The sequence below is a fragment of the Pseudopipra pipra genome, chromosome 6 (genome assembly GCF_036250125.1).
Source record: "Pseudopipra pipra isolate bDixPip1 chromosome 6, bDixPip1.hap1, whole genome shotgun sequence".
NCBI lineage: Eukaryota > Metazoa > Chordata > Aves > Passeriformes > Pipridae > Pseudopipra > Pseudopipra pipra.
In genome coordinates this window covers 47,586,627-47,874,984 of record NC_087554.1, presented here as the reverse complement: position 1 = coordinate 47,874,984, position 288,358 = coordinate 47,586,627, and the positions used below count along the sequence as shown (strand labels likewise).

The 288,358-nt window shown below is 41.4% G+C and overlaps 1 protein-coding gene and 1 long non-coding RNA gene across 10 annotated transcripts; one reads left to right on the top strand and one right to left on the bottom strand.

Moving 5' to 3' along the window:
- The first annotated feature begins 77,648 nt into the window (after positions 1-77,648).
- FOXN3 (forkhead box N3) lies at positions 77,649-285,798 on the top strand. 9 transcript variants are annotated; one of them, XM_064658947.1, is made up of 9 exons: positions 77,649-77,763; positions 114,874-114,998; positions 152,539-153,095; positions 179,422-179,558; positions 209,511-209,575; positions 256,600-256,665; positions 268,160-268,268; positions 275,693-275,716; positions 278,317-285,798. In XM_064658947.1, the coding sequence occupies exons 3-9, from the start codon at positions 152,553-152,555 to the stop codon at positions 278,864-278,866; spliced, it is 1,494 nt and encodes a 497-aa protein (XP_064515017.1). In that variant the 5' UTR covers positions 77,649-77,763; positions 114,874-114,998; positions 152,539-152,552; the 3' UTR covers positions 278,867-285,798. The 9 variants fall into 9 exon arrangements, with proteins under 9 accessions (XP_064515017.1, XP_064515015.1, XP_064515018.1 ...); XM_064658945.1 differs by lacking the exon at positions 114,874-114,998 and having other exon boundaries at positions 77,651-77,763; XM_064658948.1 differs by lacking the exons at positions 77,649-77,763; positions 114,874-114,998 and adding an exon at positions 149,771-149,995 and having other exon boundaries at positions 256,600-256,662.
- Positions 226,918-227,895, bottom strand: LOC135416149 (uncharacterized). Its single transcript, XR_010431465.1, has 2 exons — positions 227,762-227,895; positions 226,918-227,139 (listed from the first exon to the last, which is right to left on the bottom strand). It is a non-coding gene; the product is annotated as an uncharacterized LOC135416149 (long non-coding RNA).
- Positions 285,799-288,358: the final 2,560 nt, after the last annotated feature.

Sequence of the window (288,358 nt, the reverse complement as noted above, 5' to 3'; positions counted from 1 at the left end):
GTGAAAATACGGCCACTTAGACTATAAGGGACCCGCATATCAATGAGCACTGGGAAGAACATTCCTCTCTGAATGCCTGTTTCACAACTTAGGCAAGTACTAGTATTTTTTCTTGAAGTATTTGCTAGGGATAACTGTCAAAGGCTGGGTACAAGCTAAAACAATGTTTTGATGTAGCGTGGCAATTTTTGTATTTACATTCTTTATTTCTAATGTGAAAACATAAGGGTAAAGGGAAAGCTAGTTCATTTCCAATACTGTGCAAAGGGATTGAGCTTTGCATTAAAGCCTTTTATGGTGTTAGAGGGTGCAGTTGTACCAAAACATCTACCCATAAAATGTGAAGTAGCTTTCTATAGATTGCTGTAGGAATGCATGAATTTTGAGAAACTCTGAAGTGCCAGTGAAAACTCTTTGAGTCTAATCAGATTCTGGCTTTCAAAACATCTTCTTGTTATTTTTACTCTTTCCGATTGCCTTTCTTATCTATTGCAGTCATTCTTATTAAAAGCCAAATACATACAAATTACAAAATCTCATATGAATGCCAATGTCTGAAGAAGAGCTCTTGTTGACATTTTACTTTTTACAGTAGTGCATGTAACAAAATGGTCACGTTCTTCCTTTTTCTATAAAATAAAGTCTTTAAAACAGTACTACAGTTCATACATAGTTTAAGAAAACATTTATGTAAATCTGAAGGTATAAGATGCAGTGTGATAAGTCTACCAAGTGAAATATTAATAGAAATCTATTATAACTGCGTCTCTGTGCTTCAGTAAGTCAAGAGGTATGTATTAATTCCAGCTGCTGTTAACACGTGGCAATATTTAGAACTTGAACTCTAGGATATATTCTGTTCCCTTAATGTAGCACAGTAATTGATATAAGTTCCCATTTTTTTCCATTGGTGTTATTTTGTTTTTTTAAGGACATTGTGTTGTGCTTTGAAAAGGATACCATATGTTGAACACTGTCCTCCCTAGACCACATACAATGTTATAAAAATAAATTATGTTATAAATATTTTGTAACCTTTATGCAAAGCAGATCTTACAAATCAAGCTTAATCAAACATTGCTGTGTTAGTTGCTTTAGTAGTATTTTTACTAGTTTTCTTTTTCAAACTAGTCTTCTAGACTGCAGGCAGATTTGATTAAATTTCGTTGTTAGTTCTGTGTTTATTCAGCCACTAAGGAGCATCTGGTTAAAACATTTTATAACATTTCACGGTAATAGACAAACTTCTCCAAAGTATTTAAGAATTGAAATTGAAAATGTAAAAGCAATCTCAGCAAAAATTACCCGATAGGAAGGTTATACAGTAATTTTCATGCTCTTTTAAATACATCGTATAAAGGGAACTCCCTGTAGTGAGTTATTTTTGAAGTGTGTTCTGCTGCTCACCCTGGAGGAAGTGGTGTTAATGTTCCATGGGAACAACACTTAGAGTTCCTGCAGACTTCAGGACACGCCAGACCTGCCTTTTCTCTTGGGCTCCATCACGGTCTGTTAGCAGCAAGGAACCCCAGCAAGATGATGGATAGGTTGTACTTAGCTCAGCATCCTAAACAGGTCCTTGAAACTGCCTCTCGAGCAACTGTTCTGCCTTTTCCTGCAGTTCGTGTCAAAGCTGCTTGGGTATTCGTGTGTCATTTGTTATACCTTCAGTTTGGGAATCAAGGCTAAGATTCCATTTGAACATATCAGTGAATGTACAGTCAGTACCAAAGCCATGTGTGTATATCCTCAGCATCCAGGATTGGCAAATGTGTGTTAATCTCTGTGACAGGAGACTTGGACATTTGATGATATGAACTCTACTGTCAAAGCCTGCGTTGACACACTATGATCTGGTTGGTTTTCCTCTATTGTTTCTTTTCTGAGACTTATTGTGAAAGTTCTGTTGCTGGAAATGTAATTTTCCTCATCATTATACTTCTTTTCTAGCTGGATCATCACATAGTAGAATACTGTTGAGCGCAAAGTGAAAAGCTCTTCAGAATAGCTCTTCTTAAGTGATTAAATGATTATCATCTCTGTCCCTTTTCTTTGATCTTATAATCAACTTCAAGATGGTACTGGATAACTCAGTTGAAGTGATTATATATTTGAAATAGAAAGTATTTATCTCCTTTTTGGTATCACTGTGTTTAAACAGGTGGATTTCTTTCCATTAATGTTAGTATTTTATGGTTCCTTGTAACTGTACCCTTAATTGAATATTTGAATAACATTTAGAGTATAAATATGCCTAACAAGAACTGATATACTAGGCGTAAAATTTCAAACTCTCTTATTTATATTGATACTAATAAGTACAATTAAGAAATTACAAAATGTTTCTGTACCTGAATTAGGTATAGAGAATAGGAGCTCAGTGCCTCAGAGAAGGCTTAGTGGGAGGCAGGACCTTTCACTTGAATAATCACCAGTTTTCAAAAGCTTTTATTGCATGATGATTATGTAATTGTTAGTATTCCTAACATGAATTGATTACAGAACAGTTTTTGTTGATAAAACCATTATTTTAGTTAATATTATATGGCTTCCATTTTGGTAATTTGTATAGAGATTCTAAAATCAGTATGTCCCTGAAGAAATTTTCATTTGTATTCATTCTTTGCTGAGTAGAGTGTATCTGGATTTTCTGTCCTTTAAAAAATTTAATCTTGGCACGTGAGATGTGGCATGAAAAATTCATTTTTTATATAATCTTAAATATATTACTGTCTAATAAAATTTAAATGGAATTATTAAAAATGCCTAACACACATTACTTTCTGGATCTGTTAGGCATTTACAATTCTGTCTCACTGAAAATAAATTACACTTTGGTCCTCAAGCTTTTTAAGTGCTGTGGAAATTTTTACGTTGCCTCTTAATATTTTTCTTTTTTTTCCTAAGGGTTTCTAAAACACATTGCTCTCATGTGTGGGATTGGTTTTTTACAATTAGATTAATAATCACTGACACGGAATATCATGATTCATGTAAGACATGCAGTGCCACTACATTTGGAAGAAACAGCAAATGCTATTCTACTCTGATATTTATTTGTACTTTATTATCTTTGTAGCTGAGTCATTTCCAGAACAAATAGGGGTAACACTCAAGTGTGATTCTATTGTCCTTTATTGTCTCCTATTACAGCAAACAAATTCTTGCTGTATTTTTTGAATTTGTTTCAAATTGCTGTGTTATAATTACAAAAAAAGAACTAGTTATTGAGATTAAGATCCAAATATACATCATGTACTCAATAGCAAGTGATGATGCTTTGGATGTTAAGCATATTTGTTCAACTGCTTTAGATATTCTCCGTCAAATCTCTATCTACAGCAGAAAATAAGCTTTGTCCTTAATGGGACAGAGCTGCAGGTTCTCAGTTGATCCTTTAGGTATTCTGCTCCTAGACTATTGGACACCTTGAAGATAATGACAAAGACATAAAATTTGGCTCAATGTTTTATAGGAACCATTGTAGAAGATGAAAGCAGATTTGATGTGTTTATAGTACTTTGGGTTGCAGCAGAAACATGCTTCTATGTTCTGTTCTATTTTGAGTTTCCTAGGGGCTAATGGCTTTGTGCCCAAGATATTGCATTGCTTTAGTCCAGCTGAAAGGTGACAAAAGCATGTACTACAGAGGCCAAGTCATCAACAGTACAGACAGGTTGAATTCTTGTACCTGTTTTATTGTCAGAGAGAGATGTCCAGGATCAGTTCTAAATTATAGACTGGGGTTGTATAACCTCAGCCAGTGGATACTTCACAGTGCCATAAGCTCCTTAAAGTGTTTCTTTCTGTTGCCAAGTGTAACTTGTCTTTTCCTCAGTTTCTGCTTCCACTTTTTACTTTTTGTTCATGAACTCAAGCACTGAGAAAGCCTACACAGTGTTTTCACTGGAGTCCATGGTACCTTTCTGTTTCTTTCAGTCTTTATGTCTATATTTTAAATAAGTTTGAAGAAAAGGGGAACCATGAGGTACATTTTTCTACTGTTCCCTCTCTGGATATGGCTCTCTTAATAAAGTAAACTGTAAAGTGTTTCAAAACACTCAGCCTCTTTTACATACAGTTCATAGTACCTTAGCTATGACAAATATTGTAGAGAGGCTGAAAAAAAAAGAGCGAGGAAGACTACAGTGCTCATAGTGTGGATTGTCTGACAGTGACTGTAATGCCCTTTCTATCCCATGTCCTGCAATAAATTCAGATCATGACAGGTGATTGGTAGTACCCAGTTGAAAGTGTAGGCAACAAGAAGATAATTATCTAGATCTAGCAAGAATGTATTTTGAATGCGACATTGGTTTCAGATGTGTGCATATAGTGCTGTCTTAACTTGTGAAGCTCAAAGCATAAATTCTGTTGCAACATGGCAGCTGCACAGAGATGAGCAGATGTGCATCTAAAGCATGAGAACCAAGCAGGCTGTTCATGAAAGATAAACATTTAAGACAGTACGAAAATTGCATCGTTCATCAAGGAGGACATTTACCACTTCTTTCAAAGTTTGCATCATGGGTTTGCAGCTTTCACCTTGCAGCCTGTTCATGTATCCATGACGTTCAACATCTAAGTTATAATAATTTCACAAAAATACTATCCTATGCCAGAGAGTATCTACTTTGTCCCTGCTAGAACATTGTCTCAAGAATGACTTAGAGGAATGAGTATTGGAACACTAGCAGTACTCTATTCTTTTCCAAAGTATCCATTTTATTTGGAACTTTTCAGATCTGATTCTACCTAGCTTGCAAGATCTGAGAGTGCAGCTTTAAATAGTAAGAAAAACCATGAAATATATATGTATGTGTTTTTTCCTACAGTCTGGAAGTTAGCTAGAGAATAGTATTCTTTTTCAGAAGTAGAATAAAAAATGTTAAGATATGAAGAAGGTAAAAATTATATATTATGTAGCTACATTGAATTTAGTTCCTTCTTGAGGTTTAACTATTTGTGCTTCTCCAGGAAACATGGGGAGATTCTGGGTGTTGATTGGCTCAAACTGAAACTTCAGGTGGGTACATACTCCTCTGTTTCTACCAAAGCTATGTGAGCGAGGGAAAACAACTGCCACCCGGTGGATCCTGGACTAAGCAAATTGATGTCTAATGAGCAATCTCAAAGATTTGGAAGCTCTGGAAAGCAGGGTGACCATTTGCCACTTGGAGTTTAAGGAAGTTTTAGCCTAAGTTCCAGTTTAGACACAACTGGAATGTACTCATCTATTCATCTACTTTGATTAGTTTTTTGATTTAGGTATGAGCTCATTTTTTCCAAGTTTTGTCTGTTATATTTTATAGTTCCTTGTTAAATATGGCCTCAAGCCCAATTGGAACTTTTAGATAACAGCAGAAGATCAATACCAATGATAAAAATACTTAAATATGTTAATGTTTTCAAATAAATCTATTCAGAAGGGATAAAAGGATAAAAAATATTAAATACATTAGATATATAAAAAAACTTTATTTTTAAATTCCTCACTCATTTGGTGAGTTAGTACAGTGGAGCAAATAGTCAGTCTCTGAGTCAGCCTCAGTGCTTTTACTGAGTAATTAAAAACTCTAAAGTTAGGTGTCTGGTTCTCAGCAAGGACAATGATTTTAAAGCAGTTACATTTAGTGAAATCTGAGGAGCTGAAGAATTATCTGAACTTTTGACCTAAATATAGTGATTAAGTTTTTTGAAACATATTAGCTGAATTACATTACAGGCTATATAATTTAACTCATTTTTTCCTAAACATTTTTATTTTTTTCTTAATTTTATCTCTTCTTGGCCTTTGTTGTGGTTTTTTCATTAGCTCTTTGACACTAAGTAACATCTCTATGGACCTACAGTGTAGTCATGTCAACAGTGCCTGATGGAAACAGAGGAATTTCTATTTCCAAATGATTTTTTGGCAGGTTAGGTTTCTGCATCACTTAATGTTTTGAGTATTCTTTTCAAAGAACAGACACCAGGATTGAAGGCAGTATTACAGTGTCGGTGTTATAAAGGGCATTTTGCATCTGCGTAAATAACACTTCTCCCTTATAATGGATTCACTCTTTATGTCTTGACAGATTTTTAAAAGCTCATGCTAGCTTGCTTTTCCACTAAGATTCCAGAGCTATGTATGATCACCTTTCTGTGATAAACTTCCGTCTGGGAACACAGTTCTTTTTCCTAAGCTTCTAGGCTTCAGTTTGAACAGGCAAGCTTAATGCACAATTCAGTCTATTGTATCCAACTACCATGCCTTCCATGTTACATACTGTTGCATCATTCTCTGACTTATCCATAAACTATGTATTTTTATAATATTATCTAATATTGTATCATTATATAGTTATTATATTTTATATTCTATATTACATATTAAATATTACCTAGTGATAATTATACAATGTCTTATATATTATGTGGCATCTTTATTATTAGATATGGTTACAATTCATATAATATACCATTAATTCTACTTAATTACAAAATCAGGGATTAAAATATTTATTAATCCCTGTTGTTATTATTAATTCTGTTGTTCCAACAATTGCTCATTAAGTAAATCCACCAGAAGCTCACACTTGTGACAGTGATTCCAAATGGCAATTCTTTCTTGAGCTTTGCAAAGCATTTCTTATTTCACCGATGAAACCTGGAGATCCTTGTAGATTTCGGTAGATCTATTCTAAGAGTCAGAAGATTAAGAACAAGTAGTAAACAAGATTGACATTAGCAGGAGTCATTTATATTCAGAGGATGAATAGTTTTTCCTGAGTGAAACAGAGTGAGAAGCTGTGAGAAGAGAAGCTGCAGCGGACAGTTGCACGAAACAGTTCAAGATGAGCTAGGAAACAGAGGAGTAGAGGCTCAAGGACTCTTCTGTGGAGTTCTCCTTGTCAGTAGAAAAAGAAGGCAGAAGTGACTGAGAAGGGGATCTGGCATAGTTTGCTCACTGAGAAGCATTCACAGAAAGAAATGGAAGAGTTATTCCACCCAAATACCACTCCTGGCACAATGGGATCAACTATCATATCAGTGGTAAAGAATTCAGAAAACAACCAGATAAGACAAAATTTGGCATGTCTAGGGTGTCCAAGACTATTTCCACTGTTCAGAGAGAAGAAAATCATTAAAAATATACATCAATGAATAAGGTATATTGCAGGTAGAAAATAGGGCATCAAGAAGAAAATGTATTACAGTTACTGAGAGCAGTAGTCAGGCAGCACACTCATAAAAAAGGACAGTATTTATTACAGAGAAGAAAAAACTGAAGGTAGTATATTTTTTGTGCAGTTCTTCCCTCTGTTAGTAATTAATTTGTTGTCTACTTTTAAAAATAATTGAAAAAAACTGAACAGCATTGTTCAGTGTATTTCTATCTTACTAGTAATAAAATTCTTTGACAATTCAACTGCTTCCTGATGCTCTCTTACATAGCTGAAACTTCTGACTGCTACTACTCTGATAGCATGTCCTGTTTTAGAAAGCAAAACTAGGGAGATCTTCATAATTTTTCTGTGTTCAGAATGGATTTTCTCATCATATAGTTTTTTAAAGAAGTGAAATTAATATACACATTAGTAACAAAACAGCTGTGAAGCTCTGCAGGAATCCCATCAACAAGGAAGCAAGCAGGATGATGTAGAAAGAACCAGTTGGTTAATCAGAAGAGAAGGCAGCTTGTTGAAGAAGCTGTCATCCCTGAATCTTCAATTGGTGGGTCATTTTGTCCTCAGCAGGGACTCCTTGCATTAAGTGTAATTTTTACTCTCACTGCTCCACCAGTATGACAGCTTTAGTTCTAAATGCAGTGAAAGTCTTGGCCCTGATTTACATTATTCCCTAATGATTTATTTAAAAATATCAAATAAATGTAAAAGCAGTAAAATTTGGATGTAAAAGATATAATCAATTTTTTACTCTGGATGTAAACTTTATTCTTAAACTGTTGAGAGTATACACATGTGATCAATTTCTGCAGTCTCTAGGAACTGTTTTCATGTTATTAAGTGGTGGTAGGTTTTATTCTAAATTATTTTCAAGTCGTGAGTTTCTTAGAGCAGTTCAAACTGTGAAATACAATATTTCAGGTCTATATCATCGTTGTATAGTTTATTGTATATTCAAGTGATGTTTCTGCATACTCTCTGGTACTATATTGTAATAATATGGAATATTTTTATCAATCTGTTTACTTCACAGTCTGCTACATTGAATGTCTAAGAAAATGTTCTGTTCTTTTAATTGCTGTTTCCATAAACAGTTTGCATAGGAGGATAAAAAGGAGGGCTTTTCCAGTTAATATTACTTATTTTAATTAAAAGGCAGCAAAGTAGTCATCTCTGACTCATGGCAGGCAGACAACATGTTATACTACAGATTTTTTGGCATTGCTAAAGTCACAAGGAATAAGTTAAAACAAGGACCAACAGAACAAGGGCCACCTTTGAAGCTCAGTACACCAAGGAGAGTTGGGATACCATTGTAGCAAGTGACTCTGTAGAACAAATGAACATTGAAGGAAAGAATGTCAGTAACAGGGTTAAATAGAATTTGCATACAGTAGATAGACATGATTTGGAAAATGTTGCCACTGGGCCATATAACAATGGATGATTAAGTTTTATCAGGAAAGATGGTTCCCTTGGAAATTGAATCCAGATGTTCTGATTTAGGGAGAGGAAAGATCACAGAATATGCTGAGTTGGAAGGGAACCAAGCCCTGCACAGGACTGTCCCCAAGAGTCACACCATGTGCCTGAGGGTATCATCCAAATGCTTCTTGAACTGTCAGGCTTGGTGCTGTGACCACTTCCCTGGGGAGCCTGTTCCAGTGCTCAGCCACCCTCTGGGTGAAGAACCTGTTTCTAATATTCAATCTAAACCTTCCTTGACCGGCTGGCGATGCTTTGCCTGATGCCCTCCAACACACAGTTGGCCCTCCTGGCTGCCAGGGCACTGCTGACTCATATTCAACTTGCCATTGACCAGGACCCCCAGGTCCTTTCCACGACAAGTCAGAAGAGTGCAAGTAAGGCAGACATTGTTAGACTTGAATGGTGCTGGGAACTAGACCCAGCCTTTTGTGCCTGGCATGCCTCTGTCTATAACATGCTCCACATGCTTCCGTATATAATATTGCTGAGTCTTTCAGTGTGAAAGAAAGAATACGGACAATTAAGAAAATCACTGTAGTTCATGGGCTACTACAGAATTAATTTACTTAAACATATGGTATATATATCATTGTAACTTCATCTGCTCTGAAAAATGGTTGTTAAATAGCAATGCATAAAATGCCGTGTATTATCCCTTCACATGAAGGCATTTGTTAAATTGCACTGTGTGTGGAAAGTAGGGGCCTTGTAACTTGTTTTTTCTCATAAAACCTCAGTTAACTAGAAACTGAAAGTTTTTGGAAGCAAGCATATAAAACTCCTCAGATTTCAAACTTCATGATTTGCAAAGAAAATAACACTAAATTTGAGAAGAATAGTAATTTTGTATTCAGTTATGGTAATTATTAGTGCTATTTTACCCAAATTTAAATGTATCATTAATGTTTTTAAGTCATACATTAGACAAAAAATTATTTGGAAAGTCAAGTAACCCACTTTTAAAGAAACAGTCTTTTGGTTTTTTGGTTGGTTTTTTTGAGCAGTAACCAAAATGAACCCCTATTCATGTAGAAATGGTGTGGGAAGGAACCTTGACGTTTTCATTCTCAGTGGTACATCCCATATGTTATATGTATCTTCCTGTATTTAATTTATGTGATATATCTGACATTTTCTTCTCACTGATCTCTATGAAAACTTCTGCCTGAATAAAATAGATTAAATGAAAACTTCCTTTTCAAGTGTTAACTTCAGTTCCTTCAAAGTCAAGGTGAGGACCATCAGTTTTCAGTGGTATAATTAATAATCTCTAAGGATATGTGCGTAGTGGAGAAATCTAAGCTAGTTTTGAATCACCTTCACTTGTAAATATTTGGTGTAAGGCCATGGCATCAGAGATCTGTGCACAGTCTAATTTATCCTCTTATTCAGCTTTTGAGACCTATCCTACACAGTTAACTGTTGAAAGCCAACTCAATGACCATCTCTGCTGGCTCTACAGTGCATTCATGACTCTTTAAGTAAACAGAAATGATTGCTTAATTCTCTGATTACCACTTAGGACAGATACTGAATTATCTAGATTAATACAGGGTAGAATTACAATGTTCAGAGTATATTTTTGCATGTTTTTTACTTGTTAAGTATTAATGAAAAAAACCACTTATTAATCTGATAGATATGTTATATTTCTAACTGCATGACTACTTTAAGAAGTAGTGCCTATGAGAGAGCTTTTCCATAGAAAAAGAAGAAATATTTTGGCCAAATTCTGTATTTGTTTTTTATTTCTGGAACTACAAGGTCTGACTATATGTTGTGGGGTTAATTGGGATAAAGCTGAAGTGACTGACGAATGTACACAGCTGTTTATAAAATAAAAGGCTAGGCTGTATTTGCATGTGGATTCCTTTCTAAATAAGTACTTATTACAGTGAACTAATAAACAGGAAACTTCAAAAGGGCAACTTATATTAAACATTAGTCTTTTAGGTTATTCATTTACTCTACTCAGATTTATGGTTAAAATATTCCTGTCAGAAGTAAAGTGCCATTTATCTAATCCAGTTTCCTATGAAAATACACTTAGGTGATTTTGGAAGACTTCAATTACCTAATTGTATAAGAGAATAATTTATATCTCACAGTTGGTAACTTGTGATGCTGATTATTACTCAATTTTCAGTGAAAGATCAGACAACCTACCCAAGGCACTACATACCTTGAAATATCTATATATATTTTACTAAGAGTGTTAAATGAATAGCAACTTGTGAAATAAAGATCAATATGCTGTGACATAGTATTTTCATAATCACAGGGATGAATTTATCATTTTCTTCAGCTAGATGAAAATAAAAATTTAACACTCCAAGGCCATCTCACTTTCAGATTACTTTTGACAAGTTTCCAAAAATCCATAACTTTTAAATAAATGTAATATTTCTTCAGATTACAACAGCTAAGTACTTACCAGTTTATTTGTCATTTACTTATCACCCAACATATCTCGCTAATCTCTGCTCAAAGGCTGTTCAGAAAGTGATTCTTAATTCAAATAGTCAGTTACTGGCTTCCAGGGTGTTGAACAAACACCATGTAAGGTAGAGGGCCATTTTTCAAGAGCAGCTTCCAAACATCAAAGATGTGATTTATGCCTGTAAGTCAGATATTTTAGGTGAAATCCTTGCCTTCTGAAAATGAATGGCAATATTCCCACTAACTTCAGGTTAGCCAGATTATGAGCCCTAACTTCTAAAGCACTCATAAAGTAATCTTCTGGAATTAAATTCTGAGACTCCGTCATAATATTAAAAAAGTAGATTTTGCTATTTTGTTATTAGACATTCTCTCAGGTATTTAAATCTGTACATTTTCTTCGAATGAACCAAATTACTTGAAAATAGCATAAATTATAATTAAAATTACTCTGATTAAAATAGGGTGGTTTTGTTAAAACATGCTTCAATGACTGATCTTTAAACATAGTTCTTTTTTATTCCCCCTTTGATACACAGAGTCACTGAGAAGGGCACTTGAGTTATAAGGAGCATCAAAGGACTTGAAGGTTCAAAACAAATAAGGGGTGGTACTTAATCTTAGAGCAGGTGTTCAGGCCATGGGCTTCACATCAGTTCAATAAGCTGTTAGACAAATCCGTGCAATAAATACACATCGTAAATAATTACATGTAAATAAATACATCTGTGGTTTAGGAAACTCCTGAATGTACAGAGAATGCACCAAGGGAAGGTAGGCCAAAGAAGTATCACTTCCTGTGTTCCTTGGTAAGTTACCTTGATACCTCATCAATAGCTCATCAATTAAAAAAAATACCCACCTTATTTAAGTTCAAAATTTTTCTAGATTTGGCTTCAATTTGTGCCTATCAACATGTCATTCCCTGTAAGCGTTAAAAGGAATTTACTATTCAAAATATATTCCCTAGAGAGATACTTATGGTCTTGATTTGATTAGATTGGTTCTCCAATCTTTTTTTTTTTGAACAGAGTATTTTAATGTCTTTCTATAAAGAATGTTTTGCAGAAGTTGTATATTTACTGTTCTCAATTCTTTTAAGTTCCTCAGTATCCTTTTTGAAGTGTGAGCACCAGAAAACAGACACAGTATTTCCTTCCTAATTTTCCTAACACTGTATTCTGAAATAAAATCAGTATTTATTTTAGATATTATCCTACTTATATGATCCTCAAGGATCATATTCACCTTCTTAGGTAAATCATCACTGTAGAAGATGATATACATTTGGTTACTTTCTATGACTCCTCAGCCATTTTAGGTCCTGCTTTCCAGGACAGCATCTTCATCTTGTAATTATGACCTTCATTCATCCTTCGCTGGTGAATAATTTTGCATTTCTTTGTATTGTGATATGGTGTTTGAAAGGATCCTTTTCACCAAGAAACTGCATGAGTGGTCAATCTCCAGTCATCATGTTGTCCCTAAAGACTTGATGAAGGGTGATCACCATCTCAAACTTGTTCTTACTTCAGAAGCAATAGAATGTCATCATGTTTTAGTCTTTACGCTAGAGCCAACAATGAGCTAAAGGAATTTAATTTAAATATTTCCATCATGTCAGGCTGTCATTTCATGTGCTTATGGCCATATAAGTTTCACCATTGCACCATAAAGCTTGAACTTTGTCCAAGTAGACCAAGTCTACTTTACAAGAGGTTAATAGTTCATTGATAGCAAAGTGAGGCACTAGTATGGATTGTTTATTGCCAAGACATGAGAGGAGTCTTTCCAAGCAATGTTGGAAGTTCCAAAAAGGTAAGAAGTTGGTAGTCTGAGGGATTGGTGAAATAGATGAAGATTAATAATGTTTATCGAAGGGGAGAATAATAAAATTTTAATCTAAGTAATACTTCTTCAGGGGGAGGGGAAGCACACAGTACAAATCGAGGCCCTCTTCTGTGAAGACAAAATTAAAGATCTAGTATTTTTTCAGAAGAAATCTTTCTTTAGTCTCATGATTTGATAGCCATTGATGTCTCAAAAGCTGGATAATCTTGAGAAGCTGCTTGCAACTGAGTTAAGGAGAGGCAGATGTAAGCAGTTTTCTGTTTTCTCCTATCAGTCTTTGTAACCTTTGTAACTGAAATTCTGTATTTGAACCTGTTGTAAATAAATTATTTTCTTTTACCTTTACTAGGTTTTTCTCAAGCATGTGTTTAGAATAAATGTCACACAGGACATCCTATCCCTTTGTGTCAAGCTTCTATACTTCTTCAGTGTATAGAATCTCTTTGAAATTTCCAGGGCATTCAAAAGATAATAAAATGTGTCTCTGCTAAACAGCATGGATTATTTTGGAATTTTTAATTTTTTCTATGTAGAAGTTGTATCCCATTTTGCATTCTGCAAGTTGGCAAGCATGCTACCATTGAATACTAAGGGTGATAGCAAAGTTTGCAACACTATAATTACTACAATCTTTTTGTCATCTGTAATTATTGCCAATAATAATAATCAATTTTATCCCAGATTATGAATAAAAATATGGCCTGGACATTGGTATAAACCAATCAAGTATTTTTCTAGATGATAAATGAATGTTGAGATCAAACAATTAATCAGTTTTTTAATTATTTAACTTTTGTATAACTGTATTTCTAGTAAGAAAGCTATGGAGAAGTAAGACAAATACTTTACAGAATACGATTAATACCATTTTGTCAGCCTAATTTATCACTGCATCAAATAATTTTGCAAAGTGTATGTGATAAAACTTAGCCCCGTGTGTTAATGGCATTAATTGAATTGCTGTCTTCTATCAGCTTCTGTCTCAGAAATATATATTAATAGCTTTTACTCTTCAGAGACCTTTTTTGACTATTGGAATACTCACTTTAGCATATAATAACATAAATATTACCTTATTTTTCTTACAGTCACAAGGAACGGGTCGTCTGTTAACATAATCTTTGTTTCAACATAAGCCGCCTGCAACATGTGAAGCGTCATGGGGCGATTTGGGAGGTTTTAAATGTAAGCTTGCCCTATCTTAAGACCTAGAGGTCTTGGGTTGCATAGTGTATTATGAAACTTTGAGGATCTCTGCTACAGGTGGTTGGACTTGGGGAATTAGACATGAGGTGTGAGAACTAAATTAGTGCTAGAAGTGCCAAATTTGCACAGATCATATTGTAATTAACATTTACCTCCTGTTGAATATACATAATGATACTTGCTCTTTTTAGAAAGCTGAGCTTCTCATACAGATATACTACACCAAAAAAAGCATTTTTAATTTGTTAATTCTTTGTACAGAATTCAAGTGGAAGGACTCAGCTCTTCAAAAAAAAATATGGGTGTTGGATATCTACAGCTAAGTATAATGTCTGTTTTACATAGTCTTTGGGGTTTTAAATACGAAATCTCTTCTCTTACAAAGCAGTCGATCAGGATTCTGATGACTGCATCAGCTTCAAAGAGTTTGAATCTGCAATGAAGTATGGACAAGATGAAGTATCACCAGTGTACTTTGCCTAAGGAATATTCTCTGGTAAAAAGACAAAGTGAAAACTTCAGATCTCAAGATATTTAAAAATCAATGGAACTTCATTTGTTTCAGCCAGCATTTTAAGAACTTTGACTGTAAGTGTAGCTCTGAAGAACGGCCTTTGAAGATTTACTGTTGACAAGTTGGGTGTATTAATTTACATGTGTATGTGTGTGTAGAATGCTTAAAATATTTGAAATCTCAATTGATTCCCAGTCACCCTATTTAGGAACTGAGACTCTGTAATTTTTCTTTTTGACTTAACAGATGAAAAAGGACCAATTCTGATTTCCAGTTACTGTGAAACTTATTTGTTCACTTTTTCAAGAGCCCTTTGTTGATAGACCAAAATATCTCACATGTATAGAAACACACAGATTAAATTTATGGCAGATAATATCTGTTTTTTTTTTTAATCAGTAGTGTATTTGTCTTTCCTTCACTGTTTCACTTTCATATATTGTTTCTTTTTATATATTACACATTGCTCTTAATTTAACGTCACTGGTGAACTAGCTACATGATTTAGTTATGAACAGTTATCCAGAACTGTGTATGTAAGGAAGCAAGAATAAATACTTAGCTTTTTTTAACAGGTTTTTTAATGGAGATAAGAATAAATCATTAAAATATGCGTCTTGGATCTGAGTCTTGCAGGCAGAAAACTCTGTGTATTCAAACCTTCAGCTGACTTTTAGGGAAGAATTTGGAGATACATACAATATAGATATAGATGTAGATATGCATATACATATTAGCAAGATCAGAGAATTTCCCAAGAGTTGAGGGAAGGTATAAGATAGCATCTGTCATTGTCCACGAAGCTGTCTTCCCCCCTCCCTCTTTTACTCTCTCTTATCCAGCAACTGGCAGATCTTCTTACCTGCTGTAATTTTGTATACAACCATCCAAGCTGTGCTGTAGCGAGATAAATCTTACTTTTTCATTTTTTTTATCTGTGATCACTTACTTCCTACTGCCTTCATGTGTTCATATGAATAGTAACGGAAAATAGGGATTTCATTATGGGCACTGTCTCTGATCATATGACCCATTCCATTGATTCATTTCTGTTTGCCTGCCAGTTGTTAAGTTGCTTGGAGGAGAGATTTCTTTTGAAACTGCCCAGAAGCAATCACCTCCTCAAGAGAGCTTACAGACTGTAGCACATACCTAATACTGCTTTAAATATATAACAAAATAACAAATAATAGTAACAATCAGTAAGAGGAAGAAAGTACCAATTTTACCCTTATGTCAAGAGAGTCTCCAATTTCTTTGAAATTTTAGTGAGGTATTCCAGTGTACAATTTACAGGTGAAGTATTTATAAAATGGTCCCGTATTTTCTGCTCCTTTTACATGTTTGTACCTCACTAGGTACGGGCAAAGTGAAATTTTTCTCTTTTTTAATTCCAAAGTAGGCAATATATAAATAATGTGAGGAAGTTATAGACACTGAGTATATCAGCAGATATACCTGATTCTGTATATAAGAACCAGTTATCTGTTAGATGAAATGAGCTGTAGCTCAAATAGCATGATCTATGTTCTAATCAGTGGGAGGAAACTGGTGTTGCCTTTGAAAGGTGATGGTAAGACAGACTAATAGATTGGAGCTTTGCCTTAGAAATGCCATTTCCCAATAGATGAATGTTTTCATAAGAGAATCATCACCATGGATGTTAATTAGCAATATCATCACATGCTCTTCTGAGATGTAGGAGATTGAATTATTATCCCACAGTGATAGTTGCTACAGGTCTAGACACAGTCATGAAGAATTGTATGATGGTTTTCTGTGTTATTACTTAAACTGTATTTTTTTGATCATCAGACCTCAGTTTTTATGGTGCCCAGACTCTGCACCCTTTCTAAACACTGAGTCCATGCAGTGTAATTTTATTATGATAGATTATTTTAACATTATTTATAATTTTACTTATTTTTTTAAAAAATTATTTCATTCATAAGGAGCAGTTAAAATGTCTTAGGCCTCTTGTTTATATTTCTAGTCTAGCTGTGATTTGTCATCTAAATAGCTGACAATATACATGCTATATTTTATAAGTATAGTTTTGTGTTAAATATTATAACAGACAGAAAGGTCATTGGATGTTTTTAATAGTAAGAAATCTACATTTCTTGTATATATGTCAAGGAATTCTAGAGAGGAAAGTGCTCTTATCTCCTTTATTTCCATATGTTCTCAATCCTCATTTTCTCAAGGACTTGAAAAATTGCTATGAACTTGAATTACTGAGTCAACATAAATTCCAGGTGAGACCAATGAAATTTTTTTACCATGTTGGAAATTTTTTTGGAAAAGAACAGATCTGTATTAAAGGATGATAGGTATTCTCATTTCTCCTCCCATGGGGACAGATAGGAAGAAACTGTAGATGACCACAGTGGAGTGGAACTGAATAGACCATGGTGACACTCTTCCTTCTGAATACTTGAATTGAAATTAATTACTAGCTAGTGCTTATCTGGGTTTTGACTAGTTAACTGCAGAAACACTTCAGCCATGGCTAAAAACTGGTAAAATTAGGAATGACATTTATTCGGTGGGTTAGGTGGTGGCCTATTCTCAGTAATGGTTTGGGAAACAACAAAAGCAATAGCTACCCAGCTGTTGGGGGAAAGAGGCTGCATGCTCCTCATTTTTTATGTTTTCTACTGCTAGTGTAAGAGCTCAGGATCAAAAGTCAACATAGAAGGATCAGCAGAGCTAAGAGCTATGATCAGCCTTGGCTTACAAGCTGTAACTGATAACTGACCTTAACTCCAGAGTGACATGAAATGGGACTATACGTGCATTAGCAGGTTATGTTCTTAGCTGCAACATTTCCAAGCATTTAAGGACATCAATGATATGAATGATATGAGCTCAGATGAGATGTTTGCTTTTGTTTGATGACTACCATCTTTGGCCCAACCACTGGAGCTGACTTATGGCTGAACCTTCAGAACTGAAAACAGTTTCAGTAGCTAAAGAGCCATAGCCCTCTAACAAATGATTACTCATGTATCCTATGGAACAGGACAGAGGGAGATCTTTAGGATCTACTTACCAGAATGTTACGCTATCTTTTCCAAGTTAATGAGCACATTTTTTTTCTTATTATGTAGACTTCTTCTTTTTTTTTTTGACATCTCAGTTACTTAATAAACAGGATTTCCTTGTTAAAAATAATATCCTTGTTAAAATAATATCTACTTTTCAAGTGGGTGATCATCTGTTTGAATTATTTGAAAATGGATTCTTTATATGCTTAGCCAATTGCCACCATTTTATAGCAAATAGGTAGATTATATAACCATAAGTGCTATCAAAATATATTTGTTGTGTTCCCCTGGGGCTTCTGTAATTCACTATAACTGTTGAAATCTAGTAATCTGTAATTTTCTTTTAAAGTATTTGGATGGTGTAACGGTTTTGAATCTAGGCCTTCCTTCCTGGCAACCAGGAAGGAAGGAAGGAAGTATTCCATCCTATTCCTTTACGTAATCAAACATATAAATAAGACAGAGAGAGAGGCCTTTTCCTCTCTTCTCTTCCAGCAAGGTTGGAGACAGCAGACTCCCACAGCTGATCTCTCTTGTGTAGGGCAGCTGAGGTCTGGCTGGATCTGTGGGGCCGGTTGTTTCTGCCAATCCGGGGTCCTGTAGCGTGGTGGTGGCATTGGGCATGATTGCGCTATCTCAAGGAAAATATTAAGATTTTCTTTGGCTAGTTCTTTACTGAGTGTGTATACCTTTTGTTTGTTTTGTCCCTTTTCCTTTGGGGGTGTTGGGAGTTTCTTTCTTATGTGTATATAGTCTTTGTAATTGTATATACATCTAATATAAGTGTAAATATGTTTATATATTGCTTTAGTTCTCTTATTTCGGTTCTCTTGTGGTTTTTTTTCCCCTCTTTTCCCTTTGTTTTGGGGGGGGAAGCTTTTGCAGTGAGGTTTGGAGACTTGGCAGGGAGCCAGCTCCAAACCACCACAGATGGTTTAGACGTTTTACCAAGTTCTGTACTGACAACAAAATGGGCAACATTCTATGATTCTATCATTTTATTGATTGAATGAGAAGTTGTAAAACTATGGTCTTTGGGTAACGTGACATTCCTGATGGCCTGCACAGTGTAGCATACTGAAATCTGGAAGAATTTTGACTGAAAAAGAATTCAGACAATAAAGCCCAATATTAAGATTGTCCTCACTTAGATTTTTTTTTTACTTTTTTTTCCCCAGAAGAATAAAAATGAATAAATATGTGCAGTACATGATAGAATATGCAATATGTCCCTATAAGTTTCCCAAAATAAAACTAAGTGTAAAGATAGTACATTAAGTTTGTGGCAGTGTTACTGTGTCTTCTATCTTTAATCAGCTGTGTGGGTGGTGGCTGACTAGTCAGAGTAACTAGCTGACACACAAAATGTCACAGTTCAAAGAAAAGCTTTGGCATGACTCTCATTTACTATAAGATATCAGCTTTACACTTCTCTGGCAATGAAATGCAGTCTTAAAATCAGGATGAATTACAGCTGCATTCCTGCTTTGATTTCTTAACACTGTTCTTTGGGAAGGCTGCCCAAATGTAAAAAAGAGTCAGACCTATTTGTATAATTTTTTGTGTAGAGATTGCCGGTAACAATTTGAAAAAATATATTGCACAGTTGCCTATAAGAAATACTAATAACAAGTGGGTATTTATATCATAGTTATTTAAGGATCCATATCTGGGCCTCTTATTTGCAAGAAATAAAAAAATAGTGATGAATTTTAGAAGAGCCCAGAGGTTGGACATGCAGTAACATTTTGGCTCAAATCTGTGTAGTTCTGAAGTGAATCTCTCGATCTTTCCCACCTGCTGTGTAGTGGTTCAGTTTGCAGTCGTTATGGTGCATGCAAATCAAGATTTATTTTGGAGAACGATAAACTAGAAGACTGTTCTGGGCTCACATGAAGCACACTTCAATACCTAATGGAGACATGAGTCTGAATGATGACTATTTTACACCATTATGAAGTTCTCCCAAGTATTCCAACATACATCAAGCAGTCCAGCTGACCATCAGCAACAAGGCATCCCATTTTCCATGTCTGGTTTTTCATTTGAAAGAAAAGCCAGTGTCACTGCCATCACAGTGTCCTCTTGAATTTGTTTCCGTGGCTCAAGGCCTTCCTTACTCTCCTTGATGGGACCTTTGGATGTTGAGCAAGCTTAGAGTGGGGGAAGAGTTTGGCAACCAGCATCAATCTGTCAGCCAGCCATGACCAGGAACAGAAATAAAGCTGGTTTTAAATTTGAGACACCAGTGAGACGGGGCAGTGACATGCTCCTGTCTTCTACATGAGACAGACAAAAGGATGGCATGGAGTTTCCCATGGTGGAGGATCCTGTGGAAAAGAAAGCCACAGTTGTATAGCTTCTATTCAGACTATAGCTTCTATTCAGGCAACTTCGAAGAAAATGTGTGGTGAGAACATTTAATGTAGTGATTCATCCCCAATGGCATCATAATCATACAATCATACAATCGTAGAATGGCCTGGGTTGGAAGGGATCTGAAAAATCATCTAGTTCCAACACCCCTGCCATGGGCAGAGACACCTTTCACTAGACACAGGTTCATACCTTTCATACAAATTGCTCAGAACTCCATCCAACCTAGCCTCAAACACTTCCAGGGCTGGGGCATTCTCAGCATCTCTGGACAACCCGTTTCAGTGTCTCACCACCCTCACACTAAAGAATATCTTCCTAATATCTAATCTAAACCTACTCTCTTTCAGTTTGAAGTCATTCCCCCTTTTCCTGTCACTACATTCTCTCGTACAAAGTCTCTCTCCATCTTTAGGGTAAGATCCTTTCAGGTACTAGAAGGCTGCAATTAGGTCACCCCAAAGCCTTCCCTTTTCCAGAATAAAGTAACCCAATTCTCTTAGCCTGTCCTACTAAACTACTGGTTTTGCACTGAAGTATTTGCTAATATAGAGTTAGTCAGGGAGTCTGGTGTTTAAAATTGCTTTGATGCCCATGCTGTGGTGAGCACCTCAGCCTTAGTCAGATGAAATCTCTCACCGACACCAAGGAGAAATATTTCTATGTGCACCCTAGTCAAATTTGTGTTTGTTTATATGAATCTGTTAAAGAGTCGTTCTAATTTAAATAAATTTAATATGTAAGGTGAAAATTTTCTTTCTTCTACCATTGGCTTTACTAAATACGAGAAAATGTTGAATAAAGTAGATAAAGATGGCTTACAAATTAGCTATGAAAAATAAGACACCTACAACAGTACATCTTAGGATGAGTTGCTGCATTAAAAGAACTGAGATAGGTCTACTGAGAAAAGCCTAGTAGCTGCAGAATATTTATGCTAGGAAGGAAAAAACTTTGAAATTCTTAATCCTTCTTGGAGAAGAAAGCTGTGAGATATGTTAGATAATTGTGAAATATTCAGTGACATATTGAGATGTAACAGATGCTATGGAATCCTGTTATAGTCAAACATTGTCCTAATTTTGTAAGTGTCATATATTTGCTAGCATTCCTATTTCTTGCTAAGGGCAATCTTGAAAGTTAGTAATACAAAATCTAGTGATAAAAGAGTAAAAATAACAACTCATTTGAAGCTCTACTTAACCACTCTGCTGGGAAAGCAGCTTACAGACACATGTATCTATCTCAAAAGGCCTCAGAAGTTGAACTACATGAAATTCTGACTTTTGACAGCATTGTCTTGGAAGAGGGAAGCCCTATTCCGAAACTGACATTCTGTGCCAAAAGAAAGGACCACAAATATCCTAAATTTTTCAAGTCCCCAATTGGAAGACAGGTCACCACCTGATAAGCTAGTATATTAACATGCTTTAAGCTTTCTTTTTTTTCAGAGAGAGTCTTGCTCTGAATCAATACCTTTAATCAAATATTTGGGGGGGATTTATTTTTTCATAGCTTTGTGAAATTAACACTTTTTATTGGTTATTTTAATGCTGCCCTGAAGTCAGACCTGCAAGGACAATTACAGAAAAGTGCAGATGGAGCCGAAAAGCTCTTTCTGGACAAAAAATGAATTTCACCACATGAAAGAAGAAAAGATGAAATTTAAGCTAAATGCAAGAAAATTGTAACTGTAGTACAAGACAGACATAGGATCCACCTCTTCCAGTGTCCAGTCTCTGATAGTTGATGATAGTGATGATGTAGAGTAGGGGTGTAGAAGAGTGATACTTCCCTACCACTCTCTGTGTGTCCAGCAACCAGAGGTTTACAACTGCCTTCTATTATGTCCCATACTATAGGAGCCTGTCCTGAATCACATTTGCTCCTTTCTCCGTGGTTTTTTCTCAGTCCTGCTACAGTAATTTTGAGATGATCAGAACTATGCAGAACTATGCTCACTGCTGAAGTCGTGGAAATAACTGTGGCTTTATAAAGCAGGATAATAATGTTTCCCATTTTATGTTCTATAGCTTTCAAAATAAGATTTGAAGATTCAGTAGTGAAATGGTTGTACAGGTAATTCAGTAATGATGTTAGGAAACAGTTAAATTGCTCTTTATTTGTGCCATGATCTTAATTCATACATGACATGTAATTTTATATCATAAAAAATACACACATATATATAATAGATATATAATAAATAAGAGTATAAAATTAGAAGTCAGATTATTCGCAATATTTAAGCACCTAAATAAATAGGAGAGTGGCTCTTGTAATCAGCAAATTGATTAAGACATCTAAGTGCTAGCTTGTACTGTAATCTAATAGTTCGTACACTAACTACATAGATAGCTTTGAAAATCCTGCAGGAATTAGCCTGTACTTTTAGTTTGGTTTGTTGTTTTTTTTTTTAAATTAGACACTTCATCTGAATAAATAGGAAAAAGAAGAATTTTAAGAATCAGACATCTGTCACAGACAGCCTCAGTCACACAGTTCACTGACACCGTGGCGTAGATCCTCGGACTGGTACTTGGCCGGTGGGTTTATACACTGCAGGGCAACACAGTGCAAAATGCTGCCCAGGAACAAGGTTTGGGTTCTGTGCTCTGCTGTGCTGCTCCAAAGATTCGTCCTCAGCATCTGCTGAGAACCCTCTGCAATGATCTCCTGTCCTCGACCGGCCTTATTAGGCATAAAGGGCTAAATTTTTATGCAGTGCCACAACCTGGGTGTATTATGATCAGAGAGACACTGCTTCATAGGGAGATTTTCTCTGTTCACAATGATCCATGAGAACAGCTGCAGATTTCTAAACTTAGCAAATCACCTAAATTTACTGGAGCTTAAGAAAAGTGAGTCATCCAGATTTATTTAAAAATCATTTAATACTAAAACTTATTAGGTGCCTTTAACAAAGACTGGTCAGAAACTGTGTTTACATTGTTGCCATGATTATAATATTTTACTCCTAATTATGAAAACTGTCACAATCTAAAGGTTGGGATGATATGTTAAAATTTAGATTGGTAAAAGACCAATTCTTTGACATACAGAACAGAGGGCTGTAAGTCAAGGGTGAGAAGTCATGTTGGATCTCTACTTGAGAGCTGGTCATGGCAAAAAGAACAGTAGGATCATAAAGAAAATATTTGTAGCTCTCTGATTTGTACCAGTTCTCCATTGCAGTGATTCATCATTGCAGTTCTTAGTTCTCTGTGGCAGTTCTTTAACTATGGTATGGAACAAAAAAATTTAGGAATGGTGTGCACAGGCCAAGGAACATAAAGAAATTCAGGCACCTTTGTCCTACTGAAATAATAAGAACTTCAGAAAAGCCCTTTGGGATTAGGTCTGTGGTCCATCTAGTTCAACAGCCTGTCTCCAACTGTGTTCATTGGAAATACTGCTTGGAAAGAAGCCTGGGTTTTACCTGCAGTTCAGTCTCCTCGTACTACCCCAGCATCCATAGTCACCAAATTAAGAAGGCTAGAGGGCACTCTGCTAGTCTTAAAGACTTATGAGGGAAAAAACTCAAACATTTACTTTTACAAGAACTGCTGAACACAGGCTAAGCTAAACTTGAAATGGCTTGGACCCTTCCAATCATAGTTGAAAAAAAAAACCCTAGACTCTCTCATAAGAAAATGTAAATAGTCAAAGACTTTCGAAGTATATTTATAATCTTTTATATAGATATGTCATTCAGTGTTCTTTTACAGCAAGCTCCTTTCTTCTAGAAAGCCTATAAATGAGATTATATTTTAACTGCTAATTAATAATGTTCCACAGTCTTATGACAACAGAAGAAATTCTTCAGTGTCAGCTTTGCTCTCCCTTACACCTACTTTCTTTGAAATTACTTTTATCATGCTTTCAGCAAAGCTATGGCTCTTAACAGGGGTCTTGGTATCAAAGATGAGAGGATGCAAAGATGGACTTGCACACAGAAATTCTTCAGTTATATTTTACTTCAAATCTTCTATCTATTTGAGTTGAAAATGAGAAAATTATTTCTTCTCAATGACATATCCCTGTATTTTACAAAGATATTCCTGGTGTGGTTTGTGTATTGCAGCAAGTGCTTAAATATGGTAAAAAATGAGCTGTCCACTTAATTATTTGAAGGTCTTCATTAATCTACAAACTGACACAATCATTAAAGAATAGCATATTAATAAAAAAAGAACACAAATTTGAGTCTTTTAGAAAACCATTCAGAAAAGATTCCCCACAATCCCATAAATGAGGGTATTTTTGAATGCTTGAATCCATTTAGGGTATGTGGCATTACTTTTATATAGTAATTTCAAAAGTCAAGTATTATTTAATATGTAGTCAAATCCCTCACAGAGGCTGTCATATCAGAGCAACTTTAACTGTTGGACTTGGTGATCTTAAAGGTCTTTTCCAGTGAGAGTGCTACCATAATTCTAAGGCTAATACACCAGACTTGCAATTCCATAGAAAAATCATATGAAGTTTATTTAATGAGGTCTGAGTTTTAAAAATGTGTTGATTGACGTAAATATAGTACCACTTTGTGATTTCTTACTGACTAGGTGTCCTGCTTCTGTCCAGGACAGGGTTAGTTTTTGCAGTAGCCAGAAGGGTGCACAGCCAGAACCTGGACGTTATTCTATACCACCCCACATCATTTTCTGGGGATGGGGAAGAGGTCTCTTATGGTCAGGGTAGTGGTTTGTGTGTTACTGAACTCTGTGTGATGAGCAATCATGTGAATTGTTTGCCTCTTTATCGTACATTGTTATTAATCCTGTTGCTGTTACTGGTCGTTTTCTCATCTCATTGCTATTTCCAGTAAATTGTTCTTATCTCAACCCATGATCTTTACCTTTTGTGCCTCCAATTCTCCTCTCCAGCCTACCATGGGGAGGGGTGGGAGTGAGTGACCAGCACATGGTTTGGAGTATTTCAGTGGGAACAATACTATTGGAAAATACTATTCCTAAATCACAACACTGGATATTGTATTCTCTCATGCATTATCTGCAATTCTTACTCTTTGATCATTTTTATGTCATTCTCAGAATGCAAAGGGATTTTAGAATGAGTGTAAATGTAGTGCATACTCTGTTTATATTCCTAAACTGGTATTAGATGAACAAATGGAGACCATAAGCAAGGTTATTTTTATGTAACTCTGTGTGTGTTTAAAGTTGTGGGCTTCTCTGTGAGATTGTATAGAGTATCTCAGATTCCAGGAAATATTACATCTTCCTGAGTGAATGGCAATAATTGAAGTGCCTATCTTCCATCTCTCACTTTAGAGGTTTTCTTCACTCTTTCTGTTATACAATTGTTATGGATGTGACATCCTGTTATTACATGAAAAAGTGGAGATTTCCAGGAGATAAAATCTCAATTAATGCAAGGACCCTTTGAGCATATATCACTGGGAAGTCTAGCTAAAATTTTTTCTGAAGGAGAATCTGAAGCCAAGACAAATGGTAAACAGATTGTATTTCAGTGTTTTCCAGAGGGAGCCTGACTCTTCACACTCTAACATAAATGAGTTCAAATTCTTTTCTAATTTCTTTTCTATTTACTTTCCAACAGCATGAATTTATTTTACAATAGTTTAAACAAAATTGAGATTTCTGTTGATAAAGTTGCTATATACAAAGAGAAGGTTAAAACATATTACTGTATTTAAACAGTCCTGCTGATTGTATAGCAGAAATGCTGATAGAGACTAACTGATTTGAAGAATAGAACTGAAAAGGGTCCAGAAACAAACCTTGGAATATGCCAATAGAAGAGCACTTCAAGTACTGAGGTAGATACACAAACAAATTAGTTTGTGGTTTTCATATAAAAGAAGTTATAATAACATAAAACAGTTTTGGTTTTAAACATGATTGTAATAGTAATATTATTTGTGTCAGCAAATCTAACACTGGCAGGACTACTTAGGCACCAGTGAAGGTAAAAGTGGGATTTTCAAAAGTGTCTATGAAAATTAGTGGCATGCCTCACTGACATTATACAGTGAGGCATGCCACTGTATAACAGTGAACATACAACACATTGCTGAAGACCTTAGGGCTTGACTTGGGACAAAAAGATATATGTTAGTGAAAAGTAGCTGAAACTAAGATGCTTTCAAAATATCTGAGCTAATTCATCTATTGCTAGTTGTAGATGTCTCTATGTTGTGCTCCACAGCAGTGAAAAATCCCTGCACATTTTTCAATATCCCTTCCATAGTCAGTGGAATCAGAGGTGTCAGTGAACATTTTCTGTCAGCAGAATCTTGAAGGCTGATGATAGTGTATGAAAACAGTAATCTAGTTACACGTCAACTGTTGGAAATTTTATTGGAAGACTTGCAACTACACAAAACATCTTTTTACTTACAACTTATATTTCATTCAAAAAATCATTGCTGCCCAATAAACAAGAAAGACCATGATACCATTTTATAGTCAATTTTCAGAGCATAGGAGTTAATCTAAATCTACAGTTACACTCTTGCTGTATATCAGAAAATATATGTGATGTTCACTTACCTGCAATATAGGGCTAGGGTTATCTTAAACTTGGCATTTTTGTGACTTTTAAAGTCTTCATGCTGTAAACTGCATGTAATTCCAAAAAAACCAAACCCTTTTCTTTTCTTTAAATACACTTGATCACTATTTCAGGAATATTTTCCACATCAGTATCTATCCTTGCACAGAATCCCAGTAGACAAAGTACTCCACAAACATGTCTAAGAGGGTCTCTGCCTCTAGGAACGTGGTACATAGTTCATCTTTCTTGCTGGTGAGATAACGTACTTACTACACTATTTTATGACCGGTTTTACTTATCTCCAGCAATGCAAATACTACATTTTTGCATGTTTTGCAAAACCTGTTAATGCCCCTTCTTTAATCAATCAACAGCAAACCTAAATATTTCACCTCTGTGAAATAGTCTCTGTTATTATCATAAAAATCACATGGGCAACAGTAGGTTGGCAAGCTGTCTTTGATGTTTCTCCTCCCTGTGCCAGATAATGTATGTGCATAATTGCTCAAGTGCCATCTGGTTGCAACTTAAGATGTGTTGCTCATTGACAATAAAAGCACTGATTCAGTCCCACACATGAAATTGAAGTGTGTTTAATGTAAGTATGCATGATTTTATAGGACCCTGATATAAAAAAAGAGCAATGCCTTGTCAAAACCTTTTAAGAAATGTGCATTTTGTAATAATTTTTCTAAATAGAACAAAAATATGGCTGAAAGAGGTCTGATTGTTTTGGGATTGAGAAATTTAATTGTTGTGTGAAGCTCTCAACCCATTTAATTACACACTGCCTATAGGGCTTCCCTAGCACAGAAGAAAAGGCAAGGAAAAGTGGGGTTCAAAGTGGTTGGAGCTCAGGCCAGAGTCCACTGCAGTAAATGGCAAAACTCTCTTTGACACCTGTGTGTATGACACTGCCCTTGTCTGCCCAAAACATGGGGTGATGTCAGAGCGATTGGAAAAAATCCCAGGAAGAAGTGACAACTGAGCAAAGACATGGTAACGTTACTTAAATGCACAAAAGACTTGCAGATATGAAAAAACCCACCTAATAATCCTTTTCTTCATGTCCATTGATAGTGCAAAAAGTAATGTGATTAAACTGTGGCAAGTGAGATTTACTTTAAAGCAGGAAAAACTCTTTAATGAACATGGAGTGACTGGCAGGGATCTATTGCCTGAAGCAGTTGTCAAATGCCCATTAACGGGGAGCCTCTAAAAGAAGCTGAATATATACCTGCCAAGAAAAGCTTAGTCCATTCTGCCATGGGGCAGGGAGATGAAAGAACGACCTCTGAGATCCTTCCAGCTCCTGCTGTGGTCCTCTATATTCTGCATGAAGACTTCTCATCCCCTATGCCTTTATAGCAAAATCTGTGCATAACTTGGTATTCCAAGGAGCAATACCCTTAGCAGTTCTTCCCTTTGACCTGTGTTTGAGATGAGAAAATGGTGAAGAATTATATATTTGTTTTTTTTAAAATCAGTTTTAAAATTTGCTTTTCTGCCTGAAAATGTTCATTTTAAACACAGATTATTGCAGTTTCAAATGTGCACAAAAGCAATAAGGGAGGTGACTAGAAGCTTATTATTAATTTGCTGCTTTTATCTTTGGGAAATTAATATTCTGGCAAGGAATTTAATTGGACTTTTGTTAATTCTCACAGTGATGCTTTGGTTTTTCCTTTTGGGACTAGAGAGAAAAACCAGCATCTGGTGTTTGAGGATGCTAGGGATTTACACCATAATATATCTAATATCTCTACTGTAAATAAACAAAATGAATAATTAAGTGAATAATGAAGTGTCCTGAATGAAGTCTTCTCTGACTGTATCTAAGGAGTGTTCGTACTCCTGCTGTTTGTTCTCTGTTGGGCATCTTGGACAGCACATTGCCCAGATAGGTATTTTTTTGATGTATTTTTTTCAAGCAGAATCCAGAAACAATATTAATGAGGGTTGCCAGATACACAGAGAGGCTTTTGCTCTTCAGAGCTGTATCTCTATGAGAGAGGGAAATATAAGAGTAGTAGAATTTTTGTCATGGCCCCAAGGACATTGACAGGCCTGACTGCCCCTGCCTGGCTTCTCCCAGGGCCTCCCCCACCCTGCTCGTTGCTCATGACCCCATGTCAGTACCCTGGGGCAATCAGCCCCTGTCCTGGTGATGCCACATCAGAACTGGTCTCCAGCTCACCCCTGCCCTGACCAGCCATGGGCTCCGAAAAGCCCAGTGCAGCTCTGGAACCATCTCCCCAGGTCGTGGCTGACCTCAGCCTGTCCTTGTTCCCAGGGAAGTGTCTGATGTCCAGGGCTAGGGCTGCCCCTAGTTTTCTCAGCCTGTCCTGCTTCCCTGAGCTGCCCTCAGTGCTCCCAGCCAGTCCTGCCACTTCAGGGAGCTCCCGTGGCCCACAGGGAGCCACCAGCCCCTGCTGCCCCCAACAGCTTCTCAGGTGGTTTAAGTTCAGGCAAAATATAGATGAGCAACATTAGAGGTGGTGTATGGTCTGTCCTGATATGAAAGTAGGTTTTGTGAATTGTTTGGGTGTTTTTCTGTTCTTGCTGTCGAGACAGACCCAAGGGTTTGTTCGTCTTCTGGATGCAGACATTCTCCCCCACTGGGTTGCACCGTCCTGCTGGGCCACATGAGACGATGCCAGGCTTCTTCTGGGGTGGAAAAATTAAAGTTCCCATTTCCTGTTTTCAAGACTAATGAGGGAATAGTCATTCCCTCATCAGCTCCTTCCGAAACACCAAGACTTGGCAGCTTGTTGAACTTTGATGTAACTACTAGATGCAATTAATAGACCAGTTTGGTGACAAGCAGCTGAGGAAGCTGGGGTTGTTTAGGCTGGAGAAAACGAGGTTCAGGGGAAAGCTTATCTGTCTCTACAACACAAAGGAGGTTGTATCCAGGTGGAGGTCGGTCTCTCAGGTAAAAAGCAACAGGACAAGAAGAAATGGCCTCAACTTGCACCTTGGGAGGTTTAGATTCGATGTTAGGAAAAATTCATTCATGGAAAGGGTGGTCAGGCATTGAAACAGACTGTCCAGAGAATGGTGGTGTCACCATCCCTGGAAGCATGCAAAAGGTGTGTGGATGTGGCACTTAGGGACATAGTTTAATGATGGTCATGTTAGGTTAATGGTGGGACTTGGTGATCTTAGAGGTCTTTTCCAACCTTAGTGATTCTATGATTCTATGAGTCTATACTTGTTGGACATAGATGGTGTATCCATACGTAACAATTTCACAATTGACAGTGGTAGGAAATTGTCAAATCACTTGTACGTCAGTGGTACGAAGGGCAGCTCTTCCTGCAGTCCATGCAGCAGCTAAGGACAGAGCAATGTGCGGGAGCTGCTGGTTTCAGCCACAGACCTGCCTCAGCCGTTGCCCAACAATTGCTTATTTTGTCTGTTCATTGCATTTTTAAAATATAAACTGGAAGTAAACCGATTTATTGATTTCATTTGCTTTTACAGAAAAAAAATGGTGAAAATATGGGTGACTACGTGGTACCTCTGTAAATGTGTGGCATCAGACAAAGTGAAGATGTGATTTTTTATCCGTTGAACACTTTATTAACATTCTTCTGATTAGCGCTAAGCAAGCTGAGACCTGGATTTCTGCTGCAGTGCTGAGGCAATGGGAAACAACTCTCTCCACCGAATCTCAAGTAAACTTTCTGAAGACTACAGTGGGTAAGAGCCACAGAAGCCCACAGGAGAGCAATCTCATCCTTTAGATAGATTGCTGGGGAAGCCCGACACAGAGAAAGCTGGATTCTGTGGCTGGAATTCACATTATCTCAATTTCAGCTTTCCACCTTGAATGTAGCTGTGTATAAGTAGAATGCAAAGTGACTTTTTTGAATATGTGATATGATAATTAAAGTTTGCACTTTCTCAGCACTTACTCTTCAGAACTGTAAAGGAAAGCTAAATGAATTGTCAAGCAGACATAGTGAAAATTAATGACAGGGATAGGACTCAGAAGGGCTGTGGACATCTGGGCTCAGAGCTCTGCTGAACACCCAGTAATTGGTTAAAATCTGTTAACATCACCTCAGGTGAGTGTCCTAAGCTTTTTCCTGACAACTCCACTGGCTGCTAGCTATGCTTTTGTGCCTTCATTTTCAACTCAGGGCCAGAAATGCTCTTTTTCTTCTCCTCAGGAAGAAGACTAAGTGGAATTGGCAGACAATGGCTGCAACTGTACCATGTCCTTGCTCTGTTCCCCGTACCCTGTGCTCACTGACAGTGGTCAATGTACTTGGTCACAGGTATATAGTTCCCCAGCTTCCTATCACCTGCTTAGGGAGGAAACTTTAACATCTGTGATGGAAAATTTTCAAAGTTGTAAGAAATAATGCAACTGTCAGTGATGGAAAACTGCATGAATCTACTCTGAACGACAAATGTACCAAAACAGGTTAAAAACCACTGGTGCTCTGCCACAACATCACTAAGATTTGATAAAATGACAGGTCTTTAAAAAAAAGAAGGGATTTTTATGTCTACCTTAAAACCCAATCTTGAATAACAACTCATACTCCCAGTAACATGGCACGAAACCTTAGACATTGCAACTACACAGAGTATGGTTTGTTCAATGTTAAACCAGCAGCAAGGACAAACTATTTTTAGAGCTGTCATATATTATTGCACCTGAGCTTTATTTGTCTTCTGATTAAAAGAGTTTTTTCTTCAGAGAAGTTCACTTGAATTTTGTACTCATTTACTAAGTCATGTTCCTATTCAATTTATTTTAAAGTAGATTCTTTGGGGAAAATTATAAAGCTAATTTGAATTGATTCTTTGGAGATTCAGGCTTAAATGAAGTGCCACACAATTGGCAGTCAAAGTGAAAAAAATAGAATTTAATTCTATACTTGTACTACTCAATGGACACAGGCACCCTGCTCTTTGCTGCTGCTAGGGGCTTTTATGCAGTATATTTCAGATAATTTAAACACACCTAAGCATGAAGCTTCACTGAAGTTTTGGTTACTAAGGAACCACAGAGTTTGCCTTGTTCAAATGTTTTTTATCAGCTTATAAATTTATGGCTGGCAGGTTCACGAAGGTAGTCATTCTCTCTAGGTTTTCAAAATTAATTTTATAAATTCCTAATGTTGGGTAAGTAAAATCAGTTCTGTATCTGTAGGACATCTGGAAGATGGTAATTTGACATCTAGTTGCGGACTTGTAAGAGCAATGCTCCTCATCAAGAACATCCCCTTTCTGCATTTCCAAGTCTAGCAGCTCATATTTGGGTAAAAATACTGAGCTGTTTTGGGTGTCCAGCAGTTTTAACTCCCAATTTGAAACATTCTGTGACAGGTCTGAGGTCTAGGTGGCAGACGTGTGGCTTTTTTTTCTGAAACCAACATATTATGGGGCATCTAAAATCATTAACATTTTCAGACAATTTAGGTCACCATGGTAATTCATTATCAAATGAGTAAACATTTAGTTTACAGGATTTCTGTCAACAGGTAAAGCTTGTAGACATACCTAGAAAAATGAGATGTCTGCTTAACAGAATTTATGTTTTTCTGTAACTGTTTGATGCATTTACTGCTTGGGAAATAATGGCCAAGGAGATGGTTGTTCAATTTCCTGTCACATAAATTACTGAGTAGATGTTCATTATTCCATCCCAGCACTGTGCTTCCAACCTAATCAGAAGAAAAAGTGAGGATATGAAAAGACATGCTGGAGAAAACGTGCTATTATTTGCTCTGCACACATGGTCCTATATTAGAAATGACTGTTATTTTGTATGAGTAAATATGTGAAGAAATACTTGCATTAAAAAGAAAAAACAACAAACCTGCTTTGTTCTTGTAATCTTTGTGTGAAAAGAATTTTACTGAAAGAAGCCTTCATCCCCAGGAATTTTTTTCTGATGTGCCCAGCTTTCCCAAAAGCATTAGTCAGGAGAAGACATGCTTTTTTGCTTTAGCTCCCATTGTAAGTGTTGGACACCTGAAGTTAGAAACCAAAATTGATATTTAAATGTGGAGACTAAAATCCCCCAAACTTTCACACATGCGAAGTTGATACAGCCCTCATTGATCTCAGTGGGAGCTGTGGCTGCTCAACATTTTGAAAATTTTGCTGTTTAAACTGAGGTGCTTAGTGAAGGAGACAGATGTCTGCCTGCCTTGATACAACTCGAATGCTCCCTGGAGCCACCTGGAAATGAGGGGGTTGCGATGCTGCTCTTGTTAGCTGCGCTGCTGAGCCGATGGAGATCCTTGGACTGCTCTCCTCCGTGCCTCCGGCTTTCTGAAAGCAGAGACTGGCATCTGCTATTCAGAAACTTTCTTCTACCCCTTTTTGCTTAAGAAGTCAAGCAGAATTTGCTAAGATGCTGGTAGTTACAAGTGTATCTAGCTGTTCGGCTCTGGGAAGTGGCACATGGTGTGTTATTTCCTTCATAGGGCAGAATTTCGAGAGAAAGAGCTGATCTCTGGATCCCTGGAAATCCTTCAGCATCTGTCATGATTACAAAAAGAGTTAACACTTGCTGAAAGCCAGACACCTGTCCTTGGTGTATATTAATGGCTGAGAATCTGAAATTTCGCTGTGGTAAAAATGGAATTGTTTCTGAATGCTGTCTGCATTAAGAATATAACAACGTTAAGGATAAAGAAAAAATAAGAAAGGTAAATTTTTCCCAGTTATCTCTGCTTTGTATTTCTCTTCTTACTCCACTAGATGCCTGAGTCATTCCTCTCTTTGCAGAGCAGCAGTTTGGGAACAAGCTCTTAGCCATGATGCAATCCTGAGCCAGGCATGTTCCTCTCTTTCTTCGAAGTGAGCATGTGAAAAGATATGGGTAGTGTCCAGTCCTTAGCTCTTTGTCTTATTTATATGCTATAATATTAAAATAAACCAGGATAACCTTTTTCAATAGATAAACTCATCTTTCTGACACAAAATGAAGTACCAAGTTTGGAAACCAGCCTCCCTCCTGTCCTCATCTCCCTGCAGAGTACCTACTTCCCTCAGGCTTTCCCATCCTGTGGTATTCAGTGGCTTCTTGTGCTGAGCAAGTCCATGAAGCTCTCCCAGTTTCCTGGGGAAGCCTGCTGCTCCCTGGATCCCCACAGCTCCAGCTCTGCTCCCTGATGCCAGCCCCTTGATGAACCCTGAAGCCCTTCCCATGGCCCCATCTGGTACTCTCAAGCTGAGGAGTCTTCCTGGCAAACTCTTCTACCAACTTGTACAAGAATGTGCAATGATTTGTTAGGAATCCTAGTTTGATGCTGTTGAATTCAGGGTAAACTACAAGCTTTCACTTTTACCCATTGATCTCCTTGATAATTTTTTTTCTTGGAGAAGGAAGTTGGCTGGCAGTGTTAGTTATTATTTGCAACCAAATAATAATGCAAACTCTTATGTACATAATATTTATTTGCTGAAGTTTATTAAAGGCCTTTTAAGAACCCCAGCAGGTTTTGGGGGACTACTAAATCATATGGTGAAAGGATGAATCCACACGTGATTGTAAATGGCAAATTGTTTCCAGTAAAAGTCTAGACAAAGTAAACAAATAAAATGGAAACAAATAAAACTTCTTCCTTTTTAGAAAAAAAAAGCTGCATGAGAACAGGAACTCATTGCAAACCGTTTAAATAATTTAAGCTTTTTTTTTTTTATAATTGCAGCAAATTGTCCTTTTTCATAACTGTCTGAGTCTCCTTTCTGATCTGAGTGCTGTTCCTCAAACAAGGAGTTTTGTGTCTCATTTGTCTTAAGATAAAAACTCAGAGTTTTCTCATGTTAGTATCAAAGTTTAGTTACAACCATTTCCATCTTTTATTTGTTTTAAATAGACCTGACAGTATTAAGGTATTTATTAGATCTTGTCACCAGAAATAGTTATATAGTAAACCCAGATCTGATTATTAACTAAACCTTCAAAAATATAAGCTCAAACAATAGATAAGTTTCCTCTGAGTTAAGCAACAGAAGATGCAATTCTCGTTCTTTTAGCCAGCACAATAATTTTCCTTAGAAAACCTTCTGGAAATGTTCTTTTAGAAGGTTCTGACCTTTTTTTATTCTCATAACTTTTAGGGGCAATATGAAAGAAATAAAGGAGGAAATTCAAGTGGAGGAAGCAAAAAAGAAAGAAACTCAGAAAAGGGTTTTCTGTTCAGAAAAATGAAAATGGAAAAAATCTAACAAATCTTTTCACAGGAAGCTGAGTAAGTGCACATTGTTTATTTCAAGACTATCTATAGAAATAGTAGTATAAATGAAAATACTTGCCATCATTACAAGCTGCCCATAGGCAGTCTAACTGTAATTATTTTACTCCATGTCTAATGCTAAGGAGATAAGTGCTTTAGAAATGCCAATAGATAGATAGGCTTTTGATACTAAATCACACAGTACTATCACACAGTATCCAAGGTGAGAAACAGTACAATGGAAAGAGAATTGTGTTTATTTGAGAACTGGGTGCACATCTCCATAGCAGAGCTAAGGGCAAAGCAGAGCATGCCATGTATCCTTGCTGCCCATGCTGTCTGTGAGCAAAGCAGAGAGCCTGGCTGGGGTGCTGCTGGCACCCAGTGTGCTGCCCAGCAGCTGTGCTGCCCCACACCTCTGGGAGTGTATTGATAGCTCATATTCTGTGCAGACAGGACACTTTTGCTCTCTGATGCTTTTCAGGTGTAATTTCCATGGGACATCAATATCCCTTTCCAGCCACAGCCACCTTTCTTCTATTTTAATTAACTGTGACCTTGGTGACTATATTTATTTTATTATTTTGTCAAGCTATATATCAGAAAGGTAAAATCTAAAAAAATATATCTGAATAGCCATAAAATGTAGAATACAGACATCTTTACAAAGCCAAATTTGTGAAATGACTGCAGAAAATTATCTATCATAGCATTTACAAAGCAAGACTTAAACCAAGTAAATTAATACTGGAAGACTGTACAAGCCTCACAGTAAATCTCATTGTTCAGTATACATAACAAATATAAAAGCAGTCATATCAAGTGACAAGTTCCCTTTTCCTCATCACGCAGCAAGACCTCTGACTTGACCCGTCCCCCAGAATAGTGTGATTTTTTCTTTGCTTGTTGTCCACATTAAATACATCAGTTTTGACTTTTAGAATTAAGTTGACATTTGATTATTAATGTTAGTTAGCAGAAGATATTATCAATGGACTTAGCAGTTACTTACATTGTCCTACACGATAGCGAAGACATACATTTTCAAATATATATGTATATATAAGTGTATTCCAAGAAGCAGAACATTTGTAGTTCCAGAACTCTTTTCCCTTTCTTAAGGCTAATACAAGTAACTGAACAAACTGATTTCCAAATAAGCCCAAGTCACTTCAATGGTTTTACAGTAAAGATAAATTACAGTTTCTTCTAATCTGATACATGCTCTGAAAGGCTGAGGAGATGAAAGACCATTCACTAGGATAACGTAAGGGCTCCGAGGAATGTGAAACTCAAAAAATTATACATTTCTGTGACAATATGCTACATGCTTTGTATTTGCTAAATTAGTAATAATAGCACAATTATTCAATTGATTTATTAGAAATACAACTAGAATAATAAAGAAATAGTATGTTTAATATGCTTCATTCACAGAACTAAATGTAAGCTATGCTTGGCTATGTTTCAAAACTCGCCCTGTAATTATAATACATGGAAGATCCAGGGTGCCATCACTAACACAGGTGCCATCCCCCTTAAATTGCCTGGCCACTGCACCATGTAATTGAGGGCAGAAATGGACCAAGATCTGTCTGCTCGGATATGTCAGCAAGGAATTATCTATAAAGATTCTTTGCCCATTTATCATTTGGTAGAAGATTTTGCAATTAATTTCTTCAGCTCTCATACGTGCCCACTCCATAGTCATGTTTGCACTGTGTTTCTTCAGCATGTGTTGAAAACAGTTATTAGCACATGCTGACGACTATCAAATGGGAAGTTTGCAGCTGTCATTTCCTAGGATTATCTTTTGCCTCCTGTTTGGGCTGATTATGTCTGTTGTCAACAGGCAGTTGGAGGATCGTGTAACAGGGGCCAAATGCAAGACTCTCCTCATCAGACAGTATTTAGGGGTACGAAACCCAAGGGAAATTAATGCAGGGGACACAAAAAGAGCAAATAACCACAGAGAAGGAATAACAGAGTTTTGTTCATAGCTGAGTGATGTTTGATAACCTCAGCATAATTTGGCTTTTCAATGAAGCTAATGCTTCATTCAATGCAATTTTCTTTTTAAATGATCTACAAATTCAAAATGATCTTCTGACTACATCATCTAGCTTGACTCAGACATGTCAAATATGCTACAAGCAACACCATGTGGCTGTGGCACTGAAGCCTGCAGGTGGGGAAGCCTGAGGCATTTCCTCAAATTCCCATTGAAGTCACCAGGAGGTTTTCCTGAATGAGGGAAGTGAAGCGTCTGTAGTCAGACTATGTTCCTCATGAGACGGGGGTGTGCTGGGAGAAATCCCCTTTATCTGAAGGCTTGTCAAAAATACAACCAACAGCACATGCAGCATTTCACAGCTGAGAACCAGATGGATGCTGGATACCCCTCACCCAGTTCCCTTTCTCCACTTTCGCTTTTTCTCAAATGTTTGAGGCAGAGAGAAGGGAGAAGTAATTAACCATATGTGGGCTGGGAGAAGCATAGAGTATTACGGTCGAAGAGTTAAAATGCTCACAGGCACTTGATGCCTTGCTGCACTGAGAACTACTCACAAGTTGCTGCTCAGCCATATGTGTTAGGAAAACTAGTGTGAAGTTTTAATGCACAAGTAGATAGTTAGACAGGCACATTAATATTTCATGGAGAATTGTTAGACTCAGATAAATATGCAAGAGGCTTTTATTCAGATCCAAATTTACCTTTACTCTGGCGCTGAATTCAGTAGATGAGGGGTTCAATATTTGATGCTTGAGTGTAGGTGTCCATATGAATTGATGCTTCTCAGTTAGATAGTGGGTGTTTCTTTAAAATAAGTTCTCAATCTAATATAGCTTAAATGAAGTCAGTGGCACACAGGATGTGCTACAGGTAGGAGAACATAAGACGAGTAAGGCTCTGCATAACATGCATTTTTTACATTTACTCTTCAGCTCTTCAGATATTGTCTGCAAGAGGAGTTTGATGCAAGCAGTCACAGTTCTTACAGAAAAACAGAAATTCGTTGACACTAATTATCTGCCTTAAGACAGAGCTTTGTACCACTCCTCCCTCATCTCCCCCTACTTGCCTGGCAAAACAAGAGTGAGCATCAGTGCAGGTTCCTGCAGGGAGTTGTTTTGGCTGGAGCTTGGCAGACACAGATGGCCAACAAGCTGCAGTCCCTGGCCCTACTTGGCTGAACAACTACACCAGGTCACCTAATTGATCTTTAGCAGCCTGAAGAGTACTCATTTACTCTGAACCACAGCTCCCCCTGTTTCCTTGGGCTGACAACAGGCACACTGTAGTCACTCTCAAAAAAAATTCTCTGCTGCCCATTTTAGGCTTGTGATAAGCCTCGTGGCCTTCTTCTCCCCTTCCTTCTCCCACAGACAGAGCCATGAGGAAGCCTCTAACCTTTGCACCCACCACTCAGCTTCCAGGTGCTGGTGCTCTACACAAAACACGGGTCATTAGGCTTATGTCCTGGACCTCCAGCTGATGATAGGGCCTGGTTCTAAGAAGCCTGTGGTCAAAATGGGCAGTGCAGGCCCATGGCGTGGTCAATGCAGGTGCCCCAGGTGCCGCAGATGCATCTCCTGGTTAACAGGCGGTTAGGTGACGGTGGCAGGAAAGGAAAAGCCATGGGATAGGGGGCAGAAAACAGAAATGCAGGGCTGCTGTAGAATTAACAGGATGAGGGGATTGTTGGCACTCTGGTGAGGCCTTGAGTTGATGACAGGAAGGGGAACAGTGGGAGAAACAGGCAGCAAGGATGGGGGGAAACCATTCAGAGAGGGCTGACATCTGAGCACAAAGGGAGAATCATTCAGAGGGGAGGACATCTGAGCACAGGGAAGGCCTCTGCTGCAGTGACTGTAGCCACTGCTGGTGCCCTCGGCTGCTGTCTGAATGGCCACCCAAGGTGCTACGCTGGGCCCCCTTATTACCGTTCTTCCTGGTGCTAGATCCTTGCTTTGGCCCTTCATGTAGGCAGCCCTTGAACCCTACCAGGCTGAGCTCTTTTCCTTTAATTCATTCCTGAAATCTCAGTTATTACATCAACAGAGCCTGGTTTCCCTGCTAGCCCTCATGAAACCAGCAACACTGCATCCATCTCTCTCTTCCCTGCAATCTCTGGTCCCCTCCAGACTAAGAATGTGGCTTCTGCTCATCTGGCTTCTTTCTGTGTGCGCTACCACTGGGGTGTTAGACAAGTTTCTGGGATGACTGGCTTCCCACTCGCAGCGCCCTCAGGAAAGCTGAGGCTAAAACATTTAAGTGTGACTCCTCTAAAACTCATGACAGCCCTGTGTACTCAAAGGAATCACATCTAGACACTGGCTGAGACTGCAGATGCTTGAGCTCTTTCATTGCATTTCTTTCTTTCCCTATAGGTTTTTTTTTTTTCCCCCACCCTCAGTTTTGTACTTATCTTCCCACTATATCCAGCCCTGCAGTCTCCTTGTCCATGCTAGAAAAAAGAGGAATCTGTACAAGAGTGTCTTGTGACTATGACACAGTGGTAGATGGCTCTGACAGTACAATTATGTTGAAGCCAGTGGAATTGAGCCTTTTTTATTCCACAGCTGAGAATCTGACTCCTATCTTCAAAAGACTAATTCTTTTCAGATTTACAAAAGTCAGCCAATGTCTACTTCTTGCTGTTGCTTCTTCTTGTCAAAGCACTTTACTTTTCTGTGCTTACAACAATCTATTTATTAGAAACAATTAAAGAATTTTAAAAGACAAGTGGTCTTGTGTATGATGCTCAATCAATATTATTTTAAGCCTATTCAAAGTTTGCCAAGCTCTACAGCTTAAAAATCCACACTTCAGCTTCTCACAGCAAGTGAGAGATGCTTCTTAAATTTCTGGGCAGTTGGAGCATTTGCTGTCCTCAGGCAATATCAATTTGTCCATTACCACAATGAGCCCAAATTGCTCTCCATGGTTTGATTCAGTTCCAGAGGCAAATTAAAAGATTTAGGCACATCTGAGAGAAAATATAGGTGGGAATTTCAAAAGTTCCTTCCAGCACATACAAGCTCAGCTCCCTTAAAACTGCTAGCACTTGTGCTCCAGGTCAGTCAGTATCAGCGTCAGCTCACATAACACTTTATTATACCTCTGCTAAGGTGTGTTAGGAGAGCCCAGCAGGCATACTTCTTATTTCTGAACTGACTGCAAGCTAGTGAACAGATGTGATTCCCTCCCTCTCCCCTCCTGGAAAGCCATGTGGGTAATTGCACCTGCAGACATGCAGATGAATATTTACTCCGTGCAGGCAAACTATTTACATCTGCTACATCATTTCTCTTCGTTATTTTTCTGATATAAAGGAAGGCCTTTACGTTTCTTGGCCAATGCACGTCAAACAATAACTCTGTGGATAAACTGAAAATGGACAGTGAACTCATCTGAGTGATTTGTGACCACGCCCTCAGTCAGAATAATGAGAGTGTACATTTCTGCCACATGGCCATTACTCATGTATGTATATATTCTTCAGAGGTACTACTATCTGGGTCTTGCACTGAAAAAACCCACAATATTTTGACATAAAACACGTTAAAAGGAACAACTCCATAAAGTTTATGCATTGAAAATAATAATTTAAAAAAATGTACTAAACAAAAAAAGAACAGTATGTAAAAAAAAAAAAGATAACAAATAGGTTACTACTGTGAAGCAGAGAGCTGGAGTACTGAATTTCAACCTAATGAATTCTGAAATAGAGATTTCTCTGTATTTCTGTTCTATGAGAAATAATCTTATCGGACAACAATTTTAAAGCTTCTATTCTCTTTTTCTTGTGACACTGCACCTTAGAAAATTGAGTTCAGGTCTTTTACTTAGCTGGTTTTTCTACTTTTTACATTTTTTCATTCAGTAACATTGCAGTTGTGTTTGTATCTGTTTCCTGTCAATGTTACTTCTAGGCTTTGGTGTTTTAATACAATAATATTTCCTTGTTCAATTAGAAAATACTGTCAGGACATACTCATTTGTGTTTAAACACATTTCAGTGGAAGGAATTATAAAGGAAAGCCCTTAAAAATATGCTCGCTGATCTCTGACTATGTGAAGCATCTTTTACCTGAATTGTTTGCCAGATTTGTCCCTTTAACATTGCTTTTACAGGAATAGGAAAGAATACTATTCAAAACACATTAAAGAATAGGAAAAATCCAGCTGATATATTCTCTTATTATTCAAAAGACATCTCAAACATAAAACAAAAGGTGAAGAGTGAATATCTTGAAAGCAGAGAAACACAGAATCTTTTTTTTTTAAAAAATGGTGCAATGTGTTGAGTTGCAGTGGGAGTCCTACATACTTTCCACTAATGAAATTCAGACCAGACTAGTCTAACCTAAATATCTAGAAGTGGATTTGGTACTTACACATCTTTGACAGCTCAGCAGTAAAATTCAGCCATCGCCTCAGAAGGTACCATGAGAGAGCAGCACTAATTAAGGCCTTATCACCCTGTGCTTTTCTTTTTCCTTGTTCTTGTGCCTGTCTTTGCCTTGGGGACAAGGCTGAGATTTGGTGCATTGAGAACATTTCATCTCTTGACCAGCAGCACCATGGTTGGAAGGCGGTGTCTGCATGTCCCTGCTCTGTGGAGGGACCCGAAGCAAAGCTGGAGGTAGCTGTGTAGGGACTGTACTGCAGGACATATCACATAGCCTGGAAGCCCCAGAGAAGCTCCTCAACACTCCAGAACCCAGGAAAGGTCCTTCTCCTTGCCTCTGCAAGGCTTGCAATGAGCTTTTCTTTCTAATCCTCCTTGTGGATGTCCCTTGTAGGGAAAGGTGCAGGAAAGAGATAGCCCAAGACACAGCCTAACACTGATGGCAGAGGTGCTGAGCCTGTGAAGTGTGACTGGGATGCCTTACAGAAGCTGTGCTCATGCTTTTAGGGCTCAGCAGACTGAAGGAGCTGCCTAGTCCTGTCTTATGGTACTCATGCACTGGCCCTCGGTAGGTGATATTAAAGCAAACATACTCCTTCCTCTCCTGTAAAGCCACTTCCTTCTTTATTCATTTCCCCACTCAAAAAATTTTTTCTTCCCCTGTATGGTCCATAACATTATGTATGGGTAAACACAAACATGAACTCTCCACTGTGATAGGTTCACTTACCTTCGTGTACCTCTACAAAAGGTGAAATATGTCCAGCAACACCTCACATCCCTGGACACTGTGCTAGTGTTTCTGAACTGCCTCATGCACAAGTGATTTTGTAAGGAGCCATTTTAGAGTGACCATGGAATGCCTGTTAAGGAATATAGATCAATGAACTTGATAATCTTAGAGGTTCTTTTCCAGACTTAAAGATTCTATGATTCAAATCTTGCATATCAAATACCACTCTGTGCAATCATGCACTGAACTGTTTCTGTCTTTATGGTGTTTCTGTAGCTCTAGAAATAGCCCAAGTCAAGATGCCAGCAGCTCGTGTACTCCACACCCGCAAGGCTGCTCTGCTGAACTACAACTGTGTCTGCTTTGAGGACATGTGGGCCCCATGCACAGGTACAAGCTGCAGATCCAACACCTCCTCCTCCCTCACATGTTACTTTCAATGCAAAGAAAAAACTGGGCATGTAGAAGGCCAGAGACGGTTGTGGAAAGCCACCCCAGTAACCCAGGCACCAGATGGAAGGGCTCACTGCAAAGTATTTATGCCCACAGTGTAGAGGCTGCCTTGGCACTGAAGTGTCCTTAAGAACCAGTATTTGGAAAAAGAGTTTTTTGCTTAGCTTCTGTATAAATCATGAGCTTCTCACACCATTACTTCACTTTGTGCAATGACACTTTCACCAAGGGAACTTGGCAATAACCCCCCCATCTCTAGGGGAGGTGCTCTGGTCATTCCCCTTCTTGAACATCCTCTAACCCTCTTTTTCCTTCCATCCCATTCTCAAATTTAATTTGTTAATTTTAACTTTCAGTTTAATTTCTTTGTCAAAATTAGAAGAGTTATTTGTGTGCAATATGCTATTTCTTCAAGTAAAGGCCCTATTCCTGGGATCACAGGGATGTTCATGTGTGGTAGGCTTGGCAGACTGGGGCTATGACCTTAGCACATGGCCAAAACACCTTGTACACGTTATTATACCTTGACTTTTTCATGTGACCAAGATACCCAGGTTTGGAAAATAACTTCTGAGCATGCAGAGTATGTCATTCCATGTACTTTGTATATGCAGTGATCTGCGTATGCCAACTGAAATAAAAGGGATATTCACACACTATTACCAAACCCATCAGGAATTTATGAACCACATGCTTTGCCTTTAAAAGGCTAAGCAGATGAAGGGTCTCTCTGACTACCTTTATACTTTCTCATCAGCTTGAAGTTGAGCCCACCCTTTCACAGCAGCCCACTTGCATTTGTCACTTCTGCATATTTGGTTGTTCATTGCAGTGTTTGCAAGCAGCTAAACCTGTATTGGTGTGGGGAAGATGGACAGTGCCCAAGTCTCAGTCCTAAGAGTGATACAGGTGCTAGCAGCACCAAGCTGGCTTGACCAACTCATCCATACCTTCCAAATGTGCCTTCAGAGGCAACGAGAAACACTCGCCCACTTTGTGAGGTGTCGAATGTGCTGCCTCTTTAGTGGGGCACTCAGGATTGAGCTCCAGTAACGGTGACTGTGAGCACCTCTGGTGTGAGAAGCTGGACAGCCTGGTACTCTCATCCTCTTCATGGTATTATGTACAGCAAGAAGAGGTGCTGGCTTGCGAAAAAGAGGCCAGAGGCTACTGCCAAAAAATGTCTTGGTTATTGTCAATATTTTATAGTATGCAAAGTGGTCTGAATGTTCCCCAGGCCCTCTGAACTGGGGCAAAGCTCTATATTATTTTATTTTATTTTTTGTATACACTTCATATGCCTGGTTCTGGCCAGGACAGGGTTGATTTTTTCAGTAGCCAGGAGGGGGCATGGCTAGGACCTGGAGGTTATTCTATACCACCTCACATCATTTTCCAAGAACAGGGAAAGGCGTCTCTCCCATGTAGGGGTAGCATGGTGGCAGTCAGGCATAGCTGGTCTTCACGTGGGACAGTGGTGAGCACTGGCATGTGAATCGCTCACCTACCTCGTACACCTGTGTTCTTAATATTATTGCTGTCACTGTTAGTTTTCTTATCTCATACCTGTTTCCAATAAATTGTTCTTATCTCAACCCATGATTTTTGCCCTTTATGCCTCCAATTCTCCTTTCCAGCCCACCACAGGGGAGAGGAAGGCAAAGGGTTGAGTGAGCAAGTGGTGCATGGTTTGGAGTGGTTTCAGTAGAAACGGTGAATGGAAGAATACCATTCTTAAACCATGACCACTTGTCATAGGCTCCTCTTGGCAGACTGTAACAGGTCGCTGATAAGTGTATGCTGCTGCTACTGAAATTTGCAAAGCTGTAGTAAGTATAGGCATACACTGGGTGGAATGCTGTGTCCCAGACTTTCAAAAGCATCTTTTTTGATGGTGTTCTTCTCTCCATGCTGGGTTTTGCCAAGTTGAGGGTAGCTGTGTTGTCTAGGGTGTTATAGGTTATAAATCTGAGAGGTGAATTTTTCCTTTCCCTGCTCCACTGTAAGAAAAAATGGAGTTGGAATGGGAGGGGGGAGGGGGAGGTCATTAGCTTTACAAAGGATGTAGCCAGCCGAACTACATTCCTAGCTGATGGCCCATCAGAGGCTGGGGGGGCTCGGGCCGCCAGGACAGAGGACAGGTCAGGCCCCGGAGTTCTCTCACCAGGACGGAGACAGGGACTGTATCCAGGCATTTCTGGAGAAAAGCCTGGGAGCCAGTTTTTTTTTCTGGTTCTTTCATCCTGGTGAGGCCTGACCACCGGCTCTGCACCGCCACTGCCTCATGACTCCCGCCGGGGCCTACTGGTTGTTTTCCTTCTTTTCATCGGAGAGGTCTGTGCTTGCTGGGAGAAGAGAGGAGAGCCTTGGAACACTACCCTCTGGGAACAGTGACACCTGTTGGGGGCTGAACTGTTTTTCCTTACCCCTTCCTTCCATTGGGGGAAGGGTCCCCCATCTTCTTTTTGGCTCCTCCCGCAATCCGAGACCCCCCCCCAGACCCCCTCCCCACGCGGTGACCGCCAGAGCCCAACAGCGCCCCCTGCTGGCCACGACAGAGACCTGCAGGCCCTGCCCCTCCAGCGATCCAACAGCGCCCCCTGCAGGCCACGGTTAGGGCTGCACTAAAGGACAGAGAAGTATTCAGTCAGATCCTTTTTTCTTTTTTTCTAGGACTACTGTCTCGTTTTTTTGTGTTCTGTTACTGGTTTTGCCAACATACATATATCTTTTAATAAAGGGTTGTTATTTCTTCTGTTTTTTCCACACTTCCTCAATTAAAGCCCCTTAGTTTTGAATTTACAATTGCTGAGAGAGAGGAGTTTGGTCTATCTTATAACTCATCCTCTTTAGCAAACATTCCAGTCTCCTCAGACTGAGACATAGGGTAATGGAGGAGTCCTGACATACAGGAGTGGCTTGTAAGCTGAACCATATTCAGGAAAATTGCTCTCAGCTAACCTCTCACTTGAGCACCTCTGTGCAACAGGGTACCTGTACGGAAAGGACCATCTGTGTAATGAGAGTCCAAAGTGAACAGGATGCTTGTCAGAGGCCATACTGGAGATTCAGTGCATGACATGTCCCAGCAGCATATCCTCAAAGGTTCCTGCATGCAGAGACAAGAGGTATGGGAGATGGGAGCCAGCCTGTCAAAATACTGCATGCACCAGCTGCCAGAATGTGTGGCTGTGATGGGTTCTGTGATCCAGGGACCCTGAGTCTGAACTTTAGTGATTTTTGTAGCCAGGAGAGATGTAACCAGTGGCTTTTCTGGGCAGAGCTATTTGCAGATTTACTTTGGTGATATTGGATTCTAATAATGTGGTAATTTTAAGGCTATTGTAGCAAATTTAAGCAGTGAAGATCTTTTAGGTGACACTCGTGTAAAGATTCCACTTTAAAATAAAATAGGGATTAGAAAGAACATATTAGCCAAACCATTTTGCAGCTATTTGGGATTTGACATCATGATTCTCATGAATTAATGAGAGTTATCTGTAATATTCTGGAACACATTTCCTTCCCTGTTCCTTGTTTATCAGCTCTATTGTTCCTTGTCATGTTTTTAGTCTAACCTAAGAGGCTAATCAAAAGCCAGATAAAATTGAGTGAAAGATCTCTGCTGATTTCAGAGATCTCTAGAGCAGACTCTAATACTAGTAATCTCTCAGAATGTGGACCCAATTTTGAAGGCATTTACACTGATGGAATAACTGCTTGCTCCAGGAAGTTACTCTACATTTCCATATTTTAAACTTTTCCCCTTTTATTCACCTGTGCATCATCAGACAATGCTACTGTGCTTTATAAATAACAGCAAGAAATAGACAGTGATTGTATCCTCATGCCCTCTTGCAAAGACTTTATTTTCTAGTCAGTTTTAAGCGGATCTGGATTGGCAAAAGCTTTATGCTTCAGATTTGCTTTTTATTTGTGCCACTTAAATTTTTCATCAATATAAAGTAATTTTCTTTCTCCAGTCCTTCCCAGTCCTCTCCTGTCCCTGGCTGCTCCTCAGCATTTTAGTCAATAGGAGCTTCAATTGGTGCAAGCAAATTAGGAATTAGCCCAAGAGCAAGTATGTTATGAGAAAGAAAATAAGAAACTAAGAGAAGATAAAAGCAAAGGAAGGAACCAAGTGCACTGAGCAAAACAAGGACAACAGACAAGTACAGGAGCGAGGAGGGAAGATCTATTAAACTTGCATTCAACTTGGTGGAAAGAGAAGAGGCTGAGACATGTAGTGCATCTGCAATTATACAGTGCTTAGGGACAGTGATTTCTAGTCTGCTATTTCCCGTTTTGTTTAATTTTTAATTCAAATCATGTACTAAAAATAGGGAGCATTTTGGAGCTGAAAAGATGTGAATGGCAGAGGAATAAAACCCAGAAACTGCAAGAGGAATGCTGCTGTAGCTGAAGCAGCCCTGCTGGGATTACTAGCTTTGCTTCTCAGTCAGTTATGGTTACAAAATGCAGATTTGCCTTATCTGGGTCATTTTGGCTGAGAGAACACATGGTAGTCCCTTTGTGAAATAAACAATAAGCCAGAGTGAGTGGTCATCTGTCTAACTCTCTGCGGCTACTGCGGTAGCTACTGCTACTTCTCTTGTGTGAATTTATTTGTACAGCTAATTATTAATAGCAAGAAGCTTTTCATTTTTGCAAGTTTTATAAAAAATGCTGAAGCCTTGAGTTTTCAATTAGTATCACTGCAACATGGCTTGTTTGTCCAGAACTAGAAGGTCAAGAGACTTTTACCTAGATAAAATTATGAAACTTTATGCTTATGTATTAGCCTCTTCTCCAGAGAAGGCTGGAGGATTTTTTGCCTGAAGTCGCAATTCAGCAACTGCTCTGAAGAGATCCCTTTAAAAAGCAGAGCTATTTCTTCTCTAGGCTAAGCAAAAAATAAGCTGAAAAATCAGAAAGCAGCTTCATCTAATTCTTAAACAGTTGTGCTTTACAAGCCTTATAAGTCCTCCAGCATGACTGCATGCATGTGGTGTAGACACCGCTCTTTCCAGCAGCCATTTGAGGTGATGCTGCCACTTCTTCCTTTGGATGTGCAGTATGTTGAGACTGACATCTGTGACTTTCCATAAAACAGTTGAATTGAGGTGATAAAGAGACAAAGCAGGAAACTTTCACAACTTCAGGTTTTGTTTTGAGTCCAAGTTACACATCATTTTGTGATTTATAATATTGGTAACATCATCTCATATTTTCGTCTAAATTTCTGTGGACTTCTATTTGAATGATGAAATGCATTTGCCTATGACACATATTAAATCCTATAGCCAGGGAAATTGAGAAAAAATTAATTATCCTGAATTTTAAAAAGCCCACATCCTTCTTTCCAGAGGATGGGACCTGTAGTCCTTTTCTAAGGTTATCCAACCACATCCAACTGTTATACCCTAACAAATCAGCTTTTCCTACAGAAAACAGTGGTTCATCCAACTAGAGCAGAGGATATTTTAGAAAAAAATGATCTGTAAGTTTCATTTTCTGCCATTTTTAAGTCTAATAATCAATTGCAGTTCAGAGTAACCCATGAAAGCTAAAGGGGTTTAAATGCTTAAGTCAAGGTGGACTGTGGATTTCTGACTTACAAAGGCATTGGTACAAATTGTCTACCAAGAGATGCCACAAAATATACTGTCTGATGCCTGTTTACAGATCCTGCTTAGCTTTGTAGAATCTGGTCCCCTGAATGTTAAGACTAGATGGCTTAGAAAAGTGTTGAGTTTAGGTTTGGTTTAGTTTGGGTGGTTTTTTTCCCTTTTTCTTTCATCAAACATTGTTTCCAGTTTCTAATAAGCTTTGGAGCTGACAGTTGTTTTGGATTTACAACTATGTTAAGCATGCAAGGTTGAATGAGGATTAATTTACATTTTAAAGGAAGGATTTCAGCTCAGAGGTGAGCCAGGTCATATTCCAGAAGCAATGAGTTGTGTCCAGCACTGGTGTGGCAGACCACTGGCACCTGAGCTGCAGCTTTTATGTTATAAATAGGTTGTCATTATGTGTGTCTAGGAAGGGATACTGCACAGAGGTACCCTTATCGTTCTCTGAAATTTGTACATGTTTTTATAGATGAATTGGTCTCCAAACCTGACAGTCTCTCTTGTTTTCTGTTGCTGTTGGAGAAGATATACTTAGGACAAGTGAAAACAAATTACTGTTGTGTTGCATATGACTGGACCTGAGTAGTCAGCCACAAACTGAGCTTCTGAGCTGCTCCAATTGCATCCTGATTCCCCAGAAGCTGCTTCATGGAGGTGTCTGTTTGGACCAATACAGCATGTTGTCACTGTGGAAAAGGAAGGCAGGGATAGGTGTGCTGCATCTGCTTTTCTTGGTAACCCAGCAGTGTGATTTTTCCTGCAGTAAAGTGTATTGGAAAGCTCAAATAAACCTTTCAGGAGCATGGCTCATGACAGTCTTGGGGCAGTGGGGACATGGCCCTTGTAAGTGAGGGGAGCCTGAGGTGAAAAAGAAGATTCTTCCATCTTTCAGTGAAACAATTCCCCAGTCAAGTTTTAAGTTTAGAACAAGTGAGGAAAAAATAGCTTTCTGTGTAGGATCACCTGAATAACTGTGCCTTGCAGAGCAGGATATCCTTGATATCTGTATGACACACCAGGACAGCAATTCTTTAACACAGAGTGGTTTTTATCTTCAAAGCCTCATGAACATTAGCTAATTAATCCTCATAAAGCCTGAGGGAGTTACATATTGCATTATGTATTGTTACAAGCCATGGACCAGCAAAGGACTTCACAGTTGTCACCATGTCTCAAGCTGTGGCTATGGCTGGCATCATCCAGGGCAGAAATTAAGATCATCTTACTAAAAGCACTCCCCTTTCCTCCCTGACAAGTGGCAGTTCAATGAGACTCTTGACAATGATGTAAAAACCAGGATTCGAAATGAAGCTGGACTACTTCTATCTACCACAGTGTAATATAGCCAGTCACAGCTAATGCCTATAACTGAGCAAGCTGTGGGCTACAGCCCAGGGAACCGGGGCATAGAGCCTCCAGGGTATACACAGTCAAAATTCCAGCAAGCCAGTGCCAGATCTTGCTCTGATGGAGCCATCCTGTAGCCCCGAACTTTCATCTTCACACCTCAGAGAAATGCAGAAATAGATGCATAGTAGAGATGCACAGAGAAACTGAGGAGCATTGAGGTAACTGAAGAAACTGCAGCTCTGTCCTGCTTCTCTTACTGCTTCTTCTAGAGCCGTGATACTAGGAGTGAAGCAACAGCCTTGAAGCATCTTGCTGCTTTGATAGAAAAAAACCTACTCCTCCTTAGTGTAGACAAAGGCCATCTGTACATGGCTGAAGTGAGATAACATTTAGGAGCCTCCCAGGATAATAAAGACTACACTTTTTTTGACATCTTGTGCTGTTCAAGCTCATGGCAGTGTTCCCTTTGAACTCACTGTGTTTTGTAGTACTCCCCACTTGCATAAATTGAAGCAGAATGCAATAGTTTGTGTAAATAATGTGGCCCAGGGAAGGCACATGTAACAAAATACATGCTGGTAGGAGCCAGTTGACATCACAGGTACTGTACTGTATACCCATAGGTTTGACATCTATGTTGTTACATCTATCAGCGAATAAAGCCCATGTTGCTCACCTTTAGAGGGTGAGTTACACGTGGAAAACTGTTTTCTCTGTAGTTAGCAGGACTGAAACAGAGTATTGGGATTATGGGGACCTGTGTGGAAACTGCTGTGGTAGATATGCCTTATGGCATAGAGCTAGATGTGGCAGCAAGGCAGCAGTTTTCTGCTTGACTGAAAGTCAGACTTTGCACCCTGAAGGATGTTTGCTTTTGACCTGTTTAACCTTCTTTAATGGCAATTCCACTGCCACCTCAGTGAATCTCTTCTAGTGTGTCTCTATGTTCTTTATGGTTTTCCTAATTTCTAACCTAAATCTTTCAAATTGTCACTATTGTAATTACATTCTCATCCATTACTTCTCCACAATTACTTCCTATCCTGTCCATCATGAGCACAGAAATTATTTCCCTTCTCTGTGCAACAGCTTGGTTGTACTAAAAGGATGCTGTTGTGTCCTAGCTGGTGTTTTCTTTTGGCTTAAACAACCCTGGTTCATTAAGTCTATACTTGCAGATTGTGGTTTCTAGAGAGCTGATCTCTTTAGGTCCTCCCATCTGGTTTGTTCCTGGTTGTTCCAAGTCCTCCATGGGACATACTGGGGACGTGACCTCACCAGTGCTGAAACAACAAGCAAGAATTATTTCATATGTTTTAAAGGTTATGGAGTGAGAGAACTTTGTCTTTTGGGTGTGTCAATGCATACTAGGGGCCTGGGATAAACATGGACCTAGGTGTCAAGGAGGGACAGTAACTCAGTAGTCCAGAAAATATTTCAATTGTATATTTACCATCCTATTTTTAGTTCTTCCCTTTTTAATTATATTAAGGGTAGTAGTAAAGGAAACTTACCTCTGTTAAGAAAATTCTTCTCTTGTAACTTCCTAATTTAAGATTGCTAACGTGCAGCAATACTAATAATGACATCGCAGCTGCATTAGAAAATTCATTCAAAAATCGATATACCCAAGACTCCACCAAGTGAAGCAAACTTATTGTTATGGGTGAGTCATGATAACCTGTAGAAAAAAAGGAGTTCAGAATATTTCACAGAAAGACCAAAGGTCACATGAGAAAGACATGTCACATGACAAGCGTCAGTATGAGAATTATGTTATCGACATTTTAACTTTTGCTCCTTCAGAAACTAAGTCATGTAATTCTAGTTGAAAGTGAAATACAAGTATCCTTGTGGAGAAAGACAAAGCAAACCAAATAGCAAAACACAAGTACACAGAAGTACAAAATTTTTCACCAAAATCCTGAATATGGACAAGGGGTGTTGCATCAGTGAATGGCTGCAACTTGACCAGTGTTGATTTCCATGTGAAATGAAAGCACTTTTTGACTGGGAAATATAAAAAGGAAAATAAATATCACTGTAAGAGATATTTATTAAGAGATGGTGCTTTGAAAAAAGTAAAATGGTACTTTGGTGACTAGAAAATTTTCTACTTTGGAAAGTATAAAGGGGATCTTAAAAATAGGGAAGTAACCTCCATGGATCAGGTACTTCTTCCATTTCCCCAGTCTTGGCAAAGAGGCTGACGAATACTCCTCCCTACATTTGTCACTATGATTGCAGGAAATGAATGTAAGAAAATTTGGTGCAAGATAATATGAAACGGAAAGATAGTTTTATTTTATGCCTCATGCTCAGTCTCTCAGAATGCTCATATATGCAGACACATGCATTTCTCACATGTGTTCACACTCACTCAAGAACTTTCTTCTATCTGCGCCCAGGAAGGCAGGGACAAAAGCTGCTGTGCCTTGACCCACTGCCACACCTCTTGGCTTTCTCTTTTCTGGCAATGACAAACTCCCACTTGGATAATCCTTTCATACTCGCTAGAAGTTGAGAAACTACTGTAGTGTAGTAGGTTGGCCTCAAATCTTGCTCTGTCCTTATTCCAAGGATGTAAAGCAAGGTTACTCCCCTTTATTTCCCCATTTTAAGATTATTACTCTCTTTCTTGTTGAGACAAAAGGAAGACAGTGGCAAAAGAGTTGTGGTACATCCTTGTTCCCATTCTGCTGTTACCAAAGTGCAAGACACCTCCTGGTGAACCATCTCTGATGGGGCTTTATTGCAGAATAGCCAACTAGTCTTCACAGGAACACACTCCCCAGCATCTACAGCTCAATTTCTGCCAGTAGCAGCCTTGGCAATGAGCGGGGGATATTCTTTTAAACCTTACTCACATTTCTTATGGTGCTTCAACACACAGGCATTTCTATTCATAAGTCAACTAGATTAATCTTAATATATACGTCACAAATGTCCACACAGCTGATAGTCTGCAGCCAGGACCTTGTAACTTGGAAAGGTGTTTCTCCAGTCTCCCAGAAGCTCCTAACTCAGCAGAGGCTGCCAAATGGAGAGAGCAGTCTGATACAGCCCAAACACACCTCTAAACCCAGTGAGGAGGGAGATTATTGCTGCCATAGTACTTGCTGTTTGCCTCCTAACCGCATAAAATTGTATAAGAAAGGCATATGTTTATTTTATTTAGATAAAGCAAGGGCCAAAAATGTAGGTTAGCAACAGGGAAAGCTCTTACTAAAGAAAAGAGCTGTAAGAGAGAGAAATGATGTTCTATGTTATCATTGCAGACCTTCCTAACTTGTTTCACTATTTCCTGTCCCGGGAAATTCGCCTCCTTACCATGCACCCTGCCAAAGTACAGGGGTGTCCTGGGACTTTCTCAGGGCCACAGCTTTCCCCTGCCCTGATGAGGACACCTCACCCCAGCTGGGCAGATGAAGAGCTATCCCTCTCTTCTCTTCTCTTCCTGCAAGCCAGGCTATTTTGTGTCTTCTAGACTGCCAGGCTTCTTGTCTTAAGGATACATTGGTAAAACTTTATAAACTGCAGCCTTTGAAAAAAAAGAAGACATTTTATAAACATTTTATTAGAGTTGCACTATCCATCCTACACTGAGCTTTTCATAAAGATCAAAAAGGATGTGGCTGTTAGATTAAGCATCTATCCCTGTATAACTATACAGTTGGTTTTAGGGTGATGCTCTTAGTCAGGTTCAGGAGATAAAAAAGGATAATACACTATTAAAGTTGCAATTGTTTGTATTGGGTCCAAAATATAAATCCATGTACCTGGCTAAAGAGAAGGTAGGAATTTGACGAATTATTTTCATGGAGTTTTATATAGCTACTCATAAGAGTTAAATTAAATGAATGCATGTGTGTGTGTACAGCTATATTGATAGACTCTCCTTAAAATGTTAGTATTTTCGGTCCTGCTGAAGGAATACAGAAACAGAAGCCAGGATTGTTTCACCAGCATAGCTGGCTTCAGCTCTCATGTATTCAAATGCATTTGGCAACACTAGAGGGACTCATGCATGCTTTGCACAGCCATTTTTTGGGATGCTTGTGAAAATTTGGGGATTTGAGCCTTGGAGCACCATGAAGCAGGAAGGAAGCTAACACTGCAAAAACATTTCCTTTGGCAAGTGCTACTCCTTCCTGTGCCAGGACCCTCAGTGAACCAGAGCCTTCAGGCCACCTCCTAGCTACAACACAAAACTCTGGTTTAATATGTGTCTTCTTTCCTCTGTTAGATATTTTTGCCTAGATCTCTAGCCAGGCCAAGCTAACACACCTTTGCTAGTTTGAGGTACCTGAGGATGTAACCCTCAGTCAAGAGAAATTAAAGTGCCTTGTTCAGCTGCCAATACATTACTCAAGCTGCAGGACAGTATATGCAAGTATGCACAACAAGCAAAATAAATTATAAATGCACTAAACTTCATTATCTGTTGTGGCAGAGAGGGAAAGGAGAGATTTTGGTCAGTGTCTGGTATGGCCAGGGTCCACATCAGAGCAGGCTCTCCAGAAGCATTTCTGTCTCTGCAGGAATTCAGAGTGGGTGCTCTAGGGACTGCAGCTCTGTCTTGGGCACTGCTGCCTCTGTGGCATATGCCACCTCCCAGCCTGCAGAGACACCCTCTCTGAGGGGCTGCAACCTGTGATGGTCCTGTGCACTCTCTCTGCAGGATGTGAAGTCTGCTTGGGCTCTGCAAGACCAGTGGCACTGAGCCCCATCCCAAAGGACTTTTCCTGGCTCCTAGTCATGCAGTTGTGCTGGCTCTGAGTGTCTTCACTTCCAGCACTGACCCATGCATGACTGATTTACTTTCATAAAATGAGTTCTTCCAGCACTTTCATATTTCACTTCCTTACTATGTTCACTCCTCCCAGCCTTGCCTTTCTCTGAGCAGAGTGGCTCCTGCTCCTCTGGACTCCCCGCACAGGACAGGCAGTCCTTTGGGCCTGGCAGAAGTCCTTTCCCAACTGTTCGGGTCTGCATTCCTCTCATGGGTCACCCGCTGCCTGAACAGTACAGAGTTCCACAGGGGGCCCTTCTCAGTGGCTGCAATGACATGGGTGCTTCTTCAAGGATGAAAAATAGCATTTCTGAGTTAATTTACTACAACCTAGGAGTGCAGATGATCATCTTTTAGAAGTACTCACCCTGCAGCTGAGTATCCTCTGATTTTAGCTTCTTTAATTAATGTTCAGCTTTTCATCTAACTGCAAGTTTTGTTACCAGCCTTTGCTTTTCCAGATAAATTCAATCAATTTCTGTTTTTCAAAGTAATCTAGGTGTTTCTACATGATATTCCAATCCTTTGCTGTGCTAGCACTACTTCCTAAATGTGTGACATTAGAACATTTTATTAATATAAATACATATTTAATTATTATATATTGCTATAACTTCTTTTTTTTTGCAAATTCCTCTGACAAAATTGTTGTACAAGAGCAGTCCATGGGCATTACTTTCAACACTTTCCTCAGCAGACACCTCTGTCAGCACAGCCTCTCCTTCTTCAGAAGAATATATTATTCAGTAAGCCCAGGTTACGTTTTACCTCATTTACTTTCATGTCCTCAATTTTTATTTTATTCAGAAATTGTCCCAACAAATTGCACAGTACTGATCCCAGGAAAAATGACATCAAATTGTCCAGATTGCTTTTCATTTTCATTCTGGAGGTGCTACTAGTCCTATTATCCAGGGAGACAATGCCCCTTGACCGTGTCATTTGGTGTTCTGGTTACGGTGCTGCATCACTCAGAACTGGGGAGAGACATGACCTCCTCTCGTTCCCTCCATCTCCTCCTGAACACAATACCTTACGCTTCCAGGTAAGCAGGATGCATCCTGCTTTCTGCTATTAAATTCAGTATTGCTACCATTACAGAAAAACAGAGGAAAGTACTCATTTAGATTTGGAACCATCCTTGAATTACATTTAATCTTCACATCATTTCTGTTTCAGAGGAGTTCTGTTTTTTCCTTGTTTTCTTTTTATTTATATAGCCAAGAAGCCATTTGTTATTTTAATTTTCTTTGCAATGCTTCACTTTCGACAGGTCCACTGTATTTCTACACACTCTGACCTTCAAGTCAGTTTTCATGCCGATCTGTTTCTTTTCCATTTCATCTAAGAGCTCTGATTACTTAGACTCCAGGTGATTAACTTGCTTTTTTATAAAAGGGATGTGGGGTCCTGGGGCAAGAGACATGTCCCCCACACTAGGATGTGTGATCTGCCAAGGGGCTGAAGCTGTTTCCGTCTTTCCATTGCAGTGGTATTGGGAATGGGGTCTGTCTCACTGCCTGGAGTGGGGATAGGGAAAATCCGGAGCTCTAAAGTCTCGGAGATTTTTGCCAGGATATATCTAGGAAAATCTCTATATTTCAGGATGGCTGTGGTAATCTGGGGTGTCTGATCTCCATATGAGTAGCAGCCATTTTGAAGTCATTTTTCATCCTGTTAGATCTGAAGCATTTAACTAGAAGTTGTTGATTTTTTCCCCAACTTACTTGAAGGTTCTTTGATCTAAATTTTAAGCTCTCCCTAAAATTAAGTCCCTGAGTTATTTGGTAAGTTTATTTTCACTAGTTGTTTCCTGATAGTTGGTTCAATAAATAGTAACAGGTCTATTTTTGTTTATTATTTGATTTAATTTTAACTGAGCCGGTCCATGCCCACTCACTGCAAAATTCTTGTCTATGAATAGCTCTTGTGTGATGCATTCCCTGCTTGCCAAAACCAGGTCTTAACTGCCACTCTGCATCTTGATTCAGTGGCTCTTTGGTGAAGAAATCTGAGTCTCCCGATCCACAAGTATTTAGGCTGTAATAATGCTCATGGTGTTTGTTCTGCAATTGAGGCGTAGGATGTGATATTTCTGTGAGAGCATTATGGATGGCCCTTTCCTGAGAGCCATCAGAGATGCCGTAGAAACAATATTTCCTGTCCTTCCTCAGACTTACTTCAGCTCAAGCAGATTGCCTCTCATCCATACAGCCTTTTCTCTTTCCTTTATGAACTACCACATCATGGCACTACAACATTAATCTGCCATGATAATCTCTATTTCCATGTTTCCTGAACAGTATGTACCTTCCAAGGACTTGTGAAACTCAAGCGATTAAATCAAGTCATTTTTAGCACAGCATTTTCCTTAGATCTTTCAATTCCTTTAATCTGTTCTAGTGAAGACTAAGTAGCCCTTTCACTAACTTTTCTTAGCCTTATCTTCTGCCTTAGGCTGACAGAGAATAGAGGCACATACTTTCATCTGTGAATCACACAGTGTTTCAGTTACACCCTTTCTTTTTCTTTTATGCACTGAAGTTTACTGTGAGATCCCAACGAAAACAACATTAACCATTCCCCCCTCCCCCTTCTCTCTTTAAAGCTTGGTTTCCAGATGGAAAAAAAAAAGGCAGTAAATTCTTCCCTTGGAAACCTGTTTGCCTTGTGTAAGGAACAGGTATTTCAGGGTCTTTACTGGGAATATCTGATCTGTACAAACACTGTTCTAATGTTCACCACCCCTCTGTAGGAAAGGAGTGCTCCTAGCATGTTTACCACATACCATCCCTGCCTGAGGCATGCCAGAGACACCAGCCTCCTTGGTTTTCCCTTGTCCTTTGTTGTGTACTCCATTATCCACCTATTATTATCACTCATAAACCTACCCTAATCATGACAGATATGTGAAGAACTAATTTGCAGTTCACAAGACGAACTCAAGTGGATTGAATAATGAAGGCACTGATGCCCCGAACTTGTTTTGATTTGTATGTGTTTAGACATATTTTGAAGTCAACAGGGAAGTATATACAACTTGCTGAGCTCAAATATTTCCTGGTTATTATCTTTCCTTTTCTAATAATCAAATTCATTTGCAAGTAACCACAACCAAGCAACCCAATAAGAAAATATTTATACCATGTTGGCAGTTGAAGCAGTTATTTGTTTTCTAATGGGTGTCTGTTGTCAGGTAGATCCTCAACAGTGTTTCTCATTTTTAGACCTACTTATTTATGCAATCTTTGTGATCTACTATGTCACAGAGAAGAATCCATTAAAATTTCTGCAAGTAAGCTAGATGCTACATTAGGTAACCAAGTTTCCTGGAGCTATTAGACATATATATTCCAGATAAATTGTTTTCCTTGTGTTGTGAAGTCAAAATAAACCTGCTAAACCAATAACACTATATATCAATATCCTAATTTTCCTATTAATTTCCCTTTGCCTGTAGCTTCTCCAGCTGGGGGGACACTGGATCAAATAGCTCAAGGAAGTAACATTTCTAACATCCTAATACAAAACAGTGTAGAGCAATATCGTGAAAGCAAAGCTCATGTGTCATAAAGAAAGTAATGTTTTATTGAATCAAGAACTTGATGTCAATTGTGCTTTTCGATTGCAGAAGCCTGTTGTTTATTGCAGCAGCACATTTTGTGAAAGTTCCTTCCTGGTTTACAGTAATTCACATTGATACACATCTAGTCTATGACACTGCCATCGCAAACAATAATTTACAACAGCTTCAGCTCTGCTCTTCCAGTGTTGGTTCTCAAGGACTGGAGCCAAGTTCTATTCACCACAAGTAAATCTGGGAGGAAGTTTACTTACTGTGAATATTAATTTATGTTTATCTACTATGGGTTAATTTGTTAAGCATAATTTTGAGGGTTTGATCACAGATCACTTTACATGACACCAAGCCTTCTGGCAACAGATGGAGTACACCTGTCCCAAAGCGGAAAAAAGATTTTTGCTCAGGTGTTAGCAGGTCTTGTTGAGAGAGCTTTAAACTATATTTGAAGGGGGAAGGGGATAAAACCAGGCTCACTACAGCTAAGCTTGAGGGCAGTATGCCACTGTTTGAGGAAAGGTGTGCTGGAGAGATCCTTCAGTCTGCAGTCTCAATAGACGTAGGTGATGGACATCCATGCGGCAGCAAGAATGCAAGAGTTATTGAGGTATTAGAAACATTGGAAGTACTTGTGGTCACACAGGAATTAGAGCTACTCCCCTCAAAAGGTTGGTGGGATCAATAGTCCAGCTGAAGTGCATCTGCACCAATGCACACAGCATGGGCAACAAACAGGAGGAAATGGAAGCCATTGTGCAGCAGGAAAACTATGACATAGTTGCCATCACAGAAGCATGGTGGGATGGCTCACACAGTTGGAGTGCTGCAATGGATGGCTATAAACCCTTGAGAAGGGATAGGCAAGGAACAAGAACCCGGGGGGTAGCTTTGTATGTTAGGGAGTGTTTTGATTGTCTAGAGATGACAAGATGGTTGAGTGTTTATAGGTAAGATTCAGGGGGAAGACCTGAACAAGGCACATATCCTGCTTTACTAACCTGTTGCTTTCTATGACAAGATGATCTGCTTAGTGGACAAGGGAAAGGCTGTGGATGTTGTCAGCCTGGACTAGTAAAGCCTTTGACACCATACCCCACAGCATCATCCTGGAGAAACTGGCTGCTCCTGACTTGGACAGGTGCACTCATTGCTGGGTTAAAAACTGGCTGGATGGCCAGATCCAGAGAGTGGTGGTGAATGGAGTTAAATCCAATTGTTGGCTGGTCACTAGTGGAGTTCCCCAAGGCTCAGTATTGAGGCCATTCCTGTTTAATATCTTTATTGATGATCTGGACAAGGGGATTGAGTATATCCTCAGTGAGTTTGAAATGAAACTAAGCTGGGTGGCAGTGTTGATCTGATGGAGGGTAGGAAGGCTCTGCAGAGGGGTCTGGACAAGCTGGATCAATTGGTGGAGACCAATTAATTGTTCACATTCAACAAGGTGAAGTGGCAGGTTCTGCACTTGGGTCACAACAACTCCATGCAGTGCTAAAGGCTGTCTGGGGGCAAAGTGGCTGGAAAGCTGTCCAGCAGAAAAGAGCCTGGGGGTGTTGATCAACAGCTGCGCCAGCAGTGTGCGCAGGTGGCCAAGAAGGCCAGTGGCATCCTGGCCTGTATCAGAAATTTTGTGGCCAGCAGGACCAGGGCAGTGATTGTCCCCCTGTGGTCCACACTGGTGAGGCTGCATCTCGAATCCTGTGTTTGGTTTTGGGCCCTTAATTAAAAAAAAGACATTGAGGTGCTGGAGTGTGTTCAAAGAAGGGCAACAGAGCTGGTGAAAGGTCTGGGGCACATGAGAGTGGCTGAGGGAACTGGGATTGTTTAGTCTGGAGAAAAGAGGGCTCAGGGGAGACTTTATCACTCTCTACAACTACTTGAAAGGAGCTTGTAGCAAGGTGTGGGGCAGTTTCTTCTCTCAGGTAATGAGATAGGACAAGAGGAAATGGCCTCAAGTTGTGCCAGGGGAAGTTTAGATTGGATATTAGGAGGAACTTCTTCACAGAAAGAGTGGTGAGGCATTGGAAAAGGTTGTCCAGGGAAGTGGTGGAGTCACCATCCCTGGAAGTGTTCAAAAAAATGTGTAGATGTGGCACTTGGGGACATGTAGTGGCAAACACAGTAGTGTTAGGTGAATGATTGTACTCAATAATCTTAGAGGTCTTTTCCAACCTTAATGATTCAATGATTTAATGCAGAACATTCACAATGTTGCTGTATGGATGAAAAGAACCAGCAGTCATATGCTCAATTCATTTCAGAGATAAACCTGGTTCTTTTACAGTGAAACCTGAAAACAATCTTTAGTAAACACAGCAAAATGGAGAGTGCATAAGCCAGTAACAAGTGGTGCTTCTCTGTTCTCTCTAATTATGCAATAAAGAGAAGATGTTCAGCTTCACCTTGAAGTCCTTCTCTGTGTTGCTCTTCCTACACAATGGATTGAACCTCTTCAATTTGCTACTTTCTTTTTACTCAGCTAATGTGGAGATAGTAGTGGAAGTGATTGAGACTAAGGAGTGCAGCATCATCTTGAGCATTCAAGGAAGCTGAGTGCATGACTCCCCAGCATGATGAGAGAAGAATACACAGCAAAATCGTATTTTTCTTTGAGTGTAAGAAAAAAAGCAGTGGCCAAGTCACTACATTGCTAGCATGCTTGTATTTTTCATGTTATAGCATATAAAGGTATTCTCTTGTTTTATATTTTGTTAATAGAAAGCCTGCACTCTTGTTTGTGATCCCTGGAAAACTTTTGGTTTGTGAGATTATGATCTCAAAAGCACTCACATCTGACAAGAGTAGCAACACCACTGGTGGAGTGGTAGCCTCAATAAGTCTCTTTTCTGGCACCAGCTGTTCCCTTCCTGAAAGTATAACCATAGAGGCCATTACTTGTCCTTGAAGAGGGTTGAGTGAGAGTGGGTGATGCTGCTACCCACTTGCACCAGCTGCCTGTGCTGCCTTTGCAGCTGGTTGCACTCCCTGAACAGTGTAGCTGGTGTTTTTCTAGTGTTCACTATGGAGTGGTGTGGCAATTCTGCTGTGGAGACTCCCTCTCTAATGTACCTCCAGGTGTGGCTGGCTCTCCCTTTCCTCTGGCTGCTCCACAGAGCCACCGCCTTGCTGGACCAGCACAAAAATTCTGCACTCACACAACACAAACAGGTTTCAGTCCAGCCCCTCCTGTCCTTCACAGGCCAGTGCGAGGTACAGCTGTCTGTTGAGCATCAGATAGCTCCCAAGGCATGCCAGTCAGCAGAGCCTGTTGGGTTCAGGTCTTCTTCATAAGAGGCTGAAACAGCTGCAGTCCCCAGTAGCTGGTGACTGCTGTGCTGGGATGCCTCTCTTCCCACCAGCCCATGTGCAGAGCACAGTCCCTCCTCAGCCACCCTTTCACAACCGGCTTTTCAAAGGGCCTCTTGCTCTGTGAAGCTGGTGTTGCTGGCCGCCCTCACCCAGCAGGCACGCCAGCCTGTTGAGACCTTCCCTTGCAACTTCCATGTGTGGTGTATATTAGATAAGCCTTAAAGAGATTGCACCTACTTCAGTAAGTAGCTCAAAAGTGCAGCATGCCACAGAAGTGAAGAAACCCCCTTATTCCATTAGATTAGATGTTAGGCATAATGTGAGATGCTTTCATCTTTCATCTACACCCAGATTTCCTCACTGAAGTCAATAGGAGCTGCACCTTTAGGATTAAGAAAATAATTTGACCCAGTTAGGTGTCACAAAACAGACTTCGGTGAATTACAGGCTGAAGAGAGAGCAGAATGTTGCCCATTGTATTTACTATCATGTTTGTTTTAGGAGCTAAATTATTCCTCCTAATTCTGCTAGCAGTGTAATATGCTGTCTCAGTAATGGAAAGCATATGAAAGCAAGCAGATGGTGAAAGCAGAAAAAAACCCCAGCATGTCCTGATAATGTAGTAAGCAAGTTCATTTTTTTGGCATTAGGCTTTCATAACCAAGGCATGGTGATAACAAGTACAGACACATTTTTAGAGCACAGTTCATCAAAAAATACAGCCAGTTTCATTGCAGGGCAATGGAAGATTACTTTTTGAGACTTCTCTATAGATAAAACCTAGATGTGAATGTTGTTGAATTAGACCCATCATTTATTATTGCTAGAAGATGAGTGACAGAACAGATAGTGGTCAGAGTGATTCCATCACGTCCTGTGTTCTCTCATATCATTGCAAATGTAGAGCCTTTCACCCATTAATTTGCAAATATGTCATCATCCTGCATTACAGAAATACCACAGACCCTTCAATATAGGTTGCTATCACAGAGGGCAGTATTGGAAATTTAAAGTATTTTATTTTCCTTTTAAAGTATGCAGCCTCCAGGTTGAAATTTTGAAGTCCAAGGTTGTTGCTTCTTGGATATTTGTGTGTATATGCAGTACATGAAGCTCCCAGTCTGACTCCTGCAGCCCTTAACTTCTTCTACCCACATGCCCCATTCTTCCAGAACAGAAGGCAGAACAGCCTCAGCGGGAAAAACTCCCATTTGTTTAGCAAGTCTGAGAAAACTGAGACAACCTTGATGCACCGGCTGAGCAAAAGGCCCTGAAATGTGGTTTCTGGGGAGGACACTATCCAGACTGATGACCTCCAAACGACATTTATAAGTCTCTCAGGACTAAACATGGACAGAAGCAATGCCAGATTCACCACTTATCATTTTAAGATTCTTCAAAGAAGGGATAAATGATCTTTGTTATAATCTTTATTTGAAGCAATGCAGACACATCTTCATGTAGCTGTAACATGGACCGACCTTCACCTTCCAGGAGTTTTGGCTTTAGATAGAGCAAGGGAGGAGGAGATGTGAAAGGCACTGCTGCAGTCCTGAGACTAAATGTCCGTGTACAATCAAGGCAATAAACCCAGACCTGAGCACACTGATCTCTTCTGCTGGGAAAATGGGTAAGGAGAGACAGACCCATTTCTCATTGAAGTATCTAATTGGTTACAATGCCTTTTTCTTTTTCACCATGCAGTAATGCAGCATACTAAGTAATGTGAGGGGTTTGTTTTTAAAAAATATTCCATATACATCTGGATCATTCCTAACTTGAAGAAACACAGGCAAAAGAGTGGGTTTGATTGGTTGATCCCTCTGAGGACTTTGTGTTTGCTGCTTCCTGAGGAAAGTTTTCTCTCTTTATAATTTTAGTAATGGCTTGCTGATTGAACATCCTAGGAGTTAATGTTTTTTCTTCAGGATTGCTTTTAGTATCTTTGTGGGGTGGGGGGTGGCAGTGACATAATTCAGATTTCTTTGCTGTCCCTATGTCCCCTTCACTTCATTACTTGAGCCAGGACACGGAATGGGGAAGAAATGAAATCAACAGTCTTGTCCCCAGGTCCCAGCTCTTTTTCTGTTCCTTTGCCTTGGCACCATTTTTCCTGGTGCTGCCTCCCCTTTCCAGGTCTTGGGGATATGGTACAGCAGACAGGTGACCTTTGTTGACAGGCCCACATGACTTTGGCAGCCTGAGCTGGGGTGAAATCTGAGCATTTCTGCTGTCAGAGCCTTGGACAGGGACTGACCTGGGAATGTGCCCCAAAACACTGAACTCAGACCCACAAGCCAGGGCAGTGGCTGAGCCACTGGCTGACATGGCTAGTGAGTCACTGGCAGAGGTCATGTCAGAGTATCGCTTTCCTCTGTTGTGCTGCCTTTCTGTTATCCATGAATCTCTTATAGGGCAAGAGCCTGAGGTCGCCTCCACAGAGAATTGAGTTCTTCATCCCAAATTGTTTAGGCTGAGCTCAGCAAGCCTGTTTTTCAAAGCAAAGCCTGCTCTCCACGAGTAAATTTCCCTTTCAATTTTTTCTTGACAATCCCACAGTAAATAGCTTTAAATGCAGTGTCTGTGTGTAACTGCTCTTTTTGGTGCGTTTCCCGTAATGAGCCATAACATATGTGTGTGTCTTTACACACCTCGGAACAATGCTATGCAAGCATTAGGAGATTTTTCTAACAAGTAGTGAATGTGCTGCTTTTCACAGCTCACCCAAACACTCCTGCTTGATAAGCCTGCCTGTAGAGGGATGTTTTCTGTATTTCTAGGATCAGAGGAAAAGTGAAAAAAAAAGGTGGGAGGCATATCTGAATATTTTAAGCTGCTAATTGTGACGGAAACAACTCACACAGAGGACGCTTCTTGGATGGGGAAGCCTGAGGAAGTGTGTCTGTGGAGCTGTAACACTGTCCAGAGAAGGAAGTTCAGCAAGAAGTGCAAAGACTTGAACTCTTGCTACTTCCTATATCTGTGCATCCTTGAGTGATTTGTTCCATTTTTCCCTCTGACAAGCACAATGCCAGTATACCTATAGCCATCCTCAGACAGTTTAATTCACAGTATTAAAATCACAGCATGTGTACCTCACACACACATAACAGTGCAGGAACAGTATTCTTCCCAGTGATGTTGTCTTCATTAGCAGCAAGCAGACGGTCGAGAGACATTACTGACCACACCATGAGCAGCACCTCCAGAGTTGGGCAGGTGGGGTGTTCTCCCTGAACCTGACTGCTCCTGAGTCCCTGACTCCTGAACTACCCTAGCTAGAAATGTTCTAGCCCTGAGGCTCAGAAAACACCTTTCTGAAGAATAAGATTTTTGCTCCATTTCTGATTTTTACCTGAAGCCACCCAGTCTGCACTAGCTAACAGGTATTTTTCAGAAGGATCTTTAGGCAAAGTCCTTCTTATTTCAGTACAGAGCTGCACTGTTATTCAACACGTTGCATTTTCCAGAAATAGATATTTCCTGGAAAATATAGCAGATGTTTTTGCCTATTGGTGGTTCTTCCATCTTTGGTTACCCTCACAAGTGAAAGATCTTGCTGTAGTCCACCTTCCAGTGAGGATGAGTCCCTGGGACAATGGTGTTCCTGCAGGAGAAGCAAGGTGGGAAGCAATGCTCAAGGGCAGAGGATGCATGGCTGGAAAGCATGATTGCAGGGCAAAATATCATGTGCACCTGTTTTGAAATATTATCTAAGTCCAATTCTAGCTTCAGCAGGCACACACCAATCCTCCTGATTTACACCAAACCCCCAACTGTGCCCAATGCTAATACCAACTCCACAGCCCCACCCTGCTCTCACCTGGAAGATGTTACTCTGTGCAGAGATTTTTGTCAGCACCAAAGTCAAGAAATTCCTAATTATAGTTCCCACAACAACCATAACCCCAGGTATTCTGAACAAATACTGTAAAAACTCTGAAGTTAGTTGTGTAAGTGTTTCTCAGTAGGTGCCTGAGGGACCCTCATAGTACAACAGGCTCAGAGATGCTGCCTGCAACCTCCAACACACCTGCCCCCGCAAAACCCAAGCACAGTTGAAAGAGGGGTTTGGGGGTAAAACTTTTTGACAGCTGATGCCAAGCACCAGATATTCTGGGGTAGCTGAGGAGTTTCTGGTAACGTGAAGCTATAATTCTGGTACTGGAGAAGGTGGCAACCCACACTGTATGTCAGAGCCAGTGAGCAGCAGGTGTCTGCTGAGCCCTGCAGCAACACAGACTAACCAGCATCCTTGCACAATGCATCTTCTGGTCTATTTACTGCACTTAAATGGCCTTTGTAAATTTGGTCTCAGAGAGTCTACAGCAGAGTCTGTGCCTCCCAAGTCTGAGGGTCATAACCGCATTTTCCAGTAGCGACAGAATAAGATATAGAACCAGAATTTCACGGGTAAATTAGTGCCAGGACCTGATGGCTGGAGTCCACAGGCTGTGACCTCCTATCTCCAGCAGCATTTGTATTTTCCTCTGTTATGTCAAATGTTTTATAGGAATGTTATCTAGTCTAGTCTAAACGATGATCCCACTTGCTCTTGAGAGTTGTACTCTGTGAGGGAAAACATTGAAAACTTTTATTATCCCCAGTATTTGGGCCCAGACACAGAGGGGTGGATGCTCCACAGTCAGGACTCTTCCATCCCTTTGTCACCCCAGCCTGTGCTCTCTGCCTGCAGTCATACAGAACAAGAGCTACCATCAGCTTCACAGTCCCTTCCCACCCGTGCTGCGGCTGTGCTCCTTCCCCAACCCAGGGACACAGCTGTCTCTGTAGTGATGAGGAGATGTATGGCCTCAGTGGCATTACTCCACACACATATTAATGGCAGAAGAGAGGAAAAACTGGGTCTCACATTCCAAGCTAAACCAACTATAGAGAAAGATCTGAGCAGTGATGTTCCTGCCTCTGGATATGCTGTCTCTTAAAGCAGGCAGCAGTTCAGATCTCCAGCTCCATTTCAGTCCTGTCCACTTATAAAAATCCAGGTGTTGATGAAGGAACTATCTGTGTCTGCTTTGGCATGTCAGGAGTAATCACCTGACTCATTGCCTTAAAAGCAATTAATCTCTCTTTATCTTGATGGTAACTTAGTAAAGAAAACTAGTGGCCACCTCAATTATCTGAAAGAGGCTAAATGACAACTTGCTCCACGCTCTATACAAATCAGCCAAATAGCTTCAAAGCCCATATTGGTTCCAAGTGGCTGGATATATCCAGAGTGGTTAAAATAGGCCAGCATACAGTGCTTTGTCATCCTGGCACATCCTAGCCATCCTGCTGCTGGCCAAACAAGGACATATGGGTATTTCTTGAGTTTTCTCTGTGATTAGACACAGCATCCTGTAACAGTTTGGGAACAAACAGCAACTGTTTTAGTCATGCCTTAAAATTTGGTAAATATCCCACCAAACTATCTCAAAGCATTTCACAAGCCTAGTCCTTCTCTTTACTCAGGTATTCACTGCAGGGAGTAAGACCCCTTCATAAGGATTTGCTTTTGTTTTCCATTTTCCACCTGCAATTTGGTAAGAAGGCTATTCAACCACCTTTGTAAAGGAATTTGGGAACTCTACAAGGAGAGTGTTCTTTAGGTATCAGATATCAGTAGCAGCCTGTCACATTGAATTCAGCTGGGGAACAGCTGGCTCCCTCGTTGCAACACTGGTTGAGGACTCAACTCCCAGATGTATTAAGACTCCATGTGTGACTGAATCTTTTTGCATCTTTCTGCCTCACCTGTGAAATGGAGACAATAATGTTTCACTGTTTGCATGAGTGTTGAGAGGTAGCACATTCATAGTACTGAGAACATCTCCGTGCAAATACATGCAACAGATAATTCTGCAATAGCTGTAGACAGAGCATTCATTTGCGTCTGTATTCAGCAGATTATGGAAGGAACCAGACTACTAAAACCTCTATTCTAGGGCAAAATGCCCAAAGATCACTTCCAGACATCCAGGTGTCACTGAACATTGTGAGGTGTGGTATCCAAGTTTGGGCTTGAATGTAGATTGCACAGCTAATTCCTACTTAATTTATAATAGCCTGAGCCTCAACAAGAACTCCAACTACTGATTTACTAGAAATCTGATTCTGGATTCAGCTGCCCATTTTGTACTTTGGGTCTGTATCTTAAAATTACTCTGTTGTCTGCTTCAATCTACTCTGAAGCTGGAGATTTATGTCTACAGGAGGCAGGGAAACATATTATGTTGCCAAACTACTTCCAGTCTTTTCCAGTATTACAAGTCAGGGAATGGTGGGTTGGTCTTGTGATTTCCATCCTGCAATTTAAACCAGATGGGCTACCCTTGCAGCATAAACACTGAAGCAAGAAAAGCCAAAAATTGGCAGAAGTTCTGTTTCCTGATAAACTGCATGATTATGACTTACATTTTTTAACGAGATGCACATAAAGCTAGTTTACAGGATAACTTGATCACTTTCTTTGATTCATCCCAATAAAATGTGGAGGTTTTGTTTTCTCAGGGAACAAGGAGGTGACCATAGAACAATACAGAGGCTGACCTTATTAGAAACAGAAAGCTCTCAGGCTGCAGAAGGAAAGACTCTCTCAGTAAAGTCCACAATAAATTAATTCAAATATATGAACAATTAAACATGATCCGGCGACATGTTACTGCCATCAGCTCGGGTGAGATTAACAAACCAGAGCACAAACTTTGGCAACCGAGAGAGATTATGGAAAATCTGTGGCCAGGTTTCTCCATCTGCATCAGGGCAGAGCTGTTCTCTTGCTGTACAATACTCCAGTCCTACTGCTTGTAACAGGTGTGGGACTAATATCTGTGAGGTTTCCCTCTTGAGAAAAAAACAAGGTGAAGACACAAAATGCAGCATCTGTTGCATAGCCGCATAGGCATCTAGCCATAGCTCCTGGGATGTGAGTAGGACAGGAGTTGTTACAGTCAATGAAAGAGAGGATTTAATCTGGATCAAACCTGAAGGCAAAAATGACAAACCCACAAGCCCATGCTGTATTTTATTGTTTGTTGCCACCATGTTTTTCACTTGCAATTCCTTCGTTTTTATACAAGTATCAGTCTTTTTCATATGCCTGAAAAGTATTGAATGTGTGGCTGGCATATTGAACTAATAGGACAGTGCTAAAAATCTCTCTCCTTTCATTTACTGTTTACATACATGAAAGACAAGATAGGATCAGAAGCAGAGGCAAAAAAGAGACCCAGAGAATTAGATACCACTCATCTCAGAACTTGAAAGCCAGTGAAATAACAAGATGCTGTGAAAAAATATCTTCCATAGCTAAAATGGCTGACTGGTGAGACTTGCAGTGAAGGACAGTGCATAATCTGTATGTGGCCTTTCTAAAACATTGCTGGAAGAAGCTAGACCTACATACCTGGGAAACTCAAAGCCAGATGAAGTTACATGGGCATTTCAAATCGCAGGCTCTCAGGATGAATGTTTAGCTTCGGTGGCACACAGTAAGTTAAACACTAGAGCAGACCCAAAGCTGCTCCTCCGCAGCCTTGGGCACCAGCAGAGCTAAAATCAACATCATCTGCCCAAGCCATGTCTTGGGAAGCTGTCAGGAACAGCCTTCATGGCAGGTCCAGCCCCAAGTTTTGACAAATCCCAGAGTAATGGAGATTAAAAGATTGATGGTCTGATTTACGCTCTTTTGACTTAAAATGCATGTGCCTCTCTACCCAGGTCTGAGGCACTATGGCAGCCCAAAGGCTCTGTAGCAGATTTGGGGATGGAGCAGCTGAATTTGCTGAGCTGGCAAAGAGCTCTGGGAGATCTGTCAGGACAGTTGCAGAAGCCTGGAGCAGCTTTCTGACTGTTCCTCAGCCACAGAGAACTGGGATTCTCTACATTTTTAATCCATTTCTATGCTAAATAAAGTAGATTTTCTTGAACCACATGAGAAAGTGGTCTGTGCTGAGAAGGATTACCTTTTGCTGAAGGGGAGTGGTGCTGTCACACAGGGAATGATGGTGGTTCAGCAGTGTCATATTGGAGGCAGAGCAGAGCTACACTAGAGGGCAAAATCCTTAACCCCACTCAAGTTAGATGCAAGAAAGTGCAACTGCCTGTACTCAGAAGCATGGTGGGAGGGCAGCATGGAGGGTGCTAGCCTGAGAATCACAGAATTACAGAATATGATGAGTTGGAAGGGACCCATAAGGATCATTGAGTCTAACTTCTGGCCCTGCACAGGACAATCCCCAAGAGTCACACCATGTGCCCAAGAGTACTGTCCAAATGCTTCCTGAATGCTGTCAGGCTTGCTGCTGTGATCACTTTCCTGGGGAGCCTGTTCCAGTGCCCAACCTCCCTCTGAATGAAAAATCTTTTTCTAATATCCAACCTAAACCTCCCCGACACAAGGCCCTTCACCATCTTCGTTGCTCTCCTTTGCACACTCTCTCATAGCTTAATGTCTTTTTTATATTGCAGCACTGAAAACTTCACATGATATTCAAGGTGAGGCCGCACCAGTGCAGAGCAGAGCAGAGCAGAGCAGAGCAGAGCAGAGCAGAGCAGGACAATCCCCTCCCTCGACTGGCTGGCGATGCTTTGCCTGATGCCTCCCACGATGCAGTTGGCCGTCCTGGCTGCCAGGGCACTGCTGACTCAAGTTCAACTTGTCATCAACCAGCACCCCCAGATCCCTTTCCATGGCACTGCTTTCCAACATCTCTATTCCCCAGTCTGTACATACATCTGGAGTTGCCCAATTCCAGGTGCAGAATCTGGCACTCTGTTGAATTTCATACTGTTGGTGATTGCCCAGTCACTTAATGTGTCTAGGTCTCTCTGCAGGGCCTCCCTGCCTTAGAGGGAGTCAACAGCCCCTCTCAGTTTTGTGCAGTCTGGAAACTTGCTTAGTATCCCTTTCTGTCAGATGAGAAGAAGTGAGAGAAGGAAGAACGGAAAAGGCTGGCAAGAAGATGCTGATGTGAATGAGGTAGCATAGTGAGCATCCCTTTGCCTCAGACTAGACCTAGAATAGACAGAAAAACTGACTGCATTTTTGTGGTTGCAAGGCTGCAATCAAAGTAAAACCTGTAACTACTGTGTAAATTCCAGGATGATTGATTAAAGAATTAGAAAGGAAAGGAAAACTAATTTTATAAAACATTGAAAGACTATCATGCTTCCTAACTCATACAGATCTCCTCAGACAGACAGGTAGGACTAAGTTTGGAAGTAGCAGAACAGCTTCATAAGTGTTTTCTGGTAGTTCTACACTATTCTCAATTCTGCCTTTGAATACTCAGTCTTTTTTCCACTGACCATAAAGCATATGCTGTCTTGGATCCTGGTTGTATGAGACTAACAGATAACCTTCTTATTTTTTACATTCAGTCTTTCAGCATTTCTGCCACTGAAAATCCTCTTTTACAGCTTCAAGTTGAAAAATCTTTGTGGCAGATTTGGCATTGCCTGTAATAATTTATGAATGTGACGTGTTGACATGTTTATTGTGTGCATACATTGAGCTACTTCAATAGCTGGATTGTCAGGATGTGAACCCAGGGGAGTGAAGATGGATCCAGGCATACATTTTTGAGGAAACACTTGGGAAACAAAGCAAGCTGTGATGTTTTGGCTGGGCCCCTGCTAGGCTCACTGGAGAGATTTCCCTGGGAGGAATGTGGGCGCCTGCAAAACAAGACATGAAAGACCCCAGAGAATTTACAGAGGACCATTGAAACAGAAGTTTTTGAGAGCAAGACTCCAAAAGGGGTTGAAAGTGCTCAGATCTGTAGATGTTTAATTTAGTAGATGTTGGCAAGACCACAAGAAAAAGTTCATGTGAAATATTTTTTAACCAACATGCTTTGTTTCATTGGCTAAGTAGCTCATCTGTTTTAAAAATGTTTGGGTCATGCAGGAAGGCTGAAGGTCTCTCTTCTCGTATACGTGGGTGAGCTTGGAAAATGCATGGTTTATGTAGGCTGGAGCTTGCCTTTAGTATGTGGGAATCAAATTATCCCATGCATGGAAAGCTAAAAGCTCAAGACCTGCTGTAAGCAGAAGGTAAGTCAGAAAGGCCACTGGCAGCCAGAGATATAGCAGTAACCATAACAACACCATCATCTTTTTTATAAGTCTTTACATATAATTCTGCTAATGACTTTTATTAAACATTTAAGCCTTAGCATTCAAGTGATTCATATTTGTTACAAAAAAAGTCCCATTAACACAAAGTACAAGTTGAAAGAAAGTTAATGAGCCCTAATACTTGCAGGATAATTCAAAGTTTACGGATAGTATTAACAAAAATAATAAGGAAGAGCGCAAAATCCAGTTTCATTTTCCACCAGAGAACATGAGTTTTATCCTTTTGTTTCATAATATTAAATCTATAGCTCAAGTGACTCTTACACTGTTAATAAAGTAGTGCAAGAACACATATATGTGCATAATTAAGTACCCCTATGTGACCATAAAAGGTCTGTCTGGCTGTCCAGAGGGAAGGCGAGTGGAACTTGATTCATCAGCATGAAAGAGGGAATGTCATTACTGTAATCTCCCTGTATTTCACTACTTTGATGGGGCTCAGTCTTACGTGGGTTGGGTGTTCATGGCTGGGCTTCGCGAACAAAGATTTGGGAAGGGCTCTACCCACGTTTGTTGCAAGTGCGTTGGTGGCTGAAAAGGCCAATACAAGATAGGCATGTCCAGTTGCCAAAGGCACAGCAGAAAGACTCCTTAGGTGGTATATTCTGCAAGGCACGATTCTTTCTGCGTTGCCTTTTCTCCTCAAGGGTGATCCTGCATGTGTTCTCAAAGGCATCAGCAGCGTTATAGATGGTGTGTCTCCAGACCTCCCGATTGGAGGCCAGAGTAGACCAGTTATGTTGATCAATATGGCCAAGGCTGAGATGTTGTTTTAGGGAGTCCTTGTATCTCGTCTTCAGGGCTCCTCTCTTGCAGCAGCCAGTGGCAAGTTCACCATAAAGCAGGATCTTAGGGAGGCGGTGGTCCTTCATCCTGGAGACGTGCCCTGCCCAACGCAGCTGTGTTCTCATCAACATGGCCTCAATACTTGTGACTGCTGCTTGTTCTAGAACAGATGTATTGGTCACATAATCTGACCAGTGGCTGTTTAGGATTGAACGGAGACAGCGTTGATGGAAGCGTTCTGGGAGACGCAAATGATTCAGATCTGTATAGGAGAGTAGACAGCACAATGGCTCTGTAAACACTGATCTTTGTGCTTTTCTTCAGGTGTTTATTTCACCAAACTCTTTTATGAAGCTTTCCGAAAACACTCTATGCCTTTGCTAACCTGTTGTCTATCTCCCCGTCAATCTTACCATCTGAGGAGATGAGGCTGCCTAGGTAATTAAACTGCTGGACTGATTTGAGTTCTGATAGGCCAATGGTGATGTGGGGATGATGGGGGACTTCTTGAGGTGTAGGTTGATGGAGAACTTCTGTCTTCTTTAGACTGACTTTCAGCCCAAAGAGCTCAGCAGCCTCAGCAAAGCAGGATGTTAAACGCTGCAGGGCTGCTTCTGTGTGGGCGACAAGGGCGGCGTCATCAGCATAAAGGAGCTCCCGGACAAGATGGTTTAAGGTCTTGGTGTGGGCCTTCAGTCGCCTTAGGTTGAAAAGGCTTCCATCAGTACGATATCGAATGTAGATACCGTCCTGATCATCGAGGTCTGCCATGGCCCTTTGGAGCATCATGCTGAAGAAGACTGTGAATAGGGTAGGAGCGAGAACGCAGCCTTGTTTCACACCATTCTTTATTAGAAAGGGCTCGGAAAGTGCATTGCCATATCTGACTTGGCCGTGCTGATCCTCGTGGAGTGAGATGATCATTTTAAGGAACTTGAGGGGACAACCTAAATGTTCCAAAATCTGCCACAGACCTCTTCTGCTCACAGTATCGAGAGCCTTGGTGAGGTCGACAAAGGTTACACAAAGATCTTTGTTCTGTTCCCTACACTTCTCTTGCAGTTGTCTGAGAACAAATACCATGTCTGTGGTACTCCTGTTGGCTCTGAAACCACACTGACTTTCAGGTAGAATTCCTTCAGCTATAGCGGGTATTAGTCTGTTCAAGAGTATTCTTGCCAGGATTTTGCCAGCAATGGAGAGCAGAGTAATACCACGGTAATTTGAGCAGTCTGATTTAGTACCTTTCTTCTTATACAAAGTGATGATGACTGCATCTTGAAGGTCTGATGATAGTTCGCCTAGTTCCCAACAGCGCACCACAAACTTGTGCAATTTGGTATGGAGTGCAAGGCCCCCATGTTTCCAGACTTCGAGTGGAATTCCATCAACCCCAGCTGCCTTGCCGATTTTCACCTGCTGTATGGCCTTGAGGGTTTCTCCTAAAGTGGGGGCAGTATCCTGGTTGGGTGTACAGCACTGGCAACAGGAGCATTTTGGTGCAGGGTCTGGGCTGTATGCCCTGTGCATTAGAGAGGCAACACTTAAGTTGACCTGAAACTGCATACATAAGTATTCGTCCTATGGAAATCATAAGCATACCTCAAATCAGACACGCAAAAAACCTGAGGCACTAGGTATATTAGATATACCTGAAAAGTTAGGGGAATTTTTTTATTATTTGCCTTCTGGTTTTGCAGTGTCAGATATGACTAGCAAATGGGTAAGTGGAAAAAAGTCACTGACATCTTCCTGCCCTTGAAAATGTGATCTAGCTTAAAGCACTGGCATTTCAATCTTTGTGTTCAAATGAAGAGACCAAACAAGTTCAAGAAACAAAATGGGTAAACAGCACAGCTATAAAATGACATTTCGGAAGTGATGAGTGAGCAGTTGTATGGTGACCAATTTCCTATCAGTTATGCTCAATTTCATATGGCCTGCATTAACCACAATACCTGGCCTGGTAGAAACTCCCCACACATCCCAGTCATGATAAAAAACTTTGGAAATGAAAAAAGGAAATGGGTAGCAACATAACACAATGGAGTTGTGGAGTAGGGCACACACGGCCCCCTGTGCAACACCTAACTCCAGTCCTTGGTAAATAATCACATGGCGCTGCTGTTTAAGAGACATGAGGGGTTTTATAGCAGGACCTAGAGCTACTCCATTGATGCAGGCAAGATCCTTTTGAGCTTCCTCCCCTGTGGGACTGAAGCCTTTCCTAAGGGGGATCCCTGTGGCAAAGGGCCTCTCATCTGTCTGACCCTGGAGCAAGCACCACATTTTGCCAGAAGCAGAAAGGAGGCGGCAGGGACATTTTCTCTTGAGGTAGAAGAGTCACCTGTGCCCTGGGGCTGCTCTAGGGGCTGCAAACTCAGGCCAAGAGACAAATAACCCAGGAGCTGCTGGTTGGAGAGTCTGGATTTACAGACTCTCCAGGAAAATAAGGCTTAATGAAAAACTCAACGGAAAATTAGATAAAATGGACTGACGTGGACATCAGAAAACTTCTACAGCATAAATCCTAAATTCTTCCCTGTTTGGAGAGAGGTAAGAATTTCATCTCCATTAATTTAATCTGGCAGATAGAGATAACAAAGCGGCCCTCTACATGGGAGAGTTAACATTGCTTGGATTGATTCAGAGAGACAAGATGCACTTGCAGGCATAGGAAAAATGCATCTCTGATAAAATTTCCACTATTAATATTTTTCCCTTGCAAATGTGGGTCTTCTAAAACACTCTTTTCTTTAGAAAGGATCTAAATGAGGAGGAGGTGGGAAGTAGAGCTACAAAGCATGTAAGAAAGCCTCAAATACATGAGTGGGAGGAAGGAGGAAGAAATGAAAGAATAATGAAGCTTGCATCACTGGGAGCAAACAACAGGAGAAGGGAAATGCATGTACTTGTGGCTAAATTTTGCAGGAACTTAGGCTGAGGTTTAAAATGGCTGTGGTTAGTGTAGATACAGGCACAGAGTAATTCAAATGACTTGATCAAAGGACAAAGAAATGTTACTACTGATTTCATTAGGAAAATTACCTAGCTTAGAGTTAATGGGTAAGCACAGAAAAAAATGCCTTCTCTGTAATGTTGATATGAAGTAGCCCTGCAAAGGGTAATCAATATCTGTAGTATCTACAATCATTATGAGATTTGGGAATTTCTTCAGTGGGGCCAGGATTTTGCCCTTTGTGGAAACTGCTGATGGCATCTGTGGGATTTCCTTATGTCGTGATGTTGCAAGCAGAAACTCATATTTAAAAAAAATAATAAAAATATTGTTATTAACATGGTGCCTGGGGTCCCCAGCTCAAGCTGCATCGATAGCTGAGCCCAAATGCTCAGCTACTCTTGGGGTGCTGTCACTAAAACTTAATCAGGTGTTTCTGCTTTGAGAGCATCTCCAGTGGCCACCACTCCAGTGGGTACCCATCTGAATCAAGAAACAAGTCTGGAAAAGGATCCTAGGGTTGGGTTTATTCCACAGCTTCTGATTTTCTGTCAGTGCTTTGCTGGAAGGGCATTTAGCAGGCAGGGCTGATCTCTCTTGCCACAGCCTCTGTCATGCTGCAGAGCAGTCAGTAGAAAACTTTCAACTGAACCGAATGAGGGACCTGTGTGCCTTACACAGGAATCCTGTGGGATGGGAATGCCTCTGTCTCCATGCCACCAAAACCACCTACGAAATGAAAACTGTAACTTTGCTCAGGAAACCCCAGGGTTTTATTTTCACTTTGGAATAAACTGAGCCCGTCCATCCATTGAAGAGGCGAGCATCAGGGAATCAACAGGAGGTTTTGCCATCTGCACAGACAAGCAATGCTCAGGCATATAACTAGGACTAAAGTGGGGGCAGGGAGAAGTTTCATGCCAGCAATTTTTACAAATGAAAAGATTGAGCTGTTACGCCAACCTATGCTGGCTTTTCAAAATCCACTTTGAGATGGCAAGAAAAAAGGGCAGAGGAACAATGTTTCCATCATTTCCCAATAAAGCTGTACTTGATAGAGATAGAAAACCCCATTCCTTTTTTTTTTTTTTTTTCCAAATCTCATCATCAAAATTGGGAGTTGCTGCTTTTGTGCATTGTTGACCTCTGAAGGTTGCAATATGGTGGTGCAAAATCTGGGTCTTCTTGTGTCATGCCCACAGCAAAGTGTGTTGATCTAGGGTTGGCAGCCCTGTACAGCAGAGTAGTGGAGTTCAGATAGGCAGCAAAAAGGATTGGCAGGATACAGCTCTCATTCTGCCCTATGTCCAGGCTCCCTGTCTAGGACAGAATGTACCCCTTTGGGGAAAAAGAAACCCAACTCATCCCATCCTGAACCAATCATTCGCACATTATGACAAAATAAATCTAAAGGGATAGGCTTTTCCCATAATCAGTACAGCAATCGCATGTACGTGGAGTTGTCACTCTACAGGGTTGGTTGGAGAAAGCTAAACTTAAAATTAATAATTAAATGTGCTTTACAGGTTTGACAGTCTCCAGGTGTGTGGCAGTGCCAGTGGCACCAGCTCCCTCTGAGACCATGCCAACCTTTGCACCCTTTGCACTCGCAGACAGGCCCCAGTTCAGCCCAAAGCTCTCCCTCATCTCCTTTCATAGGAGCAAGGCAGGAGTGGGAGCTGGAGGTAACTATGGTGAGGGCTGCAAAGAGTCAGAGGAGTAAGGAGGAGGAGGAGGAGGAGGCAGGTGCATCCTTGGCAGTGCAGGCTCTTCTGGCATGGGGATCTTCTTCAGGCACTGATGTCTTCTCTGTGGTGACCAGTGACAGCACCCGAGGGAATGACCTGAAGTTATCTCAGGGGAGATTTAGGTTGGATATTAGAAAAAGGTTCTTCACCCCACAGGGAGGTTGGGAACAGGCTCCCCAGGGAAGTGGTCACAGCAGCAAGCCTGACAGAGTTCAAGAAGTAATTGGATGATATTCTCAGGCACACGATGTGATTCCTGATGATGGTCCTCTGCAGGGCTAAGAGTTGGACTCGGTGATCTTTGTGGGTCCTTTCTAACTTGGCATATTGTGTAATTCTGTGATTCTGACTCTGCTTTCAGCTGTAAAGAACATGGTACAAGGAGTTGCCAGGCCTTGGCTGCGGCTAAGATGGTACTAAAATAACAGTTTTAGTTCTGCATGTCCTGGTTTTCAACACGTAGGAGCCCAGCTCTGGTGGCATGAAGGCCACTCGCAGTCACAGTGCAATGGCCAAGAAAGGCAGGTGAGTCAAGCGGGCACTCACTGGGAGTCGTGTCCCTCCGGGTGGCCGGGTCAGGCGGGCCAGGCCTCAGTGGGAGGGCGGGCCAGAGAGGGTTCCTGCGGGGAAAGGGACAGAACGCGTGGGACCGGCACCCGCCGCCCTCCCTCTGCCCGGGGCTGCTGCATCCCCGCGCACCCGCAGGAAAGCACCCCTGCGGGAACAGCATCCCGCAGCCCATCCCCGCCGGCTTCCCGCTCCCGAAGTTTCCCTCGGGGAAGCCCGGCGCGGGTCTCCGCCGCCAGCTGCGAGGGGCGGCCCGGCGGGGCGGGGCGGCGGGCGGCGCTAGGGCCCGGCGGGGCGCGGCGCCGCCGCCGGGGGCGGGGTGGGGGCGGCAGCGGCGGCGCGGGCTGCGGCTGCCTCCGGCTGCCTCCCGCCGCGGGGCGCGGAGCGGGGCGGCCGCGGGGAGAGCCCACCACCCCGCGGCGGCGGGAGCGCCGGGACGCGCGCACAGGTAACGCGGGGGCGCTTCGCGGGGTCATCGGGAGCGTGCGCGGGTGCCCGGCCGGCCGGCCCCGTTTCTCCCGGGGCAGGGAGCGCCGGCCAAACTTTTAGGGCCGCTGGCCCGGCCGCCGCCGCAGGCGGGCAGCGGCGCCGCCCCGGGGCGCTGTCGGGGGCTGCCCCGCGCTGCCGCCGCCGTCCCGCCGCCGAGCAGCCCCGCCGCGCTGGGGACGCGGAGGCGGCAGCCCGGCGGCGGGGAAGGGAAGGGAAGGGAAAGGCACCCGGGGCGAGCCGAGGCCGCTGCGGGGCGGCCGCCGGGTCGCATCCCGGGCGGGCTGTGTCCCGACAGCGCGGCCCGCGGGTCCGACCCCGGCTCGGCTGGCGGTGCTGGGGCAGCGGCGCGGCCGGCGGCCCCCCCCCCGCTCCCTTTTGTTCCTGCGTGCCGCCCGCCTTGGATCCCCGCCCGGGAAGAAGCCGCTCGGTACTTCCCGGGCTCCGTCTGTGCCTGCTCACCCGCCTGAAGGGCATCCTCCGGTGATGCTGGTCTGTCAGAGCTGCTGGGAAAGGGATTTTCCCCTTCCCACAACAGCTCCCCGTTGCTTGCTGGTCTTCAGTGCTGGCTCTTCACTTAACTGGACTTACCGTTGTGTTAATTCCTTCACAATGTGTGCGGGTGTCCCTGCACCCTGGAGAAGGATTTCCTTGTTGACTTTCCGACTGTGCTGCGGCCAGGTATTATTTACATCATCAAAGATATGCGTGTGTAAATGGGCTCGCAGGGCTACAGCGCGGCTGCTCTTAGAGCCCAGTTTGCCGAAACTTTAATTGCAGCAGGCGATGTTGTGCCGTGGATCCATTTACGTCAGGGCGGACCGATACTCTGGTGGGATAACGGCCTCGCCGAGGCGGTCGCTTGTCACGCACGGAGTAATCCTGCTGTTTCATGGGGGAATCGGAAAAAAAATGAGCAAACAATGAAAATGAGTTTATGTTTGTTTTTTTTTTTTTTTTTTTTGTTTTTGTTTTCTTTTTAAATCTGGCATGGTAACGTCTGTTATGGGCACAGTAAATCGGGCAGCAAACCCCCAGTTTTCTCCGGCACAGCCCACGTATCAGCCGGTAAACAGCATAAACTGTGATTACTTTGCAGCCGAAAATATAAGGCCTTGCAGCCCTGGCTGTCGGAGCGTTACGTGTCATTAAAGTAGCTCTCTTGGAGAGGGACTGTCCCAGGAGCTGCAAAATCTATAAACACTTTTCTGATTGGTTTAAAAATTTAGACACAGGAAGCGGATGGTATCTAATAACAGACAAGTGGAGACTCTGTTGTCATGGAAACTGAGAAGACTACCCCCTCTCCCATGTATGTAAAAAAAAAATAGGCAAAAGAAAAAAGTCTGCATATCATCAGAAATGCCTGCAGACCGCTTTGGCTGCTGTTGCCTTTCCCACAGCATCTGTTGAAACCTGAGAACATGCCTGTCAAATCAAGGTCATTTTACAATAAAACCTCGTGCTGCCGCCTCTCTCTCTCCTCTCCAGACATTGTCCCGCACTTTCCACCCAAGGAGCTGGGGAGATGCAGCCACCTGCCCGTGCCCACCGGGCTGCCCTGTGGTGGGTGTTGTGCCCCAGCCCTGTGGTGGGTGTTGTGGCTGCTGGGGAATCCGAGGAAAGGCTCAAAGCAGCAGGACCAGTTACTTTTAAAAGCCAAAAGTAACAAGGGATGACACTTTTTTAGTCAAATGATCAGGCCATGTTTCTTTCCGTGGGAATCTATAGACCTGGCAGAGAAAATTGGGTTGATCTCCCAAACTTGAATGTTCAGTCCATTTCACAGATCTGCCTCACCTATAAAGAAAAAAAAAAGTGGCAGATGGCTCTAGGAAGCCCTGTGCAATTATTTATAACAAAAAAAAATCATAGTTTGGTTATAGCATGCTATTTGAGAACAAAAACAGACATATGAGAATAAAATATACTTCATTGCTGCTGAATGCAGCGTAAGAAAATCAGACTAATATTGTGGTAAATTGAAGTTTTACTTTGCTGCACTACTGAAAGTTTATCACGTGTGAAAGGAGAGAGCTATTTTGCTTTTGGAGCAGAGGAGAAGTATTTCACAGCAAACTCAAAAGAAAGGTGTTAGTGTTTTTGCTTATTTTTTTGGGCATCACCCGTTGATTTCAGATGTTTGTGATGAAGAGATGTCTTTGAGTATTCACTGCATTTTCTCCAAAATATTTCCTCTTCTTGCTCCCTGTAATCTTCATTTTGCAGTGACCAAGCTGAGAAATAGCACTTGAGTGTTTTGCCCACTGTATAAATCATCACTTTGAAATCTTAAATGACCGATTTGACCTCTGTTGCCTCTTTGCTTGTGTATTTCACTTTTTGCATTATTATTTCTTAAGAAAAGTAGGTGAGCAGGTCTTACAGATCAGGAGGTAAATTCTGCTGGGTGCTGAGGTGAAGGTGCCCAGTGCCCTCTCCACACCAAGTAAAATTTTCAGTTTGCTATCTGAAAAACCCAAGGCCTATCTTTAAAACTTAGTTGCAGGCAGAGCAAGCTGAAGGGATGATAGAGCCAGGGGGAGCAGCGCCTATGTCTGCTTGAGGACTCCCCATTGGCATCTGGGCTGGCACTGGGGTGCAGGAGGTGGGACCTCCCTCCCTTTGTCGAGGAAAGGCTTAGGGATTTGGGCAGTTAATTAATCCAGCTCACATCTGATTAGCCAGATGTGGCTTTTAATTCCTAAGGAGTTCAAATGGAGAAAGTTTGGCTTGGTAGCGAAAGTGTGCTTGCTTCTAGAAGTGAATTTCCTGTTGTTGGGAGCACCCTTATCGGCAGGAAGGTTTGCCGGCAGGAAGTGTGTCAGTTACTTGTTTTTACACATTGAAGGAAATGATCTGGATTGGGTACCTTCTAGATTTACCCTTCATCAGCCTCTGTGTCTGTGCTACTTTATTTATCTCTAATGGTTTTAGTTTGTAAAAATTTTATGATGTCCAACATTCCCAAGGGAAACACAAGAAGTTAAATGCTTGTGTTGTTCTACTATTTTTTGCTGTTATAAAAAACACCCCACCAGCCTCTCTGGGCTACATTTTCAAAATTTCCAATTTATACCTTTTGAGCCTCATTACTGGTACTCAGATAGGCTTTTCTTTTTCTTCCCCTTTTAGAATGAAAGATCAAAAAATGCACCAGTTATTTTACTAATAGGAGCAGTCCTTACACTTCTGAACTGCCTTTCATCATGGATCACAAATCACTTTAGAGAAATTAATGTTCTAATATCCACAGAAGTTGTATAAGCATAGGAAGCTGAAACTTAGCATTTTACATGGACTGCACAAAGTTGCAAGGCAAATTAGGAGCAGAGCTTGGAGTCAAATTAATTGCCCCTTAATTAGTGATTGCTAATGGATTAAAACTTTGAAAATGTGTTTGTCTTTCCTGAGTGCACTCATGCTAATGCACGAGTGCGGTGTGTACATGTTTGGGATATGGGGTCCGGGGTGAGAATATAAGCAGTGGTTCCAGAAAATGCCAGTCATTTACTGGTCCCTGCCCAGTGTGGCATGGCTGGGATGCCAGGTTAGAGGCCTGTAAAATTAGATGCGGCTTTGGACGAAGGTCAAGACCAAAGGTGAGCACTGAGGTTTAGGTTGTGTGTTCTAGTAAGCAGGGAGGTTCAGGGAAATAAACATTTCTCTGATGTCAGCTCACAACAGAGTTTTTATGGTGTTAAGCTGAACTTTTGCAGAGGGTTTTGAGGGGGAAACGCAGGAAAGTTACGTAAACTTGTAAGAAGCTGTCTGGCATGCTAAATAGCTTCAAGTAGTGAGGTTTGGTGTAGGAGATGTCTTGGTGTTAAGAGCTGTTCCTGGCAGAAGCTGCCAGGGCTGTCCAGAAGCCTAAGCTTGGCCTGGAGCGGGACTATCCTGGCTGATGCTAGAATTCGCCAGTTCATGACTTCAGATGTAACACAATGCAGCACGACTTTGGTCACAATTTTGACATTTGTAATGAAACTGCATTTGGCTTGTTACCTGCTTTTATGACCAAGCTAAAGTAAAATTGTAACAAAATAAAGAAAAAAAAGGAAAAAAAGAAAGACTCCCACAAAGCAGCATTTCATTTAAATGTAAAACTTACAGCTGTGTTTTTTCAGAAGTGATCAGCTGATTCTGAGAAACCGGCCTGAAGCTCTGGAAGGCAGGGCAGTTTTTGGGAAGTGATTCTTGCCTAGGTTTTGAAAATTATTCTCCATTTAAGGTGCCTGAAGTCGAGCTGCCAGGCATCAAGGCAACTCAAAACCCTCCCTAACCTTGCTGTAAGACTTTAGGTGCCTTTAGCACCCTTGGGACTTTTACCTGATCTGGGCTGAAGCTGGTTGTCTAGCCAAAAGTTTGTACCCTGAGTGCCTGTGTAGCCCACAAAGAAGTGAAGCTCCCTGTGCCCTATTTGTTCCCCTTCAGGATGGGCATGAAGCAGTGGGATAGCCCTGCTCTGGCAGTGGCCAGTGAGGATGGTCTGGAGAATGACTAAAGCTCACCACAGCTGGACACAACTGTCAGGTGGTTTGAGTCAGGTAGGACCACCCTCGTGTTAGCCCAGGTGCTGGTGGTCACTTGCTTGCTGGGGATCAGTTTTTCCCCACCACTCTCAGGGAGGAACATAAGTGACACTTTATCAAAACTTTCCATCAAGAGCGTCTATTCCATAATATCTGCAAAAATTCGACAGACTGCTGGAGGTGAAACTTCTACTTATTATGCTGGACAGTATTTTGTCATTCTTTGCTTTTATTTCTCTTGTCTGTAGTCTAAGAGTCTCTGCTGGACATGGTTTTCTTTGTGTCAGCACTGACTGCAGGACAGACAGATGGCAAGGTTGTGACCTCTGGTCAGGCTTGGTAGGTGCCACTGAATGGAAAGATCTGTTTAGATGTTTGACAGTGGTTTTTTTTCCAACATTAGCAGGAATTTACATCAATGCAAGCCGTTACAATGAAATTTCCAACACCAAATGTTTTTATCTTTTACCGAAAATAGGTTAAAACCAAGTAAATACAGGTATTATTTCAGGAGTGGGATGGTTTTGGCCTACACCAGCTTCTTCCTTTGCTTTTCTTCCACATAATGGGTTGTGGGACCCTCCACTGAACTGTTTTTTCGGGCTGAGTATGAGGTTTCCTGGTGGGAGCCTAATGGCAAACTGCTTACCTGCCACCTGTTTGCTGATGGAGCCCACTCACCATGTCTGGGCATACCTCTTTTTGTTGCAAGGGGAATACACCAGACTTTCTAACAGACAGGACTTTGTATATGAGGTAATCTAAGCTAGATTCTGGAAAGCGTTTCACAGAATGGCAGCTTCATGGGAAATTGCTTCTTAATGCTGTTCAGCAAAGCTGTTGCTCTTTTTAGTGTAGTTCTCTGCCAAACCTGCGCCTGCCCTGCTGGACTGAGCAGTGGCCTCATGTCTCCTGTGGCCCCGTCTCCCATCCCAGACTTGCCAAGGTCCCCCTCTCCAACCCCTGGCAGCTCTGTGGCTTCTGGTACAGAGCTGATTTCTGGTTTATCTCTTGGGGTTTATAGAGAGGCCAACCTTTTCCTTGGATAAAGTTGGTTTCTGGCACAGCACACAGACATGAACTCCGCAGCCCGACCCATCCGTGTAGGGCCCTGCTCACAGTAAGGGCTTCTTGTGGTCAATTCAGTTGGTGGCCAGGCTTGCTGGGGAGAGGAGCAGAGGCATTAGAGGGGTTATGATAGGTTACTAGAGATGGGAGGAGGTTGTAGGTCTGACCCATCCAGATTTAACTGAATTATATCTCATTTTACCCCCAACTCTAACTTGTTTTGAACTGGATTTTACAGTAGATCATTTGTAGAAGCTACTCAATTAATATGTTAATTTTAACACCAGATTTTATAAAGCTTTTATGTTTGGAGGTAGTGAAGGGATCCAAATGTTTTGATCCTATTTTTATCATTATCTTCACTGAGTTTTTCTTACTCTGTGCTTTGCAGAGAGGAGTGAAATTTTAATAATTCACTAATATACTTTCTTTTCATTAACGTTTTATCATTCTAGCATAGTGCATATGGTGAGCTCCTTAGCACTTTCATTAAAGGCCTGATCTTGCCCCCATGCTCTCACATCCCTCCAGGTGTGGAAAACCCTAATGCAGGTGCTATTCTGCCTTTTGGAAAGAGCTTTTCTCTTTTTCCAATAGATAGTAAATTGAACAAGACATGTAAGGGGTTTTTTTGCTTGTTGTTGTTTGTTTTTTTTTTCTTTGGTTGCTTTTTTGTTTTTACAAACTGGAAACATTTATGCAAAGATAGCAGCAATGGTCAGCTTGGAACCACTAAGTGCCAAGCCTCCAGCCATCACAAAACTTAAATGTGGTCTAGAGAGTGTGAAGATCCAATGTGTTATTGTGGTATTGATTGCATCATTTTGTACTGTGGCATGTTTGGTTCAAGCAGAGATTTATACTGGTATTAAAATGGTTATGAAACTTTTAGGTGCCTTACCTGGGATAACACAGTGTTTGGTATCAGGAGGGTACAAATAACATGTATAACTACATGTAATCTTGGTGATTCAGTACATAAATTTGAAGGTGTGTGCCCACCTTCTGTTAAACAAGCTTTTTAATTATGTCTGAATTTGAAATTGGTGTTCGACTTTCATGGCAACTTTCCTTTCCTTATTTTTTCTTTTTTCTTTTTCCTTTATTTTATCATAAAATAAATCTCTTAGTGTGTGATTTGTTATTACTGTTAATTAAATACTGCTAGCATGCCAGATTATTTCAGGCATATTCAGAAGGCTTAAGAAGCCAAGCATGGCTAAGGAGTGGGCAGTGGGCAGATACACGAGGCAGGAGACTGGAAGGGAACCTTCTAGTTTGGGAGCAGTGGAGAGCTCAGGGACATGTAAGAATTTCAGGAGAAGTCCTGTTTTGAAAGGAGTGTGGCTGTTGGGAGTCCAGAGGGCAAGGGATCACAGTAATAAATACAGGAGATCTTGAGGGAACTACCTGAAGGTTTTGACTTGTCAAATAGAATATATTTGCTTTTAGAGGCACCAGGACAGAAACTCATCTCTTGTAAATTGGTATAATGCCATTGGAGTTAGTGGAATTACACTGACTTACACCAACTGATGGTCTGTCCTGGGGTATTATAAGCAGCCTGAGGATTCGAAGAATGGTGGAACTGGAAGAGGTTATAGGCCTGGGCAACAGGGACGGTGGAAGTTTGTTCAGAAGCGACAGAGAGGCTGGGCAAGCAAAGGAAGATCACAAGGTCCATTACAACTGTATTGGATTTGATTTGATGATGAGGTGCCCAAGAAGACATGTCATCAAAGCAGGCTGAAAGATGGGCTTGGCTGAGAGGAAAGTCAGTGGCAGAAAGTACATTTCACATTGGCACAGTAGCGATTGGTGTGAGAGTGAATAAGATCACACATGGGTTTGGGGTGTGTGTGGGATGGGCCAAGGTAGGAGCCTGGGGGAGAGGACATGGAGTTACAGAAGAATCGCTAGATGAGGATGAAGAGGGCCAGAAGGCAACATCTCACATAGTCAAGAAGGGACAAACATCTTTCAGTCTGGAAGGAGGAATAGAAAAAAACCATAAAATATTAGGCAGAGGTAAGAAGAGAAAGGGAATGACATTGACTTCTTTAGAGACATGAGCTGTGAGTAATTTCTATTACAATTAGTAAACTTTGAAAAGCTGAGCTATAAATAAGCTACATCTTCACTGGTATGTCTGATTATTCCCCTCACTTCTGTTGCAAAGTAGTCTCATATAGTGGTTCAACAGGCCTTAATGTCCTGGGAATGGTCACAGCAGCGTCTCTAATGGGCACTGTGCTGTGTGGTGCTGCCACAGCTGTGCTGTGCTGAGCTTTGCGTCTCACTCTTCTAGGGTGGAGTGGCCATGTTAGCCCCAGCTTACCCTGGGGACCCCCAGCTTGGCGCTGTGCCTGCTGCAGTTGGGATCCCGGGACAGGTGCTGCAGTCAGGTTGTTGCTCAGGAAATTCAAAGAGGTGCTGGGAAGTCACAGGGTTCTGATTAAATATACTGGCATTGTAGCTGCAGTTGCCATACCCCAAGTATTAGAGCCCATGTGGGGGAGTGGGGCAGTGCTGAACCACCTGTGGCTACAGGGGAGCAGGGGAGGCAGTGGATGGGTTCCCCTTGGTCTGCCACATCAATCAAGAGCAGGGCTGGGCTGTGATGAAGAAGGTCTGAGGGAAATATTGCAGCTTCAGTTTGTGTTGTGACTGAGCTGGAGATCTCACTCAGGATGTATTTTGCCATAGAGTAACTTTGTGAGAGGAAAAAGAAAACATAGATTGGAAAAAATGAGGTAGAATGTGGGAGAAATGAGATAAAATATAGCAAAAAAAAGAGAAAAAAATTTAGAAATTAGGTATGTGTTTTAGGATGGTCACCTTTGGTCACAAGCAGGTCTCATTACTGGAGTAACTGCAACCCATTCACAGTCCTGGGGCCCAGTGCAACAATTGGGAACAGGCTGACTGGAAATGGGACCAGCTTAGTGGTACCAAGGCAAGAAAAATAAAAAAAACCCAGCACAAGTAGTGAAAAGTAAAGTATGTTTTAAAAATACTTTTGTTTTTTGTAAACCAGGATACCATTTCTGACAGATAGAGACATTCCCATTTCCCATTGAGGACTCTGGGGATCTCCCAGTCCAGCACCTCAGAGGCAGCCAGCCTGGGTTGGAAAGTCAGTGTCTTTAGAAACAGAAAGCATTTTGGCTTTCCAAGTGGAATGATCTCTTTCTTTCCTAGTTGTATTGAAAGCATCTGTTGCTGCCATTGCAGCAATTAGAGAAAAATGGCTGAGCATCTTGAAGCTAAAGTAGTTGAGAGATGACTCCTAGGGAAAGCAAGGAAAGATGTGGTGGGCTCAGAGGCACAGTAATGGATGTGAAGCTTTTCACCATGGGTCACTCAGGTGGATTGTCCCCAGAAAGCAGTAGTTCCCCTTTTACAATGCCTGTCTGTGGTTGTAAAGCCGAGGGGCTCATGCCTGCTCCTGGTCCTGCGCAGTCACCAGGATGTGGAGGACTGGCATGTGCTCTGGAGATGGCCTTGCTCTGGTTCCTCAAGGGCTGGCAAGGAGGCCATGTGCCCTCAGCTGTCACCCAGGCTGATAAGAGACCATGGCTGTAGGATCAGGTTTTCGGGTGGTCTGCTCCTCTTCTGTAAGGTTGGAGAGTTGTACAGAAGAGCTGAAGGGATGGAGCAGATGAGAGGGCCAGGCACAAGTATATATGATCCCCTTTCTAAAGGTATAATTCTACAATGCTAGTGGCAAAGACTTTTTTTAACAGAAAAGCAATGTTATCTTTCCTCAAGGGGCTTCATGAAACAGCCTTTGCTATGCTGATGATAAGAATAGTATTAGTCTTGCCCACTTGCCCATTCTCCTTCCTAGGGTAATGTCCCAAGGCAGTGACTCTGCCCACTCTCCATGTGGTCGGCGCTTGGTTTATTCAAGCTGGGCTTCCTCCGTTCTTGCTTTTTTGTGTTCTCTGCTCAAATGAGGATGCCTGTTTATGGTGTGATGTGAGCACTTCAGAAATTGCTTTGAAATCTGGAGCAGGATTTTTTTAATAGTAATTTTTGTTCTGAGTTTGTGTTTAGTCTTGCTACTTGTAGCTACTGCTGGTTCTGAGGGTATGAGCTGGGACCACAGAACAGCAGGGATCCCAACCAGCCTGCTCTCTCCTAAGACATAGCGTGGAAAAAAGTTTTTCATTCTGACCCCAAAAACCTTCAGTCTATGTAAGGTATTTGGAGCAAAAATTACTCCAGTATAGAAGTCTCTACACCAATATAATTATTTGTCCTGCTTTCATTTTTCACATGTTTTATTTAAGCTCCTGTCACCCACTAATAACATAGGAACATTGGGGAAATTTGAAAGGGATGCACAGTATTGTTGTCATTTCTTGAGCAGCTGCTACTGGCCTGCTTACATTCAGTGGATTTCTTGCTGTCAAAAACACTTTTAGCACATGAATGAACGGGCAGGAAACCACCTAAATATTGATTAATTTTGACAGAAACTTCCCTCCCACCTCTTGCTCATTCAAAACAACAGCGATGAAGGTAGCAGGATTCAGCTCATGGGCTGTTGGGAAGGGCTTGTTTTATTTAAAAAGTAGAGCTTTGCTTTGATGGACACTCTTGGGTGCTAGTGCTAGGAATCATAGAATATCCTGAGTTGGAAATGACCCACAAGGATCATTAAAATCCAACTCCTGCACAGGACAGCCCCAAGAGTCACAGAATGTTCTTGAATGCTGTGAATGAATGCATTGTCCAAATGTTTCTTGAACTCTGTCAGGCTTGGTGCTGTCACAACTTCCCTGGGGAGCCTGTTCCAGTGCCCAACCACCCTCTGGGTGAAAAACCTTTTCCTGATAGCTAACCTAAACCTCTCTTGATACAACTTCAGGCCATTCCCTCAGGTCCCGTCGCTGGTCACCACAGAGAAGAGATCAGTGTCTGCCCCTCTGCTTTCCCTTGTGAGGAAGTTCAGACTGCAATGAGGTCTCCCCTCAGTCTCCTCTTCTCCAGGCTGAACAGACCAAGTGACCACAGCTGCTCCTCATCTGGCTTCCCCTCAAGGCCCTTCACCATCCTTGTTGCCCTCCTTTGGACACTCTCCAATAGGTGAATATCTTTCTTATATTTTTGTGCCCAAAACTGCACACAATATTCAAGGTGAGGCTGCACCAGTGCAGAGCAGAGCAGGACAATCCCTTCCCTCAACCAGCTGGCGATGCTTTGCCTGATGCCCCCCAGGACACAGTTGGCCCTCCTGGCTGCCAGGACACTGCTGACTCATATTCAACTTCCCATCAACTCGAATCCTCAGGTCCCTTTCCATGGCACTGCTTTCCAGCATCTCATTCCTCATTCCTCTGTACATACCTTCAAGGTTGCCCTGTCCCAGGTGCAGAATCTGGCATGGATTGATTATTTCCAAAAGCAAGGGACAAGAGGCTCAGCCCAGGTGCAACATTTGGAGGTGAGGAAGCGCCTTGTCTTCTACAAGTGTTGAGGCAAGTAGCATGGCACTTTGGAAAATTATTCTTTCTGGTGCCAGTGTTGGCATGAATCCTGACAAAAATTGAAGCTTGTCCCTTTTCACACCAAAATCTGTTGACTGATAGTCTTAACTGATTTCAGCGAAGATTCTGTCTCATGCTTGGCATTAGATCGCATAGGTGGTTGATGTTTCAAGTCTACCTTTGTGTATTCATGGGGAGTTCCTGTGAGATGCAGTAGCAGTTGCTTCTGGTTTTATGGATGAAGAATTTGATGCTCCATTGCTGTCACTGATACAGTGATGGTGATAATGGTTATCATTAACCTGTATTTCAGTGGTGGGTAAACAGCGTTAGTATTTGGCTCTTCCTCAGACATCTTAGCTGTCTCAAGTGAGTCATCTGTTGATACCAAAGGTGATTTATGTGACTGTTCTCACTCTGGCAGTGTGAGTGGTGCACATACGGCTCTTTGGAGCCAGCAGATGAGAAGACCTCTTTATACACAGGTATACTGCAACATAGATTTATATTGTTGTAACGGTGATATCTCTATCTTGTTATGAACAACATGCAATCCATTACTTGTTTGCACAAAATTCAGCACTCTACTAGTCAATGAAATGAGGAGCAGAGGGCCAAACTCATTTCCCTGGGAGCAGTGTATAGACCTTTACTGACTTGCAGACCCTTAAGCCCATAGACTGATCTCTGTGTCTTGTGACTATGGGAGCAAGTTAAACTGGGCTGTCAACACACTTGTCTTGTGGTGATAAACTCTGATGTCTAACGACTGAACCCAGGTAGCAGCCTTCCCCAAGTTACCATCATCAGGTCTCTGTCTTGGCCACCGTGGTGTACAGGACTGCAAGAAGATAGTTGTCTTTAATTGGCTAAAACCTGTCAAGGAGGAGACAGACAGACAGGCATGGACAGCAGGATCACTGAAGACTTTTCAATAGCTAATAAAGCTAACTCCCCTAAAATGCCTAAGTATCAGTCTGAAGAATTGCTTTGTCTATGAACTTCAGAAGAAGGAAACATGGTTAGATTACAGAAATGCATGTAAGGAGTTTATTACAATATGTTAATTACCTCTGTCAATAGTTATCTGTTATTATTAAAGCAATTTCCTTCAAGATAAAATAATGAAATGTAGATTTTCGTGTATCTTTGTCAGTCAGAAGCCCAAGAAGACACTCCTGTTCCACTGCTATCTTGTGGTGTAAAGTAATGCAACTCCACTGAAGTCAGAGGTGGGTATCTGGAGAGAAGACATCTTCCTTTTTTACTAGAGACCTTTAATGCAACATTGTTTTATTTCTACACATTAAAGTTAATAACACAGGAAATGTATTTTGAAGTTAAGTCTTTCTAGGATCTCTATATGTTAAATATCTGTGAACAAACTTTATAGTTGCTCTGTAGGCCCTCACGATATATCATTTTGAGCTGCCTTCTATCTATTACGTTTTATCTGCCCGCAAAATCCATTTCTAATTTTGGCCGTATCTCCTTTGTGATCACTTGCCAGAAATCTATTCCCAGGATTCTCCTTATTTTAGTGAAATATCTCTGCTTCAGCACCTTTCCCAAGGTGGCTGATCTAATCAGGGCACTATCAGTTATCACTTCTCATTTCCTTTGCTAGCTCTGTCAAATGCAATGCACAGCCTAACAAAGTGACATTCAAATACTCTCAGTGACCAAGGCTATTTCCCTCTCTTTTACTCTGCAAAACTGGAATTGTATGTGGCTTCTTAAGCACATGCCCTTCACTCCAGGAATGTGACTTGTAAAACACACTGTGGGAAGAGTTAATGTTAAGCAGATGAAATAGCTGCCTCTTTATTTATCACAGGTAGGTTCCATTGATAGTGACCATCTGGATATTAAATCCCACATCCACACCTTATATTTTTCAGGTAGAGAAGAGCAATGCTTCATTCCTGCCAACTGTAAGAGAGCCCTACTTTGCTGTCATTGAAATTTGTTACCTCCCTGTTGCTAACCTCCATTCTTGTCTGTTTCCATACATGTGTTTCTCTTAAATGACTGTATGCAAAGGTCAGCATACACCAAACAGGGTGTTTTTCTCAAATAAGGAGTCACCTGTGTGGTTGGATCCTCTGTTAAGGTTAAATGTGGTTTCTATGGACACAAGTCCAGCAATAGCATCTTTTTTTGGCCTCTGTGGTTTTTTTTCCTTGGGTGACAAACCTCTTAGTGTTATCTTAGATTGCTATCACAGACTAATGCTTGTTTTAATAAGTGTGTGGCTGACTATTCCATCCGCTCTGGAAGATAATGTTATCCACGTGCGTCCTCACAGCCCTTCCTGCTTTGCACCATTTAACACATGCTGTCACGAGCCCTGCTTTGCTGCAGTCTCATTTCTCCCATTGGTTTTTGTGAGGGCTGAAGACTAAATCCTGTTTTTTTGGAGGTGAGCAGGAAGCAGGCTTTCGCCAGACTGGGTAGGAGTGTGGCAAGAGCCGTCTCCATGCACCTGTCCTGGCTGCAGAGTACCACACAGTGCAATACTTACATGGTGCTGGGAGTTTACTGTGAGCAGCACAGCTCTTGATTTCTTTTGAAATTCATACAACCAGTTTTATGGGTCTTTTTTGACTCCCACTGTGTGAATCCAATAAACATGTCTTGCAGTCTGCAGCTGATCAATGCATGTATTTTCCCCATAGCCTGTTACAGGTTGCACAACTGAGATTATGAGTTTCAGACAGTGAGAGGAAAAATTAAGAAAACAGATTTTAAGCTGACAAAAAGAACCAGTCTGGTTTGTTTATGACCCAAGGTACAAGACCAACCAGGTGCTCTGTGTTTCAGCTCTTTGGCACATATTTTGGTGAACCGTATCCCAGACTGGCAAACTTCCACAGCAGGGTGTTTGCAGTCCCTCTGGGCTGTCCCTTGGACACTGTTCCCTCTGGTTGGCTACAGAGCTGCAAACTGGGGAGCATTTGCCCTAGCAGGAGAGAGCAGAGCAAGTGTCTGGGTGTCCTTAAATGGTAGTTTCCAGTGCAGCTAAATAACAAGGATGATGTCTAATGGCTTAAAAAGCTGTTCATTGCTGCATTTTTTTCTAGCTATTTCTTCACCGTAAGAAGGTAGAGAAATCTCTGTTAAAATAATAATTAAATGCTGACAGTACTGAATTTCTACCCAGCATGAGTTGGCAGCAGTTGCAAACCAAAACATTAGGTCATTAAAGAAAAAAGAAAAACCTTATTAAATAACTCTGTACCTTTTTCTGATTAGCTATTCTTAAACAGAGCATGTGGCTATAATAGAAAGCTGTACTTGACAGGAGCAAATTTTTTTTTTTTTGAAAAGTAAAATACTCAAGTTTTAATGTGTATATATGTGTGTTTGAAAGGATTTCTTGCTGATCTTAGCTATGAGCCACCACAAATTCTCCCTGCCAGGAAATATGTGAAATCCTCTCAGTGCTATGTTTCTAGAGAGAACAGTTAACAATGACTAATGTGCTCGGGGTTTTGTTTTGGTCTCTTTTTCTTCTTCTTTAGCTAGACAGAGCTGATTTCGCACTTGAGAGTTGAACAGCCATGGTAGACCTTGCTGTAGCATTGGTGGATTGAAGCACTGCAAGGCTCAGGGGCTGGCTGCAGTGTACATCTAGCCGACACAGAGATAAAAGGGTTTCTGCCCCAAAGAGTGTGCTGTGGTGGGAAGGTACATGAAGTCTGTTGAGGGCTCAAAAGGGGGAGAAAGAGTGGTGTTGGGTACAGAAAACCCCTTTGCTCCATGCCCACTCATGGCCAGAGGTCCACTGCTCTCAGAGGCAAGCTGAAGCTGGGTTTCTTCTGTTAAAGCACCGTTGGCTGAGGAGACTGCAAAGTAAAAACTTGTCAAAAGGTTCATTTATAGGTTGCTACTTTTTACCACCTGTTTCTTACTTTGATGTACTCTATCATATATTTGTTCCAGTGTACTCCATATCAATATTTTAGGGGCTGATATCTACAGCACATGTGTTTCTGGAGCTCGTTCCAGGCCCTCTTTAAGGAATGTTGCTGGAACTAGCAAGGAGGGGAGGAGCTGGAGCTGTTGGGGAGCTTGGGCCACTGCAGCAGAGTTGTGGCTGCCACTGGCCCTGTGGGAAGCCTTGGAGCTTGAGAGGAGTCAGTGGGATGCTGAATATCCTCTCTCTAAGTGCCAGGAGCATATCTGAAAGCTGTATGACCTCTGTGGCAAAAACATACTTCCTAAGCATATGCTGGGTGTGTAAGGACATCCTGACTGCTGTGGCTCCTGCTTCCATCCTATCAGAGCAACTCGTTTGTCTGTAGTGTGTACATTATGATGCCAGCCTGTGAGACACCACAGGGTCTTCCTTCCCTTTCCCCCTCCTTCTGTCCCTTCTTGACACACTTGTATTTGTGAAACTGAGGAACGGGGATAAGAGAGGATTCGTAAGTTATTTCAAACTATTCTGTTTTTCAAAGGTGTAGCATACAGCTTTTTCCTGTATTAATACACTCCATTGAGTACTACTGCTTTTAAGTTTCAGTGTTGCAACTGTATAGCCTGAGCACATCTGTTATTTGGAGGTGGGCACAGGTGCTCCACTGAACCTGGCCTCTGCTTAGGAGTTGGATCCCGAGCCCCCTGGAAATACCCTGGATTTGGAAAGCAGAGCAAAAGGCATATTTCTGCAAATGTCAGAGCAGTGATTTTTTGCAATTAAATTTAGCGACCAAGAACAATGGAAAATTTTGGCTGTATTTCTCTCCTGTACGAAGATGTGCCAAGCAAAGAACAGATGGGGTTGGGGGCTGCCCATGGTTGTCTGGGTGTTGGGCTGTTCCTTCCCAGCCCTGGTGGGAGTCAGAGTGACCTGCTCTCACATTTGCTGCCTTTGCTGCCCTAAAGCTCCTGCCTCAGTCACAATCTCGCCGAGTGACACATGCCAGAATATCCCTCCACAATGTGCTAGGGGGAGAATTAAAGTCTGTCTCAACGAGGACCCTTCCTCAGCCACCACTAGACCTTAGTGACAGAAAATGGGTGTGAGAGTCTGGCCCTCATATCTCCAAGTTCATGGGTCCTTGTAGTACTAACACTGGGTTGAGACAAACTATTTCTCTGCTGACATTAATGTACTTGACCCTTTAGAGTGCAAGGTAGCCAAGCAGTTACAGGCCATTAATCTCCAATTGCTCTTGTCAGGTATTGTAGTCATTAATCCAGGACCAAATAGTGGTTTTGTTCTCAGCATGGACCATGATAAGATTTTTTATCTCCTGGTTAGTGCCAAGTTAATATCTAGTTAGTAGCTCTTGCAAGCCTGTAGACAGATGCCCTTGAATTTCACCACTCGCTGCACCAAAGCTAAAACTCAGCATTGGTTCATCCACTAAATGTGCCTTCAGAACCAGCTCCTTTTCCTGTGCTTGGACAGCTGGTTCAGGGAAAGCTGGCTGATGCACAGGTACCTGTAAACAGGGGCTGCCTGCTTTTAGGCTGTGTGGTGCACCATGTAGTCCGAGACACCAAAGAGGCAGCTCCCGGACAGCTCTCGACTATCTGGGCTGCTTTTTCACCCTGGGACCTCTTTGAGCACAACTGGAAGGGAGGTGGGTTGAGTTGTTTCTGTACACATTCACACACTGATTTTACTGCTTCGCTTTGCAGAGGAGGAATGCTCCAGGCATCCCGTGGCAGAAATTCCCCTTATTCTTGGATGCTGCCCAAGGGTTACTCATCAGAACAATAATTGCTAAAAAATAAGGATGTTGAGCACTAGGACTTATGGAGTGCTTTGGTAAGCTAGGCTGTGATGATTGTGTATAGAGGGGTGTCCTTTTGTTGCTTGAATGGCTATAAAAGGCTTCAATAGCCTTTCTCTGGCAAACTGCTGGTACATGTAGCTGGGAGTTTTTCTGAGTGAGTTTTGCAAGCTCAGTGTCACTATACACATTGTAGTCTGTGGCTGGGTGAAAAATGTTTATGTTTTAATGTATTAAGTTTTGCCTGCACCCTTCTGTATGGAAATCTTGTTTTAAAAGAAATACAAGGAGGAGGAACGTGGAGATATTTTAACATAGCAAATAGCATTTTCTTCCTACATAGTGCCATTTTGGAGAGGGAACAGCTTCTCCTCTAGTTCTGTTTTGGTCTAGGTCTCTCTCTTCTGAGATTTAAACGTATGCTTGTATCAGTTCCTCAGCTGGTGTGTGTCTGTTGACATAGTATATCTACTGACATAACGTGCATTCTGCTTTTACACCTGATGTGTTTGCCGTGCGTCTTCAAACTTAGCAGAGTCCTCAGGTTTTAAACATGGTCCTTTAACAAAGCTGTAACATCAGAGCTTTGGGGTTTTGACATAAGTATTAATAGGAAAGGAAAAAGATTAGGAAGTTGCTTTTTATCCTGACATCTGTGGGATTTTTTTGCGTTTCACAAAGCAATTGCCCTAATTCAGCAGATGGGGGCTGTAATGCTCCAGGTGGTGGATATCACCTAGCAGGCTGTGGAACACCTGGACCAAAATCCAGATGTGCTGGGTGTCTGGGAAGAGTTGGCAGTGCAAGACTTACCCTTCTCTTGGGAAGCTGGCTGCAGCTGGAGGCAGGTCCACACTGGTGAGGAGCAGCATGCTCTGGCTATGCAGCTGGTGCTGCTTCAGATCCAGGACAAAGCAGGAATTTCCAGAAGTGCATAGGTAAAACTGGAGCACAAATCCATTGAAAATCTGTGTGTGTCCAGGTAAGGGGCTACGATCACTCTCAAGCCATCACTCTAATCAGCAGAAATGGAAAGCAGCATGTTTGGGAACTGTTGGAATTGCTGGGCCTGGCCATAGGAGGCTTTGATTTCAGATTTTGTCTGTGGATTTTTTCCTAGCTGAAATAGCACTTGAGAAGATAGGGTAGCAACTTTAACCTCTGTTCAGGCCATCTGTAAAGATGATGTTAGTTATCAGAGACTGGGATAAAATCCTGGTCCTAATGAAAGATCTCAGTGACTTTTGAGGATCCTGAGATCATCTGTGGTAGGTTGATTTCATCAGCTCTGTTAGATACTCTGTAAGAGGCTCTGTCAGGCCACAGGATTGTAGTTCTCTAATTTTTATTCTCTTGATTGCTCCTGTTGTCCTGGTTTTGTTTTCTGTTTCCCCCCCAGATCTAAGCATTGTTATGTTTTCATCGTATGTCCCACACATGTATTCTTTTGCTAATGAAGGAAAGGAAATGATCATGCTTAGATTTTGGTCTTCAAAAAAACAAGAGCATCAATTTGATTCTGTTTGATTTTTTGACAAGTTACAAGGGGTAAACTTGACCTTGTCTGAAGATAAATGTATACTATTATACTAAGAGTTTACTAATTTAAAAGTGATTTGGAAATGAGCTTGTTTTTTTCCTATAAAATTTAAAGGCATCAAATAAGCTGAAGTGATTTTGGATGTGGTGCTTGGGACGTTTTTCCCCCTGTTCTTCAGTTTTGTGCTACAAAACAATGGGGTTTTGAAACTGTTGAATGGAAGTAAGAAATGCCTAAATTGTGTTGTTTGGGTGTAAGACTTCAAGCTAGTTCAGCTAGGACCACTCTTAAATAAAGCCTTTAGGCTGGTGTAGGTGACTTGCTGCCATGTTTTAGGTAGTTTGATTTCATTACAAAATTTCTGCTTGTTTATCTGCCCTTCTATGATTCCTTTGTGTATTGTGAAAGGAACATCCTTCACAGTTATTTGCAGGCCTACATGATACCAGCTTGGTGCTCAAGACCTGCCTACGCGCCACTTGTTCCCACTGTTAGGGTAAGGCAATCACAAAGGATTCCCATTCCAAGTATGCATCCTCTGCTACTCCAGCTTGGGGACTGCAGTCAAACAAGGTGATTTTGCCTGGCTGGGTCAATGGGAGTGCATGGATTTTGGTTGGGGCTGTGTAATTAGCAGTTATGGTGATGAAACTAAGACTTCAGGGTATTTTGTCAAATCTAACAGGGAATTGCCTGCTTACTTTTTTCATTGTAAAGCCGTAGCTACAAGTCTCACTTTCCACAGGGATATTTCTTTTTTTAAATTTTTTTGCCTCTTCTAGGCAAGCTAGGGAGAAATTGTTGGAGCATTCTCTTCTCTGTGGCTCATATCTATCATCGTGCAGTCGACAAACATCCTCTCTTCTTCCAAAATATGGAAGATTTCCAGTTAATTGTGTGGGAATGGGGGGGTGTGTGTCTTCTTGTTACTCTCTCATGTAAGCTGTTCATTGTTTTGTGCTAACTGCTCATACTTGAAGATTTCTGAGAGAAGGGTTGATACTGTGAGCTGTTAAAGAACAAAATTAGGCAAGGTGGAACTGGCTTTGATTGTCTCTTTGCTCTTTTCACTGCACCGCAGATGAAAGTGTATGTTTATTCCTAAAATAAAATCTGATGCTCACCTGAGTTCAGCTATTTACTTGGAGGAAAAAAGTTTCCTTAGAAATGAGAAGGCTATTTAAAAATTGTGTTGGGCATTTTAATTGCAGCGAGCGATGAATCCTTTGAAGTTTTATTGCCTATTATATACTTGATTCAAAAGTTGCCTTTTGCAGTAGCTTAAGGTTTTTTATTTGCCTGAGATTATTAACATTTCTGTTTCAAGCTTTGAAAGGGAAACTTTCTGAGCATGATTATGAACATTAGGTTAATGCATAATCCCCACTCAGAGGTTCTCCTAGATTTCCATGTGCTTGTTTAGAGGCCATTCAAAGGTGCTTAGCTTTAATTGCCATTATGTGAGCACACAGAAATAAGGGCCCAGGAGTCTTATCAATTATTCTGTTCACAAATTCATTTTGAGATCATCTCAAAGCTGTTATAAGTTAAATTTGCATTGAAGTTACTGAGAAGATGTGTAAAGGTTTTTGTCCAGCTGGGGAGAAGGTTCTGTTGTCTCCTGATTTAAGTGCTCCGTGGTTATACCTTTTTTGATCTTCATGTAATTGCTGAGGATTTCTTTTCTTTGAGATTGTTTTTGCAGGTGTTTTACCTGCCTTGCATGTGCAAACTTTTAGCTGCCTGCATAGAAATAATACAGGTCTGTTTAGAAATGGCATGAATGCTTGACTTTCTGTGGCTTTCAATGAGCTGCAAGATCTTAAATACTTAAGTTGGAAAGGAAAAAGGACCTTGTCTTTTGATAGCCTTCTGAAACATTACTTGGAGGGCTAGAACTGGGACAATGAAACTGAAAGGTAGCTGGACCTGCATCTTCTGCCATCCAAGAGAAGTCTTTCTTTTCACAGTTCCTACTTCAGTGTCTCATCTGAAGATCTGTGAAGTTCACAGGGGAATTCAGAGTGAGTTATTCTCAAGTAAAAAACTGGAAATGTGTTTCTACAATGGAGGGAAGGCCTGATGTGTGGGGAGGTCTCTCTGGTGCAACCTGCCCAATACCAGAAGGTCACAATAAGACTGAGTGAAAACTTTTATGCATTACAGTGCAAAACAGAGTAGAAAATATTTTTAATGTGGTTGTACCGTAAAATCAAAAATTGACTTCTAGAAATCATACAAAAATACCCTGTACTTCATGCTATGTGTTACTCAAATTATGAACAGCTTTCTGGCACTGAAGATAGTAACACCAGTATCAATGGCAGTAAAACAAAAACAGGCTAAATTCTGTCACAGAAGAAGAATTCAAACCATCCCTGACCTTGCTTGTCCCATCCATGTGCATCATTGCACATGGGGTACTCCAAAAGCTGGGCTCTGTGGGTTTGTGATCTCTTAGCTAATGAGCTAATCATCCTCTTACATGTATATTGAAACAAATAATGTGTGCTGGTGAGTACAGGGAGGCTGTTTTGAGCCCTATCTCAGCCAGATGTTACAAGCACAAGAAATGCCCCCTCCAGCCCTGTCCCCCTGGTGGTCCCAGCCTGGGTGCTGGGTGTTCATGGTACCCCAGCCCAGTCCCAGCAGTACTGTCCCTGTACAGTACTGCTGTATGGGAGCACTTACACTGCACCTGATGCTGCTCTTGGAGAAGTAAATAACACATATGTGGAGTGGGTATCTTCATCAACTGCCTTCACTAGCCTTGAGGGTCTGAGTCTCTTGTCCTTAAAGCTACCATGTTCTGCCCAGCTCTTTATTTGTACCTGCCCAAAGTCTCGTATGTCACTGTATCTTTGGCATGGTGTTCATCCAATGGCGTGGCCTGACACCTTAGTCTCTGATTCCCATTCAGCTCTTCAATTGTTTTCCATTTTGCCTTTTCATCATATTTTTACGAACTTTTTTAAACTTGGGTAACTAAAACATTTTATGCTTTATTTTTTTAACAGTAATATTTTTTGTTTAGTTAAAATTCTCCTTCTTTCTGACAAAACACCCTGTGTGTGTTTGGTAGAAGAAGGTTGATCAGTTTTTCAGTAAAAAATTCTAGTTAGAATAAAGCTTTTAATTTGCAAAAAATGCTGAGGTTTTGGTTTTTTGGGTCGCAAGCCTGGTACACATTTCCACGGTATCATGAGAAACAGTCTCCACCAGATTTTCAGAATTCTCCAGGAAAAGCAAGTGCATGAATCCCAGCTAATTTATTCCCTGTTCCATAAATGTTATCCCCTACCAGTCCAAAGGCTGTCATTACGCTGCTGTCATTAACCATCTGTTTAGCATGTAAAACTCCTCGGGGCAGGGATCGCATCTTTGCTTTGTACTGTGTAAAGCTGAGCCTGTGGCTGACACTTGAGAAACAATTAATGATAATGCAGCTCAGTAGGGTACTAGGATACCAAGCTAATAAGAGTGGTATAAATGCCTGGCTGGATGGGATTAGAGGGAACTTCTGTGTCCCAGTGGTGTGTCTCCAGCAGGTGAAGGGAAATAATCTTAAAACATCATTTGGCAAGGAGCAGGGAAAAAAATAGACAGTATTTCTGAAGGATGTGGAAGAGTAAAGGATGCAAGAGAATCACAATTCGGGTGGGTGTTATGCTTTATTATTATTATTATTATGGGATTTTTACCAATAAAATATTTTTCTCTACTGTAGAATAAGGGATCACTTCAGAACATTGATATCATTAGTGCCTGTGTTGTGCTTTGCATGGTCTTCTGCATGCATTACAAGTCGACATTTTATCATATTTTCCTTTGTATCTTAATGATCCCTGTGTGTTGGGGGGAGAGAGAGAAAGAGAGAAGCTCAGTAGATTTTCATCTTATGTTAATCCATCAAAATCAAGTTAGTTGCAAGAGATGGAGGAGGTGCGTGTGCGCGCAGACGTCAGCGCCCAGCCAAAAGCTTGCCAGTTGCCCAGCAACCTTCCCGGAGGAAGATGGATGTCCTGCCACCCGCTCTGCTTTTAGCTGAGCTACAATATATTCATGGTACCGCATCCGCTGCGCACGCAGGAGATGGGCATGGGCTCAGCCGGTGGGGGGATGTCAACTCTCAATAGTTGGCTTTTGTGTCAGTGCTGGATAAAATGCATTTCATGCCATCCTTGTTAAAACTATTAGTTCGGTTGACTACATCGTGTTGGTTTGGGAGCAGGTGCTGTGAGCTTGTTCACGTTGATGGCATTGCTCTTCCCCTCCGTCAGGCTCTTAAAGCCATATTGCAGCATCGTCTCCCCTCCTTTTTAGAAAGGCCCTTATCTGTAGTAACAAAACCATGGGCTGTAGGAGCTCAGCAAATGTCAGCAAAGTTCAGTATGTGTCCCTGACCTCTCTCTTTGGTAGGTTCTTTTGTTCCTGAATTGGGCTCAGCTGACATGGCCGGGTCTGACCTCCACATTGGCTGTGCTTCCCTGTGCTGTGGTTGCCCGGCATCAGGACACCCAACCACACACACAGTGGGCCAGGCACTGTTGGGATGCAGCCTAAGAAGTCTCTGGAGGAATCAAAGGGCTCTTTTTGTTGGAGAGAGTTGTGTAATGCCAACATTTTGATGCCAACTAGGACTTCATGGTGTCTCCTTAATTTTCTAGAATATTAATTATTATAGGATGCATTTATGCGCTATTTGGATTTCTTTAGAAGATGTGTTAATCTTGTACTCAAGGATGAATTTAAACTTCTTGCACATTTACAGTAGTTGGAGCTAAATCCTGCTGAAAAGCTCACACAAAATCCTACCTGTGTAGTCACAGATATCTTTCATGGTCTGGCTCTGGTGCCTTATTTATGTTGACAAGCTCTTTACTAGAGGTTTGATTCAGGAAAGCAGTTGCGAATGAACTTGACTTTAAATGTTTTAATATTCCCCTTGAAGCTAATGAACTTCTTGACAGGTTGAGCATGTGCTCTGCTGGATCTGGACCAGTGTGAGCGATGTCGCTGAGCCAGCAGGACCTGGGAGCCTGGGGAACACAGAAAAGGCTATGGTGGCTCAGGTGCTGTTGGATCAGGTTCTTTGTCCACTGCAAATTAGGGTATAGAAACATAAAAGGGGTAGCAGGGAAAGCACTGAGGGGAAAAAAATTTGCAGCCCCTTAAACTGAGATAAACCTGCCTCCCCCCCCCAGCAACATTGCTCTGCTTTATCTGTGTTCTTCCCTCCATCGGCCCACCTGGAGCAGCTGTTTATGGGCATGCAGCTGCTCTGAAGCTCTTTCTTGCACTCATGTCCTGGGGTGACTCTGCCTGTGTGCCCGTGACCTTAGGGGAGCAGGGACAGCCTCTGAGAGCTGGTATTTGTGTTATCAGGCAGGAAAAACTCGCAGCAACAGTGGGGTGGTTCAGCATGGCTCTTGCTTAATCTGTGCTTATATATGTGGCAATTATGTGCCATTTCAAATGCACTTTCTGGTGGCAAGCTATTTATCAACTAGCTATTGAACTTGTTATTTCCTAAAGCATATGATGTGTGGCTCTTGATTGAAAAGCTGCTATTCTGTCTTTGTTCTTCCACCTTGCAAGGATTCTTTCTTATTCATTTTGTTAAAGTCGTTCAACTCTACATTGATAACTTCCATCACCTGGATAGTGGAGCCTTGTTCAATGACAGTGCTGTTGTTTTTGTCAGTGCTGTTTCTAAAATGGCTGTGCACAGGGTGGCAGACGGAAGTACCTGGAAGCGGAGCGTTGGATGCCTGAAATTTAAAAGGAGGAATGTTTTCAGAATGCTGATGTGCTTATTTGTCAGGAAACAAATAAGAGCTATGAAAAACTAACATCATGTTAATCAGATAAAAACCTGGATAACAGCAAAAGGGTACATAAGGTTTTAATTGAGTGAATCACAGGTTGTTGGGGAGAAACATTTCTTTCAGTAGAAAGTACAACCAGGGGACAAGTGGTCTTGCTCCTGTCCCAGTCTGAGCACAACTCTTGCCATATTCATTCCTAGATATGAGATTTGTGTCTTATCATCTCTCTAGCCAAATCCAGCAGGGATGGGTCCCACTCCTTTTGACAGAGATAGTGGTTTACTGCTTATGGATTCCCATTTCAAGGAATGGAATCCTTCCCATGATTAGATCAACTTTTTTCCCCCCCTTCACCGAGGAGTCAAATGGGAATGTGCCGTAAGCTGCATACTGAAAAGAACATCAGTCAGGGTCTGTGCAGGGAAGCATTCTCACCCTTACCAATGCTGGCCCTAACAAGTCATCATTAGTTTGCATTGTGAGACTCTTGATGAGTCTGGTTGTGACCTGTGATCCTGCCATTACTCAGCAGTCTATGAACATAAACCAAAAAGGACCATTTTCCATCTTAAATGAGTTTATATTATAAGAAACTGTAGTACGCACAGGTAAACTGTTGGATTAGAGCTTTTATTGCCAATGGAGGAAGTGTTTCAGCCAGGCTGTCTGTCCTGTGTGGTGGGACTCACCTGTCTGGTGTGGTGTGGGTGCCCACACCCGTGCAAACAGGCAGCATCCCTCCATGGTCTGCAGAATGAAACGAGCCCTCGGGGTACAAATTGGCTCAGCCCAAGGAGTGCCTCTGGCCAGATGATTGCCTCTAGGAATGCCGTTCTGCCTCTCCTCTGGAGCCCAGCTGACCAGTGCAGCCATAGGCAGAGATCAGCACATTGCAGCCTCCTGGGTTCCATTATACGGATCACAGATATAACACCAAAACAGGCCCAGAGCGTGGTTTTGCTTGACTAGGATATGTTCAGAGCTTGATTCTGCTTGATGCTGGGTGTTTCTACTGTCCTTCTACTGTCCCTTAGGGTGAGGAGGAATTGAGGGCACTCAGTGCCATCCACGATGGTGTCCTAGAGAGGTGTGAAAGAAGGGTAGAGAAACCAGGTAGCTGATCACGAAGACCTACTAAAGCAGCAACAAGAATATCTTCTCTTTTTTGAGACCATTTAATCTTTCTGAATGAGTAATATAATATTTATAATATTATAGTAGCTGTAATAACTTGCTTAAAAATTAAAAATAGTTAATGGGTGAAGTGGAATAAGCATGTTTAATGCTTCTCACTGATCTGCTGCCTTACCTCCTGCTAGAAGAGTTTTATTTAAATGCGTAATTTTCTCCCAGTTTAATAACACTGACTGGAACAAACACACTGGCTCTGCATTGCCTTCTGTATGATATTTATAAAGCTCCCTGTCTGGTGTGTGTCCTAGCTATCTGGAGCACCACCTCCTTATGTCAGACGAATTATCCTTCAGCAGAGGAGGGCTTTTCAGCAAAATACATTGATCTATCAGGTCCTTTTTTGGGATGCAATACTAGATCTGCTGTGGTAGGTGAATTTTGTGTATTATTTTATGTATTATTAGATAAGATTCCCCTAATTCCTGGGAGATTAGCCCCAGGCTCAGTCCAGCTCCCCAGAAAGTGATGTTTCTTGCACTGCTTTCCCAACTCAGTAGAAAGCTCTACTGTGCTTGAAGACCAAAACTGCTGATCACAGCCCTCAGGTGGGCATGTTGGAGATGTTGTACACAGCTTGGACCTGTTCTGTGGGGACTTTGTGAATTGAAGACACAGGTTCTGGATTTGATATAGTTGGGTGTAACAAAGCTAATAGGACAGCCATATGTTGTGTTGGTGAAGACAAGCACTGAGGCATTTTGTGCAAGTTCTCCATAGAACTGGAGGCTTCGTGCCTGGTAGATTGCATGAGTATTGCTAATTGACAGGTGATAAAACACAAAAAGTTGCAGCAAGGTCACCAACTGTTAGAATGAGGTGGAGATTCCTACCCAAAGTTGACAGAAAGTATTTTCTTGCTTAGAAAGATTGCTGTGGGATAATTTAGTCTTGATGTCAAATGTAAGCCTGGCTACAGGCTGGGTTGACTGATGGGGAAGGAGTAAGGGAGCAAGGCATTCCTTAAAATGAAGGGACCTGCTCAGTGTGAGCAGACTCCTTGGCGCGCTGTCCTTTTCCCACCAAAGTCATCTTTGCCTTCTCAGGTCTTTGGCTGGTCAGTCTTTGTCAGTGGACTGACCCTGCTGTACATGGTGAAGTCCAGGTAGAGCTTTGTGTTGTATTGACAGCACCTGCAGTTCAGTCTGTGCAATGTGCTGAAGTGAGGTAGTGCTTAAACGTTCTCTAGTGAGTGGGGCTAGATAACTTATTGTCAGAAGTCCTAAAAGAAGTTGATGCAGAAGATCTTTGGTCTGCTTCTGTTAACTTCTTAAGCTCTTGGAAATTCACAATGAGTGAACGTGTGCAAGAGGAAGATCCCGGATAACTGCAGGGAGCTTAGCCTGACATCAATCCCAGGCAAAAGAATAGAAGTACTGAGAGAGGATTTAGAGAATTAAAGGTAGGGAATATAATTAATGCCATTCAACATTCTTTTTGGGAGAATATGTCTTGTCAAACAAACCTGATTTATCTGATAAGATTGCAAGTTTGGGGGATGAGATAACTGTGTAGATATAATATACTTAAACCTCTGTAAGGCGTTTGATTTTATTCCACATGACATTATTATTAAAATATTAGTACTATATACTTTTACTGAAGCACATCTTAAATGTATTAAGAACTGGGTAACTGACAGAGCTCAAAAAGTGGTTGTCAATAGGGAATCTTTACTGAATGTGAGCATTTTTTAATGTAACTCTGCAGGGATCAGTCAGAGCCCCCATGCTATTCATCACTTTTGGCAGTGATCTGGAAGTAAATATAAAGTTATTTCTGATCAAATTTTGGGGTGACACAAAGATTGATGAAGTGAGAATGAGGAGAGTAGGATACAGTGCTTTTGGTCTCTTGGTTAATTGTCCCAATTGAAACAAAATTCCCAAACTCCTTTAATTAAATAAGAAAGATTTATGCATCTGAAGAGGAATGCAGCACAGAGCTGTTGGCCAGTCTGGAAAGCAGAAGGATTATAAGAACACTTGCGGACTGCTGGCCTCTGGAGAAATGGGCTTTCCTAGTGAAGAGACAGTTTCCCTTGGTCTCCATCTGACAGCAGGGATAGTCCATGGGTCAGCAGATCTGCTGTTAGAGGAACTCCTGCAAGGAGGCTGCTGACCCACTGTGGACTCTTCACCCACAATGCTGTAGAAGGCCTAAGAGAAACATTGATTGGACACTGGTTAAATTTTTGTGTTTGACTGTATATCTCTGAGGTCTTGAGTATGTTTTCTCATTAACCTTTGTCCGTTTTAGGTTTTTGAAGATGCCCCTGCATCTGTATCACAGGAACCAGTGACATTTGGCTATATCCTGGCTATATTACTTTAAAGCCTTAGCATGTAAGAGGCTCTTCTTGAGTGAAAAAGCTCCTTCCGCTCCTGGTTACTTGCTCACCACATGTGCACATGGATGCACTTTATGGCATGCCAAGACTTTCTGCTGCTGAGACCAAGAAAGAACTTGCTTACCCAGGTGCCATGTAGTGCACCCCATTGGCAAGAGAGGTATAAGGTAGCCCTCATATAAGATATGAAGAGGGCGATACCAGTGCCAAGGGCCTTCAGCAGTGGCCTAGGGTAAGTGCACAGGAATAAGATTCTGTAAACATCTTCAGGTCTGTTGCACTTTGAAAAGGCAGAAGAGGTTAACAACTCTTTGGCTACTGCTTTTTGCTTTGATTGAGCCAGATCTGCTTCTGCATGTAGTGCTGGGGCCTTCTTTGTTTTCAAAACTTGACCATAGCATCCCAGAATCACAGAGTAATAATTTAGACTGGAAGGGACTGCTGGCGGTCATCTGGTCCAGCAGTCTGCTAAGGTCCAACAAGAGCCAGCTGTTCCCAGATGGAGATTTCACAGCCTCTCTGGCTCAAACACTTCACTACCCTTGTTGTAGTTTTGTTGGGGTTTTTTTGTTCATAATCCCACTGGAACCTTCTATGCTCAGCTTGTATCTCTTGTCTCTTGCCCTGTCCCTGTAGTCCTTCAAGGGAAATCCACTCAGCCTCTTACATCCTTCCATCCCCAGGTAGTCTTAGCCAACTCTCCCTGGGGCCTTGTCTTGTTTTTACTGAAGAAGCCCTGCTCCTTCAGCTTCTCAGTGTGTGTCCTGTCCTCCAGCCCCCTGACCTTAGCCCTCCACAGGACTCGCTGCCGAGTGTCAATGTACAGATGTACAGTGAAGATGGAAAACCTTGTGATGAGACTGACAGGAACTTCAGGTCCAAATAACAAGTACGTCAGGACGTGGCCTGTCCTTCCCTGTGCTGCACCGCTGCTTGATGTCCAGTGCACACAGTTTCTCCATCACTGTTTGAAGGACCGAGGGCCATTCATAAACAGACCAACTTTCAGAGTAGCTTTCCAGCCATAAGTTTCCCCAAGCTAAAAGAAAACAGTGTATCTTACTAAATAAATGATTAGACGTCAATGATTTTCTGCCTTCTAGAGCAGAGTTATTTGGTAGCATGAAAAGAAGTAGCTGCAGCAGTATAAAACCGCTGCCCTTTGCACTTGCATCTTTCCCAGAGAGTAATCCTTCATTCATTGTTTACTTAATGAGAAAAGAAAGAGGTTAATTTATAAAACCAAATAAAAAACAGACAGAAGACTTTATTTGTGGAACAAAAAACTGAATTAAATGAACAGTCTGTTCATTAATGCTGCTAATTGTGCCATGCTCCACTGAGGAAAATACACAGGTCTGCTATGATTTTGTTTTTGCTGGTGGAGCTCACAGTCCATCTCCAGTGAGGGTTCAAGCCAGCACTCTGTGGCAAGAGTTTCCTAAAAACTTTTCTTACTTGGTGAATTAATTTCAGCTCCCAATCTGACAGGCTCAGCCTCTCAAGGGTTTCTTAAATTTAATAGATAAGTATAGGAATAATTGGCAGAGCTGATCTTGCTGGTGAATGCTGCTGTCTGAATCATTTGCAGATTCTCATGAACATCAACAGATAGCTGCTGCAGAGAAGGAGGGACAGCTTAATTCATTTTCCCTGCTCCAGAGAAGCCTGTCGTAGCCATGCTATAATTCAGCAGTTTCTAGGCTATTTCTGTTGGCTGAAGGATGTTGCAGAGGTTGGAATGAAACCCAGCTGGGGGGAAAATTTTGCATTTCACCTGAATCTCCCCTGGTAGCTGTTCCTCTTTGCTAGTCAGTGTGAGTCTGAAATCTCCACCATCCTGACTGGGGCTTGGGAGCAAGGTAGCTGTGCTCTGATCTACATGGGAGTGTGTTAGATCTGCATGGATCACGGTTACTTGATGCTGAGGCTGCCTGGAGGCTAAAGCTGCTATATCTCCCTCTCTTTCCTCAGTCAGCCTGCAGATGAGGGAGGGGACAGGGAAGAACCAGGCAGGCATGGGTCTGCAGTGGAAAGAAGAGTCAGTACATGAAGGCATCTAGGAGGAGTCCATGAAGACTCCTAAGAATAACATTTGATTCCCTTTGGGAAGCTGGGGATTACTGGAAGTGTAGATGAGGAAAAACATGTCTGGGAAAAAAAGATGGTTTTGCTGGAATTCCTTCTGTTGGTTTAGAATATTTTGTTTTGGAAAAGGCACTTTCCTCTGGGCTTTGACTGAAACTAAAGGAAATGCATGAAGAAGGTTAATCTATTTACTGAACTTTACCAGCTGTGCTGGTTGAATGTTGAGGCCTTATGGTCTTTCATGATGGGGCATGAGGCCATTGAAGTCCCAGCTGCTGCCCTGCTGAAAGGCTGAGAGAGCTTGTTCCTCACTAACTTCTTATGGCCTTTATCAGCCAGTCTTAAACCTCGATTTCAGATTGTGATAGCAAGAGTGAAATGCTACTTGTGAAAACAATTAGTAAAAATTTAAACCAAACTGATACCACAGACCATATGCAGATTTTCCCATCCTTAGGTTAGGCAGATTCATCACTCTTGAATTTAATTTGCAATTCGTTTTATTTCTGACATGATAAAATTCTACTTCTTAACTTTAAATAAGACTTGTTTCTATATATGTGTATTTTACGTGTATATAAAATATATACATAAAGTATATGTATTTATGAATATAAATTAATACATACATATTATAAGTGCATATATATGAAAAAAATATGTAGCTGTTTCTCCAACATAGCTTACTGGCACACAGAATTATATACAGTGTATGGAAAGTGGATTTTTTGAAATGCTGCTGTCTCTTTGTTAAGTATTCAAAGAACATTGTAATTATTTCTGTCAATATATTTTAAATGCTCTGTGGAAAAAGTTGCAAACATTTTTGTTAGAACATGTATTTGTTTGTAACCTGTTCAATACATCATCTGTTCGTATGCCAGCTGGCTTCCTTTCAAAAATGTACTGTTGAAAAAATATATATTTTTTCTTTTTTATTGTTGTGATGTATTTTTATGCTGTTGTCACCCTTTAATAGAGATATGACTCCTCCATAATATCTTCTGGAAATATCTGGGAAATATAAGAATATCCTTTTTCTGCATTCCTTTTTCTGCATATATTGTCAAAATTGAGCTTAGCTTCAGTTTGGGCATGCAAGTGATTTTTTTCTCCCACTTCAAAGTAAAATAGCGGTGCTTGCCAGTGGTTACATCAACATGGCAGTGTTCATTTTGTCTGGAAGGTACTAAGCTGTGATGTCTTCACGTCCGAAACTGTGGCTCTGAAACTGGTTTGGGTCCTGGGGATGGACTGTCGGGCAGATGGAGTCAGTGGCTGACCACGGCTCGCAGAGTGAGCTTTGGGTCGAGGAGGTGCCTCCAAGCACCATGTGCTTCCTGCCTTCTCTATTTCTTCACAACCTGTGGTTGTGATTCTTCATCTGATCATGCTGAAGGCTGCTTGCACCTCGCTTGAGGTTTTGAACATTACAGGACGTGTGTTATTTTCAGTATTTGTGTTTAAACACAGAGCTGCAAGTTGGGAGGGAAGAGTAATTTTACAGTATAACCCATCTCTGTGTGTGAACATCACCTCAAAGGAAGTCAAGGATTGTGTCAATGAAGCTGAACCTTTCTCCTGGTTGGTGGCAGCTGCAGCTCCTGCAGGCTGCCTTCCTGCCTGTGTAGCCCCTTCCTGCTGGGGCATGAGCAACCGCATGGCAGGGCTGCGCAAGTCCTGCTTCTGGTGAAGCCTAAATCAAAGTTAGAATCTGTAAGAAATCTCTGCTTGTTCCCCAGCCTCTAGGCCCAGGTGAATAGTTGCTTTGTCCACTCAGTTTTGGTTTTTATCTTTTCTGTTTCTTTTCTGAGAGCAAGGGTGGTACATTTTTTTTAGCGGAAGTGGGGGCTCTCCAGCTCCAGAGGTTATTTGGCTGGTAGATTTTTCCCTTTTTCTGGTTTTCCCTGATCACTTAAAAAGTGAAGCTGGCACCTCTTGGAAAACATCTTTTCTGTGTTAAAAAGACTTAGCTGTGCTTTCATGCTTGTGTCCTTCACAGTTCTTCAGAGCAACCTCTGAACAGGGATGAGACACTCATCTCTGTGCTGGGCTCAGGCAAGTCTTCATCCCAAGCTCTCCTTGGACTCTGCTGTGGTCTCAAAGGGGAGGCTGTGGTGTTTACAGATGCATTTAAAAGCAACTAATTTTTTTGTTGGCTATCCTCCTTAAATCTGGGAGAAAACCGAAGTAGCTTGAGACAGCTAAAACTGCCCATCTGTAGATAGCGTGGCAGGGGCTGTGGGTAGGATATCTTCGGCCCCTGCCGGCCGGACTGCGTCATCCTGCCCCAGCGAGCAACCTGAGGGAGAAGAGAAACCCGAGATGCATGACATGTAAATACTCCATAAATACTAGGAATTTGGCAAGGAGGCAGCAGTGGCTTCCTCTCTCCCTGAAGATACCACCATATGCCCAGAGATGAATCCAGTTATTTCAGCAGTGTTGGCAAAACTAAATTTTGACTCCCTGCTGCTCCCAGGCTGGCACGAGCACTGGTCTTGTCTTTTCAGGGCCAGGGGGCTGCAGGGTGAGGAGGGGACCAAGGAGAGCAGGGAAAACAGCATCATGGTGATGGCAGGCAAGGTGGTGCAAAAGGCAGCTTGCTTGGGCAGAGAGCATCCCTTGGGCAGTGCATCCTCATGCAGACTCTCCCTCTGACCTGGTTTAGGGGTGCAGGATTGAGGCCTATGCAAGGGGTGAGCTCTGGAGGCAGGACACATGCCTGGGTGCCTCCTGCTCATGCCCTGTGCTGCCTCCTTTGGGTTTTGAGATCTGATGGGATTGTACCACAATATGGGATAGCTGCAGGCAAATCACTGTTATGACAGATATATTACTGCAATAAAATTATAAATTTATGGCAGTCAGAGATCTAGGCATGTGCTCGTAATTTTTCCCTGTTTCTGTGTATGGTCTGGTCAGGTGGCACGTGAACTCGGCTGATCTGTAGCAGAAAGAGATGAAGCTGGGTGCGCTGCCCCTTCCTGCTCAGTGCCTTGGGCCCTGGCTTTCTGCCCTGGAGCGTGGCACTGCGCATGGTGCGGGGGTGCCAAAACACAACGGGGGCTTTTGTGTGGGTTTGGACAGTAGGAAACAACCCACTGCTGCAGCACCTCCTGTGAAGAAAGATCTTATTTATCAAACCTCAGGCTCCTGCTCATCAGTGGCAGCACTTTTCTAGCCCTGTTACTGCTGCAAATGGAAGGTGCAAGGTGGGTTTTCAATCTGGGTTTTTTTTGTGTGCGTGTGTGTGGTTTTTATTTGCTTGTTTTGTTTTTTGGGATTTTTTTGTGGGTTTTTTTTTGGGGGGGGGAGTTGTTTCTTTGTTTTTGGTTTCTTTTTGTGTTGTCTTTTTTTGTTTCTTTTATTCTTTTTTTTTTAAATTTTGCCCTCTATGAGGGGAGGAGATACTTCAGTGTATGGAAATGTCAGGGTCAAAAATTCACATCCAGCTCCTGGCTCCACTCTTCTGTACATAACCCTTCTCTCTCCACACCATCTGTCTCTTGAAATTAATGCTTTAATACCCTCTGCAGGGTAGCACTGCTATTTATTTATTCCAATGTTTAAGTTCCTTTTTGACTTTTGGGATTAAGATGAAGTGCCCAGGCATCCTCGTGGACTGTGAAAATCCTAAGAAGGAATGTCACAGGCTCTTGAAAAGGGGGAAATGTGTGAAATGCTGGTTTAACCTGTGTTTTTCTGGACTTGCTTTCCTAGCTGTGGCTTGCAGGGCAGAGGAGGGGACCAAGGGCCTAGTCCCTGTGGTGTGACCCAAAGCAGAGGCACGTTTGGTGTGCAATGCCCCAGGGTCCTGATGGATACCACCTTGCTGCTCCTCTGCTCCTTGAAGCCTTTCCTGCCTGCTGCTCTCTGCAGTCCAAGCACAGTCTCCCTGGAATAGCCTTGGAACTGCTAGTCTTCTGACTTACACAGCTTTTTTTTCCTTTAGAGGTAACCAGAGCCTGAGACTACCCCACAGCAGTACTTCTTTAACAGAAGGAAAATGAGAAGTATCATAACCCAGTTAGCAACCCTACATTTCTCATCTTGATCTGCCACAGGGAGCATCTCCTGGGTTGGGCTCAGGGTTGTTTGGATCCTGCCTGAACCTGCATTGCATCCTGGGAAGCCTTTTCCTTTCTACGGCCTTTCTTTGTTAAATTCTGTTTTCTGTCTATGCCTGGGGGGGTGTTGTTTGGGTTCTTTTTGTTTCCACTTTAGCGTGTGATACAGCATTAATGCATGTTTTGTTCTGCTGATGGTTGCTGCATCCCAGAAACCTCCTGGAGTTTCCAGCTGATACCACCAGTGTGTCTCATCCTAAATCCATGGCTGTGCTCTTCCTACCAGCCACCACCCTCCTTTGCCTGCTGAAGTCTTCCCTTGGCCATGCTAGCCCATGGTGGAGATCATGCTTATCTGGAGACAGTGTGCTCATTAGCCAGTAATTGTCACATTAATTGCTTTGTGATAACTGCATGGTATCAAGCAGGGTTCACACAGACAGATTCCCCCACTTACCCCACCCGTTTAGCTGTCCTGGCCCCCTGTGGGTGCCCACCTCCTGCTGGCAATTTGCATACCCTAGAGATGGTGCTTTCTTTCCTGTGTGTCCGGATAGAATATATCCTTTTTACTTTGCATCCTGGAGCCTTTAATTACTCTCAACAAGTCCCTTTCACACTTTGAAAATCTTGTAGCAATTTCAGTTTGAATTGCTTTCTCTGAGGCTTTGGTTTAGATGAGTGCACCTGCTCTGGGGTTCCAGAGGTAATTGGGCTGTAATAGTTATGATCCTTTAAATGCACTTAAGGTACCATGAGCTTTAAGAACTGATAAAGATGCAATCTGGCATCTGGGCACCAGTTTTGTCTTGTCTCTGAGCTGAGCATTTTGGTTTAAATTGTATTGTTTTGCCATTTGTGAAGATTACAAATATTCACAGGGTGTAGAACTTGGATTATTTAATCAAACGTTGCCCTGTGCTCATGTGCCCATCCCGCAGGTCTGGGTCCTGGGCTGATCCTCAGTTCCCACTCTGCCAAACCCCTGCTGAGCTCAGTGGGAGTTTTGCCAGAACAAGGCCCTAAAAAAGAAGTATGACTCATTTGAGCAGTTGTGCTCATTTGTGCACCAGTACAGTCTCAAGTTAAAAGGATATTAAATGAAAAATACTGAAGAACCTACTTGTCATGTCCTTGCCTAGAGCAAACCTTTATCCTGGGGCTGGTCCAGCAGGTTAAAGATGGCATTTCCTCTGGTTCATGTGTTAGGTAGGATTTTGTGTTGTGGATACCATCAGAGCTTCTGAAGCTCTCTGCTACCTTAATTCCCCTTTAAGGAGGTGGCGGAGAGGAAGAAAAGAGAGACATCTTTCAGGCAGCTACAGCAGCAAGAGACGTGCATCCTGTAGCCTGCTGCCACACTCAGAATACAAAATTTCCAAAATTACAAGTTGTGAGTGTGATAATGAACTGAAAGTAAATATGGTTCAGTTTGCTGTGAATCATTCTTGGGGGGTTTAATTGGACTCAGATGAGCTGGCATTGTTGCAGTATGAGAATAAAGTTGTTTCACAACTTGCCCACAAAGAGGCTTCCCAGCATGGCTTGAGGAAGGTCTCTGGGTGGGGAAGGAACCAGAAGCCCCCACAAGCCCCCAACATCTGGGAATTTATCTGCCAGTACCAAAGGCTGTCTGTGCTCTTTGAATTGCCCTCAAATGAACATTGTGAGTTAAGGTGGTCACCGTGAGATGGAAGGCTTTGCTTCACCCTCTAAGCTCTTCTTGCAGGGAAAAGGGGCCATGAAATAAAGGTAACTGCTATAATGAGATGTTACAGTAAACAAAAATAAGCATTTTTGTGCCCTTCCTTCCAGCAGGAATTTAAAATCCTAGAGCAGAACCACCTGCTCAGAATGGCTCAGACAATGTGCTACATCCAGGCAAGGATAATACTTCCCTTAGGAAAGTGAATGTAGTGTGGCTTCATGGGAGGTAGAGGTCTGGAGTGATAGCCTAACTTGGTGTTTGACTTGTGCCACTTGACTACCTCTGGCACGTACAGAGGACTTGAATATAGGAACCATCCTGTCCTGTGGTAGGGAGACACTGAAATTGTGTATTGCCCTCTTTAGAGCCCTGATTGTGATTATGGGATGAGGTCCTTAACCTGCTGCAAAGAGATTTATATAAGCGATTCTCATTAATGCCAGTGGGAATTACTCAGAGCTATACAAGTGCATCACAGTAAGAAATGTGCCTTGGCAGTTCACTATTAATATTTGAAGACAGTGCAGGCAAAGTCTCCTTCTCTGAGTCAAGTGGGCAAAAACTAGTGGAGTTTTTTTCTGAAAAAAATTCTGGTATTTTAGTCTTCTGAGAGGTTATAGAAAGGTGAACCATTCATACATACAGGTTTATATTGTAACTGTAGATACATGTTTATGGTTATAACTGCAGATATTTAGCTACTGTCTGCTGGTTACTGACAGACAAGAGCCCACCTCTGTTTTTCGAAGCTGCTGACCATCTCTGCTCAGTGCCACGCCTTTGGTCCTATCTGTTGCTTACCATGGGACAAGAAAGGTTGGTCCCATTCTGCTTGCAGTTACATACTGTACTGAAACAAGATGAGGAAACTGCAGGTAGCAGAAGAAAGGCATAAGTAAAATCAGAATTTGTGATTTTAGTGTAGTGAAATATCTCAAAGACCTTACTTTGTTTGAAGTGACCACTGAAGTGAGTAGAAAGGACTGTGTGTTTATATGAGGTACAGAGGCAGACATTGACCTCTACTTGATATTTCTGTGTTAGTTGTTATTCCTCTATTTGGTGTGTATCAGTAGCAAGCTTTCAAGTTGGTTTTTTCAAATTTTGGCTTTCTGGGTTTTTTTTGACTAGAGTTGGCATGGAGTTTCAGTCTTAAAATCTGAGTTCCAGCAGCAAGTGTTATTTTAGGTTTGGGTCCTGTCCTGCAATTTACCAAGTACAGCCATGCAGCCTTCATCTCCAGTTCACCTCCCTTTCATGAACAGCAGGGCTTGGACTCCATCTGTTAGCAGTGTGTTCCTGCAGTGCTTACCTAGTCCCTGTAAAAACTGTGGCTAATGGTTGCCATGCTGTTTCAACTAATTTTCTTTATTATTTTTAGTATTATTTACATATTTTGTTATGGAAACCCATTCCACTTAAATGAGAGAAAGTAAAATTTACTATTCCTGGCAGATGTTGACAGCTTTGGAACAATGCAGGACATGCTGATTGCATCCATGCAATGCCACTGGCTTGGAAGAAGGTTCACCAAAGCAGAAGAGTCCTGCCTCTCACCCTGCAGATGATAAATGCCAGAGGTAACCTTTGTAACAGCACGTTGCAGGTGATGGTCTGACCGAAAGCCCAGGGGTCCCTGCTGACAAGGTCCTGAATCATGGCTACAAAAGTTGAATTTCATCAGTTTTTACATTCCCAGCAAATGAACTGCTGAGGTAGAAGTTGTTGCTGTGGATGGCTTGGTTCAAACCACCTTTAGGATTTTTTTTGAAAAGTCCAAGGTTTTGGAGATCATCAGCTGCTAGATATAACGCCGAGGATGGTTGTGTGTACCCTCAGGGTATACTCCCAACTTGAAAGCAGAGCATGGAATTAGAGGACAGCCACAGAGAAGGCACTTGCTGTCTTTCAGCTGAGCAGTGGCCAAATCCTGGCCCAGTGTTTATACTTCTTATGGCTTATACCTATTATACCTTCCTGTATGGCGGGAACTCTGATAGGGGGTTTGGTAGCACAATGGTATGTGCTGTTTTGATACTTCAACAGAGATAACAGAATGCCTAAATACACCCTGTTTGATGCTTAAATAAGAATTTCATCCTGCTTTGTCTGTAGACAACAGTGTTTATAACTTACTGTCCAAGGATTTGATCCTTTCTTTCACTTTTGGCATTCCAACTTGCAGTATTTTAACCATGTAGAAATTATGGAAAGGAAATAAAGAACAGTCACATAATAGTCATACAGAATAAAGTTAGCAGATAATTAGATGTTGGGAAACGTGAACCTAAGAAGGTCAAATTGCTTGCTCAATACTGATATTTAATTGGACATTAAAAAGTAGAAATTCTTGAATATTCACTGTTCTCCTGTTGTTAAAATCAATCAGACTAGCATTGATTCCCAAGTGAGGGTGCATGTCTCCCCTGCTCTGCTATGTGGCAACAGTTACACAGTATTTTACAAAAAATTCCCCAAACACCCTACCACTGTTACCATTTCTGCTGCTTTAGACTACAGGTAAAAACTACTACTACTGCTCCTCCTTAAAATGACTGAAGCTGAGGCTGGCTGTGGGATAGGTATGGCTGCAGGAGCCTGGCTGAAATGTGGTTCCCTCCTGAGTGCAGGCATGGGCTGGTGGTGGCAGCTGGGGACAGCTGTGAGCACCAGGGAGGGAACCCAGGCAAGGGCAGCTGGGTTGTTGGAAAGGAAAAAAGATATTTTTATTCCAGCAGCTAAAACCCTTTTGTATTTTGGTTTCTCTTAGCAGCTATTTATCCAAAACATTTGGGAGAAAAGCTGTCTCTTTATTAAATATTTAACACCCTTGCCTTCAGCTGTGGGCTGAGAAAGCTCCCAATCCACATGTGAGTCACCAAGAACTCCTCCAACAGAAGCGGAGGAATTCCAGATTGGAGATTGCTACAGAAAAAAAAGTTTGCTGCTTTGGAAAAAGTCCAGAGTGGTTCACATCTCTCACATATGATAAAACGCACACAGCAGTCAGTCTGTCGTGTATGTGGACAAGGAATCATAGAGTACCAGATTTGAAGTGGAGAAGCTCTTGATATTCTAGGGAGCATCATACCCTATATAATGCAGATGAGTAGTGCACCCAATAGCTCGTCTTTTATTAAATGCTGTCTGCATTCAGATCCTGATGTGTTGGAGGTGGCAAGATGTAGATCACTGCTTCCCTTAGTAGTTTGTTCCATTGGTAAATTAGTGCTGGTTTTAATTTTAATCAGCTTAGCTTTCAGCTCCAGCCCTCCACTGGCATGCATCTCTCTGCAAAGCAAGGAGATCCATGATGTGGAGGTGCCCTGCTCTCTCAAAATGACAGTCTGGGAATCACATTCAGAGAGCAGGAGTTCAGGCTTCTGCAAAAAGGGTGTATGGTAACAAATGGTGGGATAAGAATGAGCTGTGATAACAAAAAAGTTGATGGCTATCCTAGCACTGCTGGTGATGAGGACTGTAATGCACTGTGCTTACTTGTGCTGTGCAGGCATGGGACATGTAATCGACTCTGCTATTTATTTCTATTCAAGTGACAGGAACTGAATGAATAAAATAAACATTTTTTTCTCACTTTGGCCAGGTTATTTTATCAACAACCAAATGAATTTATCAACTGCAGAGATACGTGTCAGTCTATCCCTTAGCGAATTACAGAGCCATCTCCAGCAGTGGTATTATGGCTCTTTCCACTGTGAACCACTTAAAAAGTTTTGCTGGTGATGGGGGTTCCTCGTATAGCAAATGTGTACCTCCTGACAAGTGGTTTACTCCTCCCATTACTATTTGCGTGTACTTAAATGGGGTTCACAATATATAACAATATTTTCATTGGTTGAAAACTTTTAGTCTGTGACACAGGTAGTTTCTGTGCACTCTGAGATCTACAGGGAAAACGTAGACACTAAATACTTTTTTAGGCCATGTGCTCTGAGTACTTTAAAGCTACTTCTTGTAGCTTACGTGCCTGATTCTGATTTCAGAGTAATGCTTCTATATTGTCTTGTTCTAAGTTTATTCCTGATTTAAGACTATGAAAGGAAGATCCTTTTTTTCTGGCTGTTGAGTTTAGAAGTGCAAACCTTATAGCCTCATCACTTTAGCCCAGCATGGTGCTTATTGGAAGGTAAGGGGTGATGCCATTAGTGTGTGTTAATAAAATGTCCCCATTTGAGCAGTGCTGACTGGCCAACATATTCTGGCACGAGTCACTTGGCTCCCTTAGGCAGGACCTCTGCCTTGTGCAGGTGGGACCTGGACAGCTATCTTTTGTGTGTGTCTGGCTTTTGAGTAGGGAAGGTTAATGGATATGACTCTTTCTGTAGATGGCCTGTGCTGGGTCCCCCTATCTGGGAGGAGTGAATGAGGTTGCCAAAAGTCAATTTGAACATTGAAGACTGAAAGCAGTCAGATACCACTTTGACGGGCATTGTACTGGAGACAGGACAGTCAGGAGAGAGTTTGTACCAGCATCATGGAAAATGTTAAGACCCTTTTTAAACTCATTGACCAGATGTGCTGCCACACATACGTGGATGAACATGTGTATAAGGGCTCCTTATCGAGAGGAGCTGGTGTGGCCATCCACCTGTGCCTGAGCTGGCCCATCCAGCTGGCAACCCCGTTCTCTACTCACTGCTCAGATTGCCTAATACTGCAATCACCAGCTCTTTGATGAAAGGCGGGTTCATGTATCAGATTGTTGAGCATTAGGGATAGGAGATTAGATTTGCAGTGTAATCTTCCAGTAACATTCCTCTTGATCCGGAGACTGTGCTTTATAAAAAAGCTCTTTTCTCTCTGACATTGTGGAGGCCTGCTAAGGGACGACTGTCTCCTACCTTCATTTGGAAATGGTAAGGCTGCTACTGACCTGATGTTCATGAAGGTCACAGCTGCACCGGGCAAAATTAGTTCTGTGCAGGACAGTTAAGTAGATTGGATTTTCTCAGTTGTAGCTGATTTACTTTCATCTGAGTTCCTCTTGCAAAGCCATTTAAAGTCCATTCCCCTCTGCCCCCCACAGCCTGTTTATGGGAAAAGACTGGAAGGGGGAGATTCCTGCCTGGGCTCCAATTTTGCTTCAAGCCCTATTCTCATACCTTTCCAGGAAAGTGTCCGTACAGAGACTGAGGCAGGCTGTGTAGTCACTCTGGAGCCTCGGGCTGTATTTCATCCCATCATGATTGTTGTAGGGCCAGTAGGGATGGTCTTCCCCTTTGCCAGCTGACTATAGCTTTGCACTGTCTGCTTTGGATCCAGAACCCTGCTGGGACCCTTCTGCAGATTCCTAGTAACGTTGCTGCAAATGAGGCTGAGCCCCTTTCCAGTCCAGCTTTTTTTCATTCTGTGGCTAAACATCCCCGCCGATTTTGGAGCCTGATGAAACCAGATAATACAAAATGCATCAAAGCCCCTGTCTTCCAATCTGGAAAAAAGTCTTCTGCTGAAATCAGCTGAGTACCAGATTTGGCCAGCTAAGTCTGGCCACTAGGAAACCTGTCAGCTACCTGAGTGTGCTGGCAAAACATGACATGTGGTTGTGCATCGGAAGCCTGTTTATTGTGAGAGTAGTGAGACACAAGAGTGAGAGTGATTTCCACTCGGCCACATTTTACTTCAATGACTTTGCTAATGGGATGTAGTTATGGTGGGTCTTTGCTGCTCCATGTGGCAAAGCAAGCACTGATGGAAAAGACCTCTTGTTTCTAGGCATCCTCCTGTTTTCACTCCCTTTTGTTTTAAGTTGTGGTGAAACCTGAAGTCTGCAAAAATTGTTGTCTGGTGAGTTTGGGAAGAGATACTGGAGGTTGTGGCAGACAACTGACAGAGTGAGGGCTATGTGATACTGGTGATAGACTGTGTGATTCCAGTTCAGCTCTGCAGTGTGAATGGGGAAAACTCACAGGGGGATTTGCGTGAGGGCCTGGGCAGGGGTATGGGGTGTGTGAAGGGGATATTTCCTTTGCAAAGTCACCTGTATCAAAAACCTGTGCTATGTGGACTGTATGAAAAAAGCGAGTATAGCAATAATTAAAGAGAGCTGCTGTATAGTAGGTTCCCACCTCTCCAAAATTGTAGCTGATGCAGAGGTTAAAGGAGATGAGCCATAATTGCTCCCAGAGCTCTGTGTCTCTCCTCTCTGGATAGCAGAACAGTGCTGGCAGCACCACTGGGTCCTGAGGAGTAGGGTCCAGCCTGCTTGGGGGAACTGAGAGGGCTACAGAGAGCAAGTCCATCCCCCAGACCACTTGTGCCAAGCAGGTCTCCTTGACCTGGTCACACTGGTCATCTTTATTAACACAGAGCCTGTCTGACTGCTGGAATGTGGCACTCTGCAGACCGGCCTGCAACTGATGCTGGGATGTCCTAACGTAGAAACTATTGCAAAAAAGAAGCACTAAATCAAGATTTTTGTATTCCATTTTCTTTTCTAAAAGCTTTGGTCATTACCGTTGTCCTGTACTGCACTGAAACATGCAATGGCCCTCATTTGTCTTTGGCATTTTCTCTTGCTTCTTACTGGCATCTCCTTCGATGTTATGACAATATGTCCTCTACTGGACTAGAGGTATAACTATTGCTTTGGGATTGGCTTTTTAGTCAACATGCATTTGGGAAGGGTTTTAGCGACTGTCAAGTGGTCAGTGTGCAGCATGTGAATGTGCAATAGTTGGAAACATCAGCATCCTTTGTGTCTATGTTTCAGATTAGGTCTGAGGCATGAGGATTTTAGGTTTTCTATTCTGACAGTATTATATTAGTAACACGAAGTATTTGACAGTTCTCTTCTATTTACTCTTTTAATGTCAAAATGTGTCACATCTGGTATTAATTGTTGGAAAATTATGGCTCTAATTTAGCATTTTGATTGTCTGGGAAAATTGAAGAGAGTGTAACATAACAAATGAATGCCTATTAATCTTTAAAATTTGTCTGTTTACTGTCTGCTAAAATAGCCTGTTACACGGTGCTGTAAACAGTTTTTTTGAAATACTGGTATTCATGGAGAGGAATTACTACCTGGGAGGGCCATGGACAAAGCATTTCAGACTCTTTGAGGGAGGATGAGCCCGGAGAAGTCCTGGGGCCAGTGAAAGACACCCACCTGAGGCAGGGTCTCCTTCAGGGAGAAAGGAGGCTGCCATTTGTTAATAACCCTGTGGGAGTGGTATCTCCATTCCCACGTGCATGCCAGACTGCTCCCTGCTGTCCCAGGTGCCGGGCAGGAGGAGCAGCCCACCATGGACATGGCCTTTGCTCTTCTCCTTCCCTTCACCTGGAATTACCTTCATGTGGGTTTCTTAGTTCAGGGCACAGTTTGCCCCAAACAAATAAGCTTATTTGTCCACAGTAATTGTTTTAATAATTATTAATGAACATTAATTTCCAACCAGAGCTCTCCAAAAGCCCCGATTTTTTCAGACTTGTTGGCATGGGTTCATAGGCAAAAGAAGTCAGGTTGTTCTTCCTGGGGTTGCAAATGAAAAAGTTTGTCTCGCAGGGATTATGTGGATCAAACCCAAACCACAGATACACTTTGGCAAGGCACTGCCACTCTGTCCTGACAACCCCAGCTCTAACGAGACAGGTCTCCGCTGCCTTCTGACATGCGGGCAAAGCAAAGGAAGCTGGTGGCAGTACAGTGTTACATGGGTACTGTATGTGGGTGGTGACAGGCCCGATAGCTTTTCTATCAAAAGACACCCATGTGTTTGTGAAAATACATTTTTGGAGGATCAAATACCAGGTACCTATTTTAGTAGCAGAAAGCCCTGAAACATGCCAACTCTGGAATAAGCTGATTCTGAAAGCTGACATATTCTGTATGATTATTCCAATATACACCATCTGTCAGTAGCATATACAAATATTTATGTATTTTATTATAACTACTATGAGGTACTGAAACTCATAAATAATTTCATTTTCAGCAATCATTTTATTACTTTTCAATGGTTTGATAATGACATTTTGCTGTGCCTGCTCAGGCTCTGACACAAGGAACAGTGGCTATGCAAGCGACACTCTTCTCACAAAAAGCCTGTGGCTAGGGGGGATGCCTGAGCCCTTGCCCCCTCTGGATGTGCACTGATTCTCACTCACTTCATCTCGTTGGGCTTCAGACCGCGCTACACTTTCATTCAGCTCCATCCTGCCTTGTTAAGTGACTGCGCTTAGACTGGCAAATGATATAATATGACTAATTATGTTTAATGCAGATAATGTCTTATAATCAAAATAAAGAGTGGATTGCAAACAGATCCTTAAAGGGCACCAGGCATAGAATTGACACTGTATTTATTACCAATAACATCGCTGAAGTGCTAACAGCTGCTCAGCTCCAGCAAGTGCAGCCCCTTTGCAGAGTTTTCCAGAAGAAGGGCTAAGTGTATCAGAAGCACATTACTGCTGATAATAGTAATTAGTTCAGTAGAGCTCAAAATGTTTTGTAAAATATTATTATCCTGATTTTGCAACTCTGCAAACCATGGCACAGAGAAACAGCCTCCTTGGCTTGGAGGAGTCACTGCTGACTGTGGGGATGGCCCTGGCTCTGCTGCAGGGCTGCTGCTCTGCTCCTTGGACCATGTTGCTCTCTCCAGCTGAGTCTAGACGTGTAAGGGATGTTCCCTCTTTATCTCTGCCTTAATTTTCACCACCGTTAGCAAAGAGACTTCAGTAGATGGAGAAGTGCACTGATGTGAAAGTAGATTTGGGTGTTAGATTTTTGAAAAGCCATTGTTAAGCTGAAAAAGGAAACCACAAGCTGTAAAGGTTGATGAAGCTTCTCTGTAAGGGACTCTTATTTTGCTGTGTACATTTGTTTTGTCTTGCTTACTAAAGGGATAAAGTGCATTCTAGGTTTCAGAGAGAGATGGCTGATTAATCTGTCTGCCAGGTACATATGGAAATAAATTAGCAAATGGTGCATCTGGGATTAAACTACCGCAGAGATGATAAATTATTGCCATCTTCCATGGCTGTATTACTGAAGCTTCACTGGGTTCCCAGTACTCAGTTGCTTGCTATTCACACAATATCACCATAGCTGTGGGATGGAAAGCCTCTATATTTGAAGCAATTTTCTGTGATATGCTAGTTTGAGAACAGATCTGGCCAGGCCCTTAAGTATATGCTGTATACTTAGATTAAGTAAAAGCAAAGAGATTTGATTTGGTCCTTCTGTGCTGCATGAAATTCTGCTGGAATTCTCAGGAAAGGCAAAGGCAAGGACCTGCAAGAGGTTTTTCCACTATCTGCAGTGAACCTCCACCCTTTATCCCAAATAGCAGAGTTATATATGCTAGCACAATGTCGTGAGGCCCTGGAAGACAGCTTTCTCTGTCCTAAACCTCTCCCACACCTCCAGCTTGACCCAGATGTAGTTCCAGATTGCACAACTCCAGCTTATCTCTGAGATCAAGACTGAGATGAAACACCACGGGGGCAGGTGGTATTTGCATTGAATCCTGATAGATATTTCTCAGCTGTGTCACTGCTTCTGCTGCATTTTTCATGTCCGTTTAAACTGATGTACAGCTGATGGGCTGGCAGCCAGGACATGACAGCCATGATTATAACAGGACGTGCAAGTGGACGTGCAAGTGTAACAGGAGACGCGTGGTGTGCTGCTTCTCTGGAGGAAGAAAGGGTCATGCAGAAGTTCTCATCAAGGCTTCTGCTTGATAATACTTGGAGAGATTATGGCTGTGTCCACAGTACTTGTTGGAAGCTCTCTGTGGATTATCAAGACTGTAGTTTTCTTTCCCATCCACAAACCTGGGTTTCATTTCAAAAGAAACTGGGACAGCTGTGGAGATCGCGCAAAAAACAGTAGCTGTGCTGGTTAGGCCAGAAGAGGTTTCTTACCTGCACAAAGGTGATCTGTGATAACAGTGCAGAGTAACAGAAGTTCTTGTTCTGATTTCCTTATTTCCATGGGTCTTTATTTGAGCTCTAAACCTTGCTCTGGGGCTGCTCTTCTCTAGAAGGGAGTTGAGGGAATAGAGCAGCTCTGCAAATGGTCACAAAGAAGCTGAGGAGGGGGCAAGTGGGAGCAGTGTTGGATAGAGAGATAGATCAAAGATCAAGTTTTGCTTAACATGCCTTGTGTTTAAAAGCTTGTGTTTTAATTTGAGGGCATACTGGAAGAGTGGCTTGACTTTTCCTAGGGCAAGTCTGTGGCACGTAACAGCTATGGTGCAGAGGTGCCAGATCCTGCAGCACACCAGTGAGCTGTGGGGGTGGGGGCAGCAGTGCTGCAAAAGCTGCAGCTGGGCTTTTAACTGGGAGTTTGCAGATGGCAGGGAGAGCTAATGTCTCCAGGTCAACCTTCCTGGCCCTGCATGGGCCTGCCAGGTCTCTCAAAACCAGTCCTTGTGCAGTGACTGATCCTGCAGGCTGACTCTGGGGTGCAGGGTGGAGATGAGCAGGACAGGACGGTTGTAGAGCTGGGAGCTGCCGGGTACTGGTTGTGGCAATGGTTGAGTGGATGCGAGCCCATCACAGGGCACAGACAACCGTGGGATGGGTCTGCTGCACCTTCAGGTTGGGCTCGAGGGACATTACTGGGTGACTGTGCCCACTGGTTTTCTTCTCCAAGTCACTCATTGCGCTGTGGGTCAAGCACAATTAGGATGTTTGTGTCCGTGATTGAGTAACACTAACGAGAACAACGCAGTTCGGTACAAGATGCGTGGGTGGATGCTGAGCTGTAAGTCTGAGCTAGCAAGGATTCTGAGAGCTCTGTTCAATTAATCCAAACACAGAAGTATTTATAGAAATGGATTTATTTTCCAGTGACTTTATTTGCAAATTTTGGTTAACGACAACAGTTTGCTCCTAATATGATCATGTCAAGAAGCAAGTGGGACTTACTGTCATTCTTGGCCTCTCCCACAAAGTGTTTTGAGCACAATGCGGAGTGAGTCAAAGGAAGCACTGGCTGATGGATGAACAGATTGCAGCACAGTCATCTATTCTATTGCGCACTTCCAGGGAAACCCCTGCAAATTAGATGTGCAGTTTTTAAATGGACAGAGAAAACTAAAGAAATTATATTATGAATGAAAAATTAGATGGAAATGTCTACTGTCTCATAAACAATTCAGGAATAACTCCCTCTAAAACATTCTGGTTTATGCATGCATTTAATTTGTGCTCTGGGAGCAAAATAAAGTTGCTAAGATAAAACATTCTAATAATGATTTATGTAAATTTATTTGAACAAAGAAATGATGTAGTTGCCTATAGCAAATCGTTTGGAATGTGAAATGGTATTTATGAACTGCTTCTCTCTGTATGAATACAATAGAAGATAGGAGAAGCTACATAAACAAAACATAATTGTACATTCAAAATGGACTCTGATGCCATGTCTAGTAAGCAGGAAAGCCAGTTGAACAGATTGTTGAGTGTCTGATAAAATAATCTCTGGCTTGATTCTTCCTAGGCTATTTATAGCACATGTTTAATTTAAAATTTAGGTATGTGCTGCAGATGACCATAACAATCATACCAGGGCCATGTATGATAATACAAATTGTTTGCCTCACATCACAGTTATGCCAAAATCTCAAGTTGCTTTACAAGCAGAAAATCAGGCTCCGTATCCTCAAAATATGGCTGAAAATGGGAAAACAACTGTAGTCCCCAGCTGCTACAGGCATATGGGGCCAAATTTATCCCATCTGTTGAAGGTTGTGGAGTTCCGCCAGGGATGACTTTGATCCCGTATGTCTAGCAAAGTGGAACCAATATGTCAATATAAGACATCCTGCTACTTTTGATGTTCTCCCAATAAAACAACATCATTCAAAGTGGCGTGGATTTCCCAAGTGCCCAAGTCACAAACACAATCACAGAGGATATTTCAACAGTGCTCTGATTCTTGCTACGGTGATGTTAAAGCAGCAAACAACAATTGGCTTTTTCCTTGATGAGGGTTCAAGCCTAGGAGCTGCTGGTATAAGCCAGTGTGCGTCAGCCTGAGGCACGGAAACCAAGGGCCATTTGAAGCATTTTAGTAAAACACTGCAGGACAGAAAGCTGTTTTTGCACTCAGGTAATGCAAAGCATGTTTCACTTGAAAAGCTTTTTCCAAATCAGGAATGAGAATGCCATGTAGAAATAATAGGCTTATTTACTGTATTTGCTTTGGCATACCAAGACATCTCTAGATACCTGGTGATGGGCTGAGCCACAAAGTCTGCATTCAGGTCTATCATTTACAAGTTTAAGAGACATTTGAATCCCTTGCTTTGAACAGGGCTGATTTCCTAGTCACCAGCAGCTACTCTCCTGGGGACTAGAAGGATTCAAGTAAGATAGTGCTCTGTCACATGATTAGGGTTCAGAGGACGTTTTTGCAGTTTAGTTCCTTCTGGCTTATTCTGGGCTAGTACTAAGTGCCTAGAGTAGGCTATGTCTGCTGCTCAGGACTTCACCAGTGGCAACAGAATGGTCTTTCCAGCACCAAGCTGGTATATTAAAGGCAATAATGAACAGAAAGTGACTCTCTTTGGTCTCATGCTTGCAGACTGTTCTTTTGGGCCCTTTGTGTGTATCTGAATGAGACCAGGAAAATCATGTAAGTGCTGGCATGACAAACCTGCAAGGTAGACTCTCTGACCAAGATGGTGTTTATTTCCAGCAATGGACTCTATGAAAGGCAGATCTTGATAAACACTGTTCCTTAGCATAGCTGACAAAATTTTACATAAGATTATCCTGGGACATGAATGTAGAGTTTAAATGTAACTGCAGACATTTATAATCAAATTGCTTTGCCCCCATTCCATTTATAGTACCTTATAAAGAGGATTTTGAATGGCTGTGGACAGAGCCACTCCAGTCTCTGTCTAGAAAGCACGAAGGCACTATTATCCTGGAGTGAAGAGGTATAAAAGTACAGTGGACTCGCCCCACAAGCAGCAACTGGAAGAGCATCTATTTTGCTCTATTTATTCCTTTGTGACTACTCTCTTCTGCCTGGGGCTTTCTCATCTGCACACTCTGCATTACTTATGGACTGCCAGGCCAAATCTCCAAAGATATCTGAGAAAACCTGACAGGTTCAGTTTCAAATCTCAATCAATGCTGCATTTCCCTCCAAAACAGAATCAGTCCCTGGAAATTGGGGTGAAGCCATATGTGTCTTTTGTTTTGCTCTTCAGGATGCTCAGCAGATCACCAGGGAGATCACCAAATTATTTGCTGAGATGGCACATCTTCCTCCAGAAATATGCGGGACTTTGTTAATTTTAATAGCTCACCTATTAATGTGCTGGGTTATAGCTAACACTGTCTATTACAAGTAATGAGCTAAACTGGGACATCTCTGTCACTTGAGGGTGCTGCAACTGCAGAGGAGGGTTCCCTGAGAAGCTCTTGATCTGTCAGTGGCTACCATAGCTCTAACATCTTCAGCTGAGATAAAAGCATTGTTTGCTTAACAGGATTGAATTTTCCTCAAAGAAATAATTGAAACAATAGGAGAATCACCCAAACCTGCACTGAGCATTAGCAGATGAGCTGGTTTGAAATCGATCCATTTGGAAAGGAAATAATGTGCAGATTGGGCAAGGTAATGATGGTATCGGATGATAAAATGGACGCAGGGATAAAGAAAGCTTGTGAGGGATATAGTGTCACCTAAAAGCTTTGCAGAAGTGCTTTTATTACCCTGAATCAGCTTGGTTTTGCACTGACACTTAGCTGTTTGCGAAGAATTATACCTGCTTCTGAGATAAATACATCTGACAGTGAACTCTTAACCCCTCTTTCGCAGGCCTCCTCTGGGCAGTGGCCGTGGAGAACGAGATGCCTTCAATTTTTCCAAATAAAGAGTTAGAGAAAATGGGGTGCAAAACTATAGTACATAATTTACCAGTGAGCAGAACACTCCAGGAAAATTACAGTCATTATTGAATGTAATGAAACCTGACAAATTAGAGTTTCATAGGCCCTCCTTGAGATTAGCGTGATCCATTAAACATGCTCTCTGACTGCTAAATGGCATTGTCCCATTTCCCCTTAAGAACTTGAGAAATTCTGAGGTAACTCTGGCTAACAGCTGATTGAAAGCACCCAATCAAGAGCTCCTTAAAGTAAGAGGAGAAATTATACTGATTAACATTATTTCCAAGAAGGTAGTCTCTGAGTAGGCTGTAAATTGTGTTAGAAGCATTTGGGTATTGCAGGGAAGACTGAATTTGACACTGAAGTGGCCACAAAGTAATGTACGAAGTGGAGTGATCAAGGGAAGAACATTTTGTTGATTGTGGTGGGAAAATTGAATTACTCTCAGTTGCATAGCTGTTCAGAATATGTACATTAAAGTGAATGATACACAGCTCAAACGAAAAGCAAGCAAATACAAAGAGCAGCAAAAGCCCCTTTCACAAATCCTCCTTGCCTCATTATTTATATCTTAAAAGATTGTTTTCACAGGGAATAGCATGGCATGCTGGTCATGAATACCTTATCCATTATGCTAAGACATCCTAGTTATGCAAACTAAATCAATACAATAGTATTTTGCTTTTTCCTTAACTGATTGTAAATTAAAAGCAACCCTTAAATGACAGCCTGAGACCTGGTCACTGGCACTGACTGAGCTGACATGAGATAAATGGTGAAGGGTCTGTGTGATAGTTAGAATTCTGAATTTTACAACAAAGCCTTCAAACTGGGAGTCAGTGAGAGAGCATGGAAGTTGCCATTATTGGATAGAGTGTCTTTATCTTGTGGAAGAGGCTGCACATGGATATTCTCTAGTGCTTGGTCCTTCAGGGCACTAAGACCACCTTAGACAACTTTTATAGGCTTAAGTGAAGGAGATGTGAGCAGAGTAGTATTCCAGCACAGATGAGCCTCTCCCTTGGTAAATTGTCTCAAAATATGAATCCCACAACTAAAAATGTTGTATAGCACGTGTGCTGGAGTGATGCAGCTGCAATTTAGTTTTGTTTCTTCCATCTCTTGGTCAAACCCATCTCCCATCCCACGTCCCAGTTTGGGAGGTGCTGCACACTGCCAGGCACAGTCTGCAACGTCTTTCAGAAGCCTCCAAAACAATGATGCGTGACACTGAAACGCAATAAAAATTAAAACCTGGAATAATGGCAGGCATTAATAGATATTTCTCATATTTCTGAGGCAAAGATTTAAGTGAAATGCTAAATGTCAAATTAAAAGAGCCACATGACTACAATTTAATGCTAAGAGCTGTCTAATCTGGTAATGTCATCTCATTTCATGACATCCTTAATGACCAAAGCTGATCCAGAAGATTGATTTGTGGTATTTTTCCAGGATCACTTATTAAACTTAGCTCAGTTAGTGGTGCTTTGGATGGTGTTTCAGCCAGACCAGTGGGCACTGGTACAGTGTTAAAGTGCCATCATGGCATATAAAGAAGAATTGAAGGAAGAAGCTTTGAAAGGTTGGAAAGGAAAACAAGCATTTGAAATACAAATAAGATTCCCATAATCTTTCCTCTGCGTAGAAGGAGTCTGTCAGCATGGCTGATGTGGTGTGGAGCAGAACACAATGAATGTGGACATAGGCGTAGAGAAGTTAAGTTTATTCCCCCCTAGTCTAACTGCTTATAAGCATTTATGGTGCACATTCCTGTAATATCTGACCAATATTTGAAATTGTTGTTCAGGGCTGGCAGCTTGTGTCTGCTATCAAGAGCAGATCTCTAAGGAAGATCTCTGTTGGTTATGATGTAGCTTATACATAAAAATATTTACGGTAGCTGCTTACATCTGTCCTCTCCTAAAAGATAAAGCACTTGAGTGCAGGCTGAATGCCTGCTACCTTCTCATCTCCTGACATTCATTATAAACCAAGAAGCCAAGATTTTTAAAAGCTATTCAGATGTTTTGTGCTGTAACTTTCTCTAGTAGATATATTCCTATTGATTGCAGTGAAACACACAGAGTAGAACAGAACAGATCAATTGAAAAGTAAAGTTAAGACAGCAAGCACACTTCTTTTCCACTTACCATAATGGAAGCAGTTAGGGCTGGATCTGTCCCAGGTGTAATGCTGCTGAAGTCAATGGAGTTGTACCAGCGATGAATTTGGCTCCTAGTGTTTTGTTTTGACCTTTTCAGAAGGTTGCTCTGCAGGAGTGAAACTATTAAACACAGCCAGCGATACCTTAAGTCAAACTATAGAAAAGGTAAATCTAGTGTGCATAGCACCTCTTTCATTAAGGAAGAGGTCTGACTTTTATAGAGTGAGGGCAAAAGAATTGATTCCAGATAAGTGCTGAACTTAGTTTCGCGTTTCCCTGGTGAATAACAATCCCAAGTTGGCCTGAGACTTGAACATCCCTGCATTCACACACAGTTGTCTGGAAGAGGCTGCATGGTCTCTCTGTATGTCTGTGCATCCAAATGGGTTTGAGTTGGATGTCAGTTTTTGCAGAGATGTTATTCATCCACTCACTAACGATCCGTGTAAACCAGCTGAACATACTTCTTCATTCAGGTGTCCTGAAATGGCCTGGCAGTGCTCTGTGTGATGATCTTTATTAGCAGGTATGCTCGGATTTCAGTAGACACCACAGATTCTTCATCCACCGCAATTGTCTCAGGAAGGCAGGGACTAGTGCTGTGGCTTTGGAGTACTTTCAGCTTCAAGCCATTCTGTTTTACATTCTGTTTACATCTTTGAATGCACTAATCCAGGCTAGGAGACAGCACTGTGTTCTGTAGCACCTGGCAGGCAGCAGTGCAACTGAGAATGGGCCCTCAGATTGGCACTGCCTCCATCCCACTGCATTGCCCTCCACTGAAATTTCCAGTGATCTCTGAAAACAGTGAGCCATGTGTTGTCCACAGGAACAGAGGTTTGCTAAGAAGGAGGGAGACAGTAAGAAAAGCTCTGGCTCCTCCTCAGATAGCTGGATTTGGAAGGATGGCAGAAGTCCACAGAAGTGTATCAGAGGTGTGCTGCAGGAGATCCCCCTTGCCTGCAGTGGGATCAGGGCAGCGGGCACCAACATTGGGTGCTGCTGCTGTGGAAGTGAGAGCTGTGGGAGGGGGTGCCTGGAGATGTCCCACACTATCTCACTGCCTTGGCCTGCAGATGATGCTGGACAGGCCCTCCTGGGGTGGCTGGCTGTGTGCTCCTACCTCTCTTCTCATAGCTCCTTCTCTTTCTCTTTTTTTTCATGTCCAAGCTGCCCCTGCCCTTTCCTTTTATGGCCCCTTCCCTCCTCCTGTCCTCGCAACAAAGCTCCTCCCCAGCTGAGCTTAAGGTACTGCTGGCACCAAACTGACACATGCAGCTTGTCAGTCTGCTGACATAGGGTGCTGCCATCTTCAGCCCTAACATGGACTGTGGGCTTTTGGAGGCAATGTCTGATCTCACATTGCCTGGCTCAAACTGGACCAAGGCCTCCCCTTCCCCTTCCCTACTTGTTCAGTAAATGCACTGATTTGCAACAACTCGTGATTTTCCTGGTGGGAGAGGGAGGAGGAGTAATTAGGTCTGAACATTCCTTGAGCCACTTGGACCTACCCATCCTGCACATGTATGTGAAGTGAGAGGATTTCAACAGAGACAACTCTGAATAAGACTGTTCATGTTGATGGAAAGTTTTATTTATAATATTGCTCACTGTTTTCTATGCTTTTTCTTTTTTTTTTTAGTAAAATACAACCTCAATCTCCTCATTTGCCCTAATTCTTGCACTTTGTAATTCCTCTACTAGGTGAGACTTGAGTTCCTGTCCCAGTAGAGGTTTCCAAGCAGGAGGCCATGAGGCAGTCTCCTTCAGCAAGGGATTTCTTAATTTGTAGAGTCTACTGCACTATGTTTACTAGTTTCTTCTAAAGTGTTATCATAAATAATTAAAGCTAAATTGTGCTTGTTAAATAAATGAGGAATGCACATGTTCAGATGCATTATCTATGTTTTAATTGCACTCATTTGTTGAGGCTGTCCTTGTGTAAGGAGGCAGGAGCCTTCTGCCTGAATGGAGGGCTGTGGGAGCTGCAGGATCTGAGCTGAAGGACCCTCACTTGTTTGCCCAGGAACTTCTAAACCACATTTTTAATGTAGTGGTGAGCATCATCCATTGCATGAGATGATGTTCCTGGAGGCAGGTGCCATCCTTTTGCTGTGGGCTTCAAAAGCATGGAGAAACTATTTCATGGGGTGAAATCTTTACAGAGGTGGTTTCTTACATTCAGGCTGCTGTTCAGCAGGTACAGGACAACCAGATGAAGCCCAGTGTGTCTGGTGTTTACAACCACGTATGTTAATGCTGAGCACTTTGCAGTACCCCCACAGCCTCCCCAGGGCTGGCTGCCCCTGGGGCTCCCCAGTGTGTTCCCTGTGCTGCTTCCTGCTTGTGGGGCTCTGGTTGTTTTATTTTCTCCTACAATCTTCTCATGTGCTTTTAGTCCTTCTGTGTCTCTGTGACATGTACAGGCCAATGCCTGTGCTGGGATACAGGTCCTGGTTGGCTGCTGCTGTGCAGCTGGAGGCACACCATGCCCCGCGGGGTTCACTGATCTGCGGGCTCTGACATCCCTCCCTTTCAGAAAGCAATCCAGTTTCATCTTAGAACTGGTTTTAAAACTAATTGCTGCACAGAGTCTCACAGCCATCCTGATTAGTGATTTAAAACTTCTGGACTCAGTAACTCTATCTTCATTAGGAAGATCTGTTTTTACAGTGATTGTCTCTAAAGAGGGCCTGGGGGATTATTAAGAGATGGCATTCATTATCAGTAAAAATACCATGAAGAAATTTCCTAGACAAATGTTGATGTTCTAGACGATGTAAATGTTCTTCCATAAGGAAACAATTTTATCTAAAAAGCATAATTATCTTAATAATGATCTTAAAAGCTAAATTGGATTTTAAGGCTTAGTCTGTGATTTAGGGCTTGGTCAGGGATTTCTAGATGGTTGACACCTGCAGTGCTATGCAGCTGGGAAGGGTAAGGCTGGTTGTTTGGGGAAAATGCCCAAACACTAACCAAGAGAAAAAAGGATGCAGAGGAAGAGAAGTAGTAGTCATTGGTAAGGAAAGGCTTTGGCAGGATCTGACTTTTAGGAAGCAAGGCTAAGTTGGAGAGAAATGAACTCAGGCAGCAGAAACCAACTTTGGAGCTTGAGGGCTGAATGCTGAGAGAATATGGCAGATGGAGAAAAAAGGACTTTTGATTTGTTTGTTTATTTATTCAACTAGGAGGGTTACAGGAGGGGCTAGTAGCTAGAAGATCTGCTGGATGATGTGGTGGATCAGTAACCAGCAAGAGGACTCGCTAGTGGCAGGAATGAGGCTGGTGGATGAAGGGGCAGTAAGGCTGCTCTGGCTTAGGAAGAGATGGGCAGAGCAAGGTGATGGGCAAAAGGAGAGGGTTGCTTGCTGAATTTCTGGAGGTCTTCTAACTTTACAGAATACACAGATACAAGGCAGCTGTAAGAGCAGAGTCAGATGTCTGTCTCTATGGTCACCAAAGGAATGTAAGTATCCTTGGATACTTCCCCACAGCATCTAAAATGGGATTTATTGAAAGACTTTTGTCTTTATAGAGGACGTGGTTATACAGCGAAAGAGAATGAATAGATTTGCTTTTTTTCTGTACCTCAACTTTGCCTTCTTGATGTTTATTTTGGTTATTGTGGCTTCTGAGGCTTTTTAAATTAGTATTTCTTTCTTAAACAGAGTGCCTGTGAATGGTCCAGAATCTCATGTCCGAGGCTGCAGAAAATATTATTTTACTAAAAAGGAATGGGAAAGTGAATTTTCTTTGAGGAGATAAGTTTTTGAATGATTGTTTGTATCTGCATCTAGAAGAAAGGAAATTATTATTTCTTATGGCAGCTGAGAGATGGTCATGAGGAAAAGGAAGCTATTATTAATTAATCATCAATTATTATTTTAATATTTATGTAGCACTGTGTGACTGGTGCCCCACAGGGAAGGCGGATCATCTCTCTGCCTGAGGAGCCTACATTCTAAATTTAACCATGGTGAGGGCTGCTCATGGCAGATGATGTGTTTTCATCATTCCCTGCTCTGCCGCAGCTTTTCAGTTGAATCCCATTTTAATTCCCCATCCCCAACAGAGGGGAGCTCGCACTAAGAAGGAATGGCAAGATCAGAGTCTAAAAGAGCACAATCAATGCAGTAAACAGAGAGGCAGGATTAGAGGTCTGATCTCAGTGTTACATCTTGCAATCCTTACCCCAGAATTGCAATAATGTAAATAAAACCTTTCCAAGAATAAAGAGTGCAGGATTGGTGCCAATTTGGAAAGACCTGCCCTTCCTGAGCCCTCAGACTGGCATCCAAGTAAAGTTTTGGGGTTTTTTTTCCACAGTCCTTAAATTGACACACTTAATGGTGAGACCTGGCCTGCATGGAACTGGTGGCAGCAATACTGGGATGTTTCTCTTACGGATGTTTTCCCTGACCTTACCTCTTGCTGAAGTCCCATTCCTATTTTTGTGCTTTCAAGCAGGTGTTTCTAGATGCTGTGCCTGTACCTGATACTGTGCTCTGCTGGCAGCAGTCAGCAGGGTAATGAACTCTGATGGATGTATTCTGATAAAACCCATATATTTAGATCCTAGGAATTAGCTGATACATCACAAGGGTTGTATTGTAAGGCAGCAGTTCCGTGAAGTGACAAACTGAACTCTGTGATTCAGAGAATACGCATACGTGGCAGACCACTTGAAATGGAGTGGATTTGAAAGGGCAACTGAAAATATGTAATACTGAGAGAAACCAGCATTTATGTAAAGTACCTATCATTGTCAAAGCGTGGTGTAGTGGCTAGAACAGAAAATGGGAGTCAAACAGTCTAGGGTTTATTTTTGGCTCCAGCATATCTGTACTAAAGTCAAATTAATTGGAGCTAAATACAGAAGTCTCTCCTTATATAGGATTTTTGATCCACTTTCAGAACTCTGTTAGAGGCATGTGCTATTTTGTTTTTCTAGAGGGTGATCTAAAAGCACAGAAGGAAGTTGCTACATTTTGTATTAATGTATACAAAATTTTGTTCATAAGCATCTGAGTAAGTATTAGATGTTTAACTTTTGTGCTTGAAGGGATAAATCTGTGGAAATCTATAGCTATTTCCAGGTGCCAGTTTTGATCAGAAATCTGTTGGCTTCACTGAAATTTTGCATAGATATTTTCCCCTGTCAGATGTCCTACTTAAATAGAAGAAATACTGTATAAGTCTTACAGAAGTTTCTGGGCAGAGAATCCCTCTTCTGCAGCGTAAAAGCACAGGACAAAAAGAGAAATTTTCATTTATTAGTACATTTCCCTTTATTTAAATAAAGATTTTAAATAAAGGAAACTTAATTATTTTGGTTGTGACTTTTCTTGTTAAGAAAGATTCTTTAAAAAACCAAACCAAACCAAACCAATCTGTTTTCTCCAGGGGAATGCCTGTGAAGGTACCCCAGTGAACTCTCTTGCAGAAGCTCTCTTGAAGAAGTTCAGCTAGAGCTCACCTAGACAGTGAGTTTATCTTTGTGCTGGTGTGGGGAGGTTGTTTACAGGACATGCTGTGGTTTGGCTGTCCTTACACCCTGCTGTGCAGGGGGTAGCAGATATATCCTTAGAGATTACCACATGAGAGGATGTTGTGGTTCCTTTTTGTTTCAGCTAGCTTCCAAGTCTAGACGGTTGCTCAAATGTTCTCCCAAGAGTGAAGGCTTGCTAATGGTTATGGAGAAGAGACAGTCTAAGCACATGGGCAGTGGACTCTGAAGAGACATGATTTGGCAGTGGTTTTATCCCTCTGGCCTGGCTTGGGCCTCCGTTGCACTGAGTGTGCTCTCAGTCTGCACAGAGCTGGGCACGTTCCCCTTGGGGATCCGTATCTCATAGGAGTAGGAACTAATCCAGTACTTGCAGTGCGCAGTTCTGAAATAATTCACAGAAAAAACTGTTTAACAAGGTGTGTTACCATCTTGTCTGTCTGATTAGAACTGAAAAGCAGAGCTATCAGAGGAGAGGGAGACATCAGTTTAGTTGTCTGTGTTGCCATCTCCTTCAGGCAGCAGAGCAGGATAGGTGCAGAACTAACAGCAGCCATAGCTGGTTTGGCCATACTGGCTGTTGTAATGGCTGAGGGCCAGATACACCCAGGATCATGCTCATTTCTGTGCAGGACATTGCCCCTAGGCAAGAAAAGTGTCTTGATGAATATTCTGCTGTAACTGCCCTCTTCTCTCACAAGCTTTGTGTTGGTGAGGAGAGAGGCAAACCTTTAGGTAGGGCTTGTAAGATGGCACTTTTGAGAGTACCTGAAGGCTGCAGCACTACTAACTTCACTGAAAGTCAATTAAAAGTCAGTGAGACTTGGGCTCTTAAATCTTTCCAGTCCTTTTCTTAAAAGTTACCATCAGTACTTGAAAATCTAATCTATTGACTGTGCCTCCATTGCACCATCCGTCTGAGGATCTCTAACCAAAGCTGTAAATATCTATAAATCTGTAATACCTTATGAATTCTCTATATTGACTTGAGTTTTGGGATGTTCACTGTATGAGTGTATTGATTTAGGTTAATAGGAAAAATAACCCAGTCAGTAATAAAAGCTGATGGTAAATCACTTCTCCAGGAGCCCAGTTTGGGCAGGTGACAGGCAGTGCGAGGATGGAAGGATCCTGCAGGCAAAGGCCAGTAAGTCGGCATGAGCAGCTTGTGTGGCCTTTCCATCCTTCCCTCGCTGTGACAAGGGAGAGTCCAAGGGAGACTTGCTGAGGGGAGAGCAGTGTCTCCTGAGGAATGAGTCAGCTGTAGCCATGATACCGCCAGGTGACACAAGATACACCTGCCTACTCTTCTTTAACTTACTGTTAAGTAACACCTTGGATTTAAAGGCCCTGTCACAAGCCTCTGACAGAAGTCCAGGAGAGTCCTCACAGTTTGTTAGATAAACAGAGTTCACGCTCAGGGTGCTGCTTCTCATCTCAGGGCTGCCTCTCACAGCAGGAGCAGCTGCAGGATTGCATCCTGGGAAAGAGGGTGATGCCTCACACTTAAGGAAGGTGCAATCAGAACAACAGAGGTATCGCTCACTGCAGCATGCTTTACGCATATCCCATGCTCATAGAGGAAAACAACCATAGATTATCCCATCCAACAGCTGGTATGGATCTGTACCATTTTGCCTGAAGCCATTCTGTAGACTGCAAGGAAGAATATTAGTGATCTGCAGGAGAAGCCAGACTGCCCGACATAGATGTAACGTTAGGCTTAGCTGGAAGACCAGGAGCAGTAGAATTTGTAACCCGAGTATCTTTTTTCTGGTCAACCTCCTTGGGATATTAACTCACATTGTTCTAGCTCATTCTCTTGTCCTGTGGTTTATAAAGCAAAAGAGCCTTTTTTTCCCTGTTAATTTTCAGTGTATTGCTCTCTTGTTTTAAATAAAGCTCCTGCTCTATTTTTGAATAGCATAATGAGTGAAAAATTACTTTATTCATCCTGGTGGCAGGACAGCAATTTGTTACACTGCCAGCTAGAGGACCTGGATCAGAAACAAATTTGGGTTCCCAGGCTCTGTGCCAGAAGAGCTGAGACATATTTTTGAGGTGATGTACTTGGACTCTAGGGGGAGATTGTTGACTGAACTGAGCTGCTTTCACAAACATCCTGCCAGCTGAGCCATGACACACTGCTGGTCTTTGCCTCAAATGGGCAGGTCCCCTGCCCTGCACTGTACACCACAGTTAGGAACTGCTCCCAGGAGCTGGAAGTGCAAGTGAAAAACTGAGGATACTTTGAGTGGAAATTAAGTTCCTGCATGTATGTTCACCCTTATTTATCACTTATTATTCCACTGATCCAAGCACAAGGGGGCCATGTATAATGACGAGTGCAGGTTGTTGGAGGCGGGGTTGTTGCCCTTTTCATGTGATGCCAGAGCTGAAACTTGAGTAGAAGATGATGCAAGACCATCGCTTCCCGTATGAGCACCCTGGAACATGTCACCCTTTGAAAGCACTTTCTCTCCATCTCTTCCCCATAGCCCTTCCCACCACGCTCCATGGTTCTTCCTCATCTCCCAGGCCATTTCCATCTTGGCCATGCCCCTGATATCTTAGGCAGATGCCAGGTGTAAGATGGGAGGCTGGGACTTACACTGGAGCACCCCTGAGAACTCTGGTAACTCTGAAGCTGCAGCTTTTTTACAGGACTGAGCCTGCATAGGGTCTGATCTGTTACAGCTTGTGTTTGTGTGAGGCAGCATCTTCCAGCTGCCGTTCTCTTCATGGATAAAGATATCGTCAGCTGGAATGATCTGCTTCCACATTTTGTATGGACATATTAAGTGCTTGGAAAAGCTCCAGGTATTTCAAGCGAGACTATAAGGGGAAAAAAATACAGAGTGGGACTACAAGGGAAAGCATGTTGTTAGAGCCTTTTTACTGAAAAATAACTCCCTTTTCTCCTGTCTGGGTAGACACAATACTGATAATTATGACTGTATGATTAGATGGTCATTGATAGGTATTGTGTGTATTATGTTTTGTTGTTTCTGTATACCTGTAGTTATTTCAAGGAGTGAAATGCAGATTAAATATTAGTAGCGCTGTCTGAACAGTAGGACAGCACTATAAAATCCAGAAAAGTTTGCATAGACCTGAATCACACGTCCTAGATATACAGTAATTACCATAATATACAAGAAATAGGGGTTTCAAGCAAAGCTATGAGGTGACATGTTTAAAGCAAAGAAAGAATTTTTTTTCACACAGTTAAAGCGTGGAACTTCTTGCTACAGGTTGTTGTTGATGCTGAAGCTTACATGAACCTTTTTGAAAGTGGATAGAAAAAAAATAGCTTTGGGTTTACAGCATACCACAGCATCTGATCGCATCTTTAGCTTAAGCTTTTAAGCAGCAGGTTTCTGGAAGTACAGGAGAACACTGTGGAGTATCACTGTGCATTTGCCCTGTTCTTCCTTAGGACATGGCTGGAACCAGGACTGTGGGCAAGAGCAGTTTTGGTCTGACTGGCTTCTTCAACTCATACAGTAAATGTTAAATGGAGTTATGTGACAGGGAGGTAAGGGAGAAATAAAGGTAGAGGGTTGGATGCTGATTAGAGCTGGCGTAAATCCAAGGATGCAATCAAATAGTGCACAGAGCCACAGTGTGCTGGGGTACCTGAGGACAGCTTCAGCTCAGCTCCCAAGGACTCTGCGCAGGCGCCAGCATCACACTTCCTGCTCAATAAGGCAAGCAGAGGCATAAATTTCCACCTGGCCACTTTCAAGGTCTTATTCCATCTGCCTGACCTATGAAAGAAGAAACTCTGTTCAAGTGGAACCCGTTAACTTCAGTAAGGACTCCCTTTGGGTACTTGACAACTAAAATCCCAATCTTGAACAGGCTTGAGCACATGCTTGCCATGATGTGCATGCACACACATGAATACATGTATCACCAAAGGCCTAGTTGCAGACCTGTGCTTCACACGAGTGCTGCATGTCTCTGGCTCCCTAAATCTGATGAGTGTGTATGGGAATACAGAATCAACCGTGGCTGTGTACAAGGAGTGTGCAAGACCAGTGCTGTAGCAGAAGAACAGGTAGTAGGTTACTAATGGCAGTGCTTGTTCCAGGCCACTTGTTTTGCCTTCTCTGTTATTGTAGAGCTTGTGACAATAGACAGAAATACATAAAAATAAGGGGGATACATGTATTTTCTGGCCTCATCAGGTCAGAACTTACAGATTTTCTCACTCAGCAAAGTGAGTACCCTGTAATGTCTGGAGCATATGGATCCTGGCTTTTTTTTGGACTGGGACATGTGCATGGTAATGGATGAGCAGAGGGGCCATTTCATTTATATGGAGGTGGGCATGATGCAATTTAAAGGGGCTGCAATTTTTCCTTTTTGTTGAATTTGTGAGCTTTTTTGTGTTGTGAACATGTGAATTTTCTGATTGCTGGTAAGAAATACCTACAGTTTGGTGTAGTGATATGACCAAAGCACAGAGTAGCCCAACCCTCCCCACTGATTGGCTTACACTGGGATCTTGAGAGCTGTGAGATTATGCTGTTTGGAGAGTCAAGAGAAAGGAGGAGTTGCAGGACCAGTTTTTCAGTAGAGGTAACAGTTGCACATGGCATTGGTTAGGCTGCATTTTCCCTGGTACCCATCGTGATCCAGCTGCCTCAGTGACATCAGTTGGCTCCAAAGTGGTGGTCAGGATTAATCAGTTGGCCAGTGCTGGCTGTGTGCCCTACTCATGGCATGGGAGTCTCACATGAATTTGCTGAGACCAGTGTCTCAGAAACATCCCCCAGGTGACCCCCCAGGTCAAAGCTATCCAGGGCACCCTCAACACAAGCAGTGGCATTGGCCAGTCAAGAGATTCACTGGCAGTTGTAGCCAAGTGTTGGCTTTGTTGCAGGAAGTTAAAAGCTATACTGTCAGTTTGTTTGCTCATCCTCCCCCAGATCTGGCATTCCTCTGATTATGCAGCCAACTGTAGGTTGTTGTTATTTGGACCAAATCATGCCTTGGAGCAAAACTGACATCACTGCTGGGCCTCATTAGGGAAATGAAGAGCAGGGTGTGGGGAGCTGGCTGGAGGAAGCGCCTCTGTTTCCCACCACTGAACTGGGAGGTGAACTCCCCTTGCCAGGCAGGTTAGTGGGGTCTGTGGTTTCAGTGGAGCCCTTTGCCACCACCCTTCAGTTACAGGAGGCTTAGGAATCTCAGCAACTTTTGTCCTGGTTTCAGCTGAGATAGAGTTAAGTTCTTTCTAGTAGCTGGTACAGAGCTGTGTTTTGGATTTAATAGGAGAGTGATATTGATAACACACTGATGTGTTCTTTGCCGCTGTGCAGTGCTTAACCTAAGTCAAAGACTTTTCAGTTTCCCATGATCTGCCAGTGAGCAAGTGCAGAAAGAAGCCAGGAGGAAGCACAGCCAGGACAGGTGACTCAAGCTGACCAAAATGATATTCCATACCATAAAGTGTCATGCATAGTGTGGGGGAAGATGGCCAGCGGGTGCTGATCACTGAAGGGAATGGGCTGGGCATCGCTCAGTGGGTGATGAGCAACTGTACTGTGCATCACTTGTTCCTCTCTTATTCCTCTCTCTCCCTTTTCTTCCTAATATTATTCATGTTATTATTATTATTATTATAATTACTGTTGTTGTTATTAGTATTAACTTTATTTCAGTCATTAAATTGTTCTTAATTTGTGAGTTTTACCTTTTTCCAGTTCTCCTTACCATCCCAAATGGGGCTGGGGGGCAGTTGAGTAAGTGTGGCTGTGTGGTGCTTAGCTGCTGGCTGGGGTTAAAATATGACAGCTTTTAATAAGTTTACTTGCATGCTATGTGGCGTACGTTGCTCCTTGCTGTCTTGTGTTTGGTTTTTTCTAATTACCATTTTAAAGAGCAGTACTGACAGGGCAACATGGTTTCTGTGAATCTCTGGTAATTTCAGAATCATGGATTTAAATAAATGAAGACTAATCACATAGTTACTGGTAGGTGGTAAAGTCCTTTTCTTCAAGTAGTGAAGAATTTCTTAGTATGCTTAGTTACAGCATTGGCAGTTTGGAAGAGAGTGATTAGTGAAATTTGCGGTGATTATTTCATTTGCAAACTTACTTTGCTAGGCCTTTTTCTTTTCTTGTGTTTAGATATCATCTTGATGTTGCCTTATGTCTCCCACACTTTACGCCACTTTATACCCTACTGGACTTTAGCTATGTAATTCCCGGCTTTCCCTTTTATCTAGTTATTCTCGACCTTTGGAGTTTGATTGTGTAACCAGAGGTGCAAGTAGTGTTTTCCCACTGAAGATCAGACATGTATAAGACAGTGTCTTTAATGTCACTCTGTAGTTGCTAGTTCAACATGCAAAAGTTACTAAAGTTAACTTATAAATACTGTGAATAGTTTATCTTACAAAAAAAAGTACTGTCTGAAGCCAGTGCCTGTTTCAGCCACCACTCATGCTGCCAACATCCAACTATTACCTGTCTCTTATTTCACACCAAACAGTATAACAAAAGCATTCTTAGAAATGGGCTGTTTCTAAACACATCTAAACTTGTTTGGTCCAGGCTCTAAAAAATGAAAGTGTTTTTTTTAAGACCTCAGTTTTCATTTTGGCACAAATCACAGATGTTCACAGAAGTATCAATAAGTGCAGGCTCTGGAGATAAGCTGCTTCTCATTAAACATGCATGTGCTGTTGTCTTCCTGCTTCTTCAGACCTGGCCTTCATTTTGAAGTCAGACTTTAATTTCTGAAGAATGTAATTTAAAGCTCTGTATAGTGCTTTGTGACTACCTGCAACTACAAAGGAAGAAGACTTGGCACTGGCAAAATAAGTACGTAGCAGCTGCAGATGCTCTAACTCTGCCACAGGTAGTAGAAAAGAAGGTCTAAACATCTGAATGAGTTTAACAAGGGGCAGAAGCAAGAGAAGTGCCTGTTGGATTGCAAAAAGTTTTACAGGCAGAAGTTGACAACACAGGAGGCTCCTGCTCCCTGTATTTAAAGTTTACTTTGCCGCTTGTCTGGAGTGGGTTCAGTGTTGTAGTGAATAATTTATAAGCAGCATGAATGAGCTCATTAGTCACCTTTTCAGAGCTTAAATGAGTTTTGTGGTTGTCATTACACAGATCTTCTGCTCAGCAGCACAGCGAAGGGACGGCTCGGGTGGCTGGCTGGCTTGTGCTGGGACAGTCTGTCACCTCCCAGCCCCGACTGGCCAGTCTGCTGCTGAAACCCCAACTCTCATGTCCAGAGCTGGTCCAGTATTGTGCAGGGCTTTTTCCAGTGATAGCTTTTTTCTTCTTTGTTATATGTGATATTTGGTTTGGTGTTATGTTGTTTCCATGTTGTATTTTTTTTCCGTTATGGAAAAAAATATTGAAGATTATGTGACAGGTGATGTGGAATAAGTAAAAGCTTCTACTTGTGTACAAGCAATAAAAGCGACTTTCCTCCTCAAGCGTTCTGCAAAATTTTGTTAATAGTCTGTCCTGCTTTCAGCTGTGATGGAGTTAATTTTCTTCCTAGTAGCTGATACAGTGCTGTGTTTTGGATTTATTATGAAAATGATATTGATAACACACTGACGGTTTAGTTGTTACTGAGCAGTGCTTACCCTAAGTCAAGGACTTCTCAGTTTCCCATGCTCTGACAGTGAACAGGTACACAAGAAGCTGTGAGAGAGCACAGCCAGGACAGCTGACCCGAACTGGCCAAAGGGATATTCTATACCATAGTGCGTCATGCCCACTATATAGACTGGGGGGAGCTGACTGGGAGGGGCTGATTACTGCCCAGAGACGGGCTGGGCATTTTTCAGCAGGTGGTGAGCAAATGTATTGTCCATCATTTGTTCCTCTGGGGTTTTATTTCTCTCCCTCTCTCATCTCCCCCTTTCCATTACTATTATTATGACTATATTGTACTTAATTTATTAAACTGTTCTTAACTCACAGGTTTTATCTTTTTCTGATTCTCTATCCCATCCCACCTGAGGCAGGGGTAGTGAGCAAGCAGCTGCATGGCACTTAGTTGCTGGCTGGGGTTAAACCACAACATAGCCATAGCATTTTTTTGTCCTTGAAATGTTTATGGAAGTGCTAAACTGTTTGTCCTTGAAATGCCTATAGAAGTGCTAAACTGTGTTGGAACTAGCTGAACCTTAGAAGGCGGCTTAACTATCAATGTTTACAGGACTGCAGATTTAAAGACAAAAACATTCCCAAGACTATTTCATAGTGCTTTGGCTTTGCCCACTCCATCACTGTGGCATTCCTGTGAGAAACCTGTGGAATGTGAAATTTGCCTGCAAAAAGTCTGTGAAGTGCCAGATGCACCACACCTCCCAGATTACTGCAGCTGCTCATTGAAGTTACCTGCTACCAGAAAGACTGGGGCAGTGCCAAAAGGCCTGGTAGAAATTAATGCCCCAGTGGATAAGTCAGCCCATAATGATAATGCACTCTTGTCACCATGGAGAAACCAACAGCTGCTTGCAGGGAAACCCACCTCACAGGATGTGAGCATGGCAGCCATGGGGGTGGTTCTCTGGCCATAGCAGTTGCCGCTGGGACGTGGGTACTTTAGTTGTGCTTTTTTTCTGTGCCAGCTTTCCTCCTTCTTCTGCAAATCTCACTTACCTGCTCTGCATGGTGGCTGCTCTCTGGTTCAGCCTTGGAGGCCACCTCTCCCGTAGCTGTGGAGGGGAGCACAAGACAGCACAGAAGCTTTCTGCAGATGTTACTGACTCTTTTTAGTCCTTCCACTGCAGTTTTTCATTGCTTTCCATTCCTTGCTCTCTGGTGCTTTTGGTAGGCTAGCATTAAAAACACAAGGATAGAAATGTGCTTATTCATGTTATGACACTTGGTGTGATTCTCACAACCTGCACCCTCTCAGCATCTCTTGCAGACACAACTGTAGGTCAGCCATGCTCATGCTTCATTACTGCATCACTACATACAGGCTTTCATAGCTGTCTCTGCATTGTTGCAGTCTGGGAATCTGTATTTCACAGGATTTCCTCCAGGAACAGAGTTCAAGAAACGTACAGGAAGAGTAGAGCTTAGTGGGGAGTAGAGGAAAGGACTCTGGAATATCCTGTGCTACAAAGAGCTGGAAATCAAGCTGGGACTCAGTGCTGTTGTGGTTAGGAAATGCAGCTGGCACAAGGAAATGGTCAGAGGAGAATAATCGCCTTCTAGCTCACAGCAGTAGTGATGGCAAACTGCGTTTAGCGTCAGTTCCCAAGATCCTCAGTTGAGGACTTCACTACCTGCAAGGTCCTGTTGCAACTTATTTTTGCAGGCATAGATACACAAATAAAGGACAAACTCCTAAAGCCATTGATGAAATGAATGTATTCAGGAAAGCTGAGGCAGGTTGAGATGTTGCCTTGAAATAATTTTGTCTTAGTTTTAGAAATTCCATTTGAAAATGCAGTTTGGGAACTTTATAAAAAGAACATGGTTCTCCATTCTAGTTTTCTGCAAAACTTCTAATCTTTACTTCTCTGCAGTGTTAGCTGCTGCTTTTCCTCCATGTTGCTTTTGAGAACAAAAATAGAGTTTCTTGTTCTGCTGATTACTTGCAAGTTTGACTTCAGCTGCCAAATGATGAATACTGATGTTGAGATAACTTCAGGCCACATTTTGTGGCATTACACCTGTACAACTGATAGCAAAGTCGGAGCACCAAACCCCAGAAAGAGTTATTTCATTTTTTCAGCCTCTTGAAATGCTGCAACTGTACCAGAAATACTGGCTTGTATTGCAGTTAATGTACCAACTGGGTTAGGTTAGGTGAGTTCAGACCAATATAGCCATTATAGCAGAAGACTCCAGTAAAGATATGTTTATCCCAGCAACATTTTGCTTTCCACTGGCTGGGCTACTAAGATAAGCTGCACTGGTGGAAGCTTCATTTTCCCAGTATAAGCTAGGTTTGTCCTTGGGTGCTTGTATGTTGGGTAATTACAGTGGGAAAGCATCTCTCATATATGGACCTGTTTTTACAAATGTAGGACAAATGAGCATGCATGATGCTCTCCTCCCGCCACACTCATGTACAGAAACACAGTTGCTGGTAGCTTGTCAGCTGTATATAATTTTAGCACTAAGTATACTCATTCTCCTAGAAGCTGCAAGCGTTACTACAATAACATCGTAAATGTGCATACATTAATTTCTAAAGAAGCTATTTCATAAAAACTGTGGATTTTATTGTAAGAAAATAATTTTATTTTAGCCTGTGAAACAGAAATGCTGTAGATAGTTTTATTTGCTCACACTTCTGTCAAAGCTTTATGTTGGTGCTCTTTTTCTCACTGATTCGGCTCTGTTTCTGTTGGGTTTTGCCTGCTGGGGCAAATGAGAACTTGAAGAGTAAATGAATGAAAGGTTGGGGAAATGCTTCGTAAATCTGATTCCGTGTTCTCCAGTGAATGAGCAAAAGATAAATTTATTGGTAAGGTGAGTAAGCTGGGCCTTCATTGCATGTGCAGCTTATATCTTTAGCTAGTGCTTGGTGTGGGAGAAGAAAGGGGAGCACATGCATCTAAAAGATATGGGACAAGCAGGCAGGCAGGATACAACTGTGCTCGGAGCAGCAGGCGAGAGCTGCTCTTTTTCATGGCAGCAAGGCACTGTTGGTCACCTGCTTTGGGTGCGTTACCTCCGTATGAGGCAGAGGCTTTGGCTGTTCAGGTGCTGTTCAAGGAATTCAGATACGGCTCTTTCTTTCTCTGCCCCAAAAGCGGACATAGTGAAAACAACAAAACCAGGCTGGTCTGCTGTGGTTAAAAATAAAAGAAAATAAAGAAGTGTTGATATTGCAGGGGGAGAATAGTGGGAAGAGGAGTTGTGAAAGAGAAAATGAGCAAACACATACTGCATTCATGATTCCGTTTTGTATGTTGTGTGTGTGTATATATATATATATATATAAATGCTCAAAGGTGTTCAACATGCTTCTGCTCTGTACAAGATTAAATCCGCTGCCTCAGAGAAAACAGAAGTTTAGAAATGGCAAGAACTGATATATGGGACACCAGTCATTCTGCATGGGAGAAGAATTGAAACAAAATGAGATGACCAGTGTATGGTGTCAGGGCTCCAGCTGTGTCCCACAGTGAGGGTCTGGTGACAAGGAAAGAAATCTGACTCCGATGTAAAGAGAATAAACATTGATAAGGATGCTGGTCAATAAGGGCATTATAACTGGAGATCAGGTTAGGAACAGGGGCTTTAAAGTGAGGATAAGTAATGCAGGTCCGTTGAATGGTGAGACAGGCGAGGCCAGAAAGTAGAAGTATTTAGCAAGGTCACGTGACATGGTGTCCTGCTTTTGACTGGGATGGTGGTGCTGGTACAGAGCTGTATTTTTGGTTTTAGTATGAGAATAATGTTGCTTAGTGGGTGGTGAGCAATGGTATTGTGCATTACTTGTTCCTCTCTGGTGTTATTTCTTTTTCTCTCTCCATTTCTCTCTCCATTACTATTAGTATTATTATTGTTGTTGTTATTATTATTATATTTTATTTTGTTTGAATTAGGAAACTGTTCTTATCTCAACCCATGAGGTGTTTGTTTTTTTTTTTTTTAATTCTGATTCCTCCTCCCACTGTGGGTGTGTGGGGTGGGGGAGCGAGCGGCTGTGTGGTATTTAGTTGCCATCTGGGGTTAAACCATGACACATGGTCATAATACTAGCAAAGAAAGATGTTTCCAGCAGCGATAGAGATGGAGGGGTGAAGATGAGCCCATGAGCCCGTGACCCTTGATGGCTTGTGTGCTTGATGGCTTGTGGGAAATTTTCAGGGATTCCAATCTAGAGGAGGATAAGAGATAAAGGAGTATAGGGAGATGGCTGGAAATCCTCATTAAATAAGATACTGCAACATCTGCAGTTGGTATTCTGAAATCTGAGTGGAAAGATTAGACTGTTGCATATTAGCCCACAAGGCTAAAGTGCAGCTCTGCACTGTTGGTACTTCTAATTGGCCTTGGGTACAGCAAGTACTTTGGTCTTGATGTACAAACAGTTTCATCTGTCAGTGTTGCAAATCTTTTGCTAAATGAATTAGTATTATTTCTGTCTCAGAAATGGGGAAATCAACACCCTAATAAATTTGGTGGCTTGCCTGAGATTGCAGTAGTATTTAGTTACTTGATGGCCATACATCAGATGTTCTGATGCTGCTGTAGTCTTTAAGCCAGGAAATCTTTCAGTGGTGCTGTGTGAGACAGTATGCTCCTTTCTTATATTAGTTGTATTAGGTATTTCAGCAAAAAGCCAGAAGTTGGGGGACAGTCTTCCCAAGAGGCAAGATATCAGTGTTTGCCTAACTGCTGGTGTTTTATTGCTCTGCAAGTCAGCAGCTGCAGTTGCTGTCGAGCTCAGGGGTGAGTGGGAGCCAGCGAGAGGCTGCCCCGGACCGCTGCCTCTCATGTGGCACTTCAGCAGGGAGCCCTGTGCCAGCCCTCTGACCCAGCGGGCATTCTGTCCCCCTGCTCTCCTGGGCTTCTCTGTCACCTGCTGCTGGCCCCTGTGCTTGATCATGCTGGCTTTCCTGTCCATACAGCAAATGTCTCACAGCGGCCCTTCAATGTAATCCCCAGTGTGCACTCTGGGGAAATTCCTACCTGCCATGGAAAAGGCAGAAAACTCTGGAACCAATCTTATTCTACCAATATTGATGGGGAATTTGGCCATTAATTTTGAACAGAATTGAGCTGAGTAGGATGCGTACATAATGTATTCAAGGTATAATTTTCTTTGCATACTACCTTGCATCTCACAAGGCTTCCCCCTTGTCGCTTCAGAAATACTTCTCATTAGCTGAATTCTTCTTGGTAGTCTTTCAAAGCACTTGACTTTTACAAGTGATAATAAATGCAATAAATCTCCTTGCTTGCCAATAAAGAGACATGTTGATTCAGTCAGAAAAACATTGAAGCATTTGGAGTAAATTCAGGTGGGTGGAGTTATGACTTGATAATTTAGTTTGGGTTTGAAAACAAACGGCCATGAGATAAGGACTGTGTAAACTAATGGTCTGCTGAGTGTTTGAGTGTTAGGGCTGGTGGAGTCACATAGCCAGGTTACCAGTGGGTAATGATGATACTCTGCTGCCTGAGAGGTATTCTTCCCATTCTGCAATTCAGCTGCTGGCATGTCTTCTTGAAAATATGCAAGAATGTGAAATAGCTGTTCGCTGGGTAGGGGAGGGAAAGCTATCGGCAAAAGAAAGTCTTAGCTAGTTATGACAGGAATTTCTAGTTCCAAAGAATCAACAAAATGCTTCTTAGCCCTGTACTACGAAAATGAGGTGGTTGCCATTCTTGTCTAAAACTGAGAATTTCGCGACTGTCAGAGATTAAAAGAGGTAACCAATGCCTTGAGAAATAGTATGGACACAGGCATGGAGGAGGATACAGTGGTAAACCTGGTTAAGTGGGATAATGTTGACTGTGGGCCAGCATAGAATTCCTGCAAGGTCTTGAGACAGCTGTCCTAACTTTTCTAAATAAAACAGCTAAAATGCTTAGTGACAGTCTCAGTGTCCAGGGAGGGCTGCATTAGAAAGGATACTTGTATTTCTGAATTGAATTTTGTTATTTATATGTTTCTGCAGCAGACCTTTTCTATACTGAAAGTGAAATTTATTTTCAAGTGTACTAAATCTGCAAGCCTTCTTTATCCAGAGTAGAAAATCTTTGATTTTTGTGAGCCAGCTACAAAACAATTCCCCGTACTTGCTTTGTGGGTGGAGAGTCATACGTGAGTTCTGTGGTGCAAATCACGGAAGCTGCTTGAGATCAGGCATGTAGCATATAGGAGACTGTACGTTCAACTACTGCTGTCTAGACTGGGCAGCTTCTTTATTTTTAAATCAAGTTAGTTCCCTTCAATTAATTTAACTGATGGTAAGGGTTTTTTACTCAAGTTAATACCAGTTATGTCAGAGTATGGTAGCAGAGGAGAAAATGCACCATTCTTCTTAATTGAGTCAAGCCTTATTTTAAAGCAGATTTCCTTAAAGAAATAATTTTTATTCCCCCCGTTACTGCAGATTTCTGCAACACGGTTCTTTACTGCACACGGTGCAGACAGACCCTCAGCGAGACCGTAGTTTCATGACACAGAGTCAGCAACAGAGCCCCCGTGCGCGATCCCCGCCTGTCGTTCCCGCACATCCCTGTGGGGCCCGGCTCCCGCTCACACCCGCGGGGCGGGTGTTTGGCTGCCGCACTCCCGAGCGCGCAGCTGGGCCGGCAGGGTCGCCTGTCCTCGGCAAGAATTACCTGCCCGCCGGGAGGGTGTTCAGAGATGCCTCCCCCGCTTCTCTTGCGGGGGGAGGCAGTGGCAGGGCTGTGCTCTGCTGACCCTTGGGCTCCCGGGGCTCGTCGGTGCCCGCAGCGGTTCAGAGGGGTCGGCCCGGCCGGGCCGGGGGTAAGGACACTCGCACAAGTGGGAGCACCGCGGCCGCCGGTTCTCTCCGCAGCGGGGACTTCCCCAGGCGCCTCCCGCCGCCCTCTCGCCCACGGACACCCGCCCGCCCCCGGGCAGCGCCGCCGGCCCGGCGCGACCCCGGCGCCGCCGCCGGGCGGGCGCCCCGCGGGAGGCACCGCCGGTCCCGCTGCCAGCCCGCGGAGCCGCCGCCCTCCCCCACCGCCGCCGGCCCTGCCTCCCTCCCTCCCTTACGCGGCTTCTCCCGTCGCGGCTGGCCCAGCCCACGTTTTCCGTCTCTCCCCTCCCTCCCTGGTCATGTGTCGCCTTTTTTGTTTGCAGTGGAAACAATTTTTCGCTCTTGGGCTCACACCGAGGCGACCGCTGCCCGTCGGGAGCGCGGGGCGGGCGGGCCCCATGCAGGCGGCGGAGCCCCGTGCGCCGGGACCCCCGCGGCACCCCCGGGGCTCGGGCTGAGGCGGGGGCGCGCCATGCCCGGCTCCGTCAGATGAAAGTTTGCGCCACTGCCATGACGGGACCGCGGTGAGACCGCCGCCCCCCACCAGGTGAGTTATTATTGTTGTTGTTGGCGGGGGTCGCCGCCGGGAGGGCGGCGCGGTGCAGTCCCGCCCGGCCCGGCCCGGCCCAGCCCGGCCCCGCGCCACAACTTGGCCGGGAGTTGGTGCGCGGCCCGGCGCGCGCGCCTCCGTGACCCCTCCGAGCCCGGCCATGCTCGCGCCGCGGGGGCGCGCCCGGCCCGAGCCGGTCCGGCGGTGCCCGCGCGGGGACCGCGGTGCGCGCGCGCGCAGGCACGTGCGGTCGGTGCGCGCAGGCGGCGCGCGGGCCCGGCGCGGGCCGGTGACATCTGCCCGGCATTGGCGGGGTGCGCGGCGCGCGCCGCCCGGCCCGGGCAGCGCCGGTCGCCTGGCAACGCCATTGATTGGCTGCGGCCCCGGCCAATGGGCGTCCGCCCCCGCCCCCCCGCGCGGCGGGAGGCGGGCAGGGGCTTTGCCCGGCGCCCCCCCGGGCCGGGGTGCGGGGGCTGCGGGGCCGGGGCGTCCGCGGGTGCCCGTGGGCTCAGCTGCGGGACCGCGTGTGACCGGCGCTCCTTTGTCTGCCGGTGGGGCGCCGCCACGGGCCTCGTTAGCAGTCCCCCCGGAACCCCCACGCGTGGCCCCAGCCGGGCCCCGCCGCCGCGGGGGCAACCCCGGGCACCCCGCCCGCTCGCCACGGCCCCGCCGACAGCCGCTGTCCGGCCGGGCCCCGCCGGCCCTCCCTGCTGGCCCGAGGGGGCTCCGCGGGGCCGCGGCCGCCCGGTCACCCCTGCTGCTTGAAGCGGGGAAAGAGAGACAGGGAGAAAAATCATGGAGTGATATGGCCCTTTGGGAGGATACTGGCAAATAAGCAAATTAAACAGAAAGAGAGCAGCATGTTGTCATAGCAACAGTGCAATTAAATTACTTTACTGTCAGCCATCATATAATTTTCCTGTTTAGAAGCTCATGGGACGTAACTTCCATTTGGAGTCAAAGTTGAGCGTGCGGCGTAGGTAGGCAATGCCGGAGCCCCAGGACGCCGGCGATTCCCTTGTTTACCTTCTGGCTGCGCTGGCTGCAGTTTTGAAAGCTAGGAAGTGGGACCGACGTAAGTTTTGCCACACGGTGTTTATATCTGCCTTGGTATTTTTTCCTTTCCCTGATACTACTCGTGTAAAACTGCACATTCTCAGTATCTTGAGTGATGGCATGTATTGAGGGGTTTCTGTGCAGAAAAGTTCTGCGTTTTTATTTTTAGTATTGGCTGCTTTGGTGTAATATGTTTATAGAAAGACCCGAGGAACTTTCAGTTTTCATTTTTGCCCGTTTATAACAGCTAAAATAAAGTCCATCATTTCTCTTTCCCAGAATGGCTGCGTTGCTTTATTTTTCCTTGCAGATAGATGATTTATTCTATTGTTACCTGTAGGTTTTTTTACCTTTTGTTCATGGTATTGACTGTGTGACTGCATGACTTCAGAGAGCTGCTGAGGTTATGTTTTAGGTACAGGGAATCATTTTGTTCTCATTCAGTGTTTGTGCAGGAAGTCTCATCCTTTTAAAATTTATCATTAATTTAACTCTTTCAAATTTTTGTTCTACTGTTGTTCACATTTCCAGACCTAAATCCTGGCAGTTTGACTGCATATAGAAGCCAAGTGAGCCTATCTCTTGCTTCTGAAGTAGAATTGTTGGTCTCCTATCTGATTCTCTTGAGTTGGGCAGGTGCCCAAGTTCACTGAGCTTAGAAGGGCTCAAGGCATCCCAAATATTACAGCTCACAGGTGTCCCCCCTAGGGCCTGCTTACACAGTACCCTCAGCAGCTCATCTGACCTCTCCCAGGCCACTGTTGAGCATTACAGCAGACTTTCTGACTGTTTTCTACCATGTTTGAAATACAGTTCAGCTAATGTTAGCATCTTCTCTGTTTACATATGTTTTAAAATGCTCTATTCCTCTGGCACTTGTTTCCCCATGTCTTGGCCCTGGTCCCAAAACTACCGTGTGTTGCTTTCTCTTCTCCTTTCTCCTGCCCTTGATGGGTTTGAAGTTCTGCTGTCATTTCTGAGTTTTGATGCAGCTGAATCCATAGTCAAATTGGATATTTGTCTGCCTTGGCCTTTAGCCAGAGTGACTTTAACATGGTGCTGTTGTATTGTCCTCAAATGTGAAACAGCTGAAATTGAAGAACTGCCCTTAAGTCACTGTTACTTAGATTTTTTTTTAGTTCACATGCTTATTAAAGTGATACAGTCAGATACAATGAATGATTTGATACACCTGTTCATCATTAAAGGGACATGTCTCCGGGATTTCCTGTGTGGGTCTTCATGTTCATGCAGAACTGAGATATATCTGGATTATCATCTTATTCCATTGACTGAAATTTCTTTCTGTGTGCTGACTTTAGATTATTTTACTCAACAGTTGTGGATGTTTGTGAACCTGTCAGGTGGCAAAAGGCTAAGTGACCAGTTAGGGAAAAGCTGTCCAAACACTATGCAGGATCTTTTTATGAGCTAACTTTTCTCTTCTGTTTCTTTCTCCCTTTCCTTTGGATTCACTCTCCCAGGAGTTGCTGTCTAAATGGGTCCAGTCATGCCTCCCAGTAAGAAGCCAGAGGGCTCAGGAATTAGTGTTCCCAGTGGACTGAGCCAGCGTTACCAAGATAGTGATTTATCAAAGGCACTTCACGATGACGAGGACCTAGATTTCTCTTTGCCTGCCATCAGATTAGATAAAGGGGCCATGGAAGATGAAGAACTAACTAATTTGAACTGGTTACACGAGAGTAAGAACTTACTGAAAAGCTTTGGGGACTCGGTGTTAAGGAGTGTTAGCCCTGTTCAGGACATTGGTGATGACACGCCACCGTCTCCTGCCCACTCTGACATGCCCTACGATGCCAAGCAGAACCCCAACTGCAAACCTCCTTATTCCTTTAGCTGCCTCATATTTATGGCCATTGAGGACTCACCAACCAAAAGACTGCCCGTAAAGGATATATACAACTGGATCTTGGAACACTTTCCATATTTTGCAAACGCACCCACTGGATGGAAAAATTCTGTGAGACATAATCTATCCTTGAATAAGTGTTTTAAGAAAGTGGACAAAGACAGAAGTCAGGTAAGTTTGGAACCATGGAAACGTATGTGGTGCTGAAAATATTCACCTGCTAATCCCAGAATGTGTCCTTAACAGTGAAATACAGAACATTCAACCCTGTCCCTGGTAACGTAGTTCATTAAATTCAGAGAGCCAACATTTCTTTAGCATTGCTCATTCTGATTTTATTAAATTCATTGTCTAGACATCTGTAAGAAAGCACTCGGGGTGCGTGTGTTTTTTCTTTTCCCCCCAGCTGGTGTCTTCATGCATAGTGGTTAAATATTGTTTTTAGTTATCATGCTGTGGTAATGGTTTCCAGCTATACTAGATGAATGTAATCATGTTATAAATAGGCTGCTTGCTGTTCTTGGCTAATACAAATGTATAGTGAAAGGGTATGCCTTATGTAAGAGTCCATCTCTTTTTCCCTGGTCAATGTTGTATTCTGAAAAAACTTTACTTTTTCTTACACCAGCAGAAGTAGTTCTGAATTTTGGTGATGAAGCTTTGTTTCATTTCAAGCAGGTTTTAGAAAAGCTCTTCAAAGAGATGAGACAGGTCTGGCATGAAAGGTGAAAATTACCATTCACCAAAATTTCAGTTGTTCTCTCCCTGGGCTCACGTAGCTTCTGCGCCTGGTGCAGTGCAGAGGCCTGGGGAGCACATCTTTGCTTTCTGATCTCAGTTGTTGTCACCTGGTTTCATTGCTGATTCCTCAGCGTCGTCTGCAGGAAGAGGCTGTGTGCGAGGGAATGGGGAAGCGGGCGGAGCAGCGGAGGCAGAAAGGACTGCCTCCACACAGCCTTCTACTGCGTCAGTGTGCCTGGGAGCAGGTATCAGTTTCCGAAGGGGACTGTCTCAAGAAGCAGTGGTCTGGATGAATCTTTGGCAAAGTACGGATATACTGATAAAAATATCAGCTTGCAGATTAATTTCGGAGGCCTTCCCACAGGTTAGGGAAATAAATAGCAGGTAAGATCAAATCACTGATGATCTGTCTCTAAAACTGGCTGAAGATCAGACAGTGGACACTTTTCCCTGGCAGAAACAATAGATGCACTCAGATTTTGTATTTCAGTGAGGTAAATGCTGTGATTGTCTTATAACTGGTTACCCTGAAACTAGACTTCTGTTGGTGGTGCTGTTCTCCCTATTTTGTGTGCTATTTAACTTCAAAAGCTGTGGAATAGGAGCTCAAGTAACTCTAGAGGAAGAGTCATATACTACCCTAAGATAGGAACTTTTCATTTTAGGTGACTTAATTTTCTCTTCTCTGGAGCTTTCCCTGTTTAAAGGATTGACCCTTCCATCTTTCTTTTCTTTCTGTTTTTAAAAATACTATTACATAAAATCCATGTTTCCATATTGCTGATCACACACTATGTGTTGGTATTTTTATCAGTTAGTTGCTGTGAAAGATTGTGTGTGAGATTAAAAAAATCTGTTTCTGAACTGGATCTTGTTTTTTGTAAACCAGAGTCTTAAATTCTGGTTTGGAGGTGAGACTATAATAACAAACGCCACACCAGACTTTCGTGATCCTGTCCCAGACTGTAAGAAATCTTCACACAAAGCATTTAACCCCCCCCCAAAATACTGTAACTTGCAAGGCATGTGTTTAACACTGCCATTTGTGTTTTGTTCAGTTCCTCTTCCTCTGTTTACAAGTCGACTATTCAGATTTCAGCTTCCTTCCTATGAGGAGCTTCTCTTCATGTCTATCTGTCAAATATCTGGCAGTCCACTGAGTTGATATGAACAATACCACAACGTGCTGCCTTTCCACAGGGAAGTGGCACAGCACCATGCATGACTAGTCACCTATGTCTCAAATTCATGATTAGAACCATGGTTACATAGACAACAAGGTGTGGTGGGAGGCCCTGCCTGTATGAATAACAAGGTGGAGTTTTATTCCTTCCTGGGAAATCCCAGATTATGAGAAAGAATTTCTTCCACTTTCTGGAGATGCTAATAACTGCAGGTAGCCAGCGTTAAGATGAGTGGGACGGGAATCTTAAAACATAAAATGCACCACAGCAGGTCTTTTAAGTCCCCTGCTGGGTTTTTCTCATGTCCTGGCCAAGAGATGTGGCAGACAGAGTCCTGAGCACAGAATTGGCCCTCAGTCAGAGTTGCTGAATCAGGTGCTTGACAGCTAATTGTGGACTTGGAAAGCAGTAAATGTCAACCGATGGCTTTGAAAATACCTTCGTGTGTGTGCATGCCCACGCACACTTTGGGATTGATTCGAGTACCTTGCAGCAAATATATATGATGTTCAGAAGGAAGGTGTCCATCTAAAGGGTTCTGTGGGTTTGGTCTTGGGGCAGAGGAAAGGGGGGTTTTCATTTCTAAGGAATCATTTTGTGCCACTTATTCTCCTTTGCAGCCAGATCCTGCTAATTGCAGGTGTGGAGTCTGCCTGTTTTACTGTTTTTATGTGGAGGAAAAAAGGCAGCATTTAACAAATGGCATGTTATGAAATGCTAACAAGATGGGCTCTGAAACATGTACAGTATGGGGGGAAGGAGTTAATCAGTGCTGGGAATTGCAGGCATTTGCTGGATGATGTGCATTGACACATTGCGAAAAGCTAGAAGCCTTTTCTCTCATAGTTGTGCTTTCCAGTGTTTGTGTAGCCTTTCAGTAATCGTTTTTCTAAAAAAAGTTCTGCTGAACACTTCATTCTTTTTTGAATTCCCTCTGCATAGTAGTTCTCTCAATCTTGGGTGCCACTAGTTTATATTCATGGGGCTAAATATGCATCTAATAGTTTGCAGCTTTTTCTGCCTGTGTATGAACGCTTCAATTTCCTGACGTGAGATCATTGTAACAGAGAGGGGGGAAAAAAAAGGCAGGCTGCATCACTTCTGTTTTTGACTTGCCCTGTCCTGGTGCTTTTAGGTATGCCAGGAAAAGATGTTTTTCTGCTCGGATTTGTTTTTACACTGCTGCTATTCCACTTCAGCTGCAGTGCCATCAGGCTTACCTGGCAAGCTAACAGCGTGGCTATTCGTGTAACTTTGTGATGAGGCTGATCTGGATCGAGACAGAGAGCTGGGCTGAAGAAGGGAAAATGCTGAGCCCTTGATTGTACAAACCTCTTTGCATTGAGCTCAGCAGTTTAATAGTAGTTGGCCAGGGTATGAAGTATCACATGATGGGGAATAGATGAGGAGTTCCCTGGCTTTGTTTATACTGCCAGACCTGTGAATTCACTTGTTCAGATTAATCCTATTGTGAACGTACAGATCTAAATGTCCTCTAGTGTGTGTCCCATTTAGTACAGCCCGTTAGTCCCTGACTTCCCTGACTTCCCTACCATCTGGTCCTTGGCTATAGAGAGGAATTTTTCTTGTATATGTGTCTCCATAGCAACGAGTTTGCAGTTGATATGGAAAGTAAGCAGTTGCCCTAGCAACGGAGTTACTGATGTGGCAGCTTCTCTGCTTGCAGGGAAAGGGCTAAGCTAGTTCAGACCCATTATGTAGGTTTGCTGTGATTATAGCTGCGCCCACTAGTGCTGCTTGAGCTAAGGGGCTGCTGAAAAATTTTGTTACAAGCCCTACTTTTTTCTCCCTTGAAGATTTGTTTTATTCATGTAGGGATTCCTGCTTTGAACAAAGACTGGTAGGATTGTCTTTTCAGGGTGTGTGATAAGTCTGTGCCTTTTATGAATGCAGACTTCCTCAGTCATCGTTACCAGATGAGGGGAAATGATGTTTGACCTCATTGGCTTCGCTGCAATATTTTTGTCTCAGTGAACAGCCTGCAGTTATAAAGGCTGGAGCTCTTGTCCCCTTGCTCTTCTCCGCTATTCTGCTGTATTTTCTGTGGTTTGTGCTTTTTTGAGCATCCATCCTATCGAGAGCGCTCCTCTTTGTGTCTGCTCTGTGTTGTCTGAGATAGGGAAACACACACACATGCTCCCAGCTGTGTGCAAGCTGAAGAAATTCAAGCATAATGAAGGTTTGCTTGGCACTTGTGCTGAGGGACATCTTAATAAAAATGTAATGAGGGTAAAGGATATGTTTATGGGGACGGGGGAAGAAAATTCTCCTTGCTTGATGTGGAAGTTATTCTTAGAAGTACGTGGTCCATAACTGGGTCATGGAGATCGAGCCAGGCTCCTCCTCCGTCTGGAGCAGGCTCTGAGATCTGAGGACTCCCGAGTGGTCCTTGAGCTCTTGGAGAGCTGATGTCCAACTTGTCCTCATCTGATGTACTGCCTCTCATAAACGCTCTGCCAGAGCATCTGACAGGAGTTGTCGGGGAGGGACCCTTTGGGCACAGGAGACTGAAATTTCAGGAGTGCCTCCTGCAAATGTCTTTCCTCTGAATTGATAGTGTTTGGGCTTTTGACAGGTAAAACCATGCAAAAAAATAAATGCTATCGAGTGAGAGGAAAAAGAGCCTGCTTGTTCTGTGTTAGAATCTCCTAATCCAGTCTGCATATGCACAAAGTTGAGGGACATGGGACCCTGTCCTCCCTCTTTTAATGCTGTTATTTGAGAAGATTTCCTGTGAAAGTTCGGTGGCAGTCTCGGGATAGAAATATCTCCTCTGTTTTTAATGTTTTTATTACCCAGACTGACCCAAATAACAGAAGTGTCAGGATTTCACTGCATTTATAACATCTGGTGGAGCTAAAGTGAAAAGAAACCCAACAAAACAACCCCTCAGATTCATGTTAAAGGCTTCAGATATTATTGAATCCATTAATAAAATAGTGCTCTTAATAAGTGGGTGCAACTGTTAATTTCTCAAATTATTAAAAGGATATATTTTGGTTTTAATTTGGAATTTGTCTAGTTTTAAATTGAAATCCATTTTCTTATATCTTTATCTGTCATACCATAAAGCTCTCTAATATCAGAAATTTTCTCTCCAAATTGGTATGTGGAGAAACGAGGGTCATCTCTTTCTAGAGCAATCATAAAAGTCTGTAGAACCATACTGTAAATAGAGTTTCTAGATATCTGACAATTTATGGAGAGCTTTTCTTGAACCCTTTCGGTTTTGTTTTTGAATTGCAAACCCTAGAAATTATGCAGAATATTTAAATAATAGATTTCCTGAAGCTGTGCATGGAAATAACACTCTTCCATTTCACTGGCTTCCAGCTGCTTGACTTCACATCAGAGCTAACTCTTTGCAGTGGAGTCTGTCTGTATGAACTGTTATAGAGCTTTAAAAATCACAGTCAGTTCTTTTTCAAGTAATGATGAGGAGCTGGCAATATCTGAGGAGTCCTCTGAACCTTACATCTTAGGTATTTATGCTGTCTTGCTCTTGGTTATGATAGCCCGTGTGCAGGCATCCTGCTGGGCAACTGGAATGTTGGTTGCACAGTGACAAGCTATTGACCTACAAGAGGAGATTGGCTACTTAGGTTCAATAAACTGGAGTAAGGGGGCCCTGTCTGTGCTCTTCACCCACAGCAGTGATGCAAAGTGTGTTAAGCAGCATTAAAAAAAGGAGCCCAGGAAAGTAGGAGCTGCTCTTTACCATTGGCTTTGGGCTGTGGTGGGGTTAATGAGTCCATTTTTTAGCTGTGATTGCACTCCCTTGCTCCTGACTGTTTGTTCCAGCACTTTCCTGGCACCTTCCTGAATGTGGTCCCTGCCACACAGTGAAGGTTAAGATGAAATGAGAACAGAAGTTTAAATACAATGGGAGGCTTTCTTCTGTGGAGATGTTTCTTTTTGTTTTCCCTTAGGAGCAGGACTGTGCTATTTGCAGTTTAAGTGGCCTATGTTAGTGGCTCTTTGTGGTGTTCTACAGCTGATTTAAAGTGATCAAAGTCTGGGGTGCCACCATCATGCATTATCCCTGCCCAACCTGGCCACCTGTTCCCTTTGCTGGGAGATGGAACTGATCTGGGGGTGTATTGCCAGCCCCTCCTCAGCTCATACTGGCACGTGTCACCACACAATGAGCAGGCTGAAAACTGTTTGCATAATTTTTTGGGGGTCGTTTTTCAGTGGGCTAATTTAGCTGGATTCATTTTCAGCTCCCTGTTTAGTTCATGGTTACTGTGGTCAGTGGAGCACCAGTGTCAGCACAGGTCGTGGGCTCAGCTCTGTTTAATCTGGCACGAAGCTGTGCCTGTGGCTTCCAGCCAGCTCAGAACTGACCTGGTGACAGCAGGAGATCGAGAAGGGAAGGGATGGAGGATGCTCTTACCTTTGAGAGCACAGGCTGCACTTAAATCACTGAGGCTGCTTGTATATTCAGTTGGATACATGCTTGGTGCTGGATTGGATCCATAGGACAGAGGTGAAAGGTCCTGTGAAAGTTACGCTGGGATGTGCGTGCACACGCGTGTATTTTCTCAAGGTTTGTTTCTTTCTGTTGCCCAAGGTTCTTAATATTGCTAGTAGAGGTGGCTCTGCATGGAGCTGTGTTCTATACCCTCTGAAAAACTATTGCAGGAGAGGAAAGGATGTCTATAAAACCTATTGTCAGGCTTGTTCATGCTGCTATTGTTACATCCTCATCACCTCCTAGGTTTCTTCCTATTTGTCAGAGAGCTAATGAACTGCCGTTGTCACTGCCAGCAGAGGAAGCGCAGGTCCTGGGGCAGCATTCCGGTTGAGCACAGGAAGCATTGCTGATGAGGGGCTAGAGGACAGGGGTGCACAGGAGCACTTCTACATGTCCATTAGCGAATGTGGCAAGACATGTCCCTGAGCACCAGGCATGGTGGCTGTTGTAGCTGAACATCGGAGATGAACTGGGCTTGCTGGTCTGGCTGGTGTAGTGAGTGCATGCTCTCCTGTCTTGCACTTAATTCTTCAGCAAAACGTCAAAGAATCCATTTAATTACTAATATATATCCCTTAAGACTTCCTCCTTCCTTTCTTAAAAGGAAAGTGAAGTGTTTTACCTTGTCTGAAAGAGCCCAGCAGACTGTGCTGTGTGGCTTCTTTTCCTGGGTGAAGACCTTGTGAAAAAGCATTTAAAAGTCTTGATCATAACTGAGCAGCTGAAAATAATTGAGGAGTTGAGAATGCTCTTTAGGCAGCCTGAGTTGCTGGAGAAGCTTCCTTTCTTTACTCTGGATTCAGGCGGTTGCTGTGTCCTGCTTGCTGAGCCAGACAGCTGAAACCTTGGTTCAGTCCTGCAGGATCTTCACATTTCTAGTAAAGTCATTCAAATGACTTGACCTGTGGCATCTGGGCAGCAGTCTCCAGGCTGCTCATACCTGCTCCTTCTGTGTTGTTTTCAGCTAATTGCTGTATCTTCATCATAAATCTAGTTAAAAAAAATGAATGGCCAAAATCTTTATGAAGAAGAGACCCTGTGTGATTGTTTTTAATTTAGCTGGTTGTTCCTCATATGTTGATCAATGGTGGGTTAGCATGTAAAAGTAATTGACTTGTGTCATTTCAAGACTGGGCAGACTGTTGCTAGATGATGTCATGGTGCGAGCACTGTATGTAGCTATAACAAAGCACTGTGTCACAAAACTCAACAAGTCCTACACTACAAGTATAGTTTAGTTTTTGTGACTTAATTCTTATGTGTCTTTTTCTGGCTTGGAAGAATTCAGGCATGGAAGTAATACCATATGCCTTTTTTAATTGTGTATACAAAGGTGGCCCTTCTGAAGGAGCAGACATGTTGCTGTTGGACAGTGGCCCTGCGGATGGTTTCAACAGTCTGGCTGGTCTGTGACTAACTGGCCTCATAGGTGGGGGCAAGGAGCACCTTCCTCAGTTGTGCTGCTTTTATCAAGAGGTTCCTGAGGTATTTTCCCTTCGAGCAAAATTAGCATCCAGGACTGAAGTTCCCAGCAATTCTCACCTTTAATTGCACAAGGGAGTGCAGAATGCCTTGGCTCTGCCATACCATCCTGTCCATGATTCCTCTTAGCCTGCAGCCTTCAGATCTTACTGATCAAGTGGCAGGAGCTGCTGAGATGCCTGGTAGTTGGGACAGGCACCCACACATGCTCATCATCACTGCCATGTCTGGCCATTTATTGCAATGGCAATTACACAGTGGATATCTTTTCTTGAGAATAAGCACATTTATAACAGCCTGGACGCTGACAAGGTTTATCTACTTTCTGGTAACAAAATTGGCTTCTAAAGAGTCCTAAATTTCATGTAGTTGTCACTGGTGTCAAACTCACCAGTGTTAGAGGTCATGAAGGAAGGATAAGCCTTAGGAGAGAGGAAGAAGGGGAGTGACCTGCCTGCTTTGGTAGACAAGTGTTTTTCCTCCTGAGTTTTGGTAGGTCATCATTGGCCCTTCTAAGCCTGAAGAGGGCTTTCCTTTTTTTTTTTTTTTTTTTTCTATTCTCCCACCAGTTTGGACTCCTGACTTCAGAGGAGTAAACAACAGCAGAATTGTGACTGAGGGCTGTGGAAAGTAGCAGTTGTGGCCATAAATGATGCCTCTGGATCTTACTCAGTTATCCATTTTAATAATTTTGGAGACAGTATGTTTAAATTCTTTTTCTTTTTTTAATTCATTTGTTTCAGTTTAGTTCTTCAAATTCCATTCTGGGTGTTAAGGAAAAACTGTCCTGGGGACTGGCGTAGGAATTTGTGGGAGGACTCATTCCAAGGATCTTAAATGTGAGTGGTCTTTCCATGTTGTAGTAGAAAAGAAATCAAATTGCTGCCCTTAACCAGTGACTTAAGATACCAAAACACTATCTACAGCATGCTGAATTGCTGTATTTCAGTGCAGAAGTGAACAGTAGTAATTTACCACTAGTTGAGAACTCTTGGGATTTTGAAGCACTGGTGTAACTTGCTGAAAGACAGTACTTGGTAAGCAGAGGAATGAATGGGCTTCTGTACAGGGAAGTCTCAACAGCATGGGGAATTTTCTGTGGCAGTACATGGAGCAGAAACTTATTGATGGGATTTTGCATAAGACAGTCTAGTTGAATGCTAAATTCACACTCATTCAAGCTTTGAGCAGAAAATTAGGCTCTGCTCCAGTGCTATGTTTATGAGATCCCACGACTGCCTACTGTGGGAGGATACTCTCTGAGATGAAGCAACTATTATAAATGTTTTTCTGAGTTTACACTTGAAAAAAAATGCCTACGGTGCAACTTGCAGGACCTTGGGGGTTAATGCAAGACCTCAAGCTTTCATTTACATATTTTAATCTCTTCCTCACCTTTGAGGGTGGAGAGTGGGAACACCTTTCTTGTAGGTTCTGTGTGCTTCAGTAAAAATAGGGAAACCATTAATGAAATGTTCTCTTTTTAGATTAGGAGAAGGGGTGGCAAACATCACTGTTAAGTGATAAAGAATGTAATAATTGTAGCAGTTTTGTAATTAGATCTGTTTTCCCTTAATAGTTGGGGAGAACTAAATACATCTTGAAAGGTTCATCTTTAGGAATAAAGTCCTTGCCATGCAGGAAAAGCTGTAATTGAAGGACTCTCCTCAGTACCACTGCTTTGCAGTGGCTGGCTGCATGCAGCCTTCTCCAGTCCCTGAATAACACAGAATCACTGCACTTCCAGAGATCCTCACTGCTCCTGGGAGCACTTTGAAGGCTTTTGGAGAGCAATGTTTGACAGCTTTAAGAACTGCCTGCTGCCGGCTCATACAGAGCTACAATTACACTTAGGCTTTGGGAGAATACCCTGAGCCAAAAGGTATTCGGTTCTGCAGGAATCCCCTTCAGAGATAATATTTATTTTAAATTTAACTAGAAATAATGATACAATTCTTACATAATTCCACCCTTCCTGAAGTACTTGAGGACTGAGGGGCTGCAGATGAATAGAATCCATAGAATCACAGAATATCCTGAGTTAGATGGGACCCACAAAGATCATCAAGTCCAACTCCTGGCCCTGTACAGGACCATCCCCAAGAGTCACACCATGTGCCTGAGAGCATTGGCCAAACGCTTCTTGAACTCTGTCAGGCTTGGTGCTGTGACCCTTTCCCTGGGGATCCTGTTCCAGTGCCCAACCAGACTCTGGGTGAAAAACCTTTTCCTCATATAGGAATGTAAGTAGTTTTCTGGCTTGCCTGCATAGCTGAGGTAGGAAGGAATGCATGGTGTGCACAGGAAGTGCAGGTTTTCGGTCTTTAGTTGGGAGAGCTGAAAAGTTGGAGTGTCAGGATGTGACTGAGATGGCTGGGAATTAGACAGTTGCTGGCACTTGTAATGTTGCATGTTTTGTTTTGAAGCAGTCAGATAACTTGTCCAAAACTTTTTTTCCTGTGTTGACAATTAATGTAACGCATTTATTGTTATGTAATTACTCGTTGCACTAGTTTTTTTGCATTTTCTCTCGCTTATTCTTCTTCTATACAGAGGAAGGTTTTTCCCTTCAATACTTAGGGTTAAATATATAGACGTTGCTTTTGTATAAGAGCGTAGATTTGGTTTTTACAATTTTATATTGATTTCTAATACTTTCTAGAGTTCTGCCTGCATGGCAGAGAAAGAGGAAGGCAGCTGTCATAGAGACAAATTGCACAGGAGACTCAGTCCGGTGCTAGCTCCCAGCTATTGAGGCAAATGCAATTTTATTGTTCAGGCTGTACCTCCCTTTTCTGCTTAAATTAATTTATTTTTTTTATCTATCTGTATTTATGTGTGTGGATATACAAATATATCTTTATATAAAAAGCATGGCATAGTTGCATTGTTTTTAGATCATCCAAACAATTTTAAGGTAAAATAGAAGCAAAAATTGGGTTGTCACATAGAGCTTTCTATCTGCTTATGTCTTTGTGCTAGGAAAACAAGATGATGTCATAGTGGTACATACTGTCAAAATTTCCTTGGGACAGACATCTTCTGTTGCCACAAATGGTTATCAATTAGTTTAAACAGATCACTCTCAAGTAAAAATCTTAACTAATCTGAACCGTCTCTCTTGTTTTCTCCAAAACAAACTAGCATTTAAAATTTAGTAAAACACCTCCACTTTGACTAATTATTTGTTGTTTCAGATTTTGCTAAAACTTAACTGCCTTTTGGATAATGCTGCGTTTTTTCAGAGGAATAAAGTTCCTTGTTCTTGGCTTAGCAAGTCTGCTTTGATATGTCATTTGCTGTTGGTTTTTAGAGCTGAGTGATTTTGAATTTGGAAAAGCAGAAATGTAATTATGACCCTTTCCATTAAGAGGCAAGGTTTTCTGTCATTCTTGTTAGAAAAAAAATTATTTTCATTTAGAAAGCTTTGATTTTAATTTGTAGCAATGAAATCGCAGTAAAGATTTTGCCTTTTCATCCTGTTTTTCTGCTGACTAGGAAAAAATACAGGAAAATGTCTTCTCCCCACTAGCTAAAATACTTGCCTTATTTTAGTTTCAAAGTAAATATGCTTATGATCTTTTACTAATTACCTTCTGCTCTTTCACCAGCATTTGAATTGCACTCACTCTCCAGTAGAGTCTAATATCCCAAAAATGCGTTTGTCTGGGCTTGAGCTGAAGGGACAAGAGTCCGTGTCTTAATTATGGTAGAATTATCAACTTGTGTGTCACATTAACTTAGATTTATTCCCTTTGCTATTCATAAAACAGGGTTTGCAAACTTGTTGTTGGATTGTCACTCTGAATCTTTAATTTAGATATGCAATAAAAAGGGGAAGAATTTGCTTTTTCAGTAAACTCTTGCATTTTTCCTGTTTTGACTATCTGTTGATTCTTGTTGGTTTGAGAGTGGCTTAAATGGCTTTCCAGTCCACACCACATGTAGCTGTTAGTGTTCCATGGGTTTTAAGTTAGACCAGGTACTGTTAGCATCTAAGAGTGTGTTTATGTAATAATGGATGTGATAAGAGTGGTGTGAGAGGCTATTATATAGAGATTTGTGTCTTAAAAGTTATGAAATTGGCTTAAAAATCAGGTCATCATTTAAAATAATGACGGAGGGGATGTGCGCCTTATTTTAGAGCCTTTATAATCTTTTAGAGGAGGCTCTTTCATAGAAGCGAAGACAGCTAGAAAAATTTTGGTTTGGGCTCCTCCCCCCAACCCCCATGATTTTGCACCATCTTATGACTTTCTAACAGAAACATGTAAAATACCAACATGCTAAAAATGCTGTGAAATCGGCAATATGAAAGCCAGATTCTGGAGATTGAGATAAAGGTGTAATCTGGCAAGTTTCTTTCAAACTCTTTTGTTGGTGGTGTGTTTAGTATTGCCTAGGAGAGTCTTTTGCAAGAAAAACACAGTAATTACAGAAATCCTCCTCTGTACAGTACAGATGTCAGCATTTGTGGTCATTGGGTGTGACTGTTAAGAGAGAAGGACCCTTTGGAGCAGCCAGCCCTTTTCTACGGGGTGGTACTTTGTAGCTGGTATAACTGGCTTCCTTTTGTGGGGCAAGCATAGTGGAGTTCTACACTACCAGCATGCTCAAGGGCTGGTTACTGTTTTTCAACCATTTTTGGTATATTATGCAGCTCTAAAAGGTGAGGTGACTGCTGCCAAAGTGTTTTAGCATTGATAGGATGAATGGAGTCAATTATAAAGGGTCCCTTCCTTTTTCCTCAGCCTTTGAATAGGGCCTTCAGCAGTTTGGACCTCATTTTCTAGCTATGCTTTTTTCTCTGTAAGGGCGTTTGCATGTTGTTTCTGGTTGCTTTTCACATTCAGATATTCATTTCCAATTGCTATTTTTGTGGGGGTTTTTCCTCCTCTTAGTTCTCTTTTTTTCTTACTTGCATCATCTATAAATGGAACTGATCATAAATGTCTGTCTCAGGAACACAGGGGCAAGTGCTTTCAGTCATTGTTGCACTGTACTGAAAGTGCATTTGCATTTTGAAAAAGAAAAAAGTTGCAACCCTTTTTTGAAGCAGGATTTTTATTCATAAACCATGTGCTATTTTTGGTGTGTCAAATATGCAGGCTTCCTGTGTGAAACCGATAGCAAAAAAAATCACAGGAGACCTGGAGCAGTGACTCAGGTCACAGCAGGCCTGTTTGCATGACACTCGTGTCATCAAAATAGTCCTGCTTTGGCATCCTTAAATGAGATTTTCTTTTCCTTTAGATGGTATGTCTGTTCAAAGGCATATTTGATCATAAATAATTTGGAGAAAAACAATTTTCTGTTCTTCTGAGAATATCATACATCTTTGCCTCCTTGTTACTTCTGAACTCCTTACATCATCATCATCTGATTTTGGGCAAGTTGTCAATTTTCATTACTAGAGTCTGCTCAGAAATTATTTCTCCCTTTTTCCTTCCACTTCAGGCATGTTAAGTCAGATAAATTCATGCACTGATGTTTAATAACTGAGCACTAATCACCCTAGTGCAATATTGATCAGCAGCCTTTTTGTATACAATGATCAGAATGAGTAATAGCTTGCTAGTAAACATGGAGGAGTGGGAGGGTGAAGATGACAAGTTAGCCCCATGTAGAAGTTGATATAGCTTTTCTAATTTCCAGAGGTTTCTAGACTCCATCCAATAGCGTTATCTTCTCTTTTCCCCCTCCCCTGCTCCAAACTGTTTCTCTTCTTGTTCTCCTGTTCAAACCAAGCATAAATCCTCCACTTCTGTAGATGGTGTGTCTTTCAGCAAGTGTGCCAGTCCCTCTTCTCAGGTCTGCTGGTGCTGCTGAGGTTGTCCAGTGTCTTATTTTCCTGTGGAGCCTGTCATTTCTCCTTTCAGTTCACTCGAAGCACGCTCAGGCTTCCTATTTCATGGGGGCGTCCTGTGAATATGGCACTTGAAAATGAAAAATGACTGCTTGTGAGTTAATTCAGTTAAAAAGAAGCCAGGGAAAACCCAAGTAGGCAGGGCTGCGGTGTGTGGGTTGAAAGCTGTTTTTTACCCCCTCCTTCCTCCCACTCTTTCCTTACCGGGTAAAAGACCCAGTCTGTGCCTGAACTTGCTATTCTGAATAACCTCTTATCTGCACACAGTGACTGATGCTCACATCCTGTTTGCTACCAGCTTAGCTGAACGAGTGCCCTGAAGAGTGACATTTCTATTTCTGTTGGGTCTGTTTCAGTGAGTTTGCAGGCTGGCTCTCTGCTGCTGCCTCCATCACATGCCTTTTGATTCTCTTCTGTGAATTTGAGGAAACCTGCTCTTCCTTTGCTGTTTGTATGAAATAGCAAAATCATTGTGGGATTTGGAATGGCATCTGGAAAAATGAGGTAGACTTTAAACAGAGGAAGAATCTATATTAAGTCAGGATTCTTAAGTATTTAGACTTTGATTAATGCTGTGCTAATGCAGAACTAGTCTGCCCAGGAAATAACATGAATAAACCTGTGAATCCTATTCTTGCCAAACTGTAGGTTTTGATAAGGGACTTACTAGCTTCCTTGGAAAAACTGTAGATTTAAATGTTCCTCTTTTACTTTAAGTCCATAACACCAGTGAGTTCACATCTTATTTTTCTAATGAAATCACTTTGTCATGTTTAATAAACTATCTGCACACTTTCAAATCTGTTTTACTGGTAGAGGTGCTCAGGGAAGCTGAAATGCAGTATTAATTATCCATTCTAAAATACACTTGATTGAGTGGCTCATGCTGCAGGAGTTCTTCATGCCAAACTTTGTTGCATCTGCTGCATTTACCAGTTTATTAGTTGCAACCCACGTAGTCATGCTTGTAAAAATACAGTCACCTAAAAACCCCAAGACAAACCCCCCTGTAATTGTCAAGTCTATTTTTGAGATGGCTGTGTGGAGAAAAATAATAAAGGGAATCCTCTTCCAATTTTAATGAAGTTTACTGTGAATTAAATGTTGAGGCTAAGCAAGTTCATCTTACCCTTTTTACAAGCCCGTGCTTCTGCAGCAGAATTAAAGTAAAAATGGGCGGAAATGTGAGTACATCTGAATTAATGGCTCCCACAATGAGACGTTCCTCTGCTGTTCCTTTTAACTTACTCCACCTTGAGGATGACTTGGATGAGAGCTGACAATGTAGCTTTCTTTTACCCCCTGCCACCACATCCTTCTGCTGAGAAGGACAATTTCTGCCATTTCTCCTTCCCTGACCTTGACCATGATAGGATGCTGGGTGCAGGCTCCCCAGCTGTGGCACAGTGGGTGCTGATGCCATATACCTGCAGGGAGGGCCAGGGACTGTGCTTGCTGCCAGGGTGGACACACTGTACTTAATCCATATGCCACGATGTCTCCTGTTGGCACTTGTGGTACTCCCATGGCCCTGGCTGTCTCAAGCCGTCTCCATCTGATGTGGGAAGAAGCTTTGTGCACTTGTGTACAGATGGGCTGTAGAGCTGCTGCCAGAGGAGACCAAAGGTACAGCTGGGATTGGGAGAGGGTGCTTTTATCACCCTGCAGCATGGCAGTCAGTGGAGATGGGTGGGTATCTCTGCTGGGGTATGTAATCTTCTTGCCATCTTGAGATCGAAGCCTCCCCATGCTGGAAGGCTTTGCTGCTGTGACTCTCTCAGCAAGGCATTTGTGGCCAGCTCTCCAGAAGGCTCAGGGAGAGGTTAGTGCCGTAGGTGGTGGTGCTCTTACTCTGCAGACGGGCCTGGTGAGGGCTTGCTGCTCTCTGTCTGGCCATGTGTAGGTTGCAGTGGTGTGGCTCTCAGCTGGAATTTCTTGCTTGGTTTGGATTACAGTAAAAATAAGATGCCAAATCCCACCAGGTGAGGAAAACCCTCTCCCACAGGCACTGCAGTTCTAGTCCCACTGGAGTGTCCAGTGTTTAAAAGGGAGTGTGCTTACTGGTGCAGCTGGGTTTTGACCTCCCCACAGGAGGCTGGTTTGCTCCTGGAGCTAAACAGGTCTTGCTGTGGTTTGTCTTCATTGCAGAGCCGTTGATCTTACTGTCTAATTTAGGAGACATTTCTCCAGAGCCTTGTGATAGTACCTGGTGTTTGGGTGGAAGCTGCTTGCAAAAATGCCAAGTCGTGGTGAAGTCCCAGGTTTTCTTGAGTCCGTGAGGTCTGGGCTTATGACATTTGCGCTGTTGAGGCTTCTGAAGCCAGGCCCTGGCCTGATGAGTTTGTGGTGATTTGGGCTGTGTGAGCGAGATGAAGGCTTCACATGCAGTCAAGAGTTGCCTCATTTTGGAGGATGTCTGCAGCATGTGTTTTGTTTTGCTTTCTGGGATTTCAGTCAATCAGGAGAAAGAGGAGAGGGAAAGAGAAATGATAGTGTAGAAATGGTGCACAAGCAGAGTAGAATGTATATGTAAGTAGCAGAAATAACGTGTATGTTCGTGGATGTGGGGTAAAACTGAGGTCTCTGTTGCAGGAGGATAGTCATTCTTCAGTCCATGCCTGCTGCAGGTGACAGTGATCTGTTGAGGAGGCTGAGCAGAGCTTGGGATGGAACACAGCTTTGTTTCTGTAAAGAGCCCAGGGATACTTGGAAACCCCACAACCAGGGAGCCTCTCAAACCATTTATCAAAGTGCTTGGTGTTCCTCCTCAATTCATCGTGCGAACCAATATTAAATACTAAGCAAGGAAAAACCGTATATTAAATAGACGTTTATGGGGAAATGGTGCAAATCCATTAGCTTTTGTCAGGTCGTCCTTATTTCTGTTTTTATTTGTCACTGCTAATGGATTTAGTGCAACTTACTCCCTCCTACCCATTTCTGCTAGCTGTTAACCCTTTCCCCTGGAAATTCACCCACTGGCTAATTTCATCATTAATACACCAATAGGCAAAAAGTGACCTGCAAACCTTTAGCACAGATATAAGTGTTGAATAATTTTTTTAATATCTCTTGTGTGAAGGGTTGTGTTTTAAAATTGTCCCTAGGTTTCCATATCCAATGTAACTATATATTTATAAGAAAAGGCAATTTGTGTCTTTTCCAGTTTTATAATGTAGATAATATGAAGAGTATCAGATGACCAGTGAGTATTTGAATGAGTGCACCTCTGATATGAAATTAGCATGCCCCACTAAATAGGCTGGAGTCTCAGGAGTTTTTTCCTTTTTGCCTTTGATTTTATTGGTGACCTTGAGAACTTCTTTTTTATTCTTTTGTTTCTGCATCTCCTCAATTTTCTTTTCAATAGAGTAGGGATAATTACACTTTCCATGTATACACAGAAATTCTATAGGCTGAAAGAGCATTATTAATGCTACTTGCTGCCTAATCTCCCTCAAAGTGTGCCTGTGATGGCCCGTCATGCTGACAGGCTTGTCTTCTGGGTGCTCCTGCTTTCCCAGCCCAGTCTCCCTGTTTGATCTTGCACTTTGTTCCTTCCTTGCAGTGTCACAGCCTGTCTTCTTCAGCGCCTGGACTTTGCCTAGCCTGGGGAGGCTTTGGGGGATGTCTGGGGTTGCTAGGCACTAGCATGAAACAAGATCTACTTTATATAGGAGCCAGGCATTGTTTAAGGGCAGTTAATGATTCTGCTTTATTCAGCTGCTTGCAGGATTTCTGTGTGGCAGCCTAATAGCTTTATAGGGTGGTTTGCATATAAACTCAACAAGGAGATATTTAACAAGCTAAGTATGACTCTTGGAGTTGGGTGACATAATGCAACACCTCCTGAGCCTCTTGGAGAAATTGTTTTATGACGAGAGCAGTGGGAAGCTAATGTGGTATGAGATCCACTGCTGGCTGTAGGCAGTCATTTTATGCGAATTTACCTGTACTAATGGACAGGTGCTGCTGTGCTGGAGGAGCACTGGACTAGCTGTGCCCGTGGTGTTACCTGGCAATGGGTCACCGTGGTTGAAATAATGGTAGAGAATTGTTCTAGACCCAGTGTTGAAAGCACCCCTTGCCGGGGTCAGGAGCCTGGACTCTAGGGATGTGCTTTGGGTTGTTAGTCTTTGGTAGCAGCTCAGACTTGGTGGGTGTCTAGAAGACATTTCTGACTTCTCTGTACTCATGAGGGGAAGTACTGAGGTAAAAAATTGTTTAAAAGCCCACAAACGTCTTCATTTGCGTAAAACCTGAACACAGTCACTCCTGTGCCTACTGTTTCTTTGCTCTACCTGTAGCAGGTAGACAAGGCCTTAGGATCTGTGCCTGTGACACTATTTACAGGGGTCTCTCTGGAGGTTTGGGTGGGAGGCAGGGGTGGGCAGCCTCTGAAGGCCTCTGAAGGGCCCTTCACTCTGATAGCACACATTAACCCAGAGGTACAAGGAAAATTTCTGGTTATGTCTTGTGCTGGTGAGACTTGAACTCCTTTAGTATTAGAAGACCACTGGACAGTGTGCATTTTGGTAGCACTTTCTTGTGTAGCAGGATCTTGCTTTGCATCTTGCCTCTGAAATAGGTTGGGTTTTTTTGACTATGGAATATCACAACCTTCCCTTTTCTCAGCTGTTACTTCACAGCGCTGGTCTAGCCTCTTTGTTCCTGTATCATTGTTTATTTGTATGCTTGGCTTCCTTTTTGTTTTATTTCATTTTGAGACAAAGTAGTCTTTTTCCACTCTAATTGTACTTCCATTCTCAGGGAAGTAACTTACCCACCCAACCTCTCCAGTCAGAAAGAAGTCCCCATTTTGTGACTGAAAGGAGAGCAGAGACATGGAGATGGTTTATGCCGCTGCACCACTTGAGGAAGAACCAGGCCACTTTCCTAATGGCAAACCAGGGGGTTAAAAGGTTGATGGCTGAGTTGGTGTCTGGGGTATCTCACTGAGCAAGTGAGCTAAAATACGAAGAGGTGAGTGTGAAAGCAGAGACTTGGACTTGTGTGATTTGAAGTAATGGATGTTTTTACTTGGAGCAAAATAGGATTTAAAAAGCCCCAACATTTTGTTTTCTTGAGAAATCCTGGTGGGTTCTTGATGCAGGTGGTTTACTTGGGTTGAACACTGTACTTCAGCAATCTTTCCCATCAAACCTTTAATTTCAGGCATTAAATCTACATATGTTTATGATTATGTAATTGTGTTTTGGCTAGTCTCTTCACTCTTTTTCACCTTCGTTGTTTGAGCTGAGCTGTGACAGCTACTTTACTGAAAAAAAAGTTGAAAGTGTGCAGGAGAAATGGATGTGAAGGTTTTGTTATGCTGCATGCAGATATTACTTTAGTTTTCTCTTGGTGTCAAGCTGGCACATAACATTACCAAACCTTCCTTGGAAGAGCAGGGGAAATTTCTAATTCTCTTAAGTTCATAGGTCAGGAGGATTTTTTGTGAGGGTTTATGAAAATTAAATGCTTAATATGCAGTTGTCACTGTCATAAAGTGTAGTTAGAGTCTATAGTGCAATTCTTAAAGCTGGACATAGAGAATTTCACTGGTCTGTGCTAGAAAAGTTAAAAGATAATGAAGAAAAGCTACCCTTAAACTGCATGAATAGTTATTTGTAATTTTTATGTGAGATTGCAGTAAATCTGAGGAATGTGTTTTGTAATAATAGGAATCATAGGCAGTGGCTTTGTTTTTCTTTCTTTAAGAATTTCTTAGCAGTTGTACTTCTTAATTTAAAAAAAAAACCAACAACCCAAAACCAAACAAAAACCCCCACAAAAACTAGCTGACCTCAGATGATTCAATGCTTTGTGTCTTTCTGCAAATTACTTAATTTGTTTCATTGTTCATTTCTAGAGAACCCACTAAACTCATGCAAGGTACAAAGTAAACAGGATAAAGTTTTCCTGTTATCTGTGACTACCCACAAAAAACTATTTCCTACTGGAGAATCTATGTAGGAGAGCAGAGCAAGCAACATTGTCTTTCTTAATAACTTGAAATACCAATGAGCAAAGATAACCAACAATTTTAGACAGACTGGCAGACCAACTTCGGCATCTAATCTTAACTCTTCCTGAGCATTTGCCAGCCAAATAGTTTAAAATTTATTATGTAATATCACTTCCAGGTTTTGATATTAGTATGTTAATTCTGATGCATGTAGATGAAGGAACTACAGTTCTGAATTGGTTCTATTTTTGCAGTTATACCCTTCATTTGGAGTAGCATGATACTAATGTGAGGGACAGGTAGTTGAATGAAAAAGGTGAGGCATGCTCTTCTTGTCATCACTGTCTGCAAGTGAATGGCACATAGCTGGCCTTTGAGTAGTGTTCCTGGTTGCACAAGTTCTCTTTGGATATTGAAAAACCTCTCTGCCCTGGCTGTTGCAGTGCTGATTCAACACAGTATCAGTGGTCACAGCAGGCTTGCATTTTCTAGCCTTTGTGAATTTTGTAATCATGAAGCACTTTTTTCTCATAGTGCCTGCACGACGTTTGCAGACCTTCAAGAGTAGGGACATATTTGGTGAAGGATATGTAATTGATGCTGTATTGTGGAATGGCTTTTAAGTCACTTGGCAGTTTCTCTGCATAGTGCAAAAAGTTATTTAAGCAAGTCATTCTCTCTTGAGGTGGATTTTGCAGTGATTATTGTGTTCCTCTCAGTGTATTTCAGAGCGGAAGGCAGGGGGTCATGAGGTGCAACTGAGAAAGTATTTTACTTCCCTTCCTCCTGCTTCTCTGTTTCCTCACAAAAATGCCTCATTTTTCTTGTTAAATACATTTTTGTTAGAAGGTTAGAAAAGGGGAATTTGTGTTTAGGAGGAATTCTTGATGTTAGTTTGCTCTTCCTGGGAACCAACCAGAAACCCATTTTAATCAAGGCTTCCAGAATTGCTGTCTTGTGGGTGAGTGCAGTCTCTTGAGCGCTTGTGCAGGTCCTTGCTGCCTGACGGCCCTGGGCATGCTCTCACCACTCCCAGAGGTTTCATGTGCAGGTGTGAGCAGTCAGCAGTGACGCAGAGTCTGTGAAAAGGTGGCTGATGGCTTAGTGCTGCTACATTTGGTGTGGTGCAGACATAGAAGTTCAGAAATGTGTTTCTGCTCTAAAACAATTATTATTTCAGGTTCTGGTCCTGGCTGTAGTTAGTCAAATGGTTGTTTTAAATTTTGTGGTGATATGGATAGTTCTATCCTCCAATTCTTTTTGATCCTGTAGAAACACTTCTGTGCTCATAAAATACTTGGACACCTGTAGAAGTTGTTTGGCATTCCCATGGATTAGCTTGGTGGCAAATCTGTGTGAAAGGTTTACTTCAAGCCTGCTGTTGCAGTGTAACTGGACACAATAAACTCAGGATAAGTATTTCTTTGGAGTAAGAACCTTTGATACCCAATAATCTTTCCATTATTACTTGCAAAGAGGTCACCTCCTGTAACAATAGTAGGTTTCATCCTTGAGAGAAAACTAGATATGTAATGGTGAATACTGACACTGAAAGGTAGGTTCCTCATCACTGCCGAAGGTGTCCTTAATGTTATTCACAGGTCGTGTGTTAACGACTGCAGCAACTTGCACTAAGCTAGGCAGGGACAGATGTCACAGTGGTGTGATTTCAAGATTTGATAGCTTGAGGCTGCACATGCTAGTTGGAAATGCCCTTTTTTGAATAATAGGAAATCTCTGCCTTTTCTGTTTGCTTTTATGGTTACTGAAGTACCCCTGTAGCCTGCGTGACATTTCTCAGATGGTGTACATCTGTACCACTTCAGCCTGTGTAGCTGCCATATGCCTGATTCACATTGTTGATAGTTTTGTTGAGAAGAGCCTAGCCATGGCCACTCATACCCCTCCTCATTTGGTAGTGGAGAAGTAAGAGGACAGATCTGCTCAGTGGAGAGCTGTTGTTTGGAGTAGCAAGGTCTTTAACTCAAACTGTTGTTTAATAATTCTCACCTTGCTGCATAATCTAGGTGCCTGTGCAGAGCTGTGGGGTCACCCATGGGTCTTGTTTTGGTTTCTCTCCTCCCAGTCTACCCCTATGTTGGTGCCCAGCATCTTGGTGTCTCTGGTCTCACATGCATGGCCTGGCCTTTCTGTCAGGGCTGTGTGCCAGCCTTACTGCCCAACTCACCTCAGCTCTCCCCTGTACTCCCGCCCTATGTTATACTGGTTTTCCCATTCATGTTACAAGCTGCTTTGTGTCCAGCCAGAGTCCTGTTTTTCTTTTCTCAGTGTGCTGTTCCAAGAGATGCATGGAGGTGTCACCGCACCTCCTGCTGCAGAAGGGGAGAACTTCCATTCCCCTCCCTGGCTCTCCACATCCATCCCCTGCTTTGCAGCAGCTCTGGATGCTCATGAGACCCTTCATGTGAGCCAGCTTAATAAGTTTAAATGACATCAAATTGTGTGAGCAGAATAGTTTTCTTTGAAGAAAATGACTTGAAATGGGCTTGTGAAAGAAAGGCCAGACATATGCGAGACATTAGGGAGGAAGACAGTGCAGCGAGGATCAGGGAGGCAGCAGGAGATGGGAGGACTCCTCCACCCACCACATCCCTTTTGGGAGATTTTTTTTTAGGGGTCTGTTCCCTTAGGGACCGTCTTGGTGATGCTGCTGCTGTGAGAGATGGGCATCTGGAGCTGCTCCTCCCTGGTGTGGATTCAAAGTGAATGTATTACCAGAGCTTCAGAAGGTAAAATTCAGAATTGCCAACATCCCCCTGAGCCAACATGTTCTGTGGTTCCTCTATCTGCTCCCTTCTCAAAGCTTTCTTTTGGCCAGACTGTTTTTATGGCAATGAAAAGAACAAATCTGGGGGAAAAAGCTGCATTCCTAACACATTTCAAGTCTGTGCTAAAATAATAACCAGGGAACAAATTTCCTCAAATAAACATTATTTGGAATTTTTATGTAGATGGGTTATGTATTTTTTCCCAGCCATTGGTCTTGGAAAGAGCTCAATGCATAATGTTTTTTTAATTGAGCTTCAGGCAGACAGTATCTGATACGTAAGACCGGGCAGTTAGTTGCGAGGTATATGGAAGCAAAATCTTTATCCTGAGGAGTTTTAATAGTGGATAATGCTTTTATTCCCAGCTGTAACAACTGAAAGAGCTGACAAGCAGCATTTTAATTATTTCAGTCTTTTTTTCAATTCTACTGAAAAACAACTAAACATTTTTATTTAGATACTAATAGATTGTATAAAGTAGGATTTAAAATTTTTGTATGCAGTCTCCATTGGGAGAAAAACTGACTGAACACTGAGCGTACCATGTAACTTTTCATGGCAATGTGTGGGTTTTAATTGCTGGGAGGCAATCAGAATTGTATATATGAGAAAGAGCAAATGTATTAATAAATTGGGATTTAGTACACAATATCATGGCACAATCTACATATATAGTAAGTGACATAAAAAGGACTAGCAATTTCCTAGTAGAAAAGGATTTTTTTTAAAGTAAAGTTTTCAGTCATAAACTTCTCTGGGGTAAGTTTGTGTTGCTCTCTCTCCCTATTAACACTTCTGAAATAGTTTACATGCAACTGTAGTTTACTCTTGGACAATGTGAAGGGGACTTGTAGTAACATTCCCCTTGTTTTTATTAACCTTAACCAGGAATGAATGCAGAAGCTGTAACTTGTGATTGGCAGGAGGGAGGTGGCTGTGCCTGGCCCTGGGAGCGTGTCAGGAGGTCTGAAAGCACTCCAGTGCTGAGATGATCAGGGGGCTGTTATCCACTCCTCAGTTACTTGTTGCCTGGGAGACAAATGTAATCCAGGGATTTATTTTTTTTGACCCTTCCTTGCTGGTTTTTGATTGGAGTCACTTTTGACTTCTGGCATGGAGGAGGTAGTGAAGCAGCACACCAAGTGTCGTAAGATGGAAATTAATCACTAACCGAGGGGTCTGAGCGCCAGTGATTTCCTTTCCTGTGATTGCTCTGTGTATGGGAAGACTAATGACAAATCTAAACAGAGAGCTAATGAAGCTCTTCATGCCTCCCAACAGTCAAGAAGGATTCTTAACTGGATGACCCTTAAGCTTTCTTTTTATTCCTGCTCTCTTACATGATTGTAGAAAAACAAAAATAAGTGTCTTAAAAGAGAACTTTACATGGTTGGCGAGCTTTGCCTTAAACTGCATTTGGTTTTGCTGGTATATTATAAGTCAGCTCAGTTGCAGTGAAAATATAGCAAATCTGCCTTCCCAGTGATTTTTTTTAACATGGAGTGTAATTCTTCTCAATACTTTTTTGAGAGAGAGTTTCGGTTTTTCAGTGAGATTATTTTTGGCTTTTGCAAGAATACAGGCAAGCCAAACAAATTTATCTTAACTGTAATGAAAGGTTTTGAAGTTACTCTTCACTAGTGACTTCATATTATAAGGCCCTCAGCTTAAACTAACTCTGATGGTTTTGGGGAGTAATCTCTTCCAGGTACATGAAGAGTCTATCTTGGAAGTAAATAAAAAACCAGAGAAGTTTGGAAACAATATATTGTGTTCCAGTAAGTACAAGTAAGGTAGATGGTATTTAAGTGTAGCTTTTTTTCTTTCCCCGGCTTATCCCATGCTGTAAGAAGTAAGGAATCCAATGAAGGTTTTCTCCTGAAAAAACATTTCTAGTTTTGCACATTGCTTGCTTAAAAGGAAATTTTATGTTCTTCGTCTGGCTCTTGGATGGAGCATGGAAGTGGAATTTGGGAGGTTTGGATTCTATTTTTGACTCTGTCCTTTGCCTAAAAAAGTCACTTACTGGGCTTATCGTGTCAAGTGTCTGGCTCATTGTGTCATATTTAAGAAGGCTAAGCCTAACAACCTTCTTTTGCAAACTGGTTTGAGATTTGTGGTGCACAGCTTCCACCACTGACACCAGCAATGGATCTTTCAGTCACCAGCTGTAATGCTTTACTGAGATGAGAGTCCAAGAGAGTCTCTCTCTAGCCCTTTGAATCTTGATCTCTGGCTGTGCAAGGGCCTTGCTTCACTTCAAGAGCTGGAAGATGTCTTCCCTTAGACTCTTCTGTGGCCTTGTGGTAGGGCACTCCTGGGAAGTAACGGGGGAGATGGGCTTGAACCCTGCCATCCTGAAAGAGGCTTGGCCCCATGTTTCTGCTCCCCCAGAGCAGCATGCAGAGAATGGTTTCTTCATCCCCTCCAGCAGCCGTGCTTGTTTCTGACAGAAAGCTGTTACAGCTCCTGTGGGTAGTGCCAGCCCATCTACTTTTCTTTGGAGACAAGTTTCACATGGTGCTGTGAACTTCCTAGGTGCACCCACACAGCCATCCAGTGGCATTGGGGAAGATTTTTCTCTTCCATTTATTTGTTTTTGTGGAGAATTTGTTGCAGATTTGCTCTCTTTGTATGCTTGGAAGGAGGTCTGTAAGCACTTAGCATGTTGCAATGCACTGTGTATCCTAAAGCTGTTGGTGAGGCAGAGGAGCATTTAGGAGGTGGTAGGGCAAAGATGGTAAGTTTTTGAAGGAAACAAGTGTCTGTTCTTGGTCTTCCTTATGGCTTAAGAAAGTTATATCCCACTTCTGGTGTGATTTTGTGTTTGTGTCTGGGTGTTTCTTCTTTAATATGTGAACTGAGAGCCTTGTTCCACTGATAGAAGTTGGAGCTGAGAAAAGGGATGATCCTGGATTGAAAAGTGGCAAGAGGTGGTAATGCAGCCTCCCCCACCTGTCCCAGAAAACATCATCATTTACCATAAAATCTTATCTTAATGCCTTGAGAGCTGCCAGTGGAGTTCAGTCAACGATTAGTTTTGGTGGGTTTTTTTATTATGCTCAAGCAGACCAAGGTTCCTCCTGAGCTATCATTCTGTATGCTTTCATAGTGAAGCTGAGGGAAAGTTGTTTTCATGTGTTTGAGAACTCACACAAAACAATTAAAAATATCCTCTCAGCCTGACCTCTGTTGGAATTGGGACAAGATCTGAAATTTCACTGCTTGTAACTGCAGAATAAATACTGAATTTTAGTTCAGTCTTTACCTTACGGATTGACCGCTTGTGTTGCTCTGTGTGTCCAGAAAGGGTAACTACAGTAACTGTTGTTTTAGCCAATCACAGTTTCACAACACGCTTAAATGGTTATGGGCTTTTTTTTTTGGTTGGTTGGTTTGTTTTGGGTTTTTGGGGTATTTTTTTCCCCTCAGGGGAGAAAAGATGATTAATTTCCTCTTGTAGTATAATGGCATTGATGTCATGTGGGTTGAAGGATAAAGTCCTTTTATTTTTAAAACAGTTGCTGGGGTGTTTAACCCCCTCCTTCTTAGCCTTGTTTCTTGTTAGTATAACAGCAAAAGGAAAAGAAAATCACTTCCAGAAAGAAGATACTTTTCTTCAAAGTTTCCATTTAACAGTTAAACTGTAGCTTCTTATTTTTCCAGTATGAGGTGATGGGGAAATTGCCAGATATTAATAAATCATATTCAGTAGTAACAAGAGAGAGGGGGGGAAAGAGCAGCCAAACATTCATTCTTACTTTTTTCCCCCTCAGAAGTGTGATTTAAATCATACAGTTGTGATACATTATTAATGGAGTGATAATCTCTGGCAAGCAAACTATGTTCACTTCTGTCAGATAAAAAACCCAAACCCACTGCTTCTACTGACAAATACTGCTAAATAAATAAGGCTGTGCCATTAGATCAAATATTTGATTTTTTTTTTTAATTCTTTTTTCTTTGCAGAGTATTGGAAAGGGGTCCTTGTGGTGTATAGACCCAGAATATAGACAAAATCTTATTCAGGCTTTGAAAAAGACACCCTATCACCCATATTCGCATGTGTTCAATACACCTCCCACATCTCCTCAGGCATATCAAAGGTAAGAACTAGATGCTTTTTATAACTCTAAATGTTTTCATGCAATGTTGTGTGTGAATCCTGGCTAAGACATTCATTGTAATTAAGTGATGCAGTTTGGAACTGGGCTAGTGAAGAAAGCCCAGGAGTGCTGGCAGCAGCCTTGCCTTATATCCAGGACACCTTACCTGCCATGCCCCTGCCTGGCATCAGCGAGCCTGCAGTCTTCCTGCCAGAGCCACAGAGCCACTTGGCAAAGAATGCCTGAAATTTAAGTGCGTATAAGCAAATGGAGGGCACTGAAGTGGCCACTTGTCCCTATTATGAAAACGCAGTACCCTCGCTCAGTGGAGATGGGCTTGTTTTTTTCTCCCAAGAGAAGTACGCGGCTGGTGTTGCTTGTGCAGGCGGGAGGTGTCCAGGTGAGCCCTGTACCCAGATGGTATGACCAGCCCTTGTGTGACGGGCACCAGTGCTGGCTCTTGGGATCAGCCCGGATTGCCTGCCTTGCTTCAGTGAAACAGACATGGGGTGGGTTTTTTCCACTCGTTTTGCATTTTTTGATCTGGCTTTCATGACAAACGTTTGCAAAGAGAGAGAATCTACGGCTGCCATCCGCCAAGTGAGAAGGCAAGCACTGGGCTTTGGCAGAACTGCTTTCTCCTCGCTGCTAATACGGAAATTCTTTGCTTCACTTTTTCCAAGCGTTGGCAGGGTGTCACGGCCGGGACAGGAATGCTGCTCGTGGCCCGTGTCGCCCCGCACTCCTCAGGATAGGGAAGGTGTCGGGGGCCAGTCACAGCAGGGCCCGCAGCAGCGCCGGGACTGAGCGGTGATGCAGACGGCTCTCGTGGCGTCCGAGATGTGGGGGGGTTGTTTGTTTGTTTGTTTTAATTATTGTTTTTTCCGCGTTATCGTTGAGGCTGGCGGCCGGGCAGGGCAGCGGCCGGGCAGGGCGGCGTGATGGTCGCCGTGGCGACGGAGCATCTCCCCGGCAACGCGCGGGCCGGGCCGGCGCTGGCGCGTCACGAGGCCGCCGGGGCCCGGCCGCGCCGTTGCCGCGGTAACGAGTAATCCCGGCACGGCGCTGGGAATGGGGACCCGGAGCCGGCCGCTGTGTCGCGGGGATCCCCCGCCTCGCCGGGGGTTCCCCTGGTCTGAAACCGGGGGGTGGCAGGGCTGGGGGTTCCCGAGGCGGCGGCCCGGCTGTCCTGCATGTCCCATGGGCCACTGGGGAAACACTGTCCCTAGCACCACCTGTGGAAGTACCCTCACTACTGTGCTCTGCAGAAGGACAGATAAATAATTTAAATAGTGGATTAAAATTGTGATTTGTACATTTGAACAAAGCGTGTTCCATGAGCCTTGCTTTATCGTTACTGCTGCCTTTTAAAGAGTATTTTAATTATGCTCATACAGATTTATTGAGAGATTGCCGTATCACGTAGAAGTGTAATGCACATCTGACATAGAAATGGAGGGATTTTGATCTCTTCTAATCCCCACAAACAAAAAAATCCGGCATACACATGCAGGTAAAAGCCAGAGGATCTCCCATTTTTTTTATGGCTGAAGCAACTGTTGATTCAATGGGCTGGATTTGCCAGAACCACTGTGCAATCTGCTGGCAGATGTTGCTGGCAGGAGCTTTTTCAGGTTATGCTGAAGGAAGCAATGCAGCAGCGCTGCTGTGAGCAATACTTGCAGGGACGAGCCCTTAGAGACACCCTGGCTGGATGTCAGGGAGCCCACAGTGGTGCAGCTGCCCTGTGTCCTGCACAGCCATGTGCCCGCTGCTCTGCCATCCTGATGCTGCACAGCCTTGGCCCACTGCCACTCTGTCTTTGCTCTGTGGGGCAAAGGATGCCTGCAGAGTCTCAGACCTTGGGTAAAACTCATGCTGCCCTCTTCCAGCGGAGTGGGTGTCCAGAACCTCATGGCCTGTTTTCATGAGTGGGAGAGGAGAGGTGTACTGGAAGGTGATAGACAGCCTGGGATTTAAGAAAGCGTTTTGAAAGACTGCCTGCTTTCACCAATGCCCATTTGTAGCTGGACAAATGGCAAAGCTGTCTTCTGAGCGAGGGAAAAGGAGTGGGCTAGCAAAAGTCTCAAAACTGAAAGGGAAACTTCCTCTCCTTGGAAACCATGGAATGTCAGAGCTGCTGCTACACTGCTTATGCTGTCAAGTGATTTGGAATCTTCCTTGTAATGACTGCATCATAAAACAAAGAGCTTGTGTGACTGCAGGAGTAAATACCTTTTAAACACAGGTATTGTGTTTCAAAGGAGGCCGGTTTTTGTATGAAGAAACTATGGTCTTGCCATTACTTTTAGTTGACTACCTTTCAACATTTCCACTGTTAAATAAAACTCAATCTTCACATAGTATTCTAAAATATTTATTTATTCATTCTTGTACTGATGTCTGGTGAAACATCAACATGAAGCTGGTCTAGGCTATCAGTGAATTTTGAATTAATTCTGGATTGGCAGTTACATGGTATTTTTTTGAGTATATTTCCAATATATTCACGAGGAGTTTAACATTCCATGTGTGTTTGAAAAAAACCCCAGTAATCTGATGTGTGATTGCTTTCTCATGTGCACAAAGACTTCAGTAAGAGTAGAAAATGTAAATCCAGTCCACCATAGTCAGATCTCCAGAGCAATAAATTGTCATAGTAACGAATTCCAAGGGAAATGTTTCTGATAGAGAGGACAATACATATAGAAAAAATCCTTGGATGGCAGGGGTTTTGCTGTCCATCCATCTTACATAGCGGAAGCCCACAACTAAGAGAAACTGTCACCTGATATTAATGAGATATATCTGCAACCAGATAATTTACCAGTATTACTTCTGCCTCTGGGAATGGGATTAATTAGAAGAATTACAAGATTTATAAGGGTCAGTTGTTGCGATTCCAGGGGGGCAAATTGACCTATTGCTTGTCTTTATCAGATGTTTTAAAAGAATAAAGATGCACAAATGAATCACATGTTCTGTTTAGTATCTGCGTAAGCAGCTTAGGGTTGAATTGAGCACAGAGTGGAGGAATGCATTATAAAAATATCCCAGGCAAGATGATCACCAAACACACAAATTCTCCTTTTCTGAGCAGAGTTAATTACATCAGATAATTTAGCTTCCTGCATAAGCATAAAAGGGTGGACCTTTTATGAAAGAGTTTTATGATGTGAACACACGTTTGGATGGCTGGGTCAGTTTATACCAGTACCATTTGAAATAAAACATAAACCAGGATATTTGGGTTACATTGGGTTCCGTGCATAGAAGACTGTAGTTTCTGGGAAAAAGGCAACCTTGCTGTGTTTGTACATAAGAAGGAACTTCAGACTTCACTTGTGTGAATTGCTACTGCAGTTTGGGGCAAAGATTATCTGTAAGCTGGAAGAAGAGAAGAAGAAATATAGCAAATTGAATTATTTAATTTTAATTGGTTTTGATGTATTCCTAAAAAACAACACTCATGCCAAAAAACAAACAAAACCCCTTGGATTTTTATCTGTTTCTTCTGATTGAAGTGTATGTCATGAAGTGCAATTTATGATAAATTTCAAGAGTGAACTGACAGTGATACATATGGTTGTTAAAAAAACCCTTTCTCCTTGGTGCGCAAAAATAGTACTTAGTCTAATGTGTTTCTTTTTAAATATTTACAATTGTGTTGGCAATAGCAACCTTGAAATATTTGTAGACACAAACTTGGTTAAGTAAATATACAAGTCAGTGCCCTGATATTTCATTTATATGTTTTATTTCCAGTTTCCTGACTGTAACTGAAGCGTGGGTGGGATTTTCTCTTCCAGTAGCGCTTAGAGGGGATCTTGGAATGAATTTTTCTCTGGCTGTATTACATGGGCCTATTTCTCAATTCTATTTCTCCTTCTGCTGCTGAAAAGTATCAGAAAATGTAATCTAAAGTAACAGAAATTATTAGTTTCACTGAGTGATAAAAAATCTTTGAAGATTAGGGTGACCACCCAGGAGTATTCTAGATCCCTTTATGGATTTGTGGATAATCATTTCATGGCTTTTCATTTTTTTCCAGAGTTTTCTGTTAATTGTAATTTGTTAGAGCATTGGCGAATGTTGACACATCTGCTATATAACTGATGCAATTGCTAACATACCGAAGATAGAAATTGAAGAGGTGTTTCTTTTGTGTGCTGCCCCCCCCAGCCTGCCTGTTCATAAAGGCTTCATTGAGTTCCTCATTAGTTTGCTCCTTCCCATTGGAACAACTCCTTGGGTGAGCTTGGTTCTGCTTCAGGAAGAATTGAGATCCCACTTAGTCCTGAACTAGATTTGTGCTTGACTTCAGATATGAAGTCCACCTGTGCACATCAGAGCACTCCTATCAGAAAAATACCTCCTCGGGCGTGCATCACTGCATTTCAGCTGGGCTGCCCTCTGTAGAGAGGGCTTAAACCTTGCAGGGCTGAAACCGATGGGAAAACATGTAGCAAGAACTTACCTGCAGCATGGTTTTGGTTCTTGGAGGGCAGTCGACGTATGTGGCATCTGCTGGTGGTTGGGGGAGCGGATGCTGCCGAGCCATCCTGCTGCACTGCTGGACTCCCGACCAGTGCTGCAGTCTTGGTGATGGGGGGGAAACAGGGCCCACAGGGAGTCAGCAGAAAACCACCTCTGCAGCTTGTGTAGTCACTTCCCAGAACAGTATTTCATTTAAATGTGCATGGCTTCATCATATAGTTTTCCATTCCCTTTCCCCTGTTGAAGTGTAGGTACAGGGGTGGGCCAATGGATCACAGAGAGCCTGCAGGTATGTGAGTGACTACATGTCTTATGAAACATTGCTAGCCTGGAATTTAAAACATTTAAAGTGGCTTCTGTTTTATCAAATTCAGTCTCTTATCACTTTTTGCTGCTGCTGGGTTCCAAAAAAATGCCATGAGCTCTTCTGACATTCTTCACTTATCCAGTGTCTTGTCTTTTGATACCTCCTTCTGACAAAAATATTCTTTTTCTGGAGACAGAGATTAAGAAAAGTGGACTTTAGGGTTAGGGTTTTGAGATTTATTCATAGAGACACAATGAAAAGTTCATGAAACTTGGTGGCTAAAGCTGTATTCCTGAAAATCCAAGATTCACAAATCACTGTGAGAAAATGATGGCCATCACTGTGAGCCCTGTGGTAAATGGCAGGAAAGGTGGCCTGGGCACACTTACATTTGCATTTTGCCTATTTTGAGACTAAAGACACACAGTCTTAGCACTGTCAGTCCTGGCTTTCTGCTTCCATCTCAGCAGTATGAACCCTCCCACGTGCAGTGAGGGGAGTGAGGGGCAGTCCTGTGGCAGGAGCTCCCAGGCAGTGCCTGTGTGGGGCCCTCGCTGCACCCCCACCCCAGGTCCCCCATGCCCCCTGCACACTGCTGCAGCAAAACCTCCTCCAGCAGTCACTGCCACATGCTGTCAGGATTAGGTTTGCATAGAGCCTCCTCAGGTTGGGGAACGCTGAAGATGTTACAGGGATGTGAAAGAGACACGTGTTCCCCACCGAGGGCAGCTCTTGGCTGCTGAGGAAACTGCTGTTGCTGGAACAACTGCTTCAAATATTTGCAGGTTTGATTTTACTGTCTCAAGCTTCGACCTTTCGCAGTTGCTTATTGAAGCTAAATCTGCATCAAAGTCAATAGTTGTAGGTTATCATACTGGGCAAATTATAAGCATTCTTCCTATCTGTACACTTTATAAGTTGAGATCAGAAATTATCTTCTGTGGCCATTTAGTGAAGCTGGTGAAACGATTTTTACCCATTCGCTGAAAGACTCTGCAGGGTGTCTCACTGCAAGAAAGAACTTAGAAAAGGAATTAGTTGGTTGTCCTTTGCAGTCTGGAAACACAGATTTAATTCTGTATTATTGTTTTTGCTTTCAATAGGAAATGAAGCTGACCATAGAGCAGTCTACTAGTAATTTGTGTGCATGTTACAACCACTTTATCAAGATTGACCTAGATATTTTACTTCCTGGGCAGAGTAAGAGGGAGTTTTCTTCTCTTGGTGTGGTGTTAAGGTGGAGTCTTTGGGGAATTTTTGTTTTGATATTTTTGTAGTTCAGAGGTTTCAGAGAACACAAGTTCTTCCAAAATGTGCCCTCTGCCACCATCGCATGTCTTGATTTGAAGAGCATCTATACTTTGGAATTATGCAGCTTTATGTCTGTTTTCTGGCAGGTTAGAGAATATTGGTTCAGTTTGGTGCCAGGTATGAATAGCAAAGGAAAAGAGAACTTTTGCTTGAGTGAACACACTGATAAGTGCATATATATTTGAGGATTTGCCAATCCAGGACTTGGTTTCTAACATATTCTTATCAGCTCTCTAGCCATTAGACTTCTGTGATAGAGGAAGTGATTGAGCATAGTTTCAGAAAACAAAACAGATCGACTCTTACCTTTTAAAAGGTGTTTATTTTTAGTATCTTATAGTATGAGGGAGGTATAGGGGACAATGATAAGTTGGGAAAGGTGGCTACAGATCCTGGACAGAAAAAGAAGAGAAGAAAGTCTGAGTCTATCATCTCTTTCACACAGCAGTTTCATGCATCCTTTCTGCAGCATCCTCGTGCTCAGCAGGAATGGCTGATGGAAATACTAATAACCCTCTAATCACATCTTCATTCCTCTCAAAATTAGTTAAATGCTTCTGAGCCTTCTCAGCTGAGATGTTTTCAATTCTTTCTCATTCATACCCACTAAATAGAAAAAATGTCGTTTCCCATTTGCCAAATACATGAAGATTTGGTTGAGTCTTTGTTTTGTCTGCACATGTGTAGACTTTTGATAAAGTACTTCAAAGCAACATTCTTAGCCTTTCATGTTTCTCTAGATGCCAGGCAAACACCAGGTCTTTGCTTTGTTGTTATTTTTCATAGTTCCATTTGTTGAACAGTCTTCCCAGTTACTTGGCTTCTTAGGCTCTTTTTCCCCTCCTCTGTGCCTTCTGTAGATAAATATAACCGTATTCCAAAGATAACTTGGAATGGTACCATAGATATTTCCAGTCAGTCCATGGGAAAAGGAAAGTCTAGGGATGTGTTTTGAAATTTTTGTTACTTTGTAAAACCCTCTCTAGCTCTGGGTATTTCCCTATGAAAATTGTTAAGATTGACCTCATTGACTTAGTTACTGTCTTCAGAAACTTGAATCATGTGAGTGCTGTGCTTCTGAGACTGTCTTCTGCAGCTCTTCATCCCTCTTTTCTGTCCCCCGAGTGTGTGCTGTGCGTGCGGCGCATGGTGTAGCAAAAAGAGAGCCTGGGGGACACCTCTCCTTTGGCTGCTTGGCAGTGTGAGTCCATCTCTCACCCTTCGTCCCATTAATAACCATTGCATTGCTGTAACAACTGCAGCAGTTGTGTGGGTGGGGAAGCCTGTGCAGTGTTCAACAACAGTTCACTGAAGTTTTAGTAGTTGAAAATTAAGGCTCAAGAACGAGGGTTTGTGTGATGAACAGTGGCTTTCATGAACATCGTGTTTGCTAATCATATAATATTACCATAGTGGAAATCATTTGACTTTTGCATTTGAAAACACACCCATGAAGCTTGAGAAGCTGCAAATAGTATCATAGTATGTCACATTTTACTGCTGTTGGATTAAGAAAAAGTGTTTTTATTTCCAGAACTCAAGTTAAATTTTTAAATTTAGTTTTAATTACTCTCTTTTTTTTTCTTCTAGATTTTATTCACTTCTCTATTATCTATTGGACCTTTCTTTGCTTTAGTGCCTGTATAAAGAAAGATTGACAGGGAAGGTCACCTTATTTTTAGTTCTGTTGTAAGACTGACATTCATAGAGCAGTGTCTAGTGTCTTATTAATAGTAATAAACATTCTGTGAATAAAAATTGTTTTGATTAATTGAGAATCTTTCAAAGGTAGGTAAGGGTTGGCTTTTCTGTAAAGGTTATGATTTTAAGACATTTTACAGTTTAACTTCTCATTGTTTATTTAATATTTGTTTAAACAACAGTAAAGTGCATTGACTATTTCCAAGAATTTTAGCTCTGTCTTAAACAAAAACCTGCATGGACCTTTCATCCTTTCACCTAGCATTTGAATATATATTAGGTAATAGAGAACATGTTTTAACACAGGCAGCTGTTGCAGTTTATGAAAAACTCCCAATATTTGTGTAAGCAATTTGTTCCATATGCAATATTCCACTGAGAATATCAGTTCTGCCACAGGTTCAGAGGCTTTGGCTAAGGGAAGAGGCCAAGCAGACTTGCTTGGCAGCTCCTTATTGTCTTGTGACAGTCCACTAGAGTCCAAGAGTTGGAGGAACTGACTGCAGGTGACCCATCTTCTCCCCAGGTCATAACAGAAGGTGACAGATAGACCATAAAAATGCTGATTGTCCGTAGAGAAATATCCTTGGAGATGAGCATTGCCAGTGAGAATCAATTCCTTTTCTCTCTGCATGACGTCAGTGGGAAGCAGAATGTAAGAGGGACAGGTTTTGTTGCCGCTCACAGTGTGACTGTGGAAAATCCTAACAGCGGGGATCCAGGTGATCGAGGTGGCCCTTCTAGTCTTGCATTACCCATCACAAGTGAGCTGGGTAGTGAACCTTCAGCCTGGGCTCTGGGTCAGCAGGCAGAGAGTTGGAAGACCTTGAACTTAAGGGGAAGGTAGACTGACCTTCAGACCTTGAAGACTGACCAGCTGGTCTTTGACCTGAACAAAATCCTCTGATTTCCTTATCTTCCAGTCATAGGGGGCACCTGCATGCTGAGCCGGGCTTGCCCCAGTAGTGTTTCCAATTACTTTAGATATATATAGTTAAAAGAAAAGTGTAATTGCATTTCATAGGTGTCTCCGTAATCTCTGCCTGTGTATCTGACCCAGTATTTCTCAAAGTATCAATCAGTCTTTCTGTAAATTATTTTTTTTTAAAGCACAGATGTCCTATTTCTTTAGTAATAATGTATTTTAAGATAAAAAGCTTGAAACAAGTTTCAGTGGATTAGTCTTTTTGAATATTTATTAGGCAATTCACTTTTTCTGGGGTACTTAGAATATCCCAGCATATAGACGTGTATATACAGGATGCTGTATGGCGGTAGTGTAGTAACTCTCTCTTCAGTTGGGTATGCTTTATGGGGAATTCAGGTTTATTAAGCTGTTTGTTTGAATAAAGTAAGTTTTGGCATAATTTTGTTTGTTAGTATTTGAATGCTTGAATCGTGATTTTTGTCATCATCAGATGTGACTTAACTTCTGACACCATAAAGCCTCAGCTCAGGTCTGGTGTCACATGCAGGTTGTGGTTACTGACAGTGTTTTTTCTGGCTTTTATAACTCCATCACCATGACACGTGGATATCTGTTGTATCCAGTTTTTAATGTGTGAATCTGCCCTCTGTATGATCCTACTATGTAAAAGTGATATTCCTCCTATTTTGGTGGAACCGTGTTTCGTAGAAATAAAACATGTAGGTTTTGCTAGACTTGTTTTCGTTCACAGGAACTTCCATGGTTCAGATGAATAAAAAAAGAAAAGGCTTAAATGGTATTAAAATCTCACTCTGAACTTTTGGAACAAAACGCGTAGAGTCTTTTTTAATACTAAAACTTTTTTACACTTGTGTTTGAAATTTTGGCTTGGAAAAATCAAGCTGGTTGTTTCATCAGAATAAACTACTTATAAAAAACCTGATTTTTGGAGGAGCTGGAGGATCCTTAGTGGAGAAATTTCCATCCTCCACACAGTTCTCTATGGCTGGGATCACAGACTGTTTTTCACATGTTCACTTGTTCATCCCCAGGTAAAAAGACGGGAGGTGAGATGTATGTCTCTTTGCCTGTCCAGTGCGTCCAGTGTTACAGTGGCTTGATAAAATGATTGTTCCCCTTTCGAAACAGAAGTGCTCAGCACTTGCACTTCTTGTTTTTGTTTGTTTTTTTTTTTCAGTAAAGCCCTGATGAAACTCTGAAGGTTATATTTGATTATTTGGACTGTATTTTTTCACAGATGTTTTGACCTTATTTTGGGAGCCCCTCAGTTTTTTAAAGAAAATCTGTCAAGCAGTTTTAGTACAACTAAAGATAAATGAGAATTTGGGGTCTGTGTTTTACATAGATTTCAAGAAACTCTTTCTGGCTTTCTTAGCATTCCAGTTGGCCCTGAGTGCAGTCTGTATGTGTGAGGTGCTGATTGATGGCATTTGTTCTGTTTCTGAATTGTGAAACTGTTTGTAAAATGCAGCATTTGCCTTTTTTTTGGCTACTGGTTAAAAAAATAGGGGTGAGAAGGTTAGGCAGGGTGTAAATTACTTGGTGGAGCATGGTACCACAGGAGAATGCTGAGGATAACGATTAAGCAGTAGTCCCCCAAAAGGTGGAATTCTGTTAAACTGTGTCCACACCTAATATAAATACATTTGGAAGAGGATACTAATCCTTGTGAGACTTTTAGGTTTAAATCAGTCTCTCGGCTGTAGTAGCAAGCACAAATTTTTTTATGTTGCTCTTCCACTTTCTGTGAAACATTAATCTCTGCCGCTAGGTCATGGAAACCCTGGACTAACCAGGCTGTGGGTTTCATCGAGTTTAGTTGTTTTCATGTTGTTATGCTTTGGATAAGATTCCCCATTTTGCATCTGAGGCTTTTTTTCCCTATGTCTGTGTGTGGTTTTAGTGATAAATGTGCAAACCTCTTGGTGTTTCAGTGCACAGGTATGTGTACATACTGCAGTGTACTTTTTATGTCAAAAGGCAGCCTGGCCGCCAGGGAAGCTGCTCTCTCTTGCACTTAGAAACAAAATGTACTGTTTTAGAGCAGGTGACCTATTTTCATTACAAAAGAGCGAATACTCAGAGAACAGTGATAGGAGAATTGCTTGAGACAACTAATCTGAACTGGGTTTGTGTAAGCAGTTTGACTAGCAAACACATTAGAGAAGTTAATTTTGTTGGTGAATAATTTGGAGATACTAGAAGAGGAGCATGTGTAGGGTGCAGCCCAGCTCTCTGTGCAGGGTAAAGTTGGTTAGGTTGTCATATATACCTGTGTATCTGTTTACAAGGGATCATGGTTTCTACCTTTGTGGTTTAAGATCCTTTATTCTTTTGTGAAAGGGGAACGAGTGAAGAGATTGGCCAACTCAAATATGAGTGTGGATCAGTTTTATAAAAGATCTTTCCTTTCTTTTCATCCTGACTCATTTCTGCTTTGTTGGCAATCCCCTCCTGTTAGTTGCCAGTACTGGCTCACTCTCTCGGCTCATGTGTATACTTCAGTTACGTATGGTAATTTTTTATTGCTCTCCTCTTAAAACATCCAAGATTGCACAGCCAGTGAGTCTTGCTAATACAATTGTAAATGTATTTCTTTCTTGGCTTGCTGCAGCATGTGTGCACTTGTTCAATTTTCTTTTCATTAGCTTGTATGACATATTTTTGGTATTAGAATCAGGACTACATGGACTTTATTTGTTAAAGTGAAGTAACTAGTTTATTATTCTGCCCTTTTTTAAGTTAGTAGTCAGTGTCCAACTTTATACAGCTGGTGGGTTTTTGCATTTGTTTCTTATGGCCCTTTATACCTGACTGCTGTTGTCAGTTGTTCTCTGCGCTGCAGTTTTTAACCTCACTGATGGGTTCTCTGTGTTGTCTGCCCGAGTGATATAAATATTGCAGAGCTCTATGCCTCTCACTGCTTTTTTTTCCCTGTAACTGTTTTTATCACAATTCCATTATATATCCTTCCAAAACAAATTTGATTCAAACCGTGGTTATAGGTTTGATGGAGAACTTCCTAAGGTTAGTTTGAAAAATTAAGATGCTCAGAACAGACTCTTGTTTTGACACTTTCACTTCAGCGTTTAGAAGTGTATATAATTCTGGGGTTTAGTCTCGTGTGGTAGGGGTGGTGTTTTTTAAGAAAAAATATATGGAATTTAGAAAAATTAATTGCATAGTAATGTAGATACTGAAGGTTGAGTTATTAAAAATGTAACAATGCTTTAAAATGCCCATGGAGCATTGGGATTTCATAACTGATGCTAGTGCATGATGCAGGATCCAGTAAAAGTATATGAAACAGAGATGTAAATTTAGCAAATTGGGCATCATTTGGGTTTCATTAATTTTTATATTTAATCTGGATAAGCAGATGGAGAAAAAATATAAACAAGAAGGAATTGGGTTACTTTTAATTATGTAACTTTCCTGAAAAGGCTTTTTTTTTTCCAAGCAGCTGTCTGATCAATGGCAAAATTCATAACAGCTCCCCAAGTATTTAAGATCTCTATTAATTGGAATTCCTTCTCTATATAAAAGATTGTTCTCTCTTTAGCTGTTTTGCATATGAAAGTTTAAGAATACCATTTCTCTCATGAGATTGAAAAAATAAATAAAACAATTAATTAGAATGAAATAATTTTCTAAACTTCAGGGAATTAATAACAAACAAAGCTTCTGGAGTAGCCAGCTTTTGTTTTGCAGCTTGCAAGTATAATATGATGTATAAGGAAGGTTTTATGCAAACAAATCTTTTCCATGATAGTTTAAGAGCCACAGTCAGCTATATTGCTAAAGCAATGTAGATCTTTTGGTTATTAAGTATATTTTGCTGCTTTTGCCTCTTTTGCCTTCAGATGTAGAAATAGACTTGCTCAGATTTTGGAGGGAAAAGAGGCTGGAAATATCTTCAGAAAGTGTTAGAGCTGGTCTTTTTCTGTCACCCTTTGACATATTACTATAGAAACTCTGCTTTAAAAACGGGGCAAGTTGTATCGATGAGCTCTGTATTTTGTACTTATATGGAGCAAGAACTTTAGGAGTTGGGTTTGTGTTGAGTGGCACTGACAAAAAAAAAACAGAAAAAAAACAACAAACCAAAAAAACCCCAGCAAGGTAATTTTTGCCTGTTTCTGTTCCCATCTGCCATCCTTGGTTCACTGTGTTGGCTATGAGATGCCCCCGAGAAGAGTGGTCAGCACTTTGTGGGTGGCACTCTTAGGCATTACAGTTAAAAACCCCACTAACAGTTGCTGTCTGATCAGTTAACCCCCTCACACACCCCAAACTGACACAGGAAACTTTTTACAAGCTCTTGGGATTTGCCACTGAATTCACCCTTTGGCTAGTCTAAGACAACAGAAGCATACTTGAGCTTTGACCACAGACTGTCACAGTGGCAGGCAGAGTAATTCTCAAACAGCTGCCTGGGGACCCTCGGAGCAGTATCATCTGATTGCGTGCAGAGACTTGCTGTTGGGCTTCGATTTGGAGGTTTGTTGGGGTTTTTTTTTGGTGTGGTTTCTTAATTTTTACTTTACAAAGTCATTTTAATATGGTCTCTCTGCCCTTTTACAATAGCAAACTGTTCTCTTAGTTGTGCTGGTGAAGTCACTTGTATAGTTGCACTGTAAATGTGATCCTGGGGATTTGGTGTTTTAAGGTATTGGAACTTGTCAAGGATGAGGTCTTAAAGCATTCCTACCAGTGAAGGTGCTCTGGCCTGGGGAGAAGAGACTGGCAACAGGAACTGATCTCCACTTGCTGTCTTCTAGTTACCAGTTTTCAAATTGGTAGAAAAGGGAGGTTGTTTTGATGCCATAAACAAGTTAACAGTATCTCTGTGGACAAGGTGGTTGATTTTCATGGGGATGTCTCTCTTCTGATGTTCTGTTGCTGTTGTGAACAGACGTAAACATTTGGATGGAAAACTTGCCATTTTAATAGCATGTGAGGAGGAGACACACAGACTCGGGCTTATCTTTCCTTGGTCACTGACCAGGTGCAAATAATGAACTTGTTAGACTGAATTAAACTCTTAAAGGAAATAGTCTGAAATCCATCTGGTAGAGGGTTGAAAAGCAGACTCCATAAAATCCTAGAAAATTGGTTTTAAGAAGGAGTTTTCTGTTGGCAGAAAGCTGAATTGGATGACCTAAGGAGAGTCCTTTGTCTGAAATTTGTGACACAAAGGCAAACAGAAATAAGCGATGGATCCTGAGCACATATGCAAACTGCATTTTCAAGAGATGGAGAATTTAAATGCACTTTTTCCAGCTAATCTTCTGTAACATGAATCCCTCGGTGAGGTGTTGCATCGTGGATGGCTTTAGAGTGCTGGGGGAACCTAGTGTCCAGAGGATTGTAGTATGCACAGAGTTAAGCATAATTATTACCCATCTTAACTCAAAAGCCACTGAAACACCACCTGATCTCAAACTAAAATAGTAATTGCAGCTCTGTGTTCACACTTGCTATCAATTTCTGTGACTGGAGATAAATGTTCTTACTGTGTGACAATTGAGTACCCACACCATTTCTAGGAGGTACTTGGAGGAACAGACTGCTTTTTAGTCCAGTGATAGTGAGATGCTGGCTGAGCATACCTTCTTGCACAGGTATCTTTGGTGTTGCCTCTTTGCAGTAGCAGTAGATTACTGAGTCTGATGAGAATCTTGTGTGTCTTGCTTGCTGGCTTCTGCAGGAGTCTCGACATCTGACACCTTGTCTCTTACTGATGCTCCACAAGAAGGGTTGATCTTTCAGGACAGTGAGATGAGTTGTATTATTTTTGGGTTTTGATGCTAATGTATTTTTCATAGCATACCTGCTTGCAGATGCCTACAGGTGTACAGTAGTGAACAAGAGTGTGGATGTAGTCACAATTGTATTTAAATTCTAGAGCACTCCTTGGGGTCATGATGGAAGCAATGTATATCTCAGATGGAGTTTCTTGTGTTGCCCTTCGGCTTCAGGACAGTAGCAGGCGCTGTGCAATATCTAAGTTTCAGAAGTTAATGTGCACACTTGGAGATGCAGTCCTACCAGCTTGAAAAACTCGTGATGCTTTCTGCTTATTTTGCCTGAATGAAAGCTCAGGGTTAACCTTAGGTTTGCTAGAAGTGAACATCCATTGGAAACAGGTTTTTTATCGTTTTGTTTTAATGCACTCCCTGGATTGAAGTTTCCAAATAGAGATAAACTGATTTTACTTCCAAGTCCTGAGAAAATGTCAGAAAATGGGAAATGGTCAACACTGCTGTTCCCTTGGTAAGAGAAGTCATTGTTCCTTTTTGGCACTACCTGCAAATACAGTCATTAGCTGAAAAGTAGCAGGCTTTCTTAAATCTCCTCTTCGCTCTTTATTCTTCAGGGAATTGTATCGTTGGAATATTTATTAAACAAAGACTGTCCTTTCACCAGGCCAGCTCAGTCCCATCATGTCGACGTGTTCCTTGGCAGCTGCCAAAACAGGGGGCGCAGGGTGCTCCTTGTTTGTCTCCTCCCTGCCATCGACAGAGCTCTGGAGAGGTGGCACTGCCTGTGCCACCCTTCGTGCCTGGCTGGGGGCCTTGGCCCAGATGCACAACCCTGAACATCACCCAAAAACTTGTGAAGCTTCTTGAGCAACAGTGAAGCAATTCACTGGCTCTGTGAAATCGTGCTGCTCATACTGTGCAATTTAAAGACAAAATGCTTCCTGCTAATTATTAACAGTTACTCTGTAGGAACAAACTCATTATAGGGCCACTGAACCCTGGCCTGCCGTCCTTTTCGGCACCTGAACAATGCAGTAGGGAGGGAAAAGAAATGGTGAGAGAAACTGGAGTGCTGGCACCAATTAGTCCCAAGATTAGTCCTGAAAGAGGATTGCAATTTCAAGGCCAAAAAGAGTAGGGAGTGGGTAAAAGGACTTGAAATGAGATTATAGGACCTAAAAGCGCCTTTCTTTTGTTAGGGAAATAATTCAGCAGTTTTGCTCGAGCCAGTGAGACAATCCAGTTTAGTGGCTGAAGCAGGAGATGTGTGTCCTGTTGCTTTTTAAGGTTCTTTAACTAAGTTGATCCCCAGTTGCATTTGTTAGTGCTTCCTGTGAAATCAAAGTGTTTTCAACAAACAAACAAAAACATGGAGGAAAGCTATTGCCTCATCAAAAGGCTTGTTGTTTTTCAGGAAGCTTATTTGTATTCTTTAAAAGGGAAGCCAAGGAAAGGAGGCAGATTGAACTCCCTTTTTTTCCTTTGGGGAAACTTTTCTCCTGGTGGTTACTATGAAACTGGCACTTGGAGTCACCCTTTCAGGACCCATCGTGCAGATGAGTTTCAGTGCCGGTTTTTGTTTGTTGGCCTGCTCAGAGATGCAGATCAGGCAGTTCCTACTTCAGTTACAAGCACCATCTCCGGTCAGTGCCATAGTGATGTACATCATTCTCTTCCTCGGGGAGGGAAGTGGGCACTAAGCCTTGCTGCTCTGTTGAAGAGACCGCAATACACGCTCATGTAACACCCATAATGGTCTGGAACTGAAGACTGGAGCTTGCTTGGAGACAGCAGAAATAGAGGTCTTCCCCCTTCTTCTCCTTCCAGAAGGAAAATTACAAAAGGAGGAATTACCAAAAAATATTACAGATATTGCAGATTTAATAGGAAGTGTTTTGATTTAGTCTATTACTGCAAAGCTGCATTAAATAGTGACACTTTTTCTGCCCTTCCAAAGACCAGAAGCTGTTTTTCTTGGGGTGCCTTAGAGTCAAAAAGTTGTGGAGGGATCATGAATGTATCTATTACCAGCGTTTTTCTTTCTGTACTTTTTCAGTGGAACTTCTCAGTGTGAAACACCTATGCAGGCAGGCATGAAACCTTTGCTTTCAATTCACTGTGCCCACAAGTTTAGAGAAGTTTCTCATCATGAAGGAGTTCTGCCATGCTCTTGATTCCCTTTCTGCATTTCTTGTGAGCCCTTGTTAAAACTGCTTTCATAGGCAAGTAATAAAATCATTAAGGTTAGAAAAGACTTCTGAGTTCAATGCTTCAAGCTGTCTTCCAGTGTGGCACCAAGAGGTTAGCAGGCACGATCCTGCCACTTGGGCTGCTGTAGCCTGAATAATGGGCAAGATTGGGTTGTATGGGGAACACACTGAGAATAACCTGTCCTTTAATAGAGAGGACTCTTTAACTCTGACAAAACTATTAAAATAGTACATTCTGTGTGCTGTTCTTGGAGCTGAATTGTACTCTTCAGACTTGTTTATAACCAAGTATCTTAATTCCCATCCAAAGCCCTTTTTAAATGCTAAATTATTGTCCATTTTGTTTTCATTCCATTATATTACTCTCACATAATCTAGTGAATCTGACTTGCAGCTTTCTAGCCTTCACAACCTATTCCACAGCCCTCCAAGAGGGAAAGAGAGACTAAGAGACAAACCCATCCAGCAGAGTTTCCACACAAGTTGATGAAGAAACACAGGTATCTTATCCTTGTTCTGTCTATGGGATTTGTGTAAATGGCTTTAATAAGACTTCAAGTGTGAAGTTGTCCCATGCTGAGATGCTGAAGGCTCTACAAATTAGCCATAAACTTTCTGAAATAGAGTAAAGACAATAATAAAACCCCGAAAGAGGCTCAGCAGAGGAGCTAATGTGGAGGAGGAGATGGTTTATAAGAAGCGATTGGTAGTGACAACAGAGTGGCAGGTCCTCTTAGGAGTAGGACAGAAAAAAGGTTTGAAAAGGGATTAATAGTGCAATGAGATGACAACAGTTTCTGCTGATGGCATCCCAATCTGCTTTGCTTCGAGTCCTGTTTCTCTATGATCTGAAATTTAGGTGCAGGGCTTTCTAAAAAGGAGTTGTTGGTTGAGCATGTTCCAGTTGAAGTGAGAACCACAGGTGATACTGGCCTCACCCAGCAGAGGCAGCTCTCTGGATGGTTCAGTGCTGCAAATGCCCAAGCCTGCTGCTTTCCAGTTTATGTGTATTTACTGTTAGCACATTGAGTGTTGGCTGGAAAATCAGTGATGCTCTGTACATGACATTGTAAAAAAGAGACTTGACTATCGATGAAACCACTAACATGAGAATTAACTGCAGTGATTTGGCAAAGTTGTTTGTTCCTTCTTTTCCTTCCCTGATTTGTTGGAAGTTACATGTGAAGAAAATATTTCTGCTTAATTGGTTGTAGTAAATGGATACTATAAATTAATTGCCTCTCGAATGTTTGAAAGGTTATGTCCCATTCATTTTATGACTGATTAGTATCATTTCACTAGAATGAACAAGCTTGAGGTCATCTGATGTTTGAAAAGCGTAGTTTGTTACTTTCTGTGATTTGCTGCTTTAGAGGGCTCAAATGCTATCTAGGGATGTCAGGGTGTCCGTGTCTCTTTCTAAACACCAGAGAACCATAATTAATTGTTTCCTGTAATCTAACTCACTGATTTTCTATATTTGAGGTGATCCAAGGAACAGCTTTACTCCAAGGATTAATTTACATAGAGAGTGAGAGAGCATATATACTCATGATCATATTTTTGCTAGTTAATGCTAATAAGGATATTTTGCAATTGCATGGCAGATGCTGATTCAAATGGAAGTAGAATTACACAGTATGTGATAGATAACCATGCCCATTCTTAGCAGCTCCTTTTGGTGCCTGCAAGGATTGTTCTCTTCATTAGTGAAATACCTTTGGGTTTAGGGTTGCTCATCAGCAGGTGAACCTCCCAGAACCTCTTGGTTTGCCAAGGAGAGAACTTGTGGTCTCCTCCACTGGCTGCTAAACCAGAGCTGTTCAGTGAGGGGCACAGAGGATTGCTGAATTGCCATATTTGGTTTTATTCTGTAACTTTCTTTGGCTTTGTCAAGAAATAGTGGATGGTCTAGACTCTCCCTCTGTGGTTTTGCGTTTTGGCACTAAGTTGCTACCAAACTGCTGTTTAAATATACTATGAAGAAAAAATAAACTTGTGACTTTTTTTTTTTGTGACTTTTTTTCATGTTCATAACGATTTTTTTCAACCTTCACCACATGGAGTGGCAGCGGATAAAGCAGAGATGTAGAAACCAATATCTCATTGCAAAAGCCATTGCAAAGTTTTGCCTTTCTTCATGCAGGCTTTATTTCTACACCTCTGCCTTCTTGTCTTCCTGAGTTCATCCAACTTCTGCAAACAGCTGAGAATAAGCAGCAAACAGAGGGAAACTTAGAGCACCTCATGAATTCCACTAGGGCAGCTGTGATTTGTTGAAATGACTATGTTGTAAGACAATTTTGGGAAGAGTATCTCCTTTTTGGACATATAACTTCATCGCTCATATGACAAATCACTGGTAGAAGGGTGACTTCTCGCAAGAAATTATGTGAAGGTCAACTTTTCTTTTCCTCACTAAATTCCTTCATTCATGTAGATAATATTGTAACTTGAGAGAATTATTAGAATATTATTAAGTACAATGTTAGTATTCTCAGTAGGCTGAACAGCTGTTTGGAGAGGTGAGGATTAGGGGATAAAGACGCACACTGAATTTTATTTCCCATTACAGGGGGGAGATTTATTTTTCTGTAAAGATGAAAGTGGCTAAAATGAGTTAAAATTAAGTCCTCTGAGTATTTGTTTACAGTTAGGTTTGCAGAATGTGTGAAATTCTTTATTTCATAGCTCTGCTTTGAAAACTTTAAGTGTGGAAGATACCAGGAGTTGGATGCTATGGTTATTGCTCCTGTAAAATTAACTAGGAGCACTCTTGTTCTGTACCAGTCATGCACAGTTCACCCAACCACAGGTCAGTGGGGTTCTTCATTTTGGCAGAGGCTGTAGGAAGGGAAGAGACTTCTGCAGTGTAAATATCTGTGAAGCTTCATCTGCTCTGCCCCTTGAATTTGAGGCCTCTTCGGAAGAGTTTTCAGGAATAAGTGAAAAATTCCCGTCTTCTCCTGATTGGATTGGGCTGATAGGATAGAATTCAATCAAACTTGTACTGTTTGCTTTACTGTAAAATGGAGGGCATATTGTAATTCTGCTCTTAATTTTCTCTGCATCCAACCTGAGTCATTTGGGATCCATTTAGGAGAAAAGCTGAGCTATGGTAGGTGCAACTAATGTCAGTCAGTGATGAGAAGCCTTAATACAGCAGCAGTGTGGGTTGTCAGCAGGGGCCTGGAGCTGGGAGGAGGCGTATCCAGGGTCTGCTCCTGCTCTGCCACGGTTTCCTGGGTCTTTCGTGTGCATGTTTTCCTTTCTCCGAATGGAAATGATATCTGTAGCTCTGTGGGTGGGAGAACTGATCTAGGTGATGTCTCTATGGTGCTTCTGAATGCAAAAAATACTGTATTCGCTTCGTCTTTTGTTGCATCTGTAGACCCAGAATGTGAGGTGAAACAGCCCGTTGTTAGATGCTGTAGTTTTTCTTATGTGTGTTTTGGTCTGTGTCTCCCCCATCCCTAAAATACAGCTCTTAGTGCTTCAAAAGGAGTAACCTTGGGAATACAAGTGAGTGAAAACTGACGCATTTTGATACTAAATTTCTTATGCCTTAGTGGTTTTTTTCTAAAAATGCATCTCTAAAGTTAACCTGTTATTTATGCAATAAACTTTTGTGTTAGTGATAGAAACACCCAAAAACTGTCTGTCATTCATCTTTTAAGCACCTTGCCCTCTGTGCAGTATAGTCCTCAGGCTCTGATCTTGTGGAACATAAGAGTGTGACCACTGAATGCAGGACTCATGAAGTAGATAAGCATGAAGAGGTAGAATTGAGATAATAAAATACATAATTGGGGCTTTTCAAATGTGTGAGTACTTGACTTCTGTTGTTGTTATTATTATTGTTACTATCATCGTGATCATGTATTCTGCTTTTACGTAACTTTCTGACATGTGCATCAAGCACTTTGGTGTAGGGCCCAGTGACTGCCAATCTCTGCACGCTCCTCTGCAGCAGTCCTGCAGATCCTGTAAGCGCATTAAGCTTCCCAGGGAAAAATACCCTCAGCATCTGGGAGAGGTTAAATGTTCCAGGGGAGAGGTTAAACATTCGTTTGTCCTCTGCTGCTGTAATTCCAGAAGCCAGATTAGTTTTGAATCATCTGAACCACATTCATTCAAGATTAATGAGAAAGACCAAGTATGGAAAATTTCAGCTGGTAAGCGCCTTGGCTTTGAGCAAGTAGTGGAGAGGGAGTTCATACTGGCAGCAGCCTCTGGGTCATGCTTAGTTTTAAGTTTCCTTAGTACTTAAATTGGTGAAATGGGGAATCACACCATTCTGGATAAACAAGAATTTCAGGAAGCAACGTGAAGCAGTTGGCGACACACGCACACACACACACATGCACACAAACACACACACACACAATCACACACAGTTTAAAGGCCTCATGTTCCTTTTGCCCATCTACTTCTGCTTCATTTGAGATCAGATTTGCCCTTTTGCATATACACATGTTTACAACTTTGTGCATGTTCAAGGTACACTGGTGTCTTTAAAATTAACAAGTGATGCGTTCTCAGTAATGGTGATGAGCCGTTCTAGCGGAGGTGGTGAATTGTCACTCTCAAGTCCAACTGACTGACAGGCCATGGTATAGCCATGGTTAGAGTTGTGAGTGGGAGCCTCATGTAGGAAGTATTTATGAAATCCAGGCAGGTCTACCAGCAAAGCTGTTTGATGTTCTGCAAAAATAATAAATGGAGAATTCAGGACTAGAATAGCAGAAGTCAATTGTGTGATCTTGGGCTTTTTAAAGAATTAATCAGTTTCTGTTTGGGAGAGTCCTTCTTTTAGAAGAGCTTCACAGTGTTGTGCCTGGGTAGTAGCTCTGCAGTTTCACTGCAGTTCAGTTGCTCAGGTGGTCCGTGTGGAAGTTCTCTAGAGCCTTGTCTGTGCTGTAGCATTAAGTATCAGAGCAGACTCTTTACATTAAGTTGAAAATTAAGGTGGGCCTTAAATATAGGCATTTTCTAGGTCACATTTATTTTCCAGAATTAGAGATTAAAGACTTTTTCCTTCCAGTGCAATTCTAATCAAGTAAAACCAATACAGAAATGAACTTCCTCTTCCTCATCACTTGTTTCGCAGCAAATGAAGGCTGTTGTCAGAAAACTGGAGTGCTCCATTTCTGATTTTGTAGAATAGAAGAGAATCAAACTTCTCTCCACTGGCCAGGTCAGCATTTGATACTGGCACAGCCCAAAAGAGGCCACAATCCTCTGTGGTCTCAGAGGCCAATGGCTGTCTGTAAATGGAATCTTCTGTTCATCTGGGCTTTACGGCACTGACTTGCGGTTCCTGCATGAGCTGGCACAGGCACAGTCCATAGCACAGGAGCAGCTTTAAGTAACTCTGAAGTTTCTCCAGTCTGACAGCTACTAGTTTTTCATCCAGTGATAGACAGTCTAGGAACCATTTAATAGCAGTTGTGAAATAAGGAGAAACGCAGCACTTCAGCATGTGAAGTAACCTTCAGTATTTTTCCTTACTTCAAAGTAAGGGAAGCAGGAACAAATAACAACCCATGCTACAGAAGTGAGCTGTGTTGGTCCTTATTTAACTACATGCAGTTAAAAAGACTATTGCCTCACCTATTGTGTTGTTACTTAACAGTTCCTTATTCCTCCCAGAGATATGTAGTGTGTGTCAGTAAGAACTTATTCCTGTTTTTAGTATAAAAGAAGAAAAATAAAACTGAGATAGAAAGGATGAAATTACTTGCCTGGAGTCACTGTGTGATTCAGTAGTAGAGGCAGAATTAGAACTGGAGGCTGATAGGCAGCATCCCCCAATTCCCAGTGGAGACAAATCTTTTTTAATTAAAAGTAACGTGGGACAGTTGTCTCACCATGAATTTTGAAATATATCTAGACTTTTTCCTGTTTCACTATTCAGCCTAGAATTATAATGTGTTCACAAAATACATGTTAAAATATTTAAACACAGATTAATGAGAAATTTTCACTTTGCATTATGGCTGCAATACCTCAAGTAGCCAACTCTCTTAAAACAACAGCTCTCTAGAAATTATGATCTTTTAACTTATTTAAACAAATCCTCCATTGTTGTACCTAAATATATATAATATTTAGACCAACATTTTGGCTGAAGGCTACAGGGTCACACCAAGGGGATGAGAAGGCTTCATATATCACATCAGCAGTGAGAGGGGCCTTTTGAGCACCACAGTAGTTATTCATGGGTTCCAAAAGACAAATGACCATGTTTTTCTTGAAATTAGGAATTACCGTTTTCATCCCTGGTTCTGGAAACTTGAGAAGCTTTTTTCAACCTTTTTTTTTCTTTTTCTTCCTTTTTTCTCTCTCTCTCTCTCTCTCTCTCTCTCTCTCTCTCTCTGTGTTCTTGCTTAATTACTTATGTAGGGACTGTGTCTGGAGAATAGCTTTGGCTATTTGGAGAATGTAAGGATTTGGCCAACATTTCACTTCATCCTTCAAAAAGCAACACAATTTTATTTTCAGGTATTTTGTTCGTGAATGGCTTTCCCAAGCAACTTTTATTTTGTCTTTAATAAAAATTTAGATGTAAACCCTCTGGCAGTCGTGTCATATAGAAAACTCATTTAGAGTGCGCAAGAGATCAAAATTTTATTGTTCACTTGAAAATGTGTTAGACACCCTAGAGAAACTGGGAAAGACTCCATCTAGGAGCTTAAAGTCTGTATCTCACATGTCGCAGTAGGTGAGAGATACCAAGAGACAATAAAGAAGGGAATTGCAGAGGAAAGAGAAGCATAGCCAGAATATTAGATTAGCTATCATAAATTAAAAATCAGTGTTGTGAATTCACAAATCTCTTTAAGAGTAATGTTTTGTCAGCTATGGAAAATTCGAGAAGATGGAGTAATGGGTTTATGTATTTAAAATCTCTAAAGTAATCAGTTTTCATTGAAATCAGGAAATACCTTAACACCAACCCTACAGATACTTTTTTATGTATTGTCATTAGCTCAGGTTAGTAGAGGGTTTTCCGCTTTGCTTGGAGAGGAAGCTTGCTTGCTTTGTTGCTGGGTGATTGCTAATTGTGATATTAACTGCCAGCAAGCTGCTGTCAAGGATTAGACTTCTATTTTCCTCTTTAACAAAACACGTGTTAGAGGTACAGCAGTATCTAAATGCTTCTGTATTGCTCAAAACATATAGTGGCAGTGATAAATTCTTTAAAACAACTACACTTATATACCCAGATGCAGAGAATTGGCCTCTCTTTGCAGTGCAGTAGTCTTGTTAGCCCCTGTCCAGTATTAAAGTTGGTTGTAGAAAAAGGAGCTGATAAAACAGGAAAAGGATCTGAGCTCTCTGGTGCAAACAGTGAAGAGCTGACAAGTATTAGAGGCATCCTCGACCAGAATGAGCTGCTGTCTTGCATTCAGTCTGCAAGCTCGTGGCAGTGTGGTTTGGACCAAGTGACCTCCTCCTGTACAGTCCAACAGGAGCTCTGCAGACCTCAGTTGTGCACCACAGAAGCCAAGAAGGCTCACTGCCATACTTGTGAATATTTCCCATGCCTTACACAGAGTGACTGCCATAATGAAGTACTATTCATCTTCCAGCATCAAGGAATGTGATATTCCCACAAAAATATGCTTTTTTAGAACACCATCCTAAATTTACTTTCTCAAGGAATGGTAAAAATTACCATCTTCCAGCTTAGCTGAATAACCATTTATATATTTTATAGTCTGAGTCCTGCTGGCATTGATAGCTGAATGTGCTTGCCAGGATCATCATTCCCTGCTACCACTAGATACAGGGTTTAATGGACTCCACCCAGATAAGGCACCTGCAACTACTGTTATCTCAGCAACAAATATAAGTATAATTGTAATTTAGTTGCTTCTCAGAAACTCTGGGAAGTGGGTTTCTGTGCCTTCAAGAAGCTTCATTGGTTACTCTTTGACAAAATGATTTGTTGCTTCTAGGTTTGGTGTCCTTGACATTTCCTTCAGTTCACTCTTTGTCAGAGGTGTAGGTGAAACTTGCAAAGAAGTGTTTTGCACTGTGGATGGTTTGTAAGGGAGTACTTACAGCACAGGTACAGCAATGCCTTTTTTCCCTTCATCTGGCAGCGGCAGCTTCTGCTCCCAGGAATTTTTAATTATATGGATATCCTGATAGCTGGTGTCACCCCCAGGGCAAAGGGTGGTGGTCACAGTGAATTGAATGCTCTCCCATCCACTTGTTCTGCATTACTGGGAACTTACTGCACTAATCACATCATTTTGCAAAATCCATGGGCTAAGCTGGATGTAGAGGAACTTCAGTCAATCATCTTTTCTTGTGCCCATCATTTTTCCCATGGGTAAGGGCTGGAGAGGAGATCCTGTGTGTCACTGCTGCCCGTTTGTGGTCTAGCAGCTGTTTGCTTACTGCAGACTCTGTGTTGGGTATTTTGTGTGCCACAGCTTGTTAGCTTACAGCTGACACTGTTCATCTTTTTACCCTTTACGGAACTGTCTTGCCCTGTACTCTAAGCTTTTCTGGGAGCCAGGATGTGATTTGGCACCAGCTGTGCCCGAGCAGCTGAGCCCACCTCCTCTTGACCATGGTGGGCTGAGGTGTGTGTGTGTGTGGGGAGCATCTTTCCTGCCTCTCCACTGAGCCATCCTTCCTCGAGCTAATAGCTCTCAGCTCCAGAGGCCTTAGAAATGTGCATTAAGGGATGGTGTTGGCTTGTTTGTTTGCTTTCCCCTCTTTCTGCATCATCCTACTTTGCTGTCACTCTCTGGACATATTTGGTAACAGTCATTGGGCTGTATTTATTGCCTTGCTTCTGTGTTTTCATAATCCCTTAATTGTGGTGTGTAGTCCCACACAATTGAATTTGGTTTGAATTTTTAGTTGTTTGGGTTTTTTAAATCTATTAATCAGGCCTCTCTGACAAAGAGGCCTGTGAGAGCTTTTGGCATAGTTGTGAAATACTGCAACTGTGAGAGAGAATTCATACCCTGGCTTTTTTTAGTGCTTGGCTTTAAGACTGCAGTCTCCTTACTCTAATGTGAATTCCAGAAGACAAAGGATTTGTGTTTCCTTTTTTATGTCTCCTGAAGCCTATGCACGTTTTAAAGATTTTTATAAATGTGTGGCATTCGTTTTGGTAGAAATAATTAATTAGGGGGCTCACACACGTTATTGCTTCTGTATGCCCTGAGAGCTCCTGGTTGGACTGGCTGGCTGCCATGACCCCTCGCTGGCTGGCTAGCCAGCCTTCATTTCTGCCTGGTTTCCAGCACAAACAGCGTCCGAATCAACACATTCTCCTAGAATGTTTTAGATTTCAGTAAAGCAACATTTTCCTATGGAAAAACCTTTGCTCAGAAAAATCCCTCCTAGCCCTTGGTCAAGAAGCTTCCCATGCCCAGGGCCCTGTGGCACAATGAAGTTTCCTACTGTTTGTGTCATCAGAGGAAAAACAGTTCATTGCTTGCCTTGGGAGGAAGTCAGGTCCCACTTGCCATGAAAAATCACTCACCATCCACGGGAAAGGTGGGCACTGATCAGAGGTGGCTCCTTGTTCCTCAGGGGTTAAACGTGGTCCTTCATCAGTTCTCTGAGCTACAGGTTTTCAGCAGGCTGTGAATACTTCATTTGCTCCCTGTAGTGCTGCGCAGATGCCGCAGTGCCACCGACTGTGCTTTAGAGAGAGGTGGATCATGCTCTGGATGAATGTGAACTTGTACCCCCAGATCCTGTTTTATGCATTTGCTACAAGGAATGTTGGAGCTTGGATATCCCTTTGGCTGAGGGTATGCTTGAAACAATAGTATTTTCTGCAAATCAAACCAATGTTCCTTGACAGGTAACTGTTGGTGTTTTACATGTCTAATTCATAAACTGTATGAATTGTTCTTTCAAGATGTTTATTTGAAATCTCAACTCTTTGTTGATCCAGGTCCATCTTCAGCCCATCCCCGCAAGTGCCCTGTGCTCATCTGCTTCTGGGAGTTAAGGCAGTCCAAACCTGTGCATAACAAAAATGTATTAGGCCTCAAGTTTCTTCACTCTGAGATAAGAGTTCAAACTAGTTGCTGCTTTTCTTCTAGTAGCTGGGTAGGGATTTACTAGGAATAAAATATTAGTCAGTGTGTTTAGTTGGTAAATTTGGGGAAAAACTTGGCCAACAATAATGCTAATTGCAAAAATACTAATCTTACAGCATGCATTGATTACAAAATAAGATTGTAAACCCACATTTTGCATTTTTATTTTGTCTAAATGCAGAATATGCTGTTACTTCTGTAGGAGAACCAACCACTCTTTTGTAGCTTACAGGCTACACTGAAGAAACCATTTGTTTGAAAAAAATTCCTGGGATGGACCAAATTTTTTTTGTTATCGATGGTCTTTAGAAGAATGTACTTCTTCAAAAGGTTTCTTAATCTGGAACAGGGAGGAAGCAGGTTTTGAACACTTTAAAGTGAGAGATAGTTCAACTCTGTCATTTATCAACTTGAAATATGTTTTAATAATTAATACTCTCTGAGACTTCACATGCTAAAGTTTGGGAACAGGTAGAGAATTTATCCAGCACAGATCAGGCATAGCTAAACTTCAGCAAAGCCCTGCAAACAAAGAAGTTGATTGTTTTGAAAGGCTTGACAGTTGCTGCAGAACATTATTTACATGCTTGAATTCTTCAGCTTCCTTCCCTGGGAAGGCATAGTTAATTTTCTTAGTTCATGTGGGTTTGTGCTGAATCAGATGGAGATTTTTATGAGAGCCTTGGGCCTTTTTTCAAGTTGGAAAATAAGATAAATCACTATGGCTTTGTTTCTCTAGTGGAGACATTTTGTCTATTCAAATATATACGCTTTTTTCCTCTCCTTTCTTTAGCCCTCTTCCACCCACTTACAGGCATACGACAGCCTGAGAGTGAATTTTTTCTATGGCTTCATTTCAGAATTTTTTTTTTTCTTGGGCTTTTGAAAGGCCTGTAGTTACCATACTGTGATTTCTGAGTGGCAAATCTGTACAATATCAAGACTGTGCTATTGCTTTCCATTCGTAGCTTGATGTAGCTTAATCTCTGTTTCAGAGATTATCCAGGACTCTGATGCACTATAAGACTGTGAATCTTACAGGAGTGTGAATGCCCTCAACAGCTCTTGACCTTCATGTGAGTTGAGGAGCTACACTGAAGAGCTGGCACTTACTATAAGGAATGCAAACAACTGGTTGCATTAAGCCCTATAAAGTGTGTGTGTGTATTCAGAGCGTGTGCCCCACACACTCCAGCACTTAGAATATAGACTGACTGACTTCTTTTTGGTCATTTTGCTCGCTCTACCTCTCTCTCTCAACTCCCTTCTTCGTTCAGGAGTATTGAAGGCTTTTATTACTCATGTAATTGCTTTGGATCTATTTACAGTCCTTATTGTAATACGGTGAATTTTTTGTATATTAGCACAAGAGTATCTGCAGAATAATTGTGAAAGCAGTGTGTTTTTTACGTATGGTATTTTATCAGAACCTCGCTAATTGTTGTCAGTGTAATAGACAACACCTGTTTTACATTTCGTTACATTTTGTGTAGCACTGGTCAGTGCAAAAGGAGACAAAAGTAATTTTGAACAGAAATGGACTGTTGGGCTTGGTTCACACTTTGCATCCAACGAGGAAGGTGGATTACCTTAAAAAGGCAGAGTGCCTTACAGCAGTCCTACTGAAGGATATTTAGTCCCTTACTTTTAAATTGTGCTTGAATTTGAGTGTAGGGCAACTATTTATATATTGATATCATAGTTTCATGTTGCTAATTTTAATAAAAGCTTAGTATATTAGAACACCTATGATTGTTGTCAAGCTGTAGAGGATTTTGAAACCTGTTTCCTGACTACAGGAAAGGCTCCCTGGCAGCCTGTCTGTTCCACCTGCCTTGACAAGGCTGCAACAAGTCTTCTATATGCTTTTAGTTATTTCCTCCAGGGACAATGGCTTTGAAATAGTTGCTGCACCTGAGCCTTCAGATCCCATCCGTGAACTCCTCTTGCAGGTAGTGCCTCTTGCTGAGGCCCGTGCACACAGCGGGAGCAGTGGTGGCACTCCTGCCATGGGCAGCACTCCCTGCGGATGGCTGTGGGGAGCGTGAGCTGTGCCGTAGTGACAGCGGTCAGTGGCACTGTTAGGAAAAGGGCAGGGTTACCTTCTATGTCCAGGACGTTCAGTCCTTCCACTGAGAGACGTGGCTGTGGGTGGCTGCTGAAGGGAGGCTTCCTCACAGCTTCCTCTCTTTCTCCAGCTTGCTGGCACCACAGGTTGTTGGAGTGGATGCTCCACAGTCTATTATTGCCCGCAGCACCATGGGGCTGCTCCAAGGCAACAAAGAAAACAAGGTTTAGATGATCATGCCAATGTTCCCTCCTCTTCCCTGTGCCATGCTTGAAGTGCTGTTGTCTTCAGCTGCACTTGTCACAGGACAGGTCTCTCGGAGTCCATCGCCTTCGGGCAGCCTCTGCATGAGCAGGAGGCGAAGCATACGAGGGACCTGGAGGTGTCTGAGTTCAGAGCAGGGCTCCAGCTCAGGCGGGCACCTGAGGACCTCCCGTGGCCACCACCCTGCCGGGGGCTCACAGGAGCTGCCATGGTCACCGAGCACATGGTGAAGGCCAAGTTCTGTCCGTCCTGGTGCTGGCAGAGAGCGTGTTGAGCCATGTGTTTGCTGGTGCCATGAGGGGACCTCTGCGTGTACGGGTGTTCCGTGGGCAAAGGGCTCCGACAGATCACGGGAACTACCTGGTGTCCGGGCAGGGCTGTCCCAGGCAGATGCACTGGGGCACTGTGTTGTCACGGCTGAGTGAAAGCCATAAACATCTGGGGTTTTAGCAGATGGCTTTGTGAAAGGGCATGTATTTTGCTGTACTGAGAATTCAGTAAATATTTTTGACATTGATTTGGGGGTTTTTATTATTTATTCCAAATTGCTTTTTTGTTTCCTCCTCCAAGGGAGTGTGGGTGTGTGCTTTGCTGAAGAGGTTTTTCCTTGTGAAGAGAATGTGAATCTTGAATCAAATTAATCTATTTTTAACATGAGATTTTAGATGCTTACTTGAAGGCAAAAGTGCCATGATGTTACATTACCTTTAAAAACAAAATAGAATTCACGCAAATAGTAGCTTATAATTGTTTAATGCAAATGTAATTTTCTTTACACTTATTTCTTATTCCCTTTAGCACATCAGGTCCACCCATTTGGCCAGGAAGCACCTTTTTCAAGAGAAATGGAGCCCTTCTACAAGGTAGGTGGTAGATTCTACATCTTGGATTAACTATTCTACTTAAGAAATACCTTTTTCAAATTGCACAGCTTTTTTAATATTTCGCCTGGCAAGAAATAACCAAATGTTTTTTTGTTTCCTTTACCCTGTCTCCTTAATTGCGCATCTGGTGCCTTGAAAATGACGATTTACCACGTACAGTGAGTGTAGTCTGTGAAAGTTGCTGCTTTTTTTCTTTCCTCAGATCATTAAGTTGCTTGCTCTTATATATGGTGAAAGGTGGCTTTTTGGTTTTTTCCCTTTGTGTGGATAAAGAGTGACCAGAAGGAAATGTTCCAGGAACACAGCTTTAGGTCTGTGGATGAAGCAAGGTTGTTCTTTGAGAGACATGCTTTCTTTCCTCCTTAATTGTGCTGATAGCAAAATGTACCGGAAGGTAGGTAGCAATGCTGTAGTGGGGAAAACAGGGACAGAGTAATTGTCTCAAGAAACCTACCATGTTTAATAGTGCTTATATTCATAGAACAATGTTAAATATCTTATTTCCATTGGATGGACAATATAAACAGAAGCTATATGACTGCAGTTTTGATAGGTCAAAATTTTCAGTCTATCTCACCAGACTTCTTAAAACCATTACTCACTGCTATGTGTGTTTATATTTCTACCATTGAGTACACAGAATTACCATCACTCTTAATGGAGGTGTCTTGGGAACACAGAAACCTGTGTCCCCAGACTGCAACTGTTTGTCTGTGGTGCAGATGGTCTGTGCAAGTATTTATCCATGAAGTGTCTCAGTTTTGTGTTCATTTTCATGATGCCAAAAGTTTTCTGGCCTTCTTGCTGGCAGAAGATTCTGTATAATGTTCTTGGGAACATTTGTCCAAATCACCTACCATGGAGCTTTACTCAGGACAAGGCACGCAAGCAAATAATTAATTGCTCACCTTCCACACACCAAAGTAATCCAGCATCTGAGGATAGTTTTCAACTGATTTCCTTACACGTATCTAAGAATTTGCATAATTATTATCTATGCTGAGATTTGTTCAAACAAATTCTAAATACATTAAAGCATTCAGATAATTTCTTAACACTGAGAAATGGTATAAATTGTAGAGTTTCACAGCTTTTGGCTTTAGTCTTGATCAGATAGATCTGCTACCTTCGCAGTCCTTCCTAATGAAAATAATTTTTTTTTTTTTTTTTTTTTTTTTTTTTTAAGAAAAAGAACTATTGTGAAATACCTTGATTTGTTTTCAGTTTTTCAACAATTCTGGTTGTAAATGGGTATCTGCACACACACAGTCTTGGTAATTTGAGTTCATAAAGTGTGAACTGCTGTGTTAACTCTGTATGGCACAAATGTTTTACCTTTTCTTAAGATGCAAGATACCAGAAATTAATAACAGCTGTTTTTGTAGTCCTTCCTGTCTCAGTTGTTGCTTAAAGCCTTCTCCCAGTAAAAAAGAATACACTGTTCTCTATCCTCTTCTCCTCTGTATGCTTCTGCCTTCCAAATTGTGGGGAAAAAACTAAAAGCCCAAAACTTTTCAACATACTAAAGAAATAAAAAAAAAGAGAGAGATGACTGCCTTTTCAAGCAACTAGCAAAGCCTAACGGACCTTTAACTGAGTTGGCATTCTGCATTGCCATTTCAAGTGGAAAACACAGCCAATTTGGACTGTGATGTGCATGACACAACTGAGGTTGGAAGGATGAGAGTATGAAGAAAAACCTCATTAAAATAATTTTTTAACACTTCCTGGTTATAATTTTTAAACAAGAAGATAAATCAACCAAGCATTCCCTTCTTTCTTTTTTGTCTTCCTTTCTGTCTTTCCATTTTTCCCTACAGTGAGTTGTTTCATGTATAAGCTTCAGCAGGTTGTATGGAAATAGTGCATCCACCTCTTCGCTGCTTCCAACCGTCTTTTTCCAGAAGGCATGTGTAGAGGAGTGGTAGCAGTGCAAAGATGTGTAAGAGGAAGTGCAGATGTTTGTCGGTACCTATGTTACATGACCATCTTAAGTGTCTTTTTCCAGTGCTTATATCCAGTTAAATGCAGGCAGGAGAATGAAAAATTGACTCAATTATTGGTTTCAAGTTATGGTATTGTCTTTTGATTGGCAAAAGTTTAGGTAACAAAGGGATTTAAAACTATTTTTACTTGATATATGGTTTGCTACATTTGAAAAGAATGTTCAGTGTGTGTTATAGACAATAATATAGAATAATTCTGTAATTTTAGTAAATGTGGTATTCATGCGCGCTTGTCACACCTCATTTCTTCTTAGTTGTTAAGAAAAATGCTCTTTTTCTGGTCTGGGGAATGAAGAGAAAATAATTCCACAATATAACTAGTGCTTTGTTTAGCCAAAAAAGACTTGTAGATGTTCCTGGTTTCTATTCATTTTACATCAGAACTATCTGGCAAAGCAATCTTAACCATTGTAAAGAGTTTAACATATCTCTCCTGAGAAAGTGACTGAGAAACCAGTTATCTGTGTACCTCAAAGTAGCAAAGGAAGAGGAAAAGGAAGCTAAAATTCATTTTACCTATTCTGTGTCCGTAATGTTTTTGACATGAGTAGGATTAATTCTCTGTTCCATTTGGGCTGTCTTTGTATTTTTTGAAGAATATTGAACAAAATATATATATGCCGTTCTCTTTTTGCCTGTGGTTTTGATTTTATTAGATAAAAGATGGCTGCCTCAGTTTCTTTTGTGAGGCTCTATGATACTGCTGCTCTTAGCATTAACTCTCTAATCAGTTACTCTGTGTTAAGTTCCCTGCTCGGATGCCTTTTGAAGTCTTGAACTCCTTCTGCTAGGTGAGGATTGTTCCCTGGATCTTTATACTCTCTGATCTTTTCATGAAGTCCCATGCAGAGCTTAATTTAGGTAGGACCTTCAGTCTTAGCAGACACTGATGTCTTCTCTCAAAACTTGTCTGTGCATCCATGGAAATTGCTGTGTCCTAGCCTTCAGGATTCCCAGATAAAACAGGTTTTTGCTCTTGGTGTTTTCCTTTTTCTCCTTTGGTTTGGGGGGGGGGACTGTTTGTAGCTTGTTATACATATTGTGTGTTTGTTTAAAATCATGGCTTAATTTTTTTAAACCTGGTGTATGGAGAGCCTTTGTTCCTGCTGTTTTTTCTGTTCTTATCTATCATAACACATCCATTCATATTTAATAAAATGTATCACAGGAAAAAGTCCTTATGGTGGAAAAGATTTAGACATGTTCTGAACTCTTCAGGAACTTACACTGGGTGATATAGGTGGGGACATAGTCACATTGACTTCAAGACCGTAAGGCTAATGTGTCATGTTCAGAAAAGGGCAGTTTTGTTGCCTGTGCTCTGATCTTGGGTATTAAGCTCATGTTATAGACTTGAGGATGCGGTTGCTCACAGATCAGTGGTAATAATAAAACTGTTTTGCTCTCAATATATCTAACATTCTTCTTGAATAAACTGAAAAAAAATCTTCAAATTAACTTTTAGCAGCAGTTATGTAAATTCCAGTGGCTGAGTACAGGCTTACACCTGTAAGATGTAACTGGACTGGGGAGGTGCTTGGTTTCATTTCTTAAAGATACAACTTCCATTTTGAGAGGCACAAAAACCAACAAAGTTACCACTCTCTTTTTATCTTATTTGCCCTCATACTTTAATAAACTAAGTGCAGCATATTATGATGTCTTTTCTTATCAAATTTGGTCTGTCTTGAGTTGCAAGAAGGTGTTTGTGGGTGTAATTACATACACAGAAGGTGTTTGTGGATGTAATTACAGTTGGCACAAAAGCAGTGTGCTGTGCAGTGAAAACAGTGATCTGCATCTGCTGTTGCTGCTACAGTGAGGATTTGAACAAGAGCACAAGAGCTGCGTGAGTTGCCCCAGAAGATGCAAGAGCCCCATGACTGGGCAGTGGCTGACAGAAAGCAATGCCACCTCCCTGGTTTATGGCAAACATGCATCTGCCAGGCTTAACAGTTCTTGGGCAAGTTTCCTGACTTTCTAGTTGAAACCTGGCAGCACCAAGCCCCTGTGATACCACAGTTAGCACTTCTTCATTCTCCAGGGAAGGAAAGTGAACCTGGGTCATCTAGACTCTGTTGCTGTTGGAGACAAAAATGGAGATGGGCTTGATCATTGTGACTAAATGGTCCATCTTCCTGCTGTTCCTGATCTGCTGGATGCACAGCCATGATCCTTTCCATGCTGTCTGCTTTCTTGTGTGAGCAAGGTCCTCCTCTTCCTCTTCTGACAAGCAGTACAGTTTAAATCTGCTGCCTGTGGATGTTGCGTCAAAGATATGCACTCTTTTTTCAGAGATCCTGCAGAACTGGGCTTACACCTGTGAACTGGATTGCAGCTGTCAGTGAACTGAATTCAGACTGCATGGCTTTCCTTTGAAGCCATGATTCTCTTTGAATGAGGATGGAAAGAAAGATTGGAAAAATACTTTCCCCCCAGAACATAGAAGGAGAGGAGTGAGGATTTGCATGTGGCCTCTGGTCCCTCTTGGCTGAGGGAGCTTGAGAAAGGAGAGACTGCCCTCCTCAGACCTCACAGGGCTGCTTTGTTCTCTCTCTACTATCAGCTGTGGAGCATAAGCATCCTCATGCTCCAGAACAGAGCAAGGGATAGGATGCTTACGTAGGGATGACTTGTCCTCTTCTCATCTGAGAAAGCACTAAGAGAAGACATTTTCTGTGACTGATGCTTCCAGCAGCCCATGTGTGATCTGCCTTGGTCCATCTGCCATGGCTGTAGCTGGCACAACCTGTGAGAAGCTCTGACAGGAAGGAATTGGAAGACACCGTCAGTTATCACTAAAATCAGTGTGAGACAGTGATTCACAGTTTGTTGCAGAGTAGAAATGGAAACTCTTTGTGCTGCTGCTTCATCAACCCTCAATCCAGGTGGTGGCTTTCACCTTTTAGTGTGCTGATATCTGATACCTGACCATAAGGTGAGACTTTGGCACGTGGAAAGTGCCAAAGAACATGGATCACTTCATTCTTGGTTGATTATGTTGATTTATTGGAGCAAGAAAATTGCATCCCCAGTAAGAAAGTTTATTTTGTATGAAATGTGGACAGACCAGGCATGAGCTGTCCTGCATAAAAAGATAAGGAACCAGCTCGTTTTAACACATGCACATATTTGTACAGAGATCTTCTTCTTATCTTGAGAATAATAAACTTGAAAATCCTTGAAATGACCAAACAGGCCATTTAATCTCTTACCTATTGAGTAGTTTGTAAGAAATGAGAGAGCGAATTTGGGACTTTTAGCTATTAATAGAAGCACTTGCTGAGATGGAAATAAACCAGCAGGGAGGAGGCAGAACAGGGGCAATTGTTGCTGTTTTCCCTTGAGATGGCTAAATTAGAAACATTCACTCATAAATGAAGACATCCAGCCTGCTTTTTTATGTTAATAGTGACATTGTGATAAAAATGTAACAGCAGCAGGGACTAGTTTCTTTGGACAAGTATTGCCCACACCAACTACTCAGTCTTTTCTTTGGAGAAGTTTGGGTGGAGTTGTTCCCGCTACCTTCAAGAGGCAAGTTGACAACAAATTCTCTAAGAGAAGATGCCTGTGTGCATGCGGCCACATGCATTTTCTCTGTAATAATGTGAACATTTGGAATGTGTTTGTCAATACCTGCCAACAAATACCCAGAGGCCCCAGCAGGCACAGTGGGCTTCTTTCTCTTGGTTCAGCTCATCTGCTCTTTCCACTGCACAAGCAGAATGGTCCAAGTCCTGGGCATGCAGGGGAGAGAGGTACAGCCCATCCTGGAGCACAAGGTATCTGTTCCTGCTGGTGCTAATGGGGTTGAGGAGAAGGAGGAACAAGGGAGAGCTGAAAGACAGGAGGCTTCAGCAAGTCTCATGTGCATTTAACTTTCAGAATTGCATGTCACACCTCAAAAGAAAACCAGCCTTGGAGAGAAATGCTCTGTTTTCTTCTACTGCCTAGTGGTGCAAGGAAAAAGAACATGGCAAGGTAGTATATATATTACAGATAATTTAATATTATATAATACTTAAATGTCATGAGGACCATAAGAAAAAGGCCAAAAGCAATGCAAGACAGTCCAACCTTAGGACTGGTAGACTTAGGTGCTGTGATCTATAACACAATCTTGGGCAAGACTCTTATGCCCAAATCCAACTAAACAATAATTTCTTAATGCGTATTAGGGTATCTCATGTTCCCAAGAATCTAAATATTTTTTTTGCTCTGGGGTTATAATTCCTTGCGTTTATGTTCTGTGAGATGAGGATAATAATAGTGCTTTTCACTGCCCAGAGCTGCCAGTTTACAGAATATTGGCTCTGCTTCATATTCTGATCCTCCACTAATGGAAGAACCTTTTAACAGGGTTGTAAAAAGCAGAGCTGTTCATTAGCTTTTGTAGGGAAATGTGTTTTGGGTTTTGGTTTGGGGTTTTTTTCCCTATTGAACTCCTTATTCCGAGAGATACGCTTGGAAAATTACTGTTTTGGGTAGAAATTTGGGGTTTAGAGTGTCTAGTTCCAATGTAGTTACTTTCATCAGTGGAGTATCAAACCTTTTGACTTCACCTTGTTTTCTTTTCAGCTTTTGATATTCTGGGCTTCCTGTCTTTGAAATAATAGTGACGGTCATGCTCTGTTTGCTGATGACTTGGTTTTGGTCAACTTATTGAATTAATAGCAAAGCTGCTATCTCTCCTTGTTAAAATAAATCACTTTTCATTCACATGACATAATTTTTTAAAATGAGCTTTTTTCTCCTCCTCTTTTGTTGTTGTTGTTGTTTTGGGATTTTGTTAGTTTATTTTTTCTGAGTTTGGTTTTTTTTTTTTATTTCCCCCCACACGAAGGGTACCTGACAATCTTTGCAGGAGTTTCTTTTCAGGAAGATGATTCACGTGGTGCTTCTGTAGAGACTGAATATTTGAATAATTTATTTATTATTAGCATTCAGTGTGTTTGCAGTGGTATTATTGAAGAAGTAAAATTAAGTCAGAGGGGTTGTGCAGTGTGTCCCTAAGGGAGTAATTTGAACAGCAGAGCTCTCCTTTGTTTGGGAAAGTAGGTAAAATCCTAGTGGGGCTGCTGGGGCCTGGGGGGTGCTGGTAAGGACTTGTGTTTGTGAGAGGATTTTGTAATGGCTTTAACACTGTGCAGTCAATAAAAAATCCCAGTGAGAGACTGAATTTTGCAGTGATTCATGCAGAAATGGTCACTTTGGGGTGACATTTTTAGCTCTGCATTCTGTACAGGACATATAGAGAGCGTTGTATGGATTAGCCGTGCAATGTGTATGTAGTCTTTTTATTCATCTTCTTCTAGTTGAGTGTGTAAGACAATGGCAAAAGCTGTAATTTGTTAAGTGCCTGAAGTGTGGTCCTGTTAACATTGATATTAGAGCCATTAGTAAGGAAATGTGACTGCTGGCTGTTTATATTCCTTGTGACCAAAATGTCTGAACTACCTTTGGCCTCTGAAGTTGAGAAGGAAGAAAACTGAACTGCGACAGACAGGTCTGGGTAATGGTAGATTCTGTTGCAGAGTACACCAAGATAAGTTAAATTCCTAACGTGTTTAAACTCAGTAATGTATGTTTTAGATCTGCATAGGTGTCTTTGCTGTCTTTACAGATAACTGCTTATTTTGTAACAGTCCTGCATAGTGACTTCTGAAATCATTACTTCTGAGTGACTGAAGATGAAGATTACTAACTCTGTTTACTTTCCTTGACAACTGGAGAGTGTGAATGAGTGCTGCAAGGCAAGTCTTACCGCAGTGCTAACCTTGGGCAGAGGTTCTGGGCACAGGTGTTTGTGTACCCACCTGTTTTACCTTCAGAATCAACTGCTGTGTGAGCAGTGGCAGTAAAACAGCACTTTGCAGTACACACCAGAGAGAGGGGTAACTGCTCCTGCTGCAAGTCCCCACAGTGCTGGCCTGGCTGCCTCAGTAACTGTTGTAGTGTAGGAAAGATAAGATCAGGGAGGTTCCCCTAAGAATAGAGGAGGTGAGGAGTTGGATGGTCCTTGCCCAGACAGAGTTCAGTGCTGAGGTAACCTACAGGTAGTGTTGCTCCAAGGATGCTGCTAAATGGCTTCAGTTATGTTCTTAGTTTCTTTTCAGGTTGCTTCTGCAGGTGATGTGGCTGTGACTTTGCAATTTGAACACTGGAATCTATTTCCTTTAAGTTGCCAGTAGCTGATCTCACCTTTTTTAGGAGAAGTATTTTCTGTAACTGGCCCTTCTGTAGGCATCAGCGCAGCTGCTTTTGTCCAGAGACACATCCCACATATCCCACCTACAAACATATGTGTGGGACTTACAAATGGGGCTCTTGGGTTTCAGTTGGATGAAGGAAGATGGAGACAACATAGAGAAAGAGAAATGACAAGTTCCTGTTCAGTGACTTTCTCCTTTACTAGGACTGTCATACACCTTCCAGTGTTTTCCTTTCTTTTCCAGGAGCTGTGGTCTGCTCAGAGTGAGGGTTCTTTTCATGGTTATTTGTGTCCAGGGTTGCTGGATGCCTGGCGGCACAGTGAGATCATCTCCTAAGGGGCTGTCATGTAGTTGGGAAGTACTGGATGTTATCACTGCAGATACAGAGACAAGTCTGGCAGCAGTTGGTAACAAACCTTTTTTGTAAGTGGAATTGGGGTCCAGGCCACTTTTGGCTAGGCTGAGGCTTAGCGTAGGAAATTTCAGTGGCTTGCACTGAACATAGCATACCACCAGTTAGATCACATTTTACAAGAGCAGAAGTCAGCGTTAGAAATCAGTGGTAAAATTTGTATAGTAACTTGGAAAATGGTAGAGTATGGAAAGATTTATTTTCTGTAACTGTGAAATTATTGTGATTATTGCCATCAAAATCTCTGGGCTGATGAGCTGGAGCATATGCTTCATGCTGAGAGCCTGTGAATGTTTGGCATTACTAAAATGTGAAGGTGGCTGGTATTAGAAGCAATCTTGGCTTTCATAAGTCTAGAATCTGTTTGAGAGCACAGCTACAAGAGAGGCGTAAGCCTGTGCTTTACATGGAGATTGCTAAAATAAGAATAATATTGCAGTTGTGTTGCTATGAGCAGTTTTGGTGATGTGCAGATTGCTATGAGCAAGGGAAAGCTGTTGTCAAGTTGGGCTGTTCCTTGACTACATGTCAGGTTTCTTGTGCCAGACCTATATTGAGAGAATTAAAACAGAAGGTTTGGGAATTTTTAAGACGCTCTCTTGCTATGACCTGCTTGTGTAATGGGCAGTTACATGTTTTTGGATCCCTGGCAAAGCCAAAGCTTCATAACTAGTAAACAGAAGAAAATTATGGGAAAAACAGTGATGATGATCAAGTCCAAGCAATGTTTGTGTCTTGTGGGTTTTTTTGTATGTTGTTTGCGTTAATGTTGTTCATGGTTAACATTGGCAGTAATTTTCCCTCTTTACCATGCTAAGAATTTCTTCCTGCTGGTCAGAGCAGATCTCTGTGCTGCTGGTTAAAGATTGGTAAGTTCTTGATTATTTAAAAGGCATTTCTTAAACATCTAGAAAAAAATGGCAAATTAATGGAAGTGGAATATTACTAGGAGAGCTTAATTTTATTTGAACTGCTGAGAAAAGTAGACGCTATCTTGAATTGAAAGCGTGGTCAGTGGCTTGCATGTTTCACTGCTGTGTGTTATTTAAGCTAAATGTGAAAAAATCCATTAGTTTCAGATATTGGAATAAATTTTGCCGCTAGAAATTTTTCAGCTGTACACTTGAGAGTATTCAGAGCTATCAGATGGCCAAGTTTGTTCTTACAACTGTGAATTCATAATTTGGTTTTCTGAAATTTATAACAGACTAGAAAATGAATTGGGACGGTGAGAGGGAAGGAGGCAGGATTTTATTTTCTTTTTCAGTACAGTGTGTTCAGAAATCCCAAAACCAAAGCTGGGGCATCTTTTGGGGTAAGTAGCGCTTTACACTACACTACTGGTTTCAAACTATTTGAAATACACCTGCCAAGACAGTAGACTATGAACTACTCTATACAGCACTTCTTCCTCGCGTCCCTCACCCTTTGTAAAAGAAAGATTAAGTTGCACCTGAATCTTGAAAGATGAATTTTTACAAAACAGTCCTCTCTAATCAGCAGAGTGGAATAAACTCATTTTCTTACAAAGGTAAGAGTCCGTAAGACTTTTCAACTAGTAAAAATATTTATCCTCTCTTTGATGTGTTTAATACTGATCCTAAATTAGCCAAGAAAACATGACTTTTCTTTAAATTATTTTAGGACAACTTCTGTCAATTTGAAAATAGGATTATAGGATCCTTGGCTTCATCTTACATGTAATTTCTCTTAGTTTCCTTTCTCTTTATAGGTCAGAGTGTTACAGTGCTTGCAATTGCATACAATAAAGGTAATAAATTCTTTTTCTCTCTGACAGTATTTATTTCTGTGCCTAACCCATCATTCTGCTGTCTAGTACACAAGAAGAATAAGGTGAAATTGAAATTAAAGTTGTTTATACAGTGATGGAAAATTCCAGTCCTGATTTTTATATACACGCATATTTTGAATCAAGGTACTTGATTCGAGATACTCGAACACTTCCTGCATATCTTTCTTTTTCATATTTCTGCAGTACATCCTTGCTTTGCATCATTTAAACATAGTTTATTTATTTTGTGTGAATCCGTACGTTGGTTTTCATCATAAGAAGATAGGAACTACTGCTTTGTGAACCACAAGTTGAGTTTCAGCACTCAGTTTCTGTTATTAATATATTAAGTAATTTGTTTCTCCTGAGAAATAAGAACAATACGTGATTTCTCCTGGAGGTGAAAAAATAAAATAGCTAAGGCCACACCCACTTGATCAACTGTGTGTGTACAAATATTTCTGTGCATGTGTGTATATTTAAATAAATGCATTTAAATATAAATATATATGGTTATCTAATATATTGAACATGTACAAAGAAATACACAGTTATGTAGAAAAATTTCCCTTTTTGTGCTAAAAATTCGGTGCATCTGCCCCATTCTCATTGTCACAAATGAGCAGTTTGGCCGCTTAAAGAAACATTCTCAAAGGTATTGGCAAAAGCAGGGTTTAATATGAACTTGTGAAAATGAAACTTTACAGAGTTCACTCGATAGAGTGAACCTTATTACACAGGTTAAAACGTACCAAGGAGGATCAGATTAGAAGCAACTTGGAATGATTTACATGGAAGCCAAGAATGCAAAAGGGGCTAAGGGTGAAAAGGATATGGATGCAGAGATAAAGAGGCAAAAGGGTTTAGCACTTCTTAATCATTGAGTACTTGAACATTTGCAAAGTGATTCGATAGGGTTCACTACAGTTATAAGTATGTGGTTGAGTTAGTAACATTCATATAATCATCAATTCACACACAGGTAAAACAATATGTACATCTATTTCTATGTGTGTAGAGGTACCTATCAAAAATAGGCACCTCTCGGGTTCAGTGACATATTCGTATCAAATCCCTTTGTGTTTCCTACCCAGGTGAGGGTTGCACCTTGAGGAGCATGGATATGGGGGGGGAATATCAGCCTAGGCCTCATCATCTGCAGTGATGCTTTGAGGTTCTCAAGCTTAAGGGTTTGCGAGCTCTATAAACATTTTTTTCCTCTTTTATGTTTCTGTCAGTTCTCTGTTCCGGTCCTCTAGAGCAGAACTGAAGTTGTTCCCCTAATGATTTTTCCTCCCCATTCCACTTCAAGCAGTTCAAGTTTTGATCGCTGCAATTGGCATTGCTAATGCTTGAGGCAATTTGGAGTTAAATAAACTAGGTTGATTGTAAAGTTGTTTTGTTGAAAAAAAAAAAAATCCTTTAATCTTACATTGCCATGAATTTGTGTTGAAATTATGTCCATGTCAATTTACTCTGTTACCAAAGATAGGTTTCTATCTGTGTCTTAGATAGAAGACACCTTATTTGCTGTATGAAGTCTAGAGAGGTCGAGGTACATTTCTGGACCTGTCTTTTGCAGATTTTGCTCATGAGAGAGGAGACTTATTTTGTTGGGTTTCTTTTAATAATATCACAACTTACCTTGATCACACTGAAAAACCGCAAGAATAAATAGGTCTGCATTTTCAAACTTCTTGTAGAAGTGAGTATGTGATTTGAAAGCATAGAATAGCAAATGCTGACCCAGATGCATGATCAATTAAGAAATTGGAGAATTTCATTTATTTATTTTATTGGGTTGCCATCAGTCTCGGAGCTGTTCTGGCTATTTGGTTTTGCTTTTTGGCTTTTCTAGATAGTTCCTTTTATTGTGTCTGTAACTTAGCTGCTGCTTTAAATTGATTACAATGTCTTGCACAAATACAGCTCTTTCTACCCTTCCTAAGCAAATGAAGCCGGTGTATTATTTGTAAGAAGATGAAGCCTGAAACATGTGAATTGATGTCTGACTAAGGGTTTGACATGACTGTCACAGAGTACAGCGCTGACACTTTTCTTGGTGATTTTGACGGTATTAATTACTGACAAGGCAACCTGTGTACGACATGAGTGCTCAGCATGTAGTTTCATACAGAAAGGTACTTCTACTCAAATTGATACTCAAAATACCCAGCAAACCCTTAATTTCCTCATAACTTCTGTTGAACAACTTAATGCTGGAAGGAAGAAATGACACATGGCAGAACTGGATGGGGACAGAACATAGTGAGCACACGGTACTGCAAGGTCACGACTCCCTGGCTTTTCAGTTCAGTCACGATGGGGCTAGCAGGGCTCCAATTACTTCTGAAGGACAGGATCATAATTTACTGGAAGATTTCTGAAATTAATCCTTCTGAAATTTTGTTCCTAGGAGGAGCAGTTACTCTTTTGCCAAACTTGCAAGGGCATATAGGTCTGTGACATCATGAATTATTTTGTAAACATTCCATGATTTGACTGTTATCTTTAGAGATCCCCCCTCTGTCTACATGGATATGTTTTTCTTGAAGAGTGACATACATTAAACTCTTCCAGCAAAGATGATAAAACAAACATTGCTGAGTTTTTTACTGATACTTCACTTTCTCTGTGATTAACTGCAACAAAAAATCTTAAATATGTGTTTTAGGAAGAAAATGAAATATAAAGGTTCAGAATGAGATTTGCTAGTACAGATGACCACTGAACAGCTGTTTAGCCATGTACAGATTGAGTAAAATAGCTCAAGATGATGCTAGTGAATTACTAGTCTAACTAAAGGCATCTTTTTTTTTTTTTAGGTTTGGTTTGGTTTATGGGTTGGGTTTTTTGTGCATTTTTTTTGTAGTGTATCTGAACAAATAGAGATGTGCACAGTACTTTGATTGTAATAACAATCATTTCCACTGTAGATCAGTTTAAAGTAATAATAAGAGAAAAAATGTATCTTAGAACAGATCTTCACGGTTACGGGACAAGAGATCCTATAGTCTACAGTTCCTCTAGATGTTTTATTCAGCTGGTAAACCTGTTTTATAAGCTGAAATTCTTTTCCAGATAATATCCTAGGGGAGTATACTCTGTAATCCTGACAGGAGGAGGGACAGCTTTATAGACCCAAGACAGCATGCAAAGAATCTTAAAACTGCTTTTTTAAACAGCCCATCACCTGCAGTTTGGGGCACACCCAAGTGTTTTAGTGGCTGACCAAGAGTCCTGAGAGAGGAGTGGAGCTTCAGCAGTTCGTGCTGCCTGTCTGCTGCCTTAGAAAACTTGAGTTTGAAATGTCTAGTTGTGGCTTCATTTTGAACTCTGAACTCACGGGGGCAACTGTGTCTGTAAATGTGCAACCCCTCCACCACTCTTTCCACATGTTTCAGATTATTGTACATATATCACTACACAAATAATTTTACTGAAGGTTGGAATATTCTTATCAAGGCACATGAAGTGCATGAATCACTGTGTGGCAGCAGGACTGCCTGATGTGTTCCAGTGCAGCACTCAACAGACTTGAGGCATTGTCTTATTACAGGTCACTTTTTCAACATCAGCTTTCCTCAATTCTTCATTTATGTTGTTTCTTCAGTATTTATTAACAAAAAATCAGGAAGAAAAATGGGCTGCTGACTTTACGTAGGAAGACAGCAAGCTGAAGCCTGTAGAAGTTCTTCCCTGCAGGCATGACGTTTTGTCATCCAGCAGCAAAAAAAGCCTGTATGATAAGTACCTTCAGGTATGCAAGCTGCATGCAAAATAATAAACAAGAGTTTCCTGTTGTCCTCACTGGTTGGAAAGCAGCAGTTACCTTTGGCCAGGAGTCTGGCTGCTTAGGGGAGTCACTGCTTGGGAAGGGTGATGATCCTCATCTGCCTGATGCCAGGAGGCCCCTGCGAGGGGCAGGGTGAGGTGGCCTCTGTGAAAGGAAGCAGTCTGTGGGTTTGATCCCACCGTTCCTGTGAGCAGCTACTGTTTTGAAAAGAGGCAATTTGAAAAGCACTCTTTGAGATCTGTGAAAGGAGAAACCAGCTGATAGGGACTAATTTGAGTAAACTATGGTTAATATTAAAGATGTCTTTAGAAATGCCTCATTGCATCTGTCGCCTTTCTGAGAATTTGGATACTTTTTTTCTCTGCTTGGATTCCCTGAGCTGACAAGGAACAGTTTTACATCAAGCACTAAGTTTCCTAAATAACTCAAGATTTAGCTAATTCTCATGAATTTAGAACAAATGCTGAAGTTTGAGAAAATTTTGACATGCTGTTCTTGTTATACCAACACAAAGATTCATCGCAGCTTTCACTGCACTGCTTTGTGGTGGTGGTTTCACAAGTCATATTTCTTCTACACTTGCCGAACCCCGCCATAATGCATTCTACTGACAAAGCTGACTGTCAGTTACATTAATTAGCTATTGGTGGTGATTTGTCTCCTACAAGTCAAATACAGGCTGGAAAAAATAAGCTTATATCTTTTCCATGCAATTTTAATTCAGCTCTCCTGTTATGTGTACTTTAGGATACAGATCCTCTCATTATAAAATTGCTTAACCTGTTTGTTTTTTTTTCCATTCGTCTCTTGCTTTATTTGGTGTATTAACTGTGGAAACTCAGATTTGGAGGACTACTGTAAATCTACTGAAATGTATAATTTCCTAGCTTTTAAGTGCTTCACCTTTTTTGGTGGGTGGAGTTGGATTTGGGTTTTTTTGGTTCTACCAGCTTCATGAATTTCATTTAGGTTTGTTATTTGTATATGTAGGAAAATCTAGACTCAATTCTATCACACTTCTGCATTCTGCTTGCCAATTCTGTATGAGATGGAATGAATTTGTATATTGTATTGTCTGAGGTGCTCAAAAGAATAATAAAAAAATGAACTCTTGAGCACACATTCTAAAAGTTTTATTCTGCTCAGACAGAGACTGAGGTATCCATTTAACAAAAAATTATTCTGTTACTTAGTTGTTTAGTCAGTGGGTTGTTCCCCTTGCCTCTGTCCAGTACAGTTGCTAGTGTCATTATTTATTATTTCATTCACTGAAATTGAAACTGTGGGTCAGTTCTGTTATCAAGGAAATCCATATGCATTTTTTAAGACTTCATAAGCTTGTCACTCTAATAGAAGTGTAGTATCTGGTACCTAAGTTTATTCAGGCAGTGCTTTTCTGTAGGTGTGGTATGGCACTTGGCAGAAAATCAAGATGAGACTGTGGTATCCAGTGTCTAAATGTAACATGTCTAAATAGGACCCCTTAGATCTTTTTTGTTGTTCTCAAAAACTATGGAGTCTTTTCAGGAGTGATAAATTACTTGGATCATGATAATAACTGAGCAGTTGCCCCATACAGCACTTGTCACTCAAAGTACTTCAAAGCATTATCAAATCACAAAGCACCCCTTTTCATGGGTTTGGGTGAGCACTAGCACCCCTGGCTTAAATGAAGAGTTTGAGCAACTTCTTCAGAGCGAGCCTGGACCTATCAGGTGTGGCAGAAGCCACAAGATCCCTGATCCCTTCTTGATTCCTGCATACTTTTTTAAAATCCACTTTGAGAGAGATTCCCATCATAGTCCAGAAGTGTGCCCCAAAATTATTAATTATCTGCCTGTACATTTTGGACACAGAGTTTCCAATGAATGAAAAATTGCATGGTCTCTCAGTTTGGTAGGAAATTTTCTTTATTGGTAATGGACATTTACAGTGAGATTGCTTCACGGAAGGCCAGAAATAGGCAGGTGTTACACAGGGTGAAAGAGCTTCTGCACTTGGACGAATGAGAAGGTCCACATCATGACCAAGGAGTGGGGAAAGGAATCGGGGAATAATGCATTATCTGTGAGGAGAGGTTATAAATCCCATTAGCACTTCCATGACTAGAGAAGGCTATCTTTTTATCTCTGGTAGTCTGTATGATTCCTCATTGTAGGCGTGGCTGCTGTGTAATAGCTGGGCTAGCTTTCATATTTCAAACCCCAGTGACACCTTCTGCTGTGGATTCCTGAACTTTGGCATATGAACTCTCTGAAATTTCTGTCAGGAGACTAAGCATATCTCAGGTGTTGTCCCATGGGTATCTGTACTGGCAGTTGAGGCTGCAAATATGTGTGCAGCTCACCATGTCCATACAGCTGTTGGAGCAGTCTTGTAAGCAGGTATGAGCTCTCTCATTTCCCACAGTATTTCTTCTATTTAAAGCCCTCAAATCACAGAGCACTCAAATTAAGTAGTTCATGCACTTTGGAATTGAAGAGACTGCCTTGGAGAAACTCTCCAACTGCAGCTGAATTAATGCTAACCAGGGCCTGAGGATTGCTAGAAATAAATAACGAGTGGATAAGGGGCTGAGAAACCTGGCAGAGTTTCAGAAAGCAAAGGTGGGGTGGCTGGGGAGCATTATCTTATCTAAATGGTAATTTCTATTCTGTACGTTAATTAAAACACATAGTGTACAAACTAGCATTTAGCAAATCTTTCTGAGAATCTTTTCCTAAGGGGATGTTTTGGAAGTAAATTGTGAGTTGTACATGCCTGCTCAGCACAGCCTGTAAGAACTGTACTGAAGCAAACAGTCCAAATTATATGCTGTCTTTAAGCAATGGGGTTTTATATATATGTTGATAGTTTTGGAGAATTGTTTTTATTTTGTTCATAATAATGCATTTTGGATATCATTATGTCAAGAAGGAACAAAGCAATGTTTGTGAATCAGTAGAGGTGAACAGTTTGAGATGGAGAAGTCTGAGTCACAAATACAGAAAGGAGTCATCAGTTTTAAAAGAAAATTTTTGATAGGAATTAAGGAGTTTTACTTATTTCTTAATGATTTTTCTTCATGAAGGCTGCTTGAACAAACTTATCCATGAACCAGTTTGGATGAGTTAAACCTGTCATAGGTGGGTCTGGTTGTCTGTTTATTGTTGGTGTAGAAACAAGGTTCCCATTTAGTAATCAGAAAATATTTACATGGCAGGCATGTTTTTCATCATCTTGTCAGTTGTGCTTTCTTTGCATACATGAGTCTGATTTGTAGGCATCCTTGCTTCTTCATATCATCCCAAATTCTGTGTCTTGGGTGGAATGATCTCATGCACTGGAAGAGATGGGTACTGCTGATATTTTATTTGCTACTGTGCCTTTTTGTGGAACATAGGCACATAACACCTCAAAAAAAAACTCCCCCTGCAAAATACTTCTCACTTGAAAAACAGTAGAATTTCTTGGATTTGTAATAATTGCAATGATTCCAGGCGCAGCAAATGAATAATAATGAGAGCCAAAGAGCAGTCTTCTACTAGGTTTAGAGGCTGGAATTTTGATTTTTGTTTTTTAAACTTTTGCAGAGGGCAAATATTTCCTGCCATGGGAAAAAAAAGTTATAAATGCCTGTGTGGAATTAAAAGATATTTGGAAATGAAATGCAACCCTGTGCCCCAAATACAAAATTGCGTGTGGTTTGCCTGGGCATTTCAGGAAAATCCACTGATCCACTGTCCTAATCTAATCCAAATAATTAGATTTTGGATTAAGGTAGGCTATAGTCATCAAAATCAGAACAGGTAGAGATAATTTTTGTCCAGTCTGAACCCTCTCTTATTATGCCTGGGTTTTTTTTCCTATTTATAAACCTCTGTATCTTTCACTTCAATGATTAATCTACAGGCAGAGAGCAAAAGTTATTAAGGCTAGAAACAGACAAAAAGATAAATGCTGACCTTTCTAATTGGCTCTTGAAACCTGAAATATTTACTGCTTGGAGGATTTATAATGTTTGTGGAATGATTTGTCATCCAAATTAAGTATTCCTTCCTTCTTCATGAAGCCATGCAAACCTCAGATGAATAAATATCTGTTGGTGCCTCCATGGAATGGATTTTTTTACATCATGGTAGAAAGGAATCTTACTTCCAAGCAATTCACAAAAAACTTCAGTAGCCAAGCATACTTTACTATTGGTTCCCTCACTTGCTTTGCTAAGTGCGATCATGGCTGGAAATGAATGGTTCGCTTTTTTATCTGAAGTCTTTGGCACCAGGAATCAAGACTTAATCATTCTCTGCCTTGATGGGTAGCAGAGCATAACGGCTCTCCCAAAGCTGACAGGATGGTATTTTGTTCTTTGTGCATGTTCTCTGAGTTAGTGGAAAGAGCTATAAAACCTGTGATTCTTTGCTGCACTGTGGATTTGATGTTTTCAAGACTAACTTGGAGGGGGTTTTTTCTCTGCTAGTGCTGAAGCTGAGGTGTCTGACCGAGAACGGGCTTGTTTTAGCTGTGTTCTGCAAACTAGCTAGGATTAACTATTTGCATTGCACTGTATTACAGCAGGTTTTATTCACAGACAGTAGTAACTTCAGCATTTCACTGACAAATCTATAGTCTCTTGTCACAATAAGAATTCAGTAAATGTGATGAAGTGCATTGCCTTTGTTGCAGTGTTGATCTGTGAAAAGTGACTGTGAAAAGAATGCTAGAAAGTACTGTACTTTTACAAAGGGGGGGGGAAGGCAAGCATAAAAACCTCAAAAAGACCTTTTCTGTGGCTTTGTTGCTGTGATAAATGCAGTGCGTTCCAGGGACTTCTGAAAGTGAGTCTTTAAAACAGGCATGACACACAAAAGTGCAAATGCACTGAACTAATCTTGAAGAGTAAGTAAAATCACATTGTGTTTGACTTTAAAAGGAGTGGTAAGCTATCCTACTGGGCCCCTGATGGATAAATGAATATTGATGTTTCAGAATCAAAGTCTCCTGTGTAAATTCACTCTTAAGTGTTATGTAACAGCTGAGGATTTTAGGAGAATTATGACGTAAAAGCCTGATGTTTATTTAATAAACTGATCATTAATTACACTTAAACAATTTACTTCTGGGGTGAAATGAGGAGTAGCTTTGCAGCTCTTTTTATTTCAGTTGCAGCATCTGTTGCAAGCCTAAGTTTCTCTTCCCTGCTGCATTGATGCTGTATGCATATTTTTTGGCAGTGCTTTAGCATAGCTTGGTTGCTTATTTATTTTGGAAGAGGTGATATATGCCCACTCTAAGAGACACTGACTGGTTTGCTTGGGACAAAGAGCAGAAGCAAATTGTCGAGCCACTGTAACTGGTTTTGGTCATGGTTTCCTAGACATGCTTTCCTTTTTTTCCCCATCTCTCTTTTACCACTTCCAATTAAATGATGTAGGGGAAGGCATCTGTCATTTTACCAGTTTTATAAAAAGATTAGTTTGTAGGTAGTTTATGATTAAATTTTCTCAGCACCTCTGCTGTGGTAAGTGGGAGGGATCCATCAGTATCTAGCAAGATTTTCAAAAGCTTCAAATAATATGCCAACTACTTAAAGTTTGGAACCACTTACCAGTCGTGTATCTGAATCTACCATGTACTGTGGCATCCATTCAGCTTAGAGCTGGTTGCTCTGAAGTGAGAAGTAGGCTCACACTCAAAATGTTTGAACTTTGGTATTGCCTCAATTTCTGCATTTCTTGATTCTGCTGTCTGAATCAAGAAAGAAGAATGGGCATTTCATAGTTACACTTTCCAAGGCATGGAAGTCCTGACCTAGAACAGAGATTGTGGAAATAGTTGCAAATGTTGTAGAGAAGGAAGAGTTAGTACCTGACCTGCTTCCAGGTCAGCAGTGACCCAAAACACTACATGGGAGATCAATTAAAGAGGTAAGAAAGTCAGTATTATCCTGTTGAACTAAAACCAGAACATCTTACAACATCAGTTCTTCCCGAAAAATCTATATTTTTCAAGAATAATTAACCCCAAACTTTGCAATGAAAACCTGAGTTTCTTGTTAGCCAGAGGTTAGTATAAAATTTACATTTCCTGAGAGGGTAAACAGTTTTAAGATAATGATGCTCCAGTTTGATGATAATTCCTGCAGTCGTCTTTTCCTGTGGCCATTAGCGGAACAAAAGCAAACATGTTGCTCCTACTTGAGCCTGTGGTATGAGACAGTGTACACAGCAAGCACCACTGGTGGTTGGTAAGAGCTGTTTGGGGGAAATATTGACCAGTTCTTTTTAGGTGAAAAATACTATATTTCCCTCCCCTCCCCCTCACACCTTTTGACAGCATGGATTTGCTTAGTTTCTGGGGAAGTCCTGATTTCACACACATTAATTAAGAAATGTGTGCACAAGTTTTGCACTGTGTCTATGTACTAGCAGAGAACAGTGGTATAGTGTTGCCTTGTCTAAGCATAGGTTTTATTTGTTTTCCTTCTTTTATAAAGGAGCTTCAGGGAGGCGATACATCAGCTGATAGAGCAGAATACTGAATACTAGTACTAAAGCCACTTCTTTGTTACCCATGTGCTGAGCCCTGGTACCAACCCGTGTGTCTGATACACACAGTGCACTGTGATCACTGGTGGGCTAATCCACAGGTGGTGAAAACACCAGCAGTGATGTTCAGCCGTGTCACATGGAGAACTAACTGTTCAGCCCCTGGAAGTCTGTGGAGTTACAGAAGCTTTCAGCAAAAGATTGCAGACTGTGCATGTTTTCAGTGAAGGAAGTTTTAAGAAAACTTTTCCATAAAGACTGAGAGTTTGCTGTGATAATGCTGACAAGTGCCTTTCATGTAGCTGTAGTTTGAACAAGAGAAAAAAAGATTGAAAATACTGGCAAAAACTATGGGCTTGAAGCTTAATTAGGGCATGTTTCTTGTAAAATGAATTGCAGGAGGGGACAAGTTTCCACCTCATATTTAATCATATTTGTACAACTTTTTATACAGTAATTATGTGTTTTACTCTGAACATCAAGTTTTACTGGTAAGTAAATGGTATCAGCTGAGTCTGAATGTTAAGTGTGAGCAATGTTTAAAAAGCAATTAACTCAGAGAGGTGTACTGAGAGATAAATGGGGGAGGAGGCAAGCAACTGAAAATGAAATGATCTTGCTGTAACAGTTTAATGTTCAAGAGATGTGATAGGGAAGCAATTCATGCGTTGCCTGAACTTCTGCTGGGCTTTTGCATAGGGCAAATCGTGGGGCAGCACAGCGTTTGTTGAATGCAAGGCTTCAGCTGGCAGTTTGCATTTTCCCAGTGGCTTTCCTTTGCCCACAGTATCGACAAGTGTTTAATTACATAAACATCATTTACTGAATATAACATAACTAATTATAAAAAGTGTAGGGTTTATTATGATGTTGGAAGACATTAAAGAAGTGAGATTTTATCAGTCTAACTTTTCCCCCCAGTGACTCATGGACCTGTATGCAGCATGCTGCCAGTTGAATGATTTACAGCTGAGACACGTGTTTGAAACTAAACAGGGTGAAACTCTGAAGAGGTTGCAGCAGTACTATCAGGTTATCTAAGGGACCTTTTGACTACTAATCAACTTAAATATTTTCTTTGTATGCAATTCTCTCACCCATGCAGGTGTGTCTGACTGCCGGTCACGTTACTGGGGGCAACACCTGTACAGGAGCTGAACAGCCCCCCTGTGGCTTTTATTTATTTGGATCTTTCAATCAAGTATTTCTCTTCCCTTCAGAAATGACAGACAGACCCTGAAGTAATAGAATTTGTGAAGTAAATTTAGAGAGATGCAACAGGTGATGAGTCACTACTTCAGTTAAAGTTTCTGTATTTTAAAATGCGTATATTGTCTGTAACCTAAAATTCTTCCCAAATATTGGGCTGGTTTTAATTGTTTATGAAGTTCAGGGAGAAAATTATTTACCAAAGTTAGGGAAAGTAAATTATGACACTGATTCAGCTTGCCAAAAGAAAGAAAATTTAGTTTCTGTACTGTATTAAAAACTAATTTCTTTAAAGACTGTCCAGATTTTTGTTTCTAATTCGCACAAGTGCAGTAGAAATTATTTAATATGCAAAGCAGCAATATTTTGAAATATTAGTAACTTTTATAAGCATCGCTGCAATTACTATATTTAAAAATACTTATTTGGAAATAATTCATAGCGCTTTTTTTTTTTTTCGTTATGGATTATGCAGAACTGTAGCTGTACCTCCCAAGCACTTAGCTGGGGCAAATTTTGCGTTGCTGAGTGTTTGTTAATGCAGTTTTACAAGTAAATTCTCTTTGCAGATACACTATATACCAACAAAAACCATTTTTGCTGGCACAGCTGAATTAAATAAGTAGAGTAACTTACTTCAGTGGCATCATCAAATACCACCAGTTGGCACGTGGTGACTCCGTGTTGTTCTGTCACTCACCAAGCTTGGATGCCTGCTGAGAACTGGCTGTAATCTGGTTCCTCAGCAGTGTGAGACCATTCATGCCAGGATCATACCCCAGCCCTGCTACACTCCGCTTGCCCCTGGCTTCATCCAGAGGTGACGTGGATGTGTCCCTGGTTGGCTGTGGGGCAGGATCTTGCTGCACTGGGGATCTCATCAGCAATATGCCAACTGTAACTGGGGAAATTGGAATTGGCAAGTATGTTAGTGTATTCTTTATCCTTATTAAAAATGGAAAATATTTTAGTGTTGTTACTGATGAACGGTTTCTTGGTTGTGCAGATAAGACTGCCTTTTGGTGAGGACTTGCAACTATTAAAGCATTTGAGAGCACAGTGATAAGTATCAGCAATAAGCAAAACTTCATAGCTATAGATTAGATCTTAGCTGTGAGGAAAAGATATTACCAGAAAGGACTGTGTCTTCTGGCACAGTGCTGCACACCTTGCCTGTGTTTATGTGGTTTGTTGGCTCTTTGCTGTCTTGCAACAAAAGCTACTCCAGCTACACTGTTGCTATTCCTGAAAATGGAGCACGTTTGAATCCAAAAGGCTTCCTGGACTTGGAGTTCAGCAGTCATCAAGGAGGGCAGAAAATCAGTGCTGCCTGTGACAATGTACCAAGAAATGGGGAAAAAATCAGACTCAGAGGCTCGGTAGAAGAGGTTACAAGGATTGCCTATGCCATTAGTTATGGTAGGGGGTATTTTAGGAACAAAGACTCCATATGCATTTGTAGTCCATTGCTTATGTTTTTGGCCACTTCTATTTTCAGTAATACTTAGAAGTACATTTTAAGTTGGAATGTCTTTGCAATAATTAGTTTAAAATACAGGTATACAGGAATAGGACTTGGCTGGTATGTTTTTAAATGTTTTGGTTTATGTTGCCAGTTTGAAGTGCAGATCAAGTCAGCATTGCAGTAGCCACCGTGTATAGATGTATGAAGAGCATCATTTTGTAAATATCAGTTGATGCATCTTTGAGTGTTTTGTGGAACGTAACATAAAAGGCACATTCCTTGCCAAAACTTCTTTTGTGCTGGGCTTCTCTCTAATGTAATTTCTATCAGTAAAAGAATAAAGAGAGCATGGTTTTGGGCCCATTTTACTTGGCAGTGCACAAAGGAAAAGAAGGTTGGGGGCTGGGGGGTGTTGAGAGTATTATTTCTCAGCTACTTCACACAAAGAAATACTGTACTGCTTTCAGAAATCTCTGGGTACAAATGCCTCCTGTCACAGGCGATCAGTGTTACGCAGCTGTACAGAATACTGCAGTATGTTATAAAATTGTTGCCCTGGACTCAGTACAGGAAGGCTGGAACTGGGCAAGAGACAGGTCTGATTTTCCATACTCAGGTGGTTGCTAATTGTGGAGCAAGAATCATTTCAGTGAGCAGCTCTTTGGAAATGACGTTGTCTAACACAGTGCACTTAAAGGACGAGGCTCACCTAGTGCAGTTCTTCTTTGAGAGAGACTGACTTGGAAGGACTGAGAGTGTCTGTCTGTCTGCCTTTGGGCCATGTGCAATCATGTGTACTGTTGTACAGGAAAGGGGTTAGAGACAACCTCCACAGCTTGCACAGCACTCATGTTGACTTGGCCTTCTGATTTTGTCAGTATATTTCTATCACAGCCCTGACAGTTTAAAATTTGGTTGGTTGGTCTTTCCTTGGTTTGACTTTAACACAAGAACTTGGTTGGATGCTCCATCTTAAAAGGAATCCAAATGGTGTGGGAGGGCTGGATGTTTGGGGCACTTGTTATTTCAGGCCTTTACATCTATAGTGGTAGATGTCCTACCAAGGTTATCCCAACCTGATAAGTTTGACTGTAGAACACAGGGTGCATGCTCTGTGTGCTGCTGGCAGAAGTGTTTTCTGCCAGTTCTCTTAGCAGGAGCCAAGGTGGGGAGGGAATAAGCCAGTGGGCCACTAGACCAGACAGTCCTGCTTCCAAAGAGAGAACAGCTATGACCACCAGTAGTTATCCTGGTTCAGGAACTACCTAAAGAGGTTGGGAGGAGAGACTGTGTGCTTGGCATGCACTGCAGTTGTTCTTCTTTCGTAGCCCCACACAGGGAAAAGGTAAAGAGTGAAGTTCCTCATAGTTGTTGGCATAAACATATGCACATGGGCACTCTTCATGCTTGGTAAACTTATGTCCCTATTGCCCTCTTTCAAATGATCTGTGTAATACTGAAAATGAGATAACAGTTCCTGCTTTGGAACTGTCAATAAACAAATCTCTCCATTTTATGTTATGTGCACACGTTTGGCTATCAGATGTTTCCTGCAGTCCTGCTGCTTAATGGTCTTTGTGCATCTCTCCTTTTGGGATGAGCATATGAATTTTCTCTCCTAATTATAAACTTACACTGCTTAAATTAGTTTAGTAATGATGAGAGTGGCCATTATTCATTAATGTGTGAAAAGAAAGAAAGATTCAACTCACTTGATTTCTGTTGGTCACAAGTACTTTGAAAGCAGATGACTTTATTCTCACACTTAAAATTTGAATATACTATCTTTTTTATGCTTGAAACATGAAACTTCCTCATTAGTTGACTTACTGTGAGAACAACCTCTAATCTGGCTCTTTGACATAAAACAGAAACTGAAAATTTTATCTGACTTATTTGTGTTATATTGAACTCCATCAGATTTTCTTGGCGTCCTTTCATTTTTCAGTTTTCATGAAAGTGCTTCATTTAAAATTTAGTTTTAAGATATGGTTTCTTGATGTTGGTTCAGTATTGCAACCTGTTCTATTTGTAGTGTGTCTCTGGTACATGGCCCAGTACAGCAAGCTGTCATACTGAGACAGGGGGAGGATGTTTGGAGATTTGAGAGGAGACACAGACCTGTCTGTACTTTCTCATGTTTGTTTGGACTTTTATTCTTATCAGGCATTCAATATCCAATGCCATTTTTGGTTCTTTTTGGTTCTTGAAGTTGAAGAAACACATCAATATTTGTGATTCTAACACATTTTGAAGCAGAATTGTCGTATTTGTTTGCTAGTATATTCTGGCAAAATTGTACAGGCATTGCATGATGAAAATAACTGATTCTGCCTCTGGGTATCCCATTTTATTCACAGCAAGAAGGGGAATTGTGATGTGCAAATGATGGACACTCTGTATTTGTGTAAACTGTTTCCTTTTTTTAGTCTTTCAGTCTGGTCTTTCCCTGGTATTTTATTTCTCTCAGGCATTTATGTATGGTCAGTTTAACATTTTCCTTCAATAGTTTTGGAGATTTTGCAGGTTCTTTTGAGTGCTTACTCTCGTGTTTCCCTTCAAAAGAGCTTCTGTCCCTCTGTAGATAGTTGTGCAGCTTTGCTCAAACTGCCAGGTCACAAATCCTGTACCTTCAAATGAACTTTGTGTTTAACATGGGTCAGGTTTTAACTTTGTTTGCTTTTAAACATGGTTTCATGCTTTACTTTCATAGTAAAGGCTCGCTGGCTGTTTCTCTGCAAGCACACAGTGTTCCTTAATATTTGCTGTTGGTGTGGATGTAGGCTACAACTAACACAGTAAGAAGAAAGGTTTTCATCAATATTTATATAAGGTGTATGGTTTATTTTTCCACACTGGATGGATGTGTTGTTAAATAATAACAGCCATAGCTCAGTATTATTTCTAGGTAAGTTTATAAAAGAGCATACATTACTTGAAGGACTAGGTATTCGGTTTTTTTCTCCTAAACTGTTGCATGGAGAGTACTATTCAGTATATAATGTACTAGACTGCAGCATGTTCTCTGGGTGGAAGGAAAGATATATATGATACTCTGGTGACATGTATATAATTAGTTCTGGACAAACAGGAGTTGAGTTATGGTTTGTGGTAATCTCTGTATTAAAATAGGTTTATGTTATTTTCTTAAACAGATATAGAATGCTTTAACCAAACTGAAGTAGTTCTGGTAGTGCATTTTTCCTTCCCTTGGGTAGAACATCCTGCACTCCGAGGGCAGAAGGGGATGGGTGCAAGTTACCTTAACATGGCACAAGAAACATTAATTGCTCCTGCATATCATTTATAGCTTTGGTTTTGTTCTGCCTCAAACTTGGCTTGATGTGGGGGGCTTTGGGGCCACCTTCTTTCTGAGATGTCCAGCTCCTCTGTACATCTGGCTTTACCACTGGCTGCAAGCTCTGTGAGGAGGAGGGATATGCATTTCCAAGTTGGTTGGTGACTGGTTAAAAGGGGAGGTAAATGCTGAAAAAAACCAAGGCTGCCTCCTTCCTGGCTGACTGAAATAAGGCCAGATGGGTATTTCAGCCAAACAGAATTCCTCCCTTGGAGTGATTTAAAGCACAGTCTGAAACTATGTGAGGGAGAGGTTTGTGATGAGCAGATTATTTCATCCAACATCTGCAAGAGTCAGGGTCTCTCGATCTCTTCTGTGTTATTTTGTTTTGTCTTTAAGGAAGGTGACTTTTAAGTATGACACTGCATTTCCTGTCCTGCCGGGGTGATGACTGCGGTCCTCTGTGGTGGTGGACTGCAGCCGGTTGCCATGGCAATAAAAAGCCTCCCCAGCCGAGGAGCTGCTCCATCACTGTGCCTTCCCTGGGAATTGGCTACAGCAGCAGAGACATCTTTCCCTGCTAGGGAGCCGAGCTGGCTTTGAGTATCTCATGGGTGATTGAAATGTACTGACCTTACCTGATGTGCTTTGGGATCATAGGGATGAGGGTGTTTATTTTTAGCCTGAAAGGGTATCCTGGCATATTGAAATACATCTCTGCTCTCGTGTGGAATACATACATTTTTGGAGTACTGTGTTTCTTCTGCCTAGCAGGGTTGCCTTGCCCTCACCTGCTCCCATGCAAGAGCATGAGTACCACATCGGACTTCCTTAGCTACATCAATCAAATCCTCTATTTAGTCGTTGTTCTCTTGCTTTGTAAATTACATTTCAGTATGCTATGAGCAAGAATAAAGACAATTCTTACATAAGCCACTTTAATTGAGTTTGTAGACTTTAATATTCCATTCTGAACTTGTTTGCTGCCCTTCAACTTCAGTGACTTCAGCAGCATTTCTGATGCACCAGATGGTGAGAGAGGTTCACATCTGAGATGCCCAAGTACTGCAGTGACGGCAGGCAGTCGTGAGTGCTCCCTTGTATGTTGCCATTTTCCTGATGTGGCCTTTCCATCAGAGGATAATCCTGATCCTCACGTGATCTGAATATCCATTGGTTAGAAGGGAAAGTGGTAGCTGTTTCTGTCTACAGACAAAACGTGTCCTGAGTTTCAAAGCTGTGGTATTCCCTCACTCTCTGCACACATAGGAATTTCATATAATCAAGCTTGTAAACCATGGACTGTACTTTCATAACTTTTTTGCCTCATTTCACCTGCTTTGGAAGCTGCCACATAAAGAAAGCAATGAAGGGAATCCTCACTAGGGTTTGTTTGAAAAGTTTTTGTAGTAGCTGATTTTACAACCTGGCCTCTGTGCAGGTAAAATATAATTAAAGCAAGAGATGTGTTGTAAATGATGCTAATTCAGAAAATACATTAAGTATGTATCATCAAAGTTTTTATCTCTGAAAGTTCAAATTTTGTAAAAATACTGGAAAGCAATGGAAATAGAAGCCTGGTTGCATTGTAAATAGTGCTGAAGTATTTTAGTAACTCTAATACTAATGAGCCGAACATATTTTTTTTCTTTTAATTTTTTTCAAATGGCATTAGTATTCCAAACAGCAAAATCTCTGGCTGGAGAATTGTAGGAATGATGATTGCTCATTAGCAAATAGAATACAGATGTTCTGTTCAGTTTGCCTGAGTGCTTCACATAAACACCTTGGGGAGTGACTGGCACAGAGTACAAAACTTGATAGCATAAGAGCGTGCTAAACACTTTGGGGCTGGCAACAGGAGCAGAAGCATACCATGTAATTTTGTAAAATTTCATGTAGTTTTTAATCATTTGTAGTGTTTGCTTAACGGGACAACCATTGTGTGGGAAGTACAGGGTGGTGAGGCAGGGGAGGTGTCTCTACAGGGCTGTCATCAACACCAGAAAGTAGAGTTGAGTCAACTTTGTAGAGGTCTGTTCATTTCTTTTGGTTGACTTTCTATCTTCAGCTTACAAAGAAGCAAATTTCTATCCCCCCTCGAGGTCTCTATCCATTGTATGTGTTTGTATTTCTGTATTCAGTTACCCAGAATTTCTTGGGCCTCTGAGCCAGCATCTTTTTGTTTCTTTTCTCGTATGTCTTCAGGTAAGAAATCTGTTGTTCCTCCTCTCCCTTTCTTTCATTCCTCCATCCTCCCCTACCCAACAGTAATCACAATAACAATAATCTCAACAATTTAACAATTTTTTTAAGAATTTATTTTTAATCATATATGTGCAGTGACTGTTTTCGAGGATATATTAAGTAAGGACTGAATTAATAAGGCACCATTAGGAACTTCCTGATAGTTATGTGTTAGTGGCTGTGGGGTTTTACATCCCAGCATGATGTCACTAAATTCACAGTTTTCTGCCAATGCCAGTAGTGCTTAGGGAGCAGCTGAAAGGGGAGATGCCCTGTCTCTGCTGAAGGAGCCAAGAGAATCAAGCCTCTGTGTTCCTCACTCTGGGACTCTGCTCCTTGCAGGATTTTGTGACATTTCCCTTTCAGTGAAGATGCAGGAATTGTTTGGGTTTTGAAACCTGTTTAACAAATGATGAATCTTATACGTGCAATTGGGTGGACTTCAGAAGGAAAAGGATTCCTGGCTGCAATATTACTCTGGCTTCTTGCTATTATGTGTGTTTGTGTTACGCTTGTTTAGTTGCCAGGGCCAGGTTGGGAGGAAACTGAATGAACTTGGAAAGTTTCAAAATGCATTTATTTTATTAAAGAATATGTTGATTCCGGTGGGCTCTTTTGGGTTGTATTGGTTGGTTGGTTTGGGGTTGGGGTTTTTGTAATGTTTTGTTGGGAATTTTTTGTTTGTGTTAGTTTTGTTTGATTTTTTTACATTGGGTAAGAAGTCTTCAAATTGCTGCCATAAAGGCATGGAGCAGTAAAATTGTGCTTCAAAGCAGTACTTATTTCATACTGCAGCTGAACTACCGTATTCCAGACCTGATTGCCTGCCAGCTACTCTGCAAAATTATTATGCAATTCTTGGCAAGCAGTTATTAAAAATGGTTTTGTGGGGGCTTATTAGACTATTTAAAGTAGCTTTTTCTTTTCCACCTTAGTGGAGAAGTCTTAAAAGTATTGATGTCAGCACTGGGAATTGGTCAGCTGATACAAATGAGAAGATGGCATTGGGCACCCAGAGAGTTGGTTACAGCCTTGGGGTTTGTTGCTTGTGAGCTCCCAGCCCCATGTTAAGCAAATATTCAAAACTAAATGGAACTTATTAACGTTAGTTTGCCCTGCTAAGTTGAAAAGAATCTGTCTAAATGTAAAAAAACATAGTAGGTATCAAAGTTTAACCACTTCTAGACGTGGAATCAAATTAACGTGAATTGAAACAAGTTGGATCAGCATGAAGTGACTCTGTTTGTAAAGAGTACTTTGCATTTCTAAATCTTTTCACAGCCATAATTGAGAGAAGAATATCAGGCAACTTCACTTACAAAGCTGCTGTTTGCTTCCTCCTCTTGCCCTAAAGCAAACAAAATAGGCAGTCTCCCAATTTGGAATCTATTGAATGAACCAAAATCACTTATGTGCTGTTTAGTTGTTGTGGCAGCAAGGCAAATAGATGTGAAAAGATTAGCCAAACAAAAAGGCAAAAACCTTGGCCCTGTTGTAAGGATTTGGAAACCCAGTAGTTCATCAATTGTTGGGGCTGCAGGATAAAGGCGTGTAGGTGGAAGCAAGCTGAAAGTAAAACAGCTCATCTATGAGATGTTTAGGAATACTTGTGTTAAAGATTTAAGTTTCAGTGTCATCTCTTCCCTTCCGTTTCATTGCACCTTCAATAGGTATTGGAAATCACATTAACAAATAGCAAAGGTGTGAAGGAAAGCATGTTAAAGAAGAAAATTTAGGAATATGTTAGCTTAATGACACTGTCCTCTGTTGCAAAGAAGATAGATCCGAGACAGGTGTTAGTGGGGGCATAAGGTTTCTTTCAATCACATTTTAAAAAATCTGAGAAATTGTAGACTTCAGGACAACTACAGCAATTATTGTCAGCCAAGACACATGTAGTAGGAGGCAGTCTTTACCTCAAAAAGCTTGCAGAGTGAATATACCAGCTAGGCAGCCCATGCAAAGGAGAAAAATTAAACTTTGTCCGTTTGGAAGGGATGAAACACATTACCTGAAACCACAGTGTCTGCTTGGAAATAGAATGTGAATTTGAAGCCATGCTACTCCCAAGGTTTTGCTGGCACAGGTTTGCTAGACCTAAGTATAGCTGAAGTAGAATTGTTCCCGTATATCTTACTGTAGGGTCCATCCTTGAATAGGGGCCCAGTGTTTAACAGACAGCGTCTAGATGGATTGAGCCTTCCCATCACTGCCTAGAGGTCTGATTTACTTTTCTTTGAAATTGATAAATGGAGTGGTAGAGAATTGTTGCTGTGATATGAATTATTCCCACTGTTATTAAATAATAAGCATGACCACAGCGACCTACTCACTCTCTGAACTGGATTCCTTCTGTGGCTTAATCTTGGTAATGGCTTCATATTTGAACTACAAAATGTCATGGGTGAGCTGTGAGCTTCTGAAGAAAGGGGCAGCAGAAGGAAGTTGGTAGATTGATACCATATCATGTGTATCATAAAGTAAGGTAGTAAAAGCCCCAGGAAGTTATATTTCTTAAGTAATGCAATCAGAATTGCACTTAGACAGAGAAGATTGCTTTGTATTTACTAGCCGTGTTTACTGCTTTTTCTAATGTGCCTAAGGAAACTTCAGGAAGTGGAAAATGGAGTTCTAGACCTGAATCTGTATAGTTACTTTTGGGAATAACACAGCAAAATGAGTGAGCTTGATTTGCTACACAGCAGATGCCAGGATTATATGATGTGGAAGGAATTTTTTACTTTTAAACCCTTTCAGTGTGATGACATGCAGGGGAGAGAGGAAGGAGGGGCTGACATAAGTGCCCTCATGTTTTTTTAACCTCTTCAGTGCTCTGAATCCAGAAATACCAGTTGATTCATGTAAGCACAGCCTGTCTGTGTAGGTGGATGCTACCAAAACAGTAATTAAATATAGTGTATGTTTCTGGACTAGAGCTAAAAGGGAACAGAAAATAATACTACTTATTCTGTGGTTTATACTGTGCTGCTATGAACAGAGAATGCAGCAAACAGAGAGAACTGAGTTCACATGAAAATTGATGAAGAGTACAGTGTGTCTTTTTTGGTATTTATGCATTATTTAAAACAAGTTTAGCAGACTATAAAGCTTTTGATTATAGTCAGCTTGTAAGTGTACTCTGCTACATTGTGCAACATCTCAAAATAAAATGGACCAGCAGTTGTTTACACAAGCTAAAGACTTTCAAGACCAGCTCATGGGAGGAGCAGATGGTATTTGGGCATTGTGTTGTGGTCTTGCAGTCCACGCAGTGCCATGTTGGGCTGATTCATGAAGCTCCATTTGCAGAGGCATCATAGTGAGCTCCTTCACTGAGAGGAGAAGAAACATTTGAATGAACTTTCTTGTCTTTTGTGCTGTCTTTAGTAAATGCCATTGACTGCTGCTATATTTAAAGAAAGTGACAAGAGTATATCAGAGCCTTTATTAAAGTAAATTGGTGTCCTTTGCAAGCGATGATCCTTCCTTTCAGTAGAGCTGTCTGTGTTGGCTATGGTAAGGGTAAGAAGCCATGCAGGTAAGGTTCAGCCCCAGGTGTTTGGAGTGGGATCACACAGTGGTGCCTGCTGAGCTGGCAGCCCAGGTGTGTTCCTGTGGCACGAAGGGCCAGCACACTGCCTTGGCACCACATTTCACTCCCATATCTGCTTTGTTGTGCAACTGAAAACTCCTGGAAACTGAGGAGTGCTCCCGCTGCCCTGCAGGCAGGGTGCTTCCTCCCACCACCTCCCCTTCCCACGCAGTGTGCTGGGGTGCTTGCATGTGTTAGTTGGACAGGGAGGAATGTTTTCTTCACTAATTTAAGGAGGGTGAAAATAATTCTTTGCCAAAGGGAGAGAAAGGGGAGGAGGGGAGTGGGCTGCTCTAAAGCAGGGACAGTGTGAAACCTCAGCTGCCAAGATCTTGTGGTGTTTCCCTTTTAAGCACTAATAAAGCTCAGGGTGACTTAATATTCAAAACCTGTTGAACCTGTTGGCAAGAACAGAGCCCTAGATCCTCATTGCAGAGGGTTTGTTTGTTGCTACCAACTGCATTTCAATTGCCTAGTGATAGTGTTTGTTTTCTTGGAATTTGCTTTCTGATGCAATGTTCCAGCAGTCCTGACTGCAATCCTGCAGAGGTGGAGTTACTGTGGGCCAAAGTACGGCAGGGCTGCGGGCACCCCACAAGTCCGGTCCTGCTGCTGAGAGGGTGACAGCAGGCCAGGAGTGTAGTGGCTTCAAAAGGGTCGAATGTGGGAAATGGAGGAAAACTGCAATCTCTTCCTACTCCCACTGTCAGGCACGGTCAGCGTTAAACCCGTTGCTTTTATAGGAACAGGCTGACCTACTTATTAAGGCATTGTATTTCAGTGTTCAGCTATGGCTGTCTGCCCCAGAGGGGTTGTGTTTCCAGCCCTGCTGAAACTCAGGCCCCAACCATGTCCCAGCCTTCTGGGGAGTCTTGGGCAGGGCATGTGGGTACATCTGTTTGGTGTGAGGAGCTCTGGTACCACAACAATGGGCACCACACACTTATCCCTGTGGAGAAAGGGGAAAAAGCCTACTGAAAGAACTGATACATGCCCAAGAGGAACAGGAAAATAGAAAGAAAATTGGAGAGGAGTGATGTTTAAATGGTATGAAAGGTTTTGATCAGAAATATGGTTTTGATTGCATTCTATAGGGGAGAAGGGCAAGCCACTAATGGCTCTGGGTACACTTTGGGTATCTGAAAGGAACGCTGTTTTGCCAGCTCGTGAAATGCAGAGATGGTTGTAGTCAGCTGCCTTTTCCTAGCTGCATTCCTGAAGCACAGGAAAGGGTTGGTTTGAGAAGAACACATGCAAATGAGCAATTTAGGAGAAGACCAAACATCTGTGTGGGGGTCAGGGAGGAGCTTCCTCTGGATTTGGTCAGCTGGTGGCTCAGTATTGATGTCAGATTTGTGCATCTTGTGTCCATGGAAACGATGGCATCAGCCATCATGGGAGGCAGTCCTGCAGCTCTTCCAAACCAGGGCTTTGGACTATTATAGCAAATCCAGATATCTGTGAGCAGGTGTCAAATGTGGGATGGTGGGTAAAATGGGACAGCACTAGGAAATGTCTTTTCTGTGACAGACTATTGCTTCTGCCTCTGCTCTGGGGGCCTTTCAGTTTTTCAGAGCTGTTGGATGTCATTCTGTTACACCAGCGAGAAGTATCTGCTCCATCGATCTATGACAGTGAGCTTAGACTCTCTGCTGCTGTGACTGAAATATATGCACCTACATGACTTCATAGTAAAAATGGATTTGCCACTCTGACATGACACCCCATCTGATTTAAAAGGAAATTTTCTGCTCTGTTTTATAGAGACTTCTACAAATATATCTATTCAGTTTCCATCCTGGAAAGCCAACATAATTGTCAGAGTTTTCCAGGAGATTTCCAGGAGATTTTGCCCCCTGAAAAGTTGTGACGTCCTTTGGTAATTGCTGTGTAGCCTTGGCTTTATGAACCATGGAAGGAGGAGTTCAGGTAGACATGCTCAGCCAGAATGTTATCACAGGTTTTGCAGAATTCACTTTTTTACATTTTGCACTTTTTCTTCGATACCTTGTACTCACATGCATGTCTCTTTTTCTTTGATATACACATATACCCTTGCCAAACTACTTACTACAAAAGTTTTGAAAGAAAAGAGAGAATTTCTGTGTTTAAATTCTTGAGAGGTAGTCTGCTATCATAATGATAGAGCTATAGGATTATTAATCCAGAGATACAAAATGACAGACATCATAGTTAATGCTCATCAGCATCCTTTCTAGCAATCTCAAAGCAGTCCCATCAGTAAAAAGCCTAAGCAAGCTGTGCTGCATTATCATGATTGAGAGCCAGATCAGATTTGATGTTGCTGGCTGATAAGAGTAGCAAATGAAGTTTTCCCACTTCTAAAACTGACTTTATAAATAAGCTCTTTGTTACATTGCAAATACATCCTCACGTTTCTGTTAAAATACCCAGTAGTGACATGAAAACCAACCTCAAACATGTTTTTGGATACTTTGCCTTGAAACTAAAAGGAAGGTAGCTGCTTACATTCATCTCTCATAAACAAAGATGTAGCTCAGTGCATACTCAGGGCTAAGAGTTTGGGAGTTTATGAATTCCAGGCCCTTTCCAGCCAGTATCAGGTCTAGCAACATTGATTTTTAATCAGGCATAATTACTGCTGTTAGTCTCCTGAAACAAGTGAGAGACAACTCCTCTCCAGCGATTTTAAGGCTTTACACTGTTTTCCATAACTGTATTATAGTTGTACAATGTAGCACTTACTTTCTACTCTAAGGAGTCCTGTAACTATCAGGTCTCTAACTTTGCTGGAATGTCATTGACAATTTTGCATAAAACAGAAACATTTTCATTGATGTATTCCCTAAGGAAGAATATTACTGGCTTTTATAAAAAAAACCTTACAATTCTACAGTACATGCTATTAGCATGTGTGTTGTACTGGATGAAATGTTGCACCAGATTTATGAATAATTGTTTCTAAATGGGGGTGTCAGGTATTTTTTAGGGGAGGGGAAAGGATCTCTTATAAGGTTTTCAGTTCTGTTCCTCACTGTGTGTGCAAGGCAGCTGTTTGCCTATAAATCATGGCATTAAAATGAAAAATAAATACAAGCTTTTCTTCTTTTCACATTTGCTTTTCTGGAGGTTTGCCACCATTGTCTTTTGAGATTTCCCTACCCCCTGCTGGAGACAGGAAGGAGAGAAGCAGAGAGATGCACAGTGCAACAGTCACACTGGGGAGCTTCTTCTGGCTGTGCAGAGTGGTGAGATGCACCATGAGGACCTCTGTATGGAGGGGGCAGCAGGGTAGTGGGTCTGTTCAGTGCACCCATGAGAGGGCAGGTGCTCATTGAAGATGAGTGTGCAGAGACGGGGAGGGGGGCAAGGCAAGTGTGTTCTCTCTGGTTTGTTTTGGTGTAATCGATTTGATTAGGCAACATCACTAAGATTCATTTCCCCAGATAGCCTGTGCCTTACTCTCACAGACACTCAGATCTGATGACGATCATCTTAGTAAACTGAATTTGCACTGGCAGAGTTCGTATGAACTGTATGCTGTGTGGACATGAAGCAGAACTCTCTGAAAGGCCAGAGAGGTGCCTGTGTGCTGCACTGACAAGAATTGCAAAAACTGCTATTTAAAACTCAATAAACCAGCTCTCACTAGAGTTTGTTGAAATTTTGGAGTACAAAAAGCAGTGTGAGGCTTTTTCTCTGTTTGGTTGTAAACACAAAGTTGATAAGATGACTAAATACTTACTAAAAGCAAGCTCACTCTTTCTTCAGGGTGGCTTTTGCCATGCCATCCACTTGGTGGGAGCAATGTCTGTTCCTGCCGAGCAGAGACACAGCTGCCTGGCATCAGGAGCTGCATTTGGGGGGCTGCAGGGAGATGAGATCTAGCATCGTGTAAAAGGTGATTTCCTCTCTGGCCTTGCTGTATGCCCGTGGGAATTGTGCAGAACGTTCTTATGATTCTTGTTAATGAAAGCACTAGTTTTTTACAAAACTGTCCTGAGCTATAGTTAAGCTGCCCAGCTGTTCCAGTCCAGGGCTGAGCCCTGCTGGATGCTGGTACTCTGATCCTCTTCCACAGATGCTGCTCGTTTTCTGGCTTGTATACACATACAAGTGTTTTCCTGGATTACAGAGACAGCTCTCACTACTTCCTGGATAAAGTTTTATTTCTTCTTACTTTCTTTTTAATGTCCAACAACTTATTTTAGGCCTGTGCACGTGGTCAGTTGACTCCCTGTTCAGTGCACAAAGAGAAGGGAATGAGAGCCTCTTAGCTTACCCACTCTGTTTTGTGAAGTACATATACTTTTACACCTTTCAGATGAGGAGCTGAAAGAGTCTTCAAAGGAATTCTGGTCATGTTCTGCCCATTCCTTACTCCTTTGCTAACCTAACTTGTCAGCTAGTGGCCATTCAGAGTCCAAAGAGCTTGAATAGGATCATTCATAGCAAATTGGAGGTTGGCAGAAGTGGAATCCTGTATCTCCCCTTCTTCATTTTAATTAAAATATGACAAATAATAGTAAGTAAAAAGTTAGTTCAACCGTTTTGGCCAGAAAGGAGCTATATGATAACCATTTGGCAAGTTAGAAGCATCCAAGGGGCCTGTAAATGTGACTTGGCAGCAAAGTCTCGCCTTAGTGCTTGCTCTTTAGACACTCAAGTGAATTATTCTTTCGCCACATTTCAGTTCATGACATTACATATTTCCTCTGCTTTTGAAATGTTCAAGTAAAAATTCCAGCAATGACAATATTGAACTTACACATTTGCTGCTATATAGTATAAGTGGTACTAAATTAATGCTAGCGAAGTGTTTACTGGAAGATCTGAGATGCATATGCAACTTAATTCAAGAAAAAAGTAAGTGAAAACAAGTTTGATAGGATTTTTCAGGTTTGGAACATATCTTCTACAAAATCTCTTCTATGAAGAATGTAAGCAAGAAACAAAACACACCTGTTAATTAGGATGCAGTGTTTAGTCTCAACAAATAGCGTTGCAGTTGTTTTAAATAACTCCTGTTCTTATGTATGCTTTTTAAGCTAAGTTAAAGCCCCACCCTAAGGCTGACTAATTTCACTCTTAAAGTCTCTTCAGTGTTCAGGGAGCCTACCTTCACTGTGTTGCTTTCAGCAGAAGCTTTCACTAAAAAAGGCCAATGTGGTCTCAGAATATTGACTTGTAATTTGAAAGTAATCTTCTACTCCATGGGCTATCTTGTAGACATCTGCAGTGGGAATGTCAAGATCTTCAAAGCCTCTCTAAGCCTAGACTTGCTGTCATGGCTGTATGGCATGGAGTTGACCTCCACCAGACTGCATGGAAGCCTGACTGTGTACCTGCTAGTTGCTCATGCTTATACAGGCTTTTTTAACATATTTGGTGACAATTCTAGTTGTCCTGCCTACATCCACACCTTGAAACCCAGGATTGCCCAGTGTACACCAGTGGGAACTGTTTGGCTTGCAGCTAATTCTTGCAGCCTTTCCTGGGTTCACGAAGAAGCCCCTGTGCACGGACCTCCCTAAGCTGCGGGCCAGCATCCTTTGCCTCTGATTCTCCCAGTCCCCCATGTACAAGGCGCTGCCTGCTGGCACCTCTCTGCACCTTCCTGCCTGGACGTGCTCTGCTGTTCTGCAGAGAAAGCAGAGGAGGGAATGTGAGAGTTTGAACTGGAGTTTATGAGCAGGCATGGGAGTGCAGTTAGAGGGGTGAGAGGACTTGCAAGCCGGGTCTCATGTAGCTTGCCCACTGACTTTTCTTCATAAGTGCCATGACTCCAGGGCTACTGGAGTATGTTCTGGCCAAATCTTCTTTGTTGCACCTGGAGTCTTACTTACATGCTCAAGGCTGTTGCCATAGGGCTCAGGCCAACTACAGGTGACAGCTGTGGGCTCACATCAGTGCTCTACTCTGAGCTGGTATGAGGCTCCAGCTCTGCAATTGTCTCCTCTAAGTGCAGACACCACTGATCTGCAGGCATCCTGCCCAAGTTTAGCAGCTCAGGGCACAGAACATGCTGGAAGCTGATAGACATAGTCCTGTGTGTCCATAGCACAGCCCCTAAGCTTATTGCAAGTCACCTTTGACATGAAGTGGCATGAGTCCGGTCCTGGAGTGTCAAATATCATCCTGGTGCTTCTGCACATTTATGTAGATAAGCCATTTTGCAAATAGGCCTTCACTGGCATAGTTTCTTCATGACTGTGTTTTTGTGCTCTTTCCCACTCTGTCATAGAGTTTTGCAGAGAGCTTACCTGCCCTAGAGAAGCAGTTTCAAAGGCAGCTTCTGGAGAGCCCCTCCCCCAGGACACATTGTGGGCAGCAACACTCTCTAAATACTTCTGAAAACTGACATTCAAACTTTTTGCTTTGTTTCAGCTCCAGTTAGAAGAGTTTTACCAAAATACCATTGCCCTCCTCTTATAAGTGTTCCAATTACCAGTCGTGTCTTCAGCCAGTGTTGCTTTACTGAAATTGTCTTAGAAGTTAATAGTTCTTCTACCTTGCTTTTCACCCCTGCATCCCATGGATACCTCGTCATGATAGTTTTACTTCTCTGCCTCTGTTTTGCTTAACTGAGCAAGCCAAGCTCTCTGCTTTCTGTCCAGCTGGGGTTTTTAAGCTTTTATGTTCTTATTTTCAAAGAGTGCATCTTTCCTGCTTTTCTCCAGATAAAAGTTTCAGTTAGGTCTTGGTGCAGTGACTTGCAGAAACTGCAGCCTCCCCCAGACTGAGATCTAGAGTTCCTCAGCCTAGTCTGTTTCCCAGAGGTTCCACAGGAACCATTTAGTTCATCAGAACTTACTCTTTGGAAATAATAGATCTTAAACAAAATTAGGCTTGCTGTTATCCTTCCCACTTAATCTAAACTGCATCACTTTGTGGTCCTCTGTTCCAAAGTCATCCTCATTATTTAAGATAAAGAGCAGAATAGAATCTATTCATGTTCATTCAGCAACATGGATAAAGAAACTTTTCAGCTGTCACATCCAGGAATAACTGGTCTTACTGTGGTTAATACCATTTGTTCTCCAATCTGTACTGCGAAGTTAGGTCTCCCTTGTTGATACAATTCCCATTTCAGTAATGACATAGAGCTCTATCCAGATCCATATCTGCTGTAAGAAGTCAAGAGCAGACCCAGTGTCTCTCTCTTAGTAGCCTTATTTGACCATCTGTCCACAGCATTTCCAAACATATTCATTTTATGCTGTTTCCCAAGTGTGCTGCTTCATTATTGCATGACAGTATCCTACCATATAAAACCCATATTTCTTTTCTTTGAAAAGCACAGACCTTTTGACACTTGTTTCAATAATAATTGGTGTTCCACCCTGTTTGTGAATTTTCCTGTAATAACACTAATGCCTTGAGTTCCCTTTCCATTATGTCAGTCTGCTTGTGTTAATAGCACACAGCTATTTTAGCTGCTGGATTTTTTGTTCACCTTTTCTGCTCTTATTTTGGTTTTAGACTGCATTTGGCTCCATAGTTATACTATATACAGTGCTTTCACTGGCAGTATCACATGCCTGACCCTTTTCTCATCATTAGTTGCATTTTCTTTTTCTTCAAATCCCCAAAATACCCTTCTCACTGTTATTTTAATGTTTATCTGACATTTTCCCCCCTTGCTTTCTGGATCCTGAAGCCAGTGAGGAATTTATGTTCACCTCCCCAGGCCTTTCCTTGCTGTGTTCATGATGAGGATTGTGCCATGGCGGTTCTAGCAGTTGGAATATTTGGGTGAAACCCTCCTGAAGACTCATCTTGCAGTGAAAGTACCCAGAAGCCAGCATTTTATGCAGAACTAGTGGCTGAGAGAGGCAGGAGGACCGTAAACATTTCCTCAAGGGTCACTCGGGCTGTGTGAAATGTGTCAGTTCTTTTCCAACTGGCATGTTCTGCACTTGCTGGACTGAAAGACATACTCAGTTTTCAAGGTCTGGGCAACACGAGTGTATTTTGAAATGGCAATGAGAAGGAAATGAGTGCTTACAACAAACACTGGTATGGGACAGTAAGGTGGGGTTTATTTGGTCTTAAATGGTCAGAATTTTATAGAGGACTTCCTCCTGCCAGCCATCCTCCCGTTTTGCTGGAAGGAAAACCTATTGTTAGCAGCAGGGACATTATGAAAGCTTGAGCAATGATGACCTCAATGCAGAGGTAATACACATCTGCATAAATGGGTACAAAAAACATGTGTTTGTGTGTATGTGTATTCTTCAGTCAAAAAAAATATGTGTGCAACCTGTAAGGCTGCAAGGAGTTACAGCCCTCATAATCCCATCTTCCACTGTAGAAGCAGAGGCTGCAGCAATCAGTTAAGAAGATGGTTGAAATTCCTGATCACAGATTAGGTAAGTACATGATGGAACAGCAATTTGTTTCTCTCTTCTCTGCTAGCTCATTGGCTAGTGTTTTCTCACGGTGATGTTTTCTGTTCAGTACTACAAGCTCTACAGGCTGAATGGAGTCAAAAAAGACTTTACTGTTGCCTTTGTAATGGGTAAATTTTATTTTCGCATCCTTCTGCACTGAAAATTAAGCTTGCCAGTAATATGCATCAAAATGGAAAAATACTTTTAAAATAAAGGAACAAAACCACGGCACTACCCTGTTTTTAAGAAGAGTATGTATTATAATATGTCATCTTTATGTGTAAGATGTATATCTCATCTCTCTTTAGTCAGCTGTCTCTTAAAATATTTTTATCTTGCACTGGTGAAAAACATATCAGTGTTGTGAGTCTGTCTTCTAACAATTACATGATCTTAATCTTTACTCCCAAGATGTAAAGTTAAGATGCTTCGGTTTTCTACAGCTTTCTGAATGATGTGCAAGACCATCTATAAGTCTTCCTGCTACCATTCTTCTTATTAAAGCTAGTATTTTTAACAAGAATATGTTGTAACTGTTTGTTTCAGTTTTTCAGCTGATAAAATGGTATTGTTAGAGAATGGAAATCATATGTGTAGCTTCATGAAATACAAATGTAACAAAATAGAGGAGCAGGAAGAAGGTTTCTGTTGAAAATGTTCTGTATTTTTTCTCAGGATAATTTGTGCCATAGCTTACTTGGCAGTGCCTGAAATGAACTTAAATAGGAAAAACTATTAGTTCATTTAGACCCATACCTTTATTCTTCTGTGTCTCATACTAGATTCTTTCTAAGGAGTGGGAGAACCTCTGTGACTGCCAGCCCAGTTTTGTATTGTTAGTGAAATTGCTTCCTCCTGGCCTCTATTATATAGCTTCCAAAATTTTCATTCTTGGTCTTTCATGCACTGTTGTTGAGATATGAATATAATTTCTTGTTTCCTCCCAAGATCTTGGTTCTGAATCCTACTGGTTTACCTTACACCTCAACAAGTATTCTGTTTATTTTAAGAGAGTTTCTCAACCTATTTAAGTGTTTCAGAAGTGGACTCAATGGCATCCTACACCAAGGCGTTTGACAGAGTTACAGTACTTACAATGCTCTTCAGGTATTTCTTTCTATATTGCACATTGCAATTTTATTTTAACAGCTATGTTCTTATTCTGACATTAGGCAAAATAAATTAAAAATAAAAAAGAAAAGAGAAAAAAACAAATGGGAAAAAAGCCTTAGCTCTGGTCCTTATTCTCTGTGTCTTTGACCTAACCTGACTCATACCAAGGTTAACTATCATGATGTGGGAAGGGAAAGGACACGTCTGTTAACAGACAAGTTAAATAGGGGCAAGCTGCTATTTGCTCTGTTGCAGTTTAATAAGCCTAAAGGTAAAAGGTAGAAGACAAGAATGTTGCTTTTGCAACATTTTCTAGCTGCCAAAAATCTAAAATATCAAAGAATCAAATCACCACAAAATATGTAGGAGTGGTCTCTGCTAGAAAGTGAGGCAGGGGGTAAAAAGACTGATCTTGTAGACAAGGAATAAACTGGTCTTCTGCCTTCTGAGTACAGTGGCAGTGAGTTTTAGGCATTCCATCTAGAGTAGAGCATTTAAATGGAAAAAAGCAGTGGAGGATGCTGAGACAGAAGTAGAATAGACCAAAAACTAGCATACTCAATAATGAAGTTCTTTACAAAAATAGTTCTATTTTAGATGTAGTAACTTAAAATAAGATCTTATAAATTCCTTCCTGATGAGATAACATAACCATGGCTGTAGTGTACAGATGGTGCAGTTTATTTACTAACTACATTTTTTACGTCAGTTGGCAGTAACATTTTAGTAATACCCAAATATGCATCTTAAGTGCCTCTCTCTAGGCATCTCTACTGGAAAATTCAGGCCATGGTTGCTTTGAACTGCTTCAGCTGCTATTTTCTTTAAAAACTTATAGTATGGCTGTAAAGATAAATACCCTTTAGCAAAATCAAGAGGGGACTGTGTTATCCTAATTTTTATTTAGTTGGAAGGGGATGAATTTGAAGCAATTGATGAAACCAGATCAAAGTTTGAACTAATATCAAAATAGTATGAATTATTATAAACCTCTTTCTCTCTCTATGAAATGAACTCAGATCAGAGATCACAACATAATAAAACAACAGCTGTCACATCCGGCTTTCTCAAGTACCTGTTTGATTTTAATTATTTTTTGACAAGTCCAGAATAAACAGTCTGCTACCTGAGCGTTATCCTCTGCATTGCTTGTATGAAATCTTATGCCAGAATATTTCATGCCTACGATTTTGCCACTTCACGTGTCTGTGCAAGGCAGATTCTGATCCTATACAGTTAACACGCAAAGTGAGTTTCATTCAAAGCATATCTTGACAATATGCAGATATAATTCCACAGAGTGATAAATAGTAGGTTAATTCCTCAGTGAAAGAACTAGGTGCTGTTTAGAGATTTGGTGTTCATTTCTGAACACTCTGCTGACAAGGGGCATGAATCTAAAATGCAGCAAACAGCCCTGCCATGAGATTTCTGCCATTGTTGGTATCGACTTCATGAAAAGAAGTTTTGTCTTTGAAAGCAGTGCTGGCAAAAACACCAGTAGGCTCACACTGCAACGGGAGGTGCTGCAGCTGTGATGGAATTCCTGCTCCTTGGTGACTTTCATGTCCTGTGAGTTTGTGTAAGTACTTAAGGTCCAGGTCCTTTCTGATACCTTGTGAAGGTCCCTTGGTGTATGAGGGACCAAGCACTGAAACTTCCGAATGTAGCATGAGGTACAAAGTTCAACAAGACAGCAGTTGTTTGTTAGGAAAAACTGTGGCTGCTGGACATTCTTGTCATTATTTTTTTGTCCCTCTCCAATATTGCCTATCTGAGACCTTGGCATACTCTTACTTCTTTGTACAATACCCACAATCCTTCCTTTTCTTTGTTGTTTCTTACTTCCCTCTTTCACATGGAAGGCCGAGCATCATCTACTTTCCACTGGCAAAAAATTAACTGTTTGTGTATGCAGTCAGTTCACCATTTACTTAAATTAGCAAAAAAAGAAACCAGAATGCATTCATTTAAATACTTAATTTTCTACATTCCAAAGCATTGTATGTTGTTATTTTTAACCTGGTTTCCTAGGGAAAGATGTTCCTGCAATCATTTTTCACTAACCACCCACTGTTAATAACTTCAGGAGCTTTTGTGTTGATCTCAGACTTCAGCTGGGACAGAGATCTCAGTTCTGAAATCCACAGCTTCACGAATGCAGACAGGCAGGTAGAAGGGAGAGGATCCAGTTACCAGGCTGGTGGGGCTGTCACACAAGGTCAGCCTTTACTGCTTGAAGTAATAGAATCCGCATGGAGGAGACTTCACAAGGACGGCCACTGTAGAGAAAGGGCCATCGGCATGGGGCACTGGTGGGTACCAGGAGCCAAAGCAGGAAGGGGCAGTCCCAGCAAAGGTGCCCTTCCTTCACCAGCCTTCGGTGCTGCTCCTCATGACTGCTTCTTGGCTCTTCTTGACATGCTGCTCAGGAAAACGCCTCCAGATCGTGAACGTAAATGCTGCACAAGAATATACCGGCTTTTCAGTTTGCCCTTGGACATTTCTTCTGCACCTCTTTTTGTAGTCTCAGACTGCTGGCCCTTGGCCCTTGTGTCCCTTGTGCACCAGTCTCTTCTTTTTCTTGTCTCCTTCCAGTAGGACAACCCAAAGTATGTTGTCCTGGATCCTACTGACAGCATCCTTCGTGCTTGTCCGCAAGCCCTCTTACCTCTGCCAAGACATTATGAAATAGCTGTCTGATTTCTTCAGGAATATACCAACAGAAAGAGAGCTAGGCATGATAGCAGGTGTAGATGAGCTTGAAACATGGCTGTACTTTAGGAAACAGCCACTATGGATGCAGACCTGTGTTGAGAACAGCTCATGGTAGTGTCCTGACATCATTACAGAAACAGTGGTACCATTAGTGGTCCAAAGGCTAAAAATGCACCTTTCAAGATAAACTCATTGCATCAATTTTATCTCAAATCACAGAGTTTGTTACACAAACAAAACCCAAAGTCACCAGTGTTTTTTCTGGTAATGTCCTTTTATTCTTTCAACAGTAAGATTAACATTATACTACAATGTTACCCAGGGGAGGGGCCATATTTGAAGTAAAACAATAAAACAAAATTTAGGAACAGCCAATAAGCAAATGCTGAAGTTGGCTGTATGAATCATGATACAGTAAATTCAACTTCTAACAATCTTCTGATTTTATGGTATGAAAGAGATGGAAGAATTCTGGTTTGGTTTGTCTTTATTTCTCCGGTTTCTTTGCTTTTTTTGTCTTGCTTTTTAAGCAAGGGATAGATTATCCCTCTTCAGTTTGATACCACACACTCACCGTGTGGTACATGGACCCATTCCTGCAATATGGCACATGTTTGGGAGTGAAGCTGTTTTGAAATGGCACTTTCAGCATAGATAATTGCACCAGGAATGCTGCTTTTGAGGTATCTTCAGACTTGAAGATGAACATGAGTTGGTAAAGCTGCTTTTCTCAATAGTCTGCTGGTGACTATTGGAAAAGAGTATGGTGACCTGTCCAGGAGACACAGGCACTTGCTTTCCATTATGTGGGCACCTTTTATACTAAGTCTGCTGCTGCTTCAACTTCAGTTTTACACCTGCTGCACTGGTTCTCTGTTTGCTGTTTCAGCAATTAAATAATATAGTAGCCTTTAGAAGTGTGTTTGCAGCAATTCAGAGAAGAGTAGTACATTTTAAACTAATAAAAAAAAATCCCTTTTTTTAATTCACCAGTCAAGTGAATTTCTGTTTGGCTTAAGCAGATTTTAAAATCCTGTCTACGTAATTTGTCTTGTTAATAAATTACAGGGCTTTATACCACATCACTTCACTGCGAATAGATTTGAAATATATAAAGATCAAAAATACACATATTTTTAACAATTTTCTGACATAATAGCCAAAATAAAGTGCCATGAAGCTATTAGCAGTAAATTAAATTTTTTAGTATGTAATTTAGTATAAATACTGACAAGCTGAAAAAAAAAAAACAACCCCAAACAACAATTGCATACTCATTAGTCATTCAGTTTAGCCGTACAGAGGCAGCAGTCGGCCAGGGTGTGCGTTTTTATGTCTGCTTCAATTGCACACTTCATTTATTTGGACATGGCATAGGCGGCTTTCTCTGTCACACGGCATCACTGCACGATTAGCAAGTTGCGCCCCAGGGCAGCTGGGACGCTTTGCTGGGGCAGATGTTCTTTTCAGCTTATTCAGTGGCCGTTGTGGGGTTGTTTACTGTTGTCATAGCTACCTGCATTTCCATAGCAGCCGAGCTGTTGTGTTCGAAGCAAGTGAATATAGTTATAAAAGGATCATATTTTGTTCTGTCTCTATAACTTACCATCTGTCAGCTGACTGTTCATGATGGATGTAGAAACCAATTTAAGAATAACAGCAGCCAGCTGATGATTTTTGCTTATATTAAAGTGACAATGGATGAGCATGCAAATGCTTCAATGAAATGCTAGTTTCTTTTTTTTTCCTTAATTGTAGTAGTTTGTCTTCCAACACCTTCTCAAACTTCACTGAAATCTTTCTTGACAAATCAAAATGACTGAGTGTCATCTTCTGTACTTGCTCAGGTGTAGGTATTTCTTACGCTTTCCTGTTGGCTCATCCTCTCTGTTGCTTCCAAATTGTGATGTTGCACCTGCTTTCACAGATCCTTTGTAATGAAATTTAATACTCTCCACAGAATTAAACAGTGAATTGATGAGGCTGACAACAAAGGTTTCATGCACGTACGAGCACGAGTATGGTTTGGTGACACAGGTCGCTGTGCTCTACTTCATAGTAGCAATGGAATCACATGCAAGTTTATGGGTAAATTCAGTGTGTGATCAACAAGCCCTCTGAATAATAAACTCTCATACCTTTTCACTGCAGAGATTTGGTTGAACCTATAGTTTAGCAAAGGAGGGGGAAAAAATTAGCCCAGTTGTAAATAATGTATTTATTGGTTGATTTTTCCAGATCCTGACATTGATGCTGCCACTGCCATGATGCTTTTGAATACTCCCCCTGAGATACAAGCAGGTTGTGAGTAGATATTTCTATAGCATATAGCAACATAGACATGTAAAGTTAATATTCTCTTTTATAAGTATACAGCCTACCAGATAAAAAGGATTTAATAAAGAAATATAGCATCCCTTATAGAACCTTACACTTCCTTGACCCTTACACGAGTATAATTTTGTGGTTCACATTACATTCTTTGTTACATGAATAATATTAATCCATGATCTCTAATGTAAAAGAGGGGTTATTGTTATTCATGACATACACTTAAATGAGTAACATACTATTATCCATACTGATAGAAAGACCTGGGGCAACAGCCAGGAGAGAGGCAGGGAGAGAGAGCAATAGAGTGAAGGGTACATGGCATATGGTTTTGTTTTCATTTTGTTTTGATTTGACTCCCATCGTGTGAGTTACCACAGCCATCTGGATACTTTCCATTCACTTGGGCACTGTTTCAGCTCCTTCCTTGCACGCATCCTGCCTGTTTTGCTTTTTTTCTGCTCTGACTGATGCAAGGCAGTAGCAGCTACAGGGAGCAAAGAGAGGTCTCATTTCCTGCCAATACTGTCCTCCCTCTTCTATGACCAGACCTAGGGGTTTGGTGCTGCGTATTAGCAGAGCACTGAAGGGGCCTTGGCCCCCGCTGTACTGAACTGTGCAAATACTGCAGGAATCATCCTGCCCCACAGAGTTAGCAGTGAAGGTATTAAAGGAATCCATAGTGGAATACAGCGCACAGAAACAGGCAGTACAAGAAAACAAACACATCGCTGGTCAGCAACTACGGTGGTAATGCCAAGTGACAGGCAGCTGTAAAAAATAAAGGCAGAAGTTAAAATAGAAGCCATTATCAAGCCTGTCTAGCATCACTGCTATTGTTCTAGCCTAGGCAACCAAATCCAAATTCCAGGGGAAGCCATGATTCGCACTTTGATACTCTGCCTGGGGAAGAGAGTCAATTACCATCAAAGCATTTCCCATGCAGCTGAGGAAAGATACAGTCAGCCTGCCTAGTGACCCTGCCAGAGGAATGCCTTTTGAGAAGCTTCTCTCAGTAGTGCATGATGTACCAAGTTAACTCTCTGTTCTGGAAGGAGAAGAATGGTCCTTGTCCTCTCCTAAACAGCCTTCAGGTACTGCGCGTGGTAAAAGGGCGACCAATCCCCTCTTTGGGTAGGTAGGAAAAAGGAAAGATTTTATTGGGAGAGGGGGTTACCCTTGGACTTAGTGGGAAGAATAAAATGAGACATCTTCCAAAGGATCCCAGATTTAAAGAAGCCAGATTTGTGGGGCAGAGAAAAGAGGGAAAGGAGTTGGTGTAGAATGAAAGTGCAGGGGTAAAAGGGCATGTGAGAGAGGGAAGGGGACATAAAGCAGTATGTGCATGGAAAAGGATGGGGAAAACACTGAGTAATGTGAACTCCTGGAGGAACTGGAGAATGGGAGAAGATTGCAGACAAGAAAAGGAGGAGATACATAGTACTAAACATGTACTAAGCACACTGCAGATTTTTATCACATGCACATGTTTGCCAGCATTGCAGTGGAAGTGATTTGGAGACTTCTACACTTCGATAAAAGTTCCTTTTTCTCTGGTTGAGTTACAACAATAGAAGGCTGCATTTGGGGAATATAGAGAGAACCCAGAAAAGATGGTGGAGGTGGAGCAGAAGAAGAAAAAAGCCTTCCGTAAATTTACCTACCATAGGATTGACCTGGATCAGCTCCTCGACATGTCCTACGAGCAGCTGATGCAATTGTACAGCACACATCATGTGTATTCTCCTGGGCCTGAGGCCTTATTAAAGGACCCGCTCTTTTTATCTTATCTAATACACTAAATTGGCCTGGAGTCTTTCTCTCTGCGGTCTCTTTAGGCACCAGGTTGGCCTAAATCTGCAGTGTGTTCAGTACATTTCACAGACTTCATAGTTTGAAGGTTGGCAAATCTCTATCCCCTTGTCACCTTCCCAGTGGGCTCTTGTGTCAGAATGTCAAAAGTGAGAGGGAGATGAAAGCAAAAAGATGGCTCCTCATTCACATTTCTCCTTTCTTGATGTCCACAAGTAATGAGGCCCTTCTCTGTGTCCTTAAACTCAAATGCAGGGTCTGCTCAGAAGTTCATGAATCCTTCCAGATGTTGGTAGAATTGCCAGGAGGAAAGGGCAGAAGTTTTTATTGTAACCTCAGAGGTCTTTTAAATTACAAAGGAGAAATATTTGGGGGGGTGGTGGTGAGTGGATACCTTGAGGAAGTAAATCAGCCTGTCCTATGAATTCCAGTTGGGTCTCACTTAAGTACTGTTTGATCCCTTGAAGACTGAGAGTTCTGTTGCTGGTATCAGACTGTGGTGTCAAGTATGTGCATAAGGGGTGCAAAATGCCCCATCCTCTGAAGACAAGATTTGAAAAGGGAAGAACCTAGTTTGCTGTTTGGCCACAGGTGTTAATACTTGACAGAAAACATTCTTTCGGTCCGAGTCTGACTCCAAATATGCCACTTACTGGCACAGCAAAGAGTCAGATGGAGGCAGAACCTGAGGCCATTTCACCTTATAACAACTCTGTGACTCAAGAAGTTTAAAACTGGTCAATTAAGACCTTTGCCTATTCTACCAACGTTTAACCATTGTTGTGACAAGTGGATAACCTCCAAAGCAGATTGTGAGAGTCTGGATTCATTTTCTGTGGATGGTTACATGTATTGGCTTTTATCTTTGAAGACATCTTGCTTTTCAAGTGGCATAAAAATCAATGTTCAACTAGGCAATGTGAGTGCTAAAAGCATCTTTAGGTTGAAGTTAGCTACAGCAATTATTCAAAATCTTATTGAAATTTATTCTTTTAATATAGTCTGTCATAAAGGAATCCCATCTCAGTGGCATGAGAAAATCCAGTGTAAACTATTCCTGCTTTGTAACAGATTGATTAATTAGCTTTACTTTTTCTTTTATATGAAATCTTGAAATGTTGTCTGACAAACATTGCTTACCATTTAGCCCAGTTCCATCATGCTTTAGTTTTCATTCAAAAAACCAAAAAGGCAGAATAAAAGAGTAAAACACTGTTATTAGGATTATTTTGTGTTTGTGTGGGTTTTACTTTATAGACTCATGAAATTGATTGTTCACTTTGCTGCTAAAGGATAGGAATTATACAATTATAGTTAAAGTGTTAACATCAGAAATCAATTTCTAAATTATTAACACTTTGCAGTATATTCACAGACCAAATGCTTCTATATTGTAACTAAAGGCAGTTCAAAGTAGCCAGCTGTGTATAGGTTTCTACTGAAACATGCAATCCAGCTGGAACCAGGAGCTAAAGCGTGAAAGATACTGTGATATGCTAAGGAAGGGCGTGTAAGAACATAGATTTAATACTTCTTTTGCCTCAGTTTATTGAAGTCCTTGTGTTTGATCAGGTTTTGTATAGTTAAATTATGTTTAAAAAGAAACAGCAGCTGGAACATCTGCTTTCTTCAGTAGCAGAAGAAATCATAAGTTACAAATAGTTTGGATTTTTCTTAGTAGCCTGTTCGTGAATATTAATTCCAAAATATGTGATTTGCATTAAAAACTGTATCTTGACCTGCAGGGGACTGGGTACTGTCTGCGCCATCTTGGGCAAGTTGCATCACGTTTCTGGACCTGTTTCCCTGATGGGAATCTAATTCACAGAGAGGACAGAGGAAAAAGGGATGGGGAACAAATGGTAGGGCTTAATTTAGAAATCATGGGTATTAAGTTAGTGAAGTCCATAGGTTAGTTTTGTACAGTTGTTTTTTTGTACAAAAGATTTTCAACACTTCAGTTCTTATCGATGTCTTGAAAGTAAATATTACCAGCTGTCACTCCAGCATAGCATTCTCTATTCCAGAGAGTGTAGCATTCTGGGCACATCATTCAGTCTTGCCAAACCATTGTGTTTTGCCATGATTAAAATGGAGATTGGTTTTGGTGATTTTGCAGTGTGTTTAAATTCCTGAGATTCAAGTCACTGGAAGCATGTAAGTAGCAACACCTTCTTAACTGGTGAGCTCATTCTGAACTTGGAGCCACTTGCTCTTCAGGAAGGACCAGTGGAGAAGTGAGGACGAGTAGTGTATTGCTGCTACTGCTGGTGAACAGTCCTGTGGTCATAGGGATTATCCTGGAAATACTGATTTAATTCAAGAAGCTTCTTACTCATTGCTATTACACATAGCTTCAAGTTCACGTGTAGTCCTTTGCCCATTGCTGTATAATTTGTGAATTGCACATAAATGTAAGTATATTTCTCAAGCTAAAGTTTAATACTGCAAACAGCTATAAAACTGCTCACAGAAAAGTTTGGGTAGAAACCAGGAACCTGAGAGTCCTGAACATCCATCTTCTGGTTTCAGTACTGCTCATCACTACTCATTCAGGGTGGCTGGAAAGGGGTGGCCTTCAGAAGACTTTGCAACACTGGTTTTGAGGGTGGTTCCTTATAGGAGTCTGAAGTGCTGTGGTGGAGATGTTTGGGAAGATATGAGCATGGAGTTTTGCTTGGTGCTTCTAAAAAAGCAGGTTTTCCAAGGGTGAAACTGGTTCTCTCTATGGTTTGGAAATCTTTAATAATCTTTGTCTGAAAGCATTTAAAACCCAGACTAGATACATATATTTTAAATTTGGTAGGAGAAGAATTCCCTAAAGAGATCTACTAATACTTTTCCACTATACCACTAAAATTTTACCCCAATGAAATTTTCTGTTTAAGCTAATGCAAATGGATTGTATATGTGGAAGGTACATATACAGAAATCAAGACCAAGATAAAATTGCCTTAATGACAGTCAGAAATTCTTCAAATAGGATAAAATAGATCATGCTGTTTTCTTGGGACGTTTTTATTGTGTATTGTTGCCTTGGAATTTATGTGCTGAAAAAATCTCCAGAGCAGTTAATTAGGGGTGAGATAAGAAAGGGTTTATTTTGCCAAGGCTAAGATGTTACAAGACGCGCGCCCTGGCCGTGCCTGAGATGTTACATTTTATAATACCATCCATCCAATCCCAGATGTGTCCACCCTGTGGCCTTTACTCTGGTCCGCCCCGGGTCCACCCCTTGAAAATGGGTCTGGGGTGCATTTTGGGACCCCCTGTTCATCCCACCTTCCTCTTCATCAGAGCACAAAGGGTACATAGTTACCTAATTCTTGACCGTATTCTGTGGTTTAGGCCCTGATATGCTGTTCTGCCAACAATCTAGGCCTTGCCTTGACAAAAGACTAAACATTTCTGCTATATTCAGGAGTAGGATTGATATAGGGAGCAAAGAATGGGGTAAGAGGGTTAAGGAATATGTAAACAAGGGTGCTAGAGAGAAAGGGACAAGGGACAAAGGAGGGGGGGGTTTGCTGCTTTTAAAATCTACTTATAAAACAAGTCTTACAAATATTAGAAAAATAAAAAACATTAGGGGCTTAAGGCATCAATATGAAGCTTGAAAACTCTAATGTTGTTTATACTGCTTGTGAACAAGTCACTTATTATAACTTAGTAGACAGCTTCCAATCTAACTTTTAGTATCAGAAAATGATAAATCATTGTCAGTAAAAGGTCTCATAAAGCTGTTTTTGTTGACAATTTCATTTTAAAACAAAAACTAGGAAAATACATTTTCATAAGGTTCAAACTTTCCCATTCCAGTTGCTGGATTTTAGTTGGTGGGGTTTTGTTGGTTTTTTTTTACTTTGGTGTTAATGTATTAAGTCATTGAAGTGATGGAATAGAATTGGAAAGAAAACTTTTATGAAATACTTTCTACTTCTTTCTCCCTAGTCCTTGTAATACTCTTGGACAAGATATGAGTGTGATAGGATTATCAGGATACATTTCTGTCCCCCACCTCAAATTTTTGTTTAGAATAAATGGCTTTTTGGATGTATCCTAGATTGACAGTTTTTAAGGACTACAGACTATGAAATTTAAGAGCTTTAAAATTGTTCTTGAGCAGTAAAATAGAAGTTAGGCAGATGGCATCAAATTTATGCCTGGGATAAGATAGTTGAAGTGAATAAAGTTACTCATTTGGCAGATAACATTTGCTTTTGGCAACTTCTAATGTCCCATCAATTATACATCATCAGCAAGTTCCGATTTTCAGTTCTTGTAGCCTGAGATAAAGTACTCTGCTAAACTCTATACTGGAAGAAAGCTTGGCAGAAAATACATGAAGCTGACACATTTTAGCAGAAATTCAGTACCTCTTGTCTGTAATAATTTCATCTGTGCTACAAAAGATGGGTCAGGGAAGGGAGCCCTGAGATAAATGCATGTTCCACATGATGACAAAAGAAGCAAAGAATCAGTCTATCCCTACAAGATACTTTCACACTCCCATATTCCACTTCTTTAAAGTTCATTTTCAATAAATACTATTCAGTCTTCCTTACTAAGTATTGCCTACCTTGAGCTGGACATTTTAATGAAGTGTATGCTTGTTTCCCAGATAACACAAAGAACATGTTATGTTTGTTACCCCTTTCTTCTTCATTTCCTTGACAGCAAATCTCACTCAGTGCTGATATTTAACTTCCATGTGCCAACATTTAACCAAGAAGTTAGTTTCCTTTTTTATTGAGCTGTTGGGGTGTCAGTGTGTCTGGTGACTCTATCCATTGAGTATTTCCTCCTTGTCATAGTTTGAGACCCCTAAAATCCAATTCCCGAGTTCTTTTCCATTAACGATCAAATCTTCAGGGAAGGACACAGTCTGACATGGTTTTGATTGTTGTGAAGGTCCTGGATGAGGTGGTTGTCTCAGCTGGAGTGGGGAAGCTTGCTTCACCTGCACACACACTTGCAAATAAGAGATTATGGATGCAGTCTGTTGAGGGATGTGATGAAAGAAGTCCATAGTTTGGGATATTCTACTCGGCTAATGTGCACTCAAGACCGTGCTCTGGATTAAGACAGTCCTGCTCTGACTACAGAGTGATCATATGGCCATCTACTTATTTTACACCTACAGGGCCCAAGTACAGGCTACAAAACAACATTGGATTTTTGAGGGGCTTTTGTTGGATCCTTTTAACACTGGCTGAACAGAGTGTCTTCATGGATTCAGATTATGATATGTTCTCTTGGACATCATTCACTTTATTTTCTCTTAAACTATAGTATGAATGTTTGCTACAAAAGACAGATTTTTCCCCTTGGAGAATTTCAGAGATGCAGTCTTGATATTTGACATAAGCAGCATAAGATCCAAAAATCATCTTTCCATTCATGCAGCATATTCTCTGTACACAGTTTAACTCTAGTCCAGTGGAAGTGTTTCCTGGGATAGTTTCCTGAGAGCAGAATGAGAACATAGCAGTGATGAGAGTTGAAAGGTGAATAACGATTTTGTTGTTTCAGACTCTTTATATTTCACTAGGAACATTTTGTGAAAGAGGAAACCTTCATCAAAGAGACGCACAGGTCTTTTTGCATTGTTTTCTTGAGCTGAGTATCTCAGACATAAACGGCTCTCGCCACTTGCACAGAAAAGGTGTAAATTACATTTCACACTTCAGCCTAAGCATTAGGAACCATGTAACCTGCCTGTACTGTTGGTTAAAGAAGCATTAGAAGAGAGAGGTCTGGAATGTAAGGTGTTAGTCCAGGATGGCAGTGATTGATGAAATGGCTTGGAGTAAATTATCTTGCCTCTACACTTTGAATCTTCAATCTAAAATATAAATACCTCACCTCGAAGTATGCATTTGAAACGTAATTAAAGCTTGTAAGGCGTAAATATATCTTTGGAATAAAAGCACCAGGTAATTTCCAGTAAATAATCCACAACCCTTCAAAAGCACAAAGATGTAGAAATAATTGGATATAAGTAGCCATCTTCATGCAGCCTGTACAAAGGCAGGAAAAGTGTGTGGGTGTTAGGGACCATGTATTAGTAGTTTACAATTCAGTAATTGTTATTTTTGAGAAGGATGAGTATTGATGCTTTAAATGTTGTAAGTAGAGATGCACGAGCAAGAAAGATCGGTCTTACAGTGGCACATTGGTTATGTGGGTAACTAGAAATTCATACCTTTTACCATTGAATTATTTTGATTCTGCTTTTCATTTTAGGTTTAAAATGCTATGGAAACTAATGTACTAGCAAGTTGGGATGTTTGGTGCTGTTTTCTTTATGGTTCTAGATACTTACTGAAAGGATACACTGCATTGTCCAGTGTCCTCCTTCAGTGATCCATTGCATACCACCTTTCTCTTTGTCTGAGTGATGTAGTAGTGGTATTGCTGCATCATAATTCAGAGAGTTTGGGGAAACAAAACCAAAAATCTGTGGCAATAACAATGCTATTGTAAGCTGAAATAGTTACTGAATTCTTAGATATGATTTCAGCACACAGAGCTGTGGTGTACTTCGAAGAAAAGTTAGAATCCCAGAATCATAGTTAAGGCCTCTTCTGCCCTAAATAGTCTATCGAAGCCTTTCAGTGAGTGGTGGCATGTGGCACAGACCAGACATCAGTGAAAGGAATTTCATAGGCAGAAGAAAATACCAAGTTGTCTCTTTGGGGATATTTTCAGAGGACAAGCAAATTTCCATGTTTTCTCTATTTTCAAACATTTGTTAATCCTTGAAGGGAATATGTGGAGTGTGTGTGTGTGTTGAGGTGGGAATGTTTTAAATGTGAAGCCTTTGAAGAGAGTGTTTCCTGGGTAGCACACCGTGACTTAGAAAGCTGCAAAGAGTCAAGGAACATGGAGTATGGGTTCCAGTGAGGATGTCAATGTATAGAGGGTCTAAGTTGTGAGACTTGGAAGTGTATTTCATATATATATGTATATAAAAATATATATATACATATGCATATATATATAGGAGTGCAGGAAAAAAGGCAACTCAGGGAAGGTAAAGAAGGAAAGACAGGAGACTATAGAATTGAGGAGGAAGCAAACAGGATTTTTTGAAGAAGCAATGGGATTTGTCAATAAGGCAGAAGGAGAGGATAGGAGAAGAAAAAGATTAAAATAAGCATCAGCTAACTCTGCCAGCAGACCAGGATAATTATATGGTAACCATGGAAAGAAGAGTTTGGGCATCAAGGAGCCTGTTGCTCTCTTTTTGCAGTAGAACTTAGAGTATGTTTGCTTTGAAGTTTTACAGTGTGTATATTTAGATAATATCCATAGCTAACTGACACATGATTCTGTGCGTTTGCATAAGTATTTCATTTCAATATAAAACTCTGTGGTTTGTATCATAGTAAAGAGAAAAGTCCCAGATCTTTCTTGGTCAAAATCTTTGTCAAAACTCTTGGTTCATTTCTTTTAATGGGACTTTATAAAATGTAGAGAAACCATACTGTGTAGTGCAGTATAAAATCTGTCCCTCTTAAAAGCTTGTTGGAAAAACTATGCCCATTGAAAATTATGTCTTTTTATTGATCTTTTGGTATTTAGCATGTTTATCTGTTGCTTTGAATTTAGCTGTTATCTGTGCATTTTAGATTAGCCATATCCTTGAGCAGGCTGCTTTTCTTTCATGACACTGGTGTTTCGACCATCTCAAGGTCGTGCTGTTGAAACAAATAATAATTAATTCAGATTTTGGAAGTTTTTAGCAATATAACATTGCTCTACAGTATCTACAAACCCAAACACCGGAGCATTGAAAGCATCATAGTGTCCCCTGAGTGAAAAATTTTATCAATTTCTCATGAACTAGTGCTGGAGGGAAAAGTGTACAAAGTAGTGAAGCATAAATAGCAAAATGCAATTTTAAAATTATTTTGGTCATTGAAAGCTGACCCAAGTTGTTATAAAGTAGGTTCTGTAATTTTAGCCATTTGAGACTGTACTTAAGCACTTAAATATAAATGATCTGTTCTTCAGAGGTGCTTAGAAGGATGGGTGTAACACAGGGATAGGATTTGTTCAGGGAAGTGATGTACTCTCACAAGCAGGAGAAAGAAAATTATTTTCCCAGAACTAATCTGTGTGGCCTGGAGTAAAGTAAGGTGAGCACCAGGATAGCAGAAAGGGAGTTGTGGATCTGGCTTGGTGTTAATACAAAGTTGAAGTCTGCCTCAGCAGCTTATAACTAATATACTTCTGAGCCAATATTCCTCTGCCTCAGAATACACTAATATTTTGGGGTGTGAGTATTTGAAGATGGGCATGTAAAGTGTATATGTTGACTCTTACGCTGAATAAGTTTTCTAGTCTCCTTGTAATTTGTTTAAAAATAAATTCTGTGGGTGTATATAAAGTGATAAGGTTTACATTTATCTTGTATGTGTTTATATAATATCTGTGTGTTTAAAAATAATATACCCAGAGTAATGATCATCATTTTCTTTTTGGACATTCCCCATTACGGGAAGTTATGGTATGAATGATGACTTGCAGTAAACAGAAAGTGACCAAACTGGCTAGCTACGGATGTTAAACATGCAAGTTGGAGTACAGGCTGTTGGAGGTTACTGCTCCAGCCTGAAGGGACATAACATCTGTGCAAACAAATGCCATTGCATCTAAGTAAGTCCCTGGTAAGTGCCTAGGCTAAGAACTGTATTCAGTAGTCCTGCATCTCACAGTGGAGGATGAAAATACTGAGACCTGCTAAGGTAACTCTTCCTTTGATGGTGCCTTGGTGGTACTTCTCTGCTGTTCATTCAGCTGCAGGGCTGGCTGCCCTGGCCTGAGCAGTACACAGAAATATGCCTGCATAACGTAGAAAACAAGTACTGTGTTGCAGGTTAAAATCATCTTGGCCAGAGATGCAGTTTCTGATACACAGCCAAGTTAAAAGGCCTCAGTGAAATCTCTCATCTGTAGTGGCCAGTACCTACACAGTTCAGTGTCAGTGGCATCAGCATGCCTTGTTGGATGGGAGAGGCTGGGCTGTGACCCATCCCTGTACTGCCAGGCTGGGTGACAGAGGTTATTGATGGCCAGAGAGAGGGGCTAATTAGTGGCATGGACATAATGTCTTTTTAGCCTCTTCTCTCCCTTCCTGGTAAATACATATTTGTAGTTAATATTTTATTTTGCAGGAGGCAGAGGCGAAGAGATTGCTGCTCAGAAAGTAAACTGGGATGATAAAAAGCTATGAACTGTATTCTTGCAATGAAGTACTTATGCTGTGTTTATCTGTAAAGGATCATTGTTTCTTTTTGTAGACAAAATAGTTTAATCTGTTCTCATAGATGATTTTGACTCTAAGCACATGCGTTCCCAGCAGAATGGTAATTACAAAACAGAAGTGATTTAATTGTACAAGGAATGATCTGCAGCAATTAGGTCAGGCAGTGGCTTTCGCAAGTCATGTTTTCATTGGTTGCTGTGAAAGTAGCATTGGAAGTAGCATGGCACTCAGAAGAGTTGAGGCTGAGATGTCCAAGGTAAGCAGTGCACAAGCCTCTCTAATGATTTTTCAGTACATTGAAAAGCTTAAGTTCCATGTTGTGCTCCCATAATTTTCTAACATTTCTTTTCAAAGAAAAAATGTTTTGTGTTTTGTTTTTAGTTCCTTCGGGAGTGATACAAAATGGAGCTCGAGTACTGAGTAGAGGAATATTTCCTGGAGCCAGGCCATTGCCAATCAACCCTATAGGAAGCATGGCTGTCGCAGTAAGGTAAGAGTGGTTCATTGGGGGATCCATATGAAATAAATTAGTATTTTGCAGAAAGTGTAAAAGTATATGTGAGCTCTGGTCAACAGATACTTTGCTGCTTGCTAATACTTCTGAGGTTCTAAATGAAATAAAACTCTGCCACCTAAAATTCTTGGGTTATCATTCTTTGCAACATAGTCATGGCATATATGTGTTGCACACTGGTTTGTAAAAAGCAGTTTTATTTTCACTAGCAAATTACAGACAGTTTATAGTGAGAACCTCCTACTGTGGCCTGTTTTTCTAAGTGCAGAAGCTTTTTCCTGCTGCTCCCCCACCCCTTTTTCTTAAAGATCTTTTCCTGGATTAAATACCAGAGAGAAGAATATTGATAATATTAAAGCAAACCCTGAAAGATATCAGAGCACATAGCTAGCATGTTGTTATTAACTTGGGTCTTTGTGAGGGTATTTCTTTCACTAAAGTTTTATTTCAAGGTTATACTGAAACATTCAAGGGTAAAATGTTGTTTAAGATACTCAATTATCTCAGGAAGCAGGGCAGTAAGAGACATCTAGTGATGGCCGTAAGAACTGTGGTTCCGTGGTTTGCTTGCTTAAAGCAGTACTGGTTTATTGGTGGAAGAACAATTTGCCTCAGGTGTAGCTCCATTTTCAGTCAGTAACAATAGAGATGAATTTGGTCAAGTGTTCTGCCAGTGCCCTTCTCTTTCAGAACTCTCAGTATCTGCAAAAGCTATTTCAGCTCAGGCAGTGGGTTATTCTGGGTGGGGTTTCATAATTAGTGCTGACCCTGCTTTGCTGGGCTCTTCCAATTACATCCTCTTTTCTCAGGAAACGGCTGCAAGGCAGTGAAATAAAGTATCTTGAAAGCTCTTATTTCATTATTATTTACTTGGGGTTTTATACTCAGTTACTCTTTAATTTTTTATCCCTTTTCAGAATCAGTGTCTAGCCCTTTGGGTGCAGTATTTCAATAAATGGAAAGAGAGACAGAGAGAGCCTGTGACATTCGTGTACTCTTGATGCTTAAAATGCGTAGAGGGGAAGACACTAATTGAAATAAAATCCATATTTTTTGATGGGCAACTTTTTCAGCTGTTTTTCACATTTGCTACGCTGAAGGGATACAACCCCAAGGGTCATCCTCCAGAATTCTGTGGAGTTCCCTCCATCTGGCTTTACCGCAGCCAGGCCTTGCTGGCAGCGGAGGTCAGCCTCTGCATCAGCTTTGCCACTGGCTTTACCCAGGACTTGTATTCTGCTCCAGTGGGGATTGCAGAGCTGTGGGACTTCTGGGTCATTAATTATATATCATTTTTATGAGGTTGTCCAAGCTAAATGGAGGACATAGTGGTCTGAATATTCTATGTAGAGTTTATCTGCATTTCCTGCTTAGACCCTGTTTCATAATCAGGGTTGACTCAAGGAGGAGATAGAACTGTTTTACTTCCAGGCCACTTGAAAACTTAATTCTGTATAGGCATCCTCAAATTGCTGTGCTGTAAATCTGTATATAGTTAAATTTTATGTGTTTTCAGAGGACTATTTCTTATGTTTTTTTCCAGCAAGTAGAGAACAGGATCTTTACCTGTTAACATAGACTTGGGAAATTAGGGATTTTACCCCTCCCTTGCTTATGTTCTTTTTGCTCTGTCTCGAAGAAAATAATTTATAATTAGTTAATGCAGACATTTCTAATTCTTTTTGTTCTCCAGCCTTAGGCAGTATTAGAAATAGCTTGCTATGAATATATTCCTAGTGTGCATGATGTCTGCTCATGTTTAAAGGCTCCTGCAATATCCCCTCTTTTAATTCTTGAAAGGCAGGGTTTGGCACAGACAAGAGGCTTGGAAGCTTTTGAGAAGTTGGGGGACTCTACAACAGAGTTGTACAGACAGTTTTGCCTTGTTTCCCTCAGGAATAATAATATTCAGAATTTCTTTAGGAAGAAGATCAATCTGGATTCACAATGCCTCTTAGAACATCATCTGGTCCTCTCAAAACTAGATATTTCTGTTATCAGTTACTGTAAAAATGACATTGTTTCTCGGTGCCTATCCCTCTCCTCAGATACACAGGGCTAAATAGGACCTGTCATGCTGAGTTTTCATGGCATCTCATGAGAATAACTTCTGCTTATAATGTGCAACAGGGGGAATTTACCACAGCATCCATGCAGCCTTCTTTTGCAGTTAAGAGTGGGAGTACTGCTCAGATTGAGCTGTCATTCCTGCATAGAGGACGATGCTCCAGTCAGGCTGGCAGGGGATGTTTTCAGACCTGTTTAAGTGCAGGAAGGTTGATTTCCTCTTCTAGCTTTCACCAGGAGGGAGGTCTGGGCAGGAATGGGCGGTGGTACAGTTACAGTTCTGCAGAAATTGTGTGCCTCTGGCTATATATTGAGAAGCCTGACAGCTTCTTTCTAAGAAGTTTTTACTCAAGCGTGTATTTTCTTGAGAAGAGTTCCTTTGGTGTTGTAAATGAAAGGCCTAAAGCCACTTAAAGAAGGTAGTTCTCATCATTCATATAGGGCACGTCTATATGGTGCTGGTCTTCTGTTGGCGCTTCCTTGCTGTCTGAGCTGTTTATTTAATTTTGTGTTTATTTCCTCAATATCTTAATGTTCTTTGGTTTTGTTGTCCCCCAAACTGGAGCATATAACTCGCAGTATGTTGTCCTGTTGTGCAGTGTCATTAATGCCAAAACAGAGTAACAAAAAGGTTGGTCTTGGATTAAGTTCACAGTTGTAATGAGGTGGAGTGTTTTGACTCGTGTTATTCAGAAAGGAGACCAAAGCCATAGCACTGGACTAAAATGCTGAAATCTGTGATTTCTGATGTGTTAGCTCCCATCAGTTGGAAGGTTTACTGTGCACATCTTTGACAGTGTGACTGAATGCATTTTGTTCCTGCACAAGGTATCAATGTGTTGCTGGTCCCTTCTAATTACATGTAATTACTTTATATTTTTATATATAAAATAAAGTACAATTGAATTAAGTACTTCGGGTTAAAAACCCTACTGAAATGTGTTTAACAAACATGACTTTTCATGAATAAAGAATAGCAATTGAAGAGAGCTTCATTATTTTGTAGTGCATTTGCCTTAAATTGCACAAATAGGCCTTTCATTCCAAACTAATCTACAAATGGAAAAGGCATCCCACACTATTTTTACTTTGACAATCATCCTCTGGTGTTAAATCTCCACAGCAGAGCATAATTGGATGTGTTTTGACAGTAGCTTTTTATTTACTTTATTCACACCGCTTTTAGCTTGTTTACCATCCATATTTTCCATGTTGTGGCTGACAAGTCTAAGACCCACCCAAAGACAGCAGGGAAAAATAACGCTTCAAAGCTGCACAGCGTGTAACATGCCTCTAACATGAGATCCATCATATATATTTTTGGCAGACCATATCCCCATACAGTTCCCTGAGAGAATCTAAAAGCAAATGCAGTGATAATCTGAATATGTGGAAAAGAAAATATTAACTTACAAAGGTATTCAATGAAAGCAGGCAAAGCCAGTATTTCTTTACATGCAGCAAGAAGTTAGTTGTGCTTTGAAGGTGAGCTCTTCCTCTTCCTATCATCCTCCATTGGAAAATATTTTTTAACTGTTTTCCTAGCAGAACTTCTGTGTTCACTTTAGTAGGCACAGTCTGTCAAAGTGGCAAGTTAATCTGCCATCACATGTCTTGGCAAGGTGCAAGAAGTTCTATCATAAATAATCACCTTCCATTGAGTCAGATATCACCTGTTACATCAGCCCTTGGGAAGAGCACACGTTTGGAAAGTGATCCAACATTAGAACTGTTGGAACTACAATTTCAGTACATTCAGCAGACAGCCTCCACCATGATGTTTGTGATTTTCTCTGGTTATCCATAGTGGTTATGATTATCTCTGGATATCCATAGTGATTTGTGACTATGTCAAAGTCCTGCTGCAGTGCAGTAGAACTGCTGAGCCTAAGCCACATCTGCCTGATGTGGACAGATCCACTCTGAGGGGAGGTTGAGAGAAATTCACCCACAGAGAATCTCACCAGCTGTTTAGGACAGGCCTTGTAATTTGGTTCAGGTTATTCTGCAAAAGATGTTTTACAAAATATCTGTGGTAATTTTTAAAAAGAAATTCTTTATATGCTACATATGCCTAGGTAATAGGTTAGATTACTTTTGCTAGTGTTTGTTAGAAATACCTTGGGTTTTAAATTATTGCAGGTTAAAAACAAAAATTAATGGGATATTACATGGGGTTTTTCCCTTTTTTTTTTGCAATTCTTCTTTCACCAAACATTTGTAGCTTCTCTGCCTGGTTTTGGATGGGATAAAGTTCATTTTCTTCCTACTGGCTGGTACAGAGCTGTGTGTTGGATTTAGTGCAAGAATAATGGGTTTATTGCTGAATAGAGCTTACCCCAAGTCAGGGACTTTTCAGTTTCCCATGCTCTGCCAGTGAGCAGGTGGACAAGAAGCTGAGAGGGAGCATAGCCAGGACAACTTGACCCAAACTGGTCAAAGGAGTATTCCATACGATAGAGCATCATGCTTAGTATATAAACCAGGAGAGTTAGCTGGGAGGGGCTGGTTGCTCCTAGGGGATGTGGTGAGTGGTGAGCAATTGTGTTGTACATCCCTTGTCTTTCTTGTGTTTTATTCCTCTCTTTGTTCCTCCCTTTTCATTGTCATCGTTGTAACAACATCATTGTTACTATTGTTGTTATTATTTACTTTATTTCAATTATTAAAGTATTCTTATCTCAAATTCTCCTCCCTGTGCCACATGGACCTGGGAGGAGCAAGCAGCTGCATTGTACTAGTTGCTGGCTGGGGTTAAACACCAACATTGTCGAGGAATTTCACAATGATCTGTAAATTGCAAACAAGCTTCCTAGGGAATTTCCCTCAGTAAACAAAACAAAAAAAAAAACACACACACACACACCAAAAAAAACTCTGTTGAGGTTTCCAAGATAAAATGTTCCCTCTTCCTAGGGAAAGCAAGTGCATCCACACTGGCAGAGCTACTGCTCTTCCTTAATTTTGAGGGAGGGGAAGAAAAAAAATTAAAAAAAAAAAAAGAAATCAACAAAACGCCCAAAAATGCAACAGTAACAAACCTTACCTATGAGTAAATCATGAGTAGATTTTAAAATACCTGTTCTGCTATTAATGCCACAGTTCCTTATGCAGCTCCTGGTCATTGGGGCGTGACAAGAATTTTGTGCCTAACTTTATTTGAAGATGAAAGATTGTTATTTAGGATTATTTTCACTTTAAATTTATAGGGCAATTACTAGATTATTCCTTGGGTGTAATTTTAATTATTGTGATTTTATTTTTCATGCTGGCTTCATTTTTGCTTATTTTTTCCTCCCATTCAAGCAGTGATTAAGTACACCAAACCTAAGTAACATGTGCAGAATAGATGCCAAAGCATAAGTACAGTTATTATCATTCACTTATATTATCTGTGAATGATTATTTTTACTTATATAAAGAAATTGGTAGGTATTTTCTTTTATAAATTCTTAATTGCATCTTCTTAATTCTCTTGCTTATTACTGTCATGATCAGCTTAACAAACCCCAAGTCATCCTTGTTGCATTGCATTCCCCTTTCCACCTCTAAGAGGCAGGATGAGTTATCCTTGGGAGCCAAAGGAATCCTTTAGTAACTGAAGGACAATAACAATGACTGACTTCATTAAATTCTTTCTTTGCAAAATGCAGAGGCTTAACCTCAGATCTGCTGTTGATACTGCTGGCAGTTCATGACTCACATTTACTGTGGTCCTTTGTATACAATTATGCTCTGAAGTACCTTTGTAAGAGCTGCTGTCACTAGTGTGAGCAACTTGTTGACTTTCAACTCAATAACCCCTGACAGAATCTCATCATACAGCAAGTGAGCAGCACTTACTTTTCCATATGCTTGCTCATCCTCCTGTCTGCTGGTGTGTAGTGGTTTTAAGAAGCAGTTCAACTACCTGTAGCCAAAAGTTCTGACTGTCCTGAATTTCCCTTTGAAATAAAAGAAGAGTGCTGTTTTTTTTTTTTTTTGCAAACCTGGAACTTGTCAAAATCTGCAAACCCAACTCACCTGTACTGCTTTCTTTGTATCTTCTAACTGGGTATTTCCAGTTACATACCAAAACTGTCATCTATGGGTACACAGTAGCTGTCATCCAGAAGGATCAGAGGTATATTAAGGTGATATTTAAAATCCACATAGGTTTTCTGTGTTCGTCAAAGGAATACACCTGTCTCAAGGGTGGAATACAGTAAGTATTTTTCAGCAAAACTTTTTGCCATTTTGCAGACAGAATGTGGTTGCCTTTTTTGTTTTTTTAAAGCTAGTAGAGAAATTTAAGTAAGATATATCTGTCCTTGATAAAATGACAGAGGCTTACCTTTGTCTCATCCTGAGGAAGACCTCTTTGAAAGGCAGAGGCACTAACACTGTGTGAGAGACATTATTTCCTTACTGTTTAAGATCCAGCTGCTGTGAATCCCATCTGATTATATTAGTAGCAGAATTCTTATCCATCAATGAAGTTGGACTTTCAAAAGTCCAAATTTACCTCTGCACTGCTTGAGGATTGTGTCACTGTGCTACACTCAAATGGAAATATTCTAAAAAGAATCTGTGCACAGTGCTTTGGGTTCAGATCTCAAGCAAATAAAATGTCCACGTCAGCAGGATGAAAAGATCTAGAGATTTTCCCATGGAGGTTTCTGAAAGGGCAAGCCACTGCTTTAAAACATGAAAATATGTCCGTTTCTGGAAATTTTGACATAAAGTTCTGAACAAAAATGGGGGGAAAATAAGGTATTACTCAAAATAAATTTCCTCTCATTGTTACAGTAAGCACAGGATTCTTAAATACCTTTTCTTCCCTTCTGTAATTTAAAAATAATCCAAACATCAGAGCAGGCACATGTTTTAAAAATCTTTTACTGTTTAAGTAACAAACTTAGAGGTACAACTAGAACTGTGAGCAAAAATAGATTTAGCTAGCCAAAATCTGTCTCCTGAAACCCAGGGGAGTTCTGTCCACTGATCCAGACTGAACTAAGTAGACCACAGATTCATTTCCTAGTGAACATGTGATTGTATAAAAGCAATGTAAAGTTTTAGAATGTTTCAGAAGCACGTATGGAATTTGAATGGTTTAGATATTAGTTTATTCAGCTCTTACTAATCTACTAATATCAGTTACAAGTAATTCATCTTGTGTTTGAGCTGTTGCATATCAAGATACAGATTAGATTAATTTCCTTTCAGGGTACATGACTTTTGATGTGAATATCCTAAAACACTCTGCCTGTGTAACTTTTTTATTTCTGCAAATATTCCTTGCTAATTCTCTCCTTGACAACTTTCTCTTCCTTTTTTATTTCCTCAAGCAGAACTGGTTGGAAATCTTTCAAAATGTAAGTGAAACCTAAAGATTTTTCTGAGATGCAAATGCTGCCCATTTCCTGACCAGTTCCACTATAGAAGCCTTTCTTCTGAAGTGTATTGGTATTTCCTTTCCTCCTCTTTTTTTTAAAGTGATTCCTTTTTTGCACCTTTCTGTGAACTTCTGTTTTTCTTTATCAGCATCCCTGTTTGCAGTCACTCCCTGTGGGATGCTAACCCCATAGTAGTACACCTTCCCCTGGGGCATTGCCTCTGTACTCCCCAGGCATTTCATTCTGTTTTTATGCTGATTTGAAAGAACTGGGATCCAGAGTAAGTCCCATGGGCAGAGTTTCTGAATCCAAATTTATAGCCCTTTTATGTAAAAGCAACACTAGAGACTCAGGACTCGGGCAAATCAGGGATGTCTTATTGGCACATGGTTGCACTGCTCCATGGAACTGTAGCTTTCCTTTTATTAACAGTCTTTCAGTACAAACTAACAAGTAGATTTAATAACATAAAAATGGGCGTCTTGGTTTAAATCCCATCCATTAGAAGCCTTGTTTGCTAACAGTCAGTAGGAATCCCATATGAGTTCCCACCCATTCTGTCCTGTATTTGTTTCCTTGGAGCACAAATAGATTATTTTTTAATGGAAAATTAGTAGCTTGTGACTTTTAGTGAGCTACATTGCTCTGACTTTTAGCTGCCTAGTAAAATCAAGTAACTTTAATTTTATGCTAATTTATGATAATTTTTAACATCTTTAAATGTAAATTTACCCTAAAAATGAAGAATCTGTCACTTAAAATGCATCACATGCTTCCTTGTAATGGCTGATCTTAAGGAGTTGGTTATAAATTCACCTTAAAACTAGTTTAGTATGGATGATTTCTTCTTTTAAGCATTTGGCAACCTCTAATGACATCCCCTGCAGTGGCAAGCCATCACAGAGTAAATGCAGTTGGCTTGCTACACAATCATGAATGACATTGCATTTAGTTATTAATAATTGAAGTCCCTTTGGATTCTATATAGAATTTATGGATCATGCATCTACTAAGAAATGTAGGGCAAGGTAATTTTGTTGAGCAAAAGAGGTTGACAAGAGGCTTTCTTTGCTAATAACTGGGCCTTCTATTCTAAACATTTCTTTGAAAAATAATGTAAATAAGAACATCTGGAATGACCGATGAATTTGCTACCTTCTAGTATTGTCCTGTCACTGGTTCTTAAAAGCAAGCAGGTTTCTTATCTCAGTGAGGTCCACAGACAAGATGAATAGGAGCTGTGGAATTAGATATCACTCTTATATTTCCCACCTTTCAACCTTACCTTTCAAAAATGTATAATACTCTGCTTATTCTATTAAAAAAAACATACGTGAGGTCCATTCCTTGAAACCATTTTTTTAAGAAAAGCAGTAACACTCTGGACTTGCCCCTGTGCCATTCCTCTTAAATACCTACGTTCAGTGCATGCATTTAAGAAAAGGTATTAATCCAACGCTGCCATGAGCGTGCAAAAGCACTCTAGTGGTAACACAAAGATGGCAAGACGAGATTTTAAATCAGTTTATCAAGTGATAATTTAAACAGCCTTGCTTTTTTGTTGTTTTTTTTTAACTGATAGAGAGATTCAAGGCTGATGAACTGGCAGGTAGCAATGATGATGGCTTTACTCAGTGATGAGCATCCCACTCTCCTTTTTTCCACAGGAATTAAGGATTAAGAATTAAGGGTCAGTCCCTTCTTTAATAGTCTTGCAGGCATTGTATTCCATACTGTAACATCAGTGTTGCCACATTGATGCTCTAATACTTTTCAGTCCAGAAAGGAACACTGTTAGTTTTTAAATGTATCATGTTGCAGTAGTTCCCACAGCACAGGGTGCCATAAAACCAAAGGAGGACATGACATCTTCTAGAGCAAATCCACATTTATTCATTTTTTCTACTGCTTGTTTTTGAGCACATTGTAATATTTTCTTGGCAGCTAGTGGCTTAAAATTGTATTGCTTTTAAGATTATTCATTAACTGATCAGAATCAGAAATGTGACTGGACCTGGGTTTTATACTTAGTTGCTCCTTTTGTTGGAAAGAGTCCTAAGTGGAAGCTGTGCTATTTCCAGGTGAAACATCTCCTGCACTTGGAGTGCTGGAGCTGGAAAGTGTCTTTCAGAGGTGGCAAAGAATTACTGCAGAAAGCTGGTGTCTCTTCCCCACATTTTATATGAAAAAGAGGAGACCATATTTATGCAACTCACCAGAGTTTATTTATCCAGGAGATAAAATTATATTGGGGGTTTTTCTTTTTAATTTCTGGAAGTGTAAGCTATTAGTCAAAATGTAAATCAGGACTGTTTAGATATCATTTATTTGTAACCATCCCTTACTTGCTCCTGCCTCTTGTGCTGTTTTCCTTCTTTTGGCTTGTTTTATATGTCAAGTCCAATCCACGAGCAATTAGGCTTTGAAACCACCTTGCATGGACATTACTTTAAAACTCATAATTGCAGATGATAATTTCAGTTTACCTGTCAGTACCCTCAGTTGGCTTTATCATCCTCTGCTTTGAAGCAGGATCACATCTTTGTGGCTTCTAAGACTGCTTCGATTTGTTTTTACAGGAACGGAATAACAAACTGCCGGATGCGGACAGAAAGCGAACAGTCCTGCGGCTCTCCAGTTGTTAGCGGTGACCCAAAGGAGGATCACAACTACAGCAGTGCCAAATCTTCCAACCACAGGAGCACATCACCTGCTAGTGACTCCGTTTCCTCTTCCTCTGCTGATGACCAGTATGAATTTGCAACTAAAGGTAGCCAAGACAGCAGTGAAGGAAGTGAAGTTAGCTTCCAGAGCCACGAGAGCCATAGTGAAACAGAAGAGGAGGACAAAAAGCAAAGTCGGAAGGAGACCAAGGATTCTTTAGCTGACAGTGGGTATGCATCCCAGCACAAGAAAAGGCAACATTTAATGAAGGCGAAAAAAGTACCAAGTGACACACTGCCTCTTAAAAAGAGACGTACAGAAAAGCCCCCTGAGAGTGACGATGAGGAGATGAAAGAAGCAGCAGGATCACTCCTGCATTTAGCAGGAATTCGATCCTGTTTGAACAACATCACGAATCGGACGGCAAAGGGGCAGAAAGAGCAAAAGGAAACCACAAAAAATTAGAACAAATCAATGATTTGTTTGAACTTACAAAGTTTTGTTTCAGCACGTCAGGTGAATTCTAATGATTTGTGGCAATATCAGCAATTTTTTCCTTTTTTGTTTTTCTTCTATTTGTTTTTGTTTTGTTTCTTTCTTTTTTTCTTTTTATTTTTTTGAACCCTTAAGAATTTTTATTTTTAAAGGAGATTGAAGCCATAGAACTCATACTGACACTCAGCTAATTTACGAAAAGCTTTTCATTACCTGAAGACAAAAAGTTAACAAAAAAAAGCCAAAATCGCCATTGCTTTCTCCAGCTTGTCAAAAATGCGTGGTTGAATACGCAGTGACATCAACATTAATGTGATGGGAGTAAAATTGGGTACTTGGAAATCCCTCTTATAGTAGAAGAGCTGTGCATAATTTAGTATTCATTCAGGCCTGGCCCTTAAGAATTTTTTTAATGGCCTTACAATTGGGTTAGAAGTGAATGTGAATAGAGAGATTTGTGGGAAAGAGGAGGCATGTACTTCTCCACCAAGAACCATCTAGTGGCACTTGGATACATTGTGCCATACAAGTCTTTGGACAGCCACTGGTGGCAACTGTGCAAGCTGTAATGCACTTTCAGTGCTTCGTGTATCCCATGTGGCTCATAATGTGAAGACTGATAACTATAAGTTTGAGGAAATTTGAACTATGTATGCAATGGATTTCAGTGAAATAACAAGAAATGGGAGGGGGGTCACTGTTAGTAGCATCCTTAACCATTGAATTCTGTCTTCTATATTAAATTGAAAGAATGTTCAAAAAGCCATAAACCTGAAGATTGGCACTGCGTGCAAAAAATCATAGTAATAGGGAAAAACAAGCTATGTCTTCTAAACTGCCTGAGTGAAAAGCAATCAAGTCTAAGAAATTACAGTAGATACAATGTACATCAGAATCTCTTTCTGTGGATCACATCCTTGATCTAACTGGGGAAACAAAGGTACCAAACCTGCCATTAGTAGTATTCTGTATTTAAAAATAAAAGGAAAGCATATTGGTGAACAGTAAAATTCAGAAGTTTAACAGAAGAGCTCCTACACTGCCCTCAGAAATGAGTGTGCAGTGGCCGTCAGTCAGGATTCATCTGTGCAAAAATGACAACAAATTTCCAGATTGAACCAGCGTAGCCAGCAGAAAAAATTTGATCCACATTGCATGGATTCCTTAGGGAGGGGGGGAAAACAAAAAGCAAACAATTTTTTTTATTCAAAGATGACAAAGTTCTTGTAAGGTAAATAATGTATTTAGCATGAAGCATGAATTATTTTCATATAAATATAGAAAATAGAGAAAAAGGCTATGCCTCTAATTTTTAAGCCCTTAGGCTTAGAGTTTGGTTTTTTGGGGTTTTATTTTTGTTTTGTTTTGTTTCATTTTTGTTTTGGTTCTTTTTTGTTGTTGTTGGGGTTTTTTTGAAGCAGGTGTTTAAGGTTTAACCTTCTTCAGGGACAAACACTGACTGTTGGGGAACTTACTCTGCAATATTAAAAAATAAAATCTTCATGCTCTGGTAGGGCTTGGATGGTTGAATTATACTGCCTTGTCTGCACATTCAGCCCCCCTCTCCCTACTTCTGTTTAAAAAAAAGAAAAAAAAAAAGTAAAAATGTGTCCTTTCTTCGTCTGTACATGTGTAACATGACGCAATAATCTGAGGGCAAATTTAGTAGTGAGTGTGTATGACAGAATCAAGAGAATAATGGGAGGTTAATTGAGGAAGACTCTCTGATTTGATTCAGGAATAAGTAGACAAGAAAATAGCTTTGCTAATTTGCCATGAAAAAATGAAGTTAATTAAGAGCCTTATGGAGGTGTCCAGAGAAAAACCAGTGTTACAGAGAGTGTGATTCAGGTACAGTGCTACTCTCCTGGTAATGATGACTGTGAGACTGGAGATCACTACAGCAGAGAGAAACTGTGAAATAAATAAAACAGTCTCTCTCACCTGGATTCTTGCATTTGGCATGAAAAATTCAACACTTAGAATATCCTAGAGGCAAAAGAAAATCCCAAGAACCAACCACTTAGTAGAACAGAATGGTCGGTTCTTAAAGAGTATAGGTTTAGATTTATCCCTAACAACTGTTTCAGGCAGCAGTTTCACCAAGATGGATCTACTTTATGAAGAGTGAGTTAGAGAAGGCTTTGACTTCCCACTCCGTGCAGTGAGCTAAAAGTTGCATTTGGAGATGCCTGTGATGTGTTCAGTTAGGAAGTGGAAGGACTGAAGGGCTGGTCTGGACCTGGTCCTGTGCTCCACAAGCATTTTGTCAGTAAAGAACAGGGCCACACTGGCAGCAGCACAGCAAAAGGGTGCCTCTATTCCCATCTCAGCCAGCGTGTCCTGGGATCCAGAAGCTGCCTGACAGCTGTGTAGCTCAGCACAACTGCCGGCTATGGAGATAAAGAAGGAGAGAGCCACAGATAGTGCAAAAAACAGCCTATATTCCTCTCAGTTTGCTGGGGCTGATGCATGCAGGGTTAACTCCCTGCATTAGTTAAGTCAGGAGTACATAGATACTAAGTTTTCTTGACTGCCTGCAGCCCTCAAGATAATAATGGGGGAAACAGAAAGGGCCAGTCCCTTGGCCAGGTGGCACAGAGATGAATGAGCCATAGTTTTCCCTTGTCTGTTTGGACCTGGATAATCAGCTTCTTTCCAGATCCATGCTTGCTACAGCCAAAGTCCACACAACCCCGTGCAAGAAAACTTGGTCTTCATCTTTTACAGACTTTGGGGAGAGTAATTTGGATAGAAAATACTACAGTATCACTTTGCCACCACCTTTGCTCATTAATGCATAGTTGTACCATCTCAGGAGTAGTTAAATATTTATCAAAAAGCAGCACTGAAAAGTTAAATCTAGTAGCAGAAGATACACTTAAACCATGGCTCAGCTATCTCTGTCCTCCAGGGGAAGCAACGTGTTTGTGTGTCAGTGGCCAGATTCTGTCCACAACACTAATTCCAGGGCAACTTCTCTGATTGCAGTGTGTCAGTGCAAATGAGATCAGTATCTGTTGAACAACAAGTACCATTCATTAATGTGGACTCTTGGTGGCTAAATATATAATTACCACTAGTATTACTCATCTTAGAAAACAGTCATTTTGCATAAATATCTAATTAGGCAAGTTATCTTTATACAGATATATATAGATATATATATATATATAAAACTTATCTAAGACTTCAACAACTCCTCTATATATTTGCTGGTAAACCTAAAATGTTGGCAAGCATCTATTTTCATGTCAAATTTGTTTCTCCTAGTCTGATCTGCTAAGGACATGTGCTTTGGTAGGAGTTTACAAATTTATGTTCAGGAACCAGCAGTTTGGCTGAGGGCTAATGCCATCAGCGGATTATTTCTGGTGTTTAAAAACAACTTGTCCTTATTGATGCTTACTCCGACTGTTGATGAGAAGTACATAATTTGGATTGTATAAAATATTTAGGAGTCACCTTTTAAACCATTTTTGTGCCTGGCTGACAATGGCAACTTTTTCAGAACTGGTTCTACTCCATCAGAGAAGTTCTCTTTTTCTTGTAAGAACTGAAATTGATTTGTTTTCCAGGAAATACAATGTCAGCTTTTCAATAGAGTTGTCTCTACCTTGACTGAATGATGTCAAAACAGAGTGGTAATTGCACTGTATTACAAACTCTCTCACTTGCCAGATATGAGGTAGTGTGGTTTTGCTTGTTTGCTTTCCTTACTAAGCCATTTTGGAGTGAGAAGTTGTCAAATCTCTAACTTTCCATTCTTCTCACCCTATCAGTATTGCCAAATTAGCATTTCTCCAAGACAGGTGGGGTCTGGGGGAATCCCAGGAGGTCAGCAAGCATTCAGTGGCGAGTTTCACATAGGCATGAATTGTAAGGGTTGCTGGACTTCATGGCGGGTTCCTTTGGAATATGCCTTTTGCAGCAAGAAGCTCTTGCAGGCCAGAGCTAATGCCATAAGCAGATTTCACCGGCGCCTGCACAGAGGTGAAATCTGCTGGTCGCGCTTGCATTCTGCAAGCAGTTGGATGTCCTACTGCTTTTTGATGCAAATTCTGCTTGCATTTAAAAATTCAGGCACAGGTCTTGAACAGCTTAAATGTATCACCCTGTAGCTGTTTCTGAAAGCAGTCTGCTTCTGTTCTTCTGGCAAAACTGGCAGTAGTTCTACCAAGATCACAGGGTTTCACAGCTGAAAAGCCGAACATGGAAGTGAGGTGGTATGCTGTGTAGGGCTAGAGAACTGTCCTGAGACTGTGTTCTCTTCTCAGTGGCAATTCAGTTGAGGTTCATATTCTTGTTCTTCTCTTCCATTAATGGGAGAAGGGAATCCCGAAGGAAATGCATTGACTTCCAGTGTTCAACTGAATTACTGTCTACCTTTGGAAAAGATACAGAAAAGAGCTGGAGGCTGCATTCTTCACTGTAGTGAGGTAGAGTTACATCAACATACTTTAGCAGAGAATGAAATCCTAAATTCTACGCCAAATAGCACCAAGGATAAAATTACCAAAACAACACTTTGTCCTGGTTTCTTGGTGGCAGTGATTGATTTTCACTGAGATTTTGGCTCCCAATCCATCTAAAGATGTAGATAGATCATAGAGTTATGGAATCATAGCATATGCTGATTTGGAAGGGACCCATCAGGACTGAGGCCAACTCCTGGCCCTGCGCAGGACACCTCAGGAATCACACCATGTGCCTGAGAGTGCACAGTCTGATGTTTTCTGGAACTTGAAGGTGTCTGATCTCCTTTGCAGTCTGTGGAGCTACAGACACCCAAGTGCTCCTGGAAGCCTTTACCATTTCACTACTATTACCATTTTTCCTTGAATCTGATGCTAGGCATTCTTGAAAACATTACTCTCCTGTGCTCCAGGATCAGAATAAAACAATTGAGAGAATGCATTTCCAATGCAATTTACTTCACTTGATGGAGAATGCAAACCCAGCTCCTTTGGGCACATCACTCCTGCCTGAATAGCTCATTGGCATATTTTGTAGGAAGTATTTTGAAACATTTTCTTGACTTTGCCACCAAAAGAGCATTTGAACCATACATCCTCCTGATTGTAACAGAATATCAGTGTTGACCGTCTGACCAGTTAAGTTTTAGTAGTGTTCTTCACAGCCCTCCAGTAATATATCAAACACTGTTATGCACATAATGCAGCACTGTGATCTAATTTAAATAATACTTTTTTATTATTTATACTACTCTATGTAATATACATCAACACTTTGCTATATAACCTAAGTGATAACCCTCTTCTTAGTTACCTGCCAAACTCTGAATTTCTGTTTGGTTTGTATTGCAATTAGCACAGTTACCAAGTTGTAATGATGTCTCTTTTCCTTTGAAATGGGATGTGTAAGTCAAACTATACATTTTGTGTGTTTCTGTTTTGAGATGCAGTTTATAAGGATTTACACACAACATTCAGTGTTCTGTATAAATCTGCATACATTTGTGAATTCATCTGTTAATCCCCTTTTATTTAGAAAGTATTAATAGATGGTGGTTTATTAGGGTTTTTTATTTTTGCATTTGTTTTTTTTTTTTTTAGTACTGGTTATTCTTGAATTAAGCAGAGACTTGTCAGCTGGGTTGCTTTATCTTTGATCATGTACATGACCTTATAATTCTTCCACAGTTCAGCAAACAAGTACTAGTTTCACTGACCAAAAAAAAAGTGTCAACCTAATGTGTCTATGGTGCTGTATTTTGCTGGTATACATTTAAAGCCAGAAATGATTTAAAGGTCACTTTCAAGTTCTTCTAATAAGTAGCCTTTCCTGGTTTGGGGAGTTTGGGTTTTGTTTTAGCATTGAAACAAGGTATATTTATCTGAAGCTATGAAATGGTTTTTCTACTGTATCACATTTCCTTTTGCAAAGAGGGGAATATTGACCTGATGTAACATCCTTTCACAGTCAGTGGAAGGGGGTTTTGTTTCACATTTTTATTTTCAGTGGATTTTGTTGAGCTTTGGATCAGGCCAGCAGTTACAGGAGCTCATCATCTGAGGGTTTAAGGGATAAATGACAACTTGTGCTGGCCCTCAGTGCTAGAAGGGATTTTATCGAATGCCAAAATAACATGCTGGATGCTGGAATGGCTGTTCATCTAGAAATGGGAATCTTTTTCATTTGTTTACTCTGGCCTGAAATCCCAAGACTCTCTTTTTTGTTCGGATGACATTGAACTTGAGTACATTTTTAAGTTACTAGAGCATTGTACATTTTCTGAGTATGTGTGGGACAGCAATTGAAAGTCATACCTGTATCTGATAACCAGTTCCATGCCTGCATCATTCACACTCACTACTTAAAACTGCCATGATGTAAAATGTTGGGGGGAATGATTTGTGTGTGTATGAAAAGCATTATGAACTTGTACATTTTTTTATACTCTGATCTGTAATTTCTGAAATATTTTGTTTTACAGAAAAAGTGATAAAGCAATCAAAAGACCAAGAGATTTAGTATCAATGCTTAAGGGTCACAGGACCTTAACTGGCCAATAAGTTAATTTAGTACAGTGATAAGCCAATTTTTTTTCCTGTACTTGGCATCTGAAACTGCCAATTTCAACAATATTAAAATACGAACTGTGATGGGGAATGAACAGTGATGTTAAGTTGTATTTGTGTTTACCTAAATGAGCAGTCCGAAGGCAAGTGCAATCAGCTGATCTTTAGGAAATATGAAAATGTTGATTTAGAGGCATACTTGCATTTTACATTTTCTTGATGTGTAATCATATTGCCAAAGACAAACTATTTCATCAATTATTATTGTAAATAACACTTTCCCAAAATCTACCATAAAGTTTCTGTGATGTATTGTCTTCCAGTTGCAATAAAAATTACTGAGTTGCATCAATTGAACAATTGTATTTGTGTGAATATTGGCTTCAAAATATGTCAGATATTAAGAAAGAACAACAGTGATTTTTAATTTTTTTTTTTACAAATTAATTCCTTCATTATTAAATAGTTCTTTTGCTCATGGGATGTTACGTGTATCTTCACTGCAGTAGATATCAGCTCATGTTAATTTGCTGTCATATGCAAATGGCTAGACATACCAAAATTGGTGTTAACTTAGGGCCTGATCTTCATTTCTCATCAGTTTTGCATCCCAGAAACGAAGCTAATTTCACTGGGAATTGTATCTCTTCTTTTAATTAGTAACAATCAGAAGAGATCCAGTAATAAAACATGTCTAATGGTGTATATATAGAATATACCAAAAAACATTGCTTTGTAGTTGTTGCATCAACCCTCCACAGGTTTTATTCAGGTTTCTGCAGCACTAGGGCTCATAATTCTTTTGCCACGTTACTCCTTTACCTCGCGGCATGAATGGATTGTTTGCAGGAGGAAATCCTGTAGAGTCAAGAGCTTCAAAGCTAGTTGCCTCAGCTGGCACAATCTGTAACCACCTAGGAGGTATCCTGATCTTCAGATACTTGGAGCCTCCCTGGTCACCTTGGGCTGCAGCAGGAATAGTAATGCTCTTTGTTCACTGATGCTAAAAACTGGTCCCTCTCTCTGTAGATTCAGCAATCCAACCTAAGTCTAGAGTTGAAGAAAACAGTGCAGAAGGATTCTCTTCAGAGAGTAAATAATAGGGTGTATAAAAAAATTGTAGTTGCCTCATAGCATTTTCCAATTAAAATTAAACTGAATAGTAAAATCTTACAAATCATCATTCCCCAAACTCTGTGGTTTGAAAGTGTTCTATTAACAGCCCTAGGTATTTATACGTTAACTTTCCAAAGGACTGAGAAGAAAAAAAACCCCAGTTCTTCTGTGAAACTTTGTCACACCTCGTTTGAAACTCTGCTGAAGCAGAGGAGGATGGTTTCTCAGCCGTGTAAGGAGAATGTATAGCTGCTGAAGCTGGAACTCTGCTGACCTGGAGCTGAAAGCGTGTCCCCCTCACTTGTCTCGATGCCATCCAGAGTAGCTGGTATGGGACACACCACAGTAGGCATCTGGGGGACAAGATGGATGTAAACAGGTCCTGGGGGGAGTGGGGCAGCAGAAACAAATGTCCAAGATATGCATGAAAGAGCCTAAAAGTGCCTAGCCTCAGTGTCTGTCCAGGCAATTACTACTTCAGTGTACTGCCTGGAAAAGTTTCTGTTTGTAATCTACCCTTGGTACCCACTGCCACTGCAATGGAACAAGGAAGAGAGAAAACAGACTTGGCCAAGGAGGCAAAATAGGAGGAGACTGGTGGGAAGGCAAAAGCACTTAACTGTGCTCTGAATCATCTTCCTCTAATGGATCCCCCCTCCCATCTGCCGCCAGTTAAGCAAGTATCACGCAGCACCATCTGTGGATGTATCTGTAGCGACGTGTGTAGAGGAGCAGGGAGACCTGCAGTCTCCACAGAACATGTTTTAGCCTCTATATACAAGGCAGCAAGCTTGCCAAGAGGCTGGTTGTGGGCTCTTTCCAGCGTAGGGCATTATGGGAGGGCCTTAAGCCATTCAGCTCAGGGGCGCTGTCGGAGATGCACTGAATGCCAGTTGTGCTACAGACTTTTGTGCAGCGGTGCCATTTGCCTGTTACGGGCAAAACAGTCTCAAGTTGTGAGTTTTACTTCATTGCAATTAACACAGACTTCTGATCACTCATTTGGGTGTTTAGAAGGGACATAAACAACCAAACACCTGTCCTACCTCCTCTCCAGGCTCAACACCTGTATTTGCACTGTGGGTTGTGCTCAATTTGTCAAAATGCCTCTGGCAAGCCCTTGGGCAACATGGGCAGGTGAGGTGATTTATATACGGTTTCTTTCTCCTGCTCTTTCTTCAGAGATGTCCCTGCTCCAGCACATATTGCCTGCAGCCACTCCAGGAATTCCTGCCCTGGCAGGGTGGTCCACAGGCTGCAGTCCCTCAGGGGTGCACAGAATCCTTCTGACCTCAAGTGGGTCTCCAGCAGCCCTCCATGTGCTGGTTCCTTTGTAAAACACATCTGAGGCGGAGCATCCCGTGCCCCTCTGACTGCCTGCAGCGGTGCCACCCAGTGGGTTGGTGTCCCCTTGTTGTTGACCTCAGCCCTCAGTGGGATGAGTGGCTATGACCGCTCCTGCCACAGTGGCTGACTGCCACATTGGTGATGCTGCCACCCCTGTGCTTAAATCCTGTCTCTCCTGGTCACTGCAGCCCCTCGCTCCCTCAACATCTCAGCTGCAGTGGCAGTGGTGTTCAGCCCACTCAGGTTCCTCTGATGAGGAACCCACCAGGGCAGGTGCCGAGGCTGCACTCTGGGAGAGAGCCCTTGGGGACTGCGTGGGGCAGAGGAAGAACACCAGCCCACCCTCGTGGCCAAGGTACCCACTCCTGGTACGGGCACCTGCCCTGGGGCAGCTGCTTCTGTCCTCCCAGCCCCTTGCATATCTTCCATTTAGTAGTCCCTGGGCAGAGTGGGATGG

What these genes read in the sequence shown, in the direction of transcription:
- FOXN3 (XM_064658947.1), top strand. Translation starts at nt 152,553, where the DNA reads ATGGGTCCAGTCATGCCTCCCAGTAAGAAGCCAGAGGGCTCAGGAATT. An exon ending in AGCATGGCTGTCGCAGTAAG is followed by an intron (nt 268,269 to 275,692) that starts GTAAGAGTGGTT and finishes TTCCTCAAGCAG; the next exon opens with AACTGGTTGGAAATCTTTCA. An exon ending in GGTTGGAAATCTTTCAAAAT is followed by an intron (nt 275,717 to 278,316) that starts GTAAGTGAAACC and finishes TTGTTTTTACAG; the next exon opens with GAACGGAATAACAAACTGCC.